Source organism: Euprymna scolopes, chromosome 46 (assembly GCF_053919585.1).
Source record: "Euprymna scolopes isolate OS-2025 chromosome 46, ASM5391958v1, whole genome shotgun sequence".
Taxonomy (NCBI): domain Eukaryota; kingdom Metazoa; phylum Mollusca; class Cephalopoda; order Sepiida; family Sepiolidae; genus Euprymna; species Euprymna scolopes.
Genome location: NC_136527.1, coordinates 200,897,879 through 201,186,236, shown reverse-complemented (window position 1 = coordinate 201,186,236; position 288,358 = coordinate 200,897,879). Strand labels below are relative to the sequence as shown.

The following is a 288,358-nucleotide window of genomic DNA, read 5'->3' as shown; positions in this document are numbered from 1 at the left end:
ACCTAGCAGATACCAAGCATTAGCCTCTTATCTCATACAACTTATACATTTCAACGGTTCCTTTTAAATACAATTGGTTGAATATATATTTGTTTAGCTGGGATGAGACAACCTAGCAGATACCAAGCATTAACCTCTTATCTCATACAACTTATACATTTCAACGGTTCCTTTTAAATGCAATTGGTTGAATATATATTTGTTTAGCTGGGATGAGACAACCTAGCAGATACCAAGCATTAACCTCTTATCTCATACAACTTATACATTTCAACGGTTTCTTTTAAATGCAATTGGTTGAATATTTATTTGTTTAGCTGGGATGAGACAACCTAGCAGATACCAAGCATTAACCTCTTATCTCATACAACTTATACATTTCAACGGTTTCTTTTAAATACAATTGGTTGAATATATATTTGTTTAGCTGGGATGAGACAACCTAGCAGATACCAAGCATTAGCCTCTTATCTCATACAACTTATACATTTCAACGGTTCCTTTTAAATACAATTGGTTGAATATATATTTGTTTAGCTGGGATGAGACAACCTAGCAGATACCAAGCATTAACCTCTTATCTCATACAACTTATACATTTCAACGGTTCCTTTTAAATGCAATTGGTTGAATATATATTTGTTTAGCTGGGATGAGACAACCTAGCAGATACCAAGCATTAACCTCTTATCTCATACAACTTATACATTTCAACGGTTCCTTTTAAATGCAATTGGTTGAATATATATTTGTTTAGCTGGGATGAGACAACCTAGCAGATACGAAGCATTAACCTCTTATCTCATACAACTTATACATTTCAACGGTTCCTTTTAAATGCAATTGGTTGAATATATATTTGTTTAGCTGGGATGAGACAACCTAGCAGATACCAAGCATTAACCTCTTATCTCATACAACTTATACATTTCAACGGTTTCTTTTAAATACAATTGGTTGAATATATATTTGTTTAGCTGGGATGAGACAACCTAGCAGATACCAAGCATTAACCTCTTATCTCATACAACTTATACATTTCAACGGTTCCTTTTAAATACAATTGGTTGAATATATATTTGTTTAGCAGGGATGAGACAACCTAGCAGATACCAAGCATTAACCTCTTATCTCATACAACTTATACATTTCAACGGTTCCTTTTAAATGCAATTGGTTGAATATATATTTGTTTAGCTGGGATGAGACAACCTAGCAGATACCAAGCATTAACCTCTTATCTCATACAACTTATACATTTCAACGGTTTCTTTTAAATGCAATTGGTTGAATATATATTTGTTTAGCTGGGATGAGACAACCTAGCAGATACCAAGCATTAACCTCTTATCTCATACAACTTATACATTTCAACGGTTCCTTTTAAATGCAATTGGTTGAATATATATTTGTTTAGCTGGGATGAGACAACCTAGCAGATACCAAGCATTAACCTCTTATCTCATACAACTTATATATTTCAACGGTTCCTTTTAAATGCAATTGGTTGAATATATATTTGTTTAGCTGGGATGAGACAACCTAGCAGATACCAAGCATTAACCTCTTATCTCATACAACTTATACATTTCAACGGTTCCTTTTAAATGCAATTGGTTGAATATATATTTGTTTAGCTGGGATGAGACAACCTAGCAGATACCAAGCATTAACCTCTTATCTCATACAACTTATACATTTCAACGGTTCCTTTTAAATGCAATTGGTTGAATATATATTTGTTTAGCTGGGATGAGACAACCTAGCAGATACCAAGCATTAACCTCTTATCTCATACAACTTATACATTTCAACGGTTTCTTTTAAATACAATTGGTTGAATATATATTTGTTTAGCTGGGATGAGACAACCTAGCAGATACCAAGCATTAGCCTCTTATCTCATACAACTTATACATTTCAACGGTTCCTTTTAAATGCAATTGGTTGAATATATATTTGTTTAGCTGGGATGAGACAACCTAGCAGATACCAAGCATTAACCTCTTATCTCATACAACTTATACATTTCAACGGTTCCTTTTAAATGCAATTGGTTGAATATATATTTGTTTAGCTGGGATGAGACAACCTAGCAGATACCAAGCATTAACCTCTTATCTCATACAACTTATACATTTCAACGGTTCCTTTTAAATGCAATTGGTTGAATATATATTTGTTTAGCTGGGATCAGACAACCTAGCAGATACCAAGCATTAACCTCTTATCTCATACAACTTATACATTTCAACGGTTTCTTTTAAATACAATTGGTTGAATATATATTTGTTTAGCTGGGATGAGACAACCTAGCAGATACCAAGCATTAGCCTCTTATCTCATACAACTTATACATTTCAACGGTTCCTTTTAAATGCAATTGGTTGAATATATATTTGTTTAGCTGGGATGAGACAACCTAGCAGATACGAAGCATTAACCTCTTATCTCATACAACTTATACATTTCAACGGTTCCTTTTAAATGCAATTGGTTGAATATATATTTGTTTAGCTGGGATGAGACAACCTAGCAGATACCAAGCATTAACCTCTTATCTCATACAACTTATACATTTCAACGGTTTCTTTTAAATACAATTGGTTGAATATATATTTGTTTAGCTGGGATGAGACAACCTAGCAGATACCAAGCATTAACCTCTTATCTCATACAACTTATACATTTCAACGGTTCCTTTTAAATGCAATTGGTTGAATATATATTTGTTTAGCTGGGATGAGACAACCTAGCAGATACCAAGCATTAACCTCTTATCTCATACAACTTATACATTTCAACGGTTCCTTTTAAATGCAATTGGTTGAATATATATTTGTTTAGCTGGGATGAGACAACCTAGCAGATACCAAGCATTAACCTCTTATCTCATACAACTTATACATTTCAACGGTTCCTTTTAAATGCAATTGGTTGAATATATATTTGTTTAGCTGGGATGAGACAACCTAGCAGATACCAAGCATTAACCTCTTATCTCATACAACTTATACATTTCAAGGGTTCCTTTTAAATGCAATTGGTTGAATATATATTTGTTTAGCTGGGATGAGACAACCTAGCAGATACCAAGCATTAACCTCTTATCTCATACAACTTAGACATTTCAACGGTTCCTTTTAAATGCAATTGGTTGAATATATATTTGTTTAGCTGGGATGAGACAACCTAGCAGATACCAAGCATTAACCTCTTATCTCATACAACTTATACATTTCAACGGTTCCTTTTAAATGCAATTGGTTGAATATATATTTGTTTAGCTGGGATGAGACAACCTAGCAGATACCAAGCATTAACCTCTTATCTCATACAACTTAGACATTTCAACGGTTCCTTTTAAATGCAATTGGTTGAATATATATTTGTTTAGCTGGGATGAGACAACCTAGCAGATACCAAGCATTAACCTCTTATCTCATACAACTTAGACATTTCAACGGTTCCTTTTAAATGCAATTGGTTGAATATATATTTGTTTAGCTGGGATGAGACAACCTAGCAGATACCAAGCATTAACCTCTTATCTCATACAACTTAGACATTTCAACGGTTCCTTTTAAATGCAATTGGTTGAATATATATTTGTTTAGCTGGGATGAGACAACCTAGCAGATACCAAGCATTAACCTCTTATCTCATACAACTTATACATTTCAACGGTTCCTTTTAAATGCAATTGGTTGAATATATATTTGTTTAGCTGGGATGAGACAACCTAGCAGATACCAAGCATTAACCTCTTATCTCATACAACTTATACATTTCAACGGTTCCTTTTAAATGCAATTGGTTTAATATATATTTGTTTAGCTGGGATGAGACAACCTAGCAGATACCAAGCATTAACCTCTTATCTCATACAACTTAGACATTTCAACGGTTCCTTTTAAATGCAATTGGTTGAATATATATTTGTTTAGCTGGGATGAGACAACCTAGCAGATACCAAGCATTAACCTCTTATCTCATACAACTTATACATTTCAACGGTTCCTTTTAAATGCAATTGGTTGAATATATATTTGTTTAGCTGGGATGAGACAACCTAGCAGATACCAAGCATTAACCTCTTATCTCATACAACTTATACATTTCAACGGTTCCTTTTAAATGCAATTGGTTGAATATATATTTGTTTTGCTGGGATGAGACAACCTAGCAGATACCAAGCATTAACCTCTTATCTCATACAACTTATACATTTCAACGGTTCCTTTTAAATGCAATTGGTTGAATATATATTTGTTTAGCTGGGATGAGACAACCTAGCAGATACCAAGCATTAACCTCTTATCTCATACAACTTATACATTTCAACGGTTCCTTTTAAATGCAATTGGTTGAATATATATTTGTTTAGCTGGGATGAGACAACCTAGCAGATACCAAGCATTAACCTCTTATCTCATACAACTTATACATTTCAACGGTTCCTTTTAAATGCAATTGGTTGAATATATATTTGTTTAGCTGGGATGAGACAACCTAGCAGATACCAAGCATTAACCTCTTATCTCATACAACTTATACATTTCAACGGTTCCTTTTAAATGCAATTGGTTGAATATATATTTGTTTAGCTGGGATGAGACAACCTAGCAGATACCAAGCATTAACCTCTTATCTCATACAACTTAGACATTTCAACGGTTCCTTTTAAATGCAATTGGTTGAATATATATTTGTTTAGCTGGGATGAGACAACCTAGCAGATACCAAGCATTAACCTCTTATCTCATACAACTTATACATTTCAACGGTTCCTTTTAAATGCAATTGGTTGAATATATATTTGTTTAGCTGGGATGAGACAACCTAGCAGATACCAAGCATTAACCTCTTATCTCATACAACTTATACATTTCAACGGTTCCTTTTAAATGCAATTGGTTGAATATATATTTGTTTAGCTGGGATGAGACAACCTAGCAGATACCAAGCATTAACCTCTTATCTCATACAACTTATACATTTCAACGGTTCCTTTTAAATGCAATTGGTTGAATATATATTTGTTTAGCTGGGATGAGACAACCTAGCAGATACCAAGCATTAACCTCTTATCTCATACAACTTATACATTTCAACGGTTCCTTTTAAATGCAATTGGTTTAATATATATTTGTTTAGCTGGGATGAGACAACCTAGCAGATACCAAGCATTAACCTCTTATCTCATACAACTTATACATTTCAACGGTTCCTTTTAAATGCAATTGGTTTAATATATATTTGTTTAGCTGGGATGAGACAACCTAGCAGATACCAAGCATTAACCTCTTATCTCATCCAACTTATACATTTCAAGGGTTCCTTTTAAATGCAATTGGTTGAATATATATTTGTTTAGCTGGGATGAGACAACCTAGCAGATACCAAGCATTAACCTCTTATCTCATACAACTTAGACATTTCAACGGTTCCTTTTAAATGCAATTGGTTGAATATATATTTGTTTAGCTGGGATGAGACAACCTAGCAGATACGAAGCATTAACCTCTTATCTCATACAACTTATACATTTCAACGGTTCCTTTTAAATGCAATTGGTTGAATATATATTTGTTTAGCTGGGATGAGACAACCTAGCAGATACCAAGCATTAACCTCTTATCTCATACAACTTAGACATTTCAACGGTTCCTTTTAAATGCAATTGGTTGAATATATATTTGTTTAGCTGGGATGAGACAACCTAGCAGATACCAAGCATTAACCTCTCATCTCATACAACTTATACATTTCAACGGTTCCTTTTAAATGCAATTGATTGAATATGTATTTGTTTAGCTGTGATGAGACAACCTAGCAGATACCAAGCATTAACCTCTCATCTCATACAACTTATACATTTCAACGGTTCCTTTTAAATGCAATTGGTTGAATATATATTTGTTTAGCTGGGATGAGACAACCTAGCAGATACAAAGCATTAACCTCTTATCTCATACAACTTATACATTTCAACGGTTCCTTTTAAATGCAATTGGTTGAATATATATTTGTTTAGCTGGGATGAGACAACCTAGCAGATACCAAGCATTAACCTCTTATCTCATACAACTTATACATTTCAACGGTTCCTTTTTAATGCAATTGGTTGAATATATATTTGTTTAGCTGGGATGAGACAACCTAGCAGATACCAAGCATTAACCTCTCATCTCATACAACTTATACATTTCAACGGTTACTTTTAAATGAAATTGATTGAATATATATTTGTTTAGCTGGGATGAGACAACCTAGCAGATACCAAGCATTAACCTCTCATCTCATACAACTTATACATTTCAACGGTTCCTTTTAAATGCAATTGATTGAATATATATTTGTTTAGCTGTGATGAGACAACCTAGCAGATACCAAGCATTAACCTCTCATCTCATACAACTTATACATTTCAACGGTTCCTTTTAAATGCAATTGATTGAATATGTATTTGTTTAGCTGTGATGAGACAACCTAGCAGATACCAAGCATTAACCTCTCATCTCATACAACTTATACATTTCAACGGTTCCTTTTAAATGCAATTGGTTGAATATATATTTGTTTAGCTGGGATGAGACAACCTAGCAGATACAAAGCATTAACCTCTTATCTCATACAACTTATACATTTCAACGGTTCCTTTTAAATGCAATTGGTTGAATATATATTTGTTTAGCTGGGATGAGACAACCTAGCAGATACCAAGCATTAACCTCTTATCTCATACAACTTATACATTTCAACGGTTCCTTTTTAATGCAATTGGTTGAAAATATATTTGTTTAGCTGGGATGAGACAACCTAGCAGATACCAAGAATTAACCTCTTATCTCATACAACTTATACATTTCAACAGTTCCTTTTTAATGCAATTGGTTGAATATATATTTGTTTAGCTGGGATAAGACAACCTAGCAGATACCAAGCATTAATCTCTTATCTCATACAACTTATACATTTCAACGGTTCCTTTTTAATGCAATTGGTTGAATATATATTTGTTTAGCTGGGATGTGACAACCTAGCAGATACCAAGCATTAACCTCTTATCTCATACAACTTATACATTTCAACGGTTCCTTTTTAATGCAATTGGTTGAATATATATTTGTTTAGCTGGGATGAGACAACCTAGCAGATACGAAGCATTAACCTCTTATCTCATACAACTTATACATTTCAACGGTTCCTTTTAAATGCAATTGGTTGAATATATATTTGTTTAGCTGGGATGAGACAACCTAGCAGATACCAAGCATTAACCTCTTATCTCATACAACTTATACATTTCAACGGTTCCTTTTAAATGCAATTGGTTGAATATATATTTGTTTAGCTGGGATGAGACAACCTAGCAGATACCAAGCATTAACCTCTTATCTCATACAACTTATACATTTCAACGGTTCCTTTTTAATGCAATTGGTTGAATATATATTTGTTTAGCTGGGATGAGACAACCTAGCAGATACCAAGAATTAACCTCTTATCTCATACAACTTATACATTTCAACAGTTCCTTTTTAATGCAATTGGTTGAATATATATTTGTTTAGCTGGGATGAGACAACCTAGCAGATACCAAGCATTACTCTCTTATCTCATACAACTTATACATTTCAACGGTTCCTTTTTAATGCAATTGGTTGAATATATATTTGTTTAGCTGGGATGTGACAACCTAGCAGATACCAAGCATTAACCTCTTATCTCATACAACTTATACATTTCAACGGTTCCTTTTTAATGCAATTGGTTGAATATATATTTGTTTAGCTGGGATGAGACAACCTAGCAGATACGAAGCATTAACCTCTTATCTCATACAACTTATACATTTCAACGGTTCCTTTTAAATGCAATTGGTTGAATATATATTTGTTTAGCTGGGATGAGACAACCTAGCAGATACGAAGCATTAACCTCTCATCTCATACAACTTATACATTTCAACGGTTCCTTTTAAATGCAATTGGTTGAATATATATTTGTTTAGCTGGGATGAGACAACCTAGCAGATACCAAGCATTAACCTCTCATCTCATACAACTTATACATTTCAACGGTTACTTTTAAATGAAATTGATTGAATATATATTTGTTTAGCTGGGATGAGACAACCTAGCAGATACCAAGCATTAACCTCTCATCTCATACAACTTATACATTTCAACGGTTCCTTTTAAATGCAATTGATTGAATATATATTTGTTTAGCTGTGATGAGACAACCTAGCAGATACCAAGCATTAACCTCTCATCTCATACAACTTATACATTTCAACGGTTCTTTTTAAATGCAATTGATTGAATATGTATTTGTTTAGCTGTGATGAGACAACCTAGCAGATACCAAGCATTAACCTCTCATCTCATACAACTTATACATTTCAACGGTTCCTTTTAAATGCAATTGGTTGAATATATATTTGTTTAGCTGGGATGAAACAACCTAGCAGATACCAAGCATTAACCTCTTATCTCATACAACTTATACATTTCAACGGTTCCTTTTTAATGCGATTGGTTGAATATATATTTGTTTAGCTGGGATGAGACAACCTAGCAGATACGAAGCATTAACCTCTTATCTCATACAACTTATACATTTCAACGGTTCCTTTTAAATGCAATTGGTTGAATATATATTTGTTTAGCTGGGATGAGACAACCTAGCAGATACGAAGCATTAACCTCTTATCTCATACAACTTATACATTTCAACGGTTCCTTTTAAATGCAATTGGTTGAATATATATTTGTTTAGCTGGGATGAGACAACCTAGCAGATACCAAGCATTAACCTCTTATCTCATACAACTTATACATTTCAACGGTTCCTTTTAAATGCAATTGGTTGAATATATATTTGTTTAGCTGGGATGAGACAACCTAGCAGATACCAAGCATTAACCTCTTATCTCATACAACTTATACATTTCAACGGTTCCTTTTAAATGCAATTGGTTGAATATATATTTGTTTAGCTGGGATGAGACAACCTAGCAGATACGAAGCATTAACCTCTTATCTCATACAACTTATACATTTCAACGGTTCCTTTTAAATGCAATTGGTTGAATATATATTTGTTTAGCTGGGATGAGACAACCTAGCAGATACGAAGCATTAACCTCTTATCTCATACAACTTATACATTTCAACGGTTCCTTTTAAATGCAATTGGTTGAATATATATTTGTTTAGCTGGGATGAGACAACCTAGAAGATACCAAGCATTAATCTCTTATCTCATACAACTTATACATTGCAACGGTTCCTTTTAAATACAATTGGTTGAATATATATTTGTTTAGCTGGGATGAGACAACCTAGCAGATACCAAGCATTAACCTCTTATCTCATACAACTTATACATTGCAACGGTTCCTTTTAAATGCAATTGGTTGAATATATATTTGTTTAGCTGGGATGAGACAACCTAGCAGATACCAAGCATTAACCTCTTATCTCATACAACTTATACATTTCAATGATATCTTTTAAATGCAATTGGTTGAATATATATTTGTTTAGCTGGGATTAGACAACCTAGCAGATACCAAGCATTAATCTCTTATCTCATACAACTTATACATTTCAATGATATCTTTTAAATGCAATTGGTTGAATATATATTTATTTAGCTGGGATGAGGCAACCTAGCAGATACCAAGCATTAACCTCTTATCTCATACAACTTATACATTTCAACGGTTCCTTTTTAATGCAATTGGTTGAATATATATTTGTTTAGCTGGGATGAGACAACCTAGCAGATACGAAGCATTAACCTCTTATTTCATACAACATATACATTTCAACGGTTCCTTTTTAATGCAATTGGTTGAATATATATTTGTTTAGCTGGGATGAGACAACCTAGCAGATACCAAGAATTAACCTCTTATCTCATACAACTTATACATTTCAACGGTTCCTTTTTAATGCAATTGGTTGAATATATATTTGTTTAGCTGGGATGAGACAACCTAGCAGATACCAAGCATTAATCTCTTATCTCATACAACTTATACATTTCAACGGTTCCTTTTAAATGCAATTGGTTGAATATATATTTGTTTAGCTGGGATGAGACAACCTAGCAGATACCAAGCAATAACCTCTTATCTCATACAACTTATACATTTCAACGGTTCCTTTTAAATGCAATTGGTTGAATATATATTTGTTTAGCTGGGATGAGACAACCTAGCAGATACGAAGCATTAACCTCTTATCTCATACAACTTATACATTTCAACGGTTCCTTTTAAATGCAATTGATTGAATATATATTTGTTTAGCTGGGATGAGACAACCTAGCAGATACCAAGCATTAACCTCTCATCTCATACAACTTATACATTTCAACGGTTCCTTTTAAATGCAATTGGTTGAATATATATTTGTTTAGCTGTGATGAGACAACCTAGCAGATACCAAGCATTAACCTCTCATCTCATACAACTTATACATTTCAACGGTTCCTTTTAAATGCAATTGGTTGAATATATATTTGTTTAGCTGGGATGAAACAACCTAGCAGATACCAAGCATTAACCTCTTATCTCATACAACTTATACATTTCAACGGTTCCTTTTTAATGCGATTGGAGTAATATATATTTGTCTAGCTTGGATGAGACAACCTAGCAGATACGAAGCATTAACCTCTTATCTCATACAACTTATACATTTCAACGGTTCCTTTTAAATGCAATTGGTTTAATATATATTTGTTTAGCTGGGATGAGACAACCTAGCAGATACGAAGCATTAACCTCTTATCTCATACAACTTATACATTTCAACGGTTCCTTTTAAATGCAATTGATTGAATATATATTTGTTTAGCTGGGATGAGACAACCTAGCAGATACCAAGCATTAACCTCTCATCTCATACAACTTATACATTTCAACGGTTCCTTTTAAATGCAATTGGTTGAATATATATTTGTTTAGCTGTGATGAGACAACCTAGCAGATACCAAGCATTAACCTCTCATCTCATACAACTTATACATTTCAACGGTTCCTTTTAAATGCAATTGGTTGAATATATATTTGTTTAGCTGGGATGAGACAACCTAGCAGATACGAAGCATAAACCTCTTATCTCATACAACTTATACATTTCAACGGTTCCTTTTAAATGCAATTGGTTGAATATATATTTGTTTAGCTGTGATGAGACAACCTAGCAGATACCAAGCATTAACCTCTCATCTCATACAACTTATACATTTCAACGGTTCCTTTTAAATGCAATTGATTGAATATATATTTGTTTAGCTGTGATGAGACAACCTAGCAGATACCAAGCATTAACCTCTCATCTCATACAACTTATACATTTCAACGGTTCCTTTTAAATGCAATTGGTTGAATATATATTTGTTTAGCTGGGATGAAACAACCTAGCAGATACCAAGCATTAACCTCTTATCTCATACAACTTATACATTTCAACGGTTCCTTTCTAATGCGATTGGTTGAATATATATTTGTTTAGCTGGGATGAGACAACCTAGCAGATACGAAGCATTAACCTCTTATCTCATACAACTTATACATTTCAACGGTTCCTTTTAAATGCAATTGGTTTAATATATATTTGTTTAGCTGGGATGAGACAACCTAGCAGATACCAAGCATTAACCTCTTATCTCATACAACTTATACATTTCAACGGTTCCTTTTAAATGCAATTGGTTGAATATATATTTGTTTAGCTGGGATGAGACAACCTAGCAGATACCAAGCATTAACCTCTTATCACATACAACTTATACATTTCAACGGTTCCTTTTAAATGCAATTGGTTTAATATATATTTGTTTAGCTGGGATGAGACAACCTAGCAGATACGAAGCATTAACCTCTTATCTCATACAACTTATACATTTCAACGGTTCCTTTTAAATGCAATTGGTTGAATATATATTTGTTTAGCTGGGATGAGACAACCTAGCAGATACCAAGCATTAACCTCTTATCTCATACAACTTATACATTTCAACGGTTCCTTTTAAATGCAATTGGTTGAATATATATTTGTTTAGCTGGGATGAGACAACCTAGCAGATACCAAGCATTAACCTCTTATCTCATACAACTTATACATTTCAACGGTTCCTTTTAAATGCAATTGGTTGAATATATATTTGTTTAGCTGGGATGAGACAACCTAGCAGATACCAAGCATTAACCTCTTATCTCATACAACTTATACATTTCAACGGTTCCTTTTAAATGCAATTGGTTGAATATATATTTGTTTAGCTGGGATGAGACAACCTAGCAGATACCAAGCATTAACCTCTCATCTCATACAACTTATACATTTCAACGGTTCCTTTTAAATGCAATTGGTTGAATATATATTTGTTTAGCTGGGATGAAACAACCTAGCAGATACCAAGCATTAACCTCTTATCTCATACAACTTATACATTTCAACGGTTCCTTTTTAATGCGATTGGTTGAATATATATTTGTTTAGCTGGGATGAGACAACCTAGCAGATACGAAGCATTAACCTCTTATCTCATACAACTTATACATTTCAACGGTTCCTTTTTAATGCAATTGGTTTAATATATATTTGTTTAGCTGGGATGAGACAACCTAGCAGATACAAAGCATTAACCTCTTATCTCATACAACTTATACATTTCAACGGTTCCTTTTAAATGCAATTGGTTGAATATATATTTGTTTAGCTGGGATGAGACAACCTAGCAGATACAAAGCATTAACCTCTTATCTCATACAACTTATACATTTCAACGGTTCCTTTTAAATGCAATTGGTTGAATATATATTTGTTTAGCTGGGATGAGACAACCTAGCAGATACAAAGCATTAACCTCTTATCTCATACAACTTATACATTTCAACGGTTCCTTTTAAATACAATTGGTTGAATATATATTTGTTTAGCTGGGATGAGACAACATAGCAGATACCAAGCATTAACCTCTTATCTCATACAACTTATACATTTCAACGGTTCCTTTTAAATGCAATTCGTTGAATATATATTTGTTTAGCTGGGATGAGACAACATAGCAGATACCAAGCATTAACCTCTTATCTCATACAACTTATACATTTCAACGGTTCCTTTTAAATGCAATTGGTTGAATATATATTTGTTTAGCTGGGATGAGACAACCTAGCAGATACCAAGCATTAACCTCTTATCTCATACAACTTATACATTTCAACGGTTCCTTTTAAATGCAATTGGTTGAATATATATTTGTTTAGCTGGGATGAGACAACCTAGCAGATACGAAGCATTAACCTCTTATCTCATACAACTTATACATGTCAACGGTTCCTTTTAAATGCAATTGGTTGAATATATATTTGTTTAGCTGGGATGAGACAACCTAGCAGATACGAAGCATTAACCTCTTATCTCATACAACTTATACATTTCAACGGTTCCTTTTAAATGCAATTGGTTGAATATATATTTGTTTAGCTGGGATGAGACAACCTAGCAGATACGAAGCATTAACCTCTTATCTCATACAACTTATACATTTCAACGGTTCCTTTTAAATGCAATTGGTAGAATATATATTTGTTTAGCTGGGATGAGACAACCTAGCAGATACCAAGCATTAACCTCTTATCTCATACAACTTATACATTTCAACGGTTCCTTTTAAATGCAATTGGTTGAATATATATTTGTTTAGCTGGGATGAGACAACCTAGCAGATACGAAGCATTAACCTCTTATCTCATACAACTTATACATGTCAACGGTTCCTTTTAAATGCAATTGGTTGAATATATATTTGTTTAGCTGGGATGAGACAACCTAGCAGATACCAAGCATTAACCTCTTATCTCATACAACTTATACATTTCAACGGTTCCTTTTAAATGCAATTGGTTGAATATATATTTGTTTAGCTGGGATGAGACAACCTAGCAGATACGAAGCATTAACCTCTTATCTCATACAACTTATACATTTCAACGGTTCCTTTTAAATGCAATTGGTTGAATATATATTTGTTTAGCTGGGATGAGACAACATAGCAGATACCAAGCATTAACCTCTTATCTCATACAACTTATACATTTCAACGGTTCCTTTTAAATGCAATTGGTTGAATATATATTTGTTTAGCTGGGATGAGACAACCTAGCAGATACGAAGCATTAACCTCTTATCTCATACAACTTATACATTTCAACGGTTTCTTTTAAATGCAATTGGTTGAATATATATTTGTTTAGCTGGGATGAGACAACCTAGCAGATACCAAGCATTAACCTCTTATCTCATACAACTTATACATTTCAACGGTTCCTTTTAAATGCAATTGGTTGAATATATATTTGTTTAGCTGGGATGAGACAACCTAGCAGATACCAAGCATTAACCTCTTATCTCATACAACTTATACATTTCAACGGTTCCTTTTAAATGCAATTGGTTGAATATATATTTGTTTAGCTGGGATGAGACAACCTAGCAGATACCAAGCATTAACCTCTCATCTCATACAACTTATACATTTCAACGGTTCCTTTTAAATGCAATTGGTTGAATATATATTTGTTTAGCTGGGATGAGACAACCTAGCAGATACCAAGCATTAACCTCTTATCTCATACAACTTATACATTTCAACGGTTCCTTTTAAATGCAATTCGTTGAATATATATTTGTTTAGCTGGGATGAGACAACATAGCAGATACGAAGCATTAACCTCTTATCTCATACAACTTAGACATTTCAACGGTTCCTTTTAAATACAATTGGTTGAATATATATTTGTTTAGCTGGGATGAGACAACCTAGCAGATACGAAGCATTAACCTCTTATCTCATACAACTTATACATGTCAACGGTTCCTTTTAAATGCAATTGGTTGAATATATATTTGTTTAGCTGGGATGAGACAACCTAGCAGATACCAAGCATTAACCTCTTATCTCATACAACTTATACATTTCAACGGTTCTTTTAAATGCAATTGGTTGAATATATATTTGTTTAGCTGGGATGAGACAACCTAGCAGATACCAAGCATTAACCTCTTATCTCATACAACTTATACATTTCAACGGTTCCTTTTAAATGCAATTGGTTGAATATATATTTGTTTAGCTGGGATGAGACAACCTAGCAGATACCAAGCATTAACCTCTTATCTCATACAACTTATACATTTCAACGGTTCCTTTTAAATGCAATTGGTTGAATATATATTTGTTTAGCTGGGATGAGACAACCTAGCAGATACCAAGCATTAACCTCTTATCTCATACAACTTAGACATTTCAACGGTTCCTTTTAAATACAATTGGTTGAATATATATTTGTTTAGCTGGGATGAGACAACCTAGCAGATACCAAGCATTAACCTCTTATCTCATACAACTTATACATTTCAACGGTTCCTTTTAAATGCAATTGGTTGAATATATATTTGTTTAGCTGGGATGAGACAACCTAGCAGATACCAAGCATTAACCTCTTATCTCATACAACTTATACATGTCAACGGTTCCTTTTAAATGCAATTCGTTGAATATATATTTGTTTAGCTGGGATGAGACAACCTAGCAGATACGAAGCATTAACCTCTTATCTCATACAACTTATACATTTCAACGGTTCCTTTTAAATGCAATTCGTTGAATATATATTTGTTTAGCTGGGATGAGACAACATAGCAGATACCAAGCATTAACCTCTTATCTCATACAACTTAGACATTTACAACGGTTCCTTTTAAATGCAATTGGTTGAATATATATTTGTTTAGCTGGGATGAGACAACCTAGCAGATACGAAGCATTAACCTCTTATCTCATACAACTTAGACATTTCAACGGTTCCTTTTAAATACAATTGGTTGAATATATATTTGTTTAGCTGGGATGAGACAACCTAGCAGATACCAAGCATTAACCTCTTATCTCATACAACTTATACATTTCAACGGTTCCTTTTAAATGCAATTGGTTGAATATATATTTGTTTAGCTGGGATGAGACAACCTAGCAGATACCAAGCATTAACCTCTTATCTCATACAACTTATACATTTCAACGGTTCCTTTTAAATGCAATTGGTTGAATATATATTTGTTTAGCTTGGATGAGACAACCTAGCAGATACGAAGCATTAACCTCTTATCTCATACAACTTATACATTTCAACGGTTCCTTTTAAATACAATTGGTTGAATATATATTTGTTTAGCTGGGATGAGACAACCTAGCAGATACCAAGCATTAACCTCTTATCTCATACAACTTAGACATTTCAACGGTTCCTTTTAAATGCAATTGGTTGAATATATATTTGTTTAGCTGGGATGAGACAACCTAGCAGATACCAAGCATTAACCTCTTATCTCATACAACTTATACATTTCAACGGTTCCTTTTAAATGCAATTGTTTGAATATATATTTGTTTAGCTGGGATGAGACAACCTAGCAGATACCAAGCATTAACCTCTTATCTCATACAACCTATACATTTCAACGGTTCCTTTTAAATGCAATTGGTTTAATATATATTTGTTTAGCTGGGATGAGACAACCTAGCAGATACCAAGCATTAACCTCTTATCTCATACAACCTATACATTTCAACGGTTCCTTTTAAATGCAATTGGTTGAATATATATTTGTTTAGCTGGGATGAGACAACCTAGCAGATACCAAGCATTAACCTCTTATCTCATACAACCTATACATTTCAACGGTTCCTTTTAAATGCAATTGGTTGAATATATATTTGTTTAGCTGGGATGAGACAACCTAGCAGATACCAAGCATTAACCTCTTATCTCATACAACTTATACATTTCAACGGTTCCTTTTAAATGCAATTGGTTGAATATATATTTGTTTAGCTGGGATGAGACAACCTAGCAGATACCAAGCATTAACCTCTTATCTCATACAACTTATACATTTCAACGGTTCCTTTTAAATGCAATTGGTTGAATATATATTTGTTTAGCTGGGATGAGACAACCTAGCAGATACCAAGCATTAACCTCTTATCTCATACAACCTATACATTTCAACGGTTCCTTTTAAATGCAATTGGTAGAATATATATTTGTTTAGCTGGGATGAGACAACCTAGCAGATACCAAGCATTAACCTCTTATCTCATACAACCTATACATTTCAACGGTTCCTTTTAAATGCAATTGGTTGAATATATATTTGTTTAGCTGGGATGAGACGACCTAGCAGATACCAAGCATTAACCTCTTATCTAATACAACTTATACATTTCAACGGTTCCTTTTAAATGCAATTGGTTGAATATATATTTGTTTAGCTGGGATGAGACAACCTAGCAGATACCAAGCATTAACCTCTTATCTCATACAACTTATACATTTCAACGGTTCCTTTTAAATGCAATTGGTTGAATATATATTTGTTTAGCTGGGATGAGACAACCTAGCAGATACCAAGCATTAACCTCTTATCTCATACAACTTATAAATTTCAACGGTTCCTTTTAAATGCAATTGGTTGAATATATATTTGTTTAGCTGGGATGAGACAACCTAGCAGATACCAAGCATTAACCTCTTATCTCATACAACTTATACATTTCAACGGTTCCTTTTAAATGCAATTGGTTGAATATATATTTGTTTAGCTGGGATGAGACAACCTAGCAGATACCAAGCATTAACCTCTTATCTCATACAACTTATACATTTCAACGGTTCCTTTTAAATGCAATTGGTTGAATATATATTTGTTTAGCTGGGATGAGACAACCTAGCAGATACCAAGCATTAACCTCTTATCTCATACAACTTATACATTTCAACGGTTCCTTTTAAATGCAATTGGTTGAATATATATTTGTTTAGCTGGGAATTGACAACCTAGCAGATACCAAGCATTAACCTCTTATCTCATACAACTTATACATTTCAACGGTTCCTTTTAAATGCAATTGGTTGAATATATATTTGTTTAGCTGGGATGAGACAACCTAGCAGATACCAAGCATTAACCTCTTATCTCATACAACTTATACATTTCAACGGTTCCTTTTAAATGCAATTGGTTGAATATATATTTGTTTAGCTGGGATGAGACAACCTAGCAGATACCAAGCATTAACCTCTTATCTCATACAACTTATACATTTCAACGGTTCCTTTTAAATGCAATGTGTTGAATATATATTTGTTTAGCTGGGATGAGACAACCTAGCAGATACCAAGCATTAACCTCTTATCTCATACAACTTATACATTTCAACGGTTCCTTTTAAATGCAATTGGTTGAATATATATTTGTTTAGCTGGGATGAGACAACCTAGCAGATACCAAGCATTAACCTCTTATCTCATACAACTTATACATTTCAACGGTTCCTTTTAAATGCAATTGGTTGAATATATATTTGTTTAGCTGGGATGAGACAACCTAGCAGATACCAAGCATTAACCTCTTATCTCATACAACTTATACATTTCAACGGTTCCTTTTAAATGCAATTGGTTGAATATATATTTGTTTAGCTGGGATGAGACAACCTAGCAGATACCAAGCATTAACCTCTTATCTCATACAACTTATACATTTCAACGGTTCCTTTTAAATGCAATTGGTTGAATATATATTTGTTTAGCTTGGATGAGACAACCTAGCAGATACGAAGCATTAACCTCTTATCTCATACAACTTATACATTTCAACGGTTCCTTTTAAATACAATTGGTTGAATATATATTTGTTTAGCTGGGATGAGACAACCTAGCAGATACCAAGCATTAACCTCTTATCTCATACAACTTAGACATTTCAACGGTTCCTTTTAAATGCAATTGGTTGAATATATATTTGTTTAGCTGGGATGAGACAACCTAGCAGATACCAAGCATTAACCTCTTATCTCATACAACTTATACATTTCAACGGTTCCTTTTAAATGCAATTGTTTGAATATATATTTGTTTAGCTGGGATGAGACAACCTAGCAGATACCAAGCATTAACCTCTTATCTCATACAACCTATACATTTCAACGGTTCCTTTTAAATGCAATTGGTTTAATATATATTTGTTTAGCTGGGATGAGACAACCTAGCAGATACCAAGCATTAACCTCTTATCTCATACAACCTATACATTTCAACGGTTCCTTTTAAATGCAATTGGTTGAATATATATTTGTTTAGCTGGGATGAGACAACCTAGCAGATACCAAGCATTAACCTCTTATCTCATACAACCTATACATTTCAACGGTTCCTTTTAAATGCAATTGGTTGAATATATATTTGTTTAGCTGGGATGAGACAACCTAGCAGATACCAAGCATTAACCTCTTATCTCATACAACTTATACATTTCAACGGTTCCTTTTAAATGCAATTGGTTGAATATATATTTGTTTAGCTGGGATGAGACAACCTAGCAGATACCAAGCATTAACCTCTTATCTCATACAACTTATACATTTCAACGGTTCCTTTTAAATGCAATTGGTTGAATATATATTTGTTTAGCTGGGATGAGACAACCTAGCAGATACCAAGCATTAACCTCTTATCTCATACAACCTATACATTTCAACGGTTCCTTTTAAATGCAATTGGTAGAATATATATTTGTTTAGCTGGGATGAGACAACCTAGCAGATACCAAGCATTAACCTCTTATCTCATACAACCTATACATTTCAACGGTTCCTTTTAAATGCAATTGGTTGAATATATATTTGTTTAGCTGGGATGAGACGACCTAGCAGATACCAAGCATTAACCTCTTATCTAATACAACTTATACATTTCAACGGTTCCTTTTAAATGCAATTGGTTGAATATATATTTGTTTAGCTGGGATGAGACAACCTAGCAGATACCAAGCATTAACCTCTTATCTCATACAACTTATACATTTCAACGGTTCCTTTTAAATGCAATTGGTTGAATATATATTTGTTTAGCTGGGATGAGACAACCTAGCAGATACCAAGCATTAACCTCTTATCTCATACAACTTATAAATTTCAACGGTTCCTTTTAAATGCAATTGGTTGAATATATATTTGTTTAGCTGGGATGAGACAACCTAGCAGATACCAAGCATTAACCTCTTATCTCATACAACTTATACATTTCAACGGTTCCTTTTAAATGCAATTGGTTGAATATATATTTGTTTAGCTGGGATGAGACAACCTAGCAGATACCAAGCATTAACCTCTTATCTCATACAACTTATACATTTCAACGGTTCCTTTTAAATGCAATTGGTTGAATATATATTTGTTTAGCTGGGATGAGACAACCTAGCAGATACCAAGCATTAACCTCTTATCTCATACAACTTATACATTTCAACGGTTCCTTTTAAATGCAATTGGTTGAATATATATTTGTTTAGCTGGGAATTGACAACCTAGCAGATACCAAGCATTAACCTCTTATCTCATACAACTTATACATTTCAACGGTTCCTTTTAAATGCAATTGGTTGAATATATATTTGTTTAGCTGGGATGAGACAACCTAGCAGATACCAAGCATTAACCTCTTATCTCATACAACTTATACATTTCAACGGTTCCTTTTAAATGCAATTGGTTGAATATATATTTGTTTAGCTGGGATGAGACAACCTAGCAGATACCAAGCATTAACCTCTTATCTCATACAACTTATACATTTCAACGGTTCCTTTTAAATGCAATTGGTTGAATATATATTTGTTTAGCTGGGATGAGACAACCTAGCAGATACCAAGCATTAACCTCTTATCTCATACAACTTATACATTTCAACGGTTCCTTTTAAATGCAATTGGTTGAATATATATTTGTTTAGCTGGGATGAGACAACCTAGCAGATACCAAGCATTAACCTCTTATCTCATACAACTTATACATTTCAACGGTTCCTTTTAAATGCAATTGGTTGAATATATATTTGTTTAGCTGGGATGAGACAACCTAGCAGATACGAAGCATTAACCTCTTATCTCATACAACTTATACATTTCAACGGTTCCTTTTAAATGCAATTGGTTGAATATATATTTGTTTAGCTGGGATGAGACAACCTAGCAGATACCAAGCATTAACCTCTTATCTCATACAACTTATACATTTCAACGGTTCCTTTTAAATGCAATTGGTTGAATATATATTTGTTTAGCTGGGATGAGACAACCTAGCAGATACCAAGCATTAACCTCTTATCTCATACAACTTATACATTTCAACGGTTCCTTTTAAATGCAATTGGTTGAATATATATTTGTTTAGCTGGGATGAGACAACCTAGCAGATACCAAGCATTAACCTCTTATCTCATACAACTTATACATTTCAACGGTTCCTTTTAAATGCAATTGGTTGAATATATATTTGTTTAGCTGGGATGAGACAACCTAGCAGATACCAAGCATTAACCTCTTATCTCATACAACTTATACATTTCAACGGTTCCTTTTAAATGCAATTGGTTGAATATATATTTGTTTAGCTGGGATGAGACAACCTAGCAGATACCAAGCATTAACCTCTTATCTCATACAACTTATACATTTCAACGGTTCCTTTTAAATGCAATTGGTTGAATATATATTTGTTTAGCTGGGATGAGACAACCTAGCAGATACCAAGCATTAACATCTTATCTCATACAACTTATACATTTCAACGGTTCCTTTTAAATGCAATTGGTTGAATATATATTTGTTTAGCTGGGAATTGACAACCTAGCAAATACCAAGCATTAACCTCTTATCTCATACAACTTATACATTTCAACGGTTCCTTTTAAATGCAATTGGTTGAATATATATTTGTTTAGGTGGGATGAGACAACCTAGCAGATACCAAGCATTAACCTCTTATCTCATACAACTTATACATTTCAACGGTTCCTTTTAAATGCAATTGGTTGAATATATATTTGTTTAGCTGGGATGAGACAACCTAGCAGATACCAAGCATTAACCTCTTATCTCATACAACTTATACATTTCAACGGTTCCTTTTAAATGCAATTGGTTGAATATATATTTGTTTAGCTGGGATGAGACAACCTAGCAGATACCAAGCATTAACCTCTTATCTCATACAACTTATACATTTCAACGGTTCCTTTTAAATGCAATTTGTTGAATATATATTTGTTTAGCTGGGATGAGACAACCTAGCAGATATCAAGTATTAACCTCTTATCTCATACAACCTATACATTTCAACGGTTCCTTTTAAATGCAATTGGTTGAATATATATTTGTTTAGCTGGGAATTGACAACCTAGCAGATACCAAGCATTAACCTCTTATCTCATACAACTTATACATTTCAACGGTTCCTTTTTAATGCAATTGGTTGAATATATATTTGTTTAGCTGGGATGAGACAACCTAGCAGATACCAAGCATTAACCTCTTATCTCATACAACTTATACATTTCAACGGTTCCTTTTAAATGCAATTGGTTGAATATATATTTGTTTAGCTGGGATGAGACAACCTAGCAGATACCAAGCATTAACCTCTTATCTCATACAACTTATACATTTCAACGGTTCCTTTTAAATGCAATTGGTTGAATATATATTTGTTTAGCTGGGATGAGACAACCTAGCAGATACCAAGCATTAACCTCTTATCTCATACAACTTATACATTTCAACGGTTCCTTTTAAATGCAATTGGTTGAATATATATTTGTTTAGCTGGGATGAGACAACCTAGCAGATATCAAGTATTAACCTCTTATCTCATACAACCTATACATTTCAACGGTTCCTTTTTAATGCAATTGGTTGAATATATATTTGTTTAGCTGGGATGAGACAACCTAGCAGATACCAAGCATTAACCTCTTATCTCATACAACTTATACATTTCAACGGTTCCTTTTAAATGCAATTGGTTGAATATATATTTGTTTAGCTGGGAATTGACAACCTAGCAGATACCAAGCATTAACCTCTTATCTCATACAACTTATACATTTCAACGGTTCCTTTTAAATGCAATTGGTTGAATATATATTTGTTTAGCTGGGATGAGACAACCTAGCAGATATCAAGTATTAACCTCTTATCTCATACAACTTATACATTTCAACGGTTCCTTTTAAATGCAATTGGTTGAATATATATTTGTTTAGCTGGGAATTGACAACCTAGCAGATACCAAGCATTAACCTCTTATCTCATACAACTTATACATTTCAACGGTTCCTTTTAAATGCAATTGGTTGAATATATATTTGTTTAGCTGGGATGAGACAACCTAGCAGATACCAAGCATTAACCTCTTATCTCATACAACTTATACATTTCAACGGTTCCTTTTAAATGCAATTGGTTGAATATATATTTGTTTAGCTGGGATGAGACAACCTAGCAGATACCAAGCATTAACCTCTTATCTCATACAACTTCAACATTTCAACGGTTCCTTTTAAATGCAATTGGTTGAATATATATTTGTTTAGCTGGGATGAAACAACCTAGCAGATACCAAGCATTAACCTCTTATCTCATACAACTTATACATTTCAACGGTTCCTTTTAAATGCAATTGGTTGAATATATATTTGTTTAGCTGGGAATTGACAACCTAGCAGATACCAAGCATTAACCTCTTATCTCATACAACTTAGACATTTAAACGGTTCCTTTTAAATGCAATTGGTTGAATATATATTTGTTTAGCTGGGATGAGACAACCTAGCAGATACCAAGCATTAACCTCTTATCTCATACAACTTAGACATTTCAACGGTTCCTTTTAAATGCAATTGGTTGAATATATATTTGTTTAGCTGGGATGAGACAACCTAGCAGATACCAAGCATTAACCTCTTATCTCATACAACTTAGACATTTCAACGGTTCCGTTTAAATGCAATTGGTTGAATATATATTTGTTTAGCTGGGATGAGACAACCTAGCAGATACCAAGCATTAACCTCTTATCTCATACAACTTATACATTTCAACGGTTCCTTTTAAATGCAATTGGTTGAATATATATTTGTTTAGCTGGGATGAAACAACCTAGCAGATACCACGCATTAACCTCTTATCTCATACAACTTATACATTTCAACGGTTCCTTTTAAATGCAATTGGTTGAATATATATTTGTTTAGCTGGGATGAGACAACCGAGCAGATACCAAGCATTAACCTCTTATCTCGTACAACTTATACATTTCAACGGTTTCTTTTAAATGCAATTGGTTGAATATGTATTTGTTTAGCTGGGAATTGACAACCTAGCAGATACGAAGCATTAACCTCTTATCTCATACAACTTATACATTTCAACGGTTCCTTTTAAATGCAATTGGTTGAATATATATTTGTTTAGCTGGGATGAGACAACCTAGCAGATACCAAGCATTAACCTCTTATCTCATACAACTTAGACATTTCAACGGTTCCTTTTAAATGCAATTGGTTGAATATATATTTGTTTAGCTGGGATGAGACAACCTAGCAGATACCAAGCATTAACCTCTTATCTCATACAACTTATACATTTCAACGGTTCCTTTTAAATGCAATTGGTTTAATATATATTTGTTTAGCTTGGATGAGATAACCTAGCAGATACCAAGCATTAACCTCTTATCTCATACAACTTATACATTTCAACGGTTCCTTTTAAATGCAATTGGTTGAATATATATTTGTTTAGCTGGGATGAGACAACCTAGCAGATACCAAGCATTAACCTCTTATCTCATACAACTTATACATTTCAACGGTTCCTTTTAAATGCAATTGGTTGAATATATATTTGTTTAGCTGGGATGTGACAACCTAGCAGATACGAAGCATTACCTCTTATCTCATACAACTTATACATTTCAACGGTTCCTTTTAAATGCAATTGGTTGAATATATATTTGTTTAGCTGGAATGAGACAACCTAGCAGATACGAAGCATTAACCTCTTATCTCATACAACTTATACATTTCAACGGTTCCTTTTAAATGCAATTGGTTGAATATATATTTGTTTAGCTGGGAATTGACAACCTAGCAGATACCAAGCATTAACCTCTTATCTCATACAACTTAGACATTTCAACGGTTCCTTTTAAATGCGATTGGTTGAATATATATTTGTTTAGCTGGGATGAGATAACCTAGCAGATACCAAGCATTAACCTCTTATCTCATACAACTTATACATTTCAACGGTTTCTTTTAAATGCAATTGGTTGAATATATATTTGTTTAGGTGGGATGAGACAACCTAGCAGATACCAAGCATTAACCTCTTATCTCATACAACTTTGACATTTCAACGGATCCTTTTAAATGCAATTGGTTGAATATATATTTGTTTAGCTGGGATGAGACAACCTAGCAGATACCAAGCATTAACCTCTTATCTCATACAACTTATACATTTCAACGGTTTCTTTTAAATGCAATTGGTTGAATATATATTTGTTTAGCTGGGAATTGACAACCTAGCAGATACCAAGCATTAACCTCTTATCTCATACAACTTATACATTTCAACGGTTCCTTTTAAATGCAATTGGTTGAATATATATTTGTTTAGCTGGGATGAGACAACCTAGCAGATACCAAGCATTAACCTCTTATCTCATACAACTTATACATTTCAACGGTTCCTTTTAAATGCAATTGGTTGAATATATATTTGTTTAGCTGGGAATTGACAACCTAGCAGATACGAAGCATTAACCTCTTATCTCATACAACTTATACATTTCAACGGTTCATTTTAAATGCAATTGGTTGAATATATATTTGTTTAGCATGGATGAGACAACCTAGCAGATACCAAGCATTAACCTCTTATCTCATACAACTTAGACATTTCAACGGTTCCTTTTAAATGCAATTGGTTGAATATATATTTGTTTAGCATTGATGAGACAACCTAGCAGATACCAAGCATTAACCTCTTATCTCATACAACTTATACATTTCAACGGTTCATTTTAAATGGAATTGGTTGAATATATATTTGTTTAGCATGGATGAGACAACCTAGCAGATACCAAGCATTAACCTCTTATCTCATACAACTTATACATTTCAACGGTTCCTTTTAAATGCAATTGGTTGAATATATATTTGTTTAGCTGGGATGAGACAACCTAGCAGATACCAAGCATTAACCTCTTATCTCATACAACTTATACATTTCAACGGTTCATTTTAAATGCAATTGGTTGAATATATATTTATTTAGCATAGATGAGACAACCTAGCAGATACCAAGCATTAACCTCTTATCTCATACAACTTAGACATTTCAACGGTTCCTTTTAAATGCAATTGGTTGAATATATATTTTTTTAGCATGGATGAGACAACCTAGCAGATACCAAGCATTAACCTCTTATCTCATACAACTTATACATTTCAACGGTTCATTTTAAATGCAATTGGTTGAATATATATTTGTTTAGCATGGATGAGACAACCTAGCAGATACCAAGCATTAACCTCTTATCTCATACAACTTATACATTTCAACGGTTCATTTTAAATGCAATTGGTTGAATATATATTTGTTTAGCTGGGATGAGATAACCTAGCAGATACCAAGCATTAACCTCTTATCTCATACAACTTATACATTTCAACGGTTTCTTTTAAATGCAATTGGTTGAATATATATTTGTTTAGCTGGGATGAGACAACCTAGCAGATACAAAGCATTAACCTCTTATCTCATACAACTTAGACATTTCAACGGTTTCTTTTAAATGCAATTGGTTGAATATATATTTGTTTAGCATGGATGAGACAACCTAGCAGATACCAAGCATTAACCTCTTATCTCATACAACTTAGACATTTCAACGGTTCCTTTTAAATGCAATTGGTTGAATATATATTTGTTTAGCTGGGATGAGACAACCTAGCAGATACCAAGCATTAACCTCTTATCTCATACAACTTAGACATTTCAACGGTTCCTTTTAAATGCAATTGGTTGAATATATATTTGTTTAGCTGGGATGAGACAACCTAGCAGATACCAAGCATTAACCTCTTATCTCATACAACTTATACATTTCAACGGTTCCTTTTAAATGCAATTGGTTGAATATATATTTGTTTAGCTGGGATGAGACAACCTAGCAGATACCAAGCATTAACCTCTTATCTCATACAACTTATACATTTCAACGGTTCATTTTAAATGCAATTGGTTGAATATATATTTGTTTAGCTGGGATGAGACAACCTAGCAGATACGAAGCATTAACCTCTTATCTCATACAACTTATACATTTCAACGGTTCCTTTTAAATGCAATTTGTTGAATATATATTTGTTTAGCTGGGATGAGACAACCTAGCAGATACCAAGCATAAACCTCTTATCTCATACAACTTATACATTTCAACGGTTTCTTTTAAATGCAATTGGTTGAATATATATTTGTTTAGCTGGGATGAGACAACCTAGCAGATACCAAGCATTAACCTCTTATCTCATACAACTTATACATTTCAACGGTTCCTTTTAAATGCAATTGGTTGAATATATATTTGTTTAGCATGGATGAGACAACCTAGCAGATACCAAGCATTAACCTCTTATCTCATACAACTTATACATTTCAACGGTTCCTTTTAAATGCAATTGGTTGAATATATATTTGTTTAGCTGGGAATTGACAACCTAGCAGATACCAAGCATTAACCTCTTATCTCATACAACTTAGACATTTCAACGGTTCCTTTTAAATGCAATTGGTTGAATATATATTTGTTTAGCTGGGAATTGACAACCTAGCAGATACCAAGCATTAACCTCTTATCTCATACAACTTATACATTTCAACGGTTTCTTTTAAATGCAATTGGTTGAATATATATTTGTTTAGCTGGGATGAGACAACCTAGCAGATACCAAGCATTAACCTCTTATCTCATACAACTTATACATTTCAACGGTTCCTTTTAAATGCAATTGGTTGAATATATATTTGTTTAGCTGGGATGAGACAACCTAGCAGATACCAAGCATTAACCTCTTATCTCATACAACTTATACATTTCAACGGTTCCTTTTAAATGCAATTGGTTGAATATATATTTGTTTAGCTGGGATGAGACAACCTAGCAGATACCAAGCATTAACCTCTTATCTCATACAACTTATACATTTCAACGGTTCCTTTTAAATGCAATTGGTTGAATATATATTTGTTTAGCTGGGATGAGACAACCTAGCAGATACCAAGCATTAACCTCTTATCTCATACAACTTATACATTTCAACGGTTCCTTTTAAATGCAATTGGTTGAATATATATTAGTTTAGCTGGGAATTGACAACCTAGCAGATACCAAGCATTAACCTCTTATCTCATACAACTTATACATTTCAACGGTTCCTTTTAAATGCAATTGGTTGAATATATATTAGTTTAGCTGGGAATTGACAACCTAGCAGATACCAAGCATTAACCTCTTATCTCATACAACTTTGACATTTCAACGGTTCCTTTTAAATGCAATTGGTTGAATATATATTTGTTTAGCTGGGAATTGACAACCTCGCAGATACGAAGCATTAACCTCCTATCTCATACAACTTATACATTTCAACGATTCCTTTTAAATGCAATTGGTTGAATATATATTTGTTTAGCTGGGATGAGACAACCTAGCAGATACGAAGCATTAACCTCTTATCTCATACAACTTATACATTTCAACGGTTCCTTTTAAATGCAATTGGTTGAATATATATTTGTTTAGCTGGGATGAGACAACCTAGCAGATACGAAGCATTAACCTCTTATCTCATACAACTTATACATTTCAACGGTTCCTTTTAAATGCAATTGGTTGAATATATATTTGTTTAGCTGGGATGAGACAACCTAGCAGATACCAAGCATTAACCTCTTATCTCATACAACTTATACATTTCAACGGTTCCTTTTAAATGCAATTGGTTGAATATATATTTGTTTAGCTGGGATGAGACAACCTAGCAGATACCAAGCATTAACCTCTTATCTCATACAACTTATACATTTCAACGGTTCCTTTTAAATGCAATTTGTTGAATATATATTTGTTTAGCTGGGATGAGACAACCTAGCAGATATCAAGTATTAACCTCTTATCTCATACAACCTATACATTTCAACGGTTCCTTTTAAATGCAATTGGTTGAATATATATTTGTTTAGCTGGGATGAGACAACCTAGCAGATACCAAGCATTAACCTCTTATCTCATACAACTTATACATTTCAACGGTTCCTTTTAAATGCAATTGGTTGAATATATATTTGTTTAGCTGGGATGAAACAACCTAGCAGATACCAAGCATTAACCTCTTATCTCATACAACTTATACATTTCAACGGTTCCTTTTAAATGCAATAGGTTGAATATATATTTGTTTAGCTGGGAATTGACAACCTAGCAGATACCAAGCATTAACCTCTTATCTCATACAACTTAGACATTTCAACGGTTCCTTTTAAATGCAATTGGTTGAATATATATTTGTTTAGCTGGGATGAGACAACCTAGCAGATACCAAGTATTAACCTCTTATCTCATACAACTTATACATTTCAACGGTTCCTTTTAAATGCAATTGGTTGAATATATATTTGTTTAGCTGGGATGAAACAACCTAGCAGATACCAAGCATTAACCTCTTATCTCATACAACTTATACATTTCAACGGTTCCTTTTAAATGCAATAGGTTGAATATATATTTGTTTAGCTGGGAATTGACAACCTAGCAGATATCAAGCATTAACCTCTTATCTCATACAACTTAGACATTTCAACGGTTCCTTTTAAATGCAATTGGTTGAATATATATTTGTTTAGCTGGGATGAGACAACCTAGCAGATACCAAGCATTAACCTCTTATCTCATACAACTTATACATTTCAACGGTTCCTTTTAAATGCAATTGGTTGAATATATATTTGTTTAGCTGGGATGAAACAACCTAGCAGATACCAAGCATTAACCTCTTATCTCATACAACTTATACATTTCAACGGTTCTTTTTAAATGCAATAGGTTGAATATATATTTGTTTAGCTGGGAATTGACAACCTAGCAGATACCAAGCATTAACCTCTTATCTCATACAACTTAGACATTTCAACGGTTCCTTTTAAATGCAATTGGTTGAATATATATTTGTTTAGCTGGGATGAGACAACCTAGCAGATACCAAGCATTAACCTCTTATCTCATACAACTTATACATTTCAACGGTTCCTTTTAAATGCAATTGGTTGAATATATATTTGTTTAGCTGGGATGAGACAACCTAGCAGATACCAAGCATTAACCTCTTATCTCATACAACTTAGACATTTCAACGGTTCCTTTTAAATGCAATTGGTTGAATATATATTTGTTTAGCTGGGATGAGACAACCTAGCAGATACCAAGCATTAACCTCTTATCTCATACAACTTATACATTTCAACGGTTCCTTTTAAATGCAATTGGTTGAATATATATTTGTTTAGCTGGGATGAGACAACCTAGCAGATACCAAGCATTAACCTCTTATCTCATCCAACTTATACATTTCAACGGTTCCTTTTAAATGCAATTGGTTGAATATATATTTGTTTAGCTGGGATGAGACAACCTAGCAGATACCAAGCATTAACCTCTTATCTCATACAACTTATACATTTCAACGGTTCCTTTTAAATGCAATTGGTTGAATATATATTTGTTTAGCTGGGATGAGACAACCGAGCAGATACCAAGCATTAACCTCTTATCTCGTACAACTTATACATTTCAACGGTTTCTTTTAAATGCAATTGGTTGAATATATATTTGTTTAGCTGGGAATTGACAACCTAGCAGATACGAAGCATTAACCTCTTATCTCATACAACTTATACATTTCAACGGTTCCTTTTAAATGCAATTGGTTGAATATATATTTGTTTAGCTGGGATGAGACAACCTAGCAGATACCAAGCATTAACCTCTTATCTCATACAACTTAGACATTTCAACGGTTCCTTTTAAATGCAATTGGTTGAATATATATTTGTTTAGCTGGGATGAGACAACCTAGCAGATACCAAGCATTAACCTCTTATCTCATACAACTTATACATTTCAACGGTTCCTTTTAAATGCAATTGGTTGAATATATATTTGTTTAGCTTGGATGAGATAACCTAGCAGATACCAAGCATTAACCTCTTATCTCATACAACTTATACATTTCAACGGTTCCTTTTAAATGCAATTGGTTGAATATATATTTGTTTAGCTGGGATGAGACAACCTAGCAGATACCAAGCATTAACCTCTTATCTCATACAACTTATACATTTCAACGGTTCCTTTTAAATGCAATTGGTTGAATATATATTTGTTTAGCTGGGATGAGACAACCTAGCAGATACCAAGCATTAACCTCTTATCTCATACAACTTATACATTTCAACGGTTCCTTTTAAATACAATTGGTTGAATATATATTTGTTTAGCTGGGATGAGACAACCTAGCAGATACCAAGCATTAACGTCTTATCTCATACAACTTATACATTTCAACGGTTCCTTTTAAATACAATTGGTTGAATATATATTTGTTTAGCTGGGATGAGACAACCTAGCAGATACCAAGCATTAACCTCTTATCTCATACAACTTATACATTTCAACGGTTCCTTTTAAATGCAATTGGTTGAATATATATTTGTTTAGCTGGGATGAGACAACCTAGCAGATACCAAGCATTAACCTCTTATCTCATACAACTTATACATTTCAACGGTTCCTTTTAAATGCAATTGGTTGAATATATATTTGTTTAGCTGGGATGAGACAACCTAGCAGATACCAAGCATTAACCTCTTATCTCATACAACTTATACATTTCAACGGTTCCTTTTAAATGCAATTGGTTGAATATATATTTGTTTAGCTGGGATGAGACAACCTAGCAGATACCAAGCATTAACCTCTTATCTCATACAACTTATACATTTCAACGGTTCCTTTTAAATGCAATTGGTTGAATATATATTTGTTTAGCTGGGATGAGACAACCTAGCAGATACCAAGCATTAACCTCTTATCTCATACAACTTCAACATTTCAACGGTTCCTTTTAAATGCAATTGGTTGAATATATATTTGTTTAGCTGGGATGAAACAACCTAGCAGATACCAAGCATTAACCTCTTATCTCATACAACTTATACATTTCAACGGTTCCTTTTAAATGCAATTGGTTGAATATATATTTGTTTAGCTGGGAATTGACAACCTAGCAGATACCAAGCATTAACCTCTTATCTCATACAACTTAGACATTTCAACGGTTCCTTTTAAATGCAATTGGTTGAATATATATTTGTTTAGCTGGGATGAGACAACCTAGCAGATACCAAGCATTAACCTCTTATCTCATACAACTTAGACATTTCAACGGTTCCTTTTAAATGCAATTGGTTGAATATATATTTGTTTAGCTGGGATGAGACAACCTAGCAGATACCAAGCATTAACCTCTTATCTCATACAACTTAGACATTTCAACGGTTCCGTTTAAATGCAATTGGTTGAATATATATTTGTTTAGCTGGGATGAGACAACCTAGCAGATACCAAGCATTAACCTCTTATCTCATACAACTTATACATTTCAACGGTTCCTTTTAAATGCAATTGGTTGAATATATATTTGTTTAGCTGGGATGAGACAACCTAGCAGATACCAAGCATTAACCTCTTATCTCATACAACTTATACATTTCAACGGTTCCTTTTAAATGCAATTGGTTGAATATATATTTGTTTAGCTGGGATGAGACAACCTAGCAGATACCAAGCATTAACCTCTTATCTCATACAACTTATACATTTCAACGGTTCCTTTTAAATGCAATTGGTTGAATATATATTTGTTTAGCTGGGATGAGACAACCGAGCAGATACCAAGCATTAACCTCTTATCTCGTACAACTTATACATTTCAACGGTTTCTTTTAAATGCAATTGGTTGAATATATATTTGTTTAGCTGGGAATTGACAACCTAGCAGATACGAAGCATTAACCTCTTATCTCATACAACTTATACATTTCAACGGTTCCTTTTAAATGCAATTGGTTGAATATATATTTGTTTAGCTGGGATGAGACAACCTAGCAGATACCAAGCATTAACCTCTTATCTCATACAACTTAGACATTTCAACGGTTCCTTTTAAATGCAATTGGTTGAATATATATTTGTTTAGCTGGGATGAGACAACCTAGCAGATACCAAGCATTAACCTCTTATCTCATACAACTTATACATTTCAACGGTTCCTTTTAAATGCAATTGGTTTAATATATATTTGTTTAGCTTGGATGAGATAACCTAGCAGATACCAAGCATTAACCTCTTATCTCATACAACTTATACATTTCAACGGTTCCTTTTAAATGCAATTGGTTGAATATATATTTGTTTAGCTGGGATGAGACAACCTAGCAGATACCAAGCATTAACCTCTTATCTCATACAACTTATACATTTCAACGGTTCCTTTTAAATGCAATTGGTTGAATATATATTTGTTTAGCTGGGATGTGACAACCTAGCAGATACGAAGCATTACCTCTTATCTCATACAACTTATACATTTCAACGGTTCCTTTTAAATGCAATTGGTTGAATATATATTTGTTTAGCTGGAATGAGACAACCTAGCAGATACGAAGCATTAACCTCTTATCTCATACAACTTATACATTTCAACGGTTCCTTTTAAATGCAATTGGTTGAATATATATTTGTTTAGCTGGGAATTGACAACCTAGCAGATACCAAGCATTAACCTCTTATCTCATACAACTTAGACATTTCAACGGTTCCTTTTAAATGCGATTGGTTGAATATATATTTGTTTAGCTGGGATGAGATAACCTAGCAGATACCAAGCATTAACCTCTTATCTCATACAACTTATACATTTCAACGGTTTCTTTTAAATGCAATTGGTTGAATATATATTTGTTTAGGTGGGATGAGACAACCTAGCAGATACCAAGCATTAACCTCTTATCTCATACAACTTTGACATTTCAACGGATCCTTTTAAATGCAATTGGTTGAATATATATTTGTTTAGCTGGGATGAGACAACCTAGCAGATACCAAGCATTAACCTCTTATCTCATACAACTTATACATTTCAACGGTTTCTTTTAAATGCAATTGGTTGAATATATATTTGTTTAGCTGGGAATTGACAACCTAGCAGATACCAAGCATTAACCTCTTATCTCATACAACTTATACATTTCAACGGTTCCTTTTAAATGCAATTGGTTGAATATATATTTGTTTAGCTGGGATGAGACAACCTAGCAGATACCAAGCATTAACCTCTTATCTCATACAACTTATACATTTCAACGGTTCCTTTTAAATGCAATTGGTTGAATATATATTTGTTTAGCTGGGATGAGACAACCTAGCAGATACCAAGCATTAACCTCTTATCTCATACAACTTATACATTTCAACGGTTCATTTTAAATGCAATTGGTTGAATATATATTTGTTTAGCATGGATGAGACAACCTAGCAGATACCAAGCATTAACCTCTTATCTCATACAACTTAGACATTTCAACGGTTCCTTTTAAATGCAATTGGTTGAATATATATTTGTTTAGCATTGATGAGACAACCTAGCAGATACCAAGCATTAACCTCTTATCTCATACAACTTATACATTTCAACGGTTCATTTTAAATGGAATTGGTTGAATATATATTTGTTTAGCATGGATGAGACAACCTAGCAGATACCAAGCATTAACCTCTTATCTCATACAACTTATACATTTCAACGGTTCCTTTTAAATGCAATTGGTTGAATATATATTTGTTTAGCTGGGATGAGACAACCTAGCAGATACCAAGCATTAACCTCTTATCTCATACAACTTATACATTTCAACGGTTCATTTTAAATGCAATTGGTTGAATATATATTTATTTAGCATAGATGAGACAACCTAGCAGATACCAAGCATTAACCTCTTATCTCATACAACTTAGACATTTCAACGGTTCCTTTTAAATGCAATTGGTTGAATATATATTTTTTTAGCATGGATGAGACAACCTAGCAGATACCAAGCATTAACCTCTTATCTCATACAACTTATACATTTCAACGGTTCATTTTAAATGCAATTGGTTGAATATATATTTGTTTAGCATGGATGAGACAACCTAGCAGATACCAAGCATTAACCTCTTATCTCATACAACTTATACATTTCAACGGTTCATTTTAAATGCAATTGGTTGAATATATATTTGTTTAGCTGGGATGAGATAACCTAGCAGATACCAAGCATTAACCTCTTATCTCATACAACTTATACATTTCAACGGTTTCTTTTAAATGCAATTGGTTGAATATATATTTGTTTAGCTGGGATGAGACAACCTAGCAGATACAAAGCATTAACCTCTTATCTCATACAACTTAGACATTTCAACGGTTTCTTTTAAATGCAATTGGTTGAATATATATTTGTTTAGCATGGATGAGACAACCTAGCAGATACCAAGCATTAACCTCTTATCTCATACAACTTAGACATTTCAACGGTTCCTTTTAAATGCAATTGGTTGAATATATATTTGTTTAGCTGGGATGAGACAACCTAGCAGATACCAAGCATTAACCTCTTATCTCATACAACTTAGACATTTCAACGGTTCCTTTTAAATGCAATTGGTTGAATATATATTTGTTTAGCTGGGATGAGACAACCTAGCAGATACCAAGCATTAACCTCTTATCTCATACAACTTAGACATTTCAACGGTTCCTTTTAAATGCAATTGGTTGAATATATATTTGTTTAGCTGGGATGAGACAACCTAGCAGATACCAAGCATTAACCTCTTATCTCATACAACTTATACATTTCAACGGTTCATTTTAAATGCAATTGGTTGAATATATATTTGTTTAGCTGGGATGAGACAACCTAGCAGATACGAAGCATTAACCTCTTATCTCATACAACTTATACATTTCAACGGTTCCTTTTAAATGCAATTTGTTGAATATATATTTGTTTAGCTGGGATGAGACAACCTAGCAGATACCAAGCATAAACCTCTTATCTCATACAACTTATACATTTCAACGGTTTCTTTTAAATGCAATTGGTTGAATATATATTTGTTTAGCTGGGATGAGACAACCTAGCAGATACCAAGCATTAACCTCTTATCTCATACAACTTAGACATTTCAACGGTTCCTTTTAAATGCAATTGGTTGAATATATATTTGTTTAGCTGGGAATTGACAACCTAGCAGATACCAAGCATTAACCTCTTATCTCATACAACTTATACATTTCAACGGTTTCTTTTAAATGCAATTGGTTGAATATATATTTGTTTAGCTGGGATGAGACAACCTAGCAGATACCAAGCATTAACCTCTTATCTCATACAACTTATACATTTCAACGGTTCCTTTTAAATGCAATTGGTTGAATATATATTTGTTTAGCTGGGATGAGACAACCTAGCAGATACCAAGCATTAACCTCTTATCTCATACAACTTATACATTTCAACGGTTCCTTTTAAATGCAATTGGTTGAATATATATTTGTTTAGCTGGGATGAGACAACCTAGCAGATACCAAGCATTAACCTCTTATCTCATACAACTTATACATTTCAACGGTTCCTTTTAAATGCAATTGGTTGAATATATATTTGTTTAGCTGGGATGAGACAACCTAGCAGATACCAAGCATTAACCTCTTATCTCATACAACTTATACATTTCAACGGTTCCTTTTAAATGCAATTGGTTGAATATATATTAGTTTAGCTGGGAATTGACAACCTAGCAGATACCAAGCATTAACCTCTTATCTCATACAACTTATACATTTCAACGGTTCCTTTTAAATGCAATTGGTTGAATATATATTAGTTTAGCTGGGAATTGACAACCTAGCAGATACCAAGCATTAACCTCTTATCTCATACAACTTTGACATTTCAACGGTTCCTTTTAAATGCAATTGGTTGAATATATATTTGTTTAGCTGGGAATTGACAACCTCGCAGATACGAAGCATTAACCTCCTATCTCATACAACTTATACATTTCAACGATTCCTTTTAAATGCAATTGGTTGAATATATATTTGTTTAGCTGGGATGAGACAACCTAGCAGATACGAAGCATTAACCTCTTATCTCATACAACTTATACATTTCAACGGTTCCTTTTAAATGCAATTGGTTGAATATATATTTGTTTAGCTGGGATGAGACAACCTAGCAGATACGAAGCATTAACCTCTTATCTCATACAACTTATACATTTCAACGGTTCCTTTTAAATGCAATTGGTTGAATATATATTTGTTTAGCTGGGATGAGACAACCTAGCAGATACCAAGCATTAACCTCTTATCTCATACAACTTATACATTTCAACGGTTCCTTTTAAATGCAATTGGTTGAATATATATTTGTTTAGCTGGGATGAGACAACCTAGCAGATACCAAGCATTAACCTCTTATCTCATACAACTTATACATTTCAACGGTTCCTTTTAAATGCAATTTGTTGAATATATATTTGTTTAGCTGGGATGAGACAACCTAGCAGATATCAAGTATTAACCTCTTATCTCATACAACCTATACATTTCAACGGTTCCTTTTAAATGCAATTGGTTGAATATATATTTGTTTAGCTGGGATGAGACAACCTAGCAGATACCAAGCATTAACCTCTTATCTCATACAACTTATACATTTCAACGGTTCCTTTTAAATGCAATTGGTTGAATATATATTTGTTTAGCTGGGATGAAACAACCTAGCAGATACCAAGCATTAACCTCTTATCTCATACAACTTATACATTTCAACGGTTCCTTTTAAATGCAATAGGTTGAATATATATTTGTTTAGCTGGGAATTGACAACCTAGCAGATACCAAGCATTAACCTCTTATCTCATACAACTTAGACATTTCAACGGTTCCTTTTAAATGCAATTGGTTGAATATATATTTGTTTAGCTGGGATGAGACAACCTAGCAGATACCAAGCATTAACCTCTTATCTCATACAACTTATACATTTCAACGGTTCCTTTTAAATGCAATTGGTTGAATATATATTTGTTTAGCTGGGATGAAACAACCTAGCAGATACCAAGCATTAACCTCTTATCTCATACAACTTATACATTTCAACGGTTCCTTTTAAATGCAATAGGTTGAATATATATTTGTTTAGCTGGGAATTGACAACCTAGCAGATATCAAGCATTAACCTCTTATCTCATACAACTTAGACATTTCAACGGTTCCTTTTAAATGCAATTGGTTGAATATATATTTGTTTAGCTGGGATGAGACAACCTAGCAGATACCAAGCATTAACCTCTTATCTCATACAACTTATACATTTCAACGGTTCCTTTTAAATGCAATTGGTTGAATATATATTTGTTTAGCTGGGATGAAACAACCTAGCAGATACCAAGCATTAACCTCTTATCTCATACAACTTATACATTTCAACGGTTCCTTTTAAATGCAATAGGTTGAATATATATTTGTTTAGCTGGGAATGACAACCTAGCAGATACCAAGCATTAACCTCTTATCTCATACAACTTAGACATTTCAACGGTTCCTTTTAAATGCAATTGGTTGAATATATATTTGTTTAGCTGGGATGAGACAACCTAGCAGATACCAAGCATTAACCTCTTATCTCATACAACTTATACATTTCAACGGTTCCTTTTAAATGCAATTGGTTGAATATATATTTGTTTAGCTGGGATGAGACAACCTAGCAGATACCAAGCATTAACCTCTTATCTCATACAACTTAGACATTTCAACGGTTCCTTTTAAATGCAATTGGTTGAATATATATTTGTTTAGCTGGGATGAGACAACCTAGCAGATACCAAGCATTAACCTCTTATCTCATACAACTTATACATTTCAACGGTTCCTTTTAAATGCAATTGGTTGAATATATATTTGTTTAGCTGGGATGAGACAACCTAGCAGATACCAAGCATTAACCTCTTATCTCATCCAACTTATACATTTCAACGGTTCCTTTTAAATGCAATTGGTTGAATATATATTTGTTTAGCTGGGATGAGAAAACCTAGCAGATACCAAGCATTAACCTCTTATCTCATACAACTTATACATTTCAACGGTTCCTTTTAAATGCAATTGGTTGAATATATATTTGTTTAGCTGGGATGAGACAACCGAGCAGATACCAAGCATTAACCTCTTATCTCGTACAACTTATACATTTCAACGGTTTCTTTTAAATGCAATTGGTTGAATATATATTTGTTTAGCTGGGAATTGACAACCTAGCAGATACGAAGCATTAACCTCTTATCTCATACAACTTATACATTTCAACGGTTCCTTTTAAATGCAATTGGTTGAATATATATTTGTTTAGCTGGGATGAGACAACCTAGCAGATACCAAGCATTAACCTCTTATCTCATACAACTTAGACATTTCAACGGTTCCTTTTAAATGCAATTGGTTGAATATATATTTGTTTAGCTGGGATGAGACAACCTAGCAGATACCAAGCATTAACCTCTTATCTCATACAACTTATACATGTCAACGGTTCCTTTTAAATGCAATTGGTTGAATATATATTTGTTTAGCTTGGATGAGATAACCTAGCAGATACCAAGCATTAACCTCTTATCTCATACAACTTATACATTTCAACGGTTCCTTTTAAATGCAATTGGTTGAATATATATTTGTTTAGCTGGGATGAGACAACCTAGCAGATACCAAGCATTAACCTCTTATCTCATACAACTTATACATTTCAACGGTTCCTTTTAAATGCAATTGGTTGAATATATATTTGTTTAGCTGGGATGAGACAACCTAGCAGATACCAAGCATTAACCTCTTATCTCATACAACTTAGACATTTCAACGGTTCCTTTTAAATACAATTGGTTGAATATATATTTGTTTAGCTGGGATGAGACAACCTAGCAGATACCAAGCATTAACGTCTTATCTCATACAACTTATACATTTCAACGGTTCCTTTTAAATACAATTGGTTGAATATATATTTGTTTAGCTGGGATGAGACAACCTAGCAGATACCAAGCATTAACCTCTTATCTCATACAACTTATACATTTCAACGGTTCCTTTTAAATACAATTGGTTGAATATATATTTGTTTAGCTGGGATGAGACAACCTAGCAGATACCAAGCATTAACGTCTTATCTCATACAACTTATACATTTCAACGGTTCCTTTTAAATACAATTGGTTGAATATATATTTGTTTAGCTGGGATGAGACAACCTAGCAGATACCAAGCATTAACGTCTTATCTCATACAACTTATACATTTCAACGGTTCCTTTTAAATACAATTGGTTGAATATATATTTGTTTAGCTGGGATGAGACAACCTAGCAGATACCAAGCATTAACCTCTTATCTCATACAACTTATACATTTCAACGGTTCCTTATAAATACAATTGGTTGAATATATATTTGTTTAGCTGGGATGAGACAACCTAGCAGATACCAAGCATTAACCTCTTATCTCATACAACTTATACATTTCAACGGTTCCTTTTAAATGCAATTGGTTGAATATATATTTGTTTAGCTGGGATGAGACAACCTAGCAGATACCAAGCATTAACCTCTTATCTCATACAACTTATACATTTCAACGGTTCCTTTTAAATACAATTGGTTGAATATATATTTGTTTAGCTGGGATGAGACAACCTAGCAGATACCAAGCATTAACGTCTTATCTCATACAACTTATACATTTCAACGGTTCCTTTTAAATACAATTGGTTGAATATATATTTGTTTAGCTGGGATGAGACAACCTAGCAGATACCAAGCATTAACCTCTTATCTCATACAACTTATACATTTCAACGGTTCCTTTTAAATGCAATTGGTTGAATATATATTTGTTTAGCTGGGATGAGACAACCTAGCAGATACCAAGCATTAACCTCTTATCTCATACAACTTATACATTTCAACGGTTCCTTTTAAATGCAATTGGTTGAATATATATTTGTTTAGCTGGGATGAGACAACCTAGCAGATACCAAGCATTAACCTCTTATCGCATACAACTTATACATTTCAACGGTTCCTTTTAAATACAATTGGTTGAATATATATTTGTTTAGCTGGGATGAGACAACCTAGCAGATACCAAGCATTAACCTCTTATCTCATACAATTTATACATTTCAACGGTTCCTTTTAAATGCAATTGGTTGAATATATATTTGTTTAGCTGGGATGAGACAACCTAGCAGATACCAAGCATTAACCTCTTATCTCATACAACTTATACATTTCAACGGTTCCTTTTAAATGCAATTGGTTGAATATATATTTGTTTAGCTGGGATGAGACAACCTAGCAGATACCAAGCATTAACCTCTTATCTCATACAACTTATACATTTCAACGGTTCCTTTTAAATGCAATTGGTTGAATATATATTTGTTTAGCTGGGATGAGACAACCTAGCAGATACGAAGCATTAACCTCTTATCTCATACAACTTATACATTTCAACGGTTCCTTTTAAATGCAATTGGTTGCATATATATTTGTTTAGTTGGGATGAGACAACCTAGCAGATACGAAGCATTAACCTCTTATCTCATACAACTTATACATTTCAACGGTTCCTTTTAAATGCAATTGGTTGAATATATATTTGTTTAGCTGGGATGAGACAACCTAGCAGATACCAAGCATTAACCTCTTATCTCATACAACTTATACATTTCAACGGTTCCTTTTAAATGCAATTGGTTGAATATATATTTGTTTAGCTGGGATGAGACAACCTAGCAGATACGAAGCATTAACCTCTTATCTCGTACACCTATACATTTCAACGGTTCCTTTTAAATGCAATTGGTTGAATATATATTTGTTTAGCTGGGATGAGACAACCTAGCAGATACCAAGCATTAATCTATTATCTCATACAACTTATACATTTCAACGGTTCCTTTTAAATGCAATTGGTTGAATATATATTTGTTTAGTTGGGATGAGACAACCTAGCAGATACGAAGCATTAACCTCTTATCTCATACAACTTATACATTTCAACGGTTCCTTTTAAATGCAATTGGTTGAATATATATTTGTTTAGCTGGGATGAGACAACCTAGCAGATACCAAGCATTAACCTCTTATCTCATACAACTTATACATTTCAACGGTTCCTTTTAAATGCAATTGGTTGAATATATATTTGTTTAGCTGGGATGAGACAACCTAGCAGATACCAAGCATTAACCTCTTATCTCATACAACTTATACATTTCAACGGTTTCTTTTAAATGCAATTGGTTGAATATATATTTGTTTAGCTGGGATGTGATAACCTAGCAGATACCAAGCATTCACCTCTTATCTCATACAACTTATACATTTCAACGGTTCCTTTTAAATGCAATTGGTTGAATATATATTTGTTTAGCTGGGATGAGACAACCTAGCAGATACCAAGCATTAATCTATTATCTCATACAAATTATACATTTCAACGGTTCCTGTTAAATGCAATTGGTTGAATATATATTTGTTTAGCTGAGATGTGACAACCTAGCAGATACCAAGCATTAACCTCTTATCTCATACAACTTATACATTTCAACGGTTCCTTTTAAATGCAATTGGTTGAATATATATTTGTTTAGTTGGGATGAGACAACCTAGCAGATACCAAGCATTAACCTCTTATCTCATACAACTTATACATTTCAACGGTTCCTTTTAAATGCAATTGGTTGAATATATATTTGTTTAGCTGGGATGAGACAACCTAGCAGATACCAAGCATTAACCTCTTATCTCATACAACTTATACATTTCAACGGTTCCTTTTAAATGCAATTGGTTGAATATATATTTGTTTAGCTGGGATGAGACAACCTAGCAGATACCAAGCATTAACCTCTTATCTCATACAACCTATACATTTCAACGGTTCCTTTTAAATGCAATTGGTTGAATATATATTTGTTTAGCTGGGATGAGACAACCTAGCAGATACCAAGCATTAACCTCTTATCTCATACAACTTATACATTTCAACGGTTCCTTTTAAATGCAATTGGTTGAATATATATTTGTTTAGCTGGGATGAGACAACCTAGCAGATACGAAGCATTAACCTCTTATCTCATACAACTTATACATTTCAACGGTTCCTTTTAAATGCAATTGGTTGAATATATATTTGTTTAGCTGGGATGAGACAACCTAGCAGATACGAAGCATTAACCTCTTATCACATACAACTTATACATTTCAACGGTTCCTTTTAAATGCAATTGGTTGAATATATATTTGTTTAGCTGGGATGAGACAACCTAGCAGATACCAAGCATTAACCTCTTATCTCATACAACTTATACATTTCAACGGTTCCTTTTAAATGCAATTGGTTGAATATATATTTGTTTAGCTGGGATGAGACAACCTAGCAGATACCAAGCATTAACCTCTTATCTCATACAACTTATACATTTCAACGGTTCCTTTTAAATGCAATTGGTTTAATATATATTTGTTTAGCTGGGATGAGACAACCTAGCAGATACCAAGCATTAACCTCTTATCTCATACAACTTATACATTTCAACGGTTCCTTTTAAATGCAATTGGTTGAATATATATTTGTTTAGCTGGGATGAGACAACCTAGCAGATACCAAGCATTAACCTCTTATCTCATACAACTTATACATTTCAACGGTTCCTTTTAAATGCAATTGGTTGAATATATATTTGTTTAGCTGGGATGAGACAACCTAGCAGATACCAAGCATTAACCTCTTATCTCATACAACTTAGACATTTCAACGGTTCCTTTTAAATACATTTGGTTGAATATATATTTGTTTAGCTGGGATGAGACAACCTAGCAGATACCAAGCATTAACCTCTTATCTCATACAACTTATACATTTCAACGGTTCCTTTTAAATGCAATTGGTTGAATATATATTTGTTTAGCTGGGATGAGACAACCTAGCAGATACGAAGCATTAACCTCTTATCTCATACAACTTATACATTTCAACGGTTCCTTTTAAATGCAATTCGTTGAATATATATTTGTTTAGCTGGGATGAGACAACCTAGCAGATACCAAGCATTAACCTCTTATCTCATACAACTTAGACATTTCAACGGTTCCTTTTAAATACAATTGGTTGAATATATATTTGTTTAGCTGGGATGAGACAACCTAGCAGATACCAAGCATTAACCTCTTATCTCATACAACTTATACATTTCAACGGTTCCTTTTAAATGCAATTGGTTGAATATATATTTGTTTAGCTGGGATGAGACAACCTAGCAGATACGAAGCATTAACCTCTTATCTCATACAACTTATACATTTCAACGGTTCCTTTTAAATGCAATTGGTTGAATATATATTTGTTTAGCTGGGATGAGACAACCTAGCAGATACGAAGCATTAACCTCTTATCTCATACAACTTAGACATTTCAACGGTTCCTTTTAAATACAATTGGTTGAATATATATTTGTTTAGCTGGGATGAGACAACCTAGCAGATACCAAGCATTAACCTCTTATCTCATACAACTTATACATTTCAACGGTTCCTTTTAAATGCAATTGGTTGAATATATATTTGTTTAGCTGGGATGAGACAACCTAGCAGATACCAAGCATTAACCTCTTATCTCATACAACTTATACATTTCAACGGTTCCTTTTAAATGCAATTGGTTGAATATATATTTGTTTAGCTGGGATGAGACAACCTAGCAGATACGAAGCATTAACCTCTTATCTCATACAACTTATACATTTCAACGGTTCCTTTTAAATACAATTGGTTGAATATATATTTGTTTAGCTGGGATGAGACAACCTAGCAGATACCAAGCATTAACCTCTTATCTCATACAACTTAGACATTTCAACGGTTCCTTTTAAATGCAATTGGTTGAATATATATTTGTTTAGCTGGGATGAGACAACCTAGCAGATACCAAGCATTAACCTCTTATCTCATACAACTTATACATTTCAACGGTTCCTTTTAAATGCAATTGTTTGAATATATATTTGTTTAGCTGGGATGAGACAACCTAGCAGATACCAAGCATTAACCTCTTATCTCATACAACCTATACATTTCAACGGTTCCTTTTAAATGCAATTGTTTGAATATATATTTGTTTAGCTGGGATGAGACAACCTAGCAGATACCAAGCATTAACCTCTTATCTCATACAACCTATACATTTCAACGGTTCCTTTTAAATACAATTGGTTTAATATATATTTGTTTAGCTGGGATGAGACAACCTAGCAGATACCAAGCATTAACCTCTTATCTCATACAACCTATACATTTCAACGGTTCCTTTTAAATGCAATTGGTTGAATATATATTTGTTTAGCTGGGATGAGACAACCTAGCAGATACCAAGCATTAACCTCTTATCTCATACAACTTATACATTTCAACGGTTCCTTTTAAATGCAATTGGTTGAATATATATTTGTTTAGCTGGGATGAGACAACCTAGCAGATACCAAGCATTAACCTCTTATCTCATACAACTTATACATTTCAACGGTTCCTTTTAAATGCAATTGGTTGAATATATATTTGTTTAGCTGGGATGAGACAACCTAGCAGATACCAAGCATTAACCTCTTATCTCATACAACCTATACATTTCAACGGTTCCTTTTAAATGCAATTGGTAGAATATATATTTGTTTAGCTGGGATGAGACAACCTAGCAGATACCAAGCATTAACCTCTTATCTCATACAACCTATACATTTCAACGGTTCCTTTTAAATGCAATTGGTTGAATATATATTTGTTTAGCTGGGATGAGACAACCTAGCAGATACCAAGCATTAACCTCTTATCTCATACAACTTATACATTTCAACGGTTCCTTTTAAATGCAATTGGTTGAATATATATTTGTTTAGCTGGGATGAGACAACCTAGCAGATACCAAGCATTAACCTCTTATCTCATACAACTTATACATTTCAACGGTTCCTTTTAAATGCAATTGGTTGAATATATATTTGTTTAGCTGGGATGAGACAACCTAGCAGATACCAAGCATTAACCTCTTATCTCATACAACTTATACATTTCAACGGTTCCTTTTAAATGCAATTCGTTGAATATATATTTGTTTAGCTGGGATGAGACAACCTAGCAGATACCAAGCATTAACCTCTTATCTCATACAACTTATACATTTCAACGGTTCCTTTTAAATGCAATTGGTTGAATATATATTTGTTTAGCTGGGATGAGACAACCTAGCAGATACCAAGCATTAACCTCTTATCTCATACAACTTATACATTTCAACGGTTCCTTGTAAATGCAATTGGTTGAATATATATTTGTTTAGCTGGGATGAGACAACCTAGCAGATACCAAGCATTAACCTCTTATCTCATACAACTTATACATTTCAACGGTTCCTTTTAAATGCAATTGGTTGAATATATATTTGTTTAGCTGGGAATTGACAACCTAGCAGATACCAAGCATTAACCTCTTATCTCATACAACTTATACATTTCAACGGTTCCTTTTAAATGCAATTGGTTGAATATATATTTGTTTAGCTGGGATGAGACAACCTAGCAGATACCAAGCATTAACCTCTTATCTCATACAACTTATACATTTCAACGGTTCCTTTTAAATGCAATTGGTTGAATATATATTTGTTTAGCTGGGATGAGACAACCTAGCAGATACCAAGCATTAACCTCTTATCTCATACAACTTATACATTTCAACGGTTCCTTTTAAATGCAATTGGTTGAATATATATTTGTTTAGCTGGGATGAGACAACCTAGCAGATACCAAGCATTAACCTCTTATCTCATACAACTTATACATTTCAACGGTTCCTTTTAAATGCAATTGGTTGAATATATATTTGTTTAGCTGGGATGAGACAACCTAGCAGATACCAAGCATTAACCTCTTATCTCATACAACTTATACATTTCAACGGTTCCTTTTAAATGCAATTGGTTGAATATATATTTGTTTAGCTGGGATGAGACAACCTAGCAGATACCAAGCATTAACCTCTTATCTCATACAACTTATACATTTCAACGGTTCCTTTTAAATGCAATTGGTTGAATATATATTTGTTTAGCTGGGATGAGACAACCTAGCAGATACCAAGCATTAACCTCTTATCTCATACAACTTATACATTTCAACGGTTCCTTTTAAATGCAATTGGTTGAATATATATTTGTTTAGCTGGGATGAGACAACCTAGCAGATACCAAGCATTAACCTCTTATCTCATACAACTTATACATTTCAACGGTTCCTTTTAAATGCAATTGGTTGAATATATATTTGTTTAGCTGGGATGAGACAACCTAGCAGATACCAAGCATTAACCTCTTATCTCATACAACTTATACATTTCAACGGTTCCTTTTAAATGCAATTGGTTGAATATATATTTGTTTAGCTGGGATGAGACAACCTAGCAGATACCAAGCATTAACCTCTTATCTCATACAACTTATACATTTCAACGGTTCCTTTTAAATGCAATTGGTTGAATATATATTTGTTTAGCTGGGATGAGACAACCTAGCAGATACCAAGCATTAACATCTTATCTCATACAACTTATACATTTCAACGGTTCCTTTTAAATGCAATTGGTTGAATATATATTTGTTTAGCTGGGAATTGACAACCTAGCAGATACCAAGCATTAACCTCTTATCTCATACAACTTATACATTTCAACGGTTCCTTTTAAATGCAATTGGTTGAATATATATTTGTTTAGGTGGGATGAGACAACCTAGCAGATACCAAGCATTAACCTCTTATCTCATACAACTTATACATTTCAACGGTTCCTTTTAAATGCAATTGGTTGAATATATATTTGTTTAGCTGGGATGAGACAACCTAGCAGATACCAAGCATTAACCTCTTATCTCATACAACTTATACATTTCAACGGTTCCTTTTAAATGCAATTGGTTGAATATATATTTGTTTAGCTGGGATGAGACAACCTAGCAGATACCAAGCATTAACCTCTTATCTCATACAACTTATACATTTCAACGGTTCCTTTTAAATGCAATTTGTTGAATATATATTTGTTTAGCTGGGATGAGACAACCTAGCAGATATCAAGTATTAACCTCTTATCTCATACAACCTATACATTTCAACGGTTCCTTTTAAATGCAATTGGTTGAATATATATTTGTTTAGCTGGGAATTGACAACCTAGCAGATACCAAGCATTAACCTCTTATCTCATACAACCTATACATTTCAACGGTTCCTTTTAAATGCAATTGTTTGAATATATATTTGTTTAGCTGGGATGAGACAACCTAGCAGATACCAAGCATTAACCTCTTATCTCATACAACCTATACATTTCAACGGTTCCTTTTAAATACAATTGGTTTAATATATATTTGTTTAGCTGGGATGAGACAACCTAGCAGATACCAAGCATTAACCTCTTATCTCATACAACCTATACATTTCAACGGTTCCTTTTAAATGCAATCGGTTGAATATATATTTGTTTAGCTGGGATGAGACAACCTAGCAGATACCAAGCATTAACCTCTTATCTCATACAACTTATACATTTCAACGGTTCCTTTTAAATGCAATTGGTTGAATATATATTTGTTTAGCTGGGATGAGACAACCTAGCAGATACCAAGCATTAACCTCTTATCTCATACAACTTATACATTTCAACGGTTCCTTTTAAATGCAATTGGTTGAATATATATTTGTTTAGCTGGGATGAGACAACCTAGCAGATACCAAGCATTAACCTCTTATCTCATACAACCTATACATTTCAACGGTTCCTTTTAAATGCAATTGGTAGAATATATATTTGTTTAGCTGGGATGAGACAACCTAGCAGATACCAAGCATTAACCTCTTATCTCATACAACCTATACATTTCAACGGTTCCTTTTAAATGCAATTGGTTGAATATATATTTGTTTAGCTGGGATGAGACAACCTAGCAGATACCAAGCATTAACCTCTTATCTCATACAACTTATACATTTCAACGGTTCCTTTTAAATGCAATTGGTTGAATATATATTTGTTTAGCTGGGATGAGACAACCTAGCAGATACCAAGCATTAACCTCTTATCTCATACAACTTATACATTTCAACGGTTCCTTTTAAATGCAATTGGTTGAATATATATTTGTTTAGCTGGGATGAGACAACCTAGCAGATACCAAGCATTAACCTCTTATCTCATACAACTTATACATTTCAACGGTTCCTTTTAAATGCAATTGGTTGAATATATATTTGTTTAGCTGGGATGAGACAACCTAGCAGATACCAAGCATTAACCTCTTATCTCATACAACTTATACATTTCAACGGTTCCTTTTAAATGCAATTGGTTGAATATATATTTGTTTAGCTGGGATGAGACAACCTAGCAGATACCAAGCATTAACCTCTTATCTCATACAACTTATACATTTCAACGGTTCCTTGTAAATGCAATTGGTTGAATATATATTTGTTTAGCTGGGATGAGACAACCTAGCAGATACCAAGCATTAACCTCTTATCTCATACAACTTATACATTTCAACGGTTCCTTTTAAATGCAATTGGTTGAATATATATTTGTTTAGCTGGGAATTGACAACCTAGCAGATACCAAGCATTAACCTCTTATCTCATACAACTTATACATTTCAACGGTTCCTTTTAAATGCAATTGGTTGAATATATATTTGTTTAGCTGGGATGAGACAACCTAGCAGATACCAAGCATTAACCTCTTATCTCATACAACTTATACATTTCAACGGTTCCTTTTAAATGCAATTGGTTGAATATATATTTGTTTAGCTGGGATGAGACAACCTAGCAGATACCAAGCATTAACCTCTTATCTCATACAACTTATACATTTCAACGGTTCCTTTTAAATGCAATTGGTTGAATATATATTTGTTTAGCTGGGATGAGACAACCTAGCAGATACCAAGCATTAACCTCTTATCTCATACAACTTATACATTTCAACGGTTCCTTTTAAATGCAATTGGTTGAATATATATTTGTTTAGCTGGGATGAGACAACCTAGCAGATACCAAGCATTAACCTCTTATCTCATACAACTTATACATTTCAACGGTTCCTTTTAAATGCAATTGGTTGAATATATATTTGTTTAGCTGGGATGAGACAACCTAGCAGATACCAAGCATTAACCTCTTATCTCATACAACTTATACATTTCAACGGTTCCTTTTAAATGCAATTGGTTGAATATATATTTGTTTAGCTGGGATGAGACAACCTAGCAGATACCAAGCATTAACCTCTTATCTCATACAACTTATACATTTCAACGGTTCCTTTTAAATGCAATTGGTTGAATATATATTTGTTTAGCTGGGATGAGACAACCTAGCAGATACCAAGCATTAACCTCTTATCTCATACAACTTATACATTTCAACGGTTCCTTTTAAATGCAATTGGTTGAATATATATTTGTTTAGCTGGGATGAGACAACCTAGCAGATACCAAGCATTAACCTCTTATCTCATACAACTTATACATTTCAACGGTTCCTTTTAAATGCAATTGGTTGAATATATATTTGTTTAGCTGGGATGAGACAACCTAGCAGATACCAAGCATTAACCTCTTATCTCATACAACTTATACATTTCAACGGTTCCTTTTAAATGCAATTGGTTGAATATATATTTGTTTAGCTGGGATGAGACAACCTAGCAGATACCAAGCATTAACATCTTATCTCATACAACTTATACATTTCAACGGTTCCTTTTAAATGCAATTGGTTGAATATATATTTGTTTAGCTGGGAATTGACAACCTAGCAGATACCAAGCATTAACCTCTTATCTCATACAACTTATACATTTCAACGGTTCCTTTTAAATGCAATTGGTTGAATATATATTTGTTTAGGTGGGATGAGACAACCTAGCAGATACCAAGCATTAACCTCTTATCTCATACAACTTATACATTTCAACGGTTCCTTTTAAATGCAATTGGTTGAATATATATTTGTTTAGCTGGGATGAGACAACCTAGCAGATACCAAGCATTAACCTCTTATCTCATACAACTTATACATTTCAACGGTTCCTTTTAAATGCAATTGGTTGAATATATATTTGTTTAGCTGGGATGAGACAACCTAGCAGATACCAAGCATTAACCTCTTATCTCATACAACTTATACATTTCAACGGTTCCTTTTAAATGCAATTTGTTGAATATATATTTGTTTAGCTGGGATGAGACAACCTAGCAGATATCAAGTATTAACCTCTTATCTCATACAACCTATACATTTCAACGGTTCCTTTTAAATGCAATTGGTTGAATATATATTTGTTTAGCTGGGAATTGACAACCTAGCAGATACCAAGCATTAACCTCTTATCTCATACAACTTATACATTTCAACGGTTCCTTTTTAATGCAATTGGTTGAATATATATTTGTTTAGCTGGGATGAGACAACCTAGCAGATACCAAGCATTAACCTCTTATCTCATACAACTTATACATTTCAACGGTTCCTTTTAAATGCAATTGGTTGAATATATATTTGTTTAGCTGGGATGAGACAACCTAGCAGATACCAAGCATTAACCTCTTATCTCATACAACTTATACATTTCAACGGTTCCTTTTAAATGCAATTGGTTGAATATATATTTGTTTAGCTGGGATGAGACAACCTAGCAGATACCAAGCATTAACCTCTTATCTCATACAACTTATACATTTCAACGGTTCCTTTTAAATGCAATTGGTTGAATATATATTTGTTTAGCTGGGATGAGACAACCTAGCAGATATCAAGTATTAACCTCTTATCTCATACAACCTATACATTTCAACGGTTCCTTTTTAATGCAATTGGTTGAATATATATTTGTTTAGCTGGGATGAGACAACCTAGCAGATACCAAGCATTAACCTCTTATCTCATACAACTTATACATTTCAACGGTTCCTTTTAAATGCAATTGGTTGAATATATATTTGTTTAGCTGGGATGAGACAACCTAGCAGATACCAAGCATTAACCTCTTATCTCATACAACTTATACATTTCAACGGTTCCTTTTAAATGCAATTTGTTGAATATATATTTGTTTAGCTGGGATGAGACAACCTAGCAGATATCAAGTATTAACCTCTTATCTCATACAACTTATACATTTCAACGGTTCCTTTTAAATGCAATTGGTTGAATATATATTTGTTTAGCTGGGAATTGACAACCTAGCAGATACCAAGCATTAACCTCTTATCTCATACAACTTATACATTTCAACGGTTCCTTTTAAATGCAATTGGTTGAATATATATTTGTTTAGCTGGGATGAGACAACCTAGCAGATACCAAGCATTAACCTCTTATCTCATACAACTTATACATTTCAACGGTTCCTTTTAAATGCAATTGGTTGAATATATATTTGTTTAGCTGGGATGAGACAACCTAGCAGATACCAAGCATTAACCTCTTATCTCATACAACTTCAACATTTCAACGGTTCCTTTTAAATGCAATTGGTTGAATATATATTTGTTTAGCTGGGATGAAACAACCTAGCAGATACCAAGCATTAACCTCTTATCTCATACAACTTATACATTTCAACGGTTCCTTTTAAATGCAATTGGTTGAATATATATTTGTTTAGCTGGGAATTGACAACCTAGCAGATACCAAGCATTAACCTCTTATCTCATACAACTTAGACATTTCAACGGTTCCTTTTAAATGCAATTGGTTGAATATATATTTGTTTAGCTGGGATGAGACAACCTAGCAGATACCAAGCATTAACCTCTTATCTCATACAACTTAGACATTTCAACGGTTCCTTTTAAATGCAATTGGTTGAATATATATTTGTTTAGCTGGGATGAGACAACCTAGCAGATACCAAGCATTAACCTCTTATCTCATACAACTTAGACATTTCAACGGTTCCGTTTAAATGCAATTGGTTGAATATATATTTGTTTAGCTGGGATGAGACAACCTAGCAGATACCAAGCATTAACCTCTTATCTCATACAACTTATACATTTCAACGGTTCCTTTTAAATGCAATTGGTTGAATATATATTTGTTTAGCTGGGATGAGACAACCGAGCAGATACCAAGCATTAACCTCTTATCTCGTACAACTTATACATTTCAACGGTTTCTTTTAAATGCAATTGGTTGAATATATATTTGTTTAGCTGGGAATTGACAACCTAGCAGATACGAAGCATTAACCTCTTATCTCATACAACTTATACATTTCAACGGTTCCTTTTAAATGCAATTGGTTGAATATATATTTGTTTAGCTGGGATGAGACAACCTAGCAGATACCAAGCATTAACCTCTTATCTCATACAACTTAGACATTTCAACGGTTCCTTTTAAATGCAATTGGTTGAATATATATTTGTTTAGCTGGGATGAGACAACCTAGCAGATACCAAGCATTAACCTCTTATCTCATACAACTTATACATTTCAACGGTTCCTTTTAAATGCAATTGGTTTAATATATATTTGTTTAGCTTGGATGAGATAACCTAGCAGATACCAAGCATTAACCTCTTATCTCATACAACTTATACATTTCAACGGTTCCTTTTAAATGCAATTGGTTGAATATATATTTGTTTAGCTGGGATGAGACAACCTAGCAGATACCAAGCATTAACCTCTTATCTCATACAACTTATACATTTCAACGGTTCCTTTTAAATGCAATTGGTTGAATATATATTTGTTTAGCTGGGATGTGACAACCTAGCAGATACGAAGCATTACCTCTTATCTCATACAACTTATACATTTCAACGGTTCCTTTTAAATGCAATTGGTTGAATATATATTTGTTTAGCTGGAATGAGACAACCTAGCAGATACGAAGCATTAACCTCTTATCTCATACAACTTATACATTTCAACGGTTCCTTTTAAATGCAATTGGTTGAATATATATTTGTTTAGCTGGGAATTGACAACCTAGCAGATACCAAGCATTAACCTCTTATCTCATACAACTTAGACATTTCAACGGTTCCTTTTAAATGCGATTGGTTGAATATATATTTGTTTAGCTGGGATGAGATAACCTAGCAGATACCAAGCATTAACCTCTTATCTCATACAACTTATACATTTCAACGGTTTCTTTTAAATGCAATTGGTTGAATATATATTTGTTTAGGTGGGATGAGACAACCTAGCAGATACCAAGCATTAACCTCTTATCTCATACAACTTTGACATTTCAACGGATCCTTTTAAATGCAATTGGTTGAATATATATTTGTTTAGCTGGGATGAGACAACCTAGCAGATACCAAGCATTAACCTCTTATCTCATACAACTTATACATTTCAACGGTTTCTTTTAAATGCAATTGGTTGAATATATATTTGTTTAGCTGGGAATTGACAACCTAGCAGATACCAAGCATTAACCTCTTATCTCATACAACTTATACATTTCAACGGTTCCTTTTAAATGCAATTGGTTGAATATATATTTGTTTAGCTGGGATGAGACAACCTAGCAGATACCAAGCATTAACCTCTTATCTCATACAACTTATACATTTCAACGGTTCCTTTTAAATGCAATTGGTTGAATATATATTTGTTTAGCTGGGATGAGACAACCTAGCAGATACCAAGCATTAACCTCTTATCTCATACAACTTATACATTTCAACGGTTCATTTTAAATGCAATTGGTTGAATATATATTTGTTTAGCATGGATGAGACAACCTAGCAGATACCAAGCATTAACCTCTTATCTCATACAACTTATACATTTCAACGGTTCCTTTTAAATGCAATTGGTTGAATATATATTTGTTTAGCATTGATGAGACAACCTAGCAGATACCAAGCATTAACCTCTTATCTCATACAACTTATACATTTCAACGGTTCATTTTAAATGGAATTGGTTGAATATATATTTGTTTAGCATGGATGAGACAACCTAGCAGATACCAAGCATTAACCTCTTATCTCATACAACTTATACATTTCAACGGTTCCTTTTAAATGCAATTGGTTGAATATATATTTGTTTAGCTGGGATGAGACAACCTAGCAGATACCAAGCATTAACCTCTTATCTCATACAACTTATACATTTCAACGGTTCATTTTAAATGCAATTGGTTGAATATATATTTATTTAGCATAGATGAGACAACCTAGCAGATACCAAGCATTAACCTCTTATCTCATACAACTTAGACATTTCAACGGTTCCTTTTAAATGCAATTGGTTGAATATATATTTTTTTAGCATGGATGAGACAACCTAGCAGATACCAAGCATTAACCTCTTATCTCATACAACTTATACATTTCAACGGTTCATTTTAAATGCAATTGGTTGAATATATATTTGTTTAGCATGGATGAGACAACCTAGCAGATACCAAGCATTAACCTCTTATCTCATACAACTTATACATTTCAACGGTTCATTTTAAATGCAATTGGTTGAATATATATTTGTTTAGCTGGGATGAGATAACCTAGCAGATACCAAGCATTAACCTCTTATCTCATACAACTTATACATTTCAACGGTTTCTTTTAAATGCAATTGGTTGAATATATATTTGTTTAGCTGGGATGAGACAACCTAGCAGATACAAAGCATTAACCTCTTATCTCATACAACTTAGACATTTCAACGGTTTCTTTTAAATGCAATTGGTTGAATATATATTTGTTTAGCATGGATGAGACAACCTAGCAGATACCAAGCATTAACCTCTTATCTCATACAACTTAGACATTTCAACGGTTCCTTTTAAATGCAATTGGTTGAATATATATTTGTTTAGCTGGGATGAGACAACCTAGCAGATACCAAGCATTAACCTCTTATCTCATACAACTTAGACATTTCAACGGTTCCTTTTAAATGCAATTTGTTGAATATATATTTGTTTAGCTGGGATGAGACAACCTAGCAGATACCAAGCATTAACCTCTTATCTCATACAACTTAGACATTTCAACGGTTCCTTTTAAATGCAATTGGTTGAATATATATTTGTTTAGCTGGGATGAGACAACCTAGCAGATACCAAGCATTAACCTCTTATCTCATACAACTTATACATTTCAACGGTTCCTTTTAAATGCAATTGGTTGAATATATATTTGTTTAGCTGGGATGAGACAACCTAGCAGATACCAAGCATTAACCTCTTATCTCATACAAATTATACATTTCAACGGTTCATTTTAAATGCAATTGGTTGAATATATATTTGTTTAGCTGGGATGAGACAACCTAGCAGATACGAAGCATTAACCTCTTATCTCATACAACTTATACATTTCAACGGTTCCTTTTAAATGCAATTTGTTGAATATATATTTGTTTAGCTGGGATGAGACAACCTAGCAGATACCAAGCATAAACCTCTTATCTCATACAACTTATACATTTCAACGGTTTCTTTTAAATGCAATTGGTTGAATATATATTTGTTTAGCTGGGATGAGACAACCTAGCAGATACCAAGCATTAACCTCTTATCTCATACAACTTATACATTTCAACGGTTTCTTTTAAATGCAATTGGTTGAATATATATTTGTTTAGCATGGATGAGACAACCTAGCAGATACCAAGCATTAACCTCTTATCTCATACAACTTATACATTTCAACGGTTCCTTTTAAATGCAATTGGTTGAATATATATTTGTTTAGCTGGGAATTGACAACCTAGCAGATACCAAGCATTAACCTCTTATCTCATACAACTTAGACATTTCAACGGTTCCTTTTAAATGCAATTGGTTGAATATATATTTGTTTAGCTGGGAATTGACAACCTAGCAGATACCAAGCATTAACCTCTTATCTCATACAACTTATACATTTCAACGGTTTCTTTTAAATGCAATTGGTTGAATATATATTTGTTTAGCTGGGATGAGACAACCTAGCAGATACCAAGCATTAACCTCTTATCTCATACAACTTATACATTTCAACGGTTCCTTTTAAATGCAATTGGTTGAATATATATTTGTTTAGCTGGGAATTGACAACCTAGCAGATACGAAGCATTAACCTCTTATCTCATACAACTTATACATTTCAACGGTTCCTTTTAAATGCAATTGGTTGAATATATATTTGTTTAGCTGGGATGAGACAACCTAGCAGATACCAAGCATTAACCTCTTATCTCATACAACTTATACATTTCAACGGTTCCTTTTAAATGCAATTGGTTGAATATATATTTGTTTAGCTGGGATGAGACAACCTAGCAGATACCAAGCATTAACCTCTTATCTCATACAACTTATACATTTCAACGGTTCCTTTTAAATGCAATTGGTTGAATATATATTAGTTTAGCTGGGAATTGACAACCTAGCAGATACCAAGCATTAACCTCTTATCTCATACAACTTATACATTTCAACGGTTCCTTTTAAATGCAATTGGTTGAATATATATTAGTTTAGCTGGGAATTGACAACCTAGCAGATACCAAGCATTAACCTCTTATCTCATACAACTTTGACATTTCAACGGTTCCTTTTAAATGCAATTGGTTGAATATATATTTGTTTAGCTGGGAATTGACAACCTCGCAGATACGAAGCATTAACCTCCTATCTCATACAACTTATACATTTCAACGATTCCTTTTAAATGCAATTGGTTGAATATATATTTGTTTAGCTGGGATGAGACAACCTAGCAGATACGAAGCATTAACCTCTTATCTCATACAACTTATACATTTCAACGGTTCCTTTTAAATGCAATTGGTTGAATATATATTTGTTTAGCTGGGATGAGACAACCTAGCAGATACGAAGCATTAACCTCTTATCTCATACAACTTATACATTTCAACGGTTCCTTTTAAATGCAATTGGTTGAATATATATTTGTTTAGCTGGGATGAGACAACCTAGCAGATACCAAGCATTAACCTCTTATCTCATACAACTTATACATTTCAACGGTTCCTTTTAAATGCAATTGGTTGAATATATATTTGTTTAGCTGGGATGAGACAACCTAGCAGATACCAAGCATTAACCTCTTATCTCATACAACTTATACATTTCAACGGTTCCTTTTAAATGCAATTTGTTGAATATATATTTGTTTAGCTGGGATGAGACAACCTAGCAGATATCAAGTATTAACCTCTTATCTCATACAACCTATACATTTCAACGGTTCCTTTTAAATGCAATTGGTTGAATATATATTTGTTTAGCTGGGATGAGACAACCTAGCAGATACCAAGCATTAACCTCTTATCTCATACAACTTATACATTTCAACGGTTCCTTTTAAATGCAATTGGTTGAATATATATTTGTTTAGCTGGGATGAAACAACCTAGCAGATACCAAGCATTAACCTCTTATCTCATACAACTTATACATTTCAACGGTTCCTTTTAAATGCAATTGGTTGAATATATATTTGTTTAGCTTGGATGAGATAACCTAGCAGATACCAAGCATTAACCTCTTATCTCATACAACTTATACATTTCAACGGTTCCTTTTAAATGCAATTGGTTGAATATATATTTGTTTAGCTGGGATGAGACAACCTAGCAGATACCAAGCATTAACCTCTTATCTCATACAACTTATACATTTCAACGGTTCCTTTTAAATGCAATTGGTTGAATATATATTTGTTTAGCTGGGATGTGACAACCAAGCAGATACGAAGCATTAACCTCTTATCTCATACAACTTATACATTTCAACGGTTCCTTTTAAATGCAATTGGTTGAATATATATTTGTTTAGCTGGGATGAGACAACCTTGCAGATACCAAGCATTACCTCTTATCTCATACAACTTATACATTTCAACGGTTCCTTTTAAATGCAATTGGTTGAATATATATTTGTTTAGCTGGAATGAGACAACCTAGCAGATACGAAGCATTAACCTCTTATCTCATACAACTTATACATTTCAACGGTTCCTTTTAAATGCAATTGGTTGAATATATATTTGTTTAGCTGGGAATTGACAACCTAGCAGATACCAAGCATTAACCTCTTATCTCATACAACTTAGACATTTCAACGGTTCCTTTTAAATGCAATTGGTTGAATATATATTTGTTTAGCTGGGATGAGATAACCTAGCAGATACCAAGCATTAACCTCTTATCTCATACAACTTATACATTTCAACGGTTTCTTTTAAATGCAATTGGTTGAATATATATTTGTTTAGCTGGGATGAGACAACCTAGCAGATACCAAGCATTAACCTCTTATCTCATACAACTTTGACATTTCAACGGATCCTTTTAAATGCAATTGGTTGAATATATATTTGTTTAGCTGGGATGAGACAACCTAGCAGATACCAAGCATTAACCTCTTATCTCATACAACTTATACATTTCAACGGTTTCTTTTAAATGCAATTGGTTGAATATATATTTGTTTAGCTGGGAATTGACAACCTAGCAGATACCAAGCATTAACCTCTTATCTCATACAACTTATACATTTCAACGGTTCCTTTTAAATGCAATTGGTTGAATATATATTTGTTTAGCTGGGATGAGACAACCTAGCAGATACCAAGCATTAACCTCTTATCTCATACAACTTATACATTTCAACGGTTCCTTTTAAAAGCAATTGGTTTAATATATATTTGTTTAGCTGGGATGAGACAACCTAGCAGATACCAAGCATTAACCTCTTATCTCATACAACTTATACATTTCAACGGTTCATTTTAAATGCAATTGGTTGAATATATATTTGTTTAGCATGGATGAGACAACCTAGCAGATACCAAGCATTAACCTCTTATCTCATACAACTTAGACATTTCAACGGTTCCTTTTAAATGCAATTGGTTGAATATATATTTGTTTAGCATGGATGAGACAACCTAGCAGATACCAAGCATTAACCTCTTATCTCATACAACTTATACATTTCAACGGTTCATTTTAAAGTCAATTGGTTGAATATATATTTGTTTAGCATGGATGAGACAACCTAGCAGATACCAAGCATTAACCTCTTATCTCATACAACTTATACATTTCAACGGTTCCTTTTAAATGCAATTGGTTGAATATATATTTGTTTAGCTGGGATGAGACAACCTAGCAGATACCAAGCATTAACCTCTTATCTCATACAACTTATACATTTCAACGGTTCATTTTAAATGCAATTGGTTGAATATATATTTGTTTAGCATAGATGAGACAACCTAGCAGATACCAAGCATTAACCTCTTATCTCATACAACTTAGACATTTCAACGGTTCCTTTTAAATGCAATTGGTTGAATATATATTTTTTTAGCATGGATGAGACAACCTAGCAGATACCAAGCATTAACCTCTTATCTCATACAACTTATACATTTCAACAGTTCATTTTAAATGCAATTGGTTGAATATATATTTGTTTAGCATGGATGAGACAACCTAGCAGATACCAAGCATTAACCTCTTATCTCATACAACTTATACATTTCAACGGTTCATTTTAAATGCAATTGGTTGAATATATATTTGTTTAGCATGGATGAGACAACCTAGCAGATACCAAGCATTAAGCTCTTATCTCATACAACTTATACATTTCAACGGTTCATTTTAAATACAATTGGTTGAATATATATTTGTTTAGCTGGGATGAGATAACCTAGCAGATACCAAGCATTAACCTCTTATCTCATACAACTTATACATTTCAACGGTTTCTTTTAAATGCAATTGGTTGAATATATATTTGTTTAGCATGGATGAGACAACCTAGCAGATACCAAGCATTAACCTCTTATCTCATACAACTTATACATTTCAACGGTTCCTTTTAAATGCAATTGGTTGAATATATATTTGTTTAGCTGGGATGAGACAACCTAGCAGATACCAAGCATTAACCTCTTATCTCATACAACTTATACATTTCAACGGTTCCTTTTAAATGCAATTGGTTGAATATATATTTGTTTAGCTGGGATGAGACAACCTAGCAGATACCAAGCATTAACCTCTTATCTCATACAACTTATACATTTCAACGGTTCCTTTTAAATGCAATTGGTTGAATATATATTTGTTTAGCTGGGATGAGACAACCTAGCAGATACCAAGCATTAACCTCTTATCTCATACAACTTATACATTTCAACGGTTCCTTTTAAATGCAATTGGTTGAATATATATTTGTTTAGCTGGGATGAGACAACCTAGCAGATACCAAGCATTAACCTCTTATCTCATACAACTTATACATTTCAACGGTTCCTTTTAAATGCAATTGGTTGAATATATATTTGTTTAGCTGGGATGAGACAACCTAGCAGATACCAAGCATTAACCTCTTATCTCATACAACTTATACATTTCAACGGTTCATTTATAATGCAATTGGTTGAATATATATTTGTTTAGCTGGGATGAGATAACCTAGCAGATACCAAGCATTAACCTCTTATCTCATACAACTTATACATTTCAACGGTTTCATTTAAATGCAATTGGTTGAATATATATTTGTTTAGCATGGATGAGACAACCTAGCAGATACCAAGCATTAACCTCTTATCTCATACAACTTAGACATTTCAACGGTTCCTTTTAAATGCAATTGGTTGAATATATATTTGTTTAGCTGGGATGAGACAACCTAGCAGATACCAAGCATTAACCTCTTATCTCATACAACTTATACATTTCAACGGTTCCTTTTAAATGCAATTGGTTGAATATATATTTGTTTAGCTGGGAATTGACAACCTAGCAGATACGAAGCATTAACCTCCTATCTCATACAACTTATACATTTCAACGATTCCTTTTAAATGCAATTGGTTGAATATATATTTGTTTAGCTGGGATGAGACAACCTAGCAGATACGAAGCATTAACCTCTTATCTCATACAACTTATACATTTCAACGGTTCCTTTTAAATGCAATTGGTTGAATATATATTTGTTTAGCTGGGATGAGACAACCTAGCAGATACGAAGCATTAACCTCTTATCTCATACAACTTATACATTTCAACGGTTCCTTTTAAATGCAATTGGTTGAATATATATTTGTTTAGCTGGGATGAGACAACCTAGCAGATACCAAGCATTAACCTCTTATCTCATACAACTTATACATTTCAACGGTTCCTTTTAAATGCAATTGGTTGAATATATATTTGTTTAGCTGGGAATTGACAAGCTAGCAGATACGAAGCATTAACCTCTTATCTCATACAACTTATACATTTCAACGGTTCCTTTTAAATGCAATTGGTTGAATATATATTTGTTTAGCTGGGATGAGACAACCTAGCAGATACGAAGCATTAACCTCTTATCTCATACAACTTATACATTTCAACGGTTCCTTTTAAATGCAATTGGTTGAATATATATTTGTTTAGCTGGGATGAGACAACCTAGCAGATACGAAGCATTAACCTCTTATCTCATACAACTTATACATTTCAACGGTTCCTTTTAAATGCAATTGGTTGAATATCTATTTGTTTAGCTCGGATGAGACAACCTAGCAGATACCAAGCATTAACCTCTTATCTCATACAACTTATACATTTCAACGGTTCCTTTTAAATGCAATTGGTTGAATATATATTTGTTTAGCTGGGAATTGACAAGCTAGCAGATACGAAGCATTAACCTCTTATCTCATACAACTTATACATTTCAACGGTTCCTTTTAAATGCAATTGGTTGAATATATATTTGTTTAGCTGGGATGAGACAACCTAGCAGATACGAAGCATTAACCTCTTATCTCATACAACTTATACATTTCAACGGTTCCTTTTAAATGCAATTGGTTGAATATATATTTGTTTAGCTGGGATGAGACAACCTAGCAGATACCAAGCATTAACCTCTTATCTCATACAACTTATACATTTCAACGGTTTCTTTTAAATACAATTGTTTGAATATATATTTGTTTAGCTGGGGTGAGAAAACCTAGCAGATACCAAGCATTAACCTCTTATCTCGTACAACTTATACATTTCAACGGTTCCTTTTAAATGCAATTGGTTGAATATATATTTGTTTAGCTGGGATGAGACAACCTAGCAGATACGAAGCATTAACCTCTTATCTCATACAACTTATACATTTCAACGGTTTCTTTTAAATGCAATTGTTTGAATATATATTTGTTTAGCTGGGATGAGACAACCTAGCAGATACGAAGCATTAACCTCTTATCTCATACAACTTATACATTTCAACGGTTCCTTTTAAATGCAATTGGTTGAATATATATTTGTTTAGCTGGGATGAGACAACCTAGCAGATACGAAGCATTAACCTCTTATCTCATACAACTTATACATTTCAACGGTTTCTTTTAAATGCAATTGGTTGAATATATATTTGTTTAGCTGGGATGAGACAACCTAGCAGATACCAAGCATTAACCTCTTATCTCATACAACTTAGACATTTCAACGGTTCCATTTAAATGCAATTGGTTGAATATATATTTGTTTAGCTGGGATGAGACAACCTAGCAGATACGAAGCATTAACCTCTTATCTCATACAACTTAGACATTTCAACGGTTCCATTTAAATGCAATTGGTTGAATATATATTTGTTTAGCTGGGATGAGACAACCTAGCAGATACGAAGCATTAACCTCTTATCTCATACAACTTAGACATTTCAACGGTTCCATTTAAATGCAATTGGTTGAATATATATTTGTTTAGCTGGGATGAGACAACCTAGCAGATACCAAGCATTAACCTCTTATCTCGTACAACTTATACATTTCAACGGTTCCTTTTAAATGCAATTGGTTGAATATATATTTGTTTAGCTGGGATGAGACAACCTAGCAGATACGAAGCATTAACCTCGTATCTCATACAACTTAGACATTTCAACGGTTCCATTTAAATGCAATTGGTTGAATATATATTTGTTTAGCTGGGATGAGACAACCTAGCAGATACCAAGCATTAACCTCTTATCTCGTACAACTTATACATTTCAACGGTTTCTTTTAAATGCAATTGGTTGAATATATATTTGTTTAGCTGGGATGAGACAACCTAGCAGATACGAAGCATTAACCTCTTATCTCATACAACTTAGACATTTCAACGGTTCCATTTAAATGCAATTGGTTGAATATATATTTGTTTAGCTGGGATGAGACAACCTAGCAGATACGAAGCATTAACCTCTTATCTCATACAACTTAGACATTTCAACGGTTCCATTTAAATGCAATTGGTTGAATATATATTTGTTTAGCTGGGATGAGACAACCTAGCAGATACGAAGCATTAACCTCTTATCTCATACAACTTAGACATTTCAACGGTTCCTTTTAAATGCAATTGGTTGAATATATATTTGTTTAGCTGGGATGAGACAACCTAGCAGATACGAAGCATTAACCTCTTATCTCATACAACTTATACATTTCAACGGTTCCTTTTAAATGCAATTGGTTGAATATATATTTGTTTAGCTGGGATGAGACAACCTAGCAGATACGAAGCATTAACCTCTTATCTCATACAACTTATACATTTCAACGGTTTCTTTTAAATGCAATTGGTTGAATATATATTTGTTTAGCTGGGATGAGACAACCTAGCAGATACGAAGCATTAACCTCTTATCTCATACAACTTATACATTTCAACGGTTTCTTTTAAATGCAATTGGTTGAATATATATTTGTTTAGCTGGGATGAGACAACCTAGCAGATACCAAGCATTAACCTCTTATCTCATACAACTTATACATTTCAACGGTTCCTTTTAAATGCAATTGGTTGAATATATATTTGTTTAGCTGGGATGAGACAACCTAGCAGATACCAAGCATTAACCTCTTATCTCATACAACTTATACATTTCAACGGTTCCTTTTAAATGCAATTGGTTGAATATATATTTGTTTAGCTGGGATGAGACAACCTAGCAGATACCAAGCATTAACCTCTTATCTCATACAACTTATACATTTCAACGGTTTCTTTTAAATGCAATTGGTTGAATATATATTTGTTTAGCTGGGATGAGACACCCTAGCAGATACCAAGCATTAACCTCTTATCTCATACAACTTATACATTTCAACGGTTCCTTTTAAATGCAATTGGTTGAATATATATTTGTTTGTTGGGAAGAGACAACCTAGCAGATACGAAGCATTAACCTCTTATCTCATACAACTTATACATTTCAACGGTTCCTTTTAAATGCAATTGGTTGAATATATATTTGTTTAGCTGGGATGAGACAACCTAGCAGATACCAAGCATTAACCTCTTATCTCATACAACTTATACATTTCAACGGTTCCTTTTAAATGCAATTGGTTGAATATATATTTGTTTAGCTGGGATGAGACAACCTAGCAGATACGAAGCATTAACCTCTTATCTCATACAACTTATACATTTCAACGGTTCCTTTTAAATGCAATTGGTTGAATATATATTTGTTTAGCTGGGATGAGACAACCTAGCAGATACGAAGCATTAACCTCTTATCTCATACAACTTATACATTTCAACGGTTCCTTTTAAATGCAATTGGTTGAATATATATTTGTTTAGCTGGGATGAGACAACCTAGCAGATACCAAGCATTAACCTCTTATCTCATACAACTTATACATTTCAACGGTTCCTTTTAAATGCAATTGGTTGAATATATATTTGTTTAGCTGGGATGAGACAACCTAGCAGATACCAAGCATTAACCTCTTATCTCATACAACTTCAACATTTCAACGGTTCCTTTTAAATGCAATTGGTTGAATATATATTTGTTTAGCTGGGATGAGACAACCTAGCAGATACGAAGCATTAACCTCTTATTTCATACAACTTATACATTTCAACGGTTCCTTTTAAATGCAATTTGTTGAATATATATTTGTTTAGCTGGGATGAGACAACCTAGCAGATACAAAGCATTAACCTCTTATCTCATACAACTTATACATTTCAACGGTTCCTTTTAAATGCAATTGGTTGAATATATATTTGTTTAGCTGGGATGAGACAACCTAGCAGATACCAAGCATTAACCTCTTATCTCATACAACTTATACATTTCAACGGTTCCTTTTAAATACAATTGTTTGAATATATATTTGTTTAGCTGGGATGAGACAACCTAGCAGATACAAAGCATTAACCTCTTATTTCATACAACTTATACATTTCAACGGTTCCTTTTAAATGCAATTGGTTGAATATATATTTGTTTAGCTGGGATGAGACAACCTAGCAGATACCAAGCATTAACCGCTTATCTCATACAACTTATACATTTCAACGGTTCCATTTAAATGCAATTGGTTGAATATATATTTGTTTAGCTGGGATGAGACAACCTAGCAGATACCAAGCATTAACCTCTTATCTCATACAACTTATACATTTCAACGGTTCCTTTTAAATGCAATTGGTTGAATATATATTTGTTTAGCTGGGATGAGACAACCTAGCAGATACCAAGCATTAACCTCTTATCTCATACAACTTATACGTTTCAACGGTTTCTTTTAAATGCAATTGGTTGAATATATATTTGTTTAGCTGGGATGAGACAACCTAGCAGATACCAAGCATTAACCTCTTATCTCATACAACTTATACATTTCAACGGTTCCTTTTAAATGCAATTGGTTGAATATATATTTGTTTAGCTGGGATGAGACAACCTAGCAGATACCAAGCATTAACCTCTTATCTCATACAACTTATACATTTCAACGGTTTCTTTTAAATGCAATTGGTTGAATATATATTTGTTTAGCTGGGATGAGACAACCTAGCAGATACCAAGCATTAACCTCTTATCTCATACAACTTATACATTTCAACGGTTCCTTTTAAATGCAATTGGTTGAATATATATTTGTTTAGCTGGGATGAGACAACCTAGCAGATACCAAGCATTAACCGCTTATCTCATACAACTTATACATTTCAACGGTTCCATTTAAATGCAATTGGTTGAATATATATTTGTTTAGCTGGGATGAGACAACCTAGCAGATACCAAGCATTAACCTCTTATCTCATACAACTTATACATTTCAACGGTTCCTTTTAAATGCAATTGGTTGAATATATATTTGTTTAGCTGGGATGAGACAACCTAGCAGATACCAAGCATTAACCTCTTATCTCATACAACTTATACATTTCAACGGTTTCTTTTAAATGCAATTGGTTGAATATATATTTGTTTAGCTGGGATGAGACAACCTAGCAGATACCAAGCATTAACCTCTTATCTCATACAACTTATACATTTCAACGGTTCCTTTTAAATGCAATTGGTTGAATATATATTTGTTTAGCTGGGATGAGACAACCTAGCAGATACCAAGCATTAACCTCTTATCTCATACAACTTATACATTTCAACGGTTTCTTTTAAATGCAATTGGTTGAATATATATTTGTTTAGCTGGGATGAGACAACCTAGCAGATACCAAGCATTAACCTCTTATCTCATACAACTTATACATTTCAACGGTTCCTTTTAAATGCAATTGGTTGAATATATATTTGTTTAGCTGGGATGAGACAACCTAGCAGATACCAAGCATTAACCTCTTATCTCATACAACTTATACATTTCAACGGTTTCTTTTAAATGCAATTGGTTGAATATATATTTGTTTAGCTGGGATGAGACAACCTAGCAGATACCAAGCATTAGCCTCTTATCTCATACAACTTATACATTTCAACGGTTCCTTTTAAATGCAATTGGTTGAATATATATTTGTTTAGCTGGGATGAGACACCTAGCAGATACCAAGCATTAACCTCTTATCTCATACAACTTAGACATTTCAACGGTTCCTTTTAAATGCAATTGGTTGAATATATATTTGTTTAGCTGGGATGAGACAACCTAGCAGATACGAAGCATTAACCTCTTATCTCATACAACTTATACATTTCAACGGTTCCTTTTAAATGCAATTGGTTGAATATATATTTGTTTAGCTGGGATGAGACAACCTAGCAGATACCAAGCATTAACCTCTTATCTCATACAACTTATACATTTCAACGGTTCCTTTTAAATGCAATTGGTTGAATATATATTTGTTTAGCTGGGATGAGACAACCTAGCAGATACCAAGCATTAACCTCTTATCTCATACAACTTATACATTTCAACGGTTCCTTTTAAATGCAATTGGTTGAATATATATTTGTTTAGCTGGGATGAGACAACCTAGCAGATACCAAGCATTAACCTCTTATCTCATACAACTTATACATTTCAACGGTTCCTTTTAAATGCAATTGGTTGAATATATATTTGTTTAGCTGGGATGAGACAACCTAGCAGATACCAAGCATTAACCTCTTATCTCATACAACTTAGACATTTCAACGGTTCCTTTTAAATGCAATTGGTTGAATATATATTTGTTTAGCTGGGATGAGACAACCTAGCAGATACCAAGCATTAACCTCTTATCTCATACAACTTATACATTTCAACGGTTCCTTTTAAATACAATTGGTTGAATATATATTTGTTTAGCTGGGATGAGACAACCTAGCAGATACAAAGCATTAACCTCTTATTTCATACAACTTATACATTTCAACGGTTCCTTTTAAATGCAATTGGTTGAATATATATTTGTTTAGCTGGGATGAGACAACCTAGCAGATACCAAGCATTAACCTCTTATCTCATACAACTTATACATTTCAACGGTTCCATTTAAATGCAATTGGTTGAATATATATTTGTTAAGCTGGGATGAGACAACCTAGCAGATACCAAGCATTAACCTCTTATCTCATACAACTTATACATTTCAACGGTTCCTTTTAAATGCAATTGGTTGAATATATATTTGTTTAGCTGGGATGAGACAACCTAGCAGATACCAAGCATTAACCTCTTATCTCATACAACTTATACATTTCAACGGTTTCTTTTAAATGCAATTGGTTGAATATATATTTGTTTAGCTGGGATGAGACAACCTAGCAGATACCAAGCATTAACCTCTTATCTCATACAACTTATACATTTCAACGGTTCCTTTTAAATGCAATTGGTTGAATATATATTTGTTTAGCTGGGATGAGACAACCTAGCAGATACCAAGCATTAACCTCTTATCTCATACAACTTATACATTTCAACGGTTTCTTTTAAATGCAATTGGTTGAATATATATTTGTTTAGCTGGGATGAGACAACCTAGCAGATACCAAGCATTAACCTCTTATCTCATACAACTTATACATTTCAACGGTTCCTTTTAAATGCAATTGGTTGAATATATATTTGTTTAGCTGGGATGAGACAACCTAGCAGATACCAAGCATTAACCTCTTATCTCATACAACTTATACATTTCAACGGTTTCTTTTAAATGCAATTGGTTGAATATATATTTGTTTAGCTGGGATGAGACAACCTAGCAGATACCAAGCATTAACCTCTTATCTCATACAACTTATACATTTCAACGGTTCCTTTTAAATGCAATTGGTTGAATATATATTTGTTTAGCTGGGATGAGACAACCTAGCAGATACCAAGCATTAACCTCTTATCTCATACAACTTATACATTTCAACGGTTCCTTTTAAATGCAATTGGTTGAATATATATTTGTTTAGCTGGGATGAGACAACCTAGCAGATACCAAGCATTAACCTCTTATCTCATACAACTTATACATTTCAACGGTTTCTTTTAAATGCAATTGGTTGAATATATATTTGTTTAGCTGGGATGAGACAACCTAGCAGATACCAAGCATTAACCTCTTATCTCATACAACTTATACATTTCAACGGTTCCTTTTAAATGCAATTGGTTGAATATATATTTGTTTAGCTGGGATGAGACAACCTAGCAGATACCAAGCATTAACCTCTCATCTCATACAACTTAGACATTTCAAGGGTTCCTTTTAAATGCAATTGGTTGAATATATATTTGTTTAGCTGGGATGAGACAACCTAGCAGATACCAAGCATTAACCTCTTATCTCATACAACTTATACATTTCAACGGTTCCATTTAAATGCAATTGGTTGAATATATATTTGTTTAGCTGGGATGAGACAACCTAGCAGATACCAAGCATTAACCTCTTATCTCATACAACTTATACATTTCAACGGGTCCTTTTAAATGCAATTGGTTGAATATATATTTGTTTAGCTGGGATGAGACAACCTAGCAGATACCAAGCATTAACCTCTTATCTCATACAACTTATACATTTCAACGGTTCCATTTAAATGCAATTGGTTGAATATATATTTGTTTAGCTGGGATGAGAAAACCTAGCAGATACCAAGCATTAACCTCTCATCTCATACAACTTATACATTTCAACGGTTCCTTTTAAATGCAATTGGTTGAATATATATTTGTTCAGCTGGGATGAGACAACCTAGCAGATACCAAGCATTAACCTCTTATCTCATACAACTTATACATTTCAACGGTTCCATTTAAATGCAATTGGTTGAATATATATTTGTTTAGCTGGGATGAGACAACCTAGCAGATACCAAGCATTAACCTCTTATCTCATACAACTTATACATTTCAACGGTTCCTTTTAAATGCAATTGGTTGAATATATATTTGTTTAGCTGGGATGAGACAACCTAGCAGATACCAAGCATTAACCTCTTATCTCATACAACTTATACATTTCAACGGTTCCATTTAAATGCAATTGGTTGAATATATATTTGTTTAGCTGGGATGAGACAACCTAGCAGATACCAAGCATTAACCTCTTATCTCATACAACTTATACATTTCAACGGTTCCTTTTAAATACAATTGGTTGAATATATATTTGTTTAGCTGGGATGAGACAACCTAGCAGATACCAAGCATTAACCTCTTATCTCATACAACTTATACATTTCAACGGTTCCTTTTAAATGCAATTGGTTGAATATATATTTGTTTAGCTGGGATGAGACAACCTAGCAGATACCAAGCATTAACCTCTTATCTCATACAACTTATACATTTCAACGGTTCCTTTTAAATGCAATTGGTTGAATATATATTTGTTTAGCTGGGATGAGACAACCTAGCAGATACCAAGCATTAACCGTTTATCTAATACAACTTATACATTTCAACGGTTCCTTTTAAATGCAATTAGTTTAATATATATTTGTTTAGCTGGGATGAGACAACCTTGCAGATACCAAGCATTAACCTCTTATCTCATACAACTTATACATTTCAACGGTTCCTTTTAAATGCAATTGGTTGAATATATATTCGTTTAGCTGGGATGAGACAACCTAGCAGATACCAAGCATAAACCTCTTATCTCATACAACTTATACATTTCAACGGTCTCTTTTAAATGCAATTGGTTGAATATATATTTGTTTAGCTGGGATGAAACAACCTAGCAGATACAAAGCATTAACCTCTTATCTCATACAACTTATACATTTCAACGGTTCCTTTTAAATGCAATTGGTTGAATATATATTTGTTTAGCTGGGATGAGACAACCTAGCAGATACCAAGCATTAACCTCTTATCTCATACAACTTAGACATTTCAACGGTTCCTTTTAAATGCAATTGGTTGAATATATATTTGTTTAGCTGGGATGAGACAACCTAGCAGATACCAAGCTTTAACCTCTTATATCATACAACTTATACATTTCAACGGTTCCTTTTTAATGCAATTGGTTGAATATATATTTGTTTAGCTGGGATGAGACAACCTAGCAGATACGAAGCATTAACCTCTTATCTCATACAACTTATACATTTCAACGGTTTCTTTTAAATGCAATTGGTTGAATATATATTTGTTTAGCTGGGATGAGACAACCTAGCAGATACCAAGCATTAACCTCTTATCTCATACAACTTATACATTTCAACGGTTCCTTTTTAATGCAATTGGTTGAATATATATTTGTTTAGCTGGGATGAGACAACCTAGCAGATACCAAGCATTTACCTCTTATCTCGTACACTTATACATTTCAACGGTTCCTTTTAAATGCAATTGGTTGAATATATATTTGTTTAGCTGGGATGAGACAACCTAGCAGATACCAAGCATTAACCTCTTATCTCATACAACTTATACATTTCAACGGTTCCTTTTAAATGCAATTGGTTGAATATATATTTGTTTAGCTGGGATGAGACAACCTAGCAAATACCAAGCATTAACCTCTTATCTCATACAATTTATACATTTCAACGGTTTCTTTTAAATGCAATTGGTTGAATATATATTTGTTTAGCTGGGATGAGACAACCTAGCAGATACCAAGCATTAACCTCTTATCTCATACAACTTATACATTTCAACGGTTCCTTTTAAATGCAATTGGTTGAATATATATTTGTTTAGCTGGGATGAGACAACCTAGCAGATACCAAGCATTAACCTCTTATCTCATACAACTTATACATTTCAACGGTTTCTTTTAAATGCAATTGGTTGAATATATATTTGTTTAGCTGGGATGAGACAACCTAGCAGATACCAAGCATTAACCTCTTATCTCATACAACTTATACATTTCAACGGTTCCTTTTAAATGCAATTGGTTGAATATATATTTGTTTAGCTGGGATGAGACAACCTAGCAGATACCAAGCATTAACCTCTTATCTCATACAACTTATACATTTCAACGGTTTCTTTTAAATGCAATTGGTTGAATATATATTTGTTTAGCTGGGATGAGACAACCTAGCAGATACCAAGCATTAACCTCTTATCTCATACAACTTATACATTTCAACGGTTCCTTTTAAATGCAATTGGTTGAATATATATTTGTTTAGCTGGGATGAGACAACCTAGCAGATACCAAGCATTAACCTCTTATCTCATACAACTTATACATTTCAACGGTTCCTTTTAAATGCAATTGGTTGAATATATATTTGTTTAGCTGGGATGAGACAACCTAGCAGATACCAAGCATTAACCTCTTATCTCATACAACTTATACATTTCAACGGTTTCTTTTAAATGCAATTGGTTGAATATATATTTGTTTAGCTGGGATGAGACAACCTAGCAGATACCAAGCATTAACCTCTTATCTCATACAACTTATACATTTCAACGGTTCCTTTTAAATGCAATTGGTTGAATATATATTTGTTTAGCTGGGATGAGACAACCTAGCAGATACCAAGCATTAACCTCTCATCTCATACAACTTAGACATTTCAAGGGTTCCTTTTAAATGCAATTGGTTGAATATATATTTGTTTAGCTGGGATGAGACAACCTAGCAGATACCAAGCATTAACCTCTTATCTCATACAACATATACATTTCAACGGGTCCTTTTAAATGCAATTGGTTGAATATATATTTGTTTAGCTGGGATGAGACAACCTAGCAGATACCAAGCATTAACCTCTTATCTCATACAACTTATACATTTCAACGGTTCCATTTAAATGCAATTGGTTGAATATATATTTGTTTAGCTGGGATGAGACAACCTAGCAGATACCAAGCATTAACCTCTCATCTCATACAACTTATACATTTCAACGGTTCCTTTTAAATGCAATTGGTTGAATATATATTTGTTCAGCTGGGATGAGACAACCTAGCAGATACCAAGCATTAACCTCTTATCTCATACAACTTATACATTTCAACGGTTCCATTTAAATGCAATTGGTTGAATATATATTTGTTTAGCTGGGATGAGACAACCTAGCAGATACCAAGCATTAACCTCTTATCTCATACAACTTATACATTTCAACGGTTCCTTTTAAATGCAATTGGTTGAATATATATTTGTTTAGCTGGGATGAGACAACCTAGCAGATACCAAGCATTAACCTCTTATCTCATACAACTTATACATTTCAACGGTTCCATTTAAATGCAATTGGTTGAATATATATTTGTTTAGCTGGGATGAGACAACCTAGCAGATACCAAGCATTAACCTCTTATCTCATACAACTTATACATTTCAACGGTTCCTTTTAAATGCAATTGGTTGAATATATATTTGTTTAGCTGGGATGAGACAACCTAGCAGATACCAAGCATTAACCTCTTATCTCATACAACTTATACATTTCAACGGTTCCATTTAAATGCAATTGGTTGAATATATATTTGTTTAGCTGGGATGAGACAACCTAGCAGATACCAAGCATTAACCTCTCATCTCATACAACTTATACATTTCAACGGTTCCTTTTAAATGCAATTGGTTGAATATATATTTGTTTAGCTGGGATGAGACAACCTAGCAGATACCAAGCATTAACCTCTTATCTCATACAACTTATACATTTCAACGGTTCCTTTTAAATGCAATTGGTTGAATATATATTTGTTTAGCTGGGATGAGACAACCTAGCAGATACCAAGCATTAACCTCTTATCTCATACAACTTATACATTTCAACGGTTCCTTTTAAATACAATTGGTTGAATATATATTTGTTTAGCTGGGATGAGACAACCTAGCAGATACCAAGCATTAACCTCTTATCTCATACAACTTATACATTTCAACGGTTCCTTTTAAATGCAATTGGTTGAATATATATTTGTTTAGCTGGGATGAGACAACCTAGCAGATACCAAGCATTAACCTCTTATCTCATACAACTTATACATTTCAACGGTTCCTTTTAAATGCAATTGGTTGAATATATATTTGTTTAGCTGGGATGAGACAACCTAGCAGATACCAAGCATTAACCGTTTATCTAATACAACTTATACATTTCAACGGTTCCTTTTAAATGCAATTAGTTTAATATATATTTGTTTAGCTGGGATGAGACAACCTTGCAGATACCAAGCATTAACCTCTTATCTCATACAACTTATACATTTCAACGGTTCCTTTTAAATGCAATTGGTTGAATATATATTCGTTTAGCTGGGATGAGACAACCTAGCAGATACCAAGCATAAACCTCTTATCTCATACAACTTATACATTTCAACGGTCTCTTTTAAATGCAATTGGTTGAATATATATTTGTTTAGCTGGGATGAAACAACCTAGCAGATACAAAGCATTAACCTCTTATCTCATACAACTTATACATTTCAACGGTTCCTTTTAAATGCAATTGGTTGAATATATATTTGTTTAGCTGGGATGAGACAACCTAGCAGATACCAAGCATTAACCTCTTATCTCATACAACTTAGACATTTCAACGGTTCCTTTTAAATGCAATTGGTTGAATATATATTTGTTTAGCTGGGATGAGACAACCTAGCAGATACCAAGCTTTAACCTCTTATATCATACAACTTATACATTTCAACAGTTCCTTTTTAATGCAATTGGTTGAATATATATTTGTTTAGCTGGGATGAGACAACCTAGCAGATACGAAGCATTAACCTCTTATCTCATACAACTTATACATTTCAACGGTTTCTTTTAAATGCAATTGGTTGAATATATATTTGTTTAGCTGGGATGAGACAACCTAGCAGATACCAAGCATTAACCTCTTATCTCATACAACTTATACATTTCAACGGTTTCTTTTAAATGCAATTGGTTGAATATATATTTGTTTAGCTGGGATGAGACAACCTAGCAGATACCAAGCATTTACCTCTTATCTCGTACACTTATACATTTCAACGGTTCCTTTTAAATGCAATTGGTTGAATATATATTTGTTTAGCTGGGATGAGACAACCTAGCAGATACGAAGCATTAACCTCTTATCTCATACAACTTATACATTTCAACGGTTCCTTTTAAATGCAATTGGTTGAATATATATTTGTTTAGCTGGGATGAGACAACCTAGCAAATACCAAGCATTAACCTCTTATCTCATACAACTTATACATTTCAACGGTTTCTTTTAAATGCAATTGGTTGAATATATATTTGTTTAGCTGGGATGAGACAACCTAGCAGATACCAAGCATTAACCTCTTATCTCATACAACTTATACATTTCAACGGTTCCTTTTAAATGCAATTGGTTGAATATATATTTGTTTAGCTGGGATGAGACAACCTAGCAGATACCAAGCATTAACCTCTTATCTCATACAACTTATACATTTCAACGGTTTCTTTTAAATGCAATTGGTTGAATATATATTTGTTTAGCTGGGATGAGACAACCTAGCAGATACCAAGCATTAACCTCTTATCTCATACAACTTATACATTTCAACGGTTCCTTTTAAATGCAATTGGTTGAATATATATTTGTTTAGCTGGGATGAGACAACCTAGCAGATACCAAGCATTAACCTCTTATCTCATACAACTTATACATTTCAACGGTTTCTTTTAAATGCAATTGGTTGAATATATATTTGTTTAGCTGGGATGAGACAACCTAGCAGATACCAAGCATTAACCTCTTATCTCATACAACTTATACATTTCAACGGTTCCTTTTAAATGCAATTGGTTGAATATATATTTGTTTAGCTGGGATGAGACAACCTAGCAGATACCAAGCATTAACCTCTTATCTCATACAACTTATACATTTCAACGGTTCCTTTTAAATGCAATTGGTTGAATATATATTTGTTTAGCTGGGATGAGACAACCTAGCAGATACCAAGCATTAACCTCTTATCTCATACAACTTATACATTTCAACGGTTTCTTTTAAATGCAATTGGTTGAATATATATTTGTTTAGCTGGGATGAGACAACCTAGCAGATACCAAGCATTAACCTCTTATCTCATACAACTTATACATTTCAACGGTTCCTTTTAAATGCAATTGGTTGAATATATATTTGTTTAGCTGGGATGAGACAACCTAGCAGATACCAAGCATTAACCTCTCATCTCATACAACTTAGACATTTCAAGGGTTCCTTTTAAATGCAATTGGTTGAATATATATTTGTTTAGCTGGGATGAGACAACCTAGCAGATACCAAGCATTAACCTCTTATCTCATACAACTTATACATTTCAACGGTTCCATTTAAATGCAATTGGTTGAATATATATTTGTTTAGCTGGGATGAGACAACCTAGCAGATACCAAGCATTAACCTCTTATCTCATACAACATATACATTTCAACGGGTCCTTTTAAATGCAATTGGTTGAATATATATTTGTTTAGCTGGGATGAGACAACCTAGCAGATACCAAGCATTAACCTCTTATCTCATACAACTTATACATTTCAACGGTTCCATTTAAATGCAATTGGTTGAATATATATTTGTTTAGCTGGGATGAGACAACCTAGCAGATACCAAGCATTAACCTCTCATCTCATACAACTTATACATTTCAACGGTTCCTTTTAAATGCAATTGGTTGAATATATATTTGTTCAGCTGGGATGAGACAACCTAGCAGATACCAAGCATTAACCTCTTATCTCATACAACTTATACATTTCAACGGTTCCATTTAAATGCAATTGGTTGAATATATATTTGTTTAGCTGGGATGAGACAACCTAGCAGATACCAAGCATTAACCTCTTATCTCATACAACTTATACATTTCAACGGTTCCTTTTAAATGCAATTGGTTGAATATATATTTGTTTAGCTGGGATGAGACAACCTAGCAGATACCAAGCATTAACCTCTTATCTCATACAACTTATACATTTCAACGGTTCCATTTAAATGCAATTGGTTGAATATATATTTGTTTAGCTGGGATGAGACAACCTAGCAGATACCAAGCATTAACCTCTTATCTCATACAACTTATACATTTCAACGGTTCCTTTTAAATGCAATTGGTTGAATATATATTTGTTTAGCTGGGATGAGACAACCTAGCAGATACCAAGCATTAACCTCTTATCTCATACAACTTATACATTTCAACGGTTCCATTTAAATGCAATTGGTTGAATATATATTTGTTTAGCTGGGATGAGACAACCTAGCAGATACCAAGCATTAACCTCTTATCTCATACAACTTATACATTTCAACGGTTTCTTTTAAATGCAATTGGTTGAATATATATTTGTTTAGCTGGGATGAGACAACCTAGCAGATACCAAGCATTAACCTCTTATCTCATACAACTTATACATTTCAACGGTTCCTTTTAAATGCAATTGGTTGAATATATATTTGTTTAGCTGGGATGAGACAACCTAGCAGATACCAAGCATTAACCTCTTATCTCATACAACTTATACATTTCAACGGTTCCTTTTAAATGCAATTGGTTGAATATATATTTGTTTAGCTGGGATGAGACAACCTAGCAGATACCAAGCATTAACCTCTTATCTCATACAACTTATACATTTCAACGGTTTCTTTTAAATGCAATTGGTTGAATATATATTTGTTTAGCTGGGATGAGACAACCTAGCAGATACCAAGCATTAACCTCTTATCTCATACAACTTATACATTTCAACGGTTCCTTTTTAATGCAATTGGTTGAATATATATTTGTTTAGCTGGGATGAGACAACCTAGCAGATACCAAGCATTAACCTCTTATCTCATACAACTTAGACATTTCAACGGTTCCTTTTAAATGCAATTGGTTGAATATATATTTGTTTAGCTGGGATGAGACAACCTAGCAGATACCAAGCTTTAACCTCTTATATCATACAACTTATAAATTTCAACGGTTCCTTTTTAATGCAATTGGTTGAATATATATTTGTTTAGCTGGGATGAGACAACCTAGCAGATACGAAGCATTAACCTCTTATCTCATACAACTTATACATTTCAACGGTTTCTTTTAAATGCAATTGGTTGAATATATATTTGTTTAGCTGGGATGAGACAACCTAGCAGATACCAAGCATTAACCTCTTATCTCATACAACTTATACATTTCAACGGTTCCTTTTTAATGCAATTGGTTGAATATATATTTGTTTAGCTGGGATGAGACAACCTAGCAGATACCAAGCATTTACCTCTTATCTCGTACACTTATACATTTCAACGGTTCCTTTTAAATGCAATTGGTTGAATATATATTTGTTTAGCTGGGATGAGACAACCTAGCAGATACCAAGCATTAACCTCTTATCTCATACAACTTATACATTTCAACGGTTCCTTTTAAATGCAATTGGTTGAATATATATTTGTTTAGCTGGGATGAGACAACCTAGCAAATACCAAGCATTAACCTCTTATCTCATACAACTTATACATTTCAACGGTTTCTTTTAAATGCAATTGGTTGAATATATATTTGTTTAGCTGGGATGAGACAACCTAGCAGATACCAAGCATTAACCTCTTATCTCATACAACTTATACATTTCAACGGTTCCTTTTAAATGCAATTGGTTGAATATATATTTGTTTAGCTGGGATGAGACAACCTAGCAGATACCAAGCATTAACCTCTTATCTCATACAACTTATACATTTCAACGGTTTCTTTTAAATGCAATTGGTTGAATATATATTTGTTTAGCTGGGATGAGACAACCTAGCAGATACCAAGCATTAACCTCTTATCTCATACAACTTATACATTTCAACGGTTCCTTTTAAATGCAATTGGTTGAATATATATTTGTTTAGCTGGGATGAGACAACCTAGCAGATACCAAGCATTAACCTCTTATCTCATACAACTTATACATTTCAACGGTTTCTTTTAAATGCAATTGGTTGAATATATATTTGTTTAGCTGGGATGAGACAACCTAGCAGATACCAAGCATTAACCTCTTATCTCATACAACTTATACATTTCAACGGTTCCTTTTAAATGCAATTGGTTGAATATATATTTGTTTAGCTGGGATGAGACAACCTAGCAGATACCAAGCATTAACCTCTTATCTCATACAACTTATACATTTCAACGGTTCCTTTTAAATGCAATTGGTTGAATATATATTTGTTTAGCTGGGATGAGACAACCTAGCAGATACCAAGCATTAACCTCTTATCTCATACAACTTATACATTTCAAGGGTTCCTTTTAAATGCAATTGGTTGAATATATATTTGTTTAGCTGGGATGAGACAACCTAGCAGATACCAAGCATTAACCTCTTATCTCATACAACTTATACATTTCAACGGTTCCTTTTAAATGCAATTGGTTGAATATATATTTGTTTAGCTGGGATGAGACAACCTAGCAGATACCAAGCATTAACCTCTCATCTCATACAACTTAGACATTTCAAGGGTTCCTTTTAAATGCAATTGGTTGAATATATATTTGTTTAGCTGGGATGAGACAACCTAGCAGATACCAAGCATTAACCTCTTATCTCATACAACTTATACATTTCAACGGTTCCATTTAAATGCAATTGGTTGAATATATATTTGTTTAGCTGGGATGAGACAACCTAGCAGATACCAAGCATTAACCTCTTATCTCATACAACATATACATTTCAACGGGTCCTTTTAAATGCAATTGGTTGAATATATATTTGTTTAGCTGGGATGAGACAACCTAGCAGATACCAAGCATTAACCTCTTATCTCATACAACTTATACATTTCAACGGTTCCATTTAAATGCAATTGGTTGAATATATATTTGTTTAGCTGGGATGAGACAACCTAGCAGATACCAAGCATTAACCTCTCATCTCATACAACTTATACATTTCAACGGTTCCTTTTAAATGCAATTGGTTGAATATATATTTGTTCAGCTGGGATGAGACAACCTAGCAGATACCAAGCATTAACCTCTTATCTCATACAACTTATACATTTCAACGGTTCCATTTAAATGCAATTGGTTGAATATATATTTGTTTAGCTGGGATGAGACAACCTAGCAGATACCAAGCATTAACCTCTTATCTCATACAACTTATACATTTCAACGGTTCCTTTTAAATGCAATTGGTTGAATATATATTTGTTTAGCTGGGATGAGACAACCTAGCAGATACCAAGCATTAACCTCTTATCTCATACAACTTATACATTTCAACGGTTCCATTTAAATGCAATTGGTTGAATATATATTTGTTTAGCTGGGATGAGACAACCTAGCAGATACCAAGCATTAACCTCTTATCTCATACAACTTATACATTTCAACGGTTCCTTTTAAATGCAATTGGTTGAATATATATTTGTTTAGCTGGGATGAGACAACCTAGCAGATACCAAGCATTAACCTCTTATCTCATACAACTTATACATTTCAACGGTTTCTTTTAAATGCAATTGGTTGAATATATATTTGTTTAGCTGGGATGAGACAACCTAGCAGATACCAAGCATTAACCTCTTATCTCATACAACTTATACATTTCAACGGTTCCTTTTAAATGCAATTGGTTGAATATATATTTGTTTAGCTGGGATGAGACAACCTAGCAGATACCAAGCATTAACCTCTCATCTCATAAAACTTAGACATTTCAAGGGTTCCTTTTAAATGCAATTGGTTGAATATATATTTGTTTAGCTGGGATGAGACAACCTAGCAGATACCAAGCATTAACCTCTTATCTCATACAACTTATACATTTCAACGGTTCCTTTTAAATGCAATTGGTTGAATATATATTTGTTTAGCTGGGATGAGACAACCTAGCAGATACCAAGCATTAACCTCTTATCTCATACAACTTATACATTTCAACGGTTCCTTTTAAATGCAATTGGTTGAATATATATTTGTTTAGCTGGGATGAGACAACCTAGCAGATACCAAGCATTAACCTCTTATCTCATACAACTTATACATTTCAACGGTTCCATTTAAATGCAATTGGTTGAATATATATTTGTTTAGCTGGGATGAGACAACCTAGCAGATACCAAGCATTAACCTCTTATCTCATACAACTTATACATTTCAACGGTTCCATTTAAATGCAATTGGTTGAATATATATTTGTTTAGCTGGGATGAGACAACCTAGCAGATACCAAGCATTAACCTCTTATCTCATACAACTTATACATTTCAACGGTTCCTTTTAAATGCAATTGGTTGAATATATATTTGTTTAGCTGGGATGAGACAACCTAGCAGATACCAAGCATTAACCTCTTATCTCATACAACTTATACATTTCAACGGTTCCATTTAAATGCAATTGGTTGAATATATATTTGTTTAGCTGGGATGAGACAACCTAGCAGATACCAAGCATTAACCTCTCATCTCATACAACTTATACATTTCAACGGTTCCTTTTAAATGCAATTGGTTGAATATATATTTGTTTAGCTGGGATGAGACAACCTAGCAGATACCAAGCATTAACCTCTTATCTCATACAACTTATACATTTCAACGGTTCCTTTTAAATGCAATTGGTTGAATATATATTTGTTTAGCTGGGATGAGACAACCTAGCAGATACCAAGCATTAACCTCTTATCTCATACAACTTATACATTTCAACGGTTCCTTTTAAATACAATTGGTTGAATATATATTTGTTTAGCTGGGATGAGACAACCTAGCAGATACCAAGCATTAACCTCTTATCTCATACAACTTATACATTTCAACGGTTCCTTTTAAATGCAATTGGTTGAATATATATTTGTTTAGCTGGGATGAGACAACCTAGCAGATACCAAGCATTAACCTCTTATCTCATACAACTTATACATTTCAACGGTTCCTTTTAAATGCAATTGGTTGAATATATATTTGTTTAGCTGGGATGAGACAACCTAGCAGATACCAAGCATTAACCGTTTATCTAATACAACTTATACATTTCAACGGTTCCTTTTAAATGCAATTAGTTTAATATATATTTGTTTAGCTGGGATGAGACAACCTTGCAGATACCAAGCATTAACCTCTTATCTCATACAACTTATACATTTCAACGGTTCCTTTTAAATGCAATTGGTTGAATATATATTCGTTTAGCTGGGATGAGACAACCTAGCAGATACCAAGCATAAACCTCTTATCTCATACAACTTATACATTTCAACGGTCTCTTTTAAATGCAATTGGTTGAATATATATTTGTTTAGCTGGGATGAAACAACCTAGCAGATACAAAGCATTAACCTCTTATCTCATACAACTTATACATTTCAACGGTTCCTTTTAAATGCAATTGGTTGAATATATATTTGTTTAGCTGGGATGAGACAACCTAGCAGATACCAAGCATTAACCTCTTATCTCATACAACTTAGACATTTCAACGGTTCCTTTTAAATGCAATTGGTTGAATATATATTTGTTTAGCTGGGATGAGACAACCTAGCAGATACCAAGCTTTAACCTCTTATATCATACAACTTATACATTTCAACGGTTCCTTTTTAATGCAATTGGTTGAATATATATTTGTTTAGCTGGGATGAGACAACCTAGCAGATACCAAGCATTAACCTCTTATCTCATACAACTTATACATTTCAACGGTTCCATTTAAATGCAATTGGTTGAATATATATTTGTTTAGCTGGGATGAGACAACCTAGCAGATACCAAGCATTAACCTCTTATCTCATACAACTTATACATTTCAACGGTTCCATTTAAATGCAATTGGTTGAATATATATTTGTTTAGCTGGGATGAGACAACCTAGCAGATACCAAGCATTAACCTCTTATCTCATACAACTTATACATTTCAACGGTTCCTTTTAAATGCAATTGGTTGAATATATATTTGTTTAGCTGGGATGAGACAACCTAGCAGATACCAAGCATTAACCTCTTATCTCATACAACTTATACATTTCAACGGTTCCATTTAAATGCAATTGGTTGAATATATATTTGTTTAGCTGGGATGAGACAACCTAGCAGATACCAAGCATTAACCTCTCATCTCATACAACTTATACATTTCAACGGTTCCTTTTAAATGCAATTGGTTGAATATATATTTGTTTAGCTGGGATGAGACAACCTAGCAGATACCAAGCATTAACCTCTTATCTCATACAACTTATACATTTCAACGGTTCCTTTTAAATGCAATTGGTTGAATATATATTTGTTTAGCTGGGATGAGACAACCTAGCAGATACCAAGCATTAACCTCTTATCTCATACAACTTATACATTTCAACGGTTCCTTTTAAATGCAATTGGTTGAATATATATTTGTTTAGCTGGGATGAGACAACCTAGCAGATACCAAGCATTAACCTCTTATCTCATACAACTTATACATTTCAACGGTTCCTTTTAAATGCAATTGGTTGAATATATATTTGTTTAGCTGGGATGAGACAACCTAGCAGATACCAAGCATTAACCTCTTATCTCATACAACTTATACATTTCAACGGTTCCTTTTAAATGCAATTGGTTGAATATATATTTGTTTAGCTGGGATGAAACAACCTAGCAGATACCACGCATTAACCTCTTATCTCATACAACTTATACATTTCAACGATTCCTTTTAAATACAATTGGTTGAATATATATTTGTTTTGCTGGGATGAGACAACCTTGCAGATACCAACATTAACCTCTTATCTCATACAACTTATACATTTCAACGGTTCCTTTTAAATGCAATTGGTTGAATATATATTTGTTTAGCTGGGACGAGACAACCTAGCAGATACCAAGCATTTACCTCTTATCTCGTACACTTATACATTTCAACGGTTCCTTTTAAATGCAATTGGTTGAATATATATTTGTTTAGCTAGGATGAGACAACCTTGCAGATACCAAGCATTAACCTCTTATCTAATACAACTTATACATTTCAACGGTTCCTTTTAAATGCAATTGGTTGAATATATATTTGTTTAGCTGGGATGAGACAACCTAGCAGATACCAAGCATTAACCTCTTATCTCATACAACTTATACATTTCAACGGTTCCTTTTAAATGCAATTGGTTGAATATATATTTGTTTAGCTGGGATGAGACAACCTAGCAGATACCAAGCATTAACCTCTTATCTCATACAACTTATACATTTCAACGGTTCCTTTTAAATGCAATTGGTTGAATATATATTTGTTTAGCTGGGATGAGACAACCTAGCAGATACCAAGCATTAACCGTTTATCTCATACAACTTATACATTTCAACGGTTCCTTTTAAATGCAATTGGTTGAATATATATTTGTTTAGCTGGGATGAGACAACCTAGCTGATACCAAGCATTAACCGTTTATCTCATACAACTTATACATTTCAACGGTTCCTTTTAAATGCAATTGGTTGAATATATATTTGTTTAGCTGGGATGAGACAACCTAGCAGATACCAAGCATTAACCTCTTATCTCATACAACTTATACATTTCAAGGGTTCCTTTTAAATGCAATTGGTTGAATATATATTTGTTTAGCTGGGATGAGACAACCTTGCAGATACCAAGCATTAACCTCTTATCTCATACAACTTATACATTTCAAGGGTTCCTTTTAAATGCAATTGGTTGAATATATATTTGTTTAGCTGGGATGAGACAACCTAGCAGATACCAAGCATTAACCTCTTATCTCATACAACTTATACATTTCAAGGGTTCCTTTTAAATGCAATTCGTTGAATATATATTTGTTTAGCTGGGATGAGACAACCTAGCAGATACCAAGCATTAACCTCTTATCTCATACAACTTATACATTTCAACGGTTCCTTTTAAATGCAATTGGTTGAATATATATTTGTTTAGCTGGGATGAGACAACCTAGCAGATACCAAGCATTAACCTCTTATCTCATACAACTTATACATTTCAAGGGTTCCTTTTAAATGCAATTCGTTGAATATATATTTGTTTAGCTGGGATGAGACAACCTAGCAGATACGAAGCATTAACCTCTTATCTCATACAACTTATACATTTCAACGGTTCCTTTTAAATGCAATTAGTTTAATATATATTTGTTTAGCTGGGATGAGACAACCTAGCAGATACCAAGCATTAACCTCTTATCTCATACAACTTATACATTTCAACGGTTCCTTTTAAATGCAATTGGTTGAATATATATTTGTTTAGCTGGGATGAGACAACCTAGCAGATACGAAGCATTAACCTCTTATCTCATACAACTTATACATTTCAACGGTTCCTTTTAAATGCAATTGGTTGAATATATATTTGTTTAGCTGGGATGAGACAACCTAGCAGATACCAAGCATTAACCGTTTATCTCATACAACTTATACATTTCAACGGTTCCTTTTAAATGCAATTGGTTCTATATATATTTGTTTAGCTGGGATGAAACAACCTTGCAGATACGAAGCATTAACCTCTTATCTCATACAACTTATACATTTCAACGGTTCCTTTTAAATGCAATTAGTTTAATATATATTTGTTTAGCTGGGATGAGACAACCTAGCAGATACAAAGCATAAACCTCTTATCTCATACAACTTATACATTTCAACGGTTCCTTTTAAATGCAATTGGTTGAATATATATTTGTTTAGCTGGGATGAGACAACCTAGCAGATACCAAGCATTAACCTCTTATCTCATACAACTTATACATTTCAACGGTTCCTTTTAAATGCAATTGGTTGAATATATATTTGTTTAGCTGGGATGAGACAACCTAGCAGATACGAAGCATTAACCTCTTATCTCATACAACTTATACATTTCAACGGTTCCTTTTAAATGCAATTGGTGTAATATATATTTGTTTAACTGGGATGAGACAACCTAGCAGATACCAAGCATTAACCTCTTATCTCATACAACTTATACATTTCAACGGTTCCTTTTAAATGCAATTGGTTGAATATATATTTGTTTAGCTGGGATGAGACAACCTAGCAGATACCAAGCATAAACCTCTTATCTCATACAACTTATACATTTCAAGGGTTCCTTTTAAATGCAATTGGTTGAATATATATTTGTTTAGCTGGGATGAGACAACCTAGCAGATACCAATCATTAACCTCTCATCTCATACAACTTATACATTTCAACGGTTCCTTTTAAATACAATTGGTTGAATATATATTTGTTTAGCTGGGATGAGAAAACCTAGCAGATACCAATCATTAACCTCTTATCTCATACAACTTATACATTTCAACGGTTCCTTTTAAATGCAATTGGTTGAATATATATTGGTTTAGCTGGGATGAGACAACCTAGCAGATACGAAGCATTAACCTCTTATCTCATACAACTTATACATTTCAACGATTCCTTTTAAATGCAATTGGTTGAATATATATTTGTTTAGCTGGGATGAGACAATCTAGCAGATACCAAGCATTAACCTCTTATCTCATACAACTTATACATTTCAACGATTCCTTTTAAATGCAATTGGTTGAATATATATTTGTTTAGCTGGGATGAGACAACCTAGCAGATACCAAGCATTAACCTCTTATCTCATACAACTTATACATTTCAACGGTTCCTTTTAAATGCAATTGGTTGAATATATATTTGTTTAGCTGGGATGAGACAACCTAGCAGATACCAAGCATTAACCTCTTATCTCATACAACTTATACATTTCAACGATTCCTTTTAAATGCAATTGGTTGAATATATATTTGTTTAGCTGGGATGAGACAACCTAGCAGATTCCAAGCATTAACCACTTATCTCATACAACTTATACATTTCAACGGTTCCTTTTAAATGCAATTGGTTGAATATATATTTGTTTAGCTGGGATGAGACAACCTAGCAGATACGAAGCATTAACCTCTTATCTCATACAACTTATACATTTCAACGGTTCCTTTTAAATGCAATTGGTTGAATATATATTTGTTTAGCTGGGATGAGACAACCTAGCAGATACGAAGCATTAACCTCTTATCTCATACAACTTATACATTTCAACGGTTTCTTTTAAATGCAATTGGTTGAATATATATTTGTTTAGCTGGGATGTGACAACCTAGCAGATACCAAGCATTAACCTCTTATCTCATACAACTTATACATTTCAACGGTTCCTTTTAAATGCAATTGGTTGAATATATATTTGTTTAGCTTGGATGTGACAACCTAGCAGATACCAAGCATTAACCTCTTATCTCATACAACTTATACATTTCAACGGTTTCTTTTAAATGCAATTGGTTGAATATATATTTGTTTAGCTGGGATGAGACAACCTAGCAGATACGAAGCAGTAACCTCTTATCTCATACAACTTATACATTTCAACGGTTCCTTTTAAATGCAATTGGTTGAATATGTATTTGTTTAGCTGGGATGAGACAACCTAGCAGATACCAAGCATTAACCTCTTATCTCATACAACTTATACATTTCAACGGTTCCTTTTAAATGCAATTGGTTGAATATATATTTGTTTAGCTGGGATGAGACAACCTAGCAGATACGAAGCATTAACCTCTTTTCTCATACAACTTATACATTTCAACGGTTTCTGTTAAATGCAATTGGTTGAATATATATTTGTTTAGCTGGGATGAGACAACCTAGCAGATACGAAGCATTAACCTCTTATCTCACACAACTTATACATTTCAACGGTTCCTTTTAAATGCAATTGGTTGAATATATATTTGTTTAGCTGGGATGAGACAACCTAGCAGATACGAAGCATTAACCTCTTATCTCATACAACTTATACATTTCAACGGTTCCTTTTAAATGCAATTGGTTGAATATATATTTGTTTAGCTGGGATGAGACAACCTAGCAGATACCAAGCATTAACCTCTTATCTCATACAACTTATACATTTCAACGGTTCCTTTTAAATGCAATTGGTTGAATATATATTTGTTTAGCTGGGATGAGACAACCTAGCAGATACCAAGCATTAACCTCTTATCTCATACAACTTATACATTTCAACGGTTCCTTTTAAATGCAATTGGTTGAATATATATTTGTTTAGCTGGGATGAGACAACCTAGCAGATACGAAGCATTAACCTCTTATCTCATACAACTTATACATTTCAAGGGTTCCTTTTAAATGCAATTGGTTGAATATATATTTGTTTAGCTGGGATGAGACAATCTAGCAGATACCAAGCATTAACCTCTTATCTCATACAACTTATACATTTCAACGATTCCTTTTAAATGCAATTGGTTGAATATATATTTGTTTAGCTGGGATGAGACAACCTAGCAGATACCAAGCATTAACCTCTTATCTCATACAACTTATACATTTCAACGGTTCCTTTTAAATGCAATTGGTTTAATATATATTTGTTTAGCTGGGATGAGACAACCTAGCAGATACCAAGCATTAACCTCTTATCTCATACAACTTATACATTTCAACGATTCCTTTTAAATGCAATTGGTTGAATATATATTTGTTTAGCTGGGATGAGACAACCTAGCAGATTCCAAGCATTAACCACTTATCTCATACAACTTATACATTTCAACGGTTCCTTTTAAATGCAATTGGTTGAATATATATTTGTTTAGCTGGGATGAGACAACCTAGCAGATACGAAGCATTAACCTCTTATCTCATACAACTTATACATTTCAACGGTTCCTTTTAAATGCAATTGGTTGAATATATATTTGTTTAGCTGGGATGAGACAACCTCGCAGATACGAAGCATTAACCTCTTATCTCATACAACTTATACATTTCAACGGTTTCTTTTAAATGCAATTGGTTTAATATATATTTGTTTAGCTGGGATGTGACAACCTAGCAGATACCAAGCATTAACCTCTTATCTCATACAACTTATACATTTCAACGGTTCCTTTTAAATGCAATTGGTTGAATATATATTTGTTTAGCTTGGATGTGACAACCTAGCAGATACCAAGCATTAACCTCTTATCTCATACAACTTATACATTTCAACGGTTTCTTTTAAATGCAATTGGTTGAATATATATTTGTTTAGCTGGGATGAGACAACCTAGCAGATACGAAGCAGTAACCTCTTATCTCATACAACTTATACATTTCAACGGTTCCTTTTAAATGCAATTGGTTGAATATGTATTTGTTTAGCTGGGATGAGACAACCTAGCAGATACCAAGCATTAACCTCTTATCTCATACAACTTATACATTTCAACGGTTCCTTTTAAATGCAATTGGTTGAATATATATTTGTTTAGCTGGGATGAGACAACCTAGCAGATACGAAGCATTAACCTCTTATCTCATACAACTTATACATTTCAACGGTTTCTGTTAAATGCAATTGGTTGAATATATATTTGTTTAGCTGGGATGAGACAACCTAGCAGATACGAAGCATTAACCTCTTATCTCACACAACTTATACATTTCAACGGTTCCTTTTAAATGCAATTGGTTGAATATATATTTGTTTAGCTGGGATGAGACAACCTAGCAGATACGAAGCATTAACCTCTTATCTCATACAACTTATACATTTCAACGGTTCCTTTTAAATGCAATTGGTTGAATATATATTTGTTTAGCTGGGATGAGACAACCTAGCAGATACCAAGCATTAACCTCTTATCTCATACAACTTATACATTTCAACGGTTCCTTTTAAATGCAATTGGTTGAATATATATTTGTTTAGCTGGGATGAGACAACCTAGCAGATACCAAGCATTAACCTCTTATCTCATACAACTTATACATTTCAACGGTTCCTTTTAAATGCAATTGGTTGAATATATATTTGTTTAGCTGGGATGAGACAACCTAGCAGATACGAAGCATTAACCTCTTATCTCATACAACTTATACATTTCAAGGGTTCCTTTTAAATGCAATTGGTTGAATATATATTTGTTTAGCTGGGATGAGACAACCTAGCAGATACCAAGCAATAACCTCTAATCTCATACAACTTATACATTTCAACGGTTCCTTTTAAATGCAATTGGTTGAATATATATTTGTTTAGCTGGGATGAAACAACCTAGCAGATACCAAGCAATAACCTCTTATCTCATACAACTTATACATTTCAACGGTTCCTTTTAAATGCAATTGGTTGAATATATATATTTGTTTAGCTGAGATGAGACAACCTAGCAGATACCAAGCATTAACCTCTTATCTCATACAACTTATACATTTCAACGGTTCCTTTTAAATACAATTGGTTGAATATATATTTGTTTAGCTGGGATGAGACAACCTAGCAGATACGAAGCATTAACCTCTTATCTCATACAACTTATACATTTCAACGGTTCCTTTTAAATGCAATTGGTTGAATATATATTTGTTTAGCTAGGATGAGACAACCTAGCAGATACCAAGCAATAACCTCTAATCTCATACAACTTATACATTTCAACGGTTCCTTTTAAATGCAATTGGTTGAATATATATTTGTTTAGCTGGGATGAGACAACCTAGCAGATACCAAGCATTAACCTCTTATCTCATACAACTTATACATTTCAACGGTTCCTTTTAAATGCAATTGGTTGAATATATATTTGTTTAGCTGGGATGAGACAACCTAGCAGATACGAAGCATTAACCTCTCATCTCATACAACTTATACATTTCAACGGTTCCTTTTAAATGCAATTGGTTGAATATATATTTGTTTAGCTGGGATGAAACAACCTAGCAGATACCAAGCATTAACCTCTTATCTCATACAACTTATACATTTCAACGGTTCCTTTTAAATGCAATTGGTTGAATATATATTTGTTTAGCTGGGATGAGACAACCTAGCAGATACCAAGCATTAACCGTTTATCTCATACAACTTATACATTTCAACGGTTCCTTTTAAATGCAATTGGTTGAATATATATTTGTTTAGCTGGGATGTGACAACCTAGCAGATACCAAGCATTAACCTCTTATCTCATACAACTTATACATTTCAACGATTCCTTTTAAATACAATTGGTTGAATATATATTTGTTTAGCTGGGATGAGACAACCTAGCAGATACGAAGCATTAACCTCTTATCTCATACAACTTATACATTTCAACTGTTCCTTTTAAATGCAATTGGTTGAATATATATTTGTTTAGCTGGGATGAGACAACCAAGCAGATACCAAGCATTAACCTCTTATCTCATACAACTTATACATTTCAACGGTTCTTTTTAAATGCAATTGGTTGAATATATATTTGTTTAGCTGGGATGAGACAACCTAGCAGATACGAAGCATTAACCTCTTAGCTCATACAACTTATACATTTCAACGGTTCCTTTTAAATGCAATTGGTTGAATATATTTTTGTTTAGCTGGGATGAGACAACCTAGCAGATACCAAGCATTAACCTCCTATCTCATACAACTTATACATTTCAACGATTCCTTTTAAATGCAATTCGTTGAATATATATTTGTTTAGCTGGGATGAGACAACCTAGCAGATACGAAGCATTAACCTCTTATCTCATACAACTTATACATTTCAACGGTTCCTTTTAAATGCAATTGGTTGAATATATATTTGTTTAGCTGGGATGAGACAACCTAGCAGATACCAAGCATTAACCTCTTATCTCATACAACTTATACATTTCAACGGTTCCTTTTAAATGCAATTGGTTGAATATATATTTGTTTAGCTGGGATGAGACAACCTAGCAGATACCAAGCATTAACCTCTTATCTCATACAACTTATACATTTCAACGGTTCCTTTTAAATGCAATTGGTTGAATATATATTTGTTTAGCTGGGATGAGACAACCTAGCAGATACGAAGCATTAACCTCTTATCTCATACAACTTATACATTTCAAGGGTTCCTTTTAAATGCAATTGGTTGAATATATATTTGTTTAGCTGGGATGAGACAACCTAGCAGATACCAAGCAATAACCTCTAATCTCATACAACTTATACATTTCAACGGTTCCTTTTAAATGCAATTGGTTGAATATATATTTGTTTAGCTGGGATGAGACAACCTAGCAGATACCAAGCAATAACCTCTTATCTCATACAACTTATACATTTCAACGGTTCCTTTTAAATGCAATTGGTTGAATATATATATTTGTTTAGCTGAGATGAGACAACCTAGCAGATACCAAGCATTAACCTCTTATCTCATACAACTTATACATTTCAACGGTTCCTTTTAAATACAATTGGTTGAATATATATTTGTTTAGCTGGGATGAGACAACCTAGCAGATACGAAGCATTAACCTCTTATCTCATACAACTTATACATTTCAACGGTTCCTTTTAAATGCAATTGGTTGAATATATATTTGTTTAGCTGGGATGAGACAACCTAGCAGATACCAAGCAATAACCTCTAATCTCATACAACTTATACATTTCAACGGTTCCTTTTAAATGCAATTGGTTGAATATATATTTGTTTAGCTGGGATGAGACAACCTAGCAGATACCAAGCATTAACCTCTTATCTCATACAACTTATACATTTCAACGGTTCCTTTTAAATGCAATTGGTTGAATATATATTTGTTTAGCTGGGATGAGACAACCTAGCAGATACGAAGCATTAACCTCTCATCTCATACAACTTATACATTTCAACGGTTCCTTTTAAATGCAATTGGTTGAATATATATTTGTTTAGCTGGGATGAAACAACCTAGCAGATACCAAGCATTAACCTCTTATCTCATACAACTTATACATTTCAACGGTTCCTTTTAAATGCAATTGGTTGAATATATATTTGTTTAGCTGGGATGAGACAACCTAGCAGATACCAAGCATTAACCGTTTATCTCATACAACTTATACATTTCAACGGTTCCTTTTAAATGCAATTGGTTGAATATATATTTGTTTAGCTGGGATGTGACAACCTAGCAGATACCAAGCATTAACCTCTTATCTCATACAACTTATACATTTCAACGATTCCTTTTAAATACAATTGGTTGAATATATATTTGTTTAGCTGGGATGAGACAACCTAGCAGATACGAAGCATTAACCTCTTATCTCATACAACTTATACATTTCAACGGTTCCTTTTAAATGCAATTGGTTGAATATATATTTGTTTAGCTGGGATGAGACAACCTAGCAGATACCAAGCATTAACCTCTTATCTCATACAACTTATACATTTCAACGGTTCCTTTTAAATGCAATTGGTTGAATATATATTTGTTTAGCTGGGATGAGACAACCTAGCAGATACGAAGCATTAACCTCTCATCTCATACAACTTATACATTTCAACGGTTCCTTTTAAATGCAATTGGTTGAATATATATTTGTTTAGCTGGGATGAAACAACCTAGCAGATACCAAGCATTAACCTCTTATCTCATACAACTTATACATTTCAACGGTTCCTTTTAAATGCAATTGGTTGAAAATATATTTGTTTAGCTGGGATGAGACAACCTAGCAGATACCAAGCATTAACCGTTTATCTCATACAACTTATACATTTCAACGGTTCCTTTTAAATGCAATTGGTTGAATATATATTTGTTTAGCTGGGATGTGACAACCTAGCAGATACCAAGCATTAACCTCTTATCTCATACAACTTATACATTTCAACGATTCCATTTTAAATACAATTGGTTGAATATATATTTGTTTAGCTGGGATGAGACAACCTAGCAGATACGAAGCATTAACCTCTTATCTCATACAACTTATACATTTCAACTGTTCCTTTTAAATGCAATTGGTTGAATATATATTTGTTTAGCTGGGATGAGACAACCAAGCAGATACCAAGCATTAACCTCTTATCTCATACAACTTATACATTTCAACGGTTCTTTTTAAATGCAATTGGTTGAATATATATTTGTTTAGGTGGGATGAGACAACCTAGCAGATACGAAGCATTAACCTCTTAGCTCATACAACTTATACATTTCAACGGTTCCTTTTAAATGCAATTGGTTGAATATATTTTTGTTTAGCTGGGATGAGACAACCTAGCAGATACCAAGCATTAACCTCCTATCTCATACAACTTATACATTTCAACGATTCCTTTTAAATGCAATTCGTTGAATATATATTTGTTTAGCTGGGATGAGACAACCTAGCAGATACGAAGCATTAACCTCTTATCTCATACAACTTATACATTTCAACGGTTCCTTTTAAATGCAATTGGTTGAATATATATTTGTTTAGCTGGGATGAGACAACCTAGCAGATACCAAGCATTAACCTCTTATCTCATACAACTTATACATTTCAACGGTTCCTTTTAAATGCAATTGGTTGAATATATATTTGTTTAGCTGGGATGAGACAACCTAGCAGATACCAAGCATTAACCTCTTATCTCATACAACTTATACATTTCAACGGTTCCTTTTAAATGCAATTGGTTGAATATATATTTGTTTAGCTGGGATGAGACAACCTAGCAGATACGAAGCATTAACCTCTTATCTCATACAACTTATACATTTCAAGGGTTCCTTTTAAATGCAATTGGTTGAATATATATTTGTTTAGCTGGGATGAGACAACCTAGCAGATACCAAGCAATAACCTCTAATCTCATACAACTTATACATTTCAACGGTTCCTTTTAAATGCAATTGGTTGAATATATATTTGTTTAGCTGGGATGAGACAACCTAGCAGATACCAAGCAATAACCTCTTATCTCATACAACTTATACATTTCAACGGTTCCTTTTAAATGCAATTGGTTGAATATATATATTTGTTTAGCTGAGATGAGACAACCTAGCAGATACCAAGCATTAACCTCTTATCTCATACAACTTATACATTTCAACGGTTCCTTTTAAATACAATTGGTTGAATATATATTTGTTTAGCTGGGATGAGACAACCTAGCAGATACGAAGCATTAACCTCTTATCTCATACAACTTATACATTTCAACGGTTCCTTTTAAATGCAATTGGTTGAATATATATTTGTTTAGCTGGGATGAGACAACCTAGCAGATACCAAGCAATAACCTCTAATCTCATACAACTTATACATTTCAACGGTTCCTTTTAAATGCAATTGGTTGAATATATATTTGTTTAGCTGGGATGAGACAACCTAGCAGATACCAAGCATTAACCTCTTATCTCATACAACTTATACATTTCAACGGTTCCTTTTAAATGCAATTGGTTGAATATATATTTGTTTAGCTGGGATGAGACAACCTAGCAGATACGAAGCATTAACCTCTCATCTCATACAACTTATACATTTCAACGGTTCCTTTTAAATGCAATTGGTTGAATATATATTTGTTTAGCTGGGATGAAACAACCTAGCAGATACCAAGCATTAACCTCTTATCTCATACAACTTATACATTTCAACGGTTCCTTTTAAATGCAATTGGTTGAATATATATTTGTTTAGCTGGGATGAGACAACCTAGCAGATACCAAGCATTAACCGTTTATCTCATACAACTTATACATTTCAACGGTTCCTTTTAAATGCAATTGGTTGAATATATATTTGTTTAGCTGGGATGTGACAACCTAGCAGATACCAAGCATTAACCTCTTATCTCATACAACTTATACATTTCAACGATTCCTTTTAAATACAATTGGTTGAATATATATTTGTTTAGCTGGGATGAGACAACCTAGCAGATACGAAGCATTAACCTCTTATCTCATACAACTTATACATTTCAACGGTTCCTTTTAAATGCAATTGGTTGAATATATATTTGTTTAGCTGGGATGAGACAACCAAGCAGATACCAAGCATTAACCTCTTATCTCATACAACTTATACATTTCAACGGTTCTTTTTAAATGCAATTGGTTGAATATATATTTGTTTAGGTGGGATGAGACAACCTAGCAGATACGAAGCATTAACCTCTTAGCTCATACAACTTATACATTTCAACGGTTTCTTTTAAATGCAATTGGTTGAATATATATTTGTTTAGCTGGGATGAGACAACCTAGCAGATACGAAGCAGTAACCTCTTATCTCATACAACTTATACATTTCAACGGTTCCTTTTAAATGCAATTGGTTGAATATGTATTTGTTTAGCTGGGATGAGACAACCTAGCAGATACCAAGCATTAACCTCTTATCTCATACAACTTATACATTTCAACGGTTCCTTTTAAATGCAATTGGTTGAATATATATTTGTTTAGCTGGGATGAGACAACCTAGCAGATACGAAGCATTAACCTCTTATCTCATACAACTTATACATTTCAACGGTTTCTGTTAAATGCAATTGGTTGAATATATATTTGTTTAGCTGGGATGAGACAACCTAGCAGATACGAAGCATTAACCTCTTATCTCACACAACTTATACATTTCAACGGTTCCTTTTAAATGCAATTGGTTGAATATATATTTGTTTAGCTGGGATGAGACAACCTAGCAGATACGAAGCATTAACCTCTTATCTCATACAACTTATACATTTCAACGGTTCCTTTTAAATGCAATTGGTTGAATATATATTTGTTTAGCTGGGATGAGACAACCTAGCAGATACCAAGCATTAACCTCTTATCTCATACAACTTATACATTTCAACGGTTCCTTTTAAATGCAATTGGTTGAATATATATTTGTTTTGCTGGGATGAGACAACCTAGCAGATACCAAGCATTAACCTCTTATCTCATACAACTTATACATTTCAACGGTTCCTTTTAAATGCAATTGGTTGAATATATATTTGTTTAGCTGGGATGAGACAACCTAGCAGATACGAAGCATTAACCTCTTATCTCATACAACTTATACATTTCAAGGGTTCCTTTTAAATGCAATTGGTTGAATATATATTTGTTTAGCTGGGATGAGACAACCTAGCAGATACCAAGCAATAACCTCTAATCTCATACAACTTATACATTTCAACGGTTCCTTTTAAATGCAATTGGTTGAATATATATTTGTTTAGCTGGGATGAGACAACCTAGCAGATACCAAGCAATAACCTCTTATCTCATACAACTTATACATTTCAACGGTTCCTTTTAAATGCAATTGGTTGAATATATATATTTGTTTAGCTGAGATGAGACAACCTAGCAGATACCAAGCATTAACCTCTTATCTCATACAACTTATACATTTCAACGGTTCCTTTTAAATACAATTGGTTGAATATATATTTGTTTAGCTGGGATGAGACAACCTAGCAGATACGAAGCATTAACCTCTTATCTCATACAACTTATACATTTCAACGGTTCCTTTTAAATGCAATTGGTTGAATATATATTTGTTTAGCTGGGATGAGACAACCTAGCAGATACCAAGCAATAACCTCTAATCTCATACAACTTATACATTTCAACGGTTCCTTTTAAATGCAATTGGTTGAATATATATTTGTTTAGCTGGGATGAGACAACCTAGCAGATACCAAGCATTAACCTCTTATCTCATACAACTTATACATTTCAACGGTTCCTTTTAAATGCAATTGGTTGAATATATATTTGTTTAGCTGGGATGAGACAACCTAGCAGATACGAAGCATTAACCTCTCATCTCATACAACTTATACATTTCAACGGTTCCTTTTAAATGCAATTGGTTGAATATATATTTGTTTAGCTGGGATGAAACAACCTAGCAGATACCAAGCATTAACCTCTTATCTCATACAACTTATACATTTCAACGGTTCCTTTTAAATGCAATTGGTTGAATATATATTTGTTTAGCTGGGATGAGACAACCTAGCAGATACCAAGCATTAACCGTTTATCTCATACAACTTATACATTTCAACGGTTCCTTTTAAATGCAATTGGTTGAATATATATTTGTTTAGCTGGGATGTGACAACCTAGCAGATACCAAGCATTAACCTCTTATCTCATACAACTTATACATTTCAACGATTCCTTTTAAATACAATTGGTTGAATATATATTTGTTTAGCTGGGATGAGACAACCTAGCAGATACCAAGCATTAACCTCTTATCTCATACAACTTATACATTTCAACTGTTCCTTTTAAATGCAATTGGTTGAATATATATTTGTTTAGCTGGGATGAGACAACCAAGCAGATACCAAGCATTAACCTCTTATCTCATACAACTTATACATTTCAACGGTTCTTTTTAAATGCAATTGGTTGAATATATATTTGTTTAGCTGGGATGAGACAACCTAGCAGATACGAAGCATTAACCTCTTAGCTCATACAACTTATACATTTCAACGGTTCCTTTTAAATGCAATTGGTTGAATATATTTTTGTTTAGCTGGGATGAGACAACCTAGCAGATACCAAGCATTAACCTCTTATCTCATACAACTTATACATTTCAACGATTCCTTTTAAATGCAATTCGTTGAATATATATTTGTTTAGCTGGGATGAGACAACCTAGCAGATACGAAGCATTAACCTCTTATCTCATACAACTTATACATTTCAACGGTTCCTTTTAAATGCAATTGGTTGAATATATATTTGTTTAGCTGGGATGAGACAACCTAGCAGATACCAAGCATTAACCTCTTATCTCATACAACTTATACATTTCAACGGTTCCTTTTAAATGCAATTGGTTGAATATATATTTGTTTAGCTGGGATGAGACAACCTAGCAGATACCAAGCATTAACCTCTTATCTCATACAACTTATACATTTCAACGGTTCCTTTTAAATGCAATTGGTTGAATATATATTTGTTTAGCTGGGATGAGACAACCTAGCAGATACGAAGCATTAACCTCTTATCTCATACAACTTATACATTTCAAGGGTTCCTTTTAAATGCAATTGGTTGAATATATATTTGTTTAGCTGGGATGAGACAACCTAGCAGATACCAAGCAATAACCTCTAATCTCATACAACTTATACATTTCAACGGTTCCTTTTAAATGCAATTGGTTGAATATATATTTGTTTAGCTGGGATGAGACAACCTAGCAGATACCAAGCAATAACCTCTTATCTCATACAACTTATACATTTCAACGGTTCCTTTTAAATGCAATTGGTTGAATATATATTTGTTTAGCTGGGATGAGACAACCTAGCAGATACCAAGCAATAACCTCTTATCTCATACAACTTATACATTTCAACGGTTCCTTTTAAATGCAATTGGTTGAATATATATTTGTTTAGCTGGGATGAAACAACCTAGCAGATACCAAGCATTAACCTCTTATCTCATACAACTTATACATTTCAACGGTTCCTTTTAAATGCAATTGGTTGAATATATATTTGTTTAGCTGGGATGTGACAACCTAGCAGATACCAAGCATTAACCTCTTATCTCATACAACTTATACATTTCAACGATTCCTTTTAAATACAATTGGTTGAATATATATTTGTTTAGCTGGGATGAGACAACCTAGCAGATACGAAGCATTAACCTCTTATCTCATACAACTTATACATTTCAACGGTTCCTTTTAAATGAAATTGGTTGAATATATATTTGTTTAGCTGGGATGAGACAACCAAGCAGATACCAAGCATTAACCTCTTATCTCATACAACTTATACATTTCAACGGTTCCTTTTAAATGCAATTGGTTGAATATATATTTGTTTAGCTGGGATGAGACAACCTAGCAGATACCAAGCATTAACCTCTTATCTCATACAACTTATACATTTCAACGGTTCCTTTTAAATACAATTGGTTGAATATATATTTGTTTAGCTGGGATGAGACAACCTAGCAGATATCAAGTATTAACCTCTTATCTCATACAACTTATACATTTCAACGGTTCCTTTTAAATGCAATTGTTTGAATATATATTTGTTTAGCTGGGATGAGACAACCTAGCAGATACCAAGCATTAACCTCTTAACTCATACAACTTATACATTTCAACGGTTCCTTTTAAATGCAATTGGTTGAATATATATTTGTTTAGCTGGGATGAGACAACCTAGCAGATACGAAGCATTAACCTCTTATCTCATACAACTTATACATTTCAACGGTTCCTTTTAAATGCAATTGGTTGAATATATATTTGTTTAGCTGGGATGAAACAACCTAGCAGATACCAAGCATTAACCTCTTATCTCATACAACTTATACATTTCAACGGTTCCTTTTAAATGCAATTGGTTGAATATATATTTGTTTAGCTGGGATGAGACAACCTAGCAGATACGAAGCATTAACCTCTTATCTCATACAACTTATACATTTCAACGGTTCCTTTTAAATGCAATTGGTTAAATATATATTTGTTTAGCTGGGATGAGACAACCTAGCAGATACGAAGCATTAACCTCTTATCTCATACAACTTATACATTTCAACGGTTCCTTTTAAATGCAATTGGTTGAATATATATTTGTTTAGCTGGGATGAAACAACCTAGCAGATATCAAGCATTAACCTCTTATCTCATACAACTTATACATTTAAACGGTTCCTTTTAAATACAATTGGTTGAATATATATTTGTTTAGCTGGGATGAGACAACCTAGCAGATACCAAGCATTAACCTCTTATCTCATACAACTTCGACATTTCAACGGTTCCTTTTAAATGCAATTGGTTGAATATATATTTGTTTAGCTGGGATGAGACAACCTAGCAGATACGAAGCTTAACCTCTCATCTCATACAACTTATACATTTCAACGGTTCCTTTTAAATACAATTGGTTGAATATATATTTGTTTAGCTGGGATGAGACAACCTAGCAGATACGAAGCATTAACCTCTTATCTCATACAACTTATACATTTCAACGGTTCCTTTTAAATACAATTGGTTGAATATATATTTGTTTAGCATGGATGAGACAACCTAGCAGATACCAAGCATTAACCTCTTATCTCATACAACTTATACATTTCAACGGTTCCTTTTAAATACAATTGGTTGAATATATATTTGTTTAGCTGGGATGAGACAACCTAGCAGATATCAAGTATTAACCTCTTATCTCATACAACTTATACATTTCAACGGTTCCTTTTAAATGCAATTGGTTGAATATATATTTGTTTAGCTGGGATGAGACAACCTTGCAGATACGAAGCATTAACCTCTTATCTCATACAACTTATACATTTCAACGGTTCCTTTTAAATACAATTGGTTGAATATATATTTGTTTAGCTGGGATGAGACAACCTAGCAGATATCAAGTATTAACCTCTTATCTCATACAACTTATACATTTCAACGGTTCCTTTTAAATGCAATTGTTTGAATATATATTTGTTTAGCTGGGATGAGACAACCTAGCAGATACCAAGCATTAACCTCTTAACTCATACAACTTATACATTTCAACGGTTCCTTTTAAATGCAATTGGTTGAATATATATTTGTTTAGCTGGGATGAGACAACCTAGCAGATACGAAGCATTAACCTCTTATCTCATACAACTTATACATTTCAACGGGTCCTTTTAAATGCAATTGGTTGAATATATATTTGTTTAGCTGGGATGAGACAACCTAGCAGATACGAAGCATTAACCTCTTATCTCATACAACTTATACATTTCAAGGGTTCCTTTTAAATGCAATTGGTTGAATATATATTTGTTTAGCTGGGATGAAACAACCTAGCAGATATCAAGCATTAACCTCTTATCTCATACAACTTATACATTTCAACGGTTCCTTTTAAATACAATTGGTTGAATATATATTTGTTTAGCTGGGATGAGACAACCTAGCAGATACCAAGCATTAACCTCTTATCTCATACAACTTATACATTTCAACGGTTCCTTTTAAATGCAATTGGTTGAATATATATTTGTTTAGCTGGGATGAGACAACCTAGCAGATACCAAGCATTACCCTCTTATCTCATACAACTTATACATTTCAACGGTTCCTTTTAAATGCAATTGGTTGAATATATATTTGTTTAGCTGGGATGAGACAATCTAGCAGATACCAAGCATTAACCTCTTATCTCATACAACTTATACATTTCAACGGTTCCTTTTAAATGCAATTGGTTGAATATATATTTGTTTAGCTGGGATGAGACAACCTAGCAGATACCAAGCATTAACCTCTTATCTCATACAACTTATACATTTCAACGGTTCCTTTTAAATGCAATTGGTTGAATATATATTTGTTTAGCTGGGATGAGACAACCTAGCAGATACGAAGCATTAACCTCTTATCTCATACAACTTATACATTTCAAGGGTTCCTTTTAAATGCAATTGGTTGAATATATATTTGTTTAGCTGGGATGAGACAACCTAGCAGATACCAAGCAATAACCTCTTATCTCATACAACTTATACATTTCAACGGTTCCTTTTAAATGCAATTGGTTGAATATATATATTTGTTTAGCTGAGATGAGACAACCTAGCAGATACCAAGCATTAACCTCTTATCTCATACAACTTATACATTTCAACGGTTCCTTTTAAATACAATTGGTTGAATATATATTTGTTTAGCTGGGATGAGACAACCTAGCAGATACGAAGCATTAACCTCTTATCTCATACAACTTATACATTTCAACGGTTCCTTTTAAATGCAATTGGTTGAATATATATTTGTTTAGCTGGGATGAGACAACCTAGCAGATACCAAGCAATAACCTCTAATCTCATACAACTTATACATTTCAACGGTTCCTTTTAAATGCAATTGGTTGAATATATATTTGTTTAGCTGGGATGAGACAACCTAGCAGATACCAAGCATTAACCTCTTATCTCATACAACTTATACATTTCAACGGTTCCTTTTAAATACAATTGGTTGAATATATATTTGTTTAGCTGGGATAAGACAACCTAGCAGATACGAAGCATTAACCTCTTATCTCATACAACTTATACATTTCAACGGTTCCTTTTAAATGCAATTGGTTGAATATATATTTGTTTAGCTGGGATGAGACAACCAAGCAGATACCAAGCATTAACCTCTTATCTCATACAACTTATACATTTCAACGGTTCCTTTTAAATGCAATTGGTTGAATATATATTTGTTTAGCTGGGATGAGACAACCTAGCAGATACCAAGCATTAACCTCTTATCACATACAACTTATACATTTCAACGGTTCCTTTTAAATGCAATTGGTTGAATATATATTTGTTTAGCTGGGATGAGACAACCTAGCAGATACCAAGCATTAACCTCTTATCTCATACAACTTATACATTTCAACGGTTCCTTTTAAATGCAATTGGTTGAATATATATTTGTTTAGCTGGGATGAGACAACCAAGCAGATACCAAGCATTAACCTCTTATCACATACAACTTATACATTTCAACGGTTCCTTTTAAATGCAATTGGTTGAATATATATTTGTTTAGCTGGGATGAGACAACCTAGCAGATACCAAGCATTAACCTCTTATCTCATACAACTTCGACATTTCAACGGTTCCTTTTAAATGCAATTGGTTGAATATATATTTGTTTAGCTGGGATGAGACAACCTAGCAGATACGAAGCATTAACCTCTTATCTCATACAACTTATACATTTCAACGGTTCCTTTTAAATGCAATTGGTTGAATATATATTTGTTTAGCTGGGATGAGACAACCTAGCAGATACCAAGCATTAACCTCTTATCTCATACAACTTATACATTTCAACGGTTCCTTTTAAATGCAATTGGTTGAATATATATTTGTTTAGCTGGGATGAGACAACCTAGCAGATACCAAGCATTAACCTCTTATCTCATACAACTTATACATTTCAACGATTCCTTTTAAATACAATTGGTTGAATATATATTTGTTTAGCTGGGATGAGACAACCTAGCAGATACCAAGCATAAACCTCTTATCTCATACAACTTCGACATTTCAACGGTTCCTTTTAAATGCAATTGTTTGAATATATATTTGTTTAGCTGGGATGAGACAACCTAGCAGATACCAAGCATAAACCTCTTATCTCATACAACTTCGACATTTCAACGGTTCCTTTTAAATGCAATTGGTTGAATATATATTTGTTTAGCTGGGATGAGACAACCTAGCAGATACCAAGCATTAACCTCTTATCTCATACAACTTAGACATTTCAACGGTTCCTTTTAAATGCAATTGGTTGAATATATATTTGTTTAGCTGGGATGAGACAACCTAGCAGATACGAAGCATTAACCTCTTATCTCATACAACTTATACATTTCAACGGTTCCTTTTAAATGCAATTGGTTGAATATATATTTGTTTAGCTGGGATGAGACAACCTAGCAGATACGAAGCATTAACCTCTTATCTCATACAACTTAGACATTTCAACGGTTCCTTTTAAATGCAATTGGTGTAATATATATTTGTTTAGCTGGGATGAGACAACCTAGCAGATACCAAGCATAAACCTCTTATCTCATACAACTTAGACATTTCAACGGTTCCTTTTAAATGCAATTGGTGTAATATATATTTGTTTAGCTGGGATGAGACAACCTAGCAGATACCAAGCATAAACCTCTTATCTCATACAACTTAGACATTTCAACGGTTCCTTTTAAATGCAATTGGTTGAATATATATTTGTTTAGCTGGGATGAGACAACCTAGCAGATACCAAGCATAAACCTCTTATCTCATACAACTTATACATTTCAACGGTTCCTTTTAAATGCAATTGGTTGAATATATATTTGTTTAGCTGGGATGAGACAACCTAGCAGATACCAAGCATTAACCTCTTATCTCATACAACTTAGACATTTCAACGGTTCCTTTTAAATGCAATTGGTTGAATATATATTTGTTTAGCTGGGATGAGACAACCTAGCAGATACCAAGCATAAACCTCTTATCTCATACAACTTAGACATTTCAACGGTTCCTTTTAAATGCAATTGGTTGAATATATATTTGTTTAGCTGGGATGAGACAACCTAGCAGATACCAAGCATTAACCTCTTATCTCATACAACTTATACATTTCAACGGTTCCTTTTAAATACAATTGGTTGAATATATATTTGTTTAGCTGGGATGAGACAACCTAGCAGATACCAAGCATTAACCTCTTATCTCATACAACTTATACATTTCAACGGTTCCTTTTAAATGCAATTGGTTGAATATATATTTGTTTAGCTGGGATGAGACAACCTAGCAGATACCAAGCATTAACCTCTTATCTCATACAACTTATACATTTCAACGGTTCCTTTTAAATGCAATTGGTTGAATATATATTTGTTTAGCTGGGATGAGACAACCTAGCAGATACCAAGCATTAACCTCTTATCTCATACAACTTATACATTTCAACGGCTCCTTTTAAATGCTATTGGTTGAATATATATTTGTTTAGCTGGGATGAGACAACCTAGCAGATACGAAGCATTAACCTCTTATCTCATACAACTTATACATTTCAAGTGTTCCTTTTAAATGCAATTGGTTGAATATATATTTGTTTAGCTGGGATGAGACAACCTTGCAGATACGAAACATTAACCTCTTATCTCATACAACTTAGACATTTCAACGGTTCCTTTTAAATGCAATTGGTTAAATATATATTTGTTTAGCTGGGATGAGACAACCTAGCAGATACCAAGCATTAACCTCTTATCTCATACAACTTATACATTTCAACGGTTCCTTTTAAATACAATTGGTTGAATATATATTTGTTTAGCTGGGATGAGACAACCTAGCAGATATCAAGTATTAACCTCTTATCTCATACAACTTATACATTTCAACGGTTCCTTTTAAATGCAATTGGTTGAATATATATTTGTTTAGCTGGGATGAGACAATCTTGCAGATACGAAGCATTAACCTCTTATCTCATACAACTTATACATTTCAACGGTTCCTTTTAAATACAATTGGTTGAATATATATTTGTTTAGCTGGGATGAGACAACCTAGCAGATATCAAGTATTAACCTCTTATCTCATACAACTTATACATTTCAACGGTTCCTTTTAAATGCAATTGGTTGAATATATATTTGTTTAGCTGGGATGAAACAACCTAGCAGATATCAAGCATTAACCTCTTATCTCATACAACTTATACATTTAAACGGTTCCTTTTAAATACAATTGGTTGAATATATATTTGTTTAGCTGGGATGAGACAACCTAGCAGATACCAAGCATTAACCTCTTATCTCATACAACTTCGACATTTCAACGGTTCCTTTTAAATGCAATTGGTTGAATATATATTTGTTTAGCTGGGATGAGACAACCTAGCAGATACGAAGCTTAACCTCTCATCTCATACAACTTATACATTTCAACGGTTCCTTTTAAATACAATTGGTTGAATATATATTTGTTTAGCTGGGATGAGACAACCTAGCAGATACGAAGCATTAACCTCTTATCTCATACAACTTATACATTTCAACGGTTCCTTTTAAATACAATTGGTTGAATATATATTTGTTTAGCTGGGATGAGACAACCTAGCAGATACGAAGCATTAACCTCTTATCTCATACAACTTATACATTTCAACGGTTCCTTTTAAATACAATTGGTTGAATATATATTTGTTTAGCTGGGATGAGACAACCTAGCAGATATCAAGTATTAACCTCTTATCTCATACAACTTATACATTTCAACGGTTCCTTTTAAATGCAATTGGTTGAATATATATTTGTTTAGCTGGGATGAGACAACCTTGCAGATACGAAGCATTAACCTCTTATCTCATACAACTTATACATTTCAACGGTTCCTTTTAAATACAATTGGTTGAATATATATTTGTTTAGCTGGGATGAGACAACCTAGCAGATATCAAGTATTAACCTCTTATCTCATACAACTTATACATTTCAACGGTTCCTTTTAAATGCAATTGTTTGAATATATATTTGTTTAGCTGGGATGAGACAACCTAGCAGATACCAAGCATTAACCTCTTAACTCATACAACTTATACATTTCAACGGTTCCTTTTAAATGCAATTGGTTGAATATATATTTGTTTAGCTGGGATGAGACAACCTAGCAGATACGAAGCATTAACCTCTTATCTCATACAACTTATACATTTCAACGGGTCCTTTTAAATGCAATTGGTTGAATATATATTTGTTTAGCTGGGATGAGACAACCTAGCAGATACGAAGCATTAACCTCTTATCTCATACAACTTATACATTTCAACGGTTCCTTTTAAATGCAATTGGTTGAATATATATTTGTTTAGCTGGGATGAAACAACCTAGCAGATATCAAGCATTAACCTCTTATCTCATACAACTTATACATTTCAACGGTTCCTTTTAAATACAATTGGTTGAATATATATTTGTTTAGCTGGGATGAGACAACCTAGCAGATACCAAGCATTAACCTCTTATCTCATACAACTTATACATTTCAACGGTTCCTTTTAAATGCAATTGGTTGAATATATATTTGTTTAGCTGGGATGAGACAACCTAGCAGATACCAAGCATTAACCTCTTATCTCATACAACTTATACATTTCAACGGTTCCTTTTAAATGCAATTGGTTGAATATATATTTGTTTAGCTGGGATGAGACAATCTAGCAGATACCAAGCATTAACCTCTTATCTCATACAACTTATACATTTCAACGGTTCCTTTTAAATGCAATTGGTTGAATATATATTTGTTTAGCTGGGATGAGACAACCTAGCAGATACCAAGCATTAACCTCTTATCTCATACAACTTATACATTTCAACGGTTCCTTTTAAATGCAATTGGTTGAATATATATTTGTTTAGCTGGGATGAGACAACCTAGCAGATACGAAGCATTAACCTCTTATCTCATACAACTTATACATTTCAAGGGTTCCTTTTAAATGCAATTGGTTGAATATATATTTGTTTAGCTGGGATGAGACAACCTAGCAGATACCAAGCAATAACCTCTTATCTCATACAACTTATACATTTCAACGGTTCCTTTTAAATGCAATTGGTTGAATATATATATTTGTTTAGCTGAGATGAGACAACCTAGCAGATACCAAGCATTAACCTCTTATCTCATACAACTTATACATTTCAACGGTTCCTTTTAAATACAATTGGTTGAATATATATTTGTTTAGCTGGGATGAGACAACCTAGCAGATACGAAGCATTAACCTCTTATCTCATACAACTTATACATTTCAACCGTTCCTTTTAAATGCAATTGGTTGAATATATATTTGTTTAGCTGGGATGAGACAACCTAGCAGATACCAAGCAATAACCTCTAATCTCATACAACTTATACATTTCAACGGTTCCTTTTAAATGCAATTGGTTGAATATATATTTGTTTAGCTGGGATGAGACAACCTAGCAGATACCAAGCATTAACCTCTTATCTCATACAACTTATACATTTCAACGATTCCTTTTAAATACAATTGGTTGAATATATATTTGTTTAGCTGGGATAAGACAACCTAGCAGATACGAAGCATTAACCTCTTATCTCATACAACTTATACATTTCAACGGTTCCTTTTAAATGCAATTGGTTGAATATATATTTGTTTAGCTGGGATGAGACAACCAAGCAGATACCAAGCATTAACCTCTTATCTCATACAACTTATACATTTCAACGGTTCCTTTTAAATGCAATTGGTTGAATATATATTTGTTTAGCTGGGATGAGACAACCTAGCAGATACCAAGCATTAACCTCTTATCACATACAACTTATACATTTCAACGGTTCCTTTTAAATGCAATTGGTTGAATATATATTTGTTTAGCTGGGATGAGACAACCTAGCAGATACCAAGCATTAACCTCTTATCTCATACAACTTATACATTTCAACGGTTCCTTTTAAATGCAATTGGTTGAATATATATTTGTTTAGCTGGGATGAGACAACCAAGCAGATACCAAGCATTAACCTCTTATCACATACAACTTATACATTTCAACGGTTCCTTTTAAATGCAATTGGTTGAATATATATTTGTTTAGCTGGGATGAGACAACCTAGCAGATACCAAGCATTACCCTCTTATCTCATACAACTTCGACATTTCAACGGTTCCTTTTAAATGCAATTGGTTGAATATATATTTGTTTAGCTGGGATGAGACAACCTAGCAGATACGAAGCATTAACCTCTTATCTCATACAACTTATACATTTCAACGGTTCCTTTTAAATGCAATTGGTTGAATATATATTTGTTTAGCTGGGATGAGCCAACCTAGCAGATACCAAGCATTAACCTCTTATCTCATACAACTTATACATTTCAACGGTTCCTTGTAAATGCAATTGGTTGAATATATATTTGTTTAGCTGGGATGAGACAACCTAGCAGATACCAAGCATTAACCTCTTATCTCATACAACTTATACATTTCAACGATTCCTTTTAAATACAATTGGTTGAATATATATTTGTTTAGCTGGGATGAGACAACCTAGCAGATACGAAGCATTAACCTCTTAGCTCATACAACTTATACATTTCAACGGTTCCTTTTAAATGCAATTGGTTGAATATATATTTGTTTAGCTGGGATGAGACAACCAAGCAGATACCAAGCATTAACCTCTTATCTCATACAACTTATACATTTCAACGGTTCCTTTTAAATGCAATTGGTTGAATATATATTTGTTTAGCTGGGATGAGACAACCTAGCAGATACCAAGCATTAACCTCTTATCACATACAACTTATACATTTCAACGGTTCCTTTAAAATGCAATTGGTTGAATATATATTTGTTTAGCTGGGATGAGACAACCTAGCAGATACCAAGCATTAACCTCTTATCTCATACAACTTATACATTTCAACGGTTCCTTTTAAATGCAATTGGTTGAATATATATTTGTTTAGCTGGGATGAGACAACCAAGCAGATACCAAGCATTAACCTCTTATCACATACAACTTATACATTTCAACGGTTCCTTTTAAATGCAATTGGTTGAATATATATTTGTTTAGCTGGGATGAGACAACCTAGCAGATACCAAGCATTAACCTCTTATCTCATACAACTTCGACATTTCAACGGTTCCTTTTAAATGCAATTGGTTGAATATATATTTGTTTAGCTGGGATGAGACAACCTAGCAGATACCAAGCATTAACCTCTTATCTCATACAACTTCGACATTTCAACGGTTCCTTTTAAATGCAATTGGTTGAATATATATTTGTTTAGCTGGGATGAGACAACCTAGCAGATACCAAGCATAAACCTCTTATCTCATACAACTTCGACATTTCAACGGTTCCTTTTAAATGCAATTGGTTGAATATATATTTGTTTAGCTGGGATGAGACAACCTAGCAGATACCAAGCATTAACCTCTTATCTCATACAACTTAGACATTTCAACGGTTCCTTTTAAATGCAATTGGTTGAATATATATTTGTTTAGCTGGGATGAGACAACCTAGCAGATACGAAGCATTAACCTCTTATCTCATACAACTTATACATTTCAACGGTTCCTTTTAAATGCAATTGGTTGAATATATATTTGTTTAGCTGGGATGAGACAACCTAGCAGATACCAAGCATAAACCTCTTATCTCATACAACTTAGACATTTCAACGGTTCCTTTTAAATGCAATTGGTTGAATATATATTTGTTTAGCTGGGATGAGACAACCTAGCAGATACCAAGCATTAACCTCTTATCTCATACAACTTATACATTTCAACGGTTCCTTTTAAATACAATTGGTTGAATATATATTTGTTTAGCTGGGATGAGACAACCTAGCAGATACCAAGCATTAACCTCTTATCTCATACAACTTATACATTTCAACGGTTCCTTTTAAATGCAATTGGTTGAATATATATTTGTTTAGCTGGGATGAGACAACCTAGCAGATACCAAGCATTAACCTCTTATCTCATACAACTTATACATTTCAACGGTTCCTTTTAAATGCAATTGGTTGAATATATATTTGTTTAGCTGGGATGAGACAACCTAGCAGATACCAAGCATTAACCTCTTATCTCATACAACTTATACATTTCAACGGCTCCTTTTAAATGCAATTGGTTGAATATATATTTGTTTAGCTGGGATGAGACAACCTAGCAGATACCAAGCATTAACCTCTTATCTCATACAACTTATACATTTCAAGTGTTCCTTTTAAATGCAATTGGTTGAATATATATTTGTTTAGCTGGGATGAGACAACCTTGCAGATACGAAACATTAACCTCTTATCTCATACAACTTAGACATTTCAACGGTTCCTTTTAAATGCAATTGGTTAAATATATATTTGTTTAGCTGGGATGAGACAACCTAGCAGATACCAAGCATTAACCTCTTATCTCATACAACTTTTACATTTCAACGGTTCCTTTTAAATGCAATTGGTTGAATATATATTTGTTTAGCTGGGATGAGACAACCTAGCAGATACCAAGCATTAACCTCTTATCTCGTACAACTTAGACATTTCAACGGTTCCTTTTAAATGCAATTGGTTGAATATATATATTTGTTTAGCTGGGATGTGACAACCTAGCAGATACCAAGCATTAACCTCTTATCTCATACAACTTATACATTTCAACGGTTCCTTTTAAATGCAATTTGTTGAATATATATATTTGTTTAGCTGGGATGAGACAACCTAGCAGATACGAAGCATTAACCTCTTATCTCATAAACTTATACATTTCAACGGTTCCTTTTAAATGCAATTGGTTGAATATATATTTGTTTAGCTGGGATGAGACAACCTAGCAGATACGAAGCATTAACCTCTTATCTCATACAACTTATACATTTCAACGGTTTCTTTTAAATGCAATTGGTTGAATATATATTTGTTTAGCTGGGATGAGACAACCTAGCAGATACCAAGCATTAACCTCTTATCTCATACAACTTATACATTTCAACGGTTCCTTTTAAATGCAATTTGTTGAATAGATATTTGTTTAGCTGGGATGAGTCAACCTAGCAGATACAAAGCATTAACCTCTTATCTCATACAATTATACATTTCAACGGTTCCTTTTAAATACAATTGGTTGAATATATATTTGTTTAGCTGGGATGTGACAACCTAGCAGATACAAAGCATTAACCTCTTATCTCATACAACTTATACATTTCAACGGTTCCTTTTAAATACAATTGGTTGAATATATATTTGTTTAGCTGGGATGAGACAACCTAGCAGATACAAAGCATTAACCTCTTATCTCATACAACTTATACATTTCAACGGTTCCTTTTAAATGCAATTAGTTGAATAGATATTTGTCTTGCTGGGATGAGACAACCTAGCAGATACAAAGCATTAACCTCTTATCTCATACAACTTATACATTTCAACGGTTCCTTTTAAATACAATTGGTTGAATATATATTTGTTTAGCTGGGATGAGACAACCTAGCAGATACAAAGCATTAACCTCTTATCTCATACAACTTATACATTTCAACGGTTCCTTTTAAATGCAATTAGTTGAATAGATATTTGTCTAGCTGGGATGAGACAACCTAGCAGATACAAAGCATTAACCTCTTATCTCATACAACTTATACATTTCAACGGTTCCTTTTAAATGCAATTGGTTGAATATATATTTGTTTAGCTGGGATGAGACAACCTAGCAGATACCAAGCATTAACCTCTTATCTCATACAACTTAGACATTTCAACGGTTCCTTTTAAATACAATTGGTTGAATATATATTTGTTTAGCTGGGATGAGACAACCTAGCAGATACCAAGCATAAACCTCTTATCTCATACAACTTATACATTTCAACGGTTCCTTTTAAATACAATTGGTTGAATATATATTTGTTTAGCTGGGATGAGACAACCTAGCAGATACCAAGCATTAACCTCTTATCTCATACAACTTAGACATTTCAACGGTTCCTTTTAAATACAATTGGTTGAATATATATTTGTTTAGCTGGGATGAGACAACCTAGCAGATACCAAGCATTAACCTCTTATCTCATACAACTTATACATTTCAACGGTTCCTTTTAAATACAATTGGTTGAATATATATTTGTTTAGCTGGGATGAGACAACCTAGCAGATACCAAGCATAAACCTCTTATCTCATACAACTTATACATTTCAACGGTTCCTTTTAAATACAATTGGTTGAATATATATTTGTTTAGCTGGGATGAGACAACCTAGCAGATACCAAGCATCAACCCTTTATCTCATACAACTTATACATTTCAAGTGTTCCTTTTAAATGCAATTGGTTGAATATATATTTGTTTAGCTGGGATGAGACAACCTTGCAGATACGAAACATTAACCTCTTATCTCATACAACTTAGACATTTCAACGGTTCCTTTTAAATGCAATTGGTTAAATATATATTTGTTTAGCTGGGATGAGACAACCTAGCAGATACCAAGCATTAACCTCTTATCTCATACAACTTTTACATTTCAACGGTTCCTTTTAAATGCAATTGGTTGAATATATATTTGTTTAGCTGGGATGAGACAACCTAGCAGATACCAAGCATTAACCTCTTATCTCGTACAACTTAGACATTTCAACGGTTCCTTTTAAATGCAATTGGTTGAATATATATATTTGTTTAGCTGGGATGTGACAACCTAGCAGATACCAAGCATTAACCTCTTATCTCATACAACTTATACATTTCAACGGTTCCTTTTAAATGCAATTTGTTGAATATATATATTTGTTTAGCTGGGATGAGACAACCTAGCAGATACGAAGCATTAACCTCTTATCTCATAAACTTATACATTTCAACGGTTCCTTTTAAATGCAATTGGTTGAATATATATTTGTTTAGCTGGGATGAGACAACCTAGCAGATACGAAGCATTAACCTCTTATCTCATACAACTTATACATTTCAACGGTTTCTTTTAAATGCAATTGGTTGAATATATATTTGTTTAGCTGGGATGAGACAACCTAGCAGATACCAAGCATTAACCTCTTATCTCATACAACTTATACATTTCAACGGTTCCTTTTAAATGCAATTTGTTGAATAGATATTTGTTTAGCTGGGATGAGTCAACCTAGCAGATACAAAGCATTAACCTCTTATCTCATACAATTATACATTTCAACGGTTCCTTTTAAATACAATTGGTTGAATATATATTTGTTTAGCTGGGATGTGACAACCTAGCAGATACAAAGCATTAACCTCTTATCTCATACAACTTATACATTTCAACGGTTCCTTTTAAATACAATTGGTTGAATATATATTTGTTTAGCTGGGATGAGACAACCTAGCAGATACAAAGCATTAACCTCTTATCTCATACAACTTATACATTTCAACGGTTCCTTTTAAATGCAATTAGTTGAATAGATATTTGTCTTGCTGGGATGAGACAACCTAGCAGATACAAAGCATTAACCTCTTATCTCATACAACTTATACATTTCAACGGTTCCTTTTAAATACAATTGGTTGAATATATATTTGTTTAGCTGGGATGAGACAACCTAGCAGATACAAAGCATTAACCTCTTATCTCATACAACTTATACATTTCAACGGTTCCTTTTAAATGCAATTAGTTGAATAGATATTTGTCTAGCTGGGATGAGACAACCTAGCAGATACAAAGCATTAACCTCTTATCTCATACAACTTATACATTTCAACGGTTCCTTTTAAATGCAATTGGTTGAATATATATTTGTTTAGCTGGGATGAGACAACCTAGCAGATACCAAGCATTAACCTCTTATCTCATACAACTTAGACATTTCAACGGTTCCTTTTAAATACAATTGGTTGAATATATATTTGTTTAGCTGGGATGAGACAACCTAGCAGATACCAAGCATAAACCTCTTATCTCATACAACTTATACATTTCAACGGTTCCTTTTAAATACAATTGGTTGAATATATATTTGTTTAGCTGGGATGAGACAACCTAGCAGATACCAAGCATTAACCTCTTATCTCATACAACTTAGACATTTCAACGGTTCCTTTTAAATACAATTGGTTGAATATATATTTGTTTAGCTGGGATGAGACAACCTAGCAGATACCAAGCATTAACCTCTTATCTCATACAACTTATACATTTCAACGGTTCCTTTTAAATACAATTGGTTGAATATATATTTGTTTAGCTGGGATGAGACAACCTAGCAGATACCAAGCATAAACCTCTTATCTCATACAACTTATACATTTCAACGGTTCCTTTTAAATACAATTGGTTGAATATATATTTGTTTAGCTGGGATGAGACAACCTAGCAGATACCAAGCATCAACCCTTTATCTCATACAACTTATACATTTCAACGGTTCCTTTTAAATGCAATTGGTTGAATATATATTTGTTTAGCTGGGATGAGACAACCTAGCAGACACCAAGCATTAACCTCTTATCTCATACAACTTAGACATTTCAACGGTTCCTTTTAAATGCAATTGGTTGAATATATATTTGTTTAGCTGGGATGAGAAAACCTAGCAGATACGAAGCATAAACCTCTTATCTCATACAACTTAGACATTTCAACGGTTTCTTTAAATGCAATTGGTTTAATATATATTTGTTTAGCTGGGATGAGACAACCTAGCAGATACCAAGCATTAACCTCTTATCTCATACAACTTATACATTTCAACGGTTCCTTTTAAATGCAATTGGTTGAATATATATATTTGTTTAGCTGGGATGAGACAACCTAGCAGATACGAAGCATTAACCTCTTATCTCATACAACTTATACATTTCAACGGTTTCTTTAAATACAATTGGTTTAATATATATTTGTTTAGCTGGGATGAGACAACCTAGCAGATACCAAGCATTAACCTCTTATCTCATACAACTTATACATTTCAACGGTTCCTTTTAAATGCAATTGGTTGAATATATATTTGTTTAGCTGGGATGAGACAACCTAGCAGATACCAAGCATTAACCTCTTATCTCATACAACTTATACATTTCAACGGTTCCTTGTAAATGCAATTGGTTTAATATATATTTGTTTAGCTGGGATGAGACAACCTAGCAGATACCAAGCATTAACCTCTTATCTCATACAACTTATACATTTCAACGGTTCCTTTTAAATGCAATTGGTTGAATATATATATTTGTTTAGCTGGGATGAGACAACCTAGCAGATACCAAGCATTAACCTCTTATCTCATACAACTTATACATTTCAACGGTTTCTTTTAAATGCAATTGGTTGAATATATATTTGTTTAGCTGGGATGAGACAACCTAGCAGATACCAAGCATTAACCTCTTATCTCATACAACTTAGACATTTCAACGGTTTCTTTTAAATGCAATTGGTTGAATATATATTTGTTTAGCTGGGATGAGACAACCTAGAAGATACCAAGCATTAACCTCTTATCTCATACAACTTATACATTTCAACGGTTCCTTTTAAATGCAATTGGTTGAATATATATTTGTTTAGCTGGGATGAGACAACCTAGCAGATACCAAGCATTAACCTCTTATCTCATACAACTTATACATTTCAACGGTTCCTTTTAAATACAATTGGTTGAATATATATTTGTTTAGCTGGGATGAGACAACCTAGCAGATACCAAGCATTAACCCTTTATCTCACACAACTTATACATTTCAACGGTTCCTTTTAAATGCAATTGGTTGAATATATATTTGTTTAGCTGGGATGAGACAACCTAGCAGATACCAAGCATTAACCTCTTATCTCATACAACTTATACATTTCAACGGTTCCTTTTAAATGCAATTGGTTGAATATATATTTGTTTAGCTGGGATGAGACAACCTAGCAGATACCAAGCATTAACCTCTTATCTCATACAACTTAGACATTTCAACGGTTCCTTTTAAATGCAATTAGTTGAATATATATTTGTTTAGCTGGGATGAGACAACCTAGCAGATACCAAGCATTAACCTCTTATCTCATACAACTTATACATTTCAACGGTTCCTTTTAAATGCAATTGGTTGAATATATATTTGTTTAGCTGGGATGAGACAACCTAGCAGATACGAAGCATTAACCTCTTATCTCATACAACTTATACATTTCAACGGTTCCTTTTAAATGCAATTGGTTGAATATATATTTGTTTAGCTGGGATGAGACAACCTAGCAGATACCAAGCATTAACCTCTTATCTCATACAACTTATACATTTCAACGGTTCCTTTTAAATGCAATTGGTTGAATATATATTTGTTTAGCTGGGATGAGACAACCTAGCAGATATCAAGTATTAACCTCTTATCTCATACAACTTAGACATTTCAACGGTTTCTTTTAAATGCAATTGGTTGAATATATATTTGTTTAGCTGGGATGAGACAACCTAGCAGATACCAAGCATTAACATCTTATCTCATACAACTTATACATTTCAACGGTTCCTTTTAAATGCAATTTGTTGAATATATATTTGTTTAGCTGGGATGAGACAACCTAGCAGATACCAAGCATTAACCTCTTATCTCATACAACTTATACATTTCAACGGTTCCTTTTAAATGCAATTGGTTGAATATATATTTGTTTAGCTGGGATGAGACAACCTAGCAGATACCAAGCATTAACCTCTTATCACATACAACTTATACATTTCAACGGTTCCTTTTAAATGCAATTGGTTGAATATATATTTGTTTAGCTGGGATGAGACAACCTAGCAGATATCAAGTATTAACCTCTTATCTCATACAACTTATACATTTCAACGGTTCCTTTTAAATGCAATTGGTTGAATATATATTTGTTTAGCTGGGATGAGACAACCTAGCAGATACGAAGCATTAATCTCTTATCTCATACAACTTATACATTTCAACGGTTCCTTTTAAATGCAATTGGTTGAATATATATTTGTTTAGCTTGGATGAGACAACCTAGCAGATACCAAGCATTAACCTCTTATCTCATACAACTTATACATTTCAACGGTTCCTTTTAAATGCAATTGGTTGAATATATATTTGTTTAGCTGGGATGAGACAACCTTGCAGATACGAAGCATTAACCTCTTATCTCATACAACTTATACATTTCAACGGTTCCTTTTAAATGCAATTGGTTGAATATATATTTGTTTAGCTGGGATGAGACAACCTAGCAGATACCAAGCATTAACCTCTTATCTCATACAACTTATACATTTCAACGGTTCCTTTTAAATGCAATTGGTTGAATATATATTTGTTTAGCTGGGATGAGACAACCTAGCAGATACCAAGCATTAACCTCTTATCTCATACAACTTATACATTTCAACGGTTCCTTTTAAATGCAATTGGTTGAATATATATTTGTTTAGCTGGGATGAGACAACCTAGCAGATACCAAGCATTAACCTCTTATCTCATACAACTTATACATTTCAACGGTTCCTTTTAAATGCAATTGGTTGAATATATATTTGTTTAGCTGGGATGAGACAACCTAGCAGATACCAAGCATTAACCTCTTATCTCATACAACTTATACATTTCAACGGTTCCTTTTAAATGCAATTGGTTGAATATATATTTGTTTAGCTGGGATGAGACAACCTTGCAGATACGAAGCATTAACCTCTTATCTCATACAACTTATACATTTCAACGGTTCCTTTTAAATGCAATTGGTTGAATATATATTTGTTTAGCTGGGATGAGACAACCTAGCAGATACGAAGCATTAACCTCTTATCTCATACAACTTATACATTTCAACGGTTCCTTTTAAATGCAATTTGTTGAATATATATTTGTTTAGCTGGGATGAGACAACCTAGCAGATATCAAGTATTAACCTCTTATCTCATACAACTTATACATTTCAACGGTTCCTTTTAAATGCAATTGGTTGAATATATATTTGTTTAGCTGGGATGAGACAACCTAGCAGATACCAAGCATTAACCTCTTATCTCATACAACTTATACATTTCAACGGTTCCTTTTAAATGCAATTGGTTGAATATATATTTGTTTAGCTGGGATGAGACAACCTAGCAGATACCAAGCATTAACCTCTTATCTCATACAACTTATACATTTCAACGGTTCCTTTTAAATGCAATTTGTTGAATATATATTTGTTTAGCTGGGATGAGACAACCTAGCAGATATCAAGTATTAACCTCTTATCTCATACAACTTATACATTTCAACGGTTCCTTTTAAATGCAATTGGTTGAATATATATTTGTTTAGCTGGGATGAGACAACCTAGCAGATACCAAGCATTAACCTCTTATTTCGTACAACTTATACATTTCAACGGTTCCTTTTAAATGCAATTGGTTGAATATATATTTGTTTAGCTGGGATGAGACAACCTAGCAGATACCAAGCATTAACCTCTTATCTCATACAACTTATACATTTCAACGGTTCCTTTTAAATGCAATTGGTTGAATATATATTTGTTTAGCTGGGATGAGACAACCTAGCAGATACCAAGCATTAACCTCTTATCTCATACAACTTATACATTTCAACGGTTCCTTTTAAATGCAATTGGTTGAATATATATTTGTTTAGCTGGGATGAGACAACCTAGCAGATATCAAGTATTAACCTCTTATCTCATACAACTTATACATTTCAACGGTTCCTTTTAAATGCAATTGGTTGAATATATATTTGTTTAGCTGGGATGAGACAACCTAGCAGATACGAAGCATTAACCTCTTATCTCATACAACTTATACATTTCAACGGTTCCTTTTAAATGCAATTGGTTGAATATATATTTGTTTAGCTGGGATGAGTCAACCTAGCAGATATCAAGTATTAACCTCTTATCTCACACAACTTATACATTTCAACGGTTCCTTTTACATGCAATTGGTTGAATATATATTTGTTTAGCTGGGATGAGACAACCTAGCAGATACCAAGCATTAACCTCTTATCTCATACAACTTATACATTTCAACGGTTCCTTTTAAATGCAATTTGTTGAATATATATTTGTTTAGCTGGGATGAGACAACCTAGCAGATATCAAGTATTAACCTCTTATCTCATACAACTTATACATTTCAACGGTTCCTTTTAAATGCAATTGGTTGAATATATATTTGTTTAGCTGGGATGAGACAACCTAGCAGATACCAAGCATTAACCTCTTATCTCATACAACTTATACATTTCAACGGTTCCTTTTAAATGCAATTGGTTGAATATATATTTGTTTAGCTGGGATTAGACAACCTAGCAGATACGAAGCATTAACCTCTTATCTCATACAACTTATACATTTCAACGGTTTCTTTTAAATGCAATTGGTTGAATATATATTTGTTTAGCTGGGATGAGACAACCTAGCAGATACCAAGCATTAACCTCTTATCTCATACAACTTATACATTTCAACGGTTCCTTTTAAATGCAATTGGTTGAATATATATTTGTTTAGCTGGGATGAGACAACCTAGCAGATACCAAGCATTAACCTCTTATCTCATACAACTTATACATTTCAACGGTTCCTTTTAAATGCAATTAGTTGAATATATATTTGTTTAGCTGGGATGAGACAACCTAGCAGATACGAAGCATTAACCTCTTATCTCATACAACTTATACATTTCAACGGTTCCTTTTAAATGCAATTAGTTGAATATATATTTGTTTAGCTGGGATGAGACAACCTAGCAGATACCAAGCATTAACCTCTTATCTCATACAACTTATACATTTCAACGGTTCCTTTTAAATGCAATTGGTTGAATATATATTTGTCCAGCTGGGATGAGACAACCTAGCAGATACCAAGCATTAACCTCTTATCTCATACAACTTATACATTTCAACGGTTCCTTGTAAATGCAATTAGTTGAATATATATTTGTTTAGCTGGGATGAGACAACCTAGCAGATACGAAGCATTAACCTCTTATCTCATACAACTTATACATTTCAACGGTTCCTTTTAAATGCAATTGGTTGAATATATATTTGTCCAGCTGGGATGAGACAACCTAGCAGATACGAAGCATTAACCTCTTATCTCATACAACTTATACATTTCAACGGTTTCTTTTAAATGCAATTGGTTGAATATATATTTGTTTAGCTGGGATGAGACAACCTAGCAGATACGAAGCATTAACCTCTTATCTCATACAACTTATACATTTCAACGGTTTCTTTTAAATGCAATTGGTTGAATATATATTTGTTTAGCTGGGATGAGACAACCTAGCAGATACGAAGCATTAACCTCTTATCTCATACAACTTATACATTTCAACGGTTTCTTTTAAATGCAATTGGTTGAATATATATTTGTTTAGCTGGGATGAGACAACCTAGCAGATACGAAGCATTAACCTCTTATCTCATACAACTTATACATTTCAACGGTTTCTTTTAAATGCAATTGGTTGAATATATATTTGTTTAGCTGGGATGAGACAACCTAGCAGATACGAAGCATTAACCTCTTATCTCATACAACTTATACATTTCAACGGTTCCTTTTAAATGCAATTGGTTGAATATATATTTGTTTAGCTGGGATGAGACAACCTAGCAGATACCAAGCATTAACCTCTTATCTCATACAACTTATACATTTCAACGGTTCCTTTTAAATGCAATTAGTTGAATATATATTTGTTTAGCTGGGATGAGACAACCTAGCAGATACGAAGCATTAACCTCTTATCTCATACAACTTATACATTTCAACGGTTCCTTTTAAATGCAATTAGTTGAATATATATTTGTTTAGCTGGGATGAGACAACCTAGCAGATACCAAGCATTAACCTCTTATCTCATACAACTTATACATTTCAACGGTTCCTTTTAAATGCAATTGGTTGAATATATATTTGTCCAGCTGGGATGAGACAACCTAGCAGATACCAAGCATTAACCTCTTATCTCATACAACTTATACATTTCAACGGTTCCTTGTAAATGCAATTAGTTGAATATATATTTGTTTAGCTGGGATGAGACAACCTAGCAGATACGAAGCATTAACCTCTTATCTCATACAACTTATACATTTCAACGGTTCCTTTTAAATGCAATTGGTTGAATATATATTTGTCCAGCTGGGATGAGACAACCTAGCAGATACGAAGCATTAACCTCTTATCTCATACAACTTATACATTTCAACGGTTTCTTTTAAATGCAATTGGTTGAATATATATTTGTTTAGCTGGGATGAGACAACCTAGCAGATACGAAGCATTAACCTCTTATCTCATACAACTTATACATTTCAACGGTTTCTTTTAAATGCAATTGGTTGAATATATATTTGTTTAGCTGGGATGAGACAACCTAGCAGATACGAAGCATTAACCTCTTATCTCATACAACTTATACATTTCAACGGTTTCTTTTAAATGCAATTGGTTGAATATATATTTGTTTAGCTGGGATGAGACAACCTAGCAGATACGAAGCATTAACCTCTTATCTCATACAACTTATACATTTCAACGGTTTCTTTTAAATGCAATTGGTTGAATATATATTTGTTTAGCTGGGATGAGACAACCTAGCAGATACGAAGCATTAACCTCTTATCTCATACAACTTATACATTTCAACGGTTCCTTTTAAATGCAATTGGTTGAATATATATTTGTTTAGCTGGGATGAGACAACCTAGCAGATACCAAGCATTAACCTCTTATCTCATACAACTTATACATTTCAACGGTTCCTTTTAAATGCAATTAGTTGAATATATATTTGTTTAGCTGGGATGAGACAACCTAGCAGATACGAAGCATTAACCTCTTATCTCATACAACTTATACATTTCAACGGTTCCTTTTAAATGCAATTAGTTGAATATATATTTGTTTAGCTGGGATGAGACAACCTAGCAGATACCAAGCATTAACCTCTTATCTCATACAACTTATACATTTCAACGGTTCCTTTTAAATGCAATTGGTTGAATATATATTTGTCCAGCTGGGATGAGACAACCTAGCAGATACCAAGCATTAACCTCTTATCTCATACAACTTATACATTTCAACGGTTCCTTGTAAATGCAATTAGTTGAATATATATTTGTTTAGCTGGGATGAGACAACCTAGCAGATACGAAGCATTAACCTCTTATCTCATACAACTTATACATTTCAACGGTTCCTTTTAAATGCAATTGGTTGAATATATATTTGTCCAGCTGGGATGAGACAACCTAGCAGATACCAAGCAATAACCTCTTATCTCATACAACTTATACATTTCAACGGTTCCTTTTAAATGCAATTGGTTGAATATATATTTGTTTAGCTGGGATGAGACAACCTAGCAGATACCAAGCATTAACCTCTTATCTCATACAACTTATACATTTCAACGGTTCCTTTTAAATCCAATTGGTTGAATATATATTTGTTTAGCTGGGATGAGACAACCTAGCAGATACGAAGCATTAACCTCTTATCTCATACAACTTATACATTTCAACGGTTCCTTTTAAATGCAATTGGTTGAATATATATTTGTTTAGCTGGGATGAGACAACCTAGCAGATACCAAGTATTAACCTCTTATCTCATACAACTTATACATTTCAACGGTTCCTTTTAAATGCAATTGGTTGAATATATATTTGTTTAGCTGGGATGAGACAACCTAGCAGATACCAAGTATTAACCTCTTATCTCATACAACTTATACATTTCAACGGTTCCTTTTAAATGCAATTGGTTGAATATATATTTGTTTAGCTGGGATGAGACAACCTAGCAGATACGAAGCATTAACCTCTTATCTCATACAACTTATACATTTCAACGGTTCCTTTTAAATGCAATTGGTTGAATATATATTTGTTTAGCTGGGATGAGACAACCTAGCAGATACCAAGCATTAACCTCTTATCTCATACAACTTATACATTTCAACGGTTCCTTTTAAATGCAATTGGTTGAATATATATTTGTTTAGCTGGGATGAGACAACCTAGCAGATACCAAGCATTAACCTCTTATCTCATACAACTTATACATTTCAACGGTTCCTTTAAAATGCAATTGGTTGAATATATATTTGTTTAGCTGGGATGAGACAACCTAGCAGATACCAAGCATTAACCTCTTATCTCATACAACTTATACATTTCAACGGTTCCTTTTAAATGCAATTGGTTGAATATATATTTGTTTAGCTGGGATGAGACAACCTAGCAGATACGAAGCATTAACCTCTTATCTCATACAACTTATACATTTCAACGGTTCCTTTTAAATGCAATTGGTTGAATATATATTTGTTTAGCTGGGATGAGACAACCTAGCAGATACCAAGTATTAACCTCTTATCTCATACAACTTATACATTTCAACGGTTCCTTTTAAATGCAATTGGTTGAATATATATTTGTTTAGCTGGGATGAGACAACCTAGCAGATACCAAGTATTAACCTCTTATCTCATACAACTTATACATTTCAACGGTTCCTTTTAAATGCAATTGGTTGAATATATATTTGTTTAGCTGGGATGAGACAACCTAGCAGATACGAAGCATTAACCTCTTATCTCATACAACTTATACATTTCAACGGTTCCTTTTAAATGCAATTGGTTGAATATATATTTGTTTAGCTGGGATGAGACAACCTAGCAGATACCAAGCATTAACCTCTTATCTCATACAACTTATACATTTCAACGGTTCCTTTTAAATGCAATTGGTTGAATATATATTTGTTTAGCTGGGATGAGACAACCTAGCAGATACGAAGCATTAACCTCTTATCTCATACAACTTATACATTTCAACGGTTCCTTTTAAATGCAATTGGTTGAATATATATTTGTTTAGCTGGGATGAGACAACCTAGCAGATACCAAGCATTAACCTCTTACCTCATACAACTTATACATTTCAACGGTTCCTTTTAAATGCAATTGGTTGAATATATATTTGTTTAGCTGGGATGAGACAACCTAGCAGATACGAAGCATTAACCTTTTATCTCATACAACTTATACATTTCAACGGTTCCTTTTAAATGCAATTGGTTGAATATATATTTGTTTAGCTGGGATGAGACAACCTAGCAGATACCAAGTATTAACCTCTTATCTCATACAACTTATACATTTCAACGGTTCCTTTTTGATGCAATTGGTTGAATATACATTTGTTTAGCTGGGATGAGACAACCTAGCAGATACCAAGTATTAACCTCTTATCTCATACAACTTATACATTTCAACGGTTCCTTTTAAATGCAATTGGTTGAATATATATTTGTTTAGCTGGGATGAGACAACCTAGCAAATACCAAGCATTAACCTCTTATCTCATACAACTTATACATTTCAACGGTTCCTTTTAAATGCAATTGGTTGAATATATATTTGTTTAGCTGGGATGAGACAACCTAGCAGATACCAAGCATTAACCTCTTATCTCATACAACTTATACATTTCAACGGTTCCTTTTAAATGCAATTGGTTGAATATATATTTGTTTAGCTGGGATGAGACAACCTAGCAGATACCAAGCATTAACCTCTTATCTCATACAACTTATACATTTCAACGGTTCCTTTTAAATGCAATTGGTTGAATATATATTTGTTTAGCTGGGATGAGACAACCTAGCAGATACCAAGCATTAACCTCTTATCTCATACAACTTATACATTTCAACGGTTCCTTTTAAATGCAATTGGTTGAATATATATTTGTCCAGCTGGGATGAGACAACCTAGCAGATACCAAGCATTAACCTCTTATCTCATACAACTTATACATTTCAACGGTTCCTTTTAAATGCAATTGGTTGAATATATATTTGTTTAGCTGGGATGAGACAACCTAGCAGATACCAAGCATTAACCTCTTATCTCATACAACTTATACATTTCAACGGTTCCTTTTAAATGCAATTGGTTGAATATATATTTGTTTAGCTGGGATGAGACAACCTAGCAGATACCAAGCATTAACCTCTTATCTCATACAACTTATACATTTCAACGGTTCCTTTTAAATGCAATTGGTTGAATATATATTTGTTTAGCTGGGATGAGACAACCTAGCAGATACCAAGCATTAACCTCTTATCTCATACAACTTATACATTTCAACGGTTCCTTTTAAATGCAATTGGTTGAATATATATTTGTTTAGCTGGGATGAGACAACCTAGCAGATACCAAGCATTAACCTCTTATCTCATACAACTTAGACATTTCAACGGTTCCTTTTAAATGCAATTAGTTGAATATATATTTGTTTAGCTGGGATGAGACAACCTAGCAGATACCAAGCATTAACCTCTTATCTCATACAACTTATACATTTCAACGGTTCCTTTTAAATGCAATTGGTTGAATATATATTTGTTTAGCTGGGATGAGACAACCTAGCAGATACCAAGAATTAACCTCTTATCTCGTACAACTTATACATTTCAACGGTTCCTTTTAAATGCAATTGGTTGAATATATATTTGTTTAGCTGGGATGAGACAACCTAGCAGATACGAAGCATTAACCTCTTATCTCATACAACTTATACATTTCAACGGTTCCTTTTAAATGCAATTGGTTGAATATATATTTGTTTAGCTGGGATGAGACAACCTAGCAGATATCAAGTATTAACCTCTTATCTCATACAACTTATACATTTCAACGGTTCCTTTTACATGCAATTGGTTGAATATATATTTGTTTAGCTGGGATGAGACAACCTAGCAGATACCAAGCATTAACCTCTTATCTCATACAACTTATACATTTCAACGGTTCCTTTTAAATGCAATTTGTTGAATATATATTTGTTTAGCTGGAATGAGACAACCTAGCAGATATCAAGTATTAACCTCTTATCTCATACAACTTATACATTTCAACGGTTCCTTTTAAATGCAATTGGTTGAATATATATTTGTTTAGCTGGGATGAGACAACCTAGCAGATACCAAGCATTAACCTCTTATCTCATACAACTTATACATTTCAACGGTTCCTTTTAAATGCAATTGGTTGAATATATATTTGTTTAGCTGGGATGAGACAACCTAGCAGATACCAAGAATTAACCTCTTATCTCGTACAACTTATACATTTCAACGGTTCCTTTTAAATGCAATTGGTTGAATATATATTTGTTTAGCTGGGATGAGACAACCTAGCAGATACCAAGCATTAACCTCTTATCTCATACAACTTATACATTTCAACGGTTCCTTTTAAATGCAATTGGTTTAATATATATTTGTTTAGCTGGGATGAGACAACCTAGCAGATACCAAGCATTAACCTCTTATCTCATACAACTTATACATTTCAACGGTTCCTTGTAAATGCAATTAGTTGAATATATATTTGTTTAGCTGGGATGAGACAACCTAGCAGATACGAAGCATTAACCTCTTATCTCATACAACTTATACATTTCAACGGTTCCTTTTAAATGCAATTAGTTGAATATATATTTGTCCAGCTGGGATGAGACAACCTAGCAGATACCAAGCATTAACCTCTTATCTCATACAACTTATACATTTCAACGGTTCCTTTTAAATGCAATTGGTTGAATATATATTTGTTTAGCTGGGATGAGACAACCTAGCAGATACCAAGCATTAACCTCTTATCTCATACAACTTATACATTTCAACGGTTCCTTTTAAATGCAATTAGTTGAATATATATTTGTTTAGCTGGGATGAGACAACCTAGCAGATACGAAGCATTAACCTCTTATCTCATACAACTTATACATTTCAACGGTTCCTTTTAAATGCAATTGGTTGAATATATATTTGTCCAGCTGGGATGAGACAACCTAGCAGATACCAAGCATTAACCTCTTATCTCATACAACTTATACATTTCAACGGTTCCTTTTAAATGCAATTGGTTGAATATATATTTGTTTAGCTGGGATGAGACAACCTAGCAGATACCAAGCATTAACCTCTTATCTCATACAACTTATACATTTCAACGGTTCCTTTTAAATGCAATTGGTTGAATATATATTTGTTTAGCTGGGATGAGACAACCTAGCAGATACCAAGCATTAACCTCTTATCTCATACAACTTATACATTTCAACGGTTCCTTTTAAATGCAATTGGTTGAATATATATTTGTTTAGCTGGGATGAGACAACCTAGCAGATACCAAGCATTAACCTCTTATCTCATACAACTTATACATTTCAACAGTTTCTTTTAAATGCAATTGGTTGAATATATATTTGTTTAGCTGGGATGAGACAACCTAGCAGATACGAAGCAGTAACCTCTTATCTCATACAACTTATACATTTCAACGGTTCCTTTTAAATGCAATTGGTTGAATATATATTTGTTTAGCTGGGATGAGACAACCTAGCAGATACCAAGCATTAACCTCTTATCTCATACAACTTATACATTTCAACGGTTCCTTTTAAATGCAATTGGTTGAATATATATTTGTTTAGTTGGGATGAGACAACCTAGCAGATACCAAGCATTAACCTCTTATCTCATACAACTTATACATTTCAACGGTTCCTTTTAAATGCAATTGGTTGAATATATATTTGTTTAGCTGGGATGAGACAACCTAGCAGATACCAAGCATTAACCTCTTATCTCATACAACTTATACATTTCAACGGTTCCTTTTAAATGCAATTAGTTGAATATATATTTGTTTAGCTGGGATGAGACAACCTAGCAGATACGAAGCATTAACCTCTTATCTCATACAACTTATACATTTCAACGGTTCCTTTTAAATGCAATTAGTTGAATATATATTTGTTTAGCTGGGATGAGACAACCTAGCAGATACGAAGCATTAACCTCTTATCTCATACAACTTATACATTTCAACGGTTCCTTGTAAATGCAATTAGTTGAATATATATTTGTTTAGCTGGGATGAGACAACCTAGCAGATACGAAGCATTAACCTCTTATCTCATACAACTTATACATTTCAACGGTTCCTTTTAAATGCAATTGGTTGAATATATATTTGTCCAGCTGGGATGAGACAACCTAGCAGATACCAAGCATTAACCTCTTATCTCATACAACTTATACATTTCAACGGTTCCTTGTAAATGCAATTAGTTGAATATATATTTGTTTAGCTGGGATGAGACAACCTAGCAGATACGAAGCATTAACCTCTTATCTCATACAACTTATACATTTCAACGGTTCCTTTTAAATGCAATTGGTTGAATATATATTTGTCCAGCTGGGATGAGACAACCTAGCAGATACCAAGCATTAACCTCTTATCTCATACAACTTATACATTTCAACGGTTCCTTTTAAATGCAATTGGTTGAATATATATTTGTTTAGCTGGGATGAGACAACCTAGCAGATACCAAGCATTAACCTCTTATCTCATACAACTTATACATTTCAACGGTTCCTTTTAAATGCAATTAGTTGAATATATATTTGTTTAGCTGGGATGAGACAACCTAGCAGATACGAAGCATTAACCTCTTATCTCATACAACTTATACATTTCAACATTTCCTTTTAAATGCAATTGGTTGAATATATATTTGTCCAGCTGGGATGAGACAACCTAGCAGATACCAAGCATTAACCTCTTATCTCATACAACTTATACATTTCAACGGTTCCTTTTAAATGCAATTGGTTGAATATATATTTGTTTAGCTGGGATGAGACAACCTAGCAGATACCAAGCATTAACCTCTTATCTCATACAACTTATACATTTCAACGGTTCCTTTTAAATGCAATTGGTTGAATATATATTTGTTTAGCTGGGATGAGACAACCTAGCAGATACGAAGCATTAACCTCTTATCTCATACAACTTATACATTTCAACGGTTTCTTTTAAATGCAATTGGTTGAATATATATTTGTCCAGCTGGGATGAGACAACCTAGCAGATACCAAGCATTAACCTCTTATCTCATACAACTTATACATTTCAACGGTTCCTTTTAAATGCAATTGGTTGAATATATATTTGTTTAGCTGGGATGAGACAACCTAGCAGATACCAAGCATTAACCTCTTATCTCATACAACTTATACATTTCAACGGTTCCTTTTAAATGCAATTAGTTGAATATATATTTGTTTAGCTGGGATGAGACAACCTAGCAGATACGAAGCATTAACCTCTTATCTCATACAACTTATACATTTCAACGGTTCCTTTTAAATGCAATTAGTTGAATATATATTTGTTTAGCTGGGATGAGACAACCTAGCAGATACGAAGCATTAACCTCTTATCTCATACAACTTATACATTTCAACGGTTCCTTTTAAATGCAATTAGTTGAATATATATTTGTTTAGCTGGGATGAGACAACCTAGCAGATACGAAGCATTAACCTCTTATCTCATACAACTTATACATTTCAACGGTTCCTTTTAAATGCAATTGGTTGAATATATATTTGTCCAGCTGGGATGAGACAACCTAGCAGATACCAAGCATTAACCTCTTATCTCATACAACTTATACATTTCAACGGTTCCTTTTAAATGCAATTGGTTGAATATATATTTGTTTAGCTGGGATGAGGCAACCTAGCAGATACCAAGCATTAACCTCTTATCTCATACAACTTATACATTTCAACGGTTCCTTTTAAATGCAATTAGTTGAATATATATTTGTTTAGCTGGGATGAGACAACCTAGCAGATACGAAGCATTAACCTCTTATCTCATACAACTTATACATTTCAACATTTCCTTTTAAATGCAATTGGTTGAATATATATTTGTCCAGCTGGGATGAGACAACCTAGCAGATACCAAGCATTAACCTCTTATCTCATACAACTTATACATTTCAACGGTTCCTTTTAAATGCAATTGGTTGAATATATATTTGTTTAGCTGGGATGAGACAACCTAGCAGATACCAAGCATTAACCTCTTATCTCATACAACTTATACATTTCAACGGTTCCTTTTAAATGCAATTGGTTGAATATATATTTGTTTAGCTGGGATGAGACAACCTAGCAGATACGAAGCATTAACCTCTTATCTCATACAACTTATACATTTCAACGGTTTCTTTTAAATGCAATTGGTTGAATATATATTTGTCCAGCTGGGATGAGACAACCTAGCAGATACCAAGCATTAACCTCTTATCTCATACAACTTATACATTTCAACGGTTCCTTTTAAATGCAATTGGTTGAATATATATTTGTTTAGCTGGGATGAGACAACCTAGCAGATACCAAGCATTAACCTCTTATCTCATACAACTTATACATTTCAACGGTTCCTTTTAAATGCAATTAGTTTAATATATATTTGTTTAGCTGGGATGAGACAACCTAGCAGATACGAAGCATTAACCTCTTATCTCATACAACTTATACATTTCAACGGTTCCTTTTAAATGCAATTAGTTGAATATATATTTGTTTAGCTGGGATGAGACAACCTAGCAGATACGAAGCATTAACCTCTTATCTCATACAACTTATACATTTCAACGGTTCCTTTTAAATGCAATTAGTTGAATATATATTTGTTTAGCTGGGATGAGACAACCTAGCAGATACGAAGCATTAACCTCTTATCTCATACAACTTATACATTTCAACGGTTCCTTTTAAATGCAATTGGTTGAATATATATTTGTCCAGCTGGGATGAGACAACCTAGCAGATACCAAGCATTAACCTCTTATCTCATACAACTTATACATTTCAACGGTTCCTTTTAAATGCAATTAGTTGAATATATATTTGTTTAGCTGGGATGAGACAACCTAGCAGATACGAAGCATTAACCTCTTATCTCATACAACTTATACATTTCAACGGTTCCTTTTAAATGCAATTGGTTGAATATATATTTGTCCAGCTGGGATGAGACAACCTAGCAGATACCAAGCATTAACCTCTTATCTCATACAACTTATACATTTCAACGGTTCCTTTTAAATGCAATTAGTTGAATATATATTTGTTTAGCTGGGATGAGACAACCTAACAGATACGAAGCATTAACCTCTTATCTCATACAACTTATACATTTCAACGGTTCCTTTTAAATGCAATTGGTTGAATATATATTTGTTTAGCCGGGATCAGACAACCTAGCAGATACCAAACATTAACCTCTTATCTCATACAACTTATACATTTCTACGGTTCCTTTTAAATGCAATTAGTTGAATATATATTTGTTTAGCTGGGATGAGACAACCTAGCATATACGAAGCATTAACCTCTTATCTCATACAACTTATACATTTCAACGGTTCCTTTTAAATGCAATTAGTTGAATATATATTTGTTTAGCTGGGATGAGACAACCTAGCAGATACGAAGCATAAACCTCTTATCTCATACAACTTATACATTTCAACGGTTCCTTTTAAATGCAATTGGTTGAATATATATTTGTTTAGCTGGGATGAGACAACCTAGCAGATACGAAGCATTAACCTCTTATCTCATACAACTTATACATTTCAACGGTTCCTTTTAAATGCAATTAGTTGAATATATATTTGTTTAGCTGGGATGAGACAACCTAGCAGATACGAAGCATAAACCTCTTATCTCATACAACTTATACATTTCAACGGTTCCTTTTAAATGCAATTGGTTGAATATATATTTGTTTAGCTGGGATGAGACAACCTAGCAGATACCAAGCATAAACCTCTTATCTCATACAACTTATACATTTCAACGGTTCCTTTTAAATGCAATTGGTTGAATATATATTTGTTTAGCTGGGATGAGACAACCTAGCAGATACGAAGCATTAACCTCTTATCTCATACAACTTCTACATTTCAACGCTTCCTTTTAAATGCAATTGGTTGAATATATATTTGTTTAGCTGGGATGTGACAACCTAGCAGATACCAAGCATTAACCTCTTATCTCATACAACTTATACATTTCAACGGTTCCTTTTAAATACAATTGGTTGAATATATATTTGTTTAGCTGGGATGAGACAACCTAGCAGATACCAAGCATTAACCTCTTATCTCATACAACTTATACATTTCAACGGTTCCTTTTAAATGCAATTGGTTGAATATATATTTGTTTAGCTGGGATGAGACAACCTAGCAGATACCAAGCATTAACCTCTTATCTCATACAACTTATACATTTCAACGGTTCCTTTTAAATGCAATTGGTTGAATATATATTTGTTTAGCTGGGATGAGACAACCTAGCAGATACCAAGCATTAACCTCTTATCTCATACAACTTATACATTTCAACGGTTTCTTTTAAATGCAATTGGTTGAATATATATTTGTTTAGCTGGGATGAGACAACCTAGTAGATACCAAACATTAACCTCTTATCTCATACAACTTATACATTTCAACGGTTTCTTTTAAATACAATTGGTTGAATATATATTTGTTTAGCTGGGATGAGACAACCTAGTAGATACCAAACATTAACCTCTTATCTCATACAACTTATACATTTCAACGGTTTCTTTTAAATGCAATTGGTTGAATATATATTTGTTTAGCTGGGATGAGACAACCTAGTAGATACCAAACATTAACCTCTTATCTCATACAACTTATACATTTCAACGGTTTCTTTTAAATGCAATTGGTTGAATATATATTTGTTTAGCTGGGATGAGACAACCTAGCAGATACCAAACATTAACCTCTTATCTCATACAACTTATACATTTCAACGGTTCCTTTTAAATGCAATTGGTTGAATATGTATTTGTTTAGCTGGGATGAGACAACCTAGCAGATACCAAGCATTAACCTCTTATCTCATACAACTTATACATTTCAACGGTTTCTTTTAAATGCAATTGGTTGAATATATATTTGTTTAGCTGGGATGAGACAACCTAGTAGATACCAAACATTAACCTCTTATCTCATACAACTTATACATTTCAACGGTTTCTTTTAAATACAATTGGTTGAATATATATTTGTTTAGCTGGGATGAGACAACCTAGTAGATACCAAACATTAACCTCTTATCTCATACAACTTATACATTTCAACGGTTTCTTTTAAATGCAATTGGTTGAATATATATTTGTTTAGCTGGGATGAGACAACCTAGCAGATAGCAAGCATTAACCTCTTATCTCATACAACTTAGACATTTCAACGGTTCCTTTTTAATGCAATTGGTTAAATATATATTTGTTTAGCTGGGATGAGACAACCTAGCAGATACCAAGCATTAACCTCTTATCTCATACAACTTAGACATATCAACGGTTCCTTTTAAATGCAATTGGTTGAATATATATTTGTTTAGCTGGGATGAGACAACCTAGCAGATATCAAGTATTAACCTCTTATCTCATACAACTTATACATTTCAACGGTTCCTTTTACATGCAATTGGTTGAATATATATTTGTTTAGCTGGGATGAGACAACCTAGCAGATACCAAGCATTAACCTCTTATCTCATACAACTTATACATTTCAACGGTTCCTTTTAAATGCAATTTGTTGAATATATATTTGTTTAGCTGGGATGAGACAACCTAGCAGATATCAAGCATTAACCTCTTATCTCATACAACTTATACATTTCAACGGTTCCTTTTAAATGCAATTGGTTGAATATATATTTGTTTAGCTGGGATGAGACAACCTAGCAGATACCAAGCATTAACCTCTTATCTCATACAACTTATACATTTCAACGGTTCCTTTTAAATGCAATTGGTTGAATATATATTTGTTTAGCTGGGATGAGACAACCTAGCAGATACGAAGCATTAACCTCTTATTTCATACAACTTATACATTTCAACGGTTCCTTTTAAATGCAATTGGTTGAATATATATTTGTTTAGCTGGGATGAGACAACCTAGCAGATACCAAGCATTAACCTCTTATCTCATACAACTTATACATTTCAACGGTTCCTTTTAAATGCAATTGGTTGAATATATATTTGTTTAGCTGGGATGAGACAACCTAGCAGATACCAAGCATTAACCTCTTATCTCATACAACTTATACATTTCAACGGTTCCTTTTAAATGCAATTGGTTGAATATATATTTGTTTAGCTGGGATGAGACAACCTAGCAGATACGAAGCATTAACCTCTTATCTCATACAACTTATACATTTCAACGTTTCCTTTTAAATGCAATTGGTTGAATATATATTTGTTTAGCTGGGATGAGACAACCAAGCTAATACCAAGCATTAACCTCTTATCTCATACAACTTATACATTTCAACGGTTCCTTTTAAATGCAATTGGTTGAATATATATTTGTTTAGCTGGGATGAGACAACCTAGCAGATACCAAGCATTAACCTCTTATCTCATACAACTTATACATTTCAACGGTTCCTTTTAAATGCAATTGGTTGAATATATATTTGTTTAGCTGGGATGAGACAACCTAGCAGATACCAAGCATTAACCTCTTATCTCATACAACTTATACATTTCAACGGTTCCTTTTAAATGCAATTGGTTGAATATATATTTGTTTAGCTGGGATGAGACAACCTAGCAGATACGAAGCATTAACCTCTTATCTCATACAACTTATACATTTCAACGGTTCCTTTTAAATGCAATTGGTTGAATATATATTTGTTTAGCTGGGATGAGACAACCTAGCAGATACCAAGCATTAACCTCTTATCTCATACAACTTATACATTTCAACGGTTCCTTTTAAATGCAATTGGTTGAATATATATTTGTTTAGCTGGGATGAGACAACCTAGCAGATACCAAGCATTAACCTCTTATCTCATACAACTTATACATTTCAACGGTTCCTTTTAAATGCAATTGGTTGAATATATATTTGTTTAGCTGGGATGAGACAACCTAGCAGATACCAAGCATTAACCTCTTATCTCATACAACTTATACATTTCAACGGTTCCTTTTAAATGCAATTGGTTGAATATATATTTGTTTAGCTGGGATGAGACAACCTAGCAGATACCAAGCATTAACCTCTTATCTCATACAACTTCAACATTTCAACGGTTCCTTTTAAATGCAATTGGTTGAATATATATTTGTTTAGCTGGGATGAAACAACCTAGCAGATACCAAGCATTAACCTCTTATCTCATACAACTTATACATTTCAACGGTTCCTTTTAAATGCAATTGGTTGAATATATATTTGTTTAGCTGGGATGAGACAACCTAGCAGATACGAAGCATTAACCTCTTATCTCATACAACTTATACATTTCAAGGGTTCCTTTTAAATGCAATTGGTTGAATATATATTTGTTTAGCTGGGATGAGACAACCTAGCAGATACGAAGCATTAACCTCTTATCTCATACAACTTATACATTTCAACGGTTCCTTTTAAATGCAATTGGTTGAATATATATTTGTTTAGCTGGGATAAGACAACCTAGCAGATACGAAGCATTAACCTCTTATCTCATACAACTTATACATTTCAACGGTTCCTTTTAAATGCAATTGGTTGAATATATATTTGTTTAGCTGGGATGAGACAACCTAGCAGACACGAAGCATTAACCTCTTATCTCATACAACTTATACATTTCAAAGGTTCCTTTTAAATGCAATTGGTTGAATATATATTTGTTTAGCTGGGATGAGACAACCTAGCAGATACCAAGCATTAACCTCTTATCTCATACAACTTATACATTTCAACGGTTCCTTTTAAATGCAATTGGTTGAATATATATTTGTTTAGCTGGGATGAGACAACCTAGCAGATTCGAAGCATTAACCTCTTATCTCATACAACTTATACATTTCAAGGGTTCCTTTTAAATGCAATTGGTTGAATATATATTTGTTTAGCTGGGATGAGACAACCTAGCAGATACCAAGCATTAACCTCTTATCTCATACAACTTATACATTTCAACGGTTCCTTTTAAATGCAATTGGTTGAATATATATTTGTTTAGCTGGGATGAGACAACCTAGCAGATACCAAGCATTAACCTCTCATCTCATACAACTTATACATTTCAACGGTTCCTTTTAAATGCAATTGGTTGAATATATATTTGTTTAGCTGGGATGAGACAACCTAGCAGATATCAAGCATTAACCTCTTATCTCATACAACTTATACATTTCAACGGTTCCTTTTAAATGCAATTGGTTGAATATATATTTGTTTAGCTGGGATGAGACAACCTAGCAGATTCGAAGCATTAACCTCTTATCTCATACAACTTATACATTTCAAGGGTTCCTTTTAAATGCAATTGGTTGAATATATATTTGTTTAGCTGGGATGAGACAACCTAGCAGATACCAAGCATTAACCTCTTATCTCATACAACTTATACATTTCAACGGTTCCTTTTAAATGCAATTGGTTGAATATATATTTGTTTAGCTGGGATGAGACAACCTAGCAGATACGAAGCATTAACCTCTTATCTCATACAACTTATACATTTCAAAGGTTCCTTTTAAATGCAATTGGTTGAATATATATTTGTTTAGCTGGGATGAGACAACCTAGCAGATACCAAGCATTAACCTCTTATCTCATACAACTTATACATTTCAACGGTTCCTTTTAAATGCAATTGGTTGAATATATATTTGTTTAGCTGGGATGAGACAACCTAGCAGATACCAAGCATTAACCTCTTATCTCATACAACTTATAAATTTCAACGGTTCCTTTTAAATGCAATTGGTTGAATATATATTTGTTTAGCTGGGATGAGACAACCTAGCAGATACCAAGCATTAACCTCTTATCTCATACAACTTATACATTTCAACGGTTCCTTTTAAATGCAATTGGTTGAATATATATTTGTTTAGCTGGGATGAGACAACCTAGCAGATACCAAGCATTAACCTCTTATCTCATACAACTTATACATTTCAACGGTTCCTTTTAAATGCAATTGGTTGAATATATATTTGTTTAGCTGGGATGAGACAACCTAGCAGATACCAAGCATTAACCTCTTATCTCATACAACTTATACATTTCAACGGTTCCTTTTAAATGCAATTGGTTGAATATATATTTGTTTAGCTGGGATGAGACAACCTAGCAGATACCAAGCATTAACCTCTTATCTCATACAACTTATACATTTCAACGGTTCCTTTTAAATGCAATTGGTTGAATATATATTTGTTTAGCTGGGATGAGACAACCTAGCAGATACCAAGCATTAATCTATTATCTCATACAACTTATACATTTCAACGGTTCCTTTTAAATGCAATTGGTTGAATATATATTTGTTTAGCTAGGATGTGACAACCTAGCAGATACCAAGCATTAACCTCTTATCTCATACAACTTATACATTTCAACGGTTCCTTTTAAATGCAATTGGTTGAATATATATTTGTTTAGCTGGGATGAGACAACCTAGCAGATACGAAGCATTAACCTCTTATCTCATACAACTTATACATTTCAACGGTTCCTTTTAAATGCAATTGGTTTAATATATATTTGTTTAGCTGGGATGAGACAACCTAGCAGATACCAAGCATTAATCTATTATCTCATACAACTTATACATTTCAACGGTTCCTTTTAAATGCAATTGGTTGAATATATATTTGTTTAGCTGGGATGAGACAACCAAGCAGATACGAAGCATTAACCTCTTATCTCATACAACTTATACATTTCAAGGGTTCCTTTTAAATGCAATTGGTTGAATATATATTTGTTTAGCTGGGATGAGACAACCTAGCAGATACCAAGCATTAACCTCTTATCTCATACAACTTATACATTTCAACGGTTCCTTTTAAATGCAATTGGTTGAATATATATTTGTTTAGCTGGGATGAGACAACCTAGCAGATACCAAGCATTAACCTCTTATCTCATACAACTTATACATTTCAAGGGTTCCTTTTAAATGCAATTGGTTGAATATATATTTGTTTTGCTGGGATGAGACAACCTAGCAGATACGAAGCATTAACCTCTTATCTCATACAACTTATACATTTCAACGGTTCCTTTTAAATGCAATTGGTTTAATATATATTTGTTTAGCTGGGATGAGACAACCTAGCAGATACCAAGCATTAACCTCTTATCTCATACAACTTATACATTTCAACGGTTCCTTTTAAATGCAATTGGTTGAATATATATTTTGCTTTAGCTGGGATGAGACAACCTAGCAGATACGAAGCATTAACCTCTTATCTCATACAACTTATACATTTCAAGGGTTCCTTTTAAATGCAATTGGTTGAATATATATTTGTTTAGCTGGGATGAGACAACCTAGCAGATACGAAGCATTAACCTCTTATCTCATACAACAAATACATTTCAACGGTTCCTTTTAAATGCAATTGGTTGAATATATATTTGTTTAGCTGGGATGAGACAACCTAGCAGATACGAAGCATTAACCTCTTATCTCATACAACTTATACATTTCAACGGTTCCTTTTAAATGCAATTGGTTGAATATATATTTGTTTAGCTGGGATGAGACAACCTAGCAGATACGAAGCATTAACCTCTTATCTCATACAACTTATACATTTCAACGGTTCCTTTTAAATGCAATTGGTTGAATATATATTTGTTTAGCTGGGATGAGACAACCTAGCAGATACGAAGCATTAACCTCTTATCTCATACAACTTATACATTTCAACGGTTCCTTTTAAATGCAATTGGTTGAATATATATTTGTTTAGCTGGGATGAGACAACCTAGCAGATACCAAGCATTAATCTATTATCTCATACAACTTATACATTTCAACGGTTCCTTTTAAATGCAATTGGTTGAATATATATTTGTTTAGCTGGGATGAGACAACCTAGCAGATACCAAGCATTAATCTATTATCTCATACAACTTATACATTTCAACGGTTCCTTTTAAATGCAATTGGTTGAATATATATTTGTTTAGCTGGGATGAGACAACCTAGCAGATACCAAGCATTAACCTCTTATCTCATACAACTTATACATTTCAAGGGTTCCTTTTAAATGCAATTGGTTGAATATATATTTGTTTAGCTGGGATGAGACAACCTAGCAGATACCAAGCATTAACCTCTTATCTCATACAACTTATACATTTCAACGGTTCCTTTTAAATGCAATTGGTTGAATATATATTTGTTTAGCTGGGATGAGACAACCTAGCAGATACGAAGCATTAACCTCTTATCTCATACAACTTATACATTTCAAGGGTTCCTTTTAAATGCAATTGGTTGAATATATATTTGTTTTGCTGGGATGAGACAACCTAGCAGATACCAAGCATTAATCTCTTATCTCATACAACTTATACATTTCAACGGTTCCTTTTAAATGCAATTGGTTTAATATATATTTGTTTAGCTGGGATGAGACAACCTAGCAGATACGAAGCATTAACCTCTTATCTCATACAACTTATACATTTCAACGGTTCCTTTTAAATGCAATTGGTTGAATATATATTTGTTTAGCTGGGATGAGACAACCTAGCAGATACGAAGCATTAACCTCTTATCTCATACAACTTATACATTTCAAGGGTTCCTTTTAAATGTAATTGGTTGAATATATATTTGTTTAGCTGGGATGAGACAACCTAGCAGATACGAAGCATTAACCTCTTATCTCATACAACTTATACATTTCAACGGTTCCTTTTAAATGCAATTGGTTGAATATATATTTGTTTAGCTGGGATGAGACAACCTAGCAGATACGAAGCATTAACCTCTTATCTCATACAACTTATACATTTCAACGGTTCCTTTTAAATGCAATTGGTTGAATATATATTTGTTTAGCTGGGATGAGACAACCTAGCAGATACGAAGCATTAACCTCTTATCTCATACAACTTATACATTTCAACGGTTCCTTTTAAATGCAATTGGTTGAATATATATTTGTTTAGCTGGGATGAGACAACCTAGCAGATACCAAGCATTAACCTCTTATCTCATACAACTTATACATTTCAACGGTTCCTTTTAAATGCAATTGGTTGAATATATATTTGTTTAGCTGGGATGAGACAACCTAGCAGATTCGAAGCATTAACCTCTTATCTCATACAACTTATACATTTCAAGGGTTCCTTTTAAATGCAATTGGTTGAATATATATTTGTTTAGCTGGGATGAGACAACCTAGCAGATACCAAGCATTAACCTCTTATCTCATACAACTTATACATTTCAACGGTTCCTTTTAAATGCAATTGGTTGAATATATATTTGTTTAGCTGGGATGAGACAACCTAGCAGATACCAAGCATTAACCTCTTATCTCATACAACTTATACATTTCAACGGTTCCTTTTAAATGCAATTGGTTGAATATATATTTGTTTAGCTGGGATGAGACAACCTAGCAGATACGAAGCATTAACCTCTTATCTCATACAACTTATACATTTCAACGGTTCCTTTTAAATGCAATTGGTTGAATATATATTTGTTTAGCTGGGATGAGACAACCTAGCAGATACCAAGCATTAACCTCTTATCTCATACAACTTATACATTTCAACGGTTCCTTTTAAATGCAATTGGTTGAATATATATTTGTTTAGCTGGGATGAGACAACCTAGCAGATACCAAGCATTAACCTCTTATCTTATACAAGTTAGACACTTCAACGGTTCCTTTTAAATGCAATTGGTTGAATATATATTTGTTTAGCTGGGATGAGACAACCTAGCAGATACCAAGCATTAACCTCTTATCTCATACAACTTATACATTTCAACGGTTCCTTTTAAATGCAATTGGTTGAATATATATTTGTTTAGCTGGGATGAGACAACCTAGCAGATTCGAAGCATTAACCTCTTATCTCATACAACTTATACATTTCAAGGGTTCCTTTTAAATGCAATTGGTTGAATATATATTTGTTTAGCTGGGATGAGACAACCTAGCAGATACCAAGCATTAACCTCTTATCTCATACAACTTATACATTTCAACGGTTCCTTTTAAATGCAATTGGTTGAATATATATTTGTTTAGCTGGGATGAGACAACCTAGCAGATACCAAGCATTAACCTCTTATCTCATACAACTTATACATTTCAACGGTTCCTTTTAAATGCAATTGGTTGAATATATATTTGTTTAGCTGGGATGAGACAACCTAGCAGATACCAAGCATTAACCTCTTATCTCATACAACTTATACATTTCAACGGTTCCTTTTAAATGCAATTGGTTGAATATATATTTGTTTAGCTGGGATGAGACAACCTAGCAGATACCAAGCATTAACCTCTTATCTCATACAACTTATACATTTCAACGGTTCCTTTTAAATGCAATTGGTTGAATATATATTTGTTTAGCTGGGATGAGACAACCTAGCAGATACCAAGCATTAACCTCTTATCTTATACAAGTTAGACACTTCAACGGTTCCTTTTAAATGCAATTGGTTGAATATATATTTGTTTAGCTGGGATGAGACAACCTAGCAGATACCAAGCATTAACCTCTTATCTCATACAACTTATACATTTCAACGGTTCCTTTTAAATGCAATTGGTTGAATATATATTTGTTTAGCTGGGATGAGACAACCTAGCAGATACCAAGCATTAACCTCTTATCTTATACAAGTTAGACACTTCAACGGTTCCTTTTAAATGCAATTGGTTGAATATATATTTGTTTAGCTGGGATGAGACAACCTAGCAGATACCAAGCATTAAACTCTTATCTCATACAACTTATACATTTCAACGGTTCCTTTTAAATGCAATTGGTTGAATATATATTTGTTTAGCTGGGATGAGACAACCTAGCAGATACCAAGCATTAACCTCTTATCTTATACAAGTTAGACACTTCAACGGTTCCTTTTAAATGCAATTGGTTGAATATATATTTGTTTAGCTGGGATGAGACAACCTAGCAGATACGAAGCATTAACCTCTTATCTCATACAACTTATACATTTCAACGGTTCCTTTTAAATGCAATTGGTTGAATATATATTTGTTTAGCTGGGATGAGACAACCTAGCAGATACCAAGCATTAATCTATTATCTCATACAACTTATACATTTCAACGGTTCCTTTTAAATGCAATTGGTTGAATATATATTTGTTTAGCTGGGATGAGACAACCTAGCAGATACCAAGCATTAATCTATTTTCTCATACAACTTATACATTTCAACGGTTCCTTTTAAATGCAATTGGTTGAATATATATTTGTTTAGCTGGGATGAGACAACCTAGCAGATACGAAGCATTAACCTCTTATCTCATACAACTTATACATTTCAAGGGTTCCTTTTAAATGCAATTGGTTGAATATATATTTGTTTAGCTGGGATGAGACAACCTAGCAGATACCAAGCATTAACCTCTTATCTCATACAACTTATACATTTCAACGGTTCCTTTTAAATGCAATTGGTTGAATATATATTTGTTTAGCTGGGATGAGACAACCTAGCAGATACGAAGCATTAACCTCTTATCTCATACAACTTATACATTTCAACGGTTCCTTTTAAATGCAATTGGTTGAATATATATTTGTTTAGCTGGGATGAGACAACCTAGCAGATACGAAGCATTAACCTCTTATCTCATACAACTTATACATTTCAACGGTTCCTTTTAAATGCAATTGGTTGAATATATATTTGTTTAGCTGGGATGAGACAACCTAGCAGATACGAAGCATTAACCTCTTATCTTATACAACTTATACATTTCAAGGGTTCCTTTTAAATGCAATTGGTTGAATATATATTTGTTTAGCTGGGATAAGACAACCTAGCAGATACGAAGCATTAACCTCTTATCTCATACAACTTATACATTTCAACGGTTCCTTTTAAATGCAATTGGTTGAATATATATTTGTTTAGCTGGGATGAGACAACCTAGCAGATACGAAGCATTAACCTCTTATCTCATACAACTTATACATTTCAACGGTTCCTTTTAAATGCAATTGGTTGAATATATATTTGTTTAGCTGGGATGAGACAACCTAGCAGATACGAAGCATTAACCTCTTATCTCATACAACTTATACATTTCAAAGGTTCCTTTTAAATGCAATTGGTTGAATATATATTTGTTTAGCTGGGATGAGACAACCTAGCAGATACCAAGCATTAACCTCTTATCTCATACAACTTATACATTTCAACGGTTCCTTTTAAATGCAATTGGTTGAATATATATTTGTTTAGCTGGGATGAGACAACCTAGCAGATTCGAAGCATTAACCTCTTATCTCATACAACTTATACATTTCAAGGGTTCCTTTTAAATGCAATTGGTTGAATATATATTTGTTTAGCTGGGATGAGACAACCTAGCAGATACCAAGCATTAACCTCTTATCTCATACAACTTATACATTTTAACGGTTCCTTTTAAATGCAATTGGTTGAATATATATTTGTTTAGCTGGGATGAGACAACCTAGCAGATACCAAGCATTAACCTCTTATCTCATACAACTTATACATTTCAACGGTTCCTTTTAAATGCAATTGGTTGAATATATATTTGTTTAGCTGGGATGAGACAACCTAGCAGATACCAAGCATTAATCTATTATCTCATACAACTTATACATTTCAACGGTTCCTTTTAAATGCAATTGGTTGAATATATATTTGTTTAGCTGGGATGAGACAACCTAGTAGATACGAAGCATTAACCTCTTATCTCATACAACTTATACATTTCAACGGTTCCTTTTAAATGCAATTGGTTGAATATATATTTGTTTAGCTGGGATGAGACAACCTAGCAGATACGAAGCATTAACCTCTTATCTCATACAACTTATACATTTCAAGGGTTCCTTTTAAATGCAATTGGTTGAATATATATTTGTTTAGCTGGGATGAGACAACCTAGCAGATACGAAGCCTTAACCTCTTATCTCATACAACTTATACATTTCAACGGTTCCTTTTAAATGCAATTGGTTGAATATATATTTGTTTAGCTGGGATGAGACAACCTAGCAGATACCAAGCATTAATCTATTATCTCATACAACTTATACATTTCAACGGTTCCTTTTAAATGCAATTGGTTGAATATATATTTGTTTAGCTGGGATGAGACAACCTAGCAGATACGAAGCATTAACCTCTTATCTCATACAACTTATACATTTCAAGGGTTCCTTTTAAATGCAATTGGTTGAATATATATTTGTTTAGCTGGGATGAGACAACCTAGCAGATACGAAGCATTAACCTCTTATCTCATACAACTTATACATTTCAACGGTTCCTTTTAAATGCAATTGGTTGAATATATATTTGTTTAGCTGGGATGAGACAACCTAGCAGATACGAAGCATTAACCTCTTATCTCATACAACTTATACATTTCAACGGTTCCTTTTAAATGCAATTGGTTGAATATATATTTGTTTAGCTGGGATGAGACAACCTAGCAGATACCAAGCATTAATCTATTATCTCATACAACTTATACATTTCAACGGTTCCTTTTAAATGCAATTGGTTGAATATATATTTGTTTAGCTGGGATGAGACAACCTAGCAGATACCAAGCATTAACCTCTTATCTCATACAACTTATACATTTCAACGGTTCCTTTTAAATGCAATTGGTTGAATATATATTTGTTTAGCTGGGATGAGACAACCTAGCAGATACGAAGCATTAACCTCTTATCTCATACAACTTATACATTTCAACGGTTCCTTTTAAATACAATTGGTTGAATATATATTTGTTTAGCTGTGATGAGACAACCTAGCAGATACCAAGCATTAACCTCTTATCTCATACAACTTATACATTTCAACGGTTCCTTTTAAATGCAATTGGTTGAATATATATTTGTTTAGCTGGGATGAGACAACCTAGCAGATACCAAGCATTAACCTCTTATCTCATACAACTTATACATTTCAACGGTTCCTTTTAAATGCAATTGGTTGAATATATATTTGTTTAGCTGGGATGTGACAACCTAGCAGATACCAAGCATTAACCTCTTATCTCATACAACTTTTACATTTCAACGGTTCCTTTTAAATGCAATTGGTTGAATATATATTTGTTTAGCTGGGATGAGACAACCTAGCAGATACGAAGCATTAACCTCTTATCTCATACAACTTATACATTTCAACGGTTCCTTTTAAATGCAATTGGTTGAATATATATTTGTTTAGCTGGGATGAGACAACCTAGCAGATACCAAGCATTAACCTCTTATCTCATACAACTTATACATTTCAACGGGTCCTTTTAAATGCAATTGGTTTAATATATATTTGTTTAGCTGGGATGTGACAACCTAGCAGATACCAAGCATTAACCTCTTATCTCATACAACTTATACATTTCAAGGGTTCCTTTTAAATGCAATTGGTTGAATATATATTTGTTTAGCTGGGATGAGACAACCTAGCAGATACCAAGCATTAACCTCTTATCTCATACAACTTATACATTTCAACGGTTCCTTTTAAATGCAATTGGTTGAATATATATTTGTTTAGCTGGGATGTGACAACCTAGCAGATACCAAGCATTAACCTCTTATCTCATACAACTTATACATTTCAACGGTTCCTTTTAAATGCAATTGGTTGAATATATATTTGTTTAGCTGGGATGAGAAAACCTAGCAGATACCAAGCATTAACCTCTTATCTCATACAACTTATACATTTCAAGGGTTCCTTTTAAATGCAATTGGTTGAATATATATTTGTTTAGCTGGGATGAGACAACCTAGCAGATACCAAGCATTAACCTCTTATCTCATACAACTTATACATTTCAACGGTTCCTTTTAAATGCAATTGGTTGAATATATATTTGTTTAGCTGGGATGAGACAACCTAGCAGATACCAAGCATTAACCTCTTATCTCATACAACTTATACATTTCAACGGTTCCTTTTAAATGCAATTGGTTGAATATATATTTGTTTAGCTGGGATGAGACAACCTAGCAGATACCAAGCATTAACCTCTTATCTCATACAACTTATACATTTCAACGGTTCCTTTTAAATGCAATTGGTTGAATATATATTTGTTTAGCTGGGATGAGACAACCTAGCAGATACCAAGCATTAACCTCTTATCTCATACAACTTATACATTTCAACGGTTCCTTTTAAATGCAATTGGTTGAATATATATTTGTTTAGCTGGGATGAGACAACCTAGATGATACCAAGCATTAACCTCTTATCTCATACAACTTATACATTTCAACGGTTCCTTTTAAATGCAATTGGTTGAATATATATTTGTTTAGCTGGGATGAGACAACCTAGCAGATACCAAGCATTAACCTCTTATCTCATACAACTTATACATTTCAACGGTTCCTTTTAAATGCAATTGGTTGAATATATATTTGTTTAGCTGGGATGAGACAACCTAGCAGATACGAAGCATTAACCTCTTATCTCATACAACTTATACATTTCAACGGTTCCTTTTAAATACAATTGGTTGAATATATATTTGTTTAGCTGGGATGAGACAACCTAGCAGATACCAAGCATTAACCTCTTATCTCATACAACTTATACATTTCAACGGTTCCTTTTAAATGCAATTGGTTGAATATATATTTGTTTAGCTGGGATGAGACAACCTAGCAAATACGAAGCATTAACCTCTTATCTCATACAACTTATACATTTCAACGGTTCCTTTTAAATGCAATTGGTTGAATATATATTTGTTTAGCTGGGATGAGACAACCTAGCAGATACCAAGCATAAACCTCTTATCTCATACAACTTATACATTTCAACGGTTCCTTTTAAATGCAATTGGTTGAATATATATTTGTTTAGCTGGGATGAGACAACCTAGCAGATACGAAGCATTAACCTCTTATCTCATACAACTTCTACATTTCAACGCTTCCTTTTAAATGCAATTGGTTGAATATATATTTGTTTAGCTGGGATGTGACAACCTAGCAGATACCAAGCATTAACCTCTTATCTCATACAACTTATACATTTCAACGGTTCCTTTTAAATACAATTGGTTGAATATATATTTGTTTAGCTGGGATGAGACAACCTAGCAGATACCAAGCATTAACCTCTTATCTCATACAACTTATACATTTCAACGGTTCCTTTTAAATGCAATTGGTTGAATATATATTTGTTTAGCTGGGATGAGACAACCTAGCAGATACCAAGCATTAACCTCTTATCTCATACAACTTATACATTTCAACGGTTCCTTTTAAATGCAATTGGTTGAATATATATTTGTTTAGCTGGGATGAGACAACCTAGCAGATACCAAGCATTAACCTCTTATCTCATACAACTTATACATTTCAACGGTTTCTTTTAAATGCAATTGGTTGAATATATATTTGTTTAGCTGGGATGAGACAACCTAGTAGATACCAAACATTAACCTCTTATCTCATACAACTTATACATTTCAACGGTTTCTTTTAAATACAATTGGTTGAATATATATTTGTTTAGCTGGGATGAGACAACCTAGTAGATACCAAACATTAACCTCTTATCTCATACAACTTATACATTTCAACGGTTTCTTTTAAATGCAATTGGTTGAATATATATTTGTTTAGCTGGGATGAGACAACCTAGTAGATACCAAACATTAACCTCTTATCTCATACAACTTATACATTTCAACGGTTTCTTTTAAATGCAATTGGTTGAATATATATTTGTTTAGCTGGGATGAGACAACCTAGCAGATACCAAACATTAACCTCTTATCTCATACAACTTATACATTTCAACGGTTCCTTTTAAATGCAATTGGTTGAATATGTATTTGTTTAGCTGGGATGAGACAACCTAGCAGATACCAAGCATTAACCTCTTATCTCATACAACTTATACATTTCAACGGTTTCTTTTAAATGCAATTGGTTGAATATATATTTGTTTAGCTGGGATGAGACAACCTAGTAGATACCAAACATTAACCTCTTATCTCATACAACTTATACATTTCAACGGTTTCTTTTAAATACAATTGGTTGAATATATATTTGTTTAGCTGGGATGAGACAACCTAGTAGATACCAAACATTAACCTCTTATCTCATACAACTTATACATTTCAACGGTTTCTTTTAATGCAATTGGTTGAATATATATTTGTTTAGCTGGGATGAGACAACCTAGCAGATAGCAAGCATTAACCTCTTATCTCATACAACTTAGACATGTCAACGGTTCCTTTTTAATGCAATTGGTTAAATATATATTTGTTTAGCTGGGATGAGACAACCTAGCAGATACCAAGCATTAACCTCTTATCTCATACAACTTAGACATATCAACGGTTCCTTTTAAATGCAATTGGTTGAATATATATTTGTTTAGCTGGGATGAGACAACCTAGCAGATATCAAGTATTAACCTCTTATCTCATACAACTTATACATTTCAACGGTTCCTTTTACATGCAATTGGTTGAATATATATTTGTTTAGCTGGGATGAGACAACCTAGCAGATACCAAGCATTAACCTCTTATCTCATACAACTTATACATTTCAACGGTTCCTTTTAAATGCAATTTGTTGAATATATATTTGTTTAGCTGGGATGAGAAAACCTAGCAGATATCAAGTATTAACCTCTTATCTCATACAACTTATACATTTCAACGGTTCCTTTTAAATGCAATTGGTTGAATATATATTTGTTTAGCTGGGATGAGACAACCTAGCAGATACCAAGCATTAACCTCTTATCTCATACAACTTATACATTTCAACGGTTCCTTTTAAATGCAATTGGTTGAATATATATTTGTTTAGCTGGGATGAGACAACCTAGCAGATACGAAGCATTAACCTCTTATTTCATACAACTTATACATTTCAACGGTTCCTTTTAAATGCAATTGGTTGAATATATATTTGTTTAGCTGGGATGAGACAACCTAGCAGATACCAAGCATTAACCTCTTATCTCATACAACTTATACATTTCAACGGTTCCTTTTAAATGCAATTGGTTGAATATATATTTGTTTAGCTGGGATGAGACAACCTAGCAGATACCAAGCATTAACCTCTTATCTCATACAACTTATACATTTCAACGGTTCCTTTTAAATGCAATTGGTTGAATATATATTTGTTTAGCTGGGATGAGACAACCTAGCAGATACGAAGCATTAACCTCTTATCTCATACAACTTATACATTTCAACGGTTCCTTTTAAATGCAATTGGTTGAATATATATTTGTTTAGCTGGGATGAGACAACCAAGCTAATACCAAGCATTAACCTCTTATCTCATACAACTTATACATTTCAACGGTTCCTTTTAAATGCAATTGGTTGAATATATATTTGTTTAGCTGGGATGAGACAACCTAGCAGATACCAAGCATTAACCTCTTATCTCATACAACTTATACATTTCAACGGTTCCTTTTAAATGCAATTGGTTGAATATATATTTGTTTAGCTGGGATGAGACAACCTAGCAGATACCAAGCATTAACCTCTTATCTCATACAACTTATACATTTCAACGGTTCCTTTTAAATGCAATTGGTTGAATATATATTTGTTTAGCTGGGATGAGACAACCTAGCAGATACGAAGCATTAACCTCTTATCTCATACAACTTATACATTTCAACGGTTCCTTTTAAATGCAATTGGTTGAATATATATTTGTTTAGCTGGGATGAGACAACCTAGCAGATACCAAGCATTAACCTCTTATCTCATACAACTTATACATTTCAACGGTTCCTTTTAAATGCAATTGGTTGAATATATATTTGTTTAGCTGGGATGAGACAACCTAGCAGATACGAAGCATTAACCTCTTATCTCATACAACTTATACATTTCAACGGTTCCTTTTAAATGCAATTGGTTGAATATATATTTGTTTAGCTGGGATGAGACAACCTAGCAGATACCAAGCATTAACCTCTTATCTCATACAACTTATACATTTCAACGGTTCCTTTTAAATGCAATTGGTTGAATATATATTTGTTTAGCTGGGATGAGACAACCTAGCAGATACCAAGCATTAACCTCTTATCTCATACAACTTCAACATTTCAACGGTTCCTTTTAAATGCAATTGGTTGAATATATATTTGTTTAGCTGGGATGAAACAACCTAGCAGATACGAAGCATTAACCTCTTATCTCATACAACTTATACATTTCAACGGTTCCTTTTAAATGCAATTGGTTGAATATATATTTGTTTAGCTGGGATGAGACAACCTAGCAGATACGAAGCATTAACCTCTTATCTCATACAACTTATACATTTCAAGGGTTCCTTTTAAATGCAATTGGTTGAATATATATTTGTTTAGCTGGGATGAGACAACCTAGCAGATACGAAGCATTAACCTCTTATCTCATACAACTTATACATTTCAACGGTTCCTTTTAAATGCAATTGGTTGAATATATATTTGTTTAGCTGGGATAAGACAACCTAGCAGATACGAAGCATTAACCTCTTATCTCATACAACTTATACATTTCAACGGTTCCTTTTAAATGCAATTGGTTGAATATATATTTGTTTAGCTGGGATGAGACAACCTAGCAGATACGAAGCATTAACCTCTTATCTCATACAACTTATACATTTCAAAGGTTCCTTTTAAATGCAATTGGTTGAATATATATTTGTTTAGCTGGGATGAGACAACCTAGCAGATACCAAGCATTAACCTCTTATCTCATACAACTTATACATTTCAACGGTTCCTTTTAAATGCAATTGGTTGAATATATATTTGTTTAGCTGGGATGAGACAACCTAGCAGATTCGAAGCATTAACCTCTTATCTCATACAACTTATACATTTCAAGGGTTCCTTTTAAATGCAATTGGTTGAATATATATTTGTTTAGCTGGGATGAGACAACCTAGCAGATACCAAGCATTAACCTCTTATCTCATACAACTTATACATTTCAACGGTTCCTTTTAAATGCAATTGGTTGAATATATATTTGTTTAGCTGGGATGAGACAACCTAGCAGATACCAAGCATTAACCTCTCATCTCATACAACTTATACATTTCAACGGTTCCTTTTAAATGCAATTGGTTGAATATATATTTGTTTAGCTGGGATGAGACAACCTAGCAGATACCAAGCATTAACCTCTTATCTCATACAACTTATACATTTCAAGGGTTCCTTTTAAATACAATTGGTTGAATATATATTTGTTTAGCTGGGATGAGACAACCTAGCAGATACCAAGCATTAACCTCTTATCTCATACAACTTATACATTTCAACGGTTCCTTTTAAATGCAATTGGTTGAATATATATTTGTTTAGCTGGGATGAGACAACCTAGCAGATACCAAGCATTAACCTCTTATCTCATACAACTTATACATTTCAACGGTTCCTTTTAAATGCAATTGGTTGAATATATATTTGTTTAGCTGGGATGAGACAACCTAGCAGATACCAAGCATTAACCTCTTATCTCATACAACTTATACATTTCAACGGTTCCTTTTAAATGCAATTGGTTGAATATATATTTGTTTAGCTGGGATGAGACAACCTAGCAGATACCAAGCATTAACCTCTTATCTCATACAACTTATACATTTCAACGGTTCCTTTTAAATGCAATTGGTTGAATATATATTTGTTTAGCTGGGATGAGACAACCTAGCAGATACCAAGCATTAACCTCTTATCTCATACAACTTATACATTTCAACGGTTCCTTTTAAATGCAATTGGTTGAATATATATTTGTTTAGCTGGGATGAGACAACCTAGCAGATACGAAGCATTAACCTCTTATCTCATACAACTTATACATTTCAACGGTTCCTTTTAAATGCAATTGGTTTAATATATATTTGTTTAGCTGGGATGAGACAACCTAGCAGATACCAAGCATTAATCTATTATCTCATACAACTTATACATTTCAACGGTTCCTTTTAAATGCAATTGGTTGAATATATATTTGTTTAGCTGGGATGAGACAACCAAGCAGATACGAAGCATTAACCTCTTATCTCATACAACTTATACATTTCAAGGGTTCCTTTTAAATGCAATTGGTTGAATATATATTTGTTTAGCTGGGATGAGACAACCTAGCAGATACCAAGCATTAACCTCTTATCTCATACAACTTATACATTTCAACGGTTCCTTTTAAATGCAATTGGTTGAATATATATTTGTTTAGCTGGGATGAGACAACCTAGCAGATACGAAGCATTAACCTCTTATCTCATACAACTTATACATTTCAAGGGTTCCTTTTAAATGCAATTGGTTGAATATATATTTGTTTTGCTGGGATGAGACAACCTAGCAGATACGAAGCATTAACCTCTTATCTCATACAACTTATACATTTCAACGGTTCCTTTTAAATGCAATTGGTTTAATATATATTTGTTTAGCTGGGATGAGACAACCTAGCAGATACCAAGCATTAACCTCTTATCTCATACAACTTATACATTTCAACGGTTCCTTTTAAATGCAATTGGTTGAATATATATTTGTTTAGCTGGGATGAGACAACCTAGCAGATACGAAGCATTAACCTCTTATCTCATACAACTTATACATTTCAAGGGTTCCTTTTAAATGCAATTGGTTGAATATATATTTGTTTAGCTGGGATGAGACAACTTAGCAGATACGAAGCATTAACCTCTTATCTCATACAACAAATACATTTCAACGGTTCCTTTTAAATGCAATTGGTTGAATATATATTTGTTTAGCTGGGATGAGACAACCTAGCAGATACGAAGCATTAACCTCTTATCTCATACAACTTATACATTTCAACGGTTCCTTTTAAATGCAATTGGTTGAATATATATTTGTTTAGCTGGGATGAGACAACCTAGCAGATACGAAGCATTAACCTCTTATCTCATACAACTTATACATTTCAACGGTTCCTTTTAAATGCAATTGGTTGAATATATATTTGTTTAGCTGGGATGAGACAACCTAGCAGATACGAAGCATTAACCTCTTATCTCATACAACTTATACATTTCAACGGTTCCTTTTAAATGCAATTGGTTGAATATATATTTGTTTAGCTGGGATGAGACAACCTAGCAGATACCAAGCATTAATCTATTATCTCATACAACTTATACATTTCAACGGTTCCTTTTAAATGCAATTGGTTGAATATATATTTGTTTAGCTGGGATGAGACAACCTAGCAGATACCAAGCATTAATCTATTATCTCATACAACTTATACATTTCAACGGTTCCTTTTAAATGCAATTGGTTGAATATATATTTGTTTAGCTGGGATGAGACAACCTAGCAGATACCAAGCATTAACCTCTTATCTCATACAACTTATACATTTCAAGGGTTCCTTTTAAATGCAATTGGTTGAATATATATTTGTTTAGCTGGGATGAGACAACCTAGCAGATACCAAGCATTAACCTCTTATCTCATACAACTTATACATTTCAACGGTTCCTTTTAAATGCAATTGGTTGAATATATATTTGTTTAGCTGGGATGAGACAACCTAGCAGATACGAAGCATTAACCTCTTATCTCATACAACTTATACATTTCAAGGGTTCCTTTTAAATGCAATTGGTTGAATATATATTTGTTTTGCTGGGATGAGACAACCTAGCAGATACCAAGCATTAATCTCTTATCTCATACAACTTATACATTTCAACGGTTCCTTTTAAATGCAATTGGTTTAATATATACTTGTTTAGCTGGGATGAGACAACCTAGCAGATACGAAGCATTAACCTCTTATCTCATACAACTTATACATTTCAACGGTTCCTTTTAAATGCAATTGGTTGAATATATATTTGTTTAGCTGGGATGAGACAACCTAGCAGATACGAAGCATTAACCTCTTATCTCATACAACTTATACATTTCAAGGGTTCCTTTTAAATGCAATTGGTTGAATATATATTTGTTTAGCTGGGATGAGACAACCTAGCAGATACGAAGCATTAACCTCTTATCTCATACAACTTATACATTTCAACGGTTCCTTTTAAATGCAATTGGTTGAATATATATTTGTTTAGCTGGGATGAGACAACCTAGCAGATACGAAGCATTAACCTCTTATCTCATACAACTTATACATTTCAACGGTTCCTTTTAAATGCAATTGGTTGAATATATATTTGTTTAGCTGGGATGAGACAACCTAGCAGATACGAAGCATTAACCTCTTATCTCATACAACTTATACATTTCAACGGTTCCTTTTAAATGCAATTGGTTGAATATATATTTGTTTAGCTGGGATGAGACAACCTAGCAGATACCAAGCATTAACCTCTTATCTCATACAACTTATACATTTCAACGGTTCCTTTTAAATGCAATTGGTTGAATATATATTTGTTTAGCTGGGATGAGACAACCTAGCAGATTCGAAGCATTAACCTCTTATCTCATACAACTTATACATTTCAAGGGTTCCTTTTAAATGCAATTGGTTGAATATATATTTGTTTAGCTGGGATGAGACAACCTAGCAGATACCAAGCATTAACCTCTTATCTCATACAACTTATACATTTCAACGGTTCCTTTTAAATGCAATTGGTTGAATATATATTTGTTTAGCTGGGATGAGACAACCTAGCAGATACCAAGCATTAACCTCTTATCTCATACAACTTATACATTTCAACGGTTCCTTTTAAATGCAATTGGTTGAATATATATTTGTTTAGCTGGGATGAGACAACCTAGCAGATACCAAGCATTAACCTCTTATCTCATACAACTTATACATTTCAACGGTTCCTTTTAAATGCAATTGGTTGAATATATATTTGTTTAGCTGGGATGAGACAACCTAGCAGATACGAAGCATTAACCTCTTATCTCATACAACTTATACATTTCAACGGTTCCTTTTAAATGCAATTGGTTGAATATATATTTGTTTAGCTGGGATGAGACAACCTAGCAGATACCAAGCATTAACCTCTTATCTTATACAAGTTAGACACTTCAACGGTTCCTTTTAAATGCAATTGGTTGAATATATATTTGTTTAGCTGGGATGAGACAACCTAGCAGATACCAAGCATTAACCTCTTATCTCATACAACTTATACATTTCAACGGTTCCTTTTAAATGCAATTGGTTGAATATATATTTGTTTAGCTGGGATGAGACAACCTAGCAGATTCGAAGCATTAACCTCTTATCTCATACAACTTATACATTTCAAGGGTTCCTTTTAAATGCAATTGGTTGAATATATATTTGTTTAGCTGGGATGAGACAACCTAGCAGATACGAAGCATTAACCTCTTATCTCATACAACTTATACATTTCAACGGTTCCTTTTAAATGCAATTGGTTGAATATATATTTGTTTAGCTGGGATGAGACAACCTAGCAGATACCAAGCATTAACCTCTTATCTCATACAACTTATACATTTCAACGGTTCCTTTTAAATGCAATTGGTTGAATATATATTTGTTTAGCTGGGATGAGACAACCTAGCAGATACCAAGCATTAACCTCTTATCTCATACAACTTATACATTTCAACGGTTCCTTTTAAATGCAATTGGTTGAATATATATTTGTTTAGCTGGGATGAGACAACCTAGCAGATACCAAGCATTAACCTCTTATCTCATACAACTTATACATTTCAACGGTTCCTTTTAAATGCAATTGGTTGAATATATATTTGTTTAGCTGGGATGAGACAACCTAGCAGATACCAAGCATTAACCTCTTATCTTATACAAGTTAGACACTTCAACGGTTCCTTTTAAATGCAATTGGTTGAATATATATTTGTTTAGCTGGGATGAGACAACCTAGCAGATACCAAGCATTAACCTCTTATCTCATACAACTTATACATTTCAACGGTTCCTTTTAAATGCAATTGGTTGAATATATATTTGTTTAGCTGGGATGAGACAACCTAGCAGATACCAAGCATTAACCTCTTATCTTATACAAGTTAGACACTTCAACGGTTCCTTTTAAATGCAATTGGTTGAATATATATTTGTTTAGCTGGGATGAGACAACCTAGCAGATACGAAGCATTAACCTCTTATCTCATACAACTTATACATTTCAACGGTTCCTTTTAAATGCAATTGGTTGAATATATATTTGTTTAGCTGGGATGAGACAACCTAGCAGATACCAAGCATTAATCTATTATCTCATACAACTTATACATTTCAACGGTTCCTTTTAAATGCAATTGGTTGAATATATATTTGTTTAGCTGGGATGAGACAACCTAGCAGATACCAAGCATTAATCTATTTTCTCATACAACTTATACATTTCAACGGTTCCTTTTAAATGCAATTGGTTGAATATATATTTGTTTAGCTGGGATGAGACAACCTAGCAGATACGAAGCATTAACCTCTTATCTCATACAACTTATACATTTCAACGGTTCCTTTTAAATGCAATTGGTTGAATATATATTTGTTTAGCTGGGATGAGACAACCTAGCAGATACCAAGCATTAACCTCTTATCTCATACAACTTATACATTTCAACGGTTCCTTTTAAATGCAATTGGTTGAATATATATTTGTTTAGCTGGGATGAGACAACCTAGCAGATACGAAGCATTAACCTCTTATCTCATACAACTTATACATTTCAACGGTTCCTTTTAAATGCAATTGGTTGAATATATATTTGTTTAGCTGGGATGAGACAACCTAGCAGATACGAAGCATTAACCTCTTATCTCATACAACTTATACATTTCAACGGTTCCTTTTAAATGCAATTGGTTGAATATATATTTGTTTAGCTGGGATGAGACAACCTAGCAGATACGAAGCATTAACCTCTTATCTTATACAACTTATACATTTCAAGGGTTCCTTTTAAATGCAATTGGTTGAATATATATTTGTTTAGCTGGGATGAGACAACCTAGCAGATACCAAGCATTAACCTCTTATCTCATACTACTTATACATTTCAACGGTTCCTTTTAAATGCAATTGGTTGAATATATATTTGTTTAGCTGGGATGAGACAACCTAGCAGATACGAAGCATTAACCTCTTATCTCATACAACTTATACATTTCAACGGTTCCTTTTAAATGCAATTGGTTGAATATATATTTGTTTAGCTGGGATGAGACAACCTAGCAGATACGAAGCATTAACCTCTTATCTCATACAACTTATACATTTCAAAGGTTCCTTTTAAATGCAATTGGTTGAATATATATTTGTTTAGCTGGGATGAGACAACCTAGCAGATACCAAGCATTAACCTCTTATCTCATACAACTTATACATTTCAACGGTTCCTTTTAAATGCAATTGGTTGAATATATATTTGTTTAGCTGGGATGAGACAACCTAGCAGATTCGAAGCATTAACCTCTTATCTCATACAACTTATACATTTCAAGGGTTCCTTTTAAATGCAATTGGTTGAATATATATTTGTTTAGCTGGGATGAGACAACCTAGCAGATACCAAGCATTAACCTCTTATCTCATACAACTTATACATTTCAACGGTTCCTTTTAAATGCAATTGGTTGAATATATATTTGTTTAGCTGGGATGAGACAACCTAGCAGATACCAAGCATTAACCTCTTATCTCATACAACTTATACATTTCAACGGTTCCTTTTAAATGCAATTGGTTGAATATATATTTGTTTAGCTGGGATGAGACAACCTAGCAGATACCAAGCATTAATCTATTATCTCATACAACTTATACATTTCAACGGTTCCTTTTAAATGCAATTGGTTGAATATATATTTGTTTAGCTGGGATGAGACAACCTAGCAGATACGAAGCATTAACCTCTTATCTCATACAACTTATACATTTCAACGGTTCCTTTTAAATGCAATTGGTTGAATATATATTTGTTTAGCTGGGATGAGACAACCTAGCAGATACGAAGCATTAACCTCTTATCTCATACAACTTATACATTTCAACGGTTCCTTTTAAATGCAATTGGTTGAATATATATTTGTTTAGCTGGGATGAGACAACCTAGCAGATACCAAGCATTAACCTCTTATCTCATACAACTTATACATTTCAACGGTTCCTTTTAAATGCAATTGGTTGACTATATATTTGTTTAGCTGGGATGAGACAACCTAGCAGATACCAAGCATTAATCTATTATCTCATACAACTTATACATTTCAACGGTTCCTTTTAAATGCAATTGGTTGAATATATATTTGTTTAGCTGGGATGAGACAACCTAGCAGATACGAAGCATTAACCTCTTATCTCATACAACTTATACATTTCAAGGGTTCCTTTTAAATGCAATTGGTTGAATATATATTTGTTTAGCTGGGATGAGACAACCTAGCAGATACGAAGCATTAACCTCTTATCTCATACAACTTATACATTTCAACGGTTCCTTTTAAATGCAATTGGTTGAATATATATTTGTTTAGCTGGGATGAGACAACCTAGCAGATACGAAGCATTAACCTCTTATCTCATACAACTTATACATTTCAACGGTTCCTTTTAAATGCAATTGGTTGAATATATATTTGTTTAGCTGGGATGAGACAACCTAGCAGATACCAAGCATTAATCTATTATCTCATACAACTTATACATTTCAACGGTTCCTTTTAAATGCAATTGGTTGAATATATATTTGTTTAGCTGGGATGAGACAACCTAGCAGATACCAAGCATTAACCTCTTATCTCATACAACTTATACATTTCAACGGTTCCTTTTAAATGCAATTGGTTGAATATATATTTGTTTAGCTGGGATGAGACAACCTAGCAGATACGAAGCATTAACCTCTTATCTCATACAACTTATACATTTCAACGGTTCCTTTTAAATACAATTGGTTGAATATATATTTGTTTAGCTGTGATGAGACAACCTAGCAGATACCAAGCATTAACCTCTTATCTCATACAACTTATACATTTCAACGGTTCCTTTTAAATGCAATTGGTTGAATATATATTTGTTTAGCTGGGATGAGACAACCTAGCAGATACGAAGCATTAACCTCTTATCTCATACAACTTATACATTTCAACGGTTCCTTTTAAATGCAATTGGTTGAATATATATTTGTTTAGCTGGGATGTGACAACCTAGCAGATACCAAGCATTAACCTCTTATCTCATACAACTTTTACATTTCAACGGTTCCTTTTAAATGCAATTGGTTGAATATATATTTGTTTAGCTGGGATGAGACAACCTAGCAGATACGAAGCATTAACCTCTTATCTCATACAACTTATACATTTCAACGGTTCCTTTTAAATGCAATTGGTTGAATATATATTTGTTTAGCTGGGATGAGACAACCTAGCAGATACCAAGCATTAACCTCTTATCTCATACAACTTATACATTTCAACGGGTCCTTTTAAATGCAATTGGTTGAATATATATTTGTTTAGCTGGGATGTGACAACCTAGCAGATACCAAGCATTAACCTCTTATCTCATACAACTTATACATTTCAAGGGTTCCTTTTAAATGCAATTGGTTGAATATATATTTGTTTAGCTGGGATGAGACAACCTAGCAGATACCAAGCATTAACCTCTTATCTCATACAACTTATACATTTCAACGGTTCCTTTTAAATGCAATTGGTTGAATATATATTTGTCTTGCTGGGATGAGAAAACCTAGCAGATACCAAGCATTAACCTCTTATCTCATACAACTTATACATTTCAACGGTTCCTTTTAAATGCAATTGGTTGAATATATATTTGTTTAGCTGGGATGAGACAACCTAGCAGATACCAAGCATTAACCTCTTATCTCATACAACTTATACATTTCAACGGTTCCTTTTAAATGCAATTGGTTGAATATATATTTGTTTAGCTGGGATGAGACAACCTAGCAGATACCAAGCATTAACCTCTTATCTCATACAACTTATACATTTCAACGGTTCCTTTTAAATGCAATTGGTTGAATATATATTTGTTTAGCTGGGATGAGACAACCTAGCAGATACCAAGCATTAACCTCTTATCTCATACAACTTATACATTTCAACGGTTCCTTTTAAATGCAATTGGTTGAATATATATTTGTTTAGCTGGGATGAGACAACCTAGCAGATACCAAGCATTAACCTCTTATCTCATACAACTTATACATTTCAACGGTTCCTTTTAAATGCAATTGGTTGAATATATATTTGTTTAGCTGGGATGAGACAACCTAGATGATACCAAGCATTAACCTCTTATCTCATACAACTTATACATTTCAACGGTTCCTTTTAAATGCAATTGGTTGAATATATATTTGTTTAGCTGGGATGAGACAACCTAGCAGATACCAAGCATTAACCTCTTATCTCATACAACTTATACATTTCAACGGTTCCTTTTAAATGCAATTGGTTGAATATATATTTGTTTAGCTGGGATGAGACAACCTAGCAGATACGAAGCATTAACCTCTTATCTCATACAACTTATACATTTCAACGGTTCCTTTTAAATACAATTGGTTGAATATATATTTGTTTAGCTGGGATGAGACAACCTAGCAGATACCAAGCATTAACCTCTTATCTCATACAACTTATACATTTCAACGGTTCCTTTTAAATGCAATTGGTTGAATATATATTTGTTTAGCTGGGATGAGACAACCTAGCAAATACGAAGCATTAACCTCTTATCTCATACAACTTATACATTTCAACGGTTCCTTTTAAATGCAATTGGTTGAATATATATTTGTTTAGCTGGGATGAGACAACCTAGCAGATACCAAGCATTAACCTCTTATCTCATACAACTTATACATTTCAACGGTTCCTTTTAAATGCAATTGGTTGAATATATATTTGTTTAGCTGGGATGAGACAACCTAGCAGATACCAAGCATTAACCTCTTATCTCATACAACTTATACATTTCAACGGTTCCTTTTAAATGCAATTGGTTGAATATATATTTGTTTAGCTGGGATGTGACAACCTAGCAGATACCAAGCATTAACCTCTTATCTCATACAACTTATACATTTCAACGGTTCCTTTTAAATGCAATTGGTTGAATATATATTTGTTTAGCTGGGATGAGACAACCTAGCAGATACCAAGCATTAATCTATTATCTCATACAACTTATACATTTCAAGGGTTCCTTTTAAATGCAATTGGTTGAATATATATTTGTTTAGCTGGGATGAGACAACCTAGCAGATACCAAGCATTAACCTCTTATCTCATACAACTTATACATTTCAAGGGTTCCTTTTAAATGCAATTGGTTGAATATATATTTGTTTAGCTGGGATGAGACAACCTAGCAGATACCAAGCATTAACCTCTTATCTCATACAACTTATACATTTCAAGGGTTCCTTTTAAATGCAATTGGTTGAATATATATTTGTTTAGCTGGGATGAGACAACCTAGCAGATACCAAGCATTAACCTCTTATCTCATACAACTTATACATTTCAACGGTTCCTTTTAAATGCAATTGGTTGAATATATATTTGTTTAGCTGGGATGAGACAACCTAGCAGATACCAAGCATTAACCTCTTATCTCATACAACTTATACATTTCAACGGTTCCTTTTAAATGCAATTGGTTGAATATATATTTGTTTAGCTGGGATGAGACAACCTAGCAGATACCAAGCATTAACCTCTTATCTCATACAACTTATACATTTCAAGGGTTCCTTTTAAATGCTATTGGTTGAATATATATTTGTTTAGCTGGGATGAGACAACCTAGCAGATACCAAGCATTAACCTCTTATCTCATACAACTTATACATTTCAAGGGTTCCTTTTAAATGCAATTGGTTGAATATATATTTGTTTAGCTGGGATGAGACAACCTAGCAGATACGAAGCATTAACCTCTTATCTCATACAACTTATACATTTCAACGGTTCCTTTTAAATGCAATTGGTTGAATATATATTTGTTTAGCTGGGATGAGACAACCTAGCAGATACCAAGCATTAACCTCTTATCTCATACAACTTATACATTTCAACGGTTCCTTTTAAATGCAATTGGTTGAATATATATTTGTTTAGCTGGGATGAGACAACCTAGCAGATACCAAGCATTAACCTCTTATCTCATACAACTTATACATTTCAACGGTTCCTTTTAAATGCAATTGGTTGAATATATATTTGTTTAGCTGGGATGAGACAACCTAGCAGATACGAAGCATTAACCTCTTATCTCATACAACTTATACATTTCAACGGTTCCTTTTAAATGCAATTGGTTGAATATATATTTGTTTAGCTGGGATGAGACAACCTAGCAGATACCAAGCATTAACCTCTTATCTCATACAACTTATACATTTCAACGGTTCCTTTTAAATGCAATTGGTTGAATATATATTTGTTTAGCTGGGATGAGACAACCTAGCAGATACGAAGCATTAACCTCTTATCTCATACAACTTATACATTTCAACGGTTCCTTTTAAATGCAATTGGTTGAATATATATTTGTTTAGCTGGGATGAGACAACCTAGCAGATACCAAGCATTAACCTCTTATCTCATACAACTTATACATTTCAACGATTCCTTTTAAATGCAATTGGTTGAATATATATTTGTCTAGCTGGGATGAGACAACCTAGCAGATACGAAGCATTAACCTCTTATCTCATACAACTTATACATTTCAACGGTTCCTTTTAAATGCAATTGGTTGAATATATATTTGTTTAGCTGGGATGAGACAACCTAGCAGATACGAAGCATTAACCTCTCATCTCATACAACTTATACATTTCAACGGTTCCTTTTAAATGCAATTGGTTGAATATATATTTGTTTTGCTGGGATGAGACAACCTAGCAGATACCAAGCATTAACCTCTTATCTCATACAACTTATACATTTCAACGGTTCCTTTTAAATGCAATTGGTTGAATATATATTTGTTTAGCTGGGATGTGACAACCTAGCAGATACCAAGCATTAACCTCTTATCTCATACAACTTATACATTTCAACGGTTCCTTTTAAATGCAATTGGTTGAATATATATTTGTTTAGCTGGGATGAGACAACCTAGATGATACCAAGCATTAACCTCTTATCTCATACAACTTATACATTTCAACGGTTCCTTTTAAATGCAATTGGTTGAATATATATTTGTTTAGCTGGGATGAGACAACCTAGCAGATACGAAGCATTAACCTCTTATCTCATACAACTTATACATTTCAAGGGTTCCTTTTAAATGCAATTGGTTGAATATATATTTGTTTAGCTGGGATGTGACAACCTAGCAGATACGAAGCATTAACCTCTTATCTCATACAACTTATACATTTCAAGGGTTCCTTTTAAATGCAATTGGTTGAATATATATTTGTTTAGCTGGGATGAGACAACCTAGCAGATACCAAGCATTAACCTCTTATCTCATACAACTTATACATTTCAACGGTTCCTTTTAAATGCAATTGGTTGAATATATATTTGTTTAGCTGGGATGAGACAACCTAGCAGATACCAAGCATTAACCTCTTATCTCATACAACTTATACATTTCAAGGGTTCCTTTTAAATGCAATTGGTTGAATATATATTTGTTTAGCTGGGATGAGACAACCTAGCAGATACCAAGCATTAACCTCTCAGCTCATACAACTTATACATTTCAACGGTTCCTTTTAAATGCAATTGGTTGAATATATATTTGTTTAGCTGGGAGTAGACAACCTAGCAGATACCAAGCATTAACCTCTTATCTCATACAACTTATACATTTCAAGGGTTCCTTTTAAATGCAATTGGTTGAATATATATTTGTTTAACTGGGATGAGACAACCTAGCAGATACCAAGCATTAACCTCTTATCTCATACAACTTATACATTTCAACGGTTCCTTTTAAATGCAATTGGTTGAATATATATTTGTTTAGCTGGGATGAGACAACCTAGCAGATACGAAGCATTAACCTCTTATCTCATACAACTTATACATTTCAAGGGTTCCTTTTAAATGCAATTGGTTGAATATATATTTGTTTAGCTGGGATGAGACAACCTAGCAGATACCAAGCATTAACCTCTTAGCTCATACAACTTATACATTTCAACGGTTCCTTTTAAATGCAATTGGTTGAATATATATTTGTTTAGCTGGGATGAGACAACCTAGCAGATACCAAGCATTAACCTCTTATCTCATACAACTTATACATTTCAAGGGTTCCTTTTAAATGCAATTGGTTGAATATATATTTGTTTAACTGGGATGAGACAACCTAGCAGATACCAAGCATTAACCTCTTATCTCATACAACTTATACATTTCAAGGGTTCCTTTTAAATGCAATTGGTTGAATATATATTTGTTTAGCTGGGATGAGACAACCTAGCAGATACCAAGCATTAACCTCTTAGCTCATACAACTTATACATTTCAACGGTTCCTTTTAAATGCAATTGGTTGAATATATATTTGTTTAGCTGGGATGTGACAACCTAGCAGATACCAAGCATTAACCTCTTATCTCATACAACTTATACATTTCAACGGTTCCTTTTAAATGCAATTGGTTGAATATATATTTGTTTAGCTGGGATGAGACAACCTAGCAGATACCAAGCATTAACCTCTTATCTCATACAACTTATACATTTCAACGGTTCCTTTTAAATGCAATTGGTTGAATATATATTTGTTTAGCTGGGATGTGACAACCTAGCAGATACCAAGCATTAACCTCTTATCTCATACAACTTATACATTTCAACGGTTCCTTTTAAATGCAATTGGTTGAATATATATTTGTTTAGCTGGGATGAGACAACCTAGCAGATACCAAGCATTAACCTCTTATCTCATACAACTTATACATTTCAACGGTTCCTTTTAAATACAATTGGTTGAATATATATTTGTTTAGCTGCAACTTTATTCACCAGATATATTTGCCAGATAGTATTTGATTTTTTTTAATTTACTGAAGCTAATTTTTTATTAGGTCAGTTGCTTCCATTACAGTTTATTTCTTTCATTGTTAGGCAATTTTTAAATCCTAATATTTTATTATCTTTTCTCGTTCAGATCTATTAAAGCCAAAACCATTTAGGATAGTGACACCGATAATTAATACAGTTCTTTCGGACTTGTTCCATATTACAATGTCTGGTTTGATGATCTTTTCTTCTATGTATCTGTCTGTCTGTATGTCTGTCATAGAACACAGTCACTTTTCCGTTTGATGTTATTGGTGGTGGTTCTTATAGAATACTAGCGCCTCTCTGGGGAAAGTTACTTGGTTAAGGAATGTCCTGGGAACGCAACGATCTCCCCGGGGAATAAACTATATTCAAGAATATTTAACGATAGGCAGATGTTGGAAACATCAACAAAAACGGGTCGATATGTCGACGGTTATAACTGTCTGGCATAGGTCGCTTCTTGCGTGTCCTTTGCGCTGTTACAGTCAGCTTTAATAGGAAGAACCGCAGGCTGAAATCAAACGCTTGTACAAAAGTAGCGAACAAATGCATTTTTATAAAAAATATATATAATTTAATTAACAGTTAACAAGTAAGAAGCATATTTAGTCGACCCATTACGTGTACACCAAACTACTATATCCTCCGCGTATGAGGTGTAAGTTTCAACTGTTTTTACAATACAATCATATTTTAATTCTCTCTTTCAATGACGAAAGAGAGAGAAAGGGAGTTAAAGAGAGAAAAATGTGCGTTACTCGCAATGTTTTTTAATCAATTTATAATGTCAACATAGTTTAACTTTTCTTGTGCACTGAAATCATAGACACCTGCCAATCTTCGTGTGCCGACAGTTTTAACCTTTAAGGAAATGTGTCCGCACTAAAATGTGCGTGGGTTTGCTTCCACATAAGTGCAGGCTAAGTTAGGCAGAAGGATTATTAATGTAGACTCCCACAGCTCCCTCAAAAGGGGCTACGCCATTGTACCACACTTGTGCCCAGATGTTTGTAGATCCGTCAAGTTACATCTCTCCACAGATTTTCCAATGGAGGTATTTACATACTCTGTTGTGACGGGAAATGTAAATGCCTCTGCTCATAAGATTGGCATGCAGGTATTAGGTGGGCAAGGCTCTCAATCGTCGAGTGTCAGAACCTACATTGGCCTTTCTGGCAGGTCAGCTATTTTTTAATCCATTTGTGAGTAGGCCCTGATCTTGACTGAGTACAATGAGTCTTTCTTCGTCAAGTTGAAGCCTTCCGCTCTTAAGTCATTGGAGTTAAGCATCCCTATCTACATACTCCTGGTTAAGTTCCTCATTGAGTTCTCGTATGGATCACTAAATTTAATCTTTGAGAACAAGAATATCCACATACTTGACAAAAATATGTTTTTTCTCCAGTGTGAGTTATTATAAATATAAAGATGATTTTCTAGATTTCCCTTTTTTATTTTACTTTCGAGACCAAGGAACATCCTTCCGGAGCTAACACTTGATTACATTACGATTTGAATTTATATCCGAGGGCTTTTTTCCAGAATAGATGTTCCCTTAATAGCTGCAATCTGTATTTCATTACAGCTTGGTCTTCCAGTGATTGCATCCAGGTATTTCTTAAAGTTCTTTTGCTCATATCACAACTGGTATAATGTTTATCATGTCTAAATAAACATGATTTTCGGTAGACAGAATATCTACACACTTTAAAGGAATGTGGTTGTCCCTTTGTTCATTTTCTTTCTTTGAAGATCGTAATGCTAAGTATAGGATAGCCAGTCTAGTTGCGAATATTGTCTTGCTTTTTATTGAATCCAACCGAGAGCTCTTTTTAGTATCCTTGTTGTTCCCTTAAGTGCAATTGTCTGGATCTTATTTGCAATTGGTTCACTAGGAATATTTGTTAAGTAGGACTTCAGGTTTTTCTTCGTAAGCCCTATGGCACCTATAATAATTCTTGCCACTATCTCTGACTTATTCCATATAACTAAGTCAGGTTTGACAGCAGTATATTCAAGGTAGGTGGCTGTAGGGATTACATGGTCGTAATGTATGTATATAAATCATTTTCGACTGTTCTTTCAGGTTACTATTCCCAGGACTTGTAACACTGGATGTTTACTTTTTAGAGATGATCCGGGTGAAGTACTTACATACTCCATGTCTCGATTTATAGTAGCCGCCCCCCTAAAAATCATGCAATTCGATATCAGGTGACTCACACTTTCTAATGTTGTATGGCAGAGCCTGCATTTATTGTCATTACTAATACCTGCAATATTGTTGAATGCATTAATCATTACTCCCTAATTTGAACTAGCAATTATGACCCTTCCTTAATCGTGGTGGAGGGGCCTCCCCTCTTGAGCCAGTCCAAGGAACCTTCTTTGTCTATGTATCTCTGAGAGAGTGCCCACCAAAAATACTTTGCGGGCTAGTGTTGGTCCCATTCTGTAAGGTTCATCCTTTCGAAGGTCTCGGTATATTTCTGCCGGCTCTTTCTTATTATTTCTGTGGCATGTTTCTTGGTTCTTCATCCTCATCTGTGAAACAGCCCTGACCAAAATGCTTGGCCAGTTGGGTGACTGATGTTGTTCTGCTGGCTCTTGTGTTCGCATACTATTGGGAGGGTATGATTCCGGAAGCTTCTCAGATACTGGACTGTGCTCACAATAGTTGCCCTAGGTTGATGGTGAGTCTCCGACAGCCCAAATCCTCCTTCTCAACTGGGGTAAATACAATCTTGGTAAACACTGATTTCTATATATTATTTAATGAAGCGTTAGTGGCTTCAGTGTCTTACACATCTAGCTTGTTGATGTATTTTTGTACCCAGTCAATGATACCAAAGGTGTATGTTATTACTGATGTAGCAAGCTGGTTGATGGCAGTTATTTTATTTTATTGGTGAGCTATGTTTTGCATACTTTCCTCGCACGACGTACAGATTCTTTACTAATCTTCTCCCTCATTTTGAGATGCTGTACGTTCCCGTTTTCCTCAATGCCAAGGTAATTATAAGGTTCGTGCTCTTCTAGATCTCTGATGTCGATGTTTTCATATTTTCTTTCCAGCTCTAACTGTACACTTGCCACATTTATCCAGGCCAAACTTCATTCCCATATCATTGGAAATGGTGTGTACTACCTGCAGAAACTGATGCAAATCTATGTATCAGATCTAACATACAGTTTTAGAATAAAATGAAGAGCAGATTGTTTACTCTCTTACTCGGATCTTGATGGCGTCCCTGACTAAATTGTAGGCGCTCGGATTGTTATTCAGAAGCTTGTTAAGTGGGAATATTGCCATACAGAAGAGTAAGGGCGAAAAGCTTTCACCTTGGAATATTCCTCTCGTGATTTTTACTTCAGGAATCATTGTCTTTCCTTCATTATGACTTAATGATATTGTGGTTTTCCACATGTTAAAGTAAGCAGCCAGTGTTTGTTTAATTATCGGGTGGATCTTGCATGACTAAAAGCACCGAAGCTGTCAAATTCCTTCTGGTAATCGATCAATGCCTGTACAATGCTCAGGTGTTTTGCTTGTACATATAGTCTTCTAAGATGGTCTCGTAGAGCAATAGCTGACATTTGGTATCGAAACATTTTCTTCTGTGCCCTGTCTGCTCTTTTTCAAGGTAGGTCCCAGAAGAAAGGTGGTCATATATATATATATATATATATATATATATATATATATATATATCGTCGGTTACCAGACCAGTGAAAAGCTTATAGGTAGTTTTTAGACGGCATGTCGACCTGTATTTATTTGGGAGATGTGTCATTTTGGTCTTAGGTATGAGGCTGTGTCCTCTTTGTCACAATAGCAGTGATTAACTGCAATCACTTGTTACGGCCAAAATTTTGGACACTGTCGATGCCAGGTGCTTTGTAGTTGGATAATTGTGCCAGTTTTCTTTTTAACGTACCAGGACTTATGACTGGTTCAGGCATCTGAGGCTTGGTTTTGTTAATAATATCTTCAATGCGCTGGGCTTCTTTATTCTATTTGTCTTCTGTTTCAAATAGTAGTTTCCCCAGGTCTTTATCTGCAGGTGAACTATCTACAGTAATGGTATCCTATATAAGTTGCCTGTAAATCGTCATTTGGTTTGTTTTAAACTGCCTGTTTCAATTCTAGGAGTTTATCTTTTTCTCCTGGTTTTTAATTTTCTGGGCAAGTGCTGGTATTTTCCTCTCTCACTCCCTAGCTGTATTATGCAACTCATCAATGTTCTGATTGTGTTATTTGGTACACATTTTTCTGATGGTGGTCTTAAGTCAGCTCGGTATCGAAGGACCTGCAAGGAACTGTTTTATTTGGCTTAGTTCCTTCCTGCATTTGTTTATTTTTTTTGCAACTTGGTCTTCCAGTTTTCAAACATTTGGCTGAAACAGTGAGGTGTGTGTTTGGAGACTCTGGGCCCTATTCGAGGATTGTGATCCAATGTTCGGGGGTTCATGTTTCTGTCGATGAAGAGTCCAGCTACATATGTGATGTGGTTGAATTCTGTGAGCCTTACTGTTGTTAGAATTAGCCTGGAGGGATGTAGGCTTTTCGAGAATAAAAATGAAATAAGTCTCTCTCCAGGTTGATGTTCTGCCATATTGTCTTTGATGCTTTAGTTTTGCATATTATCTCAAATATGAGTTCTAATATGTCTTACTAAGTTTGATTTGTTAGAAAACGAATACCCACACACTTCACAAGAATAGGGCTTTTCTCCAGTATGAGTTCTCATATGTATTACTAACAATGATTTTCGGGAAAAAGAATATCCACACACTTCACAGGAATGTGGCTTTTCTCCAGTGTGACTTCTTATATGTTCCATTAAACGTTGTTTTCGAGAGGCAGAATATTCACAGATGTGGCAAGAATATGGCTTTTCGCCAGTATGAGTTGTCATATGTCTCCCTAAATTTGATTTTGTGGAACAAGAATGTCCACACACTTCACATGAATGTGGCTTTTCCCCAGTGTGAGTTCTCATATGACTCACTAAACCTGATTTTGTAGAACAAGAATATCCACACACTTTACAAGTATGTGACTTTTCCCCAGTGTGCTTTCTCATATGTGTTACTAAATGGTGTTTATAGGAAGACGAATATCCACACACTTCACAAGAATGTGGCTTTTCACCAGTGTGAGTTCTCATATGTGTTATTAAATTTTGTTTATGGGAATAAGCATATCCACACACTTCACAAGAATATGGCTTTTCACCAGTGTGAGTTCTCATATGTGTTACTAAATGTGATCGTTGAGAAAAAGAATATCCACACACTTCACAGGAATATGGCTTTTCTCCAGTGTGAGTTCTTATATGTTCCATTAAATGTTGTTTTTGAGGGGCAGAATATTCACAGATGTGACAAGAATATGGCTTTTCCCCAGTATGAGTTCTCATATGTATCATTAACTGTGCTTTTGTGGAACAAGAATGTCCACACACTTTACATGAATGTGGCTTTTCCCCAGTGTGAGTTCTCATATGAACTACTAAGCCTGATTTTGTAGAGCAAGAATATCCACACAATTCACAAGAATATGGCTTTTCTCCAGTGTGACTTCTAATATGTTCCACTAAACGGTGTTTTTGAGAGGCAGAATATTCACAGGCGTGACAAGAATATGGCTTTTTCCTAGTATGAGTTCTCATATGTCTCACTAAATCTGATTTTGTGGAACAAGAATGTCCACACACTTCACAGGAATGTGGCTTTTTCCCAGTGTGAGTTCTCATATGCCTTATTAAGCCTGATTTTGTAAAGAAAGTATATCCACACACTTCACAAGAATGTGGTTTTTCGCCAGTGTGCGTTCTTATATGCGTTACTAAATGTGATTTTTGAGAAAAATAATATCCACACACCTCACAAGAATATGTTATTTTTCCAGTATGCATTCTAATATTTGTCACTAAATCTGATTTTCATGAACAAGGCAATCCACATACTTTACAATAATGCGGCTTTTCTCCCGTGTGCGTTCACGTATGCGTCATTAACACTGATTTCTGAGAAAAGTAGTATTCACACACGTCACAAAAATGTGGCTTTTCCTCGGGGCGAGTTCACATAGGTCTCACTAAAACTGATTCTCGAGAACAAGAATATTCACACACTTTTCTTTAATGTGTTCTTCCCTAGTATGAGTTTTCATGTGTTTCACTGATGCTGATTGTCAGTGCATGAATATTCACAAGAATGGCTTTTCTGCAGCGTGTGTTCTTATATGAATCACTTAATGTTATTCGCGAAAAGTATATCCACACACATTACGAGAATGTGGCTTTCTTTCCATGTGAGTATTTATGATCTATAGTTTTCAATAATAAGAGATATTGTTTTTTGTTTCAATTTATGTGTTGCCTTCACACATATTCTTTTTACTTACAATTTATTTGTCTATTTCTTGAAGCTGAGCATAGGTGCACTCTACAGATGTCTAACAGCTACTCAATATTTCAGTTATATTTTTCTAAAATACTATTTGAAAAAATACAGCCTTTATTTTGTGTTATTTTTCTCCAAGATATTATTTAGTTATATAAGAGAGATATTGTCTTTTCACATATCACATGCTTTTCCTTTATTTGTGATCTGCTATTCTTTAGGATTTCAATATTACACACCTTTTTTTGCAAACATATAGATTCTCTTCAAAATGTGTTTTCCGTTCACCAATGTCTCACAAAATTCATTTAATACTAATGTTCAGTATAATACACTAAATAGTAATGTCCAGTATTATAAGTTTTCTCACAAAATAAAGTTATAACTGCTTAAATTATTAAAGATGAGGATACTCCATTTAAAATGAATAATAGCGTTCAATCAGGAATATCTGGAAAAAATAAAGTTCAATATTTTTAGTATTTACATTCACATATTAATATTCTATTTTTGTTGTTGTCAATTTCTTTTTATTAGTATTGTTTTTATTTTTGATTGAACTCAAAACGTCTAAATCAATTTAACTTTAACGTCATATAAGGTACATGAAAAATGATTGAATAGTTTCCAACTTGACAAAGAGTATGTCGATACAGATGTTGCTTAAATATATGGTTGAAAGTATATCCACTGTTTTGTTTTCATAGTGTGAAGATATCTATCTCTCTCTCTCTCTCTCTCTATATATATATATATATTTATGTAACAATGAAAGTAAATTACAATAAATCTATCAAAACTCTAATTTATCTGAACATAAAATCAGTTTTTTTTACTTATTTTTATGCTTTTTTCTAATATATTTTTCAATTTAGCAATACTATTAGAGGTTTGTATTGCAAAAGATATTCCTTCCCCCCTCCAATTTTTTTTTCTTATGAGTAATAACGTTTTATTGCATAAGATTTCGATTCTCCCCCCATATTATTTTGGATTTTTTCCCTTCATTGTGTCGCCTTTAAAAAAATAATATATTAATATTCATTTTTATATCAATTTGTGATGGTCCTTAAAAGACCATGTGCTTTAACGAAAAAATAATATATTGCATATTCATTTTTATATTAAATTGTAATGATCCATAAAAGAACTTATTCATTGAAAAATAAATATTATTTCATGTAAATTGTAAACTGAAGTTTTAATTCGTAAAAAAATACCTTAAGATAATGTTTCACCTATCTTAAAATATCTAAACGAAAATAAAATAATTAACAAATTCATTTCCAAATAATTTGAAACATTTCCAAGACGTCTTTAAAAAGATGGATTTTCTCAACACTGCTAGAAAATTACTTTTAACTAGACGTTTACAAAGCTCGTATAAGCATATGCATTGAAACTTCATTAACTATCTTCTTTTTCATGTTTAATCTTTAAATATTAGTAGCACTATACAATGTAATAAGGAAATTAAATTACAATAAAAGTATGACACGTTTTTGTCTTCCACAAACACATTAATATCATTGAGATATGAATATTCTAAATTATCACAAATATTGGTCAAAATACAGGCTTTCAAGTGAAACCAAGTTTATCTAATTTATGGTCATGTCACAGTAGTGAACATATCCAACAATTACGAAAAATGATAAGGTAGATAATTAGATAGTAATGAAAGTAGGTTTCCAATACAATTAATGAAATTTGAGATTTAGTAAATAAAAGAAACCGAAGAGTTCAAATCGTAACAAGGGATGCATTTTCTCTGAAATCTTTGGAAATCTTAAGCAATTTTGCAGAACTTAATTTTCAATTTTTTTTTTTTGTTTGCGACATGAAAACAAAGTAGATACCATTATTGGTTTTACTTATGATTCAATATTACGATTTTCTAATTATTTTTATGCCTTATCGAATATTTAAGATTTGTATAACTTCAGATTTACAAAGGTTTTAGAAAAGTGAATATTTTCAATATCAAGGTTTTTATTTTATATATACAAGATTTAAAAAAAAGCAACATTTTCCTTTGGAACTTCTGCAGTTTACGAACCGTGTTATTTTATTTAGATAATAGTTGTAGGCTAACTTCAAACTAATAGTATTTATATTTATTTAATTGTTAGGTGAAAGTACAAAGTAGTAAAAGGAAGCTCCCGTTCTATTCTGTTTGGCTTTTTAAATAACAATCCCATTATTTCAATTTACAATTTAAGAAATTCTTTCGTACTGTTTTTCTAAATTCATATAACAGTAAAATTATTATTAAATCTATATTTTTCTTAATTTATATAACAGTAAATTTATTATTAAATCTATATTTTTCTTAATTTATATAACAGTAACATTATTATTAAATCAATGTTTTTCTTAGTTTATATAACAGTAAAATTATTATTAAATCAAAGTTTTTCTTAATTTATATAACAGTAAAATTCTTTATAAATCTATTTATCCTTAATTTATATAATAGTAAAATTATTATTAAATCTATGTTTTTCTTAATTGATACAACAGTAAAATTATTATTAAATCAATGTTTTTATTAAATCATATGAGAGTAAAATTATTATTAAATTTATGATTTTATTAATTTGTATACCAGTAAAATTATTATTAAATCTGTTTTTCTTATTAATATAACGGTAAAATTATTATTAAATCAATGTTTTTCTTAATTTGTATAACATAAGAATTATTATTAAACCCATGTTTTTATTAATTTACATAACATTAAAATTATTATTAAATCAATGTTTTTATTAATTTGTATAACAGTAAAATTATTATTAAATCAATGTTTTTCTTAATTTGTATAACATTAGAATTATTATTAAACCCATGTTTTTATTAATTTACATAACATTAAAATTATTATTAAATCAATGTTTTTATTAATTTGTATAACAGTAAAATTATTATTAAATCAATGTTTTTATTAATTATATAACAGTAAAATTATTATTAAATCAATGCATTTCTTAATTGATATAACAGTAAAAATATTATTAAATCAATGTTTTCATTAATTTGTATAACATTAAAATTATTATTAAATCAGTATTTTTCTTAATTCATATAACAGCAAAAATATTACTAAATCAATATTTTTATTAATTTATGTAACAGTAAAATTATTATTAAATCAATGTTTTTCTTAATTGGGTATGACAGTAAAATTTTTATTAAATCTATGTTTTTCTTAATGTATATTACACTAAAATTATTATTAAGTAAATGTTTTTCTTAATTTATGTAGCAATAAAATTATAAAGTCTATGTTTTTCTTCATTTATATAACAGTAAAATTATTATTAAATCAATGTTTTTCTTAATTCATATAACAGTAAAATTATTATAAAATCATTGTTTTCTTGATTTATATAATAGTACAATAACTATTGAATCTATGTTTTCTTAATTGATATAACAGTAAAATTATTATTAAATCAATGTTTTTCTTAATTGATATAACAGTAAAATAACTATTAAATCTATGTTCTTCTTAATTCATATAACAGTAAAATAATTATTATATCCATGTTTTTCTTAATTTATATAGCAATAAAATGATAAAATCTATGTTTTTCTTAATTTATATAGCAATCAAATTATTATTAAATCAACATTTTTCTTAATTGATACAACAGTAAAATTATAAAATCGTTTTTTTCTTAATTCATGTAACAGTAAACTTATTATTAAATCAATGTTTTTTTCTTAATTTATATAGCAATCAAATTATTATTAAATCAACATTTTTCTTAATTTATATAACAGTAAAAATATTACTAAATCTATGTTTTTCTTAATTTATATAACAGTAAAACTAATATTAAATCAATGTTTTTCTTAATTTATATAACAGTAAAATTATTATGAAATTTAATTGAATTTTTACGAGTTAAGTATTTTTCAATTTTTAAACTTTAAAAATCTATCAAAGTTTTTCTATTGATCCAATTTTTACGATATTTTCAAGTTTAATGTGAAATGTGATTCTCTTTCCAATAAACCGAATATAATATTTTAGACAAACGTTTTTTTATTCACGCCTGCCCCCATATCGAAATGTTTATCAAAAAGTAAATAATTACCTGACGCACCAAAGTTTTATATATAACAAACTGAAGATAAATACTATATTAAAATTTAAAGCAAAGAAGTTTTTTTTAGAAATTTTCCTGTAAAATCCGAAGTTTAAAATCTTTTTAAAAATCCTTTTAAAAACAACGTTGTTTTCTTTTTTTTTTACTTTTTTTTAAATAAAACCTTTTCTTTGCTCCTTTAATTGAAAAAAAAACAAACAGAGTTTGAATTACGTTTTTCGAGTAGTTATAAGCTTCGAAAGACAGGGGGTCAAATTATTCAATATATTTGATGCATTCGTAGTGTCAGTTTCTGATACACCTAGACATTCTGAAGCTGACAAATTGAGCAGAATTTTGAAGTTTAATAAATTCATTGTAAAATTCCTTTGAATTCATTGTAAAATTCCTTGGAAATGTACAGTCCAACGTACAAAAATAGCTGAATCAGCACCCAAAAGCAATAGACTCTGGCTCTGCTTCAGTAAACGCAAACTACATCGTCTGGGCGATAATTCTACAAAAGCCGAAAATGTCAAAGTTAAAAAGCTGTCGGAAAATGACGTAAGGTAGTTGGGAGGCAGGGAATGCTGGTTTTCTTTTTCCCCCAGCCGTGAATTCGTACATTCCTATAATGAACGTTATCATAATTTTACCATTTCTTAATTTAATTATTTTCCTGTATTCTCTTATTTAGATTAAAAAGAAAATATTTTTCAAGATTATATAAAAATTATGTTACGTCAAAAGTTTCACGTTCATTAAAGCAAGGAAGATATTAGAATCTTACATATAATAATTAAGCGAAACATGTAATCTAAAAAAAATAGAAATATGTTTTGCAATTATAATTTTTGTGTGAAAATATTGAATAAACAATGCTTAATCTAATGATGATATCGGTTGTTAGAGGAATTTCTCTTAGAGTTATATGGTATTTAATAAAACGAAATTTAGTGGGTTTTTTTTTTCGTAATGTTGCTGTAAAAATTAAATAATTTAATGATATATCCCTTTACGCCATATAGCATATTCTTAAATAGTTTTTCGTAATGAAATGGTTAATTTTTTTGTGCTAGTGCACTTATTGATCCGCTCTATTTTTTGAATAGTATTTTCAAGTTTAATTAAAGTTTTATTATGCTTGTTTTTTATTAAATTGTGAAGTTAAAATACAGAATAGCTACAAAACACCCTCCCTCCCCATGTTAAGAATGGCTTTCTGATTAATAACGTCATTATTTCAGCACGGATCAATAAGTGCACTAGTACCATTTTTAAAAAATATTTTTTAAATATATGACACTTCTAAAATTATACTTGGGAATTTAATAGAAAACCCCACAAACGAAAAATGGGTTAAAAAGTCAAATATACAACAAATTAATATTACCAAAGGCAATAGAAATTATTCTGTTACACACCTGGATAAATTTTGTGCAATTGGACATATTTTAAAGCGTCTATTCACTCGGAAACTCACGCAGTGCTGATTTGGTTAGTTAGAACGAGAAGATGGCCGACATACAAACGTTTAACCGGGAAGTCTCGAATCATGAAATCAAAGCAAAATACTGATGGAAATGTATCCAATAAATATCAAAGTGACACTTATTGGATCATTTTCTTTCAGTATTTAGTTTTGTTGTCGAGTTTTAAGCCAGTAATGACACTTCGAAAAACGGCATGTTCTTGTTGGTCATATTTTCTATTTAACTCTGCAACTCGGCACTACTCTTTTCTTTATTGTTTTAAATACTTTCAAAATACAAACTTATCCAGATACGTAGAAGAGTATCTTATCTTGCCTTTGGTAATATTTATTTTTTATTTTAATTTTTAAAAACTTTTTTTTAGTTTGCTAACTTCTCTGCTAAATACCTTTTTCTGGACATCTTTTGGTAAAAATTTACATTAAGGTCCGTCTCACGTTCGTATATAACAACATATTTTTTTTGTAGATTTCGATGTGCTAAAAACGAATGTGAAAACCGTTTCCATAGCAAAAATAGTTTTCATGATATGTAGAAATTTGTCGAAAAGTGGGTGATCACTTTTCCATGTAAATTTAACTTAAAATGAGCACCAACTTTCTGGCCACCTGAGAGAGGGGGGGATTTTTTTCTGTTTTCATCTTTAAAAAAAAAATAAATAAATAAAAACACGAAGAAATTAAGAAAAATCGGTATTATTTTACTTTAAGGCTCGTCTAACATCCATTCGTATAAAAAACAAAAACAATTTTTTTTTTGTAGTGTGCTTTAAAAGAATATGGTAACCGTTTCCGTCGCAAATTTATCGTTTGTATGGTATTAACCCCTTTAGTCTAAGACTATTTTCCATTTCACGGTAGACGATTGTTATCATCACTTACTATTTGCTTTACTGGCATAAAAACAGATTTTGTTCCTAGAAACGATTGTTTAATAATAATTAGAAACACGTAGTCAGAGTCGGACTTGTTTTTGTTACAGACTTGGCTTATTTTTTTAGATAGGATATTTAGGGTAAAATCAATTTTATGGTATATGTTGTTTATTCACATTATAGATGAAACAACAGAATTTAAACCCCCGCTCATTACGTTAAGGATGGGTTTCTAAACAAGCCAATCATACAAAATACGGACGGTGGCTGCATTCTGTAATAAGTACTTAAAGTTAAGTTGAAATTTTATTTGAAAGAAAAAAATAGGTTGTTAACGTTTGTTCAATTTCGTATCAATTTAAAACACTAACCGATTTTTATTCTCCCAATAAAATTGAAAATAAATACAGAATATTTTTAATAGTAAATTGCTTCCTATAAATTCATCTACACATTTTTGAGGCAATAGCAAACATGTAAGTGGACTTCACAGTTGGCAGCCATTTTGAGTGGAAAACGAGACATTTACCATTTAAAATTTCTTAAGCAAGACTGTCACCTGGTAAACGGTCAATCTAAATTTTCATAGGCATAAAATTAAACAAATCTTATTTTAAATGCATTAAATTTGTTAATTGTTAGGAAATAAAATATCGAAAAATAAAAACTTACCTTTACTTCTAAGCAATTCAATACGAAAAAATGGCAATGAAAATTGGATGATTTTTTTTTCTATTCAAAACTGTAAATTTGGTCGGTTTCTTTGGATGTTTTGTTTTTTTTGATAAATTCATACAAGTTAGATTCTGCGTGTCTAAATCATTAAGAAAAAGCTTTTAAAAATGTTTAAATCAAAAACACAATTGAAACGTAGATAAAAAAAATGACTGAACGAATATTGAAAAATTAAAATGAAAATAAAATATAAAGATTAAAAAAGATATAAAAACGAAAAAACCGTTATAATAAAACGTTGTAAATTCTTAAAAGTTCGTTAATTACGTGTGAGTAAACGTTTTCCGATGATGTTTGCAACGTATTGTCCATTCAAAAGACGAAAATAATTAAAGGTAAAAAACGAATAAAATTAAGATATCTTTGTTCTGCATTAGTTATATGCTAACGGTCCACACAACAACATTGTCACGAAATTTGCTTTTGCACTGGGACTCGCTACCATCGAAAGGTAAGATAGGCCGGCACGATGGGCAATGCTATATTTATGTAAAAATGGCACCACTAAATATGGTTGCTGGACTTTAATAAACGTCTGTAGTTAAATTTTTCATGAAGAAAAAAAGGCCAAGTTAAAAACGTTTAAAAAGTCAAGTCATAAAAATGTTAAAAAAAAAAAAAAATAAACGAATAAAATTAAGATATATTCGTTCTGCGTTAGTTATATGTTAACAGTCGACAACAACAACACTGTCACGAAATTTGCCTTTGCACTGCAAGATGAAATGGCAGGTACGATTGGCAATGTTTAATTTATGTAAAAATTATGTACGATTGGCAATGTTTAATTTATGTAAAAAAAAAAAAAATGGCACCAGTGAATAGGATTGTTGGACTTTAATAAATGTTTGTAGCTAAACTATTCAGGGGGGGAAAGCTAAGTTAAAAACGATTAAAGAAAAAAAACAAAGTCATAAAAATGCTAAATTAAAAATAGTTCTACTTAATCATACAAACTTGCCCGGTTGTAAGATACGTTTAAATATATTTTAATTTATGCAGATTTCGTATTCATTATTCTTATAACGACAATTCTATAGTGATTTTTATATTATAATACATTGTAATGCCACCCGGCGTGTCTCGGCTGTAAACTACGCTTAAATGTGATATTTTAGTTCACGCAGATTTCATATTTAATATTGTAGAGCTATTACCCTACTCTATTGATTAATATATTGTACCCGATATATAGTAGTGATTACAAAAGTTAACAAAAACATTACTTGGGTGCCATCAGCTTAAATAGAAAGCAAAACATCTAGATAAGAAATAGTTAAAAAATGAAACGATTTTAACGTTTAAATGTATATTTACGCATGCATGGAAAGGCAATTTAATCTGTCTTATACATGCGAATTGTCAATATTTTTTTCCCCAATTTTAACACGTTGAAATTATTTTTACTTTATAAATTTATTTGGTCGGTAAAAATAATTGCTAAGGTGTTAAAATTGAAAATCATTATTGACCATTTTCATGTATAAATCAAATTAAATTGTCTTTTTCATGCATATTAAAGTTAAAGTCGTTTCATATTTAACTATTTCTTATCCATTTGACGATCGTTTGAATGATATCGACTGGAGTTGGACCGTTAAATGTTTTGCTTTCTATTCAAGCTGATGGCACCCATGTCATTTTTTATTATCTTTTGAAATCAGTACTGTATACCGGGCCAGTACTATGGATTAGGTATACTATAATAATCACTATAGAAATGGCGCTGTTAGAATAATGAATATGAAATTTGCATAAACTAAAATATATTTAAGCGTATCTTACGACAGGACAAGTTAGTATGATTTAAAAAAAAAAAACAATTTTCAATTAAGCATTTTTCTGGTTTATTTCTTTTAAACGTTTTTAATTTGGCCTTTTTTCCTGCAAAATTTAGCTACAAACATTTATTAAAGTCCAGCAATCCTATTTACTGGTGCCATTTTTACATAAATTAAACATTGTCAATCGTACTTGCCTATCGTATCTCATTTAGTATGATTAATAAAAACAAGTTTCAATTTAACATTTTTATGCCTTCATTTTTAAAATGTTTTTGATTTGGCCTTTTTTTCCTGAAAAATTTAGCTACAAACATTTATTAAATCTAGCAACTATATTTACAAGTGATATTTTTACATAAATATAACATTGCCTATCGTACCTACCTATCTCATCTTTCGGTCGTGCCGATTTGCAGTGCAAATGCAAATTTCATGACAGTGTTGTTGTTGACCATTATCATAAAACTAACACAGAACAAAGATATCTTGGTTTTATTCGTTTTTTTAACCTTTAATTATTGTAGTCTTTTAAATGGACAATACGTTGCCAACATCATTGGAACACGTTTACTCGCACGTAATTAGCAAACCTTAAAGAATTTACAAGATTTAAAATGTTTATCTTTTTTCTTTATTTTTTTCCTTTTTCCATCCTTTCTATTTACTTTTATATTATTTTATCTTTTAATTTTTCTTAATATCATTTTTTTTATCTCATTTTATCTTTCAATATTCGTTCAGACAGTTTTTCTTAATCCACGTTTCAATCGTGTTTTTGATTTGAACATTTTTAAAAGCGTTTTCTTTGATTTGGACACACAGAATCGAACTTGTATGAATTTACTAAACAAATCCCAAGAAACCGACCAAATTTACAGTTTTTAATAGAAATAAAAAAAATCATCGAATTTTCATTGGAATTTTTTTCCGTATTGAATTGTCTAGAAGTAAAGGTAAGTTTTTATTTTTTGATATTTTATTTTATTTCCTAATTTTTAACAATTTAATATATTTAAAATTAGTTTTTTTATTACATAACTTTTAATAATTGAATGCATTTTATATAAGATTATTTTTTATTTTATTACTATAAAGTTTAAAACTTGTTTGTTGTTTTTTATCACATAAATTTTAAAAATTTAATGCATTTTATGAGATTTTTATTTTATTCCTATAAAATTCTCGATTTCTTCTTTGTCTTGCTTAAAGAAATGTAAATGTTAAAGAAGTTTACGAACTGCAAGCACTTGTACCCCCTCAACGTAAATAACCCCGACAAACCCGACAAGCAGCAAAATCCCACCCCTTCACAATTGAGATCCTTAGATGCAAGAGAGCTTTCTACTCCAGTAGTTTCTTCCCCAGAACCGCTAGACTTTGGAATTCCCTTCCGGCTTCCTGCTTCCCCAACTGTACTGACAAGCAGAAGTTCAAGTGTTACGTGAACCGACATCTTGCTGCCCAAATCCCCACGTAGTACCCCTGTAGCTTATGTCCCTGATAGTAGCCCCCTACATCAAAGTGGCAATGTGCCTTGTTTGGGGTGAAAATGTAATAATTTTTCTTTTGATGGTAAACGTATAGTTTTACACTCAAAATGGCTGCCGACTGTGAAGTCCACGTGCACGTTTTCTATTTTAAGTCAGGGTACTCATGCAGAGAGTGATCCGTGCTCAAATAAGGTTATTATTTAAAAAGGCATTCTTAACATGGGGAGATGAGGGTGTTTTGTACCTATTCTGTACTTTAACCTTACAATTGAATAAAAGAACATATAAAACTTTAATTAAACGTGGAAATACGATTTAAAAAATAGCGCGGATAACTCTCTGCATTAGCACCTAAATCGATGCCTAATTCTACATGAATTTAGAGAAAGCAATTTACTATCAAAAATATTCGTTATTTTCAATTTTATTGTAAAAGAAAAATCAGTTAGTGTTTACGAATTGATTCGAAATTGAACAAATATTAACAACCCTTTTATTTCTTACAAATTAAATTACAACTTACGGACTGTGTTGAAATAATTGGGTTATTTTGAAACCTATGCTTAACGACGGCTTTAAAAACTATTCTGTAGTTTCCTGTATAATTTAATAAACAACAGATACCATAAAAATGTAATTTAATCTGAATATCCTATCTAAACAATAAGACAAGTCTGAATTTAAAAAAAAATCGACAAGTGTTTCTTCTTCTCCCTTTTATTATTATTAAACAATTATTTTTTTCTTTGTAACAAAATTAAAGAATGAAAATAACGAAAACAGTTATATTGTACGTATCCGTTTTGAACTGAAGTTCTCTGAAAAAAAAATTCACTTAATTTGATCGAGTATTTTTTTATTTTATTTTTTTTTTTTTTACAGCGGAAAAACACGTTTTTATGAGAGCGCGTTAAAGGCAGACAGCTTTTCTTCCTAAACACCGAACCTTTTGCTTGGTATCACAACTTTTTTTCGCTGTAAAATAAAAACTACTTGATGAAATTAAGTGAATTTTTTTTCGGAAAACTTCATTCATAACAGATACGCACAATTTACACTTTGTCCGATATTTTCATTTTTAATGTCTTTACTAAACTGTACAAATACCACAAAATCTGGGGGGGGGGTTCTGCCAGTAAATCAAATAATAATCTATGATAACAATCGTTTAACGCAATTCTACTGAAACAACACAACGTTGTGAACCACAAATTGAATGTTGCACATTCCGACCATTCAACATTACGCACAAACTGCATAGAAATAAATTTGAGTTTGTAATCCGTACGATGAGGGTGAAATACCCAGTAAATATATTCAGAATTTTTATGATGCCTCATATATATAAACAATTCATTTACGAATATACCTCATGCAGTGTTTAAAAATATTTATAAATGTTTAAAAAAAAATTTATAAATGTTTAAAAAATACTTACATTTATAAATGTTTAAAAATATTTATAAATGTTTAAAAATATTTATAAATGTTTAAAAAATATTTATAAATGTTTAAAAAATATTTATAAATGTTTAAAAATATTTATAAATGTTTAAAAAAATATTTATAAATGTTTAAAAAAATATTTATAAATGTTTAAAAAAATATTTATAAATGTTTAAAAAAATATTTATAAATGTTTAAAAAAATATTTATAAATGTTTAAAAAAATATTTGTAAATGTTTAAAAAAATATTTGTAAATGTTTAAAAAAATATTTGTAAATGTTTAAAAATATTTAGTAATGTTAAAAAAAATATTTGTAAATGTTTAAAAAAATATTTGTAAATGTTTAAAAAAATATTTGTAAATGTTTAAAAAAATATTTGTAAATGTTTAAAAAATATTTGTAAATGTTTAAAAAAATATTTGTAAATGTTTAAAAAAATATTTGTAAATGTTTAAAAAAATATTTGTAAATGTTTAAAAAAAATATTTGTAAATGTTTAAAAAAAATATTTGTAAATGTTTAAAAATATTTATTAATTTTTAAGCTGGAAAAAAATGTTCATAAAAAGGTATTAGCAAAGAAGCCAACAAACGATTTTTTGATAAAAAAAAACAAATAACAAAAAAATGTTACCAAAGGCAAGATAAGTAACTCTTCTACGTATCGGGATATGTTTTGTACTTTTAATGTATTTTAAAATTTTATTCCGTTGTGAACCACAACAACACAACGTTGTGAACCACAAATCAAATGTTGTACATTCCGACCATTCAACAAAAACAAACTCCTGACTGACAAACAATATGGATTCAGGCAAGCCCGTTCAACAGCAGATATCTTAACTGTAGTTTCTGAACGTATATACCGTTCATTGGATAAAACAGGGGAGGATAGAGCGGTGGCCCTTGATATATCTAAGGCTTTTGACAGGGTATGGCACGATGGTCTTCTAAGGAAAATTAGATCATATGGAATCACTGGAAGAATTCATAATGTAATTAAATCCTTCTTAAGTAATAGAAAAATCAAAGTTGTCCTCGACGGACATACATCCAAACAATATGACATAAATGCGGGAGTACCTCAGGGGTCTATCCTTGGACCTCTATTATTCCTGATATTCATAAACGACCTCCCTGATAATATTGTTTCGGAGATGGGTATATTTGCCGATGACACCACTCTCTATAACAGATATGAGGGGAAAACAAATGAACACATATCCAAGGAAATGGCAGAAACACTAGAGGATGACCTCCAATCCGTAGTGGAATGGGGACAAAAATGGTTGGTCACATTCAATGCTGCTAAGACTAAGCTTGTTTCCTTCAATAACTACAAGAAACCTTCTCTACCACCAATATCAATGGCCAAGAACACATTGCCTGAAAGTACTTCTTTTAAACTCCTCGGCCTAACGTTTACAGGGAATATGAACTGGAATAGATACATTGAGAGCATTGCCAAGGCTGCTGCAAGGAAGGTTGGCTCCCTCTACCGTGCTAGAAAACTACTTACGCCTGCCAGTATCCTATACCTCTATAAGGCAACCATTCGCCCATGTATGGAGTACTGTTGTCACATTTGGGCTGGTGCATCTGCTGCTTGTCTCTCGCTCCTGGACAGGGTTCAAAAAAGAGTCGCCAACCTGATAGGTCCTGAACTGTTATCTAGGCTTCAACCTCTGTCCTATCGACGAGATGTTGCATCCCTCTGCCTGTTCTACAAATACTTCAATGGTGAATGCTCTGACGAACTGCAAACACTTGTACCTCCCCGACGTAACTACCCCCGACAAACCCGACAAGCTACTAAGTCTCATCCCTTTACAGTAGAGATCCCTAGGTGCAAGAAAGCCTTTTACTCCAATAGTTTCTTCCCCAGAACTGCGGGTCTTTGGAACTCCCTTCCGGGATTCTGCTTTCCCAACTGCAATGATATGCAGAAGTTCAAGTGTAATGTTAACAAACATCTTTCTACTCTTCTCCCTTCATAATGACCCCGCTAATTAATTCCCTAATAGTAGCCCCCTGCTTCAAAGTGGCACTGTGCCTTGTTTGGGGTGAAAATTGAATAATAAAAAAAAAAAAAACATTGCGCAAAAACTGCATAGAAGGAAATTTGAGTTCATGTAATCCGTACGATGGGGGGGCAAATACCCAAGAAATATACTCAGAGGTTTTATGGTGCCTTCATATATATAAACAATTCATTTACGAATATACCTTATGGAGTGTTTAAAAAATAAAATGTTTAAGCTGACAAAATAATTGTTCATAAAACGGTGTATAGCAGAGAAGCCAACAAACAAAAAAATAAAGTTTTTTAAAATTCAAAGAAACAAAAAATATTACCAAAGGCAAGATAAGTTACTATTTTATGTATCTGGATAAGCTTTGAATTTTTAACGTATTATGAAGTTTTATTCCGTTCGAAAATAAAAGTGCCGAGTTGCAGAGTTAAAAAAAGAAAATATGACCAGCAAGAAATGCCTTCTTTGAAGTGTCATTACTGGCCTAAAACTCTACAAATAAACTAAATACTGAAAGAAATTGATCCAATACGTGTCACCGTAACATTAATCGGATAAATTTTATCAGTATATTGTTTTGTTGTCATGGTTATCATTATCGAGACTTCCCAGTTAAATGATTGCATGTCGGCCATCTTCTCCTTCTAACTTACCAAATCGGCAGTACTTTTGTTTCAGATTAAATAGACGCTTTAAAACATGTACAATCACACTAAACTTATTCAGGTAGGTAACAGAATAATTTATCTTGCCTTTGGTAACATTAATTTGTCATATATTTGAATTTTTTTATCCATTTTTCGTTTATGCGTTTTTCTACTAAATTGCCAAATATAATTTTACAAATGTTATAAGGATTTTTTAAAAGGATATTTGCAATGAATTTATTTAACTTCAAAATTTATTTCGGTACATGTACAGTTTAGTCAAGACATTAAAAAATGAAAATATCGAAAAAAAAAAAGTGTCAATTGTATGTATTCATTATAGAACGAAGGTCTCCGAAAAAAAAGTTCACCGAATTTCCTCAAGTAGAAAAAATACTAAAATAAATATTTCACCTTTTTTTTTCACTTATTTTACAGAGTTTCTTTGTCCTTTTTAATTCTTTTTTTTTCATTTTGTCATTTGTTAATTATTTTTTTCGTTTAACGGAACCCTATCACCTCGTGCCCGTAAATAGCCAAATGGCAACGATAGATCGATCTCATTAAAATTTGATTTTCATCTGCTTGATCAAATTTAGATAATTTTTTTTTCTGAGAACTTCATTCCATAACGGCTACGTACAATGTTATTTTTTTCAATATTTTCATTTTTTTTAATGTCTTGATTAAACTGTATTAGTACCAAAACAAAATTTCGAAGTGAATAAAGTTCTGCTAAAATTACTAAGAAAAAAAAATACTTCCTTTGTTACGATTCAAACTCTTCGGTTGCTTTTATTTACAATATCTCAATTTTCGTTAATTGTATTCGAAACATATTTAATTAATATTTACTTTTCTACCTCATCGTTTTTCGCAATTTTCGGATATGTTCACTCGGCTTTAAATACAATTAGTTTTATTTTAAAGTCTTTATTTCGACTTTAGATGTAATAAAATAACCTTATATTTTATTATTTCCCAATACTGTTTATAAAAACACAGATTTTATAATTTAAAAATTTTGAAAAGAAAAAAAGAAAGGTACTTGTACAGTTTAATAAAGATATTAAAAAATGAAAATATCGAAAATGTTTCAATTGCACGTATCCGTTATGGAATGAAGTACTCTGAAAAAGAAATTCACTTAATTTCATCAAGTACTTGTTTGTTTTTTGTTGTTCTATTTTATTTTTGTAACTTTTATTTTATTTAATTAATTTTTTTTTTACAGCGTAAAAACATTTTTTGATACCAAACAAAAGGATAGGGAGTGTTAAAAAAATTCCAAGATTCTACCTTCCACGCGGTGTCATGAAAACGTGATTTATCGCTATTAAAAAATTAAAAAAAAAAACTTACTCGATCAAATTACGTGAACTTTTTTTCTTTTTCTTTTTTATATCTTCTGTCCAAAACGGATACGTAAAATATAACCTTTTTTTTTTCGATATTTTCATTTTTTAATGCATTGATTAAACTGTACAAGTGCCAAAAATAATTATGTAAAATTTGAAATGATTTTTTAAAATTATTTTTAGTCCAATTGAAAAAAATATATATTATTTACTATTTATATCTCGGTGCGTGAGTAAATTAGTGATCTTTTATAATAACGCATTTCAGATGAAAACAGAATTACGTATTCCTTATATATATATATATATATATATATATATATATATATATATATATATATATATATATATATATATATATATATATATATATATATATATAATACTTCCTTTGTTACAATTCGAACTCTTCGATTTCTTTATTTGCCAAATCTAAATTTTCGTTAATTGTATTCGAAACATATTTAATTAATATTTACTTTTCTACCTTATCGTTTTTCGCAATTTTTGGATATGTTCATTACCGTGGCATGACAATAAAGTAGATACCATTGGTTTTACTTGAAAGTTTGTATTTCAGCTTTAGATACAATTAGTTTTATTTTAAAGTCTGTATTTCGAGTTTAGATGTAATAAAATAACCTTATATTTTATTATTTCCCAATACTGTTTATTAAAATCTAGCGAGCGTTTTCATATTTGTTTATGTTTTTGAGACTGGCGGGAAACAAGCTCAGCATCGGTGCAGACATATGGGTGTCTCGCTTTCATTACTTACTTTACCTCACTATTTATTGTTGTATATGTACATTGTTCATATGTCACTGTCTTTACAATATGTCTCAGGAGCATTATGTTCTTTTGTATTGCAGGCTGTACCTTGGGTTTAAGTTGAGTAAAACTTGGTCTGCACAACCAAGTTTCCTTACCCTACAACAAGAAGTTAAAACTTGTCGAAAGCAATCTTCTTTTTGGGTTGTTTTAAAAATGGAATAGAAATTAAAATTTCGTTTCGTTTTACTCTTTTTTTTATTATGTCAAATTGATTGCATATTTTACCTAAGTAATGCTTGAGTGCTTGACAAATATACTTTTCCAGTAAGGAAATTTAGATTTCTCAGAAAATGTCCATTTCTTCTCACCGACACAGCATCTTTTCCTCTATTTTTTTTCGTCGGGCAATAAAACAGTTTGCGCAACGGCACATTCGACTTTTCGGCACTTCTACACTATTGAGACAAACTTTTGGAAATTGTAATACAGAATTTCACATGAAGACGCTGGTATCTACGTATTCCTCGTATTTTTAAGATTATTATATCCCAAATTTACGAAAATTGATGAGGGGAAAATCATTTATTAAAGAAAATAGAAAATGGACAAAAATACGAGAGTTCAAAGGGGGGACAATTTTGCGTTTTGATTTAAACAAGATGGCGGCAATTTTGCACTTGTTAACACGATTAAAGTTGGTTTGTTTAATAATGCAGTAATATTCAAGTAATTTCGACTACATAATTTAGAAGTTAGCTTGTAATTTAATAGAACGGACAAAAAAATCAGTATAAACTATTTCTTTTTTTTTTAATCTGAAAACTCCATTTATCGATTACAAAATTTTGTCCTAATAGTGTAGAATCGCTAAATAATTATTTAAGAAAATATAATTTTTATTTAAGAAAATATAATTTTAATAAAACAATTTAGTCATGAAAACCACATTGGATTTTTATTTTTTTTTCGGAACAGATGAATAATTTAAATGAAACACTTTTTTCAAATTAAAGCAACATTGAAAGGTCAACAAAAAATTAATTATTGAAATGAAACATGTTTCCCGATTTAGATCAACATTGCATTTTTTCCGAAACATTTTTTGAATCGAAGTATAATTGTGGGACTTGTTGGACCGAGAAGCGCCAACAGGCGCCAGTTTCGTGAAACGAACAAAATAAGATGGCCGCCGTCCGCATACTGCAGAATTGCTTAAAATACTAAAACACTTTATTTAGAAAACAATTTATAACATTATATAATCAATTCTTAATGCTGCAGTATTTTAAGTTATAAATTTATCATATTTTTTACTAGAATATCTTTTCAAGTTTTAACAACTAGTCCTTTACTTTCCCACGTTTAAGCTTAACCATATTACTTTTCATGCTCGCATTTTTCTATTGTAATCTAATATATAAAACTCACTATGTCTGTGTGTGTCCGTCTCCGTTTTTCAAATTGTATCTCCTCCTAGACGAATGATCGTTTGACGATGTGCAATAGCTCAAAAGATTGCATATAGGGTGCAGAATTTTATTAGAGGTATATTTTCGGCTAAAACAATTTCGAACAGGTTCAAAAAGGGGTTCAAAAAGGGGGCTAAAACTTGAAAGAAATGACAACTGGACGACACATTGCTACAATGGCATCGTTTGCACATGCGCACGATCTGTAACAGATTTATTTGGTAAATTTACAAGTGTACGAAAGCAATTGTCTGTTTGGTGCAGTGCGTAGCCTCGTTGAAACGTAGATTCCATGAGCAAAGCGTCTTTCTTTGAACTGCACGCCAGTGGAACTCCCTGCCGATTGCCTCTTTCCCACCTGACTACAACTTGGACGTCTTCAAGTCCAACATAAACAAACTCCTGACAAACCGCCCCCTTAAGTAAGACACTCTATCAAAACCCCCAATACTAATGATTACTACAATACTATCTCATTGATTACTGTACACGCAATAACCCTTATCCCTGAGTGGCCTTCGGGCCTTGATAAGTGGTGACCACCATGTAAAAAAAAGGAACACCCGGGTTCGAGCTCCACCATTTCTTTTTTTTTTTTTTTTTTTTTTTACATTCCGATATTATGGAAACTTAAATGTTACGTAATAATCATAAAAGAACAATTTTATATAAAAAAAAAACACGGAAAAATGTTTTTGCTGTATATAGCGAAAATGTCATATTCCAAATATATAGGATACTAGAATTTCAGCCCGGCGTTGCCCGGGTGTTTGGAGTTTGGAGGTGTATGTTGAGCAAAAAAAAAAAAAAAAGCAGTCAATTTTTTTAACGGTGACCCCTATTATGACCCCTTAACATTTATTGTTCTAGGCTCAAATCAAGTTATTAAGTATAATCCATGTCCAAGGAACCTATATCTAAAATTTCAAGTATTTAGACCCAAGACTGGCAGAGGAGTTTCATAGAGTTCTCAAAGATCAAATCGCTGAACATTGATCCCTTAACACCCAAATTTCTGGCCGAAAACTGATTACAAAGATTTTCCAGAAATTCAGTATCCTGTATATCAAAGTTCGAGTCTGTAGACATAAAATTGACAGAGTTATTCCGTTGGAAAATGTACACACACAGACACACACACAGACACTTCACTTATATATATATATATATATATATATATATATATATATATATATATATATATATATATATATATATATATATACTAGTATTCCAGCCCGGCGTTGCCCGGGTGTTTTGAGGTGTATGCTGAGCAAAAAAAAGGTATTTTTTTTAAACTTTGATCACTATTATGACTCTTTAAAACTTATTGTATTGGGCTCAAATCAAGTTATTAAGTTAGATCCATGTCCAAGGAATCTATGTCTAAAGGTTCAAGTGTTTGGACCGAAAATTGTCGGAGGGGTTTGGTAGAGTTCTCACAGGTCAAATCGTTGAACTTTGACTCCTTAATCGCTAAATTTATGGCCCAAAACGTATCACATCTATTTTCCCAAATCTCAGTACCCTGTGTATCTAATTTCGAGTATGTAGACTTTAAATTGACAGAGTAATTACGTAGGTAAATGTACACACACACACACACACGCACACACACACACACACACACACACACACACACACTTTTATAGATATATAGATTTTTTATATTGGCTTGTTTGTTACATTCCAAAAATCACGTAAATATGTCCAGTAATGGAATTTTGTATTGACTTCATTCCTAAACGATTTAATCGCTCATTATGAATTTTAATTATGTGTATATGTCTGTATATTTGTATGTATTTGATTCGCTCCTAAATTAATTAACCGATCATTATAAATTTTAATGATGTGCATATGATTATATATTCCCGTGCATAGGATTCACTTCAAAACTAATTAACCGATCATTATTAATTTTATTTATGTATATATATGTATGTATATTTGTATGTATTGGATTCACTAATAAACTAATGAACAGATCATTATTAATTTTACGGATGTGGATATGATTATGTATTTCTATTATTGGATTCACTCCAAAACTAATTAACCGATCATTATGAATTTTAATTATGTGTGTATGTTATATATATATATATATATATGCATGTATTGAATTCATCCTAAACTAATTAACCGATCATTATTGATTTTAATTATGTGTATATGTATCTTTGTGCGTCTAGGATCAACTCCAAAACTAATTTACTGATCATTATGAATTGTATGTATTGTTTATGTTTGTATAGGTACAATTTGACAATTTTGAAGGTGCTTGTGCGCCATAGGTCCGATTTGACATTTTTGAAGGTGCTTGTGCATATAGGTCCGATTTGATAATTTTGAAGGTGCTTGTGCAGTATAGGTCCGATGTGACAATTTTGAAAGTGCTTGTGCAGTATAGGTCCGATTTGACAATTTTGAAAGTGCTTGTGCAGTATAGGTCCGATTTGATAATTTTGAAAGTGCTTGTGCAGTATAGGTCGTATTTGACAATTGTGAAAGTGCTTGTGTGCCATAGGTCCGATTTTACATTTTTGAAGGTGCTTGTTGCAGTATAGGTCCGATGTGACAATTTTGAAGGTGCTTTTCTAGTATAGGTCCGACTTTACAGTTTTGAAGGTGCTTGTGCAGTACAGGTCCGATTTGACCATTTTGAAGCTACTTGTGCACTGCAGTTTAAATCCAAATAAATTATTTTGAAGATGATTTTTACAGTATAAATATACGTATCCATATATTTTTATTAGACACTGCATGTTTTATGAACATCCATCTATGTGAGTTCCGTTCTGCTAGATCTACAGCAGATGTGCTTACAGTTATATCTCGTAGGATTGGTGAATCTAATAGAGGCAACCTTTCTAGGGCAATTTCTCTTGACATATCAAAGGCCTTTGATAGGGTATGGCATAAAGTTTTTACTTCACAAGATCTCCAGCTATACCATAGCTGGAAATGTCTTCTCAATTATTATATCATTTCTCTCTGATAAGTTCATAATAGTAGTAGTTGATGGGCAAAAATCAGAAGCTTACAGTATTAATGCTGGTGTCCCTCAGGGGTCCATCCTGGGCCCAACTCTTTTCCTGATCTACATTATTGATCTTCCAAATCACATCCTTACATCATTTGTAGACATTTTTGCTGATGTGACACTACCATCTATGGTAGCACATCTAGGACAGTAAACGACCAAGTTCTCTCCGATTCTCTCTCCTCTGATCTTGATCACGTTGTACAATGGAGAAAGGAGTGGCTGGTTACTTTTAATGCATCTAAAACCAAGCTTCTCTCTTTACATCATCAGCGTTCTGATCCACATTTGGCATCAATTAAAATGAAAGGCTTTCGTTTTGGGGATGCCTCAAGTTTTGACAAGCTTCGGGGCTGGACCTTTACTCCTGATATTAAATGGAATATGTACATCAAATCTGTTGTCAAGGCCGCTGGAAAAATGGTCGGATCCTTCTATCGATCCAGTAGATATCTCACTGTTGATGCAATTCTCTATCTATATAAGAGCCAGATACGTCCAAGGATGGAGTACTGTTGCCACATATGGGCAGGAGCTGCTAGAAAAGACTTGTCCTGCCTTGATAGGGCTCAAAATAGACGTCGTGGCCTGGTGGGAGATGTCCTTTTCTCTTCGCTGCAACCTCTGTCTCACAGAAGAGATGTTGCGAGTTTGTCTCTGCTTTATCGTTATTTTCATAGAAAGTGTTCAACTGAGCTTCAATCTATGGTCCCCGCCCATCGCCAAACTTTCACAAGAAACACTAGACTAGCTGAAAACATTATCAATAATTTCCCCCACTCTTTATCTGTACCTAAACCTAAACATAGATTCCATGATTAAAGCTTCTTTCTTAGAACTGCACGCCTGTGGAATTGTCTTCCGTTTTCCTGCTTTCCAGCTTTCTATAATATGGTTGTCTTCAAGTCCAACGTGAACAAATTTCTGATGAGCCGTTCCACTTAAGTTAACAAATTTACCGAACTTCCATTACTATCGATTACTATATTGTCCAATTTCTACTGTACACTCTTTAGCCTTTATCCTTGAGTGGCCTCTCCACCTTGATAAGTGGTGACATCTATGTAAAAAAAATTTACGCGTGGCATACATAAAAGTAATCCCAACTGAAAATTATATAATATATTCGAGCAGTATGACATTTATATAAGAAATAAGGTGCGTCTTTAATATAGCACTCTATTATAAAAACAAACAAACCCTCATGCCTGATATCTGAAAAAGTTCGCACAACAGAAAATTATGTAAAATCATCGAGTAGTTTCGTATCTATATAAAAATAAGGTACTTGTACATTATCCTACCCAAGAAATAAAGTACTTGCATAGTATAGTACTCATATGAAGAACAAATCCAATCCTATCTGTGAAGTGCATAAAAGCGTGCCTAGCGTAATATGATGGTCCAGTAACGACTATAATTTAGTCTGGTGACGTCATGAAAATCGGTCTATTGAAATCTGGTCACGTGTCTCATGAGTAAACCGGAAGTTGGTTTAAAGTTTTGGAGGGTTAAATAAATTTAAACATGCCGTCGAGATGTATAGTTCCAAAATGCCGAGGTAACTACGAAAATGGACCAAATGTTACCGTGTTTTCATTTTCCCCCCAAAATGGAAATAATTTACCAGTGGATTAATGCAATAAAAAAAGGATTTTACTCCATCTAAATATAGCAGAGTAAATGTTAAAATGTTTGAGATATTTAAAAAAAAACGCGCCTTTTTTATTTTTATTTATTTTCTTTTAGAACGTATTTTAAAATAAAAATGAAAGTATGTATATAAAAAAATGAATTTTACATGTAATTAACGTTATGTGCTGAAATAATAAATTATTATTTAGAAACTTATTTAAAATGGGGAGTATGGTGAAAATATTATGTACTTTCACCTAACAATTTGCTAAAAGCGATATCGTAAAAACGGAATTCCTTGTTTAAATAATTCTAAATAAGAAAAATCATTTATCTTTTTAGTTCAACTATTTTACTGTGCTATATTTATATCAGCGTGAAATAGATAAAACTTTTTTTTAATTTATGACCGTTTTGTTATCCCAAAAGCTTATTAATAATTATTTGTGGTAAATGTCGTGGCCATGTAGGTGTCAGAATTTTGGAGATACTTTCAAAATAAACTATTAGGATTGTTTAAAAAATAATAGAAATATTATTTTTTATTTAAAAAAAAAAGTGTGTACAAAATGCCGGCAATAAAAAAAATAATATATCTATTATTTTTTTAAACAATTTTATTTTGGAAGTATATTCCATAAAGAAAATAAACAACCCACTTTAAACGGAGAAATTGCGAATGTTGTATATGTTATTCGCAGTTTTGTGTTCGGGTTGTTAATCAATGCAAGGAAGTACTCCCTGTTATATTACACTTAGTAGGTTATTGCTGTCATGCAGTTTTCAAAAAACTGAAATGCCATAGCTGCAAAAATTTAATATCCGGGAGAGAGGCTGTTGAAGGAATAGCTGAATTAAACAGCTACTTTTAGGGTATTAACAGAGGTTAGGTTCTCTGCTATACCCAAATGATATAACTAATAATTTTGTCTTATATAATTATATAGTTATAAACTAACTTACAAAATGCGATTCTTTTTTACATTCGATTCATCAGAGAAAATTAGCCATGTACATAACTTTAAATATCTTGGCTGATCAAAATTGATTATTTCATGTTGACTCTTGTGATAAAGGTCACACTATTCAGCAAATTGAAAAAAAATGCTGATATGAAGTTCATCGAATTCCCTTATAAACAGTTTTTGTCGCAAAGAGAATGACAATATTAGTAAAAAAAAATATCAGAAAAAGAAAAATTCAAACTTTTAATTAAATTCTATAACAGATTTTTGAAAAGTTTTAATATTCAATGTTTGAAATATTTCTGCCTTAGTAACTTTGTTTATACTAACATTTGTTTGAATTTAATTTTTAACTTATTGTTTGTTATTCAGTTAAAATAATTGTTCGTTTTTCAGTTAAACTAATTTATTGTTCGTTATTGAGTTAAAGTAATTTATTGTTCGTTTTTGAGCTAAACTAATTTATTGTTCGTTTTTCAGTTAAACTAATTTATCGTTTGTTTTTCAGTTTTGATTTTAAAAATATTTTTTTTTATTTTAAAAATATTTATTGTTCATTTTTATTTATTTCTATTAAATAAACTTCAGTTTCATACAAATCAAATCGTATTCCTTTTCTAAAACTTTTTAGCAACTTTTCTCCCTTTCAATTTGTTTTTTATTAATATTTTTATTATTAATATTGGATGAGTTTCAGTACAAAGTATCATGTTTATCTTTTTTCATCCAATTTTGAAGTTTTCTAACGCTTTCTGTTAAAAAATGGCTGCTCATTATCGACAGTCTGTGTTCCACTTATCTTGCTTGCAGGGACCTATGGCGATGACGTCATCTTTGCATCTGACAGGCCATCTATGACGATGGTCACGATAAAAATCATTAAAACCGAAAATCACGTTATATAATCGAAAGGCATGGCTTTTAACGATGCTTCTTCACTATAGCAATAGATGAAATAACAAATTCTTACTCTAGACTCACAGAAAATTTAGCACAACAAAATTACTTAAAAGTATCGAGTTCTTTCATTTTTAACTTAGAAAAAAATGCTACTTCTACAGTATCCTACCCGGGAAATAAGGTACTTATACAGTGAAGTATGAAAAACAACGAAATTCTTATCTGTGACATACATAAGTTATCAAAATCGAAAATCATGTAATATATTCAAGTAGTATAACATTCATATAAAACATCCGGTGCTTCTTCACTATTGCACTCTGATTTAAAAATAAACACACTCTTACCTGTGATATACCGAAAATTTAGCACAACATAAACTTATTTAAATAATTTTAAATATGTGCTGTACATAACCCGCCCTAGGTAAGGCATTTTTTCCACATACATGCTGTAAATTTCCTGTCCAACGAAGGTACAATTATTCCATACATATGTTGTGCAATACCCGTCCTAGGGTAGGTAAAATATTCTTCTGCTCAAGATGGCAAATGATACATAGACATAAAATAATCCTCTATCCTAAGAATAACAGAAATGTTCAACATGTTTCGTATTGTTTTATACAGCCCCGTGCAACGCCGGGTAGCCTTGCTAGTTATAATTATTTTTACTTTTTAAATGAGATTTCCACCAATTAAATATTTTTCATGTTTTTAAATTTTTGTATTTATTTCTTATAATTCTTAAAAATTTATTTAATTTATTTCTCAAATACTAGACTACATCCTCAAATTCTAGATTCTATTCAAATATATATTTTTTTTGGTTAGTTGTTGTTTCTTATGAATGAACGGAAGTTAAAAAGGTTCTTTTTTAATAAAATATTAATTAAAATATTATTCATCCTCTGCTGGTTATGTTAATCATTTAATAAAAATTCTTTTTATTCTAAAGTTTTTTTTTTTTCAATTTTAATCTTTCTTGTACATTTGCGATGAAAGGGAGATAAATTTTTATAGTCAGTTTTTACCAATTTATCGTTTCCATCTGAATTTTGCTTTTTTTTTAATTCTGTATTACTGGTCTCAGCATAATTTTAAATAAATAATACGAATATTATCTTTCTAATCACCATTTCATTTTTATTTCTCATATATATATATATATATATATATATATATATATATATATATATGTATATATATATATATATATATATATATATATATATATATATATATATATATATATATATATATATATATATATATATATATATATTCTTTTCACTTTTTCTTTGATGGGGTCAGGGTCATCTGAGAAAGTCACATTGACTCAAACAGATGACTGTTTTTTTTTGTTTTTACAAGGTGGTCACCACTTATCAAGTGTGGGAAGCCACTCAGGGATAAGTGTTATTGTAAGTACAGTACGTTAGTGTGGATATTTAAAGTGTCTACTATAGGGGGCGGTTCATCAGGAATTTGTTTCCGTTGGACTTGAAGACATCCAAGTTGTAGTCATATGGGAAGCAGGCAGACGGAACAGAGTTCCACAGGTGTGCAGTTCTAGGAAAGAAGCTTTGTTCATGGAATCTACGTTTTGATTTAGGCATAGATAAAGAGTGAGGAAAGTTTTTGACAGTGAATTAAGCTAGACGGGTGTTTTTTTGTAAAGGATTGGCGAGGGGGACCAGAGATTGGAGCTCAGACGAGCACCTGCCATAGAAATAACGATAAAACAAAGATAGGCTTGCAACGTCTCTTCTGTGGGAGAGAGGTTGCAGGGAAGAGAAAAGGGCATCCCCACTAAACCACAACGTCTATTTTGTACTCTGTTATTGCAGGATAGGCTGTTTTTAGCAGCTCCTGCCCAGATATGGCAGCAGTATTCCATCCTTGGACGTACTTGGCTTTTATATAGATAGAGAATTGCATCAGTAGTGAGATATCTTCTGGAGCAGTAGAAGGATCCCACCATCTTTCCAGCGACCTTTGCAACAGACTTGATGTACGTGAAGATCAAGCACAGAAGCTTGTCAAAACATGGGGCTTCTCCTAGACGAGAGCCATCCATTTCAGTTGATGCCAGATGGGGATCAGGGCGTTGATAATGTAAAGATAGGAGTTTGGTTTTAGATGCATTAAAGGTAACCAGCCACGTCTTCCCCCACTGAACCATTCGTTCGAGATCAGAGGAGAGAAAATCAGAGAGAACTTTGTCATTTACAGCCTTTGATGCGTTGCCATAGATAGTCGTGTCATCAGCATAGATGTCAACGAATGATTTAAGTATGTGTTTAGGGAGATCATTGATGTAGATCAGGAAAAGAGTTGGGCCAAGGATGGACCCTTGAGGGGCTCCAGCATTAATACTGCAGCCCTCTGATTTTTTTCGAAAACCACTACTCTTATGAGCCTATCAGAGAGAAATGATTTAATGATAGAGAGAATATTTTCAGTTATACCGTAGCTGGAGATCTTGTGAAGTAGGACTTTATGCCATGCCTTGTCGAAGGCCTTTGATATGTCAAGAGCAATTACCCTGGAAATCCTATGAGATATAACCATTAGCACATCTTCGGTAGATCTTACAGAACGGAAACCATATTGCGTGTCACTAAGAAGGTTATTTCTGCTGAGGTGGTTGACTATTTCTCTATTTAATATGGATTGATGCGACCATATGTAACTGTTTATATATATGTTGTTTATTTTTACATTTTTTTTTTAATATATATATAGATATATATATATTATATAGATGGATGTTTATATTCAATATTTACCAATTCATCGAAATCCCCTACGTTTCCATCATAATTTTACTTTATTTTTTATTACTCGTCTCCTCCTAATTAAAATTTTTTCATTCGAACTTTATCTTCTTAATGGAAATCTCTATAAATTTATATCTCTCTCTCATATATATAAAAATGTGTGTGTTATTTTTTATTACCTTTTTATCTGTTTCGTTCCATATGTTTCGGATGTAACAGCCTCGTAAGACCTTACAGACAGTTTTTTTGCAAGTTCTACGACACTGTTAGATCGTAAAGTGATTTTTCTTAAAGAGTTATGAGTGTATCAATATAAAAGATATTCATCATAGTTATAATTGTATCAATATAAAAGATATTCATCATAGTTATGATTGCATCAATATAAAAGATATTAATCATAGTAATGACTGTATAGTTATGATAGTATCAATATAAAATATATTCATAATAGTGTGTCAATATAAAAGCGAAACCTTTAAGTGATTCTTATGAAGAAGACACATGAATGTGAATATTAAAAATATTTTAAGATAAATCACGTAAAAATACATATTGACAATATTTTTTTTTCAGATGTTCCTGCTTGAACGTTTGTGTGGAATCTGAACGAGCCATTGTTTAATACTTGCTACAGCGAAAATAATACATTTTTGGGAAGGAGATTTAAACTGACATCTGTTTCAAAATTATCAAATCTGCAGAAAAAAATCTTAATACTCTGCAATAAACAGTGTTAAACAACAAAAATATTTCAGATTCTAAAAAATCTGTATAATCGCTCACACATATATATATATATATATATATATATATATATATATATATATATATATATATATATATATATCTTGCTATACTTGTTTCTCAAAAGCATAATTACTTTAACATACAACTATACATCAAATATAAATAATATTTTGTTTGGTATGTGACATATTATGAGTCATACCAGAGAACCCCCATATTCTTGTACAATATGTGGATCCATCTTTTCTAAAAAAAGAAATTTAATGCGACATATGATTAGCCATGCTGAGGCCACACCATATTCTTGTGAAATGTGTGACTATGTTTGTCATGAGAAAAAAAAGTTTTCAGGACATACGAAGACTCACACTGGAGGAAAACAATATTCTGGTGAACAATGCAAACCTTCTTGTTCTACAAAACCAAATTTAGAGGAACTTAAAATAACTGACACTGGCGAAAAGTCATATTCTAGTGAATTATGCGATTATTCATGTTCTAGAAAATCATCCCTAGCAAGACATATGAAAACTCACACTAAGAAGAAACCATATTCCTGTGCCCAATGCAAATATTCAAGTTCTCGTAAAGAAAGTCTTGTGAAACATATAAGAACTCACACGAAAGAAAAGCCATATTCTTGTAAACAATGTGGATATTCTTGTTCTGTTCAATCAAATTTAGTCAGACATATAAGAACTCACACAAACAAAAAGCCATATTCTTGTGGACAATGTAAATATTCTTGTTCTGATCAATCAAGATTAGTGAGACATATTCGAATTCACAATGGTGAAAAACCAGGTTCCTGTGAACAATGTGGATATTCTTGTTCTGTTCAATCAGATTTCGTGAAGCATGTTCGAATCCACACTGGTGAAAAGCCATATTCTTGTGAACAATGTGGAAGTTCGTTTTCTCAAAAATCAAATTTAATTACACATATAAGAACTCACACTGATGAAAAGCCATATTTTTGTAAACAGTGTGGGAAGTCGTTTCTTCGAAAAGCACATTTATTGGACCATATGAAAACTCACAGTGGACAAAAACCATATTCCTGTGAACAATGTGGATATTCTTGTTCTGTTCAATCAAATTTCGTGAAGCATGTTCGAATCCACACTGGTGAAAAGCCATATTCTTGTGAACAATGTGGAAGTTCGTTTTCTCAAAAATCAAATTTAATTACACATATAAGAACTCACACTGGTGAAAAGCCATATTTTTGTAAACAATGTGGGAAGTCGTTTTTCCGAAAAGCACATTTATTGGACCATATAAAAATTCACAGTGGACAAAAACCATATTCCTGTGAACAATGTGGATATTCTTGTTCTGTTCAATCAAATTTCGTGAAGCATGTTCGAATCCACACTGGTGAAAAGCCATATTCTTGTGAACAATGTGGACATTCGTTTTCTAGAAAATCAAATTTAATTATACATATAAGAACTCACACTGGTGAAAAGCCATATTTTTGTAAACAATGTGGGAAGTCGTTTTCTCAAAAAGCACATTTATTGGACCATATGAAAATTCACATGGGGGAAAAACCATATTCCTGTGAAATATGTGAATATTCTTGTTCTCAAAAATCAAATTTAATAAGACATATGAAAACTCACAGTAGAGAAAAACCATATTCGTGTGAACAATGTGAATTTACAAGTGCTCATGAACACAGTCTAATGAAACATATTAAAAAACACATTGAAGTGTAAAAAAACATAATATATGAATACTCAAGTTTTAAGACACAAATTTTTCTGACTATGTTTGTCATAAAAAAACACAAGTTGACAAGACCTATGAAGTCTCACACTCGTGAAAAGGGTAAAAACCATATTCTCGTGAACAATGTAAACATTCATTTTCTCAAAAATTAACTTAAGTTACACATATGAAAACACACACTGGCGAAACAAACACCAGGAGAGTAAAAGAGGAAACATGAAGGCTAAACCATATAACCCAGGCTGGAAACGTAAACTCCAGCAGAAAATAGACAGACTCCGAAAGGAAACTGCCCAGATATATACATTCCCATCCTGTGAAACCCCAGCCAAAAAAACTAAATAAGAAGGTGAATAAGTTGAAAATTTATTATTCCCAAGACCAAGCAAAGCTAAAAGCTAAGATGGCAGCACAACAGGCTGAGATAAAAGATTTAGTTGCACAGAAAAAAAATAAACCAAAAACTTTGAAGCCAAGAGGATAAATAAACTTTTTGCAACAAACCCAAGAATTGTCTATAGGAGCCTCGTTAAAAAGAAATAAAGGTGAGCTCCCACCAACACAAGAAGTTGAAAACTTCTGGCGGCCACTCTGTAGGGACACTAAAGTACATAAAGAAAACAACTGGATAAATACCATCACAGAGGAGAATAAGGAGAAAGAAAAGATGCCAGCTTTAAAAATTAGCAAGGAGGCTGTCTGCAGGAAGGTAGCTCAATGCAGTAATTTCAAGACACCAGGAATAGACCAAATAACAAATTTCTGACTGAAAAAAACTGAGCGCAGTTCATCATCACTATGCCAACGCATTTAATAGAATCATCAGTGGAGATGAAGAGCCGCCTGAGTGGCTTACTGTAGGCAGTACATCACTTATTCCCAAAAGATGAGCCACATGGCTTGCAAATATAGACCAATCTACTGCCACACTACAACTTACAAGCTCCTAACAGGGATAATCGCTGATACGAATATCTGATTGCTGGTGATTACCTTGAAAGTGAGAAGAGGGGGTGTACGAGCAAAAAGCTTGGCACAAAAAACCAACTCCTTGTAAACAGAAGCATATTAGAAGACTGCAGAAGAAGACAAAGAAATCTGTCAATGGCCGGGATTGATTACAAAAAGGCCTTTGACAGTATACCTTATCTCTGAATACTTTTCTGTTTGGAGTTGTACAATGTACACATTGATATTACATCATTGCTTCAAAAAATGGTCAGATGGTGCACATCAATTACATTACAGCACACGGAAAGAAGGATATAGACCCCAAACATAAAGATCAAGCGACGAATATTCCAGGGAGACAGCCTCTCACCGCTCCTATACTACCTCACAATGGATCCACTAAGTAAGCTACTTAAGCGATCTAATGCTGGATACAATCTTAGCATGTGAAGAAAGAAGGAAGAAAATAAAAGAGTAAACCATTTACTCTTTATGGGCGACTTGAAACTCTATGCGGAATTCGAGAAACAACTTGTCTCTCTGATAGGCATTGTTAAAAATTATACAGAGGACATCTGCATGGAGTTTGGATTCGACAAATGCGCTAAGTGCACCATAAAGACAGGAAGAAAGACAGAATCAGAACATTATAATCTTGACAATGGCTCTATTGAAGACCTTGAAGAGGGTGCTGTCTATAAATACCTGGGCGTGGAGAAGAATGAGACACTTGAACATGAAAAGATAAGAGAAAAAGTGCAGGGAGAATACTTCAAGCGACTTTAAAACATTCTCTCATCAGAACTATCACCAAAAAACAAAATTACTGCCATCAATCAATTGGCAATACCCGTTGTCTCTTATGGATTTAGCATAATCAATTGGCCACAAACCTGCATTAATAGTCTTGACATAAAAACTCGGAAAATGCTGGCCCTTCATAAAGTCATTTACAAACACCAGTGCATGGACAGGTTGTACTTACCACGGGGAAAAGTTGGTTTAGGCCTCACTGGAATAAACCACGCATACCGAGCTTCAATGGTAAGCATAGGCCAATATATCAAATGTTCTTCTGACCCAAAAATAAAAATGGTGAATGAACGGCACACCAAATGTTTGCCCCAGCATACGTCAACTACAAAGATCGGGGAAAATTTCAGTGGTAACACACTGGACAACACAATAGAAGAATATAACAACCCAGCAAGGCTAATCGCCTGAAAGAAGAGAAAGGAGTATACAAAAAGGGAACTGAAGACAAGACTGGAAGGATGGCAACAACATAAGAGAGCAGGCAGGTTCATGAAAGAACTGAACCAGAACTACATTGAAATGAGGCCTCACTACAGTGGCTTAAAAGTGACTAATTTCCATTTGGTGAAGAACGATTAATTATAGGTGCACAAGACTAAGGCTTGCTCACAAATGGATTTATGAAAATGGCTGGTCTACAAAAAACGACCAATGCAGATTCTGTCACTCAGCTGTTGAAAGTCCAAGCCACCTAATGTCTGGATGCAAGATCCTTCTAGCCGATGGTCATTTCACTGTGGAGAGATGCAACTAGATAGGTCGACGAACACCTGGGAACATGAACCACCGCCAATAACATCAAATGGAAAATTGACAGTGTTCTACGACAAAGACATACAGGCAGGCAGATACATAAAAGACAAGGCCATCAAGCTAGATATAGTAATATTGAACAAGCCCGAATGGACTGCACTCATTATCGACGTCACAGTTCCAAACGACTTTTTTCTTAAAAGAGCAGAACGGGAAAAGATAACAATATATCAGGACCTAAAAATGATTTTAAAACAACATGGTCTCTGAAAGAAATAAACATTATACCAGTTGTGACAGGAGCAACTGGCCTAATATAAAAGAACTTTCAGAAATACTTAGAAGCAATCCCTTCAAAACTAAGCTATAGGAAAATACAGATAGCAGCCATAAAGGGAACATTGTCTATTCTTAAAAGAACCCTCGGATATACATTTAAATTATAATAGAATCAAGTGTTAGCCCAAGAAAGGGGCCCCTTGAGCTCTTCTAACTCAGTAAGGAGCCCCTTGATCTCTTCAAGCTAACAAAAGGAAAATAAAAAAGGAAAAGCCATAATCTTGTCAAGTGCATGACAAATCAAGTTTGATCAAACTTATGAGAAATTACTGGGAAAAGCCATATTAATGTAAAATATGTGAATATGTTTATTCTAAAACCTTAATTTTAGTGATACATATGAGAAATATATTCTATTAATAAAAATTCCATTCAGACTATTGTAAGATTGTGATTATAGTATCTGTGTAACTGTGGCAAGAATCAAAACAAGCTTATTAATGGATTCGAGTGACAGTGAATCGCTGGATCGAATATGACACTATTGTTGTAATAATTAGTCACAATCGAAGATGAAGATATGCAAAACAGCAGGTATAAATTGGTGTCGTAATAAATTGACAAATCTTTATTCTTGCAATTATTGTAATAATTAGTCACACCCAATCAAAGACAAAACTGTTATGCAAAAAAGCAGATATAAATTGTTGTTGTTGAAAATATACAAAACTTGACAAATCTTTATCCTTGACAATCATGTATATAGTTTCGGTGTAATAAAGTTAACATATGAGAATTTATACTGAGGAAACGAATTTCCAACAATTCCAAGCAAATATACCTAGTGAACCAATGCGATAAACAATTGCAGTTAAATGAACAGTAAGAATCTTTAAACAAAAAAGAAAAACAGAGACAGTCGATAATGGATATTTCACAACGTATACAGAACACGGCTTAAATGTTAGAACTTGCAATTTAAAAGATATAATTGGATCAATTCCAGTCGCACAAAATCTCTGCATAATTACCAAATTTCTGTTTGAAGTGTCTTCGTCATCAATCTATTAATTTGTAAGGAGGTCACACGCTCATCTCTAATAAAAGATCATACAATCCTCATATCACTAAAACAGTGAGACTCCATAACAAATACAGACGAATCAAAAATATATTAGATCTTTACCGATTTGGTTGCATACGAATAAATATATTTAGACAAATCCCGTGATTCACTAAAACATAGAAACTCTTTGCTTTGTATGCAACGTTCATGAACATTCATTGTTTTGTGCATATTTTAAAAAAAATCAACAGAATGCAGCCGAAAGAACCAGTTGTTGCTTAATGATGATCACTGATTGCTGTAGAAAAAGAAAATTCTAAGCGTTGTGCTTTGATTACCAAACCGCATAGAATTTGTGTTTATTACAATGTTTTGAAATTTATTAGATCTGCTAATCAAGAAAACATTGGATTTTTAGTTTATTGAAATGCGCCAACACATGATACAATAAAGCATTAAGCGACAATAATTGAAGGATAACAATCCCGGATGTTCACATGTTAAAAGAATTCTTCCTATTAAACAGCTTATTCCCTGCATAATTTTGTATGTCCATAAGTCTGCAACTTAAATCATAACCAAAAGAACCTGAACAGAAATGGCCAGTCGCTTTATTTAATTAGTTCAAGCTTTATGCCACCAATCTGCAACTTGTAGAGTATCGACTACATTCAAAAATATCTCCTCAGCATGACTAGGGACTCATGTAAAAAAAATAAAATAAAAAGCAAGATATCTTAACAGACCAAAGCACAATTTGTCCTGGAATCCAGCAAAACCAAATAAAACCTACAAAACATCATCTACAAGTTTCAGACGCATTGAATGATTGAAAAGTTTTTGAATTTCTGTCTCATGAATTTTAACATTTTGGTTTCCATTCGAACTAAAATTATCTACCCGCATCTAATAGTGTTGTTTTAATTATTAAGATTAAAAGTGAATCATTATAAATAAAATTATTTACCAGCATATAATTCTCTTGTTTTATACATTAAAGATTGAAAATCAATCATTAGAAATAAAATTATTTACCAGCATATAATTCTGTTGTTTTATACATTAAAGATTGAAAATAAATCATTAGAAATAAAATTATTTACCAGCATATAATTCTCTTGTTTTATACATTAAAGATTGAAAATCAATCATTATAAATAAAATTATTTACCAGCATATAATTCTCTTGTTTTATACATTAAAGATTGAAAATCAATCATTAGAAATAAAATTATTTACCAGCATATAATTCTGTTGTTTTATACATGAAAGATTGAAAATAAATCATTGTAAATAAAATTATTTACCAGCATATAATTCTGTTGTTTTATACATTAAAGATTGAAAATCAATCATTATAAATAAAATTATTTACCAGCATATAATTCTCTTGTTTTATACATGAAAGATTGAAAATAAATCATTATAAATAAAATTATTTACCAGCATATAATTCTGTTGTTTTATACATGAAAGATTGAAAATCAATCATTGTAAATAAAATTATTTACCAGCATATAATTGTGTTGTTTTATACATGAAAGATTGAAAATCAATCATTATAAATAAAATTATTTACCTGCATATAATTGTGTTGTTTTATACATGAAAGATTGAAAATAAATCATTGTAAATAAAATTATTTACCAGCATATAATTGTGTTGTTTTATACATGAAAGATTGAAAGTTAATCATTATAAATAAAATTATTTACCAGCATATAATTGTGTTGTTTTATACATGAAAGATTGAAAGTTAATCATTATAAATAAAATTATTTACCAGCATATAATTGTGTTGTTTTAATCATTAAGATTAGAAGTCAATCATTGGAAATGAAATTATTTACCTGCATATAATTGTGTTGTTTTAATCATTAAGATTAAAAGTCAATCATTGGAAATAAAATTATTTACCGGCATATAATTGTGTTGTTTCAATCATTAAGATAAAAAGTCAATCATTGGAAATAAAATTATCTACCCACATCTAATTGTGTTGTTTTAATCATTAAGATTAAAAGTCAATAATTGGAAATAAAATTATTTACCTACATCTAATTGTGTTGTTTTAATCATTAAGATTAAAAGTCAATCATTGGAAATAAAATTATTTACCTGCATATAATTGTGTTGTTTTAATCATTAAGATTAAAAGTCAATCATTGTAAATAAAATTATTTACCACCGTATAATTGTGTTGTTTTATACATTAAAGATTGAAAATCAATCATTAGAAATAGAATTATTTACAAGCATATAATTGTGTTTGTTTATACATGAATGATTGAAAACCAATCATTGGAAATAAAATTACTTACCAGCATATAATTGCTTTGTTTATTCATGCAAGATTAAAATTTACGAATGCATAATCATTTCTCGTGTAATTCCAGTTATTTTAAAAAGACGGTACCAGTTTTGTGATATTCAATATATAAGCATATAGTAAAATTGTTTAAACATAGCTTTTTTTATCAAATTGAAGTTTAATTCAATTTCTTACAAGTTCCATATTTAATTGTTTATGAACTGTAAATAAAAACCGGATATATATATATTTTATCTATTTTAGTATTTATACTTAAGTGTTTCTGTTTTAAATTTCAACTTTTCATTCAATTTATTTAAAGACCACATTTAATTTCGTTTAAATGATTTTCCATATTGTTTATTAACATATGAGCATAAGTCATGAAACACTAGTGATTTAATAGGACACAAGTGACATTAACATTATATATGAAAAAAAACGAACATAAACTTCCTTAGTATAAGCCAAATCTGAATGGAAAAAATAATTGTAGAGAAAATACAAGGCGGCGAGCTATTATTTCATAAGATTAAACTTTTGGTAATACCCAACTCAGTATTTCAATGTAAAACTAGTTTCAATTCTATTAAGGCAGAAAGTAAAAACTGCCTTTTTATAACGTTTTACTTCAATGTAAAACTAATTTCAATGCAAGAAATAAAAATAGCTGATAGTAAACAGCAATAATCGCTTTAAATCGAACTAAAACAATATCACAGCTAATACCCTTTACTCTTGGTTATATAATGTAATGCGCAACTGAACGGCACATTTTATTATCAGTAAATGGAACATTAAAATGTGGACATAGAATATCACGATTGAGGCTAATTGACATGAACACAAAAGTGGATTACGTGGGGGAACTGTTCATATTACATTTTAACTTCTGCATATTCGTACAGTCAGGAAAGCAAAGAAGTGGAAGTGTACTACAAAAGAGAGGATACTACAAAAGAGTTTTAGGAAGGAACTATTGGAATAGTTTTTCCGGTATCTACGAACCTCAACGGAAAATGGATGGTGGTTTGCTTCGTATCGTGTTAGTAGATAGTTTGTACGTTATGAGTCTTACAAAGACAATTTATCTTAAATTACTTTCAAAGCAGGCACAGGAATTTGACATTGTGCCGATAATTAATGTGAGAGTGCAGAAAGTACTGTACCCTGTCGCAACGAGAAGGACTAGTGATAAATGTAGAAAATATTTCATATTCACTAGCTTGAATGTGGAAAGATATTCCATATAGTTATACTCCATGGTTTGATTGTTTTGTAGTGATATAGAATAAAACAGGTGATAATAATTTTCTAGCGCGGTAGAGGGAGTCTACATTTCTTGATTATATCATTGATGCATTTGTTCCAATTTGCATTGCCTATGAAGGTTAAGCTGAGAAATTTAGTGTTGCGTTCTTCATTGTTGAACTCGTTGGATTTGATGCTTACAAAGTTTTGATATTTGTTGGAATCATGATCGAGTTGAAGTTTTGTCTGTCATATTTAGAGAAGAAAATTGTTAGGTTGAAAGAATATCTTTGTAAAAAAACGAGATATATTCTCGTCACTAACGTTGTTAAAAGTAATGTTTTTCAGTATGGAATAACCATCAATCCGCTGGGAAATATTTTTATTTTCTCACATATTCTAGAGGCCGTGGTTCTTATAGTTGTTGCAGACGCTCTTAATGTTTATGCATATTATAAGAACGTGTTCAAAGGTCGGCAGTGATTTTATATGGAAAAGACAAATTACACGAGGTCGCAATCTATTTTGTTTAATTGTTAAATGAAAATACAGAATAGGTAACAACGTTACTTTGTTATTTTTGTCCTAAATTAAGAACAAGTAACAAAGCCTCAGGTATTGGCAATTCGTCATCTCCATCTCAAAGATGCATTAGACTAAACATTCAATCAACAAAGCCTTAAATTGCAAAAATAATAAAGCGAAACAAAAGCAAATGCTGCACTTTTATTTTACTGTACTCTCTCAAATTCGACAAATGCGCTAAGTGCACCATAAAGACAGGAAGAAAGACAGAATCAGAACATTATAATCTTGACAATGGCTCTATTGAAGACCTTGAAGAGGGTGCTGTCTATAAATACCTGGGCGTGGAGAAGAATGAGACACTTGAACATGAAAAGATAAGAGAAAAAGTGCAGGGAGAATACTTCAAGCGACTTTAAAACATTCTCTCATCAGAACTATCACCAAAAAACAAAATTACTGCCATCAATCAATTGGCAATACCCGTTGTCTCTTATGGATTTAGCATAATCAATTGGCCACAAACCTGCATTAATAGTCTTGACATAAAAACTCGGAAAATGCTGGCCCTTCATAAAGTCATTTACAAACACCAGTGCATGGACAGGTTGTACTTACCACGGGGAAAAGTTGGTTTAGGCCTCACTGGAATAAACCACGCATACCGAGCTTCAATGGTAAGCATAGGCCAATATATCAAATGTTCTTCTGACCCAAAAATAAAAATGGTGAATGAACGGCACACCAAATGTTTGCCCCAGCATACGTCAACTACAAAGATCGGGGAAAATTTCAGTGGTAACACACTGGACAACACAATAGAAGAATATAACAACCCAGCAAGGCTAATCGCCTGAAAGAAGAGAAAGGAGTATACAAAAAGGGAACTGAAGACAAGACTGGAAGGATGGCAACAACATAAGAGAGCAGGCAGGTTCATGAAAGAACTGAACCAGAACTACATTGAAATGAGGCCTCACTACAGTGGCTTAAAAGTGACTAATTTCCATTTGGTGAAGAACGATTAATTATAGGTGCACAAGACTAAGGCTTGCTCACAAATGGATTTATGAAAATGGCTGGTCTACAAAAAACGACCAATGCAGATTCTGTCACTCAGCTGTTGAAAGTCCAAGCCACCTAATGTCTGGATGCAAGATCCTTCTAGCCGATGGTCATTTCACTGTGGAGAGATGCAACTAGATAGGTCGACGAACACCTGGGAACATGAACCACCGCCAATAACATCAAATGGAAAATTGACAGTGTTCTACGACAAAGACATACAGGCAGGCAGATACATAAAAGACAAGGCCATCAAGCTAGATATAGTAATATTGAACAAGCCCGAATGGACTGCACTCATTATCGACGTCACAGTTCCAAACGACTTTTTTCTTAAAAGAGCAGAACGGGAAAAGATAACAATATATCAGGACCTAAAAATGATTTTAAAACAACATGGTCTCTGAAAGAAATAAACATTATACCAGTTGTGACAGGAGCAACTGGCCTAATATAAAAGAACTTTCAGAAATACTTAGAAGCAATCCCTTCAAAACTAAGCTATAGGAAAATACAGATAGCAGCCATAAAGGGAACATTGTCTATTCTTAAAAGAACCCTCGGATATACATTTAAATTATAATAGAATCAAGTGTTAGCCCAAGAAAGGGGCCCCTTGATCTCTTCTAACTCAGTAAGGAGCCCCTTGATCTCTTCAAGCTAACAAAAGGAAAATAAAAAAGGAAAAGCCATAATCTTGTCAAGTGCATGACAAATCAAGTTTGATCAAACTTATGAGAAATTACTGGGAAAAGCCATATTAATGTAAAATATGTGAATATGTTTATTCTAAAACCTTAATTTTAGTGATACATATGAGAAATATATTCTATTAATAAAAATTCCATTCAGACTATTGTAAGATTGTGATTATAGTATCTGTGTAACTGTGGCAAGAATCAAAACAAGCTTATTAATGGATTCGAGTGACAGTGAATCGCTGGATCGAATATGACACTATTGTTGTAATAATTAGTCACAATCGAAGATGAAGATATGCAAAACAGCAGGTATAAATTGGTGTCGTAATAAATTGACAAATCTTTATTCTTGCAATTATTGTAATAATTAGTCACACCCAATCAAAGACAAAACTGTTATGCAAAAAAGCAGATATAAATTGTTGTTGTTGAAAATATACAAAACTTGACAAATCTTTATCCTTGACAATCATGTATATAGTTTCGGTGTAATAAAGTTAACATATGAGAATTTATACTGAGGAAACGAATTTCCAACAATTCCAAGCAAATATACCTAGTGAACCAATGCGATAAACAATTGCAGTTAAATGAACAGTAAGAATCTTTAAACAAAAAAGAAAAACAGAGACAGTCGATAATGGATATTTCACAACGTATACAGAACACGGCTTAAATGTTAGAACCTGCAATTTAAAAGATATAATTGGATCAATTCCAGTCGCACAAAATCTCTGCATAATTACCAAATTTCTGTTTGAAGTGTCTTCGTCATCAATCTATTAATTTGTAAGGAGGTCACACGCTCATCTCTAATAAAAGATCATACAATCCTCATATCACTAAAACAGTGAGACTCCATAACAAATACAGACGAATCAAAAATATATTAGATCTTTACCGATTTGGTTGCATACGAATAAATATATTTAGACAAATCCCGTGATTCACTAAAACATAGAAACTCTTTGCTTTGTATGCAACGTTCATGAACATTCATTGTTTTGTGCATATTTTAAAAAAAATCAACAGAATGCAGCCGAAAGAACCAGTTGTTGCTTAATGATGATCACTGATTGCTGTAGAAAAAGAAAATTCTAAGCGTTGTGCTTTGATTACCAAACCGCATAGAATTTGTGTTTATTACAATGTTTTGAAATTTATTAGATCTGCTAATCAAGAAAACATTGGATTTTTAGTTTATTGAAATGCGCCAACACATGATACAATAAAGCATTAAGCGACAATAATTGAAGGATAACAATCCCGGATGTTCACATGTTAAAAGAATTCTTCCTATTAAACAGCTTATTCCCTGCATAATTGTGTATGTCCATAAGTCTGCAACTTAAATCATAACCAAAAGAACCTGAACAGAAATGGCCAGTCGCTTTATTTAATTAGTTCAAGCTTTATGCCACCAATCTGCAACTTGTAGAGTATCGACTACATTAAAAAATATCTCCTCAGCATGACTAGGGACTCATGTAAAAAAAATAAAATAAAAAGCAAGATATCTTAACAGACCAAAGCACAATTTGTCCTGGAATCCAGCAAAACCAAATAAAACCTACAAAACATCATCTACAAGTTTCAGACGCATTGAATGATTGAAAAGTTTTTGAATTTCTGTCTCATGAATTTTAACATTTTGGTTTCCATTCGAACTAAAATTATCTACCCGCATCTAATAGTGTTGTTTTAATTATTAAGATTAAAAGTGAATCATTATAAATAAAATTATTTACCAGCATATAATTCTCTTGTTTTATACATTAAAGATTGAAAATCAATCATTAGAAATAAAATTATTTACCAGCATATAATTCTGTTGTTTTATACATTAAAGATTGAAAATAAATCATTAGAAATAAAATTATTTACCAGCATATAATTCTCTTGTTTTATACATTAAAGATTGAAAATCAATCATTATAAATAAAATTATTTACCAGCATATAATTCTCTTGTTTTATACATTAAAGATTGAAAATCAATCATTAGAAATAAAATTATTTACCAGCATATAATTCTGTTGTTTTATACATGAAAGATTGAAAATAAATCATTGTAAATAAAATTATTTACCAGCATATAATTCTGTTGTTTTATACATTAAAGATTGAAAATCAATCATTATAAATAAAATTATTTACCAGCATATAATTCTCTTGTTTTATACATGAAAGATTGAAAATAAATCATTATAAATAAAATTATTTACCAGCATATAATTCTGTTGTTTTATACATGAAAGATTGAAAATCAATCATTGTAAATAAAATTATTTACCAGCATATAATTGTGTTGTTTTATACATGAAAGATTGAAAATCAATCATTATAAATAAAATTATTTACCTGCATATAATTGTGTTGTTTTATACATGAAAGATTGAAAATAAATCATTGTAAATAAAATTATTTACCAGCATATAATTGTGTTGTTTTATACATGAAAGATTGAAAGTTAATCATTATAAATAAAATTATTTACCAGCATATAATTGTGTTGTTTTATACATGAAAGATTGAAAGTTAATCATTATAAATAAAATTATTTACCAGCATATAATTGTGTTGTTTTAATCATTAAGATTAGAAGTCAATCATTGGAAATGAAATTATTTACCTGCATATAATTGTGTTGTTTTAATCATTAAGATTAAAAGTCAATCATTGGAAATAAAATTATTTACCGGCATATAATTGTGTTGTTTCAATCATTAAGATAAAAAGTCAATCATTGGAAATAAAATTATCTACCCACATCTAATTGTGTTGTTTTAATCATTAAGATTAAAAGTCAATAATTGGAAATAAAATTATTTACCTACATCTAATTGTGTTGTTTTAATCATTAAGATTAAAAGTCAATCATTGGAAATAAAATTATTTACCTGCATATAATTGTGTTGTTTTAATCATTAAGATTAAAAGTCAATCATTGTAAATAAAATTATTTACCACCGTATAATTGTGTTGTTTTATACATTAAAGATTGAAAATCAATCATTAGAAATAGAATTATTTACAAGCATATAATTGTGTTTGTTTATACATGAATGATTGAAAACCAATCATTGGAAATAAAATTACTTACCAGCATATAATTGCTTTGTTTATTCATGCAAGATTAAAATTTACGAATGCATAATCATTTCTCGTGTAATTCCAGTTATTTTAAAAAGACGGTACCAGTTTTGTGATATTCAATATATAAGCATATAGTAAAATTGTTTAAACATAGCTTTTTTTATCAAATTGAAGTTTAATTCAATTTCTTACAAGTTCCATATTTAATTGTTTATGAACTGTAAATAAAAACCGGATATATATATATTTTATCTATTTTAGTATTTATACTTAAGTGTTTCTGTTTTAAATTTCAACTTTTCATTCAATTTATTTAAAGACCACATTTAATTTCGTTTAAATGATTTTCCATATTGTTTATTAACATATGAGCATAAGTCATGAAACACTAGTGATTTAATAGGACACAAGTGACATTAACATTATATATGAAAAAAAACGAACATAAACTTCCTTAGTATAAGCCAAATCTGAATGGAAAAAATAATTGTAGAGAAAATACAAGGCGGCGAGCTATTATTTCATAAGATTAAACTTTTGGTAATACCCAACTCAGTATTTCAATGTAAAACTAGTTTCAATTCTATTAAGGCAGAAAGTAAAAACTGCCTTTTTATAACGTTTTACTTCAATGTAAAACTAATTTCAATGCAAGAAATAAAAATAGCTGATAGTAAACAGCAATAATCGCTTTAAATCGAACTAAAACAATATCACAGCTAATACCCTTTACTCTTGGTTATATAATGTAATGCGCAACTGAACGGCACATTTTATTATCAGTAAATGGAACATTAAAATGTGGACATAGAATATCACGATTGAGGCTAATTGACATGAACACAAAAGTGGATTACGTGGGGGAACTGTTCATATTACATTTTAACTTCTGCATATTCGTACAGTCAGGAAAGCAAAGAAGTGGAAGTGTACTACAAAAGAGAGGATACTACAAAAGAGTTTTAGGAAGGAACTATTGGAATAGTTTTTCCGGTATCTACGAACCTCAACGGAAAATGGATGGTGGTTTGCTTCGTATCGTGTTAGTAGATAGTTTGTACGTTATGAGTCTTACAAAGACAATTTATCTTAAATTACTTTCAAAGCAGGCACAGGAATTTGACATTGTGCCGATAATTAATGTGAGAGTGCAGAAAGTACTGTACCCTGTCGCAACGAGAAGGACTAGTGATAAATGTAGAAAATATTTCATATTCACTAGCTTGAATGTGGAAAGATATTCCATATAGTTATACTCCATGGTTTGATTGTTTTGTAGTGATATAGAATAAAACAGGTGATAATAATTTTCTAGCGCGGTAGAGGGAGTCTACATTTCTTGATTATATCATTGATGCATTTGTTCCAATTTGCATTGCCTATGAAGGTTAAGCTGAGAAATTTAGTGTTGCGTTCTTCATTGTTGAACTCGTTGGATTTGATGCTTACAAAGTTTTGATATTTGTTGGAATCATGATCGAGTTGAAGTTTTGTCTGTCATATTTAGAGAAGAAAATTGTTAGGTTGAAAGAATATCTTTGTAAAAAAACGAGATATATTCTCGTCACTAACGTTGTTAAAAGTAATGTTTTTCAGTATGGAATAACCATCAATCCGCTGGGAAATATTTTTATTTTCTCACATATTCTAGAGGCCGTGGTTCTTATAGTTGTTGCAGACGCTCTTAATGTTTATGCATATTATAAGAACGTGTTCAAAGGTCGGCAGTGATTTTATATGGAAAAGACAAATTACACGAGGTCGCAATCTATTTTGTTTAATTGTTAAATGAAAATACAGAATAGGTAACAACGTTACTTTGTTATTTTTGTCCTAAATTAAGAACAAGTAACAAAGCCTCAGGTATTGGCAATTCGTCATCTCCATCTCAAAGATGCATTAGACTAAACATTCAATCAACAAAGCCTTAAATTGCAAAAATAATAAAGCGAAACAAAAGCAAATGCTGCACTTTTATTTTACTGTACTCTCTCAGGATGCACACAATGTTGCATATATATATATATATATATATATATATATATATATATATATATATATATATATATTGTGTGTGGGCATTGAGCTTTTTATTTGGTTGGAATTTAAATATATAAATAATATAAATACTGGTATTTAAATTATTGAAGTTTATTATTGCTTATATAAGGTACACAGTGAACCCATTGTATATATATATATATATATATATATATGTATATATATACATATATATATGTATATATACATATATATATGTATATATATATACATATATATATGTATATATACATATATATACGTATATATACACATATATACGTATATATACATATATATACGCATATATACATATATATATACGTATATATATACATATATATGTACGTATATATATACATATATATGTACGTATATATTTGTACGTATATATATATGTACGTATATATATATATATGTACGTATATATATACGTATATGTATATATACGTATATGTATATATATATACATATATACATATATACGTATATATATACATATACACGTATATATACACATACACGTATATATACACATACACGTATATATACATATATATATACATATATATGTACATATATATACATTCATATATATACACATACATATATATATACGTACATATACACATATATATATAAAACACATATATACACCCACCCACACATGTTTATATATATAACATTTGTGCAAACCTCAAAATAATACAGCCTATTTTTATACATTGAAAAAGAAAAACAAATTTGGACCAGAAGTATGTTTTTAATTTACGATTCTGCAAAGATTTGACACAAGATAATTTAAAATGGAAATAGCTACTCACTCGAAGGGGCACTCTCACCTGACAATAAACGGCTAAGATGGAAACGTTTGCATTGCCGCTTCAGCTATTGGCAAACAACTACCTCATTCTCAAAGGAGGATTTGATGCTTGTGAGAGTGCAACTCATTACAAGTAAACCCTGTGTTGTAAGTATTAGGCGTCTCATAGTTGATTAAACAACTGAAACTAAAAATATTTACAAACATAAATAATTAATGCCAATAGTTCACATAAATACACATTTATTACGAATTGACAAACGTAAAGAATAATACAACAGAAGAATTTAGTACTCACTTAGATAGGATAGTGTATAAACGGCATCAAGTTTCTATCTTTGTGTAAGTTCTCATATGTGCCGCTAACTGTGATTTTTTAGAAAAAGAATATCCATACATTCACAAGAGTATGACTTTTCTCTTGTGTTAGTTTTCATATGCTAACATTGATTTTCATGCCAATAATATCCATATAATATACATTGGGATATTTCATGTCTCACTAAATCTGATTCTGCAAAACAATATCCACATATTTCACAACAATGCGGCTTTTCCTTTTTGTTTTATTTTACTTCAATCAAAGTTCTAAGAAGTCAAGGGGCCCACAACCTGAGGTTAACACTTGAAGTCTACATGAGATACATAGGCATTTGAGTTAGTAAAAATATTGAGAACATAATTTTCCTCTCCCCAATTAACCATTTTTATCCGTTGTAGTATATCTTTCATGTTGGTCTCTTGGTCTTACTTGATTACAGGCCAAGAATTTATCTAGTCTGGTGGAGTATCCAGCTTACTTGAGATAACATCACTTGGAGAAAGTGCACCATTCCTCATAAAAGCTAATGTGAGTCAGCCATAGTGAGATTTTATTTTGAGATGTGACTTTGAATATTTGGTTAGGGTTTACTTCTATGGAAAAAATATTCTCGTGCCAGGTGGTTCTGACAAAGCCCTGTACAGAGAGACCTTAGACACTCAAGGGCAGTGTCTAGTAGGCATTCAAGTTCTCTCCCTTTTTTATTTTTCTTCCTTTGAAGATTGTAATGCTGGGTATGGGGCAGCCAAACCAGCTGCCAATATTGCCCCGCTTTTTATTGAAACCAACCGAGAGCTCTTTTTAATATCCTCGCTGTTCCCTTAAGTGCAATTGTCTGAATCTCTTTTGCACTTGGTTCACCAAGAATATTAGTTAAGTAGGACTTCAGGTTCTTCTTCATAAGTCCTGTGGCACCTATGATAACTGGTATGATTGATATCTCCTTTAGGTTCCAGTTTCATTTCATATCATACATGAGACCTTGGTATTTGGTCTGTTTCTCTCTTTCAGCTCTGTTAAGACCGCCATCATTAGGAACACTCACTTCAATCAAGGTTGCAACCCTCTCTGACTTATTCCATATAACTTTGTCAGGTTTCACAGCAGCATTTTCAAGGTAGGTGGCTGTAGGGATTACATGGTCGTAATGTATGGTATATAAGTCATTTCCAACTGTTCTTTCAGGTTGATGTTCCCAGGACTTGCTGCTACACTGGATGTTTATTTTTTTACAGATGGTCCAGTGGAGGTACTTGCATACTCCATCATGTCTCGCTGTATAGTAGCTGTCCCCTAGAAGAACTTTGCAACTTGATATCAGATGACCAACACTTTCCAATTCTGTATGGCAGAACCTGCATTTATTGTCATTACTGATACCTGCCATCTTCTTGAATGCATTGGTCATCAATCCCTGGTCTTGGGCAGCCATTATGACCCTTTCCTGATCATGGTGGAGGGATCCTCTTTTGAGCCAGTCCAAAGAACCTTCATCTATGTATTCCTGAGAGAACCCACACTGGGGAGAGAACTTGGAACAGAACATTCAAGTTCTCTCCCCAGTGTGGGTTCGAATATGTCTCACTAAATTTGATCTGCGAGCAAAAGAATATCCACACACTTTACAAGAATGTGGCTTTTCCCGAGTGTGAGTTGCCATATGTGAGACTAAATGTGATTTTTGAGAAAAAGAATATCCACACATTTCACAAGAATGTGGTTTTTCTCCAGTGTGAGTTCTCATATGCCTCGCTAACATTGACTTTTCATGAGAAGAATATCCACACACTATACATGAATGTGGCTTTTCTTCATTGTGAGTTCTAATATGTCTCAGTAAATCTGACGATGCAGAACAAGAATATTCACATATTTTACAAAAATGTGTCTTTTCCCCAGTGTGAGTTCGAATATGTCTCACTAAATGATATTTTCGAGAAAAAGAATCTCCACAAATTTCACAAGAATGCGGCTTTTCCCCAGTATGAGTTCTCATATGGCCCAAATAAATTGATTTATAAGAACAAGAATATCCACAAATTTCACAAGGATATCGCTTTTCCCCAGTGTATACCTGCATGTTTTAATAAAATTTATTTCAAAAATATTTTATCAATATAGTTGTAGATTATATAGCTTTTTTGTTTTAATGTAGAGATGTGGTAATCATTTTAAGTCATTCTGAGATAAACGCCAGTCACTTAGATAGAATATAGCAATTATCAAGTGTTATTTCACTTAATTAAAATATAGCAATTATCAAGTGTTATTTCACTTAATTAGAATATAGCAATCATCAAGTGTTATTTCAGTTAATTAGAATATAGCAATCATCAAGTGTTATTTCACTTAATTAGAATATAGCAATTATCAAGTGTTATTTCACTTAATTAGAATATAGCCATTGTCAAGTGTTATTTCCATACGAGATATTTTGTATTTTTGTTTCCCATACTTAACAAAACACTGTCTTTTTCTGCAATTTGAGATTCGATATCTTCCTATTCTCTGATGCATTTTTCTCAATGTCGATGCTGCTTGCCACTATGTTTATTGCTTAAAACATGATCCATTGAAATTCAATGTCGAGCGTTCAATCAGAAACATCTGTAAATAAAAATAAAATAAATACTTTTACTATTGCCTTGACATATTCGTCATCTCTTAGTTTATTGTTGTCAATTTTATTTGATTGAACTCACAAAATTTAAATTAATTTCATCTAAAAAACCTATGAGACACATTAGTAAAATAACCGGATATGTTCTACCTAAGATACAGATGTTTCTCATAATGGTATATTCCAGACAATAATTACTAATTTGGTTGTAAAAACTGCAGTAAAATTCTATAATTTTTATGTTTTTATTTTTTATTTTTATATATTTCTCAATTTGTTTTTATTTTTTATTTTTATATATTTCTCAATTTGTGAATCCTATTGTTTATGATGAGAAATATCGGTTCACCCCTAATACATCTGAACGTAAAATATATGTTTTATCTTTAGCTATCAATAGAATTTACATTTACTCATTAGAGATTCTACTAATATATTTTATAAACCATGAGGTTAATACTATCATTGGAAAATACCTCAATCTAATGCAAGCCTACAGATTGTATTACTTAAAAATATTGAAAACTGTTCATTGTACTTCAATTATTTGTACAATTTATTCTTTCTATCGCAACCTATTCTTCACGTTTTATTTTTTTATAGGGATCTAATAACTAAAAACGAGAGAAAATCGATTTTTTAAATGTGCATGTGTTCTCATAACCAGTAATATGACTTCAGGAATGTATGCTGAAAAGTCAAATTTAAAATACTGCAATGTTACACAACAAAATAATAACTCGGTATTAAAGTGGTTTAGCAATGAATTTATTTATTTTAACAATATTGTTTTATTGGAACCAACAACTGTTTGGTATGAGTGAAATCTGATTTTTTTTTTTATCTCAGATTTTCTCTCAAAGATAGAATTATATGTTGTAACGACTAAACATGTTTTAAGGATGAGTAAGGAATTCTAAAAGTTTGAACTGAACTCTACAAGAAAAGTCTGGAAGATTTCTTCTAGCAACAACCAACTCTGGTTTTGCAAATTGTTCAGCGGTATAATTAGGTAGAAGTGGCAATTGAGGTTTTTTTACTTAGATTTCTGAAAGTTTGCACTTAACTTTAGAATTGTTACAAGGAACCACCAACTCTCGTTTTGCCACACCAACAGAAAAAAAATGTTTCCCTTCTCGTGTGTTCTCACAACTGGCGATATGAAATCGGGAACAGTTTCTGAAAAGTAACATTTAAAATATCGTGCGTGCGCACCATAAACAAATCTATTGACTGACACTGCACGCGCGTAAAAAAAAATGGCCACCAAAGAATAAAAAGCATGATATAACTTTTTATATCTCGATAACTACTTATTTCTGCAAAATTTCAATGCGATGTTCGTATTCAGCATAGTCGAAAACCTAACCAAAGTTGTCATTTAAAAGAAAATTGTGGAGGTGGACCTAATCTGAAAATTTACCATTTTTTTAATGTAAAAACAAAAAAAACTTACCTTTCATTCAAAGAATTTAATACGAAAAAGAAACCTAAAAAAACAAAACAAAAACAAAAAAAACGGGACGAATTAGCTTTTCCTTTTGTGTTCCAAAGAGAAAAAAATGTTTGTTAAATTGAAACAACTTTTGTTTTGTGTGTCCAATTAATTAAGAAATAAAATATATGAAAATATTAAAGAACACAAATTAAAAGATTAAAAAAAAAACAGAACGATTTAAACGTGAAATTATTGAAAAAGAAAATCAACTGTTAAAGAACAATGAATTTAGGTCATCAAAACACGGTGTAATTATTATTTCGTTCCTCGTGCAACTCTTTTGACAATTATCTCCCTTTGATTTCAACATTACATTGTTCTTATGCTGATGCTAACCGTCGTTCGACTAATCATAAAAATAAAACGTAAAGCTGATTTCTTTATCTTCATATTTTTTATTTATTCATAATTTATTACAAAATAAGAAATTTACAAAAGAAGTTCGAACGTTCACAAATATAATCTAAATTTGATAGGAAAACAATTTGGCACACTTAAATAATGAACGGATATTTTTACACGAGGGACGAAATAAGGATTACACCGTAATACGATGACCTTAAGTTATTTGTTCTTGAGCAATTGCTTTCCTCTTTAAATTATTTCACGTTTAAACCGTGTTTTTCATCTTTTAAATTAGATTCTTTTATGTTTTCATATATTTTATTTCTTAATGAATTGGACACACAAAACAAAAGTTGTATCAATTTACTAAAGAAACCTTAACAAACAAAAACAAAATTTCTGTTTTGGAACACACACACAAAAAAAAAAAAACGAATTCATCCCGATTGGTTTTTGTATTGAATTCCTTGAATGAAAGGTAAGTTCCTTTGTTGTTGTTTTGTTTTTGTTTTTTTCATTTTCATTTAAAAAACTGTCATTCAATAACTTAAAAAATAATTTTTAATAATAAATGAAGTTTTTTGTTTATTGCAATCCAATAAATCAAAAATATTGTTCCAGTCATGCTTTATAACAGACATGAATAAAATGTATATGCACTGTTTTACAATTTGTCATTGTGCAGAGGAAGACGACTCTCATTTACTAAGAGATTCGTCAATTTTTTCATCTCATAATTTAGGACGCTCGATTCAAGGATATTTTTTTATTAAATGAAAACATTAAAAAAAGAAAGCTGCGACGAATTTTTTTTAATGTAACAAAATTGATAACATTAATAAAATACAAAATATAGTCTTACGCGACAAATAAGAGAAAACCAATAAACAAACGATATTTTTATTTGATGAAAACATTTTAAAAATAACCTGCGGCAACTTTTTTTTTTACATTAAAAATTAAATGTTATTGTAAGTTTTTTCTTTTAGAAATTAGTTTTGAACCTTAAAAAATCAAAGCTTGAAACTCTTTAATAAAAAAAAAATGGGAACCTTTTAAGGCTGCGGCAGCTTTTTGTTTTACTGTAACAAATAATAATAATATGTGAGAAAATGAAAATAAAAAAAGGAGATTGCTTACTTGGTGGCGCCGGCCTCGAGGGCGGAATTCTAATCTGAGTGGTTGAGAGAACGAGTCTCTTATAGACTTGGAGGAGTAGGGGGAGGCACTATTCTTCTGTTATAAAAGAATTGTGTCTCTGACTAGCGCCAGTTCTGTTAACGACTTACTGGTGAACGGTTGGCACAAATTAGTTACTCGCTGCTCGCCGTACTACAAAACTTGTTACTCGACCCAGTAGGGGGGGTCGCTTAGGGCATCCTTTGCAACCCCTCGGAGCTTACGCTATCACCGGGTAATCTACTTTACCCTCTAAATAGTTTTTTTTTCCACAAATAATAATAATAATAATAATAATAATAATAATAATAAAAAACAACAACAACAACAACAACACCAACGTCTAGTTTTTAACATTACAAAAAATGAAAATACGACGATCGTTGTAGAGAAATTGTATACAAAGTTAATAACATTAATAATACAAAATGTAGTGTTTATGCGACTATTAAGAGATTTTTTTTTGTTTTATTTAAACAAATCTTATAATAATAATAACACCAACATCTAGTTTTTTACATTACAAAAAAATGAAAAATGCGACAATAGTTGTAGAGAAATTGTAAACAAAGTTAATAACATTAATAATACAAAATGTAGTTTTTACGCGACGATTAAGAGAATCGTTTCTGTTTTCATATAATTAACGATGCTAAAACCAACGATATTTTCATTAGATGTAAATAGTTAAAAAGGAAGCTGCAGCAACATTTTCTACATTTTTACGACAATTTTTTTTATATAAAAGTAAATGTTATGGTAACGGTTTGATCAATGTGCACTGGTTGTCTAACCTCTAAAGGGTGTTTATTCTGAAACCCATTCTTAACATAGGGAGGTTGGGGGTGTTTATTCGGAAAGATATTTTCTTATTTTCGACCTCCCCATAAGCAACTTCTTTAAGGTAAGTCTTCGGGTGGTCCCCAGTGCATTTGGGTTATTAAACATTAGTCTTAGCTGTGATGTTAAAGTCTTTAACATTGCGAAAATGCGACGAAAGGAAATTATATTTCTTTCATACGAAACTTTTTAATAAAATAATGAGAATCTGATAAAAAGGCTGCTGCTTTTTTTTTTTTACTAAACAAAGCTTGCAATATTGTAAAAACACCAACATCTAGTTTTTAACAAATCGCATTTTTTTTTATTAAAAATCCATTGCTCTACAACTATCGTCGCATTTTTATGTTTTGTAACGTTAAAAACTACATGTTGGTTTTATTAATATTATAAGCTTTGTTACAGTAAAGAAAAGTCGCCGCAGCTTTAAAAGTTTCCTTCTTGTTTTATTAAAGGGTTTCATTGTTTGTATTTGTAGTCGTAAAAAAAAGCTTTAAAAGTTTCTTTCTTGTTTCATTATTTGTATTTTTTAAGGTAAAAGACTAACGTTTAAAAACCTTACCATAACATTTGTTTTTTAATTAATAAAAAATGTAGAAAAAACTTCCTGCAGCTTCTTTTTTTAATGTTTTCATCTAATGAAAATGTTGGTTTTAGCGTCGTAAATTATTATATGAAAACAGAAACGATTCGCTTACATAAGACTACATTTTGTAATAATTATGTCATCAACTTTGTTATGTTAAAAAAATTGTTGCAGCTTCCTTTTTTTAATGTTTTGATTTAATAAAAAAATATTGTTAAATCGAGCGTCCTAAATTATGAGATGAAAAAAAAGAACGAATTTCGTAGAAAATGAGAGTTGTCTCCCTCTGCACAACGCCAAAGTATGAATCTCCGATTAAAAAGAAATTCTCTTGAAATATATTATTTAATCTCAAATTTAGAGTTTTGTTAAAATTATACCAATTTTAGTAAAAAAAAAAAGTTATGATATAAAACTGTATACCATTAGTAATAATTTAGTTCGATGTTGGTCAAATTTTTAACAACTAAGCACGAAAACTTTTTTTTCGATACTTAATTGTTTTTACATTTTATTTGTTTCGTTTGCACTTAACTATTATGTCGCTAGAGATTTTCGTTTGCTATTTGAATTTGAAACAATTTAGTTTATAAAATTTACTTAGAAGGAGCACCCATTTATTGGCCATCACCGATTAGCAGAAACTTAATGTAGAAAAAATATTGGTAGGTTACCCCTTCAAATCAATCAATATCAACAAGGGTTTTATCACTCAATGAGAACCCCCTCCCTGGACTGTAGCCAGCTATCTTTGTCCCGAGCTATCCACTACCATGTGGGACCTATGTGTTGTATCAGGTCGCCCTTCTATCTTGTTCTTGGTCTTCCCTTTGACCATCTTATGTTCACGAGGTGTTCACTCCGTTGTCCTGATGGACCATCTGTTGTCATGTTGTCTGGTTACGTGCCCTGTCCATCTGTGGTTGGATGTTTTCATGGTAGTATTGATATCAATAACTCTTGTTTGTTGGTGTATCCAGATGTTTGTATTTTTATCTTTTAGAGTGATGCCTAACGTTATCCTCTCCATCTTCCTTTGTGCCACTGCCAAGATTTCACTTGGGCGAGCTTTCAGAGCCCATGTTTCACTACCATAGAGCATCACAGGTTGTATACATGGAATACATTCCCTTTGATTGACATATTTGCTTTTCAGCTTCTCATGATATTCTCCACTTTCCTAAAAGCTGCCCAATGCTATTATTCTCTTTATCTCAGGAAGAGATCTCCATCTTTCGTAATTTTCTTTCTCAAATAGATGTAGCTTTCAACTTCCTCAATGGTCTTTCCATCAACAATTATTGGCGACTTGTAGTGTGCCGGTTTAACATAACCTTCATCTTGCCAAGGTGCATGTTGAAGCCAACTGATTTGCTCTTAGAGTGGATGTCGTTAAGTCTGTTATTTAGTTCCTGAAAATGTTCTTTCCCAAGTAGATGTAGCTTTCAACTTCCTCAATGGTCTTTCCATCAACAATTTTTGGTGACTTGGCAGCGTGATGGTTTGACATGCATGTTGAGGCCAACCTTACAGTGAATATCGTTTAAAATGTCATAAAGTTTCTGAGGAATGTGTGCCATCAGTACTATATCATCAGTGAAGGTGAAATGTGACAGGTGTTCGCCATCGATGTTGACTCCCCTACCCTCCCACTTAAGCCGACTGATTATCGCATCCTGTAGACAAGTTGTGAAGAGTTTGGGCGAAATGTCAGCTTGTTTTGCTTCCCTCTCCATCTTGATCTTGTTGCTGTCATGATGGAGCTTTAAAGTAGCTTTTAATTAGAGTAGAGGTAGCCCAACTGTACAGGTCTTTCAGCAAGGTGATGTATGTAGAGTCAACTCCTTGATTCACAAGGGCAGTGAACAGTGGATCAAACTCTGTTGAGTCGAAAGCCTTATCGTAATCCACAAAAGCAAAGCATAGTGGAATCTTGTATTCATTGACTTTTTCTTGCAGTTGACTGACAGCCCGGATATGATCGATGGTGAAGTAACCTGCTCTGAAATCTGCTTGTTCTCACGGTTGATTACTTAGTGTCCCTAGCCTACATCTTGGCTAGACCTGATAGCATACCTTGTTTGTCACTGGCAGAAGGCTGATTGGCCGATAGTTCTTAATATCTGCAGTGTCTTTCTTATTTATCTGGAAGTTTTCCACTTTAAAGCCACTTATTAAACAGTCTTGTAGACAGTTCAACAATGGGTTCACCACCGCTCTGTCGTACTTCTGCAGTAACACCATACTCTCATACACCTTTGACTGACTTCCATCTCTTAATAGCTTCTCTCTTCTGGTAAGAGGATGGGTTGAGGATTTTCCTCAGATGTGCTCAGTGCATAAAGTGTTTTAGTGTGTCCTGGTTGTCTGGTGGCATAAAGGTTAGCGTAGAACTCCTTGCACATTGAAACAAATCTGTCTAGGTCATGGAGAGAGTGTCATCTTCTTAGAGAGAGATGATTTTGTTTCTACTGAGACGTTGTGTGTTTGGTTTCTTTTTTCGTTTGATATGCTTTGTCCTTTTTAGCTTTGTCTCTATAGTCTAATCATACGATGATCACTTCCTTTGTTTAAGCTGTTTATGGCAGAAACATCAGTCACAGTTGCCTGTTGGTAAGGAAGAAGTCAATTTCATTCTTTGTGGTGGAATTAGGGGATATCCAAGTCCAACGTCTGTTTTTTTTTTCTTGAGGAATATGTTTATGATCTTTAACTGGTGGTGTTCTGCAAAGGTGTAACCTCTGCTGTTCCTTTACCATAATCGTATGGACCAGTACTTGATTCAAATGTATTTCCTATTCCAACCTTTGCATTGAAATCCCTTATTAGGATGGTGGGACTGGCTTTGCTGGTAAAAAGAAGTTATCGACATCTTCAAAGACCATCTTTACCTCTTCCTTGGATGACGTTAATGAGGTATGTCTTTTTGATCTTGACAGTGAGCTATGCCAGTCTGTCTGAAAGACCATTGAATATTTGCATGTTTCCTGAGGGTTGGCGAGGATATAACCCATACCTGAAGGAGTTTGCTGGATGGCCATTGGCATTTTGTGCTCATCCACACTTAAATAGATTTTGTTTTTAGTCCTGATGGGTGTCTAGCCATCCTCTCATCAAGCAAACTTTATGGAAGTGCCGGTTTATAGACAGGTGTTAACGGGTTACATGTTACTAGTAGCATTCTCATGAATGACCAGACGACAAATAGTAAAGTTAAGAAAAAGTCTAAGATTCCAATATCGAAATGAAGAAAATAATAAACAAACTTTGTTTTTTATTTTCTTTCTGTCTATAATCACTGTTTCTTAACACTATATCTTTCTACTCTCTACGAGCAAACAGTAAAGTTACAAAAAGTCTTAAGACTCCAATATCGAAATGAAGACAATAATAAACAAACTTTGTTTTTGATTCTGTCTTCCATCGCTGTTCTTGAAATTATCGAAATAAAAATTCAAGGCATTGAAAAAAAACGAGAAATTGCGAACTACATTATAATAAATAGAAAATATAGTTTCGAAAAAGCAAAGAAAATACCAGCATCAATCTACATTTTGTTAAAACTTTAATAATCCGGTTAGGTTAAATGTTTATTATCTGTTTATAATAATTTAAATATTTTGTTTTAAATTTCTATATATAAGACATTAAATCAGTTACGGTAGAAGCGGTAGACATGGTTTGTTTTATGGGAAAGAGGGCGGGACTAACCGTTCATGGCTATTATGTAACAATACGGTTACATTAGACATATTTATCATTTTATAGTAATGAGAATATTTATTCTTAATGTTTTTACATCAAACATGTTAAGTTCAACGCCTGTGATGAAAAATATTTTTACCTTCATATGAATTAGAGATGAACAGATAATTGAAGATTTAACATTCAAAACGTTTTTTTACACTTTTTATGACAAAAAAACACATTACCATATAGATGTAAGCGACTACTTTTATGGACTATAATTAAGTAACGAGTAGCTATATGTTTGTTCACATTACATTGAAACTACTGCATTTCTGTACAGTAAGGGAAGCAGAAAACAGGGAGCGAAATTCTAAAGTTTAGCACAGCAAAGAAAACAACTATAAGAGTAAACAGCTTTCTAGCATATAGAGATATCAACAGGAAAGATGCGGTATTTTTCTGCTTGTCGGGATAAAGAGTAGTATATATGTTGATGGGGTACAATTGCTATAGATTCACCAGAGCATATTTCATTCAATTACTTGAAAACGGAATAAAGAGTAGTATATACGTCGATGGGGTACAATTGCTATAGATTCACCAGAGTATATTCCATTCAATTACTTGAAAACGGAATAAAGAGTAGTATATATGTCGATGGGGTACAATTGCTATAGATTCACCAGAGCATATTTCATTCAATTACTTGAAAACGGAATAAAGAGTAGTATATATGTCGATGGGGTACAATTGCTATAGATTCACCAGAGCATATTCCATTCAATTACTTGAAAACGGAATAAAGAGTAGTATATACGTCGATGGGGTACAATTGCTATAGATTCACCAGAGCATATTCCATTCAATTACTTGAAAACGGAATAAAGAGTAGTATATATGTCGATGGGGTACAATTGCTATAGATTCACCAGAGCATATTCCATTCAATTACTTGAAAACGGAATAAAGAGTAGTATATATGTTGATGGGGTACAATTGCTATAGATTCACCAGAGCATATTCCATTCAATTACTTGAAAACGGAATAAAGAGTAGTATATATGTCGATGGGGTACAATTGCTATAGATTCACCAGAGCATATTCCATTCAATTACTTGAAAACGGAATAAAGAGTAGTATATATGTCGATGGGGTACAATTGCTATAGATTCACCAGAGTATATTCCATTCAATTACTTGAAAACGGAATAAAGAGTAGTATATATGTCGATGGGGTACAATTGCTATAGATTCACCAGAGCATATTCCATTCAATTACTTGAAAACGGAATAAAGAGTAGTATATACGTCGATGGGGTACAATTGCTATAGATTCACCAGAGCATATTCCATTCAATTACTTGAAAACAGAATAAAGAGTAGTATATATGTCGATGGGGTACAATTGCTATAGATTCACCAGAGCATATTCCATTCAATTACTTGAAAACGGAATAAAGAGTAGTATATATGTCGATGGGGTACAATTGCTATAGATTCACCAGAGCATATTCCATTCAATTACTTGAAAACGGAATAAAGAGTAGTATATATGTTGATGGGGTACAATTGCTATAGATTCACCAGAGTATATTCCATTCAATTACTTGAAAACGGAATAAAGAGTAGTATATATGTTGATGGGGTACAATTGCTATAGATTCACCAGAGTATATTCCATTCAATTACTTGAAAACGGAATAAAGAGTAGTATATATGTCGATGGGGTACAATTGCTATAGATTCACCAGAGCATATTCCATTCAATTACTTGAAAACGGAATAAAGAGTAGTATATATGTTGATGGGGTACAATTGCTATAGATTCACCAGAGCATATTCAATTCAATTACTTGAAAACGGAATAAAGAGTAGTATATATGTTGATGGGGTACAATTGCTATAGATTCACCAGAGCATATTCCATTCGATTACGTGAAAACGAAATAAAGAGTAGTATATACGTCGATGGGGTACAATTGCTATAGATTCACCAGAGCATATTCCATTCAATTACTTGAAAACGGAATAAAGAGTAGTATATATGTTGATGGGGTACAATTGCTATAGATTCACCAGAGCATATTCCATTCAATTACTTGAAAACGGAATAAAGAGTAGTATATATGTTGATGGGGTACAATTGCTATAGATTCACCAGAGCATATTCCATTCAATTACTTGAAAACGGAATAAAGAGTAGTATATACGTCGATGGGGTAAAATTGCTATAGATTCACCAGAGCATATTCCATTCAATTACTTGAAAACGGAATAAAGAGTAGTATATATGTTGATGGGGTACAATTGCTATAGATTCACCAGAGCATATTCACTTCAATTACTTGAAAACGGAATAAAGAGTAGTATATACGTCGATGGGGTACAATTGCTATAGATTCACCAGAGCATATTCCATTCAATTACTTGAAAACGGAATAAAGAGTAGTATATATGTTGATGGGGTACAATTGCTATAGATTCACCAGAGCATATTCCATTCAATTACTTGAAAACGGAATAAAGAGTAGTATATATGTTGATGGGGTACAATTGCTATAGATTCACCAGAGCATATTCCATTCAATTACTTGAAAACGGAATAAAGAGTAGTATATACGTCGATGGGGTACAATTGCTATAGATTCACCAGAGCATATTCCATTCAATTACTTGAAAACGGAATAAAGAGTAGTATATATGTTGATGGGGTACAATTGCTATAGATTCACCAGAGCATATTCCATTCAATTACTTGAAAACAGAATAAAGAGTAGTATATATGTTGATGGGGTACAATTGCTATAGATTCACCAGAGCATATTCCATTCAATTACTTGAAAACGGAATAAAGAGTAGTATATATGTTGATGGGGTACAATTGCTATAGATTCACCAGAGCATATTCCATTCAATTACTTGAAAACGGAATAAAGAGTAGTATATATGTTGATGGGGTACAATTGCTATAGATTCACCAGAGCATATTCCATTCAATTACTTGAAAACGGAATAAAGAGTAGTATATACGTCGATGGGGTACAATTGCTATAGATTCACCAGAGCATATTCCATTCAATTACTTGAAAACGGAATAAAGAGTAGTATATATGTTGATGGGGTACAATTGCTATAGATTCACCAGAGCATATTCCATTCAATTACTTGAAAACGGAATAAAGAGTAGTATATATGTTGATGGGGTACAATTGCTATAGATTCACCAGAGCATATTCCATTCAATTACTTGAAAACGGAATAAAGAGTAGTATATACGTCGATGGGGTACAATTGCTATAGATTCACCAGAGCATATTCCATTCAATTACTTGAAAATGGAATAAAGAGTAGTATATATGTTGATGGGGTACAATTGCTATAGATTCACTAGAGCATATTCCATTCAATTACTTGAAAACGGAATAAAGAGTAGTATATATGTTGATGGGGTACAATTGCTATAGATTCACCAGAGCATATTCCATTCAATTACTTGAAAACGGAATAAAGAGTAGTATATATGTCGATGGGGTACAATTGCTATAGATTCACCAGAGCATATTCCATTCAATTACTTGAAAACGGAATAAAGAGTAGTATATATGTCGATGGGGTACAATTGCTATAGATTCACCAGAGCATATTCCATTCAATTACTTGAAAACGGAATAAAGAGTAGTATATATGTTGATGGGGTACAATTGCTATAGATTCACCAGAGCATATTCAGTTCAATTACTTGAAAACGGAATAAAGAGTAGTATATATGTCGATGGGGTACAATTGCTATAGATTCACCAGAGCATATTCAATTCAATTACTTGAAAACAGAATAAAGAGTAGTATATACGTCGATGGGGTACAATTGCTATAGATTCACCAGAGCATATTCCATTCAATTACTTGAAAACGGAATAAAGAGTAGTATATATGTTGATGGGGTACAATTGCTATAGATTCACCAGAGCATATTCCATTCAATTACTTGAAAACGGAATAAAGAGTAGTATATATGTTGATGGGGTACAATTGCTATAGATTCACCAGAGCATATTCCATTCAATTACTTGAAAACGGAATAAAGAGTAGTATATATGTCGATGGGGTACAATTGCTATAGATTCACCAGAGCATATTCCATTCAATTACTTGAAAACGGAATAAAGAGTAGTATATATGTTGATGGGGTACAATTGCTATAGATTCACCAGAGCATATTCAGTTCAATTACTTGAAAACGGAATAAAGAGTAGTATATATGTCGATGGGGTACAATTGCTATAGATTCACCAGAGCATATTCAATTCAATTACTTGAAAACAGAATAAAGAGTAGTATATACGTCGATGGGGTACAATTGCTATAGATTCACCAGAGCATATTCCATTCAATTACTTGAAAACGGAATAAAGAGTAGTATATATGTTGATGGGGTACAATTGCTATAGATTCACCAGAGCATATTCCATTCAATTACTTGAAAACGGAATAAAGAGTAGTATATATGTTGATGGGGTACAATTGCTATAGATTCACCAGAGCATATTCCATTCAATTACTTGAAAACGGAATAAAGAGTAGTATATATGTTGATGGGGTACAATTGCTATAGATTCACCAGAGCATATTCCATTCAATTACTTGAAAACGGAATAAAGAGTAGTATATACGTCGATGGGGTACAATTGCTATAGATTCACCAGAGCATATTCCATTCAATTACTTGAAAACGGAATAAAGAGTAGTATATATGTTGATGGGGTACAATTGCTATAGATTCACCAGAGCATATTCCATTCAATTACTTGAAAACGGAATAAAAGTAGTATATATGTTGATGGGGTACAATTGCTATAGATTCACCAGAGCATATTCCATTCAATTACTTGAAAACGGAATAAAGAGTAGTATATACGTCGATGGGGTACAATTGCTATAGATTCACCAGAGCATATTCCATTCAATTACTTGAAAACGGAATAAAGAGTAGTATATATGTTGATGGGGTACAATTGCTATAGATTCACCAGAGCATATTCCATTCAATTACTTGAAAACGGAATAAAGAGTAGTATATATGTTGATGGGGTACAATTGCTATAGATTCACCAGAGCATATTCCATTCAATTACTTGAAAACGGAATAAAGAGTAGTATATATGTTGATGGGGTACAATTGCTATAGATTCACCAGAGCATATTCCATTCAATTACTTGAAAACGGAATAAAGAGTAGTATATACGTCGATGGGGTACAATTGCTATAGATTCACCAGAGCATATTCCATTCAATTACTTGAAAACGGAATAAAGAGTAGTATATATGTTGATGGGGTACAATTGCTATAGATTCACCAGAGCATATTCCATTCAATTACTTGAAAACGGAATAAAGAGTAGTATATACGTCGATGGGGTACAATTGCTATAGATTCACCAGAGCATATTCCATTCAATTACTTGAAAACGGAATAAAGAGTAGTATATATGTTGATGGGGTACAATTGCTATAGATTCACCAGAGCATATTCCATTCAATTACTTGAAAACGGAATAAAGAGTAGTATATATGTTGATGGGGTACAATTGCTATAGATTCACCAGAGCATATTCCATTCAATTACTTGAAAACGGAATAAAGAGTAGTATATATGTTGATGGGGTACAATTGCTATAGATTCACCAGAGCATATTCCATTCAATTACTTGAAAACGGAATAAAGAGTAGTATATACGTCGATTGGGTACAATTGCTATAGATTCACCAGAGCATATTCCATTCAATTACTTGAAAACGGAATAAAGAGTAGTATATATGTTGATGGGGTACAATTGCTATAGATTCACCAGAGCATATTCCATTCAATTACTGGAAAACAGAATAAAGAGTAGTATATATGTCGATGGGGTACAATTGCTATAGATTCACCAGAGCATATTCCATTCAATTACTTGAAAACGGAATAAAGAGTAGTATATACGTCGATGGGGTACAATTGCTATAGATTCACCAGAGCATATTCCATTCAATTACTTGAAAACGGAATAAAGAGTAGTATATATGTCGATGGGGTACAATTGCTATAGATTCACCAGAGCATATTCCATTCAATTACTTGAAAACGGGTATAGGGAGTCAAAATTATGAAGAGGGGGCAGAGTTCAGAGTTTGGCAGGGACATCATATTTGAATTGTTTTGAACCTTGTCTAAAAAGAATATTGTTAAGGTAGTTGTACTAGCTTATATCTGACCATAACACTCAATGCATATTCTAATATGAGCTTTAAAGACATCTAACATGTTCTCGATTTTAATTAATTTTCTAGCAGGGTTGAGAAAACTCAACATTTTAAAGGAGTTTTTGTAATGGTCTCAAATTATTTTCAAATGTGCATGATGTTTAGTAAACTAAAAAATTGTGTGTACCAATATTTAAAAATAATTAAAACATTTACACCATCATCATAGATGTAATAATGTGATTGATAAATATAAATAAAGATTTGCAAAATATATAAGAAAAAAAAGTTATAATAAATAAAACATAAAAATGTATAGAATTGCACAACACCTGTAACAACTGGTTCTGTGTAAAGTTAGAAAATAGTTATATTTTATGTGACATTTATGATGTTTCGGATGAAATTAATTTATGTGTTCAATGCAATAATATTGACAACAATAAACAGAATACATAATATGTATAAATGCAAATACTAAACATATGTTATTTTTATTTTTTCAGATGTTCGTGATTATAAAGTATCACATTTAGTGACACATGTGAGAACTCAACCTGTGAAAAGACACATTTTGTAAAATGTGTGAATATAGTTTGCAGAGAAAACTAAAATCACTATAGGGAAAACAATTGTAGTTAAATAAGGTCAGTATGTTCAAAAATATCTCTTATTAAACATACATGAATGCTCCACCCCAAACTTTAAAAAAAAAATTGCCAAATAAATTGAAATAAAAGAGAAAGGCATGTGTCTGTAGAATTTATTTCTTCTGAAGAAATTCTCAGTAAAAATATGAAGACTCACACTGGGTTAAAACGACATTTCTGTGAAGCTTGTGGATATTCTTTTTTAAAAAAATCATCGTTAGTGACACATATGAGAATTCACACTGGGGAAAAACCATATTCTTGTGAAGTATGTGGATATTCTTGTTCTCAAAAATCAGCGTTAGTGATACATATGAGAACTCACACTGGGCAAAAGCCGCATTCTTGTGAAGTGTGTGGATATTCCTCTTCTCAAAAATCATCTTTAGTGATACATATGAGAAGTCACACTGGGGAAAGGCCATATTCTTGTGAAATGTGTGGATATTCTACTTCTAAAAACTCATCGTTAGTGACACATATGAGGATTCACACAGGGGAAAAATCACATTCTTGTGAAGTGTGTGGATATTCATGTTCTCAAAAATCACATTTAATAAGACATATGGGAACTCACACTGGGGAGAAGCGACATTCTTGTGAAATATGTAAATATGCTTGTTTTGAAAAATCAAATTTAGTGAAACATATGAGAACTCACACTGGGGAAAAGCCATATTCTTGTAAAGTGTGTAAATTCTCTGTTTCTCATAAATCAAATTTAGTTAAACATATGAGAAATCACAAGAACTGATTAAGAAGTACATTAACTACAATGGCTTTAAATGACAAAAGATTATTAATAATATTAAAAGACTCACGAGATATATGAAATATATATAATATCAAAGAAAAAATAGTATTTCAAAAAATAAAAATCTTGTAAAAAAAACAAAAATAAAAACACATTCTTTTTTGCATTGGTTTCAAAATTTTTATTTGTAGGAATGTTTCTTTCTTGTTATCTTAAAACTTACTTAAGTAAAATAAATTTTTAAAAGTGACATACAGGTTTGGAGATACATAAAAATCAAATTTTGTGTCAACACTTACTTAAGTAAAATAAATTTTTAAAAGTGACATACAGGTTGGGAGATACATAAACATCAAATTTTGTGTCAACACTTACTTAAGTAAAATAAATTTTTAAAAGTGACATACAGGTTTGGAGATACATAAAAATCAAATTTTGTGTCAACACTTACTTAAGTAAAATAAATTTTTAAAAGTGACATACAGGTTGGGAGATACATAAAAATCAAATTTTGTGTCAACACTTACTTAAGTAAAATAAATTTTTAAAAGTGACATACAGGTTTGGAGATACATAAAAATCAAATTTTGTGTCAACACTTACTTAAGTAAAATAAATTTTTAAAAGTGACATACAGGTTGGGAGATACATAAAAATCAAATTTTGTGTCAAAACTTACTTAAGTAAAATAAATTTTTAAAAGTGACATACAGGTTTGGAGATACATAAAAATCAAATTTTGTGTCAAAACTTACTTAAGTAAAATAAATTTTTAAAAGTGACATACAGGTTTGGAGATACATAAAAATCAAATTTTGTGTCAAAACTTACTTAAGTAAAATAAATTTTTAAAAGTGACATACAGGTTTGGAGATACATAAAAATCAAATTTTGTGTCAAAACTTACTTAAGTAAAATAAATTTTTAAAAGTGACATACAGGTTGGGAGATACATAAAAATCAAATTTTGTGTCAAAACTTACTTAAGTAAAATAAATTTTTAAAAGTGACATACAGGTTGGGAGATACATAAAAATCAAATTTTGTGTCAAAACTTACTTAAGTAAAATAAATTTTTAAAAGTGACATACAGGTTTGGAGATACATAAAAATAAAATTTTGTGTCAAAACTTACTTAAGTAAAATAAATTTTTAAAAGTGACATACAGGTTTGGAGATACATAAAAATCAAATTTTGTGTCAAAACTTACTTAAGTAAAATAAATTTTTAAAAGTGACATACAGGTTTGGAGATACATAAAAATCAAATTTTGTGTCAAAACTTACTTAAGTAAAATAATTTTTTAAAAGTGACATACAGGTTGGGAGATACATAAAAATCAAATTTTGTGTCAAAACTTACTTAAGTAAAATAATTTTTTAAAAGTGACATACAGGTTGGGAGATACATAAAAATCAAATTTTGTGTCAAAACTTACTTAAGTAAAATAAATTTTTAAAAGTGACATACAGGTTGGGAGATACATAAAAATCAAATTTTGTGTCAAAACTTACTTAAGTAAAATAAATTTTTAAAAGTGACATACAGGTTGGGAGATACATAAACATCAAATTTTGTGTCAAAATTTTTATTTGCAGGAATTATTCGCATGTTATTTCCACTTCGCATGTTAACTTGACAAAGTAAAGAAACACGCGATGAAGTAAAGAAAGGAACAAACAAACAATTAAAATATGCACTTATAGTCCAAGAAAGGAAGGTTAAGAAAAGGAAAATTGTAATTCGCTATTTGCCAAGATACGTCCATCCGTCTTATAAAGAAAATCCCTATACAGTTACATTTCTGAAAGAATATATATATTTCGGCGCGGTTTGCTTGATCTGTGTTGGTTAATAGAAATCCTTGTGTGCTTTACTCAGTTGGTAGAGTGCTTGCCTCGCATGCAAGAAGCTCGGGTTTCGAATCCTGAGTTCGGATGTGTCTAACTGATGAGCCAAATGAGGGCGAAACTCGAATCTTGGATTTCCGGTTCGTTGACTGTCATGGATCTTGTGGGCTGCGACGTTGTTTGGCTGTAGAATTTATTATATATATATATATATATATATATATATATATATATATATATATATATATATATATATATATATATATATATAAGAGAGTTCACTTAATAGGCGTCAAATATTCAGAGTTCAAATTAAATCCTTTTTTGTTTCTTTTTAGGAGATTTATTTATCTTCATAAAAGTATCCTCATTTCAGAGGCGTTTTAATTGTTTTTCTTTCTAGGGCACGTTAATAAAAATCAAGGACTCATAAGATAGAGTCTACTTCTCTAGGAATATAATATTATTGAACATAATTTTATCTTGTAAAAGAACAAAAATAACATAAAACGTATAATTATTGCATTGTTTTATATTTGAGAAAATATGTATTCCTTTTTGCATTTGTTTTTATTTCTGCTATGTACAATGAAGTGCATTTCCACTTAGCATCTTAACAAGCTTAATAAATTAAAGAAGCACGCAAAGAAAAAAGAAAGACAATTAAAATATGGAATTAGTAACTCCCTAGCTGCCAAGACATGTCCATCTGTCATATAAAGAACATCCTTATAGAGTAACATTTTCGAAAGAATAGATATTTATACAAAGAAAGTCACTTAATAGACGTCCAATATTCAGAGTTCAAATTAAATCCCTATTTTGTTTATTTTTAGAAGATTGATTTGTGCTCATGAAAGTAACCGCATTCCAGAGGCGTTTTAATCGTACTCCTTTCTAGGGCACGTTAATAAAAATCAAGGACTCACGAGATAAACTCTACTCCTGTAGGAATATTATGTTATAATTGAACATACTAAAGAAAATATAATATTGCAAATGCTCTGTGTAGAACATTATTTTATCTTGTAAAAGAACAAAATTAAAACATAAAACCGTATGATTATTGTGTATTTTTTTTTGCATTTGTTTTTGTTTGTTTCAAAATTTTTATTTACAGAAATTATTTCCGTTATATGCGATCACAAAGAAAACGTTTAACATAAGGTTATGAAAAAGGAATGACCATTTCTTTTCAATTCTTTCTCAAATTTCTAAAGAAAGAGTAAGAGAGGGTGGGGCGTGGTGGAGTGTGTGTGTGGTGCAGGGAATTTTCAAGTGTTCATAAAAGTGTCTTTATTTCAGAGGCGTTTTAATCATATTACTTTTTAAGGCAACCCTGCTTTCCTTTTTTAAGCAATCTTTATTTTTTCACATCACCGTTTCATCGGGAAAGGTGCTCTGTTAGTTTATGGTGTTGGACAAACCTAAGCCATTGAATAAACAATGATGATGATGATGATGATGATGATGAAACACGTTTTATAACTCATTTGAACCCATCTAAGCATATTCCAGTACAAGTACATGCTCTCCATATGGAGTAGGAGCTGTGATCTATCATAAAATGGTAGTTTGGATAGAGAAAACAGTATGCAACATTTTACGATCGTTTTCTGGGGCAGAATGGAAGTAGAGACTGATCCAGGTATTCTCGGTAAAAAAATTACATTTATATTCATATGGGAAACACTTTATTTTTATTACAGACGAGAAGTCATTTTGATTTGCTGAACACTGACCGATTCTTTCTTTTTCTGCAGTCAGGGGTCAACTTTGGGCAATGTGTCTAGTATTCGACAATTATAAGTTAGAGTATCGTGAAGGATCTCAATATGAATAGATTGTTTAGTCGTCATCAGAAAAAAAACACTAACAAAATACATATGGATTTAATTGACGCTTCACTTGTAACAACGAAAATAGTGACACTATTTTGAGTCGAATGCAGTAATACATCATGTATGTCGGAACAAAAACATCACAATGAAGTCGTATTAAAAAAAAACTGGTTAACATTGATATTATGAAATATCAAGATTGTGATTTCCTCTAAACTGCATCAGATACAAATAAGGATCGTATGGATAAAGGCCTTTGTTTGCAGCGCTTTGTGGTGGCCGAATTTAGCCATTGGAATTGAAAAGTCGGCAAAGTTGCAAAACGTGCATGCTTAATCAAAATAACCCAGCAAAACTATTATCCATGGTTGGAGGTATCCTAATACACTATGGCAAGGAATTTACATATGTTTTGTGGGTCTTCTTATTGTACACATGTAGTAGATGTTCTTTTAAAGTTAATATCGACATCAATATTAAAAACAACTACTGAAAATAGTGACTTCCAGTATTGTTGATGAGTAAAAACAGTTGCTCCTTTACAAGTCAAGAATTAAAAACATTCATGAACGCCAGCTTTTTACTATCTTAAAATACAAAGATGGAACAAAGTACAAGGCAGCTCTCGAAACCAAGATGAACAGAATTTTAATCACTTATATAATAACAAAGAAACTGGCATTTCCTTTGATAAAAGAAAATGGCAAATAGAAGTAAAGTAGTATTTAATCTTCCGTAATTATGGATATGTTACAAACAGTTTGGTGCAGTTAATTTTCAAGTGGAGGCTGCTGTAGACCAGATAGCGAAATAACCATCAGGTAATATTGAGAATTCCGTCTTACCTGACATTTCTTGATAAAGTTCAATACCTGACATTTCTTGATAAAGTTCAATACCTGACATTTCTTGATAAAGTTCAATACCTGACATTTCTTGATAAAGTTCAATACCTGACATTTCTTGATAAAGTTCAATACCTGACATTTCTTGATAAAGTTCAATACCTGAAATTTCTTGATAAAGTTCAATACCTGACATTTCTTGATAAAGTTCAATACCTGACATTTCTTGATAAAGTTCAATACCTGACATTTCTTGATAAAGTTCAATACCTGACATTTCTTGATAAAGTTCAATACCTGACATTTCTTGATAAAGTTCAATACATGACATTTCTTGATAAAGTTCAATACCTGACATTTCTTGATAAAGTTCAATACATGACATTTCTTGATAAAGTTCAATACCTGACATTTCTTGATAAAGTTCAATACCTGACATTTCTTGATAAAGTTCAATACCTGACATTTCTTGATAAAGTTCAATACCTGGCATTTCTTGATAAAGTTCAATACCTGACATTTCTTGATAAAGTTCAATACCTAAGTGCAAGAGGATAAGCAACCAGTGACATTTACACGGAATATGTATTTCATACAAATAAGAAGAAAACATCTTCCCTGTTTCAATGTATTTTTGTCCCAAAACCTTAAAAGTTCAATGTATTAGCTGCCATCATTAAAATTTGGTCTGAAGGTGCTTAAGACCAATCGTCGATTCACACACGCTATCTGAGTTTTATCAAAGAAAAACTAAGGTTATAGGTCAACTCAGTATCATTTCCGAGTTTATAAGCATCTCTTATCTAACTTTCGTACACATAAGTATAAGACTAAAACATCGACTGGGATAAAAAGCTGGAATTACTGTCAATAACTCTCTGGAGAACAACGTGTTATATAGTTTATTTGTCTATCTATCAGTTTATCTATTTATTTACATATTGACAAGCATTATTTACCTATTGTTCACATCCAAATAAATTCGAAGGTTCCAAAATCATATCCAATTTAATTGTAATTTGATCAAATACTCTTGAATCTTATGCGTAAAATGGTTCGAAAATAAAAGCTTTATATTTAGATTAGAAAAGTTTTATATGATGGCTCATAAATGAAAAATTAAAACTGACTTTCCCAATAAATGAAAAAGTCACAATCAATTCAATTAAACTTTATTTCGTTAGGAAATAAACACCAAATGTTAAAATAAAGAAGTCGGAAATTCAGTAAATTTGTAAAGCATACAATGAGTTTTACACTAGTAAAAATGAAAGAAATGTCAAGTCTAATTAAGTTTCTACCTTAAGAAGGTTCCTTATACAATGCTATAGCTCAGCGAGATGAGGATCTAGGTGCAGTACACTTTTATCTGTATATGCTAGTCAATATCTTGTTGTAATAGATTATCTATGGCCGTCCAGGAATATATCACTAGAAATAGTGGAGAAATTGTGAACACATGAATCCCTTTGAAGATGCTATCGCTCGGTCCAGATGTTAGCACTGCTTACATCCTGGCCGGGAATATTGTCCTTTTTAAGGGTATAATCATAATAATATATAATCATAGTTATATATAATCATAATTATGTATAATCATAATTATAATCATGCCAAATTCTGTATGCATTTGCAAAGACGTGTATTAACGGTTGCAACGTTTCTTCCGTGTGTTTTTAGTACTGCATCATCCCACTAATTATTGTTTTAGCTACGCAGTGGGAAACGTCGTAGAAACTATTACTGCATTTGGTATGAGGGTACACTCCATTTCATAATTTGTTCTTGGCCTTCAGGACAAGATCAAAGTGTAGTATCTGTTCTTCAGATGCTGCACTTCAACTTCTGGTTCTCTGTCAGTCGAGGAGAAATCCTTCACGACTGAGAGAATGTTTATTTTTGTTCCTTTTCTCCACGTTAAAAAACGAGCCTGGATTCTACCTCTGTCCCGTGGGGAGGCATTGTAAATAGGAAGAACTACACAGAGAAGAAAATTCCAGTCAATGATGTATTCCTGTTTTGCTTATTGCTTCAAAGGAAATGGTCCTAGAATGATCATTCATACTTTAGGGTATGCTACATGTTCCTATAAAAAGATAAGATCGTTGTCAATTTTTTAAGGTTCATCAATCTTTTGTGGCATATTTACAAGTAAACTTCGGAGAAAAAAGTTTATAGCTTTGATTCATTAAATCTAAGCAAGGCAAAAACATTATCTTTGTCCGATGCGTAAATGAAATTATCAATAGCGTTTGAGAATGCGTTTCGTGAGAATGCCATGTTATATTCCGTGATTTGGTTTTTATTTGTGAAAGTGTGTTGTCATTACTCGGCTCATTCTTGTTGTTCCCGTAGCAGATTTAACATCTTTCTTTGATTTTGGTTATAAATCAATATACAGAATTTGTGCCATAGTTAATTCAAAATACTCCAATTTTAAAGAAGAAAACGTTGAACTTTTATTTATTGAGATTGTCGGACTGACTTCCTCATCTTGGTTGTTATAGTCACAACGTTTCGGCCGTTTTGCCCTCCGCCCCTAATCAGGTGTTTTGTATCGAACTGGGTAACAGTTTGTTAGGAGTCTCGAACCCAACCCTTTATTATTATTATGAGGGTACTGTGTTCAGACATAGTTGCTGATTCTGTTTTGAATGTTACTTTTCACTGCCTTAATTCAGGATTAAACTCAGCACGTTTGGGTATCTGTAAACTTTGATACGAACTCTAGGACCACTCGGCCATATGTCACTAGGACAATTCTTAGTTGGTTTTTGTTTATGTTAAACCTATGTTGTTATTCAAGGTTTTCTCTCTCTATTAGATGTGTCCAAATTGCATTCAGCTCTATGCTTGGTTTGCTCAGTAGGTTGTTATGTCCGAGCATGTGAGCTGTTTCTTTAAGTTTTCTCACTTTCCAGTGGGTCTCTCTGTGTATTATTTTTACTCTCCATCCAGACATTTTTCCGTCTCCCCTTTAGTTACCGCTTTTCGGTGTTCTTCCACGCTTACTTTGAGGAGGCGGCATGTTTAACCCCTTGTAAAGCTTTCTGCAATTGCATGGGATAGAGTATATGCAGTTCTTGGTCATGTTCTCCTCCATGCGGGGCTTCACTCGTACCAGTTGTCGTCTGAGTGTTGACTCGCTCTTGAATACCGTCCTGATGTTGTAGGGGGCACTTAATCTCTGAATCTTTTCGAAAATGCCTCGTATGTATGGTAGGCAGACCGTTGGTGGTTTTTGGGTTTCATCCTCCTCTCTTATACTATTACCGCGTCTGGTGGATAGTATGCTATCGGGGTAATTGTTACGACGGAGGGTATTCTTCAACTTGACCATTTCTTGGTGGTATGTAGTGGTGTCGCTACTTATTGTCTCTGCTCGATGTAAGCAGCGTGCGATTCCATGTTTGATACTGTATGGGTGATGGGAGTTGAAGTTAAGGTATTGTCCGGTGAAGGTAGGCTTGCGATATACGGATGTCTTAACCCCCTGCTCTCTGCGTGCTATGAGTATATCAATGAAGGCCAGTTGGTTATCTTTTTCTTTCTCCATTGTGAACTGTATCGATGGTCTTATTGAGTTCACATGGTCTAGGAGAGCCTGGATGTCTTCCTGATGGGGCCAGAGTATGAAGGTGTCATCAACATATCTTAGCCACATGGTTGGCTTTAAGGGAGCTGAACCTATGACCATGTCTTCGAAGTATTCCATGTATATGTTTGCCATCACTGGTGATAATGGCGAGCCCATAGTTAGCCCCTCCTCTTGTCGATATAGGTCAGTACCCATTCTGAAGTAGGTTGTTTCTATGCAGAATGTCAGCATTTCCATTAAGTTTGGCAATGGTACACATGTGCGCTCTTTTATGGAGAGGTCCGCAGCTAGTTTGTCTTGAATTACTGCTAGTGCCTCACTAGTTGGGATTTTGTGAACAGGCTAACCACATCTAGGCTTACCATTTTGTTTGTACTGATGGGTGCTCCCTTGATCAGTTCCGTGAAGTGGGCAGAATTTTTTACATATGTTGCTGACTTGCCTTCTAATGGGTTTATTATATCCACAAGGTACCTGCTCAGTTGGTGGCATGCTGAGCCTCGCAGCTCACTATGGGTCTGAGTAGAATATCATCTTTGTGTATCCTGGGGAGACCGTAAATATGTGGTAGCTTATTGTAATGCTGGACCAGCTGTCTATATCTCATCGGAGCTGTGTTCCTTGTTTTAGGTAAGGATTTGTAACAGCGTTCTTTCGTATATTAATTTATTTTTATTTCGGACTACTAGTCTCATCTTTATTAGTTGTTGTTTTCCATTTTTTTTATTGGATTGCTTATTCACAACGTTTTGGCCAACTAATTCCTCTGGCCTACGTCAGGTGGTAACCGCGACGGATAGGAACTTCGAATCTCCTAACTGCATTCTCAACCATCACTGCCATCCGTAGTTGTTGTCGTCTCACCACATTTACCACCTGACGAAGGCCAGAGGAATTAGTTGGCCGAAACGTTGTGAATAAACAATCCAATAAAAAATGGAAAACAACAACTAATAAAGATGAGACTAGTAGTCCGAAATAAAAATAAATTAATATATATAATGCTCATCTCAAAAAATGAATTCCAATTAAGGAATAATATATATATATAGTGTTCTTTCGGTTTTCAAAGTTGGGTCCTTCTTTTTTTACCGTAGCTACCATCTGCGATTAAGCCTGCCATTTTTTTCAGAGTACTCTGACATGTCTATCACCACAGTAGCATTGCCTTTGTCTGCTGGCAGAATTATTATATTGCTGTCACTCTGTAGGGTGCTTATATCCAGCCTATCTTCCCGAGTGATGTTTGATTTAGGAGGCTTGGCTTTGTCCAGTACTTGTCTCACTTTCCATCTTATTTCATCACCTTGAGTTGATAGGATTCTTCCATGTGTGTTATGATATCTAACAATGGAACGCGTTTGGTTGTTGTTGCGAAGTTGAGACCTTTATTTAGTACTGCTTCCTCTGAGTGACTCAGTTGGCGGCTGCTGAGGTTGATGACCGCTTTCACAGGTTAGCGGTGTTTTGATGTTACATTCCTCTGGTCTTTGAGCTTTGTGAGCCTCTTGATTTGGCCTTCTTTGATCTTCTCATATACTTGTCTGTCCGATTTATCCAGATCTGATTGGATTCTCACCCTATCTTTCTCTTGAGTCACCTTGAGAAGGAACGATGTTAAGGTGTCGGAGATTTCGTTCCTTAGTCTTTGTTTATTCCAGCGGGTGTGTTGGATCCTTTCTCGAACAATGGCATGCCCTGCCCTTTCAGCGACTCTACGTGCATTCCTGGAATCCACTGTTGTTTGTAATGTAAACCCTGCTGGTATGAGTTTTAGTCTCTACATCTGTACAGGAAGGTTAGATGGTCCAAATTGCATTCAGCTCTACGCTTGGTTTGCTCAGTAGGTTGTTATGTCCGAGCATGTGAGCTGTTTCTTTAAGTTTTCTCACTTTCCAGTGGGTCTCTCTGTTTATTATTTTTACTTCATACCATAGGCGATGGTCCCCCTCTCCATCCAGACAACCGATTTATTTTACAGGGTAAATCTTGAACTAAACAAAAAAATCATCCTTTTCAAATTTTGATGAAAAAAAATAATCGAAAAATGTGAAGTCAATTTTTTAAAATCATCTACTATTTTCCACTTACACTTTTTATAATGATCAACACAATTGAATCTAAACAAAAAATAATCGAAAAATGTGAAGTCAATTTATTTCAATTTATTTATAACGTTTTACCTGTTAAATAATCTTATCTTTGCTTTTTATACGTTCCCAGAAAAATACTTTCAGAATCTCGTTGAGTTGAGTTCAACATTCAGAGTTGGCTCCTAGCCCTAAAAATGTTAATCGTTCAACTGTAACGACTCGCTAGATAATTGGTTATTAGCGTTTTTGAACACTATCTACTTCATCTAATACTACATAGTAAGGGCGATGCTGCTGAGGTGGTGCATTTGAATTATATATTGTTAGTTTGAATAGGCCACAATAATTTTGCCCGAGAGTAATAAAATTTGGATTCTGTGTAATAATGAAAAAAATTAATTAAAATTTATTACTTAAATCCACATAACAACTTTTTTTTCTTTTCCTTTTTCATCTTTTAAAAATTTCTGGAAAGCTGATCACGGGTTTCCTGATCAATTTCTTTAGCTCTTACCCTACTTTTATGCAATATTTTACATTGAGCCTCCAGATGATTCTGCCAGAAGCGACAAGTAATTGCTTGATCTAAAACAATTTTATTCAGCAAAGAGTCAGCTAATTTGGAAGCTTCTTTTTCCACCGTGGTGTTTTGTTTGCACCGCCAAACTGTCATTGTTCGTCTTTTGGGATTTGGATTTCTAACAATATACTCCGTTGCAGTATATAAAATCCGTTTCTCTTCCTCGTGAGACATGTGTTCACATTCTCTGTGGACGTTAATCTGCTTGCTCTTATTTCTTAGTGAACACATAATTGATGTATATATATATATATATATATATATATATATATATATATTGTATTAAAACGATCTGTATAATAACCGTCTCCAAGTAGGACTTTGCAACCAGAAATCAGGTAGCCCACACTCTCAACCTCAGTGCTACAGAACCTGCATTTATTATTGTTGCTTAGACCACACATATTTTTGAAGGCGTTTGTCATGAGGCCCTGGTCTTGTGCAGCCGATAGCAACATCTCTTGGTCGTAATGGAGGGATCCTCTTTTGAGCCAGGGAACCATCCCTATCAATATATTCTTGGGATAGTTCAGTCGGTAGGTATTTTGCCCGTTTATGTTTGGTCCATTCTTCTGTTTTAACACTATGGAACTGGCTAGTGTATTTTTTCCGAATTTTCTGGGCTATGTCAGTGGCAGGCTTATTTGGGTTCTCAGTATCATTCGTAAGGCAATCTTTTCCAAAATGAGTAGCAAGTTGTGTTATAGATGTTGTGCTACTTGCTCGATTCTGATAATAGTCTTTAATTTTCATAAGCTTGGGGTTACAGGAACTTATGTACTGACCTATGCTGACGATTGTGGCTGTGTTGATGATTGACTTCCGAGAGTCCCATACCTCCTTCTCGCCTGGGTAGGTACAAACGAGGCATGCACTGATTTCGATAAATAACTCGGTACAAGGTTAACATTTTCCTTGTCTTTGTGTCAAGCCAATTTATGTCTTCCTGAGGCCAGTCAATAATGCCAAAACTATATGTTAGTACTGGCATGGCAAGTTGGTTAATTGCCGTAATGTTGTTCTTGTTTGTGATTTCAGTTTTGCAGATTTTCTTACCCGGTGTAAATATTCTTGGCTTAGTTTCTCTCTCATCTTTGAATGCTGGATGGACTCATTTTCATCAATGCCGAGGTATTTGTATGTTTCCTGTTCATCCAGTTCTCTGACTACACTATTTTCATCGTGCTGTATATTTTCAGTAGATATCTTCTTGCCAGCTTTCAGAGTACACATAGCACACTTTCTCAGCCCGAGCTTCATTTTGATGTCATTAGAAAAAGTGTGGACAATTTTCAGTAGATGATCTAAATCCCTATCTGAGCTAGCATAGAGCTTAAGATCATCCATGAAAAATAAATGGTTTATTAACTTGGAGGATTCTCTTTGGCGGCTGTAGCTTAGATTATAAGCACCTTGGCAGTTCTTTAGAAGCTTACTTAGAGGATCAATTGCCAGGCAAAATAGTTGAGGAGATAAACTGTCTCCTTGGAAGATTCCTTTTTTTATTCTTATATTTGGGATGGATATCCTTCCCCCGTTATGGTTTAAGGTAATGGATGTTTGCCACTCCTTCATTTGGGCAGCTAAAATTTCTCGTATGGTCGGGTGTATTTTATATAATTCAAGCTATTTTAGTATCCACGAATGGGATACACTATCAAATGCTTTCTGATAATCTATCCATGCCATATTTAGATTTCTTTTTCTTTTCCTGCAATCTTCCAAAATGGTCTTATTGATAAGCAATTGATATTTGGTGCCCAGGCAGTTTTTCCTAAATCCTGTTTGTTCGTCCTCAAGATAATCACCGGATGAACGGTGTTCATATATGCTGTCAGCTATTAATCCAGTGAATAGCTTGTAAGTGGTGGTTAGACAGCATATTGGGCGATATTTGCTGGGGTTTTTGGTTTCTGCGCTTTTAACTATTAAGCTTGTATCGCCTTTTAATAGCCATGATGGTGTCGCTTTATAAGCTTTCAACATGCTAGTGAAACATCTGCTATAATGATCATGCAATGCTGTTAGCTGTTTTTACCAGAAGTTAGATATGTTGTCGATACCAGGTTTCTTGTGATTTGATGCTCGTGCCAGCTTTGATCTTATCTTATCTGGCGTTATTTCTGGCTCTGGCATTTCTCTTTTATTTTTATTTGCATTGATAATATCCCCGATCCACTGGGCCTCTTTGTTATGTACTTCCTCTTTTCAAATAAGGGTCTCCAGTAATCGTCTAATTCCTGTTTACATGGGGATCTTTGATTTTAATTTTCCCCAGTGTGAGTTCTCATATGTGTAACTAATGATGATTTTTGATAACAAGAATATCCGCACACTTCACAAGAATGTGGCTTTTCCCCAGTGTGAGTTCTCATATGTGTAACTAATGATGATTTGTGAGAACAAGAATATCCACACATTTCACAAGAATGTGGCTTTTCCCCAGTGTGAGTTCTCATATGTCTCACTAATATATATTTTTCAGAACAAGAATATCCACACACATCACAAGAATGTGGCTTTTCCCCCGTGTGAGTTCTCATATGTGTAACTAATGATGATTTTTGAGAACAAGAATATCCGCACACTTCACAAGAATGTGGCTTTTCCCCAGTGTGAGTTCTCATATGTGTAACTAATGATGATTTTTGTGAACAAGAATATCTACACACTTCACAAGAATACGGCTTTTCCCCAGTGTGAATTCTCATATGTGACACTAAATGTGATTTGCGAGAACAAGAATATCCACACACTTCACATGAATGTGGCTTTTCCCCAGTGTGAGTTCTCATATGTGTCACTAATGTTGATTTGTGAGAATAAGAATATCCACACACTTCACAAGAATGTGGCTTTTCTCCAGTGTGAATTCTCATATGTGTAACTAATGATGATTTGTGTGAACAAGAATATCTACACACTTCACAAGAATATGGCTTTTCCCCAGTGTGAGTTCTCATATGGTACACTAAACAAGATTTGCGAGAACAAGAATATCCACACACTTCACATGAATGTGGCTTTTCCCCAGTGTGAGTTCTCATATGTGTCACTAATGCTGATTTTATAGAACAAGAATATCCACACACTTCACAAGAATGTGGCTTTTCCCCAGTGTGTGTTCTCATATGTGTCACTAATACTGATTTTTTAGAATAAGAATATCCACACACTTCACAAGAATGTGGCTTTTCTCCAGAGCGAGTTCTCATATGTCTCACTAATGATGATTTGTGTGAACAAGAATATCCGCACAGTTCACAAGAATGTGGTTTTTCCCCAGTGTGAATTCTTATAAGTGTAACTAAATTTGATTTTTCAGAAAAAGAATGGCCGCACACTCCACAAAAATATTGCTTTTCCTTAGTGTGAGTTCTCATATGTTTCACTAATACTGATTTTTCAGAACAAAAATATCCACACACTTTACAAGAATGTGGCTTTTTCCCAGTGTGAGTTCTCATATGTGACACTAACTTTGATTTTTTCATAAAAGAATATCCACATACTTTACAAGAATGTCGCTTTTCCTCAGGGTGAGTTCTCATATGTATCACTAATTTTGATTTTTTAAACAAGAATAGCCACACACTTCACAATAATGTGGCGTTTCTGTAATGTGTATATTCATATTTAAAATAAATTGCTCCTGGCGCAAATTATCACAACCAAGTTATAAGCAATATGAGATTTTATCCTGATGTTTTCAGTTTTAATCTGGAGTTGTTGATGCAAGTTTGATTTTATGCTTATGAAATTTCAATTTCTATCACTTAATTGATTGGATAAGTGATATTTCGTAGTGTAAATAATTGTTTTATGGAAGTTAAATTTTATTCTTTAGAAATTTTAATTTTATGACTTTTCATTCGTTTGATAAGAGATATGTCGTAGTGAAAAAGTTATAATATTCTATTTTGTAAATGACCATTTTTTTTCTGAAATGTAAAATTCGATATCTTATTATTTATAAAAACATATACAGAAATTTCACAAATTTAAATATGTGTTCTTATCGCTATTTGCTAAACAATCCAGAAAAAAAACTCTTCACACATATATGTCTAATAAAGTTGTCTGCTACCATTTTTGTTGTCATCCATGTAAGGAAATAATTGTATATAGAATACTGTTCAAGAAGGAGGGACCCTTAATATTCAACATTCAAGCAGGAACGTCTGCAAATAAAAAAAATTATTTAATATCTTAATATCATTATTTTTTTAATTATGCCAACAAAACCAAAAACATAACTTTATAACACATTTAAAAATCACAGAAATAAATTCTTAATTCATATTCATATTGTATAGATTTAAAATAATATTCATAGTATTTTGTAATAGATGAAGAAATTATGCAATTAATAAAGTAAAATAAACAATAATGTAGTAAGAATTTGCTACTGATAATAATAAAAATAGTAAGAATTTATAGGAACAATAAACATACAACTACTATAGTTGCTACTGGTAATTATAAAAATATATTGCTAACGATAGAAATATAAGTTTATAATACAATAAAATTGAATTTAAATACTCAGTAAATTCAAGTTAATAATACAAATGAATATATAATCTAGTTACTTAGCAATGGATAATAACACGGTCTTTTAAAATAGCTTTCATTTTAAGTCATATGTGTAGAAATATAGCCACTTATTGATAATATGTTTGATATTAAACTGGATATTTTCATAACATTACATATTTATTAATAGTCATAATAGCTAACTTAATGCAACAGAATTAGGTTCTTTTTTACTTTTATTTTAGAAATCAACAGTTTTTCATTCAACAAATTTTTTCATCCAACGCTTTTGAATGCATTATTATAATTCTTATATTTTATTATACAAATAATATCAGCAATTGTAATAATCAATTATCAGAATTTCATTTTTTTAATTAACGTCTGGTAATACATACTCGTATACCACATACATTATATTCTTATTATCGTATATATTCTTAGTAGTTATTTTAATTTTCATTAAAATAATTTCTTAATTTTTTAAATTCAAGAAATTGTTACTAGCATTCAACGAATTATTTCATCCAACTTTTTTTAGCATATTTTATTTATTCGTATATTTTTTTAGTTTCTTTATGATTTTTATCCTAATTATTTTCATCTTCTAATAGTATAAATTATTAAAATGTATTAATGTTGAAAGCTTAGTATGAATTTAAATATGGCCTGTGAAATTCAACTATTCAACTCATCGTCTACGAACTAATCCTCTCTCTTCCTTCTGCATATTAATGCTGACTCACACATTCCAATTCTGTATGGAAGAACCTGCATTTGTTGTCATTACTGATACTTGGCATTTTCTTGAATGCATTGCTCATCAATCCCTGGTCTTGAGCAGCCATTATAACCCTTTCCTGATCGTGGTGTAGGGCTCCCCTTTTGAGCTAAAAAATGCTTAATATGAATTTAAATATTACCTGTAAAATTAGCCTATTCAACTCATCGTCTACGAACAACTTCTTAGTTCTGCATATTAATGCTGTATCTATAACCAGTAGATTTATTACTGTCTTTTAAACCTTTTTAATTCGTTTTAAAATTACTTTTCCTTAACTTTTTGTACGTGCTTTGGGATATTTATATCTTTTAATCCTTGTTAATTCGCTTTAAAATTACGTTTCATTTTTGAACCAAGAAAAATGAACATTTTCTTTGATGAATGAAAAGTCTGATGATTTTTATGGTTTATGCAATGAAACACGTGTAAGACGCAGTAATTTAAACAATATGTATGTGAATTTAATGTTTAATAAAGTCAAATATGCTCTGAAAATGTAAATCATTTTTATTGAGTTTAATAAACCGTTGCAATCTTAAGATATGTTTATTGAATATATACATTATATACAACGTGAAAATCGTCATGTAATATTTACCATTGTTATGAGTTTAATAAACCGTTGCAATCTTAAGATATGTTTATTGAATATATGCATTATATACAACGTGAAAATCGTCATGTAATATTTACGATTGTTATGAGAGAAATAAACCGTTGCAATTTTAAGATATGTTTATTGAATATATACATTATATACAACGTGAAAATCGTCATGTAATATTTACGATTGTTATGAGAGAAATAAACCGTTGCAATCTTAAGATATGTTTATTGAATATATACATTATATACAACGTGAAAATCGTCATGTAATATTTACGATTGTTATGAGAGAAATAAACCGTTGCAATCTTAAGATATGTTTATTGAATATATACATTATATACAACGTGAAAATCGTCATGTAATATTTACGATTGTTATGAGAGAAATAAACCGTTGCAATTTTAAGATATGTTTATTGAATATATACATTATATACAACGTGAAAATCGTCATGTAATATTTACCATTGTTATGAGAGAAATATATCGACGTTCATGAGAAAGAGTTTGTTTTTTGCTTGTAAGGCTTCTACTGTTTAAGACGAAACTAGTGAAAATTTGCGTTGGAATGTTTATTTTAAAATATTTGTTCATTCTTAATTCATCTAAACGGTCAAATTATTTGTAATCATAGACGTTTAACTTATAAGCGACTTTAATGTTTTATATTTAATATTAGTAAGACAAAATAGTTAAATTATTATTAACATACACAAACATTACACCTATATCATTTTGATTTTTAACTAAACATTTTATAACAATACAACTACCACATATAGATTGATATTTTCTCAGCTTAAGACGATTACATTTTCTATTTCTTCTCGTGTATTTCTCTGTGTCAATCCTATTATTCCAAACCAATGAAGAAAAATATCTGTTCATCTCTAATTCAGCTTAACATATTTTTTAAAACTTAATCACATGTAAGATCAGCACATTTAATAATAAATCTATAAAAATGGTTTTATATTTAGAAAGTTAATTCTGGTTCCTATTTTTAAGGAATATGGTTTTTAGAGATTTTATAGTGAATTGTTACAGGCAATGAAGTCAAACGAGCACAAACTTGTCATTATAATTGATTTTATATTGAATAAAATATTATTTCATACGATTATCATTATTATTGAGTTTTTATTGAATTAAATATTATTTCATAGTATTATCATTATTATTTAGTTTTTATTGAATTAAATATTATTTCATATGATTATCATTATTATTTAGTTTTTATCGAATTAAATATTATTTCATATGATCATTATTATTGAGTTTTTTATTGAATAAAATAAGATGTCATATGATTATCATTATTACTGAATAAAATTCATACATTCATATGATTATCATTATTTTTGAATAAATAAGATTTCATATGATTATCATTATTATTAAGTTTTTTATTGAATTAAATAGAATTTCATATAATTATCATTATTATTGAGTTTTTATTAAATAAAATAGTATTTCATATGATTATCAATATTATTGAGTTTTAATTGAATAAAATATTATTTCATATGATTATCATTATTATTGAGTTTTTTTATTGAATTAAATATTATTTCATATGATTATTATTATTGAGTGTTTTTTATTGAATTAAATATTATTTCATATGATTATCATTATTATAAAGTATTTTATGAATTAAATATTATTTCATATGATTATCATTATTACTGAGTTTTAATTGAATTTATTATTATTTAATATGAATATAATTATTATTGAGTTTTTTTTAATTGAATTTGATAATATTTCATACGATTATCAATATTATTGAGTTTTTATTGAATTAAATATTATTTCATATGATTATCATTATTATTGACTCTTTTATTGAATAAAATAAGATTTCATATGATTATCATTATTATTGAATAAAATTCATACATTCATATGATTATCATTATTATTGAATAAATAAAATTTCATATGATTATCATTATTATTGAGTTTTTTATTGAATAAAATAAGATTTCATAGGATTATCATTAAATTGAGTTTTTTATTGAATAAAATATTATTTCATATGATTATAATATTATTGAGTTTTTATTGAATTAAATATTATTTCATATGATTATTATTATTGAGGTTTTTATTGAATTAAATATGATTTCCTATGATGATAATCATTATTGGGGTTTTTATTGAAGTAAATATTATTTCATATTATTATCATTATTATTGAGTTTTAATTGAATTTAATATTATTTCATATGATTATCATTATTATTGATTTTTTATTGAATTAAATATTATTTCATATGATTATCATTATTATTGACTTTGATTGAATTAAATATTATTTCATATGATTTTCATTATTTTTGATTTTTATTGAATTAAATATTATTTCATATGATTATCATTATTATTGAGTTTTACTTGAATTAAATATTATTTCATATGATTATCATTATTATTTAATTTTTATTGAATTAAATATTATTTCATATGATTATTATTATTGAGTTTGTATTGAATAAAATAAGATGTCATATGATTATCATTATTACTGAATAAAATTCATACATTTATATGATTATCATTATTTTTTAATAAATAAGATTTCATATGATTATCATTATTATTGAGTTTTTTTATTGAATTAAAAAGTATTTTATATAATCATCATTATTATTGAGTTTTTTATTGAATAAAATATTATTTCATATGATTATCATTATTACAGAGTTTTTATTGAATAAAAAAGGATGTCATTTGATTATCAATATTATTGTGTTTTTATTGAATTAAACATTATTTCATATGATTATCATTATCATTGAGGTTTTTATTAAATTAATTTATTATTATTAGGTTTTTTTATTGAATTAAATATTATTTCATATGATTATTATTAATTTTGAGTTTCGTATGATTATCATTATTATAAAGTATTTTATTAATTAAATATTATTTCATATGATTATCATTATTATTGAGTTTTTATTGAATTAAATATTATTTAATATGAATATAATTATTATTGAGTTTTTTATTGAATTTAATAATATTTCATATGATTATCAATATTATTGAGTTTTTATTGAATTAAATATTATTTCATATGATGATCATTATTATTGAGTTTTTTATTGAATAAAATAAGATTTCATATTATTATCATTAAATTGAGTTTTTTATTGAATAAAATATTATTTCATATGATTATAATATTATTGAGTTTTTATTGAATTAAATATTATTTCATATGGTTATTATTATTGTGTTTTTTATTGAATTAAATATGATTTCCTATGATTATAATCATTATTGAGTTTTTTATTGAATTAAATATTATTTCATATGATTATAATTATTATTGAGTTTTGTATTGAATTAAATATTATTTCATATTATTATTATTATTGAGTTTTTTTATTGAATTATATAATATTTCATATGATTATCATTATTATATTACTTTTTTATTGAATTAAATATTATTTCATATGATTATCATTGTTATTGAGTTTTACTTGAATTGAATATTATTTCATATGATTATCATTATTATTGATTTTTTTATTGAATAAAATGGTTCATGTGATTATCATTATTATTGAGTTTTTTATTGAATTAAATATTATTTCATATGATTATCTTTATTATTGTGTTTTTTATTGAATCAAATAGTTCATCTGATTACCATTATTATTGAGTTTTTATTGAATTAAATATTATTTCATATGATTATCATTATTATTGACTTATTTATTTAATTAAATATTATTTCATATGATTATCATTATTATGGAGTTTTGTTATTGAATTAAATATGATTTCACATGATTTTCATTATTATTGAGTTTTTATTGAATTAAATATTATTTCATATGATTATCATTATCTTTGAGTTTTTTTAATTAAATATGATTTCATATATTTTTCATCATTATTGAGTTTTTATTGAATTAAATATTATTTCATATGATTATCATTAATATTGAGTTTTTTTATTGAATTAAATATTATTTTATATGATTTTCATTATTATTGAGTTTTTTATTGAATTAAATATTATTTCATATGATTATAATTTGTTAACGACTTTAAAGTGTTTCTCCCTTAACATCGAATGTTTTTACGTGCTATATTGAAAGATATGCTAATTCAACGAACCCTAAGTATCCATATTGTCATTAAATATCATCTTCACTGTTTGTATAGCAGACTTACCCGGACATTAAATTGTATTATGTGTTATGAATGTGTAACAATTAACCTGCCAAATCGATTGGCCCTTAAAATGCTTATGTGCTGTATCAATACTAATTCATCTTAATAATAATCTTCACATAATAACCAGACAATATATATATTGTGCGGTTGTACTTCATTGTTTGGTGAGCATTGGATTAGATAGGCTTACCTAACATTTCTGTGCTGGCACTATGCCTTTTGTGTGTGGTTTATAAAGTGCAGACTTAATAGATATAAAGTTATTTAATTATAACTAGAACACATGCTGTTAACGGAAGAAACTTTATAGAATTTTATGATCTCCACAGAATATGTTCTTACAAAATGCTGAAACATGTTGGATTTAAATTTGCGATCCCAGTTTTTACTAATTTGTAACAGTTTTTAATAGTTTTTAACAGTTTTTAATAGTGTGTAACATTTGTTATTTTTTACTAGTTGTTTCTACACAATAATTAATATATTTTTTCAAGTTTAACAAATCATAATAAATTATGATATTTTTTTGAGTCAGTTAAAATTTTACATTTGAAATGTTAGATATCAACGTTTGACTTATGATGTTTTTTACAAAAGAGTCACCATTATTAAGGCCCAGATGCCACTCGAGAATAGGGGTTAATAAGCATACAGTGGTCAATGTAACACTGTCGTCGTAATTATTGGTAAATTGGATTACTTAAGAGAAACGCATCATTAAGAACATGTTTAGGTTGAACATGAAAATGACCATATTATAGTCAGCTGGAAAGGTGTGCATTCTAAGAAAGAAACTTTGTTCATGGAATCTATGTTTATGTTTAGGCACAGATTAAGAGTGGGGGAAATTATTGATAATTTTTTCAGCTAGACGAGTGTTTCTTGTGAAAGTTTGGCAGGGGGGCTATATACTGAAACTCAGCACGTACCATGAAAATAATTATAATGCAGAGACAGGCTATGAGAAAGAGTTTGCAGGGAAAAGAAAATTGCACCACCCACTAGACTACGAAGTCTACTTTTAACTCTGTGAAAGGAAGGAAACATGAGTTGGAATAGATACATCGAGATGATTGCCAAGACTGCTGCGAAGAAGGTGGGCTCTCTCTACCCTGCTAGAAAGTTACTTACACTTGAAAATATCCTATACCTCTACAAAGCTACCATTCGCCCATGTATGGCGTATTGACATTTGGGTTGGTGCAAAGTTACCATTCGCCTATGTATGGGATATTGTTGTGACATTTGGGCTGGTGCATCGGCTACTAGTCCATCGCTTCTGGGCAGTGTTCAAAAGAGAGTCGCCAACCTAATAGATCCTGAACTGTCATCTAAGCTTCAGCCACTGTCCCATCAACAAAATATTGCATCCCTCCGCTTGTTTTACAAGTATTTTAATGGTGGGTTCTCTGACGAACTAAAGGCTCTTGTACCCCCTTTCTGAAAATACCCCTGATAAACCCGACAAGCAGCAAAGTCCCACCCATACAGAGTAAAGATCCCTGGTTTCTTGCTTCTCCAACTGTACTGGCATGCAGAAATTCAAGTGTAATGTAAACAGACATTTTGCTGCTAAACTCCCTACATAGTAGGCCTGCAACTTAGGTCCCTGATCATAGCCCCATACATCAAAGTGGCAATGTGCCTTGTTTGGTGTAATAAAAAAAAATGGTAAAACCAAACAGGAAAACCACGTAAAAATGTAAATTTATAATAATAAATAATTGTGGACAGAAAACTACTTTGCCGGAAATTATTCTCTATTAGAGTAGATAAAGTTAGGACTTTATATAAAAAAAAAAGTTAGAACTTTTTTAACAATAAAACGACTTTTAATCTATAAATAGATAGGCACTCGTCCAAGTTATCCGGAAACAGAAATCTTCTTACGCTCTAGAAAGACACGACAACATGCCAGCTACCAGTTGGCAAAAAGACGGCGGACAGAACATTATGGCAAACACGTTAAGTATTTTCTTAAAACTTATCCTAAATGTTTTTATGTTACCTTGTTTTTAACTTGTTTTTCTTGTTTTATTTATGTATTTTTCTGTATTCTCCTGTCTTATTCGTCACCCCGCCATACTACAAAGTAAACGATAAAAAAACAAAATGCCAGAAACTAACGATAAAAAAATACCGTAAATTATTCTCTATTAGAGTAGATAAAGTTAGGACTTTATTTAAGTAGTATATTTAATATATACTATTACTGTAAGTTTGCCTATATTGAAAATGCTTGCTTTTTGGTTAGCCAATCTAATATAGTTAGCCTTATTTTCAATTACATTCGAAATATAATACAGTGCCATTAGCAAAGAAAAAGTTACCAATGAAAACGAACCTCCTAAAGTAAAACCTTGAATAATTATCTAAACTCGAATGTAAATTAATATTAAGCCGACTTTACAAATTGATAAAAATTAATTATTGGACTTTAATTAATTATAAAGTGAAACTCCAATGATTCAAACTCGATAGATAACGAGAAACTTCCACCAATTAAAATGGGAGGGGAGATTATCATCAAAAGTGTCCTGAATTTTTAACTTAGCACCGGACTTACTACTTAGATATAAATAAGTCACTTGTACCCATTCCCCTCCTCCCCCCTTTTTTTTAAATCGAGAGTAGATGTGTTATCGGCAGCTCCAGTAACTCTAGCTTCTCCTTTTTTGTCTCTCAGTCCTCATTCAATGAGTGATTTTTCTGACAAAGGGTGAAGAAAAAGCTTTGGACCATGCAGTAGTCTCTGGTAGGGCCTGTCGATGCCATACTAATGGGTAATTGTTACGGCTTTACCTTTTCCTGTGCTATAAAAAAAACATTTTCCTGTCTTTTTCTCTCTTACTTTCCCTCTCTGTACTGCTCTAACCAAGTATGCCAACCTATTCCACAAATCCCAAAAACCCCAACATGAAATATCTCCAGAATAAAAACTCGATTAAACCTAGAACCCCATCTTCCAACGTAGACCCCTACTACCAAGTTTCCTTCTCCAACATCAGGCGTCTACGTTCCAACCTTCCAGAGGTTGAAATCCAATTACAGGAGACGAAACCGAACATATTATTTCTAAGTGAAACTGGAATAGGGCCGACCACTTCCCTAGATGAGTTCATAATTAACGGATACTCTAACTTAACAGCTATATCTGACCCCCAAGATCGCCATGGGCATGGAATATGTGCCTACATTAAGGATGGCTTCCCATGTGGCAGGGATATCTCTAGAGAAGATCCTAATTTACCCTTCAGGGTTGCACTTACTAACACCACTGCATTTATATTTGCGCTCTATCAGCCCCACAATAGCAGAGTTACTATCTTTAAGAGCATATCTGAGAAAATAGACCACATACTGTCTGCACATCCCTCGGCTAACATCCATATCTGTGGTGACTTCAACATCCATAACGTGGAATGGCTGACCCATTCAAATAAGACAGATGATGAGGGGAAGTTTTGTCATGATTTTGTCATTGCTTATGACATCACTCAGATTGTTCGCGAGCCCACCCGTGTGCCCAATACACCCAGTCAATATGCAAGCCTCCTAGACCTTTTTCTCTCAACTTCCCCTGAGCTATATTCATACTCTGTTCATTCTCCTCTAGGATCCTCCGACCACTCCGTCATATCAGTTAAGATAAAAACGAAATGTAAGAAGTCCCCAGACGTACCTCTTCACCGTACTGTATACCGATACTCTATAGCTGATTGGGATAGCTTCCATACATTCATATCTGATTTACCTCTGCATTCCATGTTTAAAAAGGAAGTGTCCTCTATAGTATCAGATCTAGCCGAATGGTTAATTGTAGGCATAGACCAATTCATACCATCTAAAAAATTCCAACAAAAACCTAACAGCCAGCCATGGTACTCCCCAAAATGTGCTGCTGCTATCGCGCACAGAAATCACTTTTTCCATAGCTACCAACGTAATAGATGCACTGAGACTAAAGCTGCTTTCAGGAATGCCAGCAACCACTGTAAAAGAGTAATAAAAAAATGCAAGAGAGCTATATGCCCAGTCTGTTAAATCCAAGGTAGCTGATCAGCGGCTTGGTCCCCACCAGTTTTGGCAAATAACAAATAGGATCCTGAATGTCTTTAAGTTCAACGTTAACAAATTCCTAATGAACCGCCCCTTAAGTAAACACTTCATCAAATCTCCACACTAACGTACTGTACTTGCAATAACCCTCATCCCTGAGTGGATTCTGGGCCTTGATAAGTGGTGATCACTGTGTAAAAAAATAAAAAAGAAACTATTTCTAAAAGTTAAAAAAAACTAAAAAAAACAATGGAATACTGAAAAACTTTGCTGATTTCGATTGTAAATATTTACCAATTATTTTGTTCTATATTCAGTTTCTGTTAATTGCTGATGACCAATAATGAGGGCTCATTTTATGTAAAACTTTATTAAAAGAAAATTATCCTTATTCGACAAACTTTGGATCAACTTATTTTGTTCATGGTGAACATTATTATTTTCTCAGAAATCACTAAAGTAAATAAACACAAAATTTTTATAAAAATCTAAATATCAGATTGAATAATCTATTATTAGAAAGATTACGAAAGGGTATGTGCTCATTTTAAGTTTAATTTATAAAACGAAGTCTTACATATTTAACTTTTGTGTTTTTCATTCTATTTTTCGCAATATTTTTAATGGCTTTCAGACGTAATGGCAAACAAAAAATACATTTTTATTTATTTTTTTAGCACTAAAACTACGTTGGATTCGATGGTAAATATTTACCAATTATTTTGTCTCTATTAAGTTTCTGTTAAGTGCTCATTTTATGTAAACGAAATAAAAGAATCATTTTATGTAAACGAAATAAAAGAATCATTTTATGTAAACGTAATAAAAGAATCATTTCATGTAAACGAAATAAAATAACCATTTTATATAAACGAAATAAAAGAATCATTTTATGTAAACGAAATGAAAGAATCATTTTATGTAAACGTAATAAAATAATAATTTTATGTAAACAAAATAAAAGAATCATTTCATGTAAACGAAATAAAATAACCATTTTATGTAAACGTAATAAAAGAATCATTTTATGTAAACGAAATAAAAGAATCATTTTATGTAAACGAAATAAAAGAATCATTTTATGTAAACGAAATAAAAGAATCATTTTATGTAAACGAAATAAAAGAATCATTTCATGTAAACGAAATAAAATAACCATTTTATGTAAACGAAATAAAAGAATCATTTTATGTAAACGAAATAAAAGAAACATTTTATGTAAACAAAATAAAAAAATCATTTTATGTAAACAAAATAAAAGAATCATTTTATGTAAACGTAATAAAATGATCATTTTATGTAAACGAAATAAAAGAATCCTTATTCCAGTATTCCAAAACCTAAAACATTGAATAAAATATAAAAATTCAAACGCAATTATCTAGCGACATAATAGGAAAATTAGGACAGAAAACTATTTCTAAACACACACACACACACACATATATATATATATATATATATATATATATATATATATATATATATATATATATATACGTGTGTGTGTGTGTGTGTGTGTGTGTGTGTGTGTGGCATCCGTCAGTCAAAACGACTATGGATCAGCGCCGTATTAAGATGTTGCCTGTATGCATCCTTTTGTGTGACTGTAGAGACCAATTCTTGATTTGCATAATCTGCCACAGCCTTGACATACGAAAGTTGTTATGCAATTTGCCACTTCGTCTGGCTGTTCCGCCTGTACACTCGCTCCTCTCCTAGCTCTCTTTGCAGCGTTTTCAACATGGAGGGTCCTCTCGCTGATGATAATCCCCTGGCGTATCAGTTTCTCCAGGCAGTTCTGTCAGCTGCAGAGGCTTCCCATGTATTCCTGTCCATTGAGAAAGCCTTCGTCACGCCTGCAGACATCCCTGTAGCGAAGATGGGGTCGCCCCCTCTTTCTTGAGCCTGAGGTAAGCTCGCCATAGAGAAGGTTTTTAGGGATGCGCCCATCATCCATCCTGCGCACATGGCCCAGCCAGCAAAGACGTCGCTCACGCAGTAGGGAGTAAATGGATGGGATGCCCGCTCTCTGCAGAAAATCAGTATTACTCACTCTGTCCTGCCATGTGATACCAAGCATCCTACGTATACACCTCATATGGAAGACCTGGAGTTTCCTCTCTTGTGTTGAGTATGTAGTCCAGGATTCACTCCCATACAGTAGAACACTGAGGATGCACGCTCTGTAGACGGTCATCTTGGTGGAAGTGGTAAGGTGCCTGTTTTCCCAGACTCTTTTAGTTAGTTTAGAGAGGGTTGTGGATGCCTTTCCAATCCTTTTGTTTAGCTCCACGTCCAATGAGAGGGTGTCTGAAGCAGTGGAGCCTAGATATTGAAACTGGCATACGACCTCTAGTGGTGTGCCTTGGATTGTGATGCTGGGTGGGGAGGCGGTTGCTTGTCCCATGACTTGGGTTTTCTTCTGGCTGATAGTGAGACCGAACAGGCTGCAAGCATTAGCAAACCTGTCCATCAGTCTTTGAAGACCATCTTCCTGATGCGATGCTATAGTTACATCATCGGCAAACAGCATGTCTCTTATCCGAACTGTCCTAGTCTTTGTCCTGGAGCGGAGTCTGGCGATGTTAAAGAGACCACCATCTGACCTGGAGTGCAAGCAGATACCATCCGTTGTGTTCTTGAAAGCATGCTTCAGGAGTAGGGAGAAGAAAATGCCGAAGAGTGTTGGGGCCAACACAAAACCCTGTTTGACACCACTCCTCACCCCGACCTCAGCAGACATGATACCATTAAATTGCACAGTGCTCCTCATGCCATCATGAAAGGATTTTATGATGCTGAGGAGTTTTGGTGGGCATCCGATCAGTGGGAGAATTTTGAATAGTCCATCTCTTCTCACGAGATCGAATGCCTTGGTCAGGTCTATGAAGGCAACATGCAGAAGCTGGTTTTGCTCTCTGCACTTCTCTTGATGTTGGCGGAGGGAGAAGATCATATCGAGATGTTATCCTCCACCTTCAAAGGAGATAACACCCGGACTGCATCTGAACAGTGGAAAACACTGAAAAATGCCATCCATTCTACAGCTCTCAAAGTCTTTGGGAGGAGGACAGGTAGCAAACGCAATGACTGGTATGATGCCAACTCTGCTACCCTCAACCCTCTGATTGAGGCAAAGCGTTTGTCCTTGCTCTCATACAAGGCCAACCCATCTTCTACATCGCTGGCTGCACTGAGGCTTTCCAAAAGGGCAGTTAAAGGCTGTAAGAGAAGCTGCAAACAACTACTGGATGGAGCTCTCCAAGTCTATCCAGCATGCAGCTGATACAGGAAATATAAAAAAATATGTATAACGGGATCAGGAGAGCTACAGGGCCCATAATTAACAAAACTGCTTCACTGAAGTCTAAATCGGGTGAACACATACTTGACAAAGTTAAACAGCTAGACAGATGGGTTGAACAATACTCCGAGCTTTACTCCAGGGAAAACATGGTACATCAGTCCGCCCTGGATGCCATTGATCGTCTATCGCTGATGAATGAGTTCGATGGGGAGCCTTCCATAGAAGAACTATCGAGGGCAATAGACAGACTGCCATCAGGAAAAGCCTCAGGAAAGGACTATATTCCAGCAGAGGTCTTAAAAAGTGGAAAGGCTAGCCTGCTTGAGCCCCTCCATAGTCTTCTGATACAGTGTTGGAGAGAAGGCTCAGTGCCTCAGGGCATGAGAGACGTAAATATCATCACTCTCTACAAACACAAAGGGGACCGCGGTGACTGCAACAACTACCGCAGTATCTCACTGTTGAGCTTCATTGGCAAGCTATTCGCACGTATAGTATTACTGCGACTAAACGTTCTTGCCGACCGAATCTACCCAGAATCTCAATGCGGCTTTCGTTCAGAGAGATCAACAATCGATATATATATATATATATATATATATATATATATATATATATATATATACAAGATTAAAAGCTACAAAAGTTCGTTAGTTATGTGTGGGTAACATATTATCCAATCTAAACACACACATTATATATATATATGTGTATGTATATATATATATATATATATATATATATATATATATATATATATATATATATATTAAATAGACGGTGCTAGTGCACTAACTGATCCGCGCTATTTTTTAAATCGTACTTCCAAGTTTAATTAAAGTTTTATGTTTTTTTATTCAAGTGTAAGGTTAAAGTATAGAATAGGTACAAAACACCCTCCCCATGTTAAGAATGGCTTTTTTAAATAATAACCTTATTATTTCAGCACGGCTCACTCTCTGCATGAGCACCCACATTTTTATTGACGAAATCAATATTTTTATTGGATTCCAATAAAATTTAAACCTTTTTTATGTTTAATATAATTTTAAGAATCAATATTTTTGAGGGAGATTGCAAAAAAAAAAAAATAGTGTTTTAGATTATGTTAAAAGTTATTGAATGGGATTTTTTAAAGCGTAAAAAAATAACTTACCTTTCATATTGTAAACGTATTTTTACATTTAAATTTTACTTAAATAAACACATTTCGGTCAATGTCAAGTTTCTGTCCAACTCCTCAAAAAACTTTAATATGACGACGAATAGGTTTTCGGTTATGCCGAAAACGAATATCACATTTAAATTTGAGTCAGATAAGTAGTTTTCATGATATAAAGAAATAACTTTTGCAATAAGTGGGGGATCACTTTTCTATATAAAAGTTACGTAGAATGAGCACCCACTTTCTGGTCCTTTAGTAATTTCTTCATATCATAAAGCAATTTTAAATTGTGATATTCGCTTTCAGCATCCCCAAAAACCGGCGCTGTTTTTTACTGAGAAATTTGTTTATTTTTTTCATTTTCAAATTTGTTTTATATGACGAAATTATTAGGTGACCAGAAAGTGGGTGCTTTTTTTACGCTAAATTTATATAAGACAGTGATCCATTATCCAATACTTTAAAAAAAAAAAGTAATTTCTTCATATCATGAAAACTACTTATCTGCCCCAAATTTACATGTGATATTCGTTTTCAGCACCATTGAAAACCTAGAAAAGTCGTCAGTTTAAAGGTTTTTGAGGAGTTGGAAAGAAACTTGACATTGACCCACATGGTCACATTTCATATATATTTTATTCATGAAACCAATATTTTTTATTGGATTGCAATAAAAAAAATAAACTCATTTTAATATTTAAGATTATTTTGAAGTTGTTGAATAATATTGTTGTAAAGTGAAAAAAAAAAAAAAAAAAAAAAACTTACCTTCCATTCCAGGAATTTCATACGAAAAAAAAAATCGTTTTTCTTTTGTGTCCAACGCAGAAAATTTGTTTGTTAGGATTTCTTAATATAATCTTTAGTAAATTGATACAAATTTTGTTTTGTGTGTCCAATTCATTAAGCAATTAAATATATGAAAATATAAAATAATCAAAATTAAAAGACAAAAAACACGATTTAAACGTGAAATTATTATGAGAAGAAAAAATCAACTGCTTCAGAACAAAGAACTTATGTTCATCGTAAAACGGTGTACTCATTATTTTGTTCCTCGTGTAAGAGACTGAACATTTCATTATTATTTGGATTAGTCGAACTACTGTTTACATCCAAGATGAGAACAGTAATCCAAATAATCCAAATATAAAAAATGCAAAACTGAATATTTCACATAAACAATTCAAAAAGGAAGGAATTGAACAAATAGCGAAGTCAATCAAATAACAAAAACTAGATTTGAACCAACAAAAAACAAAACAATAATCACATGATTACATTATGAAAATTGCGACTTATTTTTATCAGATTCGATTCCGTTAACTTTACGATGACCTTAACTTATAATTCCAGATTTAAATCTGATGTTTTACATGCAATCAACGACTAACGATGGAAGTGTAGTACCAGTTTCTAGTTTGTTTGCGCATTTTAGCCATGTGTCGCGTTGTCACCATTCTGGCTTTCCTTGTAATGTTTTGCGCCATCCCATGTATTACCTCCTCCTTTGATAAAGAAGTAGCGCAATGTTGTAAAATGACCCCACTCACAGATGGGAATATGGGAAAAAATATGCAGAACACAAATCGATACTGAACAACATTCAGATCGCCGTGTAATTTGCTTGCACCCTACTGTCATATTATGAGTTATGTCCCCTTCAGTCAACTCTTTAATATAAAACAATGCAAGAGTTGCGTCCCTTGTGGTTAGTAACAATAAATACATGGACTTGCTCCATAGCTTATCACGCTTAAATGTATCTTGTCTTCTGATGTCTTTTTTAATAAGGTTCATCCCATATCATATAATGAAACAAACATAATCGGACATGGTTGCAGCTACGGGGATTTTCGTTTAAAAAAGAAAGAAAAGAAAGAAAGAAATCCATCCACAAATAGAATGAACGCAAAAGAAAACATCAGTCTTCGTGTTGCGTGTAAACGCACCTAGTGACGACGACAAGCACCATCTTAAAAAAAAAAATCGATGCGCGAAGTAAGTTCTCCAATTTCATTCAGTCATGTCATTGTTTTGTTTTCTTTGTTTTTTATTTTAAAAAAGGGGGGTATTAGTATAATAATAATAATAATATTAAAAAAAACAATAATTGAATTAAAGTAAAATGAGTTCTAATGCAAGCGAACCCGTTATGCACTGGGAGTCTGATAATCTATTTGAATCGTTCAGATTCTTCAAGCAACGGTGTGCATTATATTTCTCAGTAAAAAACATTCCCGTCGAGAAGCAGGTCGACCACATTGTACAGCTGTCTGGTGAGGAAGGGTTACGGCGATATAACGCCTGGACATTTGACGATGATGCTGACCGGACGAACCCGAAGGCAATTTGGCGTAAATTTGAGAAGCGTCTAGAGCCCCAAACCAATTTTCGTATTGCACGTTTCTATCTGCGTGAATATAAACAGAAAAATATGGAAAGCATCAACGACTTCATGGCGAGATGTAAACTACAGGCAAAAAAATGCAGGTTTAGGGATAACCAAGAGACTGAAGAACGTCTCATTGAACAAATGATTACCGGCACTAGACACCCGGAGTTACAAAAACTTCTACTTTTGAAAGGCATGGAGCTTACACTCCAAGAGGCCTTAAATAGTGGTAGAACGCACGAAGCGTCCCTTAACCACATGCGGCAAATGGATGAAATTCGAGGTGATTGTCAGGAAATTAGTGCATTAAAAACAAGCTAATGTCGACGTTGTGGAAATAAAAATGAAAAAGAAAAATGTCCAGCCTGGGGCACTACATGCTCAGCGTGTGGCAAAAAGAACCACTGGGCGAAAGTATTCACTAACAAAAAGGAGGGCACAAGAAAATACAGCCAAACAAAAACGACGAACAGCCAAAAGCAGCCGCAAGAAAACAGATACAGAAAGCGGAACAGTAAAATCTGCTCAGTAAAATCTGAGCCCAAGGAGATGTATAGAGAATTTGAGCAGTTAAAGTTTAATGCGATTCATCAGCCAAAAGACGAGCGTACTGAAATAATAACGGAACTTAAAATAAAGCTTCCCAAAGGACCAGGCACTCGTATACTCAAAGCAAAGGTGGACACAGGTGCAGAAGGGAATACGCTTCCTCTACGAACTTTTCGAAACATGTTTCCCAACAGAGTTTATGACGTAGGACAACCCATTCCAGGCTCCACAAAGAAAGAGCACACGATTCTGACAGCATACAACGGCTCAAACATAATACAGCATGGATCGATCTACATACAATGCGGACACAAAGACAAGTTGAAAACTTTAAAATTCTTTGTTGTCACAACAGAAGGGCCTACAATCATAGGATTACCTTCTCTCAGAGACTTGGAGCTGATAAGCCTCCACTGCACCATTCAACAAAAGAAAGATCCGATTAACTCCGTCATCGAATTAAAAAATGCATATGCTAGTCAGTTCGATCGCATAGGACATTTTAAAAGTGACTACCACATCGTCCTAAAATCTGATCATCCCACAAAACACTGAACACTCATCCTGGAACTCAGAAAGTATCCAGATCCGGTCGTATAATAAGACCACTCAAAAAATTTTCTTATGGTGAGAACAGCCCTTAGTTGGACTCTCGCACTATTGTACGTTCCTTCCTTATGTAATTTTTATTCTTTTCGTTTTATTTATTTATTTTTTTTGGAAAAGAGCGATGTCATATTATGAGTTATGTCCCCTTCGGTCAACTTTTTAATAAAAAACAATACAAGAGTTGCGTCCCTTGTGGTTAGTAAAAATAAATACATGGACTTGCTCCATGGCTTACCACGCTTAAATGTTTCTTGTCTTCTGGTGTCTTTTTTAATAAGGCTCATCCTGTATCATATAATGAAACAAACATAATCGGACACCTACTATACACACATGTGTGTGTGTGTGTGTGTGTGTGTGTGTGTGTGTGTGTGTGTGTGTGTGTGTGTATAGTAGGTGTCCGATTATGTGTGTGTGTACATAAAACTGTGTGTGGCGTACTGAGAACAATATTTTTTCTCAAAAATAAAAGTGAATAAAATTTATTTGTACAAAAATATGTATACATGATTCTAGTGTATAAAATAATTACACATAAAAATTTGGTTATTTTTAATTTGTTTCTGAAAGATCGATAGCAAATTAGCAGAATAAATAATTGGTGTTTTTTTTTTTTGTAATTACATTAAAATTGATAAACTAAACCTGTTTTCCTTCTGTCGGTACAAATACAACTTTTAAAAGTATATTTTATATCATTTACATTAATTATAAGCGTTGTTTGCCTAAAATAACTGTTATAGTAAAGCCAGGAACTATGCTATATTATCGATTACCTCGACGACGACGACGCAAATTATTCTTTGAGATTAATATATGAAAAAATATATATAGCGTCTATTGGCATTTTTTTAAATTACTGCTCATGTAAGAGAAAATAACTCTTTAGATCATAATTTTTATTTTATTTTTGTTTCATCCGTGCTTTGATATGATTAATGGGTGCTTGTACACTTTAATCAAGACATCAAAAAATAAAAATATTGAAAAAAATATATTGTATGTACTCGTTATGGATTAAAGTTTTCATGAAAAAAGAAATCACTTGATTTGGTCCAGCAGTTATTTTTTATTTTTATTTATTTTTTTGTTTCACCAAGGAAAATCAAATTTTAATGAGATCGATTAGGTAACGGCCATCGTTTTTTTCGCTTAGGAGAAAGGAACGCCAGGAGAAGATAACTCCAATCATCGCTTAGTTTGTCAAATTTTGACGAGATTATTTTGTTTTGAAACATGAGCAGAAAAAATGCTCAGATATATATTTCACTTATTTTACAGAATTTCTGTGTTTTTTAAATCATTTTTTCATTTTGTCATTTGTATAAAGCTACCCCTCCTCGTGTCCCTAAATAGCCAAATGGCGGTGATAGATCGATTACAATAAAAGTTGATTTCCTCTATAAAAAAAGTACTTGATCAAATTAAGTTACTTTTTTTCAGAAAACTTCATTCCATAAAGGGTACGTACAATATAATTTTAGTTCCGTTAAGAATTGAGTTATTTTGTGAAAATGTTGGCAAGTTTAAATGATAGTAAATTATTTGTTATGAATTGTTGTTATTAGTGAATGAAATGTGATATACTGATATTGGTGAGAATTATGTGGAGGTATTTTAGTTTTTTATTGGTGTTTGTTGGTGGTTAGTATAGAAGTGTGATATAAAAACAGTGGTGCGCGCATAAAAAGATATACTTACCTGATGTCGGGGCTCACTAACTGCTTTTGATTTTCTTTCTTTTTTGCAGGTCCGTCCAGTGTCTGGATCCGACTTAAGCAGCCGGCAGGACTAGAGGTAACCGACGTGCCATTAGGCGAAGGCCCTCTAGCTCCGAATCGGCGGGTCGGTGAAGGGCACTGGGCCAACAAAAAAAAAGAGGCAGGCCTCTGCCTCTAACACCATGGGGGACGCCCCTGGTGTTGTGACGAGGAGGGGGAGTGCCACATCCGGTGGCACTCCAGTGACGAGAAGGGGGGTGTCACATCCGGTGACACCCCAGTGCCGAGAAGGGGGGGTGTCACACCCGGTGACACCCCAGTGCCGAGAAGGGGGGGTGTCACATCCGGTGACACCCCAGTGCCGAGAAGGGGGGGTGTCACACCCAGTGACACCCCAGTGCCGTGTAGAGGGAGTGCCACATCCGGTGGCACTCCAGTGCCGTCGAGGGAGGACACCACACCCGGTGGGGTCCCAGCGCCGTATTCGAGGGGGAGTGCCACGTTCGATGACGCTCATGTGTCGTTACCTGGGGTAATCTCTTTCGGAGATATCCCTCTACCTCTGGTGGCGGATGTCACACCTCGTAGCATTCCAGTGTCTGGCGTCGGGGGTGTTGCCACCCCAATAAACAATCCCAGCCAAGCAGAACCTGGCCCACCTGGCTTCACCGGCATCGCCGTCGTGGATACCACCAAGCCTCCAAGAGCCTCAACAAGAGAAGAGGTGGTAAACGCATGGAGCAGAATCGTACAGCAAGCTCCAACTGAAGAGGATGTACGAGGCAACAAGAAGAAGAAGAGGCGGCCGGTCAAGCGTTGGTGGATACGCGACGATGCCGGTACGTCAGCCCAGACACTGCAAAAATCACAATCCGTCACGAGCAGCCCCCAGAAGCCTGAAGCCGAGGGGCTACGAAGATCGAAATCTTTCGATATAATAGTAGTTGATGGGTGCTCCCCGGGGGTGGGGGGAACTAAGCATGTGGAGCCGGCAACAAAGGAGGAATGGCCAGCCCTCGCAGTGTCCGACTCCCCGATCCCGGAAGAACAAAGGACGCCGCCAACAACATCGGCAGCGGAGGTAGCAGCAGCAACACCTACAGGAGAGACAGCAAAAGAACAGCTGAGCTGGGGACCAAAACAAAAACAGACAAAGTCCCCGGAGTTTTACAAGGAACTGCTGGAAACCAAATACAAGGGACTCATAGAAGGCAATAACATCAAAGCCGTGCCACAAACCCTGGAAATGATAAGGGAGAGGTCGGTCTCTCTCCTTACGCTTGATGCCAAGGGAAAGGGATTAAAAGGCGTCCCGAAGGACCGCATGATGGAGCTGCTTGGAGAGCTCCGAATTCCAGCCCAGTATGCGGTCAGAAGATTTAATGCGATGTGGGAGGTCCTCTTGCCAACGAAGGAAGACGCGGAAAAGCTGGCAAGAGGAGACCTCACGTGGAGAGACGTAAAAATAAGACCCGAGTACCTCTCCAAAAGGCGAACAAAAGTAACCATTTCTGGGGTCCCCTGCTTCCTAATTGAGGAACAACTGGGGGCAATAATGTCCCAATTTGGAGAAGTGGAAGACATAGAGGCAGTAAGGGGACCCCGAAATATATTGACCGGGGAGTATAAACTCCAAATGCGCCTCAACCGGAAGCAGTTCCACGAAATCCCAGCTCAGCTGACCTGTGAGGGCTGGACCATGATAGTAATTGTCGAAGGCAGAAGGCCACAATGCTGGCAGTGCCAAAAGACAGGCCACGTGGCACGATTCTGCCCTCAGAAGAAGACGAACACGGTAGAAGCAGAAGCAGGAAAAAGGCCAGAAACGGAAGTGGGATCCAAGAAGGCCGAAAAGAAACCGGAAGAACAAGAATCCACTAAATGGAGTACGGTTGCAGGAAAAAAAGGAAAGAAGCCTGAGCCGGTTCCACATGCCGCAAACAGAAGTATGCCCACAGCCGTTAAAAGAAAAGCCAGGGTTAGTGGATCCGGCTCGGAGAGCGATGGAGGAGACGAGGGCCAAAAAGGTAAACGAGAGAAGAAAGAGAGAGAAAAGGATCCTGAACTCCCGGAATCACAACCCCCCCAAGAGGAAGTTCAGCTTACCCCTCCCCTATTCACCACTCCGATTTCCACGATGGAGCAAGTGGAAGCTCCTGAGGAAGATACTACCGTGGAAAACACCATAGAAAACCCGGAAAAAATTCCAATAGATTCCGACCAAGCGGAAAGCTGTAAGACCCAGGAGAAGCAGGAGGAGCAAGAAAAGGCGGCGGCCCCGAGAGAGGAGAGGTCCAAAAAATTCCCCTTCCTACCCGGGGAAAAGATTTGTAATGCCGACCTGAGCCATGCGGTCAGTGACCTCAATGGCAGACAAAAAAGATATTTGAAGGAGTTAGAAGGCCTTAAATCCATCGATGGCAAAGAGGTCACTGACCCAAGGAATTTCCGCGATGCCCCATCATTGATCACTTTCGTTAGGGTGAATAGGGGGGGTAGAGCAAAGGCGCTGTGGCGCATGATCGAAGCTGGAAAATCCGCATTCGCGGGTTTAAAAATAGTGGACGGGGAGCACCCATCACTCAGTAAGATATCAAACCAGTGCGAAGGGAGGGTCCCCATTTATGTTCACCCCTCCTTTTATAGGGCACTAAAGATGACGTTCCCCCTGGACGTGGGAGGCCTGGCTCGAGACGGACGGCTTACGTCCGAACTGCTCACGGGCAGTCTCGGTCAGGCCTTCGACGTCCTGACCCCCGAGGACTTTAGACCCCTAGTAGAGGAATACTACTAGATAGTGGAAACATGGAAACGAGCTTGAATATAGCTAGTTTAAATGCGAGGGGCATGAGATCCCGAAGCAAGGCTGTTCGCGTGCTGAGGGATCTCGTGGCCCTTGAGGTAGATGTAGCCACCTTGCAAGAGACCCACTTTGTTGGGGCCGGGGACTGCGATGTGCTGGTGAACGATTTTGATGTTTACTCAGCATATGGCAGTCTCTATAGCCGGGGGGTCTCTGTACTAGTGAGTCGCACTCTGTCTGCGACGGTTACACTTGTCCACGCGGACGCTCATGGGAGGTTGGTCGTGGTCGATGTTGCCGTTAAAAGCGGCGCGTTTCGGATCGTGGCAGTTTATGCGCCTAACATCCCCAGCGAGAGGGTTTCCTTTTTTCGGCGGGTGGAGGTGTTTCTCTCTTCGGGTCCGGAGCGGGTAGTTTTAATGGGGGACTGGAATGCCATCCTGGACCCCAGCATAGATAAGGTCGGGGGGGTTAGAGGGTCGGGAGGGTGTGAAAGCAGCCTGTCTGACCTGATGGCCTCGTGCGATCTGGTCGATAGGTTCCGTCTGGATCACCCCGGGAGGGAGATGTGGACGTGGCAATCTAGCTCGGCCGCCTTTACAAGTTCATACTTGGACAGGATGTTAATTAGAAGGGGCGACACAGATTTCCTATCTTGTCCCACGTTCCACTGGTTAGGTCATTCGGACCACAAACTTGTTTTGGCCCGTTTGAAATTAGGTAATAGGCCTAGGTTGGCAGGCTACTGGAAGATGAACGCCTCCTTATTGGAGTCGGTCGACTTCCGGGAGCAGCTGACATTACTAATTCAGAGGGAGTTAGTGGGGGCGGTTACCGGGAGTAGATGGTGGGTTAACCTTAAGGCTACCATTAGGCGCTTTTGTGTCCAATACAGCCAACGCCTCGCGTTAACTAGGGCTCGGACCAAAAGGCACTTAGAGGATAGATTGACCCGGGCGGTGGCAGGGGGGGATTCCCTAGAACTAGCTCTAGTTAAGGGGGACCTCAATCGCTTGGCTAGCGAGCGATATGAGGGTCAGTTAATTAGGGCTAGGTTAGAAAGAGTTTCCAACGAAGCCGTGAACGTTGACGCTGTTGAGCGTAAGGCTGCCCTAAGACGTGGCTCGGACGGGTACATTCGGGAGGTGAATAACCTGGGAGGGCGTCCTCTCGTGTCGACACGGGAGATCTGCAATGGGTTTCGGCAACATTTGGAGGAGCGCTTCACCAAACTACCCAGACTCCGCGGCCAGGAGTTTGGCAGCTATTTAGCTGGCTCGCCCCGCCTTACTGCGGCCCGAGCGGCTAGCTGCGAGGGGATGGTTACGGAGCGTGAGGTCATTACTGCGTTGAAGCAGGTTGGCCGCAACAAATCTCCGGGGCTCGATGGTTTACCTTACGAACTGTTCTTGAGGCTGTCGCCCATGTTTGTGCCCCTTCTGACGGGCGTGTTTAACCACTGGTTTGCCCAGGACTCGATCCCGAGGCAGGTAACCAAAGGAGTGGTCACGCTTCTGAAGAAGAGGAACCAACATGGAGGGGGGAATCTAGATGACTATAGGCCCATCACTCTGCTTAACGCAGACTTCAAGATTTTGTCCCGCGTTCTTGCGAATCGACTGCAGGCTGTTATCGGCGACTTGGTCGAACCGGATCAGAACTACGCTGTGAAGGATCGATCGATTCAAAACAATCTGCACTTGATTCGCACGATCTTAGAGGGGGTAGAAGACGACACAGAAGCCGCGCTGATCAATTTAGATCAGTCCAAGGCGTTCGACAGGGTGGACCATGGGTTCCTGAGGGCTGTTGTGGAAACCGCCGGCTTTGGTCCGGACTTCCGCAAGTGGATCTCCGCCCTGTATCGTGATCCCGCGGTGGTGGTGCAAGTTAATGGTAGGTTGTCGGAGTCCTTTGGGGTCTCCCGGTCGGTGCGGCAGGGTTGTCCGCTGTCGCCTCTGCTTTATGTCCTGGCGTTGGAGCCCTTCCTTCGCAAATTAAGGGACGAGGCGGCGAGACCAGTCCTACGCGGCATAGCTCTGCCTGGCGGCAAAGTTGCCAGGGTGTCCGCGTACGCCGATGACGTCACCGTGTTCGTCGCACGACGAACCGACATTGAAGCGGTGGTAGAGGCGATCGCTGAGTATGAAGTTGTCACAGGGGCCGTGATCAATCGCAGCAAGTCCGTTGGCCTGCGGTTGGGCGCCTGGACCGGGGTAAACTCGCTTCCAGGTGCGTTCGGCTGGACAGATGGCCCAGTAAAGATCCTCGGTGTGTGGTTCGGGCCGGACCTCCAGCTGGACAAGAATTGGTCGGAAGTACAGACTAAGGTCGAGTCGTCAGTAGGGACTTGGATTCGGAGGAAATTGTCCTTGAAGGGTCGTGCGGAGGCATGTGCTACATACGTGTTTCCGCTGATCCTTTACCGTTTATCTGTTCTTCCCCTGCCTGCGGACCGCTGTAAGGCTTTAGAGCAACTCCTATTCAAACTTCTTTGGGTAGGAGGAAAGCCGTATGTCCGTAGACAGGTCTGTACACAGAAGCTTAGCGAGGGAGGCTTGGGGATGCCTGATCTGCTAAGTCACAAGCACGCAGAAAGATTGGCATTCCTGAGTCGGACACTGATGGAGGAAACGCCCTGGGTACCAGTCGTGGAGCAAGCTTTCCCACGGCTCATATCCAACCCTGCCGCTGAAGGTCGCAGAAGACCGGCGGGGGAAAGGTGTTTCCTGACCGAATGCCGAGCCGCCCTTAGGGCATTGCCGGGGTCCAGTGACCTTGCACGGCCTAGGTGGTTGCTATATAGGGATGTAGTGGAGGGGACTGCGAAAGACCCGCTGGTGGAGCGGCTACATCTGTCGAGGGGGGAAGTTCTCTCGCTGTGGAGTTGGGCGCCTGCCAGTAGCTACATCAACATCGCTGAATTTTCTATTACGTGGAGGCTAGTCCGAGACGCGCTGCCACTCTTCGGCAAACTAGCCAGGGACGATCATGATAGGGATTATTACTATCCCCCGTGCCCACGCTGCAATGATGAAGAAGAGGAGGAGACGAGAGAACACGCGTTCTTTCTTTGCAGCGGGGTGCGGAGTCTCTGGGAGTATGTCGAAGGGGTAACGGCTCGCATCGACCCCGAGCGGTCGGTGCCACTTGATTTAGCGTACGTAGTCGATAATGTGGATCCGCCGTTTGACAGGGAGAAACGGTTGGGGTTTCTAGCGATCCTAGCGGTGGCTAGGTTAGTGACGTGGGTTTCACGTCTGGACATTGTCTATAGGGGGCAGTCTGTTTCCGATCACGATCTGGTTGTTCGTTTTAAGCATCAACTTAAAACGAAAATCAGATGTGATTGGAAAAGATTGCCCCACATCGACTTTGATAGAAGATGGGTGCACAACACTAGTTTGTGCATCCGACGAGGCGCTAGATTTAAGTTCGTGTTTCCACCCTAGTGGTATTGGTCCTAGGGTGCTGAGGTTTCTTTTTTCTCGGAACCCAGCCCAATCAAGACAAGTAATATAAGGTTTACCTTATAATATTGGGTAGTTTTAAGGCTAGATAGGCAGTAACCACCAAGAGTGGATAGCTTGTGCTTTTTATAGGGCCTAGATTAGGGTAGTATGCGTGTGGATCCCGTTCCCATAGCTTTTTATTTTTTGATAGATTGGCACTAGGAGAGCTTCCAAAGATGCCCAAAAGTCCACTTGTTTTATTTTGTCCCAGGCCTATTTTGCCCATTACGTACATTATCTTGGAAGACGCCATCCATCCCTATTATCCCCGACCCTAATTTATTTTCCATACATGTCCCTAGTTCCTCCACTCCCCTTTAGGGAACGACCTGCTTGCTTTCACCCTTTCCCCCCGGGGGAAGAGGACCGGAAGACAGTGGGCGTTTCATATGACAGACCAGCCGTTATGTAGGGAGGGTCCCCTTACTAACCCGCCCCCATAGGCATTTTGTTAATTTATTTTCTTTTTATTTCTTTTTGGGTGTATTCTAGCTTGCCCCCCTCCCCATCATCTCACCCCCATTACAAAAAAAAAAAAAAAAAAAAAAAAAAAAAAAAAAAATTTAAAACTCTTTAGTTTGTAGATATTTTTCCTTTTAATTTCTTGTATATAATGTTATATGTTCTTCTTTTATCACAGCGTGAATGTCGCCTGCCATCCCGTAAGCTGGGGAGCTGTTATTTTAAGTAGGTCCGGGTAAGAATGTTAGGCGAAACAGTGCATAATAGAAACTCTAGTATAGGTTTTATAATAAAGTACTTGCTATCTTACGCAAGTCTAGCTAAGGACTAGAAAAGACCCCTTTTTCCCCCACTCCCCCTTACTGGCCTTTGTGCCTAAGCTTCTTCGTACCCCAAATGAGGCCTTGGCAGTAGATAATGCCAAGGCCGGGGACGAAGGGCTAAATATAATACTTACCTGGTATAGAGCAACGTAGTCATGATCAAAGTGTAGTATCTGTTCCAAGACACGCACTAGACCAGACAAAGTTCTCGAAAGCAGGTGCCCACTTGGTCAGCCTTTTGACCACTTAAGGGTTTTATTTGTCTAGCCAAAAAGGACCGACCCCTTCTTTGGGTGAGTGGTCCTTTCGGCCAACTAACTGTTTGCTTTTCTTTCTTTTTTTCAGGTCCGTCCAGTGTCTGGATCCGACTTAAGCAGCCGGCAGGACTAGAGGTAACCGACGTGCCATTAGGCGAAGGCCCTCTAGCTCCGAATCGGCGGGTCGGTGAAGGGCACTGGGCCAACAAAAAAAGAGGCAGGCCTCTGCCTCTAACACCATGGGGGACGCCCCTGGTGTTGTGACGAGGAGGGGGAGTGCCACATCCGGTGGCACTCCAGTGACGAGAAGGGGGGGTGTCACATCCGGTGACACCCCAGTGCCGAGAAAGGGGGGTGTCACACCCGGTGACACCCCAGTGCCGAGAAGGGGGGGTGTCACATCCGGTGACACCCCAGTGCCGAGAAGGGGGGGTGTCACATCCGGTGACACCCCAGTGCCGAGAAGGGGGGGTGTCACACCCGGTGACACCCCAGTGCCGAGAAGGGGGGGTGTCACATCCGGTGACACCCCAGTGCCGAGAAGGGGGGGTGTCACACCCGGTGACACCCCAGTACCGATACCTGGGGATATCACCTTTGGTGATATCCCAGCGACGATGACGGGGGGCACCACACTCGGTGGTGCTCCAGTACAGTGGAAGGTCCCGGGGGTCGTCACCCCCAGTTCGGAAGGGTCGCAAGCGTTCGGTAGTGTTGCGGATGAGGGGATCGCCACCCAGGAAGGCGCCCCCGGGACGAGCGAACGGGTCTCTGTGGTCGACACTAACAGGCCATGGATGCCGCCTACAACCGGGAGCCGCGAGGAAGTCGTCAAGGCCTGGAGCGACTTCATCAAGCAAACTCCAGGCGGAGAGGAGGAAGATATATCCAAGGCAGCGGCGGCGGCTAAGAAAAAGAAAAGGAGGCCTGTAAAACGTTGGTGGGTGCTCGATAACGAGACACCAACAGTACCGGAACAAACACAGTCGGCAAGGAGCAGCCCCCAAAAGTCGGCCACAGAGACCCGCAGAAGAACTAAATCAGCGGAGGTCATTGTTGTGGATGGGTGCTCCCCGGGGGGGTGGAAACCAAAAAGCGTGGAGCCGGCTAAGAACGAGGAGTGGCCAGCTCTCGCAGGTACAGACTCACCAATCCCAGAGGAGCAAAGAACACCACCTTCAACTCCTGTGGCAGCAGTGTGGGACGGAAAAGTCGCAGCGGAACAACGGAGCTGGGGTCCCCAACCCAAAGAAACTAGACGCCCCCAGTACTACAAGCAGCTCTTCGACGAGAAATATAGTAGCTACGTCGAGGGGAACAACATCAAAGTCGTCCCGGAAGCCCTTGAAAAAATACGGGAAAGATCGGTATCCCTGTTGACCTTGGACGCGAAAGGGAAAGGACTCAAAGGTGTGCCAAAGGATACAATGATGGAGCTGCTGGGCGAACTCAACATCATGGCCCAGTACGCGGTCCGGCGTTTCAACGCCATGTGGGAGGTCCTATTGCCGACAAAAGAAGACGCTGAGAAGCTGGCAAGAGGTGACGTCGTGTGGAGAGATATCAAAATTCGACCGGAATATCTCTCCAAGAGGAGAACGACCATAACGGTAACAGGGGTACCGTGCTTCCTCGTCGAAGAGCAGCTGGGGGCCATCCTGTCCCAATATGGCGATGTGGAAGAAATTGAGGCCATAAAAGGACCTAGAAATATCCACACCGGGGACTACCGGCTCCAGATGCGGCTAACCCGCAAAGAATTCCACGGGATCCCAGCCCAATTTACCTGCGAGGGCTGGTCGATGATCGTCATAGTTGAGGGCAGAAGACCACAATGCTGGCATTGCCAGAAAACGGGTCACGTTGCACGATTCTGCCCTCAAAAGAAGACAACAACGGTGGCGACCAAGAAAACCGAGGAGGAAGCAGGAAGAAAATCAAGGGAGGAGAAGAAAGAGGACGAAGCTGGGACCAGTAAGTGGAGCACCGTAACAGCCAGGACAGCCAAGAAAGCAGAGCCGGCTCCACAAACCGTATCACGACCTACGGCGACTACTGCTAAAAGGAAGCTCAGGGGCAGCTCCTCGGGCTCTGAGAGCGACAATGACAAGCACCAGGAGAAGAGAGAAAGAAAGGAAGATCAAAAAGACCAGCACCCTGAGCTTCCGGAAAAAACCACCCCCCAGGAAGAAGTTCAGCTTACCCCTCCCCTTTTCACTACCCAGGATTCAGAGATGGAGCAACAAGGAGCTCCGGAAAACAACATCATAGAGGACCCAGAAGTCGAAATACCAGAACACAGAAAGTCGGCGGCCCCTAGGGAAGAAAGGACCAGGAAACTCCCTTTCTGGCCTGGGGAAAAAATATGCACCGCCGACCTAAGCCATACGGTCAGTGACCTCAACGGCCGACAGAAAAAACATATGAAAGAACTGGAAGCCCTCAAGGTGGTCGATGGAAAGGAGGTCACTGACCCGAAGAATTTCAGCAACGCTCCATCTCTCATTACCTTCGTCCGGGTGAACAGGGGAGGTAGAGCTAAAGCCCTCTGGAGGATGATCGAGGAGGGAAAGACAGCCTTCTCAGGATTCAAAATTGTAGACGGGGAGCACCCATCACTCAGCAAAATAGCCAACCAATGTGAAGGGAGGGTCCCACTTTACGTTCACCCTTCCTTTTATAGGGCACTAAAGATGACGTTTCCCCTGGACGTAGGAGGCCTGGCTCGAGACGGACGGCTTACGTCCGACCTGCTCACGGGCAGTCTCGGTCAGGCCTTCGACGTCCTGACCCCCGAGGACTTTAGACCCCTAGTAGAGGAATACTACTAGATAGTGGAAACATGGAAACGAGCTTGAATTTAGCAAGTTTAAATGCGAGGGGCATGAGATCCCGAAGCAAGGCTGTTCGCGTGCTGAGGGATCTCGTGGCCCTTGAGGTAGATATAGCCACCTTGCAAGAGACCCACTTTGTTGGGGCCGGGGACTGCGATGTGCTGGTGAACGATTTTGATGTTTACTCAGCATATGGCAGTCTCTATAGCCGGGGGGTTTCTGTACTAGTGAGTCGCACTCTGTCTGCGACGGTTACGCTTGTCCACGCGGACGCTCATGGGAGGCTGGTCGTGGTCGATGTTGCCGTTAAAAGCGGCGCGTTTCGGATCGTGGCAGTTTATGCGCCTAACATCCCCAGCGAGAGGGTTTCCTTTTTTCGGCGGGTGGAGGTGTTTCTCTCTTCGGGTCCGGAGCGGGTAGTTTTAATGGGGGACTGGAATGCCATCCTGGACCCCAATATAGATAAGGTCGGGGAGGTTAGAGGGTCGGGAGGGTGTGAAAGCAGCCTGTCTGACCTGATGGCCTCGTGCGATCTGGTCGATAGGTTCCGTCTGGATCACCCCGGGAGGGAGATGTGGACGTGGCAATCTAGCTCGGCCGCCTTTACAAGTTCATACTTGGACAGGATGTTAATTAGAAGGGGCGACACAGATTTCCTATCTTGTCCCACGTTCCACTGGTTAGGTCATTCGGACCACAAACTTGTTTTGGCCCGTTTGAAATTAGGTAATAGGCCTAGGTTGGCAGGCTACTGGAAGATGAACGCCTCCTTATTGGAGTCGGTCGACTTCCGGGAGCAGCTGACATTACTAATTCAGAGGGAGTTAGTGGGGGCGGTTACCGGGAGTAGATGGTGGGTTAACCTTAAGGCTACCATTAGGCGCTTTTGTGTCCAATACAGCCAACGCCTCGCGTTAACTAGGGCTCGGACCAAAAGGCACTTAGAGGATAGATTGACCCGGGCGGTGGCAGGGGGGGGATTCCCTAGAACTAGCTCTAGTTAAGGGGGACCTCAATCGCTTGGCTAGCGAGCGATATGAAGGTCAGTTAATTAGGGCTAGGTTAGAAAGAGTTTCCAACGAAGCCGTGAACGTTGACGCTGTTGAGCGTAAGGCTGCCCTAAGACGTGGCTCGGACGGGTACATTCGGGAGGTGAATAACCTGGGAGGGCGTCCTCTCGTGTCGACACGGGAGATCTGCAATGGGTTTCGGCAACATTTGGAGGAGCGCTTCACCAAACTACCCAGACTCCGCGGCCAGGAGTTTGGCAGCTATTTAGCTGGCTCGCCCCGCCTTACTGCGGCCCGAGCGGCTAGCTGCGAGGGGATGGTTACGGAGCGTGAGGTCATTACTGCGTTGAAGCAGGTTGGCCGCAACAAATCTCCGGGGCTCGATGGTTTACCTTACGAACTGTTCTTGAGGCTGTCGCCCATGTTTGTGCCCCTTCTGACGGGCGTGTTTAACCACTGGTTTGCCCAGGACTCGATCCCGAGGCAGGTAACCAAAGGAGTGGTCACGCTTCTGAAGAAGGGGAACCAACATGGAGGGGGGAATCTAGATGACTATAGGCCCATCACTCTGCTTAACGCAGACTTCAAGATTTTGTCCCGCGTTCTTGCGAATCGACTGCAGGCTGTTATCGGCGACTTGGTCGAACCGGATCAGAACTACGCTGTGAAGGATCGATCGATTCAAAACAATCTGCACTTGATTCGCACGATCTTAGAGGGGGTAGAAGACGACACAGAAGCCGCGCTGATCAATTTAGATCAGTCCAAGGCGTTCGACAGGGTGGACCATGGGTTCCTGAGGGCTGTTGTGGAAACCGCCGGCTTTGGTCCGGACTTCCGCAAGTGGATCTCCGCCCTGTATCGTGATCCCGCGGTGGTGGTGCAAGTTAATGGTAGGTTGTCGGAGTCCTTTGGGGTCTCCCGGTCGGTGCGGCAGGGTTGTCCGCTGTCGCCTCTGCTTTATGTCCTGGCGTTGGAGCCCTTCCTTCGCAAATTAAGGGACGAGGCGGCGAGACCAGTCCTACGCGGCATAGCTCTGCCTGGCGGCAAAGTTGCCAGGGTGTCCGCGTACGCCGATGACGTCACCGTGTTCGTCGCACGACGAACCGACATTGAAGCGGTGGTAGAGGCGATCGCTGAGTATGAAGTTGTCACAGGGGCCGTGATCAATCGCAGCAAGTCCGTTGGCCTGCGGTTGGGCGCCTGGACCGGGGTAAACTCGCTTCCAGGTGCGTTCGGCTGGACAGATGGCCCAGTAAAGATCCTCGGTGTGTGGTTCGGGCCGGACCTCCAGCTGGACAAGAATTGGTCGGAAGTACAGACTAAGGTCGAGTCGTCAGTAGGGACTTGGATTCGGAGGAAATTGTCCTTGAAGGGTCGTGCGGAGGCATGTGCTACATACGTGTTTCCGCTGATCCTTTACCGTTTATCTGTTCTTCCCCTGCCTGCGGACCGCTGTAAGGCTTTAGAGCAACTCCTATTCAAACTTCTTTGGGTAGGAGGAAAGCCGTATGTCCGTAGACAGGTCTGTACACAGAAGCTTAGCGAGGGAGGCTTGGGGATGCCTGATCTGCTAAGTCACAAGCACGCAGAAAGATTGGCATTCCTGAGTCGGACACTGATGGAGGAAACGCCCTGGGTACCAGTCGTGGAGCAAGCTTTCCCACGGCTCATATCCAACCCTGCCGCTGAAGGTCGCAGAAGACCGGCGGGGGAAAGGTGTTTCCTGACCGAATGCCGAGCCGCCCTTAGGGCATTGCCGGGGTCCAGTGACCTTGCACGGCCTAGGTGGTTGCTATATAGGGATGTAGTGGAGGGGACTGCGAAAGACCCGCTGGTGGAGCGGCTACATCTGTCGAGGGGGGAAGTTCTCTCGCTGTGGAGTTGGGCGCCTGCCAGTAGCTACATCAACAACGCTGAATTTTCTATTACGTGGAGGCTAGTCCGAGACGCGCTGCCACTCTTTGGCAAACTAGCCAGGGACGATCATGATAGGGATTATTACTATCCCCCGTGCCCACGCTGCAATGATGAAGAAGAGGAGGAGACGAGAGAACACGCGTTCTTTCTTTGCAGCGGGGTGCGGAGTCTCTGGGAGTATGTCGAAGGGGTAACGGCTCGCATCGACCCCGAGCGGTCGGTGCCACTTGATTTAGCGTACGTAGTCGACAATGTGGATCCACCGTTTGACAGGGAGAAACGGTTGGGGTTTCTAGCGATCCTAGCGGTGGCTAGGTTAGTGACGTGGGTTTCACGTCTGGACATTGTCTATAGGGGGCAGTCCGTTTCCGATCACGATCTGGTTGTTCGCTTTAAGCATCAACTTAAAACGAAAATCAGATGTGATTGGAAAAGATTGCCCCACATCGACTTTGATAGAAGATGGGTGCACAACACTAGTTTGTGCATCCGACGAGGCGCTAGATTTAAGTTCGTGTTTCCACCCTAGTGGTATTGGTCCTAGGGTGCTGAGGTTTCTTTTTTCTCGGAACCCAGCCCAATCAAGACAAGTAATATAAGGTTTACCTTATAATATTGGGTAGTTTTAAGGCTAGATAGGCAGTAACCACCAAGAGTGGATAGCTTGTGCTTTTTATAGGGCCTAGATTAGGGTAGTATGCGTGTGGATCCTGTTCCCATAGCTTTTTATTTTTTGAATGATTGGCACTAGGAGAGCTTCCAAAGATGCCCAAAAGTCCACTTGTTTTATTTTGTCCCAGGCCTATTTTGCCCATTACGTACATTATCTTGGAAGACGCCATCCATCCCTATTATCCCCGACCCTAATTTATTTTCCATACATGTCCCTAGTTCCTCCACTCCCCTTTAGGGAACGACCTGCTTGCTTTCACCCTTTCCCCCCGGGGGAAGAGGACCGGAAGACAGTGGGCGTTTCATATGACAGACCAGCCGTTAGGTAGGGAGGGTCCCCTTACTAACCCGCCCCCATAGGCATTTTGTTAATTTGTTTTCTTTTTCTTTCTTTTTGGGTGTATTCTAGTTTGCCCCCCTCCCCATCATCTCACCCCCATTACAAAAAAAAAAAAAAAAAAAAAATTAAAACTCTTTAGTTTGTACATATTTTTCCTTTTAATTTCTTGTATATAATGTTATATGTTCTTCTTTTATCACAGCGTGAATGTCGCCTGCCCTCCCGTAAGCTTGGGAGCTGTTATTTTAAGTAGGTCCGGGTAAGAATGTTAGGCGAAACAGTGCGTGATAGAAACTCTAGTATAGGTTTTATAATAAAGTACTTGCTATCTTACGCAAGTCTAGCTAAGGACTAGAAAAGACCCCTTTTTTCCCCACTCCCCCTTACTGGCCTTTGTGCCTAAGCTTCTTCGTACCCCAAATGAGGCCTTGGCAGTAGATAATGCCAAGGCCGGGGACGAAGGGCTAAATATAATACTTACCTGGTATCGAGGGTACGGTGATCAATAAGACCGTTCCTCCAGAGTGAGACCCTTCCATTGCACTACGGTTGGGTTGACCTTTGCGATCGTCCCAAATGTGGACGATTCGGGTGCATTATTTCTAAGTGTGGGGTCTGCGTACGCGCTCACCCCGATAATTCAATCAATATCATATATCCTTTTCTAATCCTTCTACTGATAAATAAACGACCTAATTCTGTTCCGTAGGTCTACAACTCTCACCGATGTGCAAAAAGCCTCTTAGTTTCCCTTTTCTCCAATCGCCCATTTCTGTACGGTCCACAAAACAAGCGATTTTTCCAGATCAGTTTATCATCCACTTCTATTCCAACGTTCTGATTGTATTTAATCTGCATGTCCATATCAGTAACGTTTGCATTGAACATAATCTTTTCTGTTATATAAAAATCATTGATTTGATTTAAGTAAATAGGACAGTCCCTGGAGTGATTGTTGCGAGTAAAAACTTTAGCTATGGATAAGCTTTTAACAAATAAATACGTACACAGCCTCTCCTCCATTTTGTGAGCGGAATTATTGATTTTTTTGTTTAACATTTGTAATTTTATATTAGTAGAAAATAAATGATAAAATACTCAATCTCTTAAGGGTAAGGAATCGGCCAAGGTGTCACCTACAGCTACTGAAACTGTTTTATTTTGATATAGATTGATGAACGAAAACGTCTAACAATCTCCAACAGATTTCGTGTGTCTATTGGTTGAATCCCCCACCCATGACCCGTACAGTCTTTCATTATTTATTATTAGTTAATTGTGAGTTGGATTTGTACCGAATTATTGATTTTTTGTTTAACATTTGCAGTGGCGGCTCGTGCATGAAGCTGTGGAACTGCAGCACCCCCCTCCCAGTTATTTTTACACAATATTAATGATAAAATTCAAAATAATACGTTTGTTTTTAATATTTTATTTTTTCTATGTGTACATTAAAAAATCATTAAGTTTAATGTCGGTATGTCCAAAGTCATATAAAAACAAAATAAAAATT

At 33.7% G+C, this 288,358-nt stretch overlaps 1 non-coding gene across 1 annotated transcript; it reads left to right on the top strand.

Annotated features, from left to right (window-relative positions):
• The first annotated feature begins 287,318 nt into the window (after window positions 1-287,318).
• LOC145271493 (U1 spliceosomal RNA) lies at window positions 287,319-287,481 on the top strand. The gene has a single exon (XR_013865905.1). It is a non-coding gene; the product is annotated as a U1 spliceosomal RNA (small nuclear RNA).
• Window positions 287,482-288,358: the final 877 nt, after the last annotated feature.